This window comes from Diabrotica virgifera, chromosome 10 (assembly GCF_917563875.1).
Source record: "Diabrotica virgifera virgifera chromosome 10, PGI_DIABVI_V3a".
NCBI classification, from domain to species: Eukaryota; Metazoa; Arthropoda; class Insecta; order Coleoptera; family Chrysomelidae; genus Diabrotica; species Diabrotica virgifera.
This window is the reverse complement of record NC_065452.1, coordinates 13,679,961-13,968,318: the sequence shown is the minus strand read 5'-3', so window position 1 is coordinate 13,968,318 and position 288,358 is coordinate 13,679,961. Positions and strand designations below refer to the sequence as shown.

The 288,358-nt window shown below is 32.8% G+C and overlaps 2 protein-coding genes across 2 annotated transcripts; one reads left to right on the top strand and one right to left on the bottom strand.

Annotated features, from left to right (window-relative positions):
* The first annotated feature begins 87,460 nt into the window (after nucleotides 1–87,460).
* Nucleotides 87,461–108,460, top strand: LOC114333920 (growth/differentiation factor 8). The gene is made up of 4 exons (XM_028283914.2): nucleotides 87,461–87,938; nucleotides 90,561–90,794; nucleotides 97,373–97,770; nucleotides 106,315–108,460. Exons 1-4 carry the CDS (start codon nucleotides 87,548–87,550, stop codon nucleotides 106,480–106,482), a joined length of 1,191 nt encoding a protein of 396 aa, XP_028139715.1. The 5' UTR covers nucleotides 87,461–87,547; the 3' UTR covers nucleotides 106,483–108,460.
* Nucleotides 108,461–125,454: 16,994 nt separating this feature from the next.
* Nucleotides 125,455–288,158, bottom strand: LOC114333921 (tyrosine-protein phosphatase non-receptor type 13-like). Its single transcript, XM_028283915.2, has 5 exons — nucleotides 287,998–288,158; nucleotides 164,384–164,500; nucleotides 138,428–139,613; nucleotides 136,338–137,179; nucleotides 125,455–134,246 (listed from the first exon to the last, which is right to left on the bottom strand). The coding sequence occupies exons 2-5, from the start codon at nucleotides 164,490–164,492 to the stop codon at nucleotides 134,095–134,097; spliced, it is 2,289 nt and encodes a 762-aa protein (XP_028139716.1). The 5' UTR covers nucleotides 164,493–164,500; nucleotides 287,998–288,158; the 3' UTR covers nucleotides 125,455–134,094.
* Between the last annotated feature and the right edge of the window lie 200 nt (nucleotides 288,159–288,358).

Below are 288,358 nucleotides of genomic sequence, written 5' to 3'. Positions count from 1 at the left end.
TGTGTTACTAGTAACATTTTCTCTGGTCTTTGTTTCATTGGTCAAACTTCACTACCATTTGTGATTACACTTTTAAGTATGATATTGTATATGAGCTGTTTATTCGCTTTAGATATTGTTTGGTCTTACAGAATGCCGTTCATCATAGATATGGCTTTTCTACCCTATATGTTTCTGTCTTTTACGGCAGCATCGAGTGTTCCATATTGAGTTATCTTCATGCCCAGTTGCTTGTATTCATCACAGTGTTAAATGTAGATATCATATCAGGTTATACCCCCAACGAAAATGCTGCGATACGAAATAAAGATGAATTTTACAGTAATCTCCTGAACGTATTAAGAGCAATTAAGAAAAACAAGGAAGTATTAATTCTGGGATATTTAAATGCCCGAGTGGGAACTGGGAACAAGGGACAACAGTCAGATTGTTGGAAAGTATGGAGAGGCTATTCTAAATGATAATTATCAGAAACATTTATTACAATCAAATGGCCAAAATCAAAATAGAAAACCAGTTGACTGATAAGAGCCGGATTTAAGGCAGTGGGGGCCCCTGGGCAGAATTGGTGTGGGGGCCCTACCTCCTACCATTAAAAAATGTTGATCTACTTTTATAAATATTATTTTAAATAATAAAAAGTGCAAAAGCTGTAACTTGTTACAGTAAAATATTAAAAATAATAGTAAGATCTATGGTTAAAGTCCGGGAAATTTTAGAGATATTTTAATTGAAAATTCTTGATTATGTGGGACATATCTAGTTGAATTAAGACATCGTGACCAATTCTCATTGTAGAGAGATGAATCAAACACTATTATTGGCCCATCATAGACCGAAGTCGATTTTTAATTAACTTAAATTTTGAGAATGATCTCTAACCACTATGTAACGAAACCACTATGTAACCTTATATCTAACGAAATATCACATTGATTGGTATGAACTGAATAATATTTTGACTTCTTAATCCTTGAAACTATTTCCTTTAATACGTTTTGACCCATCGGATGTACAATTTCCTCACATATGGTTGATGAAAATTAGTTGACATGTCCGCTTCCAGGATTTGAATATTTTTTTAAAATATGGTGCTTCAAAAATTGATCATATTCAGCTAATAACTGGAGTATTCCCAATTAATTTTCATTTAGTGATGAACTCGACAACTGATTTTTGATGTGAAATGCTAAATCTCGTTCACAAATAAACTTTATAACACTAAAATTAGTCTTTGAGTTACCATTTTCCAATAATTCTTTATTTCTTCGGTTTTGCTATTTCAGTATCAATACGCCCAATTCTTTCGTGTGCTTTAGACATTTCGTGATCCATAAACCTACTATCTGCATGTTTCCAATCACAAAATTCTCTGTGACTAAAATGTGTACGAACACTAGATAAAAATTTACAAACGAAGCAATACACTCACCCGGTGGAAGGTGAAAAACATAACCATGAACAATTTTATTATCACTCCTACGCTCCTTCATTTTATACTTGTCATACATTGTCCAGTTCCTGTATCTCCTGCCAATATCTGTTTAAATGAACCTCTTATGTTTGGGGCTTTGTGGGAGCCCCTGAAATGTGGGGGCCCCGGGCAGCTGCCCAGCCTGCCCCCCTTAAATCCGGCCCTGTGACTGATAAAATTGCAATCGAACAAAAAGTACGACAGGGCTGTATTTTATCTCCACTACTATTCAATATTTACTCTGAATGGGTATTTAAGGAAGCTTTAGATGGTTGTGAGAAGGGAGTATTAATAAATGGTGAATGGTTGAATAACATTAGATATGGAGATGACACCATAGTTTTTGCCGATAATCTGAATGATTTACAGATATTAACAAATCGTATAACCAGAAGTCAGCAACAGATACGGACTAGCTCTAAACATAAAGAAGACCAAATTTATGACAATTAGTAAAAAACCAATACTAAACGCTCAACTTAAAATCAACCAACAGAATATCGAAAGAGTTGAGCAATATACATATCTGGGCACGAATTTAAATAGCCAATGGGACCACTCAACAGAAATTAAACAGCGAATAATAAAAGCGAAAGCAGCACACGTTAGAATGAGACCCACTTTCAACAGTCGAGACATATCATTAAAAACAAAATACTGTCTGTTGAAATTTTATATATTCACAGTTCTGCTCTACGGAATGAAAGCGGGGACACTAACTGTTGTACACTATACGTATATCCTGGGTTGACCGAATTACTAATGTGGAAGTCCTGCGTAGAATGGGGAAAGAGTGTGAAATTCTCATAACCATCAAAACAAAAAAATTAGAATATCTAGGACATTTAATGAGAAATCAAGAACGTTACGGCCTTCTCCAACTGATTCTCAAAGGGAAGATAAATGGTAAAAGAGGACCGGGAAGAAGACGCATTTCCTGGCTTCAAAATTTACGAAAGTACTGAACTGTTCCGCGGTGCGGTAAACAAAGTCAAGATAGCCATGATGATCGCCAACATCCGGAACGGATAGGCACTTTAAGAAGAAGAAGATTTTAAATGAAAATGACGCACGACAAAAGTGACAAATAGATTCTACGCCCATAAAAACATACACAATATATGGACACAGCCAACAAGAGGACTAAGGTCAATTACTTAATGATTATGTCATCATCAAAGTGATAATCTGGATGTGTCATTTGGATAAATTTCTTACAGAAATTTCTTACAGAAATTTATCCAAGTGTTTCTATGCCACTGATAGCAAAATAACTTATACTTTCATAAAACCTTCAGAGTAACTTCCCCAGCAAATTCCCAAGAAATTCCGGGTATAAAGCATTCAAAAGATGTTTTTAACCATTGAAAACTTGTACCTAGGAAATCCCTATAGCAAATATTCAAAAGGTGTGGTTTTACCTACTTGGCAATGGAAGACATCGAAATCCCACGAAGATTAATAAAAGCACTAAAAGCACTCTACAAAAATAACACAGTAGCTATCAAAATGGGCGATCGAATATGCAGTCCATTTAAGACGACAAAGAGACTACTACAGGGCTGCTACACATCCCCTACCCTGTTCAAAATATTCCTGGAAAAGACCCTAAAACCATGGAAAAGAAAGTGCGAAGGAATGGGTATACCAGTAAGGAATGAATATCTATATACCCTAAGTTTTGCTGAAGACCAAATAGTGATCGCTCAAGACGAAGATGACCTCAGTTTTATGATGAGGAAACTGGAACAGGAATATACAAAGAATGGGATTGAAATAAACCTAAAGAAAACTGAATACCTAACAACGAAGAATACAGAAATAAAACAACTGGAAATAGACGAAGGTAAACAAATCAGAGGAACAGATAAGTATATAACAACTGAGGAAGATATAAAAAATAGACTAGGACAAACAAGATACTGCATACAAAAATTGAACCCGATACTGTGGGATGAGAACATTAGCATAAAAACAAAAAGAAGAATATATATTACCATGACAAGAAATATCCTCACTTTATGGGTGTGAAAATTGGACAATAAATAAGAAAGCCAAAAATAAAATAAGAACAACAGAGATGAAATTTCTTAGGAGAAGCTGCGCAGAGTAAAGGTAGACTTCCGCACCAAGCGACCGAGACAGGAGACCGCGACAGGCGACAGATAGGCGAGGTCTCCCCACGACTGCTCTCAATGCAATTATATCAGGGTAGTTCTGCAGCCCGCGACCGAGACCAGCGACCAACTATCGTCTAATCGCGACCTATCTGTCGCCTGTCGCGGTCTGCTGTCTCGGTCGCTTGGTGCGGAAGTCTACCTTAACAAGGAGAGATATAATAAATAACATGGAGATTAAGAGAGGAATGGGAGTGAGCTCAGACATAATAGACTACATCGAACAGAAGAGATTAACCTGGTACGGACATGTCAGAAGAGCAGACCAAAATCGGTGGATAAACCGAATAATAGAGTGGAGCCCGATAGAAAAAAGGAAGAGAGGCAGACCCTGAAGATTCTTCAGAGATGAAGTAGACGAAGCAATGGAGAGAAGAAATCTACAGGAAGGGGAGGGGCAAGACAGAAAGAGCTGGAGAGAACGGTTGAGTGAAGGAATACAGTGAAAACTGTGGAAATCCTTAGTATACAGAGAGAGTCTGTAATTTGGAATAAATTCAATATCTCAAATACTAATTGTTTTTTTGAAAATTGCTCAGACCCGTCGATTAGTATTTCAAATTGTCCTTTTTAACATACAATAATAATGTATACAGGGTGTCCCAATTTAGAGATATGACGTCATCGTTGATTTTCTTAAATGGCAACACTGTCATTTTGATAGCTATTTTGATAGGGTGTGTAAAGTTATACATAACTGCAAAATATCAAATTTTTATTCTCTACCATTTACAAGATAATAAAAAATAACAAAGTTATGTCTGTAATTTGGAATAAATTCAATAATTCAAATACTAATTGTTTTTTTGAAAAATGCTCAGACCGTCGATTAGTATATCAAATTGTCATTTTTGACATATAATAATAATATATACAGGGTGTCCCAATTTAGAGATTTGACGTCATTGTTGATTTTCTTAAATGGAAACACTGTCATTTTGATAGCTATTTTGATAGGGTGTGTAAAGTTATACATAAATGCAAATTTTCAAATTTTTATTCCCTACCATATACAAGATAATAAAAAATAAAGTAATAAAAAACAAGTAATCAAATAATAATTGAATTTAATTATTTCAATTAAGCAAATGCTCATAATGTTGCCCTCAATTATTTTCAAATGGTCAATGGGCAATATTATGAGCATTTGGTTAATTGAAATAATTAAATTGCATTATTATTTGATTACTTGTTTTTCATAACTGTTATTTTTTATTATCTTATAAATGGTAGGGAATAAAAATTTGAAATTTTGCAGTTATGTAGAACTTTACACACCCTGTCAAAATAGCTATGAAAATGATAGTGTTGCTATTTAAAAAAATCAATGATGCCGCATATCTCTAAATTGGGAGACCCTGTATACATTATAATTTTATGTCAAAAATGACAATTTGAAATACTAATCGACGGGTCTGAGCATTTTTCAAAAAAAGAATTACTTAGTATTTGAATTATTGAATTTATTCCAAATTACAGACATAACTTTGTTATTGAAGTTTCTTAGAAGTACTTCTTTACGCGCGATATGAGGGTGAATTTTTATATGTTAAAACCTACGATCCCGGCGCATGCGCATTATAACTTTGTTCTGATTGGATGTTCAAATAACATGTCAACAATTATCCAATATGGCAGCTGTAGCGCAGCTGTGGTTTGGACGGTTGACGGTTTGGTTAGGTATGGTTGTTGCGTTTTAAAATTTGTGGGAAGAGACACAACAAAGGTTAGTTAATAGTTATACTGCCTTTTTAAATAGTTTTCATATTATATTTTTGAAGTTATACTTCAAAATGTTTTAATTTATGTATGTATCAGTCCAGAAAAGGTGTGGAAAGAATATATAAGTGTTTTTAAATATAGTTTTCTACAAAGGTGTTAAAAATGCCATTTTTAGGACTCCATAGGAGCGTTAAAAATGCTACTTTAAGGCACTAGTGCTTTAAAATTTTTAAGGCACTGCAGTTAAAAGTGAATTGTCAAATTGTGAGACGTCAAAATATTTATATTTCATTTATTAACATTAATATTAATAATACAACTTGCGCAATTTGAAAAAGGTGGTTTAAAAGGTTTTTTATTATAATTTTGTGTCTTTGGATTTGTCATCCTTAGGCGTAAAATAATAAAACATCTATTTTTATATTTCACTTGTCACCGTGATTTATAATTATGTATATCTGAAAGGTAACTAGCATGCGGCTTGATGGCCTTGTTGGTAGAGCATTGGACCAGAGATCAAAAAATCGCGAGATTGCGGGTTCAAATCCCGGACGATTCATATTTTTTTCTTTTTTTTTTTAATATTTGGCATTGGTTCATTTTTGGTAATTATTGTTAATTTTTTGTATTGTAACTGTTAAGTAGGTATATTTATTTCATTGAAATTATATTATAATAGAAGTATAACTTCTTACGTGCGTACAAAGTACACACACATTCTTTTTTTTTATTATCTTGTAAATGGTAGAGAATAAAAATTTGATATTTTGCAGTGATGTATAACTTTACACACCCTATCAAAATAGCTATCAAAATGACAGTGTTGCCATTTAAGAAAATCAATGATGACGTCATATCTCTAAATTGGGACACCCTGTATAAATTATTATTGTATGTCAAAAAGGACAATTTGAAATACTAATCGACGGGTCTGAGCAATTTTCAAAAAACAATTAGTATTTGATATATTGAATTTATTCCAAATTACAGACTCTCTCTGTATATTGTAGCGCAATTACGGTTAAAATAATACTCTCGGTTCGTTTATACGAATTTATGTATACTAGTTACAGATTGAATTTATATTATACACTAACTCTATTTACAAAAATTGTGCCTTATATACCCTAGCTGTTATTTTTGGAACATTCTAAGCTCATCTCTAGCTATCATCTCGGCCCGCCTACCTGTGGTACGTTCTCGAACGCCGTTCCTTACCCCTCCGACGACGCCTCGAATATTCGATTGCGTCATTCTCGAGTTTTGTATCGTTATACGGGGGTCGGCCAAGAGTTCTCTTTCGTTACACTGCTCCCTCTTAATATTTGAGCGTCCCGATCAGCAACTCTTGATAAAGGCCCAGGATGGCGGAATCTACACGACTCTCCATCTCTGCATACACCCTTCAAGAAGAAACAACAGTCTACTGTTTTTGAAGGGTACGATATGTTCGGGTTCATGCAACACACATTAATTCGTACGCCATTTTCTCTGAAGACCACTTCAAGCATGCTTCTCACAATCTTCCAATCCAGATTTTCTACTGCATGGCCTATTTTTGGTAAAGCCAAATTTTTGATGTCATAATTACACACGATTTTCTTCAAATTAGTTAGAGCACGCCATATGGTCTCGTAGCTTGGCGTGTCCGTTTAGGACACCAGCCTCGACGACGTTGTGGATTATAAAGCCAGACTTCGAAACTTTCATTCTTGCATCGAGAATCATATTGATCTTTCATTCGGTCACTGGCTATCTGGATGTGTTGTCGGGCAAGTTCATGAATGTTGTTCATTCGTAACTTCAGGCGGTCGACGTATTCTTCGCCTGCAACATGTTCCTTGGAAGGTCTGCAGCCAAACTCTAGGTCGCAGGGCAAACGAACTTCACGACCCAACATCAGGCAGGTTGGTGTTTGACCTGTAGTTTCATTCACGGCTGAGCGGTAGGCCATCAGGAATAAATGAATGTGTTGGTCCCAATCTCGCTGATGTTCCGCATTGAGCTGGCGTTAGTCGATACAAAAACGCGTTGAACCATCTTTCTTCTTTACCAGAACTACTGGTGATGTCCATGGACTGTTCGATGGTTCAATTACCCCTTGTTTGTCCATATCCTTGATAATCTCTTCGGTTTCATCTCTTTTCGCAAATGGAAGTCGTCTAGGCCGTTGTGTGATTGGCTGAGCGTCTCCGGTATTTATTTTATGCGTTACTATGCTTGTTTTGCCCTTATCCTTCTTATCAATAGCAAAAACATCTTGTTACTCTATCAGCATAGACCTCACTTTTTCCGTTCGTTCATGATCAAGATCTTGGCATCTTTCAATGATCATCTCAACAAGCTCCTTTGGATACTTCGACTTCGATGATTTCTCATTGAAAGAGTTATCTTTCGTTACAATATAATATCTACAATTATGTTTGTTAATGCTTGTGTTCTTTATTTCCCACGTTAGTGGGTAGTCCTTCGAATTGTAATTTATTACATTACTTATTACGCTCTAAATGGTAGTAAGATTGCTATCCTAATTTGTTGTTCATCTTCCTACATTTTTGTTGAACAACTCTTCCATTTATTTCTACCATTTATTTTTGATGGGCGTCTTCGAGTGGATGGTGAATCATTTTTTCTGCAAGTATCGTCGGCCAGATACCAGAAAAATGGTAAGTCTGGCAATGTTCCAAACATCAGATATCAAATCTTCATATTGCGAAATAGGTGTATCCTGGTTTTTGTACAATTCGGACCATCCATTCAAGAGATAATTAGGTATTTCCAAACTTTTGGTTCACTTTGTAGGTTTTATTTGTTTATTAATTTAGAAATTTTTAAGCATTTAATTCTGACTTGTCTACTTAATCGGGGTCACCCTAAAAATAAATAAATCAACGGAAAAAATGATCTACAAATTACTACCACATGTATGTTTTGGAACTGATTATCCACGCGTTAAAGGCATGAATCTTTATTATATTATGAAATCATCACTTCCAACCGTTGAATGGTAAAATTCCGAACTGTAATTTTATAAAATATATATATATAAAACAGTGCAATCTTTCAAGAGAATCTTTTGAATGAATGAAATTAAAACAATTCATTTCATAATGTTAGGTTAAAAAATTTTATTGTTTAAAATTAATTATTTAAGTAAATTAACGAACCCACTTGACAGCTCTGACAGATAAGACAACTCTGACAGATGAAATCAATAAAATCGATTAAGGAATGTTATAGAACAAATTCTGCAAAATTCTGAAACAGATACAAAATGGTTTTTAATAAAGACAGCAATAGATAAAAGTCAAAAAGAAATTCTGACACCTAGTAGATCCAAAAATAATTAATGGATAACGGAGGAAACTTTAGATTTAATGGAAGGAAGATGTTAACATAAAAACAAAGATAATCTGATGTACCTACAAAAAAGTGGAAAAACAAATAAAATACAAAATTAAGCAAGCGAAAGAAGAATGGTTCAAAAACAATGTGCAGAAATAGAAGAATACCAGAAAAGACATAATAGTTTTAACACATATAAAAAAATTAAAGGATTAACTCACAACAATTGAATAAGAAAACCGGGTATACCGAAAAATACAAACGGGAAACTTAATGTAAAATACTAACTACAAATTAAAGAGATGGGCAGAACACATCAATGAACTGTTCAAAGACAATAGGACAGAGCAGATGGAAATAGAAGCAGAAGAGTATTTATGGTTTTAACTTAACGATATTAAAAGATGAAGTAAAAATGGCAAAGCAGTAGGTCCGGACCAAATCCCAGTAGAAAACTAGAAAACAGGACATTCTTCTTCTTCTTTTGGCATGGATGGGTCTTTGCCTGTCTGGCTATATCCTTCCATTCAGATCTCTCTTGGGCCCTTCTCCTCCACTGTCTTATATTCATGGTTTTCTGGTCGTCTTCCACTTCATCCAACCATTTCGTCCTGGGCCTTCCTTTTTTGCGCCTTCCTACCGGCTTCCACTGTAACATCTTCTTTGTCGTTTTCATGTCTTCTTGTCGCTGAACATGTCCCAACCATGACAGTATTTGACTTTTCACAAATCTTACAATATCATACCCTTCATTCAGTTCATTAACCTCGTCGTTTCTGTTGATTCTCCATGTGCTGTCTTCCTCTTGCACCGGGCCATATACTTTTCTCAGTATCTTTCTCTCGAATGTCCTGAGTTGGACTTCATCTTTTTTCGTCATTACCCAGGTTTCACAACCATAGGTTACTACGGGTCTAATCAAAGTTCTGTAGATAGTCATTTTGGTTCTCTTGTCTAATAATTTCGATGTCATCAATCTTATATTAGCATACAGGACATATACCGAAATAATGGTTACTCTACACCATTTGCGCTATCCCTAAAAACAGAAACGCTAAACATTACAATGAATACAGAAAAATATCATTAATAAGTCATGTTCTTAAATTATTCTTGAAAATAATACATGGTCGTTGGTCGTATAAAAAATAAAAAGGTTGAAGAAGGAATAGATGACAGTCAGTTTGGGTTCAGAAACGGACTTGGAACCAGAGAAGCGTTATTTGCTTTTAATGCGATAGCTCGAAGATGCATGAATATGAATGTGGATGTGCAAGTTTGTGACGTTGATTTTGAAATAGCATTTGTCAAAGTAAAATATGAAAAATTAGTCCAAATTCTAAAGACAAAAAGCATAGACAAAAGGGAATTAAGAATAATAACAAAGCTTTACTGGAATCAGAGGGCACAAATTGTAATAGACCGAAACCAGTCCAGAAATTGAAATCGGGAGAGGTGTTAGGCAGGGATGTATTATGTCTTCATTAGATATCTATTATTTAATGCATACATATAGTGAAGTGATTTTTGAAGAAGCATTACTATCTCAAATTGAAGGAATAATAATTCACGGAAAATCTATTAAAACATAAGATATGCAGATGACACCGTGATTATGGCAAGCTCTCCTGAACAACTCCAATAAGGAACTTGCACATAAAAATATTTTTGCATAAAATTGTTAATTTATGTTTAAAAATGTTATATTCAAAATATTACGTCTTAACAATAGGTTTGTTCGTAGAACGATCAGCAACCGTTGCCAACCGTCAGACGCAAGCGCGTTCGTAGTCTACGAACTCGAACTGTTAACTGCGCAGCGCTAACTGTTAACTGCGCATGCGTCTGATGGTTGGCAACGGTTGCTGATTGATTGGATCGTACTACGAACAAACCTAATGAATAGTGTACGTACAACAACTGATAATAGTTCCGCGCCCAAAATTTCCGTTTCAAACAACTTCAAAAGGGTGAGCTGGGGTTTGACGTCACCACTGCGTTCTCGTTCGTCCGTTCGGTGAGCTATTGCATTGCATTCACTTTTAGACCAGGGCGCATCTGTAAAAATATTAGTACATTTGGACGTTGAGAGGTGACTCAAATTTTTTTGCAGAATTTGCTTGAAAATAAATCAAATAATAATATTTGAGTTATCCTCCCTCTCAAAAAGGTCCGGAACATGGTTTAAATAATCAAAATGTCAAAAAATTAAGGAAAAATTCGATTTTTTTCTTCGTTTTTTGATTATAACTTTAAAAATATTCATTTCCGAGAAAAGTTGTACCGACATAAAAGTTGCGTAATTAAATTTCCTACAATATAGAATTGGTTAAAAATTTAAAAAATAGTCATCCTTGTTGCAAAATAGCAATAATTGCGAAAAAAACATACAAAAACAAGTATTTGCATTTTACGTTTTTCAACCATTTATGCTAAACTTAGAACCTTCATATTTCACTCAGAAAAATTTTATGATACAATAAAACAATACTGTAAATTTCACAAAATAAATTTTGCAATCCAGCTTTCGCAAAAAAAATCATTTTTTCAAAATGTTACAGGACTGAAAATAAAGCAGATAGCAAGTTGAAATTTTTTTTGCTTATAGAAGTGTACTGTACCTTTTATTTGCAATTTTGCAAAATTAAAATCGATTAACACCACGGCGTCAGGAATTTTTTTAAATAAACATTAATTATTGGTGCTACGCGCAGGACAGCGGATAGTTTGCTCTGACTGGGCATTCCAATGACCTTTGATAATGATTGATACATTTTAATTTTTATTACATTTCGATATAAATAAATAAATTTGTTTATTGCAAAATAAAAACACATACTCTATCCTTTGAAATAACACTTTTACTAGCAAAAACTTTCTTTGTTCATATATTTTAACTTAGAGAATAAAAGTTTATTATTTTTAAACATATGCAATTGTTTAAACAATATTTCACAAACAATAATAAAATTAGTTTGTTTTTGTGGAATTAAAATATTAAAATACAACAAAATATAGAGTAAGAAAATAATATATTAAATAAAGATTGAAAAAAATTTTGGTGGAAATCAACTTGTGTGAATCAAACACCGCTGTCCTGCGCGTAGCACCAAATATTAATGTTTATTTAAAAAATTTCCTGACGCCTTGGTAATTAATCGATTTTAATTTTGAAAATTGAAAATGAAAGGTACAGTACACTTCTATAAGCAAAAAAAATCAACTTGCTATCTGTTTTATTTTCAGTCCTGTAACATTTTGAAAAAATGAATTTTTTTTGCGAAAGCTGGATTTTAAAATTTATTTTGCAAAATCTATTGAACCGATCTTAATGTTTACAGTATGGTTTTACTGTATCATAAAGTTTTTCTAAGTGAAATATGAAAGTCCTAAGTGTAGCATAAATGGTTGAAAAACGTAAAATGCGAATACTTGTTTTTGTATGGTTTTTTCGCAATTATTGCTATTTTGCAACTAGGGTGACTATTTTTTAAATTTTTAACCAATTCTGTATTGTAGGAAATTTAATTACGCAACTTTTATGTCAGTACAACTTTTCTCAGAAATGAATACATTTAAAGTTATAATCAAAAAACGAAGAAAAAAATCGAATTTTTCCTTAATTTTTTGACATTTTGATTATTTAAACAATGTTCCGGACCTTTTTGAGAGGGAGGATAACTCAAATATTATTATTTGATTTATTTTTAAGCAATTTCTGCAAAAAAATTTGAGTCACCTCTCAACGTCCATCTCAAAACAGATCCGCCCTGGACTATTTGCCATTACTAGTCGTGCGTGTCGAATAACTGTCTTGTTTGCTCGGTGTTTATATTATTGTATTTAGTGTATAATATACTTTATTAAAATGGAATAATTAATATTAAATGGAATAATTTTAAATAAACAAATAAAAAAATACGTTACGAATTTTGTTCCAATATCCGAGAGAATCATGCTCATTCAATTGGATTTATTCCCAGCAAAAACCAACATAATCCAAATATACGCACCCACAGCAGACAAATCAGACGAAGTAATAGAGGCTTTTTATTACGATTTAAGAAAAGTCCTAAGTAAGTTAAAAACCAATGAAGTAACGCTAGTTATGGGTGACTTTAATGCCAAAATCGGTAGGGTAGTTATGGTGAAATAGTAGGTTCATGGGGTTTGGGTGAGCGAAATGAGAGAGGAGAACGCCTACTCACATTTGCTACGGAAGAAGAGTTGGTAATCACCAATACACTCTTCAAATTACCATACAGAAGGTTGTACACATGGCGCTCACCCGGTGACACGTCAGAAAATCTCATAAGAAACCAGATTGACTATATTTTAATAAATAAAAGATTCAAAAACTCAATAACATCAGTGAAAACCTACCCTGGTGCAGATATTAAGTCAGACCATAACCCACTTGTCGGTAAGTTTCGTCTGAAATTTAAAAAAATCTACAAACCTAATCCTATAAGATACGATCTCAAAAAACTGAGAGATAATGACATAAAGCAAGAAGTACGGGAATATCTGAAGAACAACATATCTAAGTCAGAAGTAGTTAATGATGTTGACACAGAAATAAACCACTTAGAAAACATTGGGAAGGAAATATTAGACCAATACCTGCGACCGAAAAAGACAGAAAAGAAAAAACCATGGATGACCGACGGTATATTACAGGTGATGGACAGAAGAAGAGAATCCAAGCAGAAAGACTATGTTGCATATCAGTTTCTAGACAAAGAGATAAAAAAGCTGTCAGAGAAGCTAAAAACCGAAATCTGGAAGAACAGTGTGAAGAAATTGAGATATTGGAACGTAAACACGATTCCTTCAACCTCCACAAAAAGATCAAAGAAGCAGCAGGCATCTATAAATCAAAAAGGCCGGGACACTTAACAGACGCTCAAGGAAATCCAATAGTTGATATTGAAGAAACAAAAACAACATGGATGAACTATGTGACAACAACATCTGAAGACGATAGGAATGTCACCATCACACAAAATGAAAATGACGATACCGGACCACCTATTCTCGAAGCGGAAGTAGAAGCTGATATAAACAATATTAAGGAGGGAATAGCCGCAGGACCAGACGAGTTCTACTCAGAATTTTTGAAAATTATGGATAAAGACGAAGTCAAAAGACTTACCTTGATCTTCAACAATATTTACCAAAGTGGAAAAATACCCCAACAGTGGCTAAGATCAACTTTTATAACAATCCCTAAAAAACCCAATGCCAAAAAATGTGAAGATTATCGAATAATAAGCCTTATGAGCCATCTCCTGAAAACTTTTTTAAAAATTATACATAAAAGAATATATAAAAAGTGTGAAGAACACATGAAAAACACACAATTCGGCTTCAGGGATGCATTGGGTACTCGAGCGTCACTTTTTGCAATACAAGTTCTCTTTCAAAGATGTAGAGACGTGAATTGTGATATATATGTGTGTTTTGTTCATTACCAGAAAGCGTTCGATAGAATAAAACATGACGAACTGATGAAAATATTAAATTCAATTGGTCTAGACAGCAGAGATCGCCGTATAATAAACAATATCTATTACGAACAAACTGCAGCTGTTAGAGTAGGGGATCAGTTAACAGACGACATAAAGATAAAAAGAGGTGTGCGACAGGGATGTATATTGTCCCCATTATTGTTCAATACATATTCAGAGCACATTATGAACCTAGCGCTAACGGACATAGACGAGGGAATACTTATAAACGGAGAACGATTGAACAACATAAGATACGCTGATGATACTGTCATTTTTGCAGACAGTCTTGAAGGTCTGCAGACACTTGTCTCCAGGGTGGCAGAAGTAAGTAGCAGGTTTGGGCTTGATTTTAACATAAAAAACCAAATACATGGTTATAAGCAAAAATAGGATACCACCTGGTCAATTACTAGTTAACCAACAACATATAACACAAATCACCAAATTTTGTTATTTGGGTGCAAACTTAAATGAACAGTGGGACCAATCGACGGAAATTAAGATAAGGATCGAGAAGGCAAGATCAGCTTTCGTCAAAATGAAAAAAATCTTTAACAGCCACGATATAAAATTGGAAATAAAGGTTCGTTTACTAAAATGCTACGTATCCTCCGTTCTTTTATATGACGTGGAGTCATGTACCTTAACTGAAGCATCACTGAAGAGACTCGAAGCATTTGAGATGTGGTGCTATAGACGCATGTTGAGGATTTCCTGGATAGACAGAGTTACCGACGAAGAAGTTCTACATAGAATGGGTAAAGAGCGCAAACTAGTCGTAACCATAAAACGTCGCAAACTGGAATACCTGGGCCATATAATGCGCAATGAACAACGATATGACCTACTTCTGACCATACTTCAAGGTAAAGTGCATGGGAAAAGAGGTTCAGGACGAAGAAGGATATCCTGGCTGCATAACCTGCGAAAATGGTTTAACTTAACCACTAGCGGATTTTTCAGGGCAGCAGTCAACAGAGTCAAAATAGCCATGTTAGTGTCCAACATCCGTAACGGATAGGCACCATAAGAAGAAGAAAATGGAAAACAAATCTGCGCAATATAAGTACTATTGTTGTTTGTTTGGGTTTATATGACTGCGGACACTAAATCCATTCGCCAATTTTACTATTTTTTATTTTATTAGTCATTTTTTCGTATCTTATCCTAAAACTAATACTAATATAATAAACAATTCTACTAATAAATAATTATTTTTGTATTTTTTTTTTAATAATTTTTTATATATTTTTTTTTATTTATTTTTTTCTAAATGATGTTCTCAGAGTTCCACAGCAAAAACTGCAACATTCTTCTTTAGCCCTCTACTTCATTCGAAAGCTATTTTACTATGGACTGTCCAAGTTCGTCATTCATTTTTATCTACATATTTTTTTTATATTTTTTTAATTATTATATATTTTTTCTATTTTTTTTTATATACCTTTTTTATATTTTTTTTTCTTTTTTTTTTTGTTTTTTTTTAATTTTTTTTTATTTTTTTTTATATTTCTTTTCTTTTTCTTTTTTTTCTTTTCTTTTCTTTATCTTTTAACATATAACAATTTACAAGAAATACTTACTCTATATTTTACAATTACAATTTAAGCTTAATATCTAAAATATGTTTATACAATAGTCGGTATACCAACTCATTATTTTCTAATGTTAATAAATAATTTAAATTAACGGGATGGTGGACATCAGTCAAAGAATACAGTGAATTTAAAAACATATTAACTTTATTAGAGATAAGAGAACATGTCAAAATTTTGTGTTGTAGATTGCCCAACTGTCCACAAATACATTGTGGACTATCAGCTATATTAATTTTAAATAAATATGATGGAGTAAGACAGTGGTCAAATCTCATTCTGCATATGGTTCTTGTCATATCTTTTGTCGACTCCATTTTAGAAAACCAAGGTTTATCCGTTATATAGTTTCTGATGGATCTGTAGTGGTTTCCTGTATTTGCGTTTTCATCAATATACCTTTCTTTCCATTCTTTCTTAATCTCTTTGAATAAATTTGATTCAATATCTTTTGGCGTACAAAGATAATGGGTTAATACTCCTTGTGTCACCGCGTTTTTAGCCAATTCATCTACCATTTCATTTCCAGTTATTCCACAGTGGCTTTTAACCCATGCCAATTTAACAGACTTTCCTTGTTGCTGAAGTTCTATAATTTTATTTATGATATATATAAGTACTATATAGTGCCGGAATAGCCGGAATGCCAAAGCACAACTGTCAGAACATCCAACAAATATTTTTTTACTTTACCAGTAGAACCAAAACGTCGATTGAAATGGCTAAAGGCATGCAGGCGAGATAAAAAGGATATTTCACAAAGTAGCAAAGGTCTTTATGTCTGTGAGGATCATTTCGATGTGAGTATTTATCTAATTAGGTACCTAATAAATAGGACATTTTCTATTTCAAGAAAAAATATTAGGTAGTTGTCGTTTGATGAAATTTGCCAACTTAAACTTGTTTATTTGTTGCAGTTGGAACAAGACATGGATAACTATATAAATTCAAGATTATGGGTGGTCCCAAAATTATTAAGTCAGGCGCACATATATTTGATTGTTAACCAGACAGAAAACGAACTTTTTCTTAGCCCATGAGGGAAGCAGCCCATAAAAGGGTTAAACGACAGCTTCTAGAAGATGCCGTTTCTACATCTAAGTCTGTTCTAAAGGACAATGATGATAAGAGAGAGTGTGATCCTAGTTTCACAAACTTAGTTCAACCAGGACCTGAAGTAAACCAACCAGCTTTACCTCAAAAACTGAATAATGAGAAGTAAAGGTATTCAGTGTAAATTTCAAAGGATTGTTATAGTCGGGTTGTCGCCATTGGAAATACATTATAAGGATGCAGAAACTTCACCTATAAAAGACTTGCAAACATTATTTGAAGATACAAAAGTGAATTAGGACGTTCTGTATTTGAAGATAATAGTGAATATAGTGGTAATGATAACTATTGGTACAATGAAACTGATTCTTTATCTTATGATGAAGATGCGAAAGAAGAGTAAGTAAAACAATTTAAAATGTTGTCTCTGAAGTGTACGTGTACAGTGATGAAGTTACAATACAGACCTAGATTGTATACGTTTCAATTAATGATTGTAAAACACAAACAATGCATCTATTTTTAACTCTAAAAAAGAACAGGACACACATTTATGTCTCTTGGAGATGATTTCGGCATAAGTGAAAGCAATGCTTCGAGAATATTTGCAAAATATGTTCACAAGTTGGCCCAGTTAAATTAAACTTACCCTTAGCATTTCGATTAAAGACGATTAAAATGTACTATACAATCCCCAGAATAGCCCAATCGCTTTCTTTTGAAAAACCCTCGTGAGTAATAGGTGGTAATAGTATCTACTTATGCGTTTTAAGCACTTAAAAGTAGCAATTTCTAAAGATTTTTAAATTTCACTTTGAAACTAAATAAACTTATTGTAGAACTAAGCAAGAATACAAATAATATTTGGTAGTTTCCAATTAACACGTTGACAGACAGTGCGTCAAATGTATAAGCAAGTGTTGTGACACTATATGTATTTTGCAAAGTAGAATAGGGAAAAATGCAACGTCTATAGACGTTGTGTCACATGACATCAATGGAAATTAGACGTCTATAGACGTTCTGTCCGTCAACGTGTTAAATTAACTGGGCTCGACTCGTAGCCCGGTTGTGGTCCGTGACGTTAGACCAATAGAAGGTCGTTCAAGCGCCTCCTAAGGAATTTGAATTTTATAGCATTTTCAAAACCTCGTAATAAGCGTGTGGAAGAATATTTGTTTTTTACATGCAAGCGTTTTAAGATCATGTTACCTTATGTTTTTTAATAGTATTGTAATATTTCAAAATTTATGCAAGTTCCCTATTCTGTGAAGAATATGGACTAAAAATGAATATAAAAAGGACCAAATACATGATAATAACTAAGAAAACAAATATACAAACCAGTGTACATTTGGGAAATGCACCACTAGAACGGGTTGATAAATACAAATACCTGGGAACCTGAATTTGAGACAATAATGATCAAACAACAGAAATAAGGGCCAAGACAGAAATAGCAAGAAATGCGTTTGTAAAAATGAAAAAGTTCTCTGCCACAAAGACCTTAGATTAGAACTGAGAGTAAGAGCTTTGAGATGATACGTGTTTTCGATAATGCAATATGCTGGACATTGAAGCAAGAACACATAAATATTCTACAGTCATTTGAAATATGGTGTTACATAAGGATGCTTAGAATAGCATGGACAAAGAAGAAAACGAACACGAGTATTGCTAGAAATGGGCAAAGAATACGAAATAATAAAACACAATAAAAATAATAAGGTTACAATATATGGGAGACTTAATGGGGGGACCGCGATATGAAATGCAAGACTGATAATACAGGGAAAGATGAGAGGAGAAAGGAGTATAGGAAGAAGGAGAGTGTCATGGTTGAAGAATTTAAGGGACTGGTTTAAATGCAGTTCTATAGAATTCTTCAGAGCAGCGGTAGATAGAGTAAAGATAGTGATGATGATATCCAATCTCCGATTGGGAGACAGCACTTATAGAAGAAGAATATAAGCAAAAAGACAACAGAAAATGGTATATTCCCACCTTATCTTAAGTTAGATGAACCTGTCGCAAAGATAATATTTTTTGCAAATACAGTAAAACCTCGATATAACGGACTAATTGGGGGGACGGGATTTCCGTTAAAGCCGAAAGTCCGTTATATACTTAAGTCCTAATAATAAAAAGTTTATTGAAAATATTTGTAAAATACAGCGTTTGAGGTTCACGGGGACACCGTTGTTATGCAATGTATCTTGGTAGACCAGGGCGGATCTGCTAAAAAAACGTCTATTTTTGGATGTGCGAGGTGGCATTCGGATTTTTGCAGATAAAGTTAGGTAACAACTTCAACAATAATATTTGATAAAAAATATCAAGGCAGGTTTTGTTCATATTTGATATAAAATATTTGAATAATATTTGACTTATGCTCCTTCTCAAATAGGCCCGGAACATAATAAAAAAATTAAAATATTTAAAAATTTCGAAAAACATCGATTTTTTTCTACTTTCTTTGCTTATAACTTTAAAACTATTCATTTTGGAACAAAGTCGTAGGGAAATAAAATAAAGATAATTGAATTTTGTATGATAAACGACTGGTTAAAAATGTCTTAAATTATCACCCTTTCTGCAAAATAGCAATAAATACAAAATAACCACTTTGGTTGCACTTAGAACTTTCATAATTCGCTTAGAAAATTCGTACAACATACTTAAATCGTTCACCAAATTTCATTAAAATCGACCTGATAGATTTTGCAGAATAATTTTGCAACCTAAATTTTTTTAAAAAAGTTCATATTTTTTAAACTTTCTGAAAAAAAAAGTAGACGATTTAGAAGTTTGCTAATTGTTTACATATAAAGAGGTTCTCTACCTATCTAATTAAAATTGGATTATTTAAGCGGCCTCAGCACTGTTTTAAAGTTATAAACAATTTTTTGGCTTATAAACAAATACAGTGAGAACTTTTGAGTTGGCATAAATTCATTTTCTAGAGAATAGGCGTCTCTGGAGAAAATCCCGAAACAGGTTGATTTTTATTTTTAAATTCTAATTTTTTGGTATAAATATCATACAAGTGACGTCATCCATCTGGGCGTGATGACGTAATAGATGATTTTTTTTTAACGAGAATAGGTGCCGTGTGATAGCTCAATCGAAAGGCTATTCAATTTTGTATTCACTAATATAAACATTAACATAATTATGTATACAGGGTTTGAATTGAAAAATGTTTTTTGAATTCAATTAATTCCAATATTTAGATTACGTCATCCCACCCAGATGGATGACGTCACTAGTATGATATTTATCCCAAAAAATTATAATTTAAAAATAAAAATCGATCTGTTTCGGGATTTATCTCCAGAGTCGCCCATTCTCAAGAAAATGAATTTATCCAACTCAAACATTCTCAATGTATTTGTTTATAAGCCAAAACATTGTTTATAACTTTAAAACAGTGCTGAGGCCGCTTAAATAATCCGATTTTAATTCTGTAAAGTGTATTAGATAGGTAGAGAACCTCTATATATGTAAAAAAATTAGCAAACTTCTAAATGGTCTACTTTTTGTTCAGAAAGTTTTTAAAAAATTTGAACTTTTTAAAAAAATTTAGATTTCAAAATTATTATGCAAAATCTATTAAGTCGATTTTAATGAAATTTGGTGGACAGTTTAAGTATGTTGTAAGAATTTTCTAAGCGAATTATGAAGGTTCTATGTGCAACCAAAGTGGTTAAAAAACATTGAATAAAAATAGTCTTTTTTGCCCCATTATTTTCTATTTCTTGCTATTTTGCAGAAAGGGTATTAATTTAAGACATTTTAAACTAGTCCTATATTATACAAAATTAAATTATCTTTATGTTTGTCTCCTACGACTTTGTTCCAAAATGAATTGTTTTAAAGTTATAAGCAATGAAAGTAGAAAAAAATCGATATTTTTCGAAATTTTTAAATATTTAAATTTTTTTATTATTGTTCCGGGCATATTTGAGAAGGAGCATAAGTCAATTATAATTATTGAAGTTGTCACCTAACTTTATCTGCAAAAATCCGAATGCCACCTCACACATCCACCTCAAAACAGATCTGCCCTGGTCAATGGAATGGGCAGGGTTAATTACATATATGTATTTAATTTTTTAATTAAACATTTTTTACATTTGACCTTATTTTTTGTCCGTTATATCCGAAATCCGTCAAATAGAGGTCTGTTATATCGAGGTTTTACTGTCTCATAAATTATGTTTCTCCCATTTGTCTAGGAGACGTGTTAGAGCCTATGTCGTCACATTATAAAGATTGACATGAAATGATTTAATGATAATTTGAATTTTTTTGAAGAGTTTTCAAACGCCTTCAAGTTTAAACAAAGAGTAATTCCGTTTACTTTGCCTTGTTGAGGTTCACTGAAATTTGTCAGTGGTGTTAGTTGATATGAGCCACTACTTAGAAATCTGGAGTACGATTTTCGTAAATATTTGAATTGTTTCCGAACATTATATCGATAACCCCTGAGTTTACGATAAGTTTATTACGATCAATATTTTGCACTTGAGCCACGTATGATAAATGAAATATGCGATTTCCTGGTTCGTGCCATCTTTGCGTGATCTTTAACTTTATAAAAAAATATTTTGAATGGCAAAATGTGCTTTTTTATTACGTAATCTAAAGTCTATAGAAATTGAAACTGAACTGAACCAGATCAATTGGGACATAGCTGGAGTCGCAATGGTTAGAAGGAAAGAGGAAAGCCACTTAAAAAACCCGGTCATATTTTCTACCATATCGGAGATAACGATGAAAATGGAGGTATTGGGTTCTTTATTATTAAAAAAGAATGTGTGTGTACTTTGTACGCACGTAAGAAGATATTCTTCTATTATGTAATAGGTAATTTAAACGAAGTAAATATACTTAAAAGGTTATTTGTACTTATTTTATTTAAAAATCAAACTAACTTTCTTATCTACCACTTTCAAAAAAGAGGAATATCTTCAAAAATTATATAATAATATACTTACAATCATAAAATCTATAAAAAAAATAAAAAAATAATAACTTGCTTGGGACTTGAACCCACTTCACGTCTACCGCGCCGTACGAAAGTTGACGCCATTTCAAACTGCACCAAACTCTCGTATACGTCATGTGGGAATATACACAAACTAAACGTTTACACCATAAATTTATATGAATTTAATAAAATTATTAGTTTGATTTTTGTCGAAATAAAATATAACAAAATATAGAGTAAGAAAACGATATATGAGATGAAGATTTGTAGAAAGTTTGTTCGTAATCAGATTATGTAAATTAAAGCATTGCCTACTAATAGGTAACTACATTATTTTGTTTACATTTTCCAAATAGATAGGTATTGAAACTATTAGGTATTTCCAACTGAAACATTTAGAATTACGTACCTGCGGCTTTTCAAAACTATTTAAAAAGTCACTATAATTATAAATTTGATTTTATTTCTGTCCACACATCAATAAAAACTAATATTATACAATATTTTTGTTTACCGATACCATATTGAACAATTATTGACAGATCATTTCAAAATTTCAACACCCAATCAGAGCCCGTATAACAACTAATACCATACTGTCGGAGTGCGCATGCGCGCGGATCAATCAAATTTTACCCTCAATCGATTCGCCGCTAAAGAAGAATATCTTCAAAAATTAGCTGAGAATATCTACTCGGTAAAAGCAGTAGGTATCCACAAGAGTTATACTTGCAATATTGCAACTGAGCACGTCAGGGATAATCACGCCAATACACAAAAAAGAGGACAAAGTAAATGTTCCAACTACAGGACTGTTACACTCCTTAATATAGCCAATAGTCCAGAGCGCATCTGTTTTGAGATGGACGTTGAGAGGTGACTCATATTTTTTTGCAAAAATTGCTTGAAATTAACTCATATAATAATAATTCAGTTATCCTCCCACTCAAAAAGGTCCGGAACATTGTTTAAATAATCAAAATGTCAAAAAATTAAGGAAAAATTCGATTTTTTTCTTCGTTTTTTGATTATAACTTTAAAAGTATTCACTTCAGAGAAAAGTTGCACTAACATAAAAGTTGCGTAATTGAATTTCGTACAATATAGAATTGGTTAAATATTTTAAAAATTGTCACCCTTGTGAAAAAACAAGTATTCGCATTTTACGTTTTTCATCCATTTATGCTATACTTAGGACCTTCATATTTTACCCAGAAAAACTTTATGATATAATAAAACAATACTGTAAATTTCATTAAGATCGGTTTAACAGATTTTGCAAAATAAATTGTGCAATCCAGCTTTCGCAAAAAAAATCATTTTTTCAAAATGTTGCAGGACTGAAAATAAAGCAGATAGCAAGTTAAATTAAAGAATAATGTACCTTTCATTTTCAATTTGCAAAATTAAAATCGGTTAACTACCACGGCGTCCGTCAGGAATTTTTTTAAATAAACATTAATTATTGTTGGTGCTACGCGCAGGACAGCGGTGTTCGATTCACACAAGTTGATTTCCACCAAAATTTCTTCCAATCTTTATCGAATATATTATTTTCTTACTCTATATTTTGTTGTATTTTAATATTTTAATTCTACAAAAATCAAACTAATTTGATTATTGTTTGTGAAATATTGTTTAAACAATTACATATGTTTAAAAATAATAAACTTTTATTCTCTAAGTTAAAATATACGAACAAAGAAAGTTTTTGCTAAAAAAAGTGTTATTGCAAAGGACGGAGTATGTGTTTTTATTTTGCAATAAATAAATTTATTTATTTATATCGAAATGTACTAAAAATTAAAATTTATCAATCATTATCAAAGGTCATTGGAATGCCCAATCAGAGCAAACGTATCCGCTGTCGTGCGCGTAGCACCAAAAATTAATGTTTATTTAAAAAAATTCCTGACGCTGTGGTAGTTAACCCATTTTAAATTTGCAAATTGCAAATAAAAGGTACAGTATTCTTCTATATGTAAAAAAATTCAACTTGCTGTCTGCTTTATTTTCAGTCCTGCAACATTTTGAAAAAAAAATGAATTTTTATTGCGAAACGTGGATTTCAAAATTTATTTTGCAAAATCTATTAATCCGATCCTAATGAAATTTATAGTATTGTTTTAATATGTACTTGTTTTTTTATGGTTTTTTAGCAATTATTGCTTTTTTGCAACAAGAGTGACAATTTTTAAAATTTTTAACTAATCCTATATTGTAGGAAATTTAATTACGCAACTTTTATATCAGTAACAATTTTCTCGGAAATGAATACTTTTATCAAAAAACCAAGAAAACAATCGAATTTTTCCTTCATTTTTTTGACATTTTGATTATTTAAACAATGTTCCGGACCTTTTTGAGTGGGAGGATAACTCAAATATTATTATATGAGTTAATTCCAAGCAATTTCTGCAAAAAATATGAGTCACCTCTCAACAACCAAATGTACTAATATTTTTACAGATGCTCCCTGGTCTATACAAGATCGTAGCCAATTTAGTAAACCATCAACTAAAAGCACAGGCAGAGAGGAGATTATCAGAACGGTTTCCGTCCATAAAGATCAACGATAAACGCAATACACAAAGTAGAACAAATGATATATAAATATGGGAATATAATAAGGACCAACATATAACTTTTATTAACTTCAGAAATGCCTTTGACTCTATATTTATATACAACCAAAATGGGAAGGACATTAAAGAAGATAGGAATTCCAAACAAACTGATAAAACTACAGCAGATGTGCCTGCAGGTCTCCAAAGCAAAAATCAAATTTCAGGGAACAATATCAGACGAAGTTAATATAGTGAGAGGTGTGAAGCAAGGATTCCCAATCTCTCTCACCATCTTTAACCTAGTTTTGGAGCATATCTTGAGAGAAGCAAAACTAAACGGAAAGGATATAATATTGAATGGAACACAAATTATCGTTATGCGGATGATTTAACAGTTTTAGCAGAGAAAAAAATAGACTTAAAAGCCATAAACAAACTGGATGTAGAAGCAAATAAAACAATATGAAAAAAAATTTTAGGAAACGCTTTTCTTTAGTTATGAGTGACTAAAAGTTAAAATATTATAAAAAATCAACTAAAAAGCAAAAAATAAAAAAATTGAAAAAATCTAACACATTCGTTAAAGAAAAGCGTGGGGCGAAAACCGTTTATTCGATGAAGACGCGCCACGCTTTTCTTTGACGATTGTGTTAGATTTTTTCATTTTTTTAATGAAGGTTTTTTTCGAATAATCCTTCGAGTTTGATTTTTTTATTTTTTGCTTTTTAGTTGATTTTTTATAATATTTTAACTTTTAGTCACTCATAACTAAAGAAAAACGTTTCCTAAAAATTTTTTTTCGTATTGTTTTATTTTTTACTTTTTAGTCTTACACTTTTCAAACATTAAAATATATCGTCATGTTTAAAAAAAGGATGTAGATATATGACAGATACCTTTTTTACATTTATTTTAACTTTTGATACATACATTGTACATTTTCTGTAATTTCTTCATACATTTTTTAAATCAAAATCATTATTTACAACTATTACAGTTTTCGCAGTATTTCCATCTCTTCTAATGCTTTACTATTATTGCACGTTGTAGACCCTGTTAATTTCTCGCAATGCAGTTCTTCGATGCGCAAGCCGTCTAAAGGTACGTATCCTTACAAGGGTAAACCTCGCTCGGTGTAGTAGCTCCACATAGTGGATACGTCGGTCGGTGATCGCCGCTTGGCGCGCACACTCTTCGTTTCAACCGTTTTGCGGTTTATATGTAAGGGAGCGCATGCTGTATCCATTTGAGCAGCTACACCGAGCGGGGTTCACCCTTGTATGGATACGTACCTTAATGATCGCACTCGGCTCAATGAAACGTAAGCTTTGCAGGTTCAATGCAGGCTTTTAAGCCTGTCCTTACGCAAACACTTTCGGGCCCAAGTTCATGACAGCGCAGCGTAGTCAACAGTCGAACCTTGCGTTTTATGAACAGTCGAAGCCCACGACAATACTAAGGGCAGCATTTGTCCCTCTGCGGTGCCATAACTTTTTCTAGCTGAAAACTGGATAGAAATCGGACAGAAACTGGATAAATTTGAAGCTTTATTGTTTGTATACATAAGCATAACGTAAACAAATATCGTAAAAAGTGAAATTATGTATAGTTCATATAATTAGCTACAATCTGTAAAAGTTTCAAGTTTCTACATTGTAAAAAACAAAAGAATTTATTTTCCATTAAAATCGTTTTTTTTTATTTAAACAATTCATAAACATAAAAAAAATTTTGATCGACTACTCGTGTATTGTTCCCGCGAATCCATATGTCTGCAAAATTTCATTCATTTTCATTGAAGAAAAGGCAGTCAACTTACCGTCTAAAGATTTGACTCAAACGATTGAACTAAATAAAAGCGTTTAATAAAAAGGTGGGATTAGTAATTAATGAAAACAAAACTAAATACACAAACTTGAACGGGGAATCTGGAAGGGAATAATAACGGGAAAATATAAATTTGAGGAAGTAACCAAGTTCAACTACCTATGAGTAACAATAGGAAAAAGCAGTAAAGATAGAATACAGGAGAGAATCTAGAAGGGTAATCAAGCTTTTGGAAGGAATAAGCAATTACTCAGATCCAAAAACATCAGCAGATAAACAAAGATTAGAATGTATATGACACTGATGAGACCAGTTATTACGTTTGCAAAGGAACCACGACGCTTACAAAAATCTAAGATCTAAGCATAGTATAAAGAAAAATAATGAGGTCAATATTGGAGCCAAAAGAACAAGTGAGGGAGAAACAAAAATAAAGACCAATAAAGAAATTAAACAAGAAATGGGAGGAGAGAACATAGCAAGATACATAAAAACAAGACGACTAGAATGGACAGGCCACATGATGAGATGAGGACCCACAGAAATGATAAAAAGAATCACGAACTGGACACCCCTGGGACCTAGAAAAAGATAAAGACCCAGGATAAGATGGTGGAGCCAGATAGAGGAAGACATAATAATAATAAAAATAAAGGACTGGAAGACAAGATGCAGAAATCTGCAACCTGCTGAAATCTGCAATCTGCTGAAAGAGCTGCAACCAAACCATTCTCTCAAGTTCTTTAACCAGGAAACCCGTCTCCTTCCTACGCTTCTCCTATCCTCTAATTTTGCTTGAATTATGAGTCTCAAGCTGTTATATCTTTCGCGATCTCATCACATGTTCGAGATGTTGCAATTTTCTTTCTTTATTGTGTTTTCAATTTCCCTCTCTCTGCCTATTCTCCTTAACACTTCTATATTCGTGACCCATGAAATCCTTAACACTCTTCTAACATCCACCCTTGGATATAGGCATCCTCTTCCTTCTTCCATGCCTCTCTATCTTGGGAAATTTGCATCCATTTTGATCCAGTGTGTTTCTTCAGGTCATCTGACCACCGCATCTGTGGCCTTCCCCTTTTTCGTTTGTGGTTCCACGGTCTCCAATGTATAATCATCTTAGTCCATCTTTCATCCTTCTGCCGTAGGGTGAGTCCGGCGAACTTCCATTTAAGCTTTGCTACTTGGGTAGAGACATTTTTCACTTTTGTTTTGTTACGGATCCATTCGTTTCTTTTCCTCTCTGATAGTTTAATGTTCAGCATTTGTATTTCCACGGATTTTTCTGTCTTTGCTATTTTTTCCATATTTTCTTTTGTAAACGTCCATGTCTGAGAGCCATATATTAGAACAGGGAGTATACATTGATTGAATACTCTTTTTTTTTAGGTATTGCGTGTATTTTCTGTTCTTTAGAATATAAGACAGTTTTCCGAATGTTGCCCAGGCCAATCTTATTCTTCTCTTTATTTCTTCGGTCTGATTTTCTTTATTTAATCTAGTGATTTGTCCTAGATATATATACTCTTTTACTTGTTCTATTCGTGTTGGTGCCACTGTAATTATTAATTCCTCTTGTTGATTGGTTATGGTTTTTGCTTTACTGTAATTCATCGTCAGTCCTATCTTTGTCGGTTCTCTATCTAGTTCTTCCATCATTCTTTGCAATTCTTCACTTCTTTCTGTTATTTATACAATATCATCAGCATATCGTAAGTGATTCAGATATTGCCCCTTTATGTGTATACCCAAGCCATCCCAGTGTAGTTGTTTGAATATTGATTATATGTATGTAGGTATACAAAATTATTATACAACAGGCAACAATCAATGTCAAATTACATACTAATAGTAATCGCTTAAAAATATAGCGGAGGGTTAGACAAGGAAACTCAATGTCATCTAAACTTTTTAATACGGTGCTGGAACATGCTTAGAATTTCGTTTGGTTGACAAAGGGAATAAAAATAGACGGAGAATACCTAAACAACTTACGTTGCGCCGATGATATAGTCATACTAGCTCTGAGGATCTAGAAATGGCAAGAGAGATGGTACAGGAACTCGTTAAGGCTACAGAAGATTGCTGTCTGGTCGGGACAGCGCATCTTCTTTTGTTTTTATTCTCTGGATAAATTGTGAACTAATTCCCTCCACTCTCTTTTATCTTTTGCTCTCTTTTTGACTTCGTCCCATCTTAGTCCAATTTTGTCGTGTTCTCTCGTTGTTGTTCTTTTCCAGCTGTTGTCTGGTTTTCCTCTCTTTATTTTCCCCTCTGGTTGGTATTCAAGTGTTTGTCTTGCTATGTTGTTTTGGTCTTTCCTCAAGGTGTGGCCGATCCATTTCCATTTTTTTCCTTGACTGTAGTAGATATGTTAGTTTGCTTTGTCCTTTCCCATAGTTCTGTATTAGTTATTTTGTTTGGCCAGTATATTTTCAGGATTTTCTTAGAGATTTGTTTACAAATGTTTGTAGTTTTTTAGTTGTATTTTCGTCCTGTTTCCATGTTTCTGCTCTATAGAGCAGTATACTTTTAATGCAAATATTAAAGATTTTAATTTTTGTTGTTTCCGATATTTGGTTTGTTTGCCAAATTCTATTTAAAGCGTTGAATGCGTGTTGAGCCTTTGTTATTCTCGTCTGTATATCCTTTTTACACCCCCCGCTCCTTTCCATGGCAGATCCCAGATATGTGAACTTTCTACCTCTTCTACTTCTTTACCGTTTATCATTATTTTATTATTTGGATGGTTATTATTTTTTAGAAGTTTAGTTTTCTCTGTGTTTACTTGAAGTCCGATCGTGTCGGAGTACTGTGCCAATTTGTCAATTTTTGCTTGCATATTATTTCGGTGTTCAGTTATCAGGCAGATGTCATCTGCAAATTCGAGATCTTCTAACTGTTTGAATAGGTTACACCTGATGCCTGTTTGATCGTCGACTACTTTTCTCATTACCAAATCTATCATAATAAGGAATAGGGTAGGGGATAGTACACAACCCTGTTTGACTCCACTTTCTATGGATATTTCTTCTGTTACTTCACCTGAATGTTCTAGTTTGGCTTTGTATCCTTCGTAAAAGAGTTTAATAAAGTTTATGATTTTTAGTGGTATCCCATTAAATCTCAGGATTTTCCAAATCTGTGCCCTATTGACACGGTCAAAGGCCTTTTCGAAGTCGATAAAACTCACATCTATATCTTTATTCCATTCATTTGTTTGTTCCAAGATAATTCTAAGGGTGCAAATGTGATCAATAGTGGAATGCTTGGAACGGAAGCCTGCTTGGTTGTTTCTCAGTTTTTTATCTAGTTCCGGCTTCAATCTTTCCAATATGATTATGGTCAGCACTTTGGATGTGGCACTTAGTAGTGTTATTGCACGCCAATTGTTGCATTTGCTCAGGTCTCCTTTTTTGGGTATTTTTATAATCAATCCCTCTTTCCACTCTTTTGGCAATTCTTCGTCCGTCCATATTTTATTCAAAAGTGTATGTAGCATATCTACTGACTGCTCGGTGTCTGCTTGTATTATGTCAATGGGTATATTGTCGATTTCTGAGGCTTTGCCATTTTTTAGAAGTTTTAGGGTGTTTCCAATTTCTTCCCTTTTAATTTCTCCAATATTCACTTCTAGCTCTGGTGATTCTACTTCATCTTCTATGATTTGAGTTATTTCATGCTTAGCATATATCTCTTCGAATTATTCCTTCCATCTTTGTATTATTTCTTTCTCATTTTTATTCTATTTCCTTGTTTATACTTTACTTCTCGTATATTTCGTTGTGCTTTTCCTATTGTCTGTCGTGATTTGTGCTTTTGTTTGTGTATTTTCATCTTATGTTAGTTTTTTGGGTTTCCCTGGTCTTCTTTTAGCTGGTTGCTGTATTGATTCCATTTGTGTGTTTATCCATGTATTATTATTAATTTATTATATTTTATTGTAACACTTTTACCCTTATTGATTTCTTCATTTGCGACTTGTCTTATTTTTTTCTGTGTTTGAAGTTCTTCTTTTGTTATGTCATTATTTATGTATATACATTTTATAGTCTTTTATGTGTTTTAGTTTAGCTTTATTTTGCATGATCTTTTCTTTTTCAAACTTGTTTTGTAGTTTTACCAAACATGTTTTTTCTCCCAGTTTGATAGCTTCTTCGATTTGAACATTGATGTTCATTTCTTTTTCCATGAAGTTTCCTATAGCTTGTTTCCGTGCATTTCAATCGATTGTATCTACTGGCAAGACTTGTATTACAACATTATTTACTTTTCTTTCCTTTTTTAGTCTTTGTACACGTATTTTCATATCGTTTAGCTCTTTTTTCATTTCTTCCTTCTCCTTGTGTTTAGTTTGGTTTTCTTGTTTAACTTTCTCCAATTCTATTTTCAGGTCGTTTAATTCCTCCCAGTACTTTCTCTGTTCATTCTTTATCTCTTTTACTTCCGCTGTTAAATTTTTTGTTTCTTTCATCATTTTAATAATTTGATCGAGCTTATTATCTTCGTTACGGGTTTTGTTAGGCGATCTAGACACTTTTTTACTTTTTCGGAACAATTCTTTCCGGCCAATTGCCGGAAAAGGCTACATATAATGTAGGTTTAAATATAAACGTAGAAAACAAAAATAATGACAAATTTGGTACCCATCCAGAACATCAGTATTGGCGAGCAAGAAATAAAACTTGTAGGTAAATATAAATACCTAGGACATGAAATTATGACTGGCAGGGATAATCAGACCCATAAACTGAAGAGAAGAATCGGTCTTGGATGGGCAGTATATGGAAAACTGAGAGAAACTTTTAAAAGTGAGCTGCCACATGCCTGAAGAGAGAAGTATTTGATCAACGCATCCTCCCAGTATTGACATACGGAGCAGAAACACTTCTTCTTCTTCATGTGCCTTGTCCGTTGCGGAGGTTGGCTATCATCATAGCAATTTTAATTTTGTTTGCGGCGTTTCTGAATAACTCGATCGATGTTAGTCCAAACACCATTGGCGTAAGTTTTGAAGCCATGAGTGTCTTCTTCTTCCGGGTCCGCGTTTGCTTTCTATTTTACTCTGTATTATCAGTGGGAGTATATGATATTTATCATGTCTCATAATATGACCGAGGTATTCAAGTCTCCGTTTCTTAATTGTGAAACACTTACTTTAACAAAAGCCTCATCCACCAAACTGAGAGTCATAGAGAAGAACGGAATGATCCATGTTAGGAATAACTCGGCGAGACAAAATAAAAACCGAAGAGATCAAGAAAAGATCCCAGGTGACTGATGTTATCGAAAGGATAGCCAGATTAAAATGGGGATGGGCAGGACACATTACTAGAATGGCAGAAGGGTGATGGACAAATAGGTTATTGCAATGAAGACCAAGAGAAGACAAGCTAACAGTCGGTTGACCACCTACAAGATGGACTCACTAGTGCAATCATTGAAGCTTGTTAGCTCAGAAATTTTTTACTATGAACCGATTTACATGAAATTTTGGAATTAGGCTTATCCTACCATTAACTTCTAAAGTGATATTGACTCGAACTCCGTTTTCATCCTGGGGGTGGTTGCCACCCGTTTTCGTTGGTGGAGTTTTTTTTTTTCAAAATAACCTCAGATATAGGTAGAAGACCTAATTTTAAGCAACAAATGTGGTATAAAGTTTTTTCAAAAACCCAATACTTTTCAAGTTATTGGCAATTGAAAATTCGGAATTATCTCACGATTTTCAACAGTTTTTGCAAATATCTCCAAAAATATGCATTTTACCGATAATATTGTAATGAACAAAATTGTAGCAGATAAAAAATAAACAAATTAGTTTTTTAAACAGTGTTCTAAGTGCAATATTAAGCGAGATATTGAAGATCAAAGCCGTTTTTTATTTTGTGTGAGATTTAACCGATGTATTCAATGCCATCTAGCGGAGAGCGAATAAATTTTATACATGCTAATGAGAAAGGATTTTATAGTGCTCAAAATAAGCTTTAAAATGAGCACTGGTCAAAGTCTTTTGTACGTAAAATGAGTGAGCTGTAATGAAAAAAAGAGGAACATCTAATGATTTTTTTTTAATCAATGGATTTCATAAGTGCCATCTCCACCAAAATTAAAATTAATGGTATTCCGTCTAGAATCAATTTAATATAAAGAGTTTGATGGATTTTAGCAGTTTAGCTGCTTTGGAACACATATTTTTTGAAAAAATCACGATTTAAAAAAAAAATTTTCGAATTTAAAAAAAAACCCCTTTTTACTTTATCGTACTACATACGCAGTATGAGTATAATTAGTGTGACCAACTCCAATTCAGTCGAATCCGGGACAAGGCTGAAAAAAATACCTGAAATTCGGGACTCTTCAATGAAAATCGGGCCATTTTTTTAATATAGAACCTTCCTATCATCATTTTATTGATTTTTATTAACCACAATTGGTTGTAACGATATGTAATTACATTTTTTTTTAGTCGTTGATGTTTCAACTTCCAATCGGGAAATAGCTTAGGTTAATATAAAATTGTAATTATTATTACAGCCGATTATGGCTTAATCCCATCAAAAATACCATTGTTTTTGTCAAACATCCCACAAGAAAATAGCTTCAGAACATTTTTGTTGATTAATTCTTACTAGGTATCATATTTTTTTGTTCAACGATTGAATTTGCTTAAAAATGAGAAGAAAATCTTTAAAAATAAATCGTCCGTTTTTGAATCATCTCTTCAGAAGACGATAATAAAAATACAGAAACGAAAAAAGTCCACAGTTTGAGTTTTCGTAAAACTAAAATACGATATAAATGCATGTGTTTTGGATGGGATATTATTACACTCTAGAAATTGTCGACTTTTTTCGTCCCACCAATTCAATTTGATGTGAATTCTTAGAAGAATAACGTATTTAAAATTGCAAAATAGAATTTTACCAAAACGTTGAAAATTCGGATGGCCCGAATGCCTTGTCCGGGACGCCGGGACACGACTTCGTAATTCGGGCCATGTCCCGGATTTTTCGGACTAGTTGGTCACACTAAGGCCCGGTACTTTATGTCTCCGTTAACAGCCGGTTAGTTAACCGGGGTTTAATCGGGACAGAAATATATGCATAACATAGACATAAACGCAATTATACTTATTATTATATTCATAAATAATTATAATAATAATTATAATTGCTTTTATTACAACGCAAGAGGCCCTATGAGGTACTTTTCTGTCCCGATTAAACCCCGGTTAGCTAACCGAGGTTTAACCGGGACATAAAGTACCGGCCCTTAGTATAATAGATAAAGTTATAGGATCGTGCAAAAAATTTTTTTTCAGATTTCACTTTTTTTCGACGTTTTGAGTCCCCCTGAGTCTAAAAAGCAAATAAAAAAAACATGTCGGTAGTATGTACGTATGTACGTACGTATGTCGCCACCGCCCAGCAAAAACTACTGGACCGATTTCGATGAAATTCGGTATGAGTAAGTTTAAGAGAATTTTGTCGCGAATCTAAGCTTTTGAAAAAAACCTCTTAAAGGGGGGCCGAAATAGGGGGGTTATTTGGGGCCTATTTTTGCAAATTTTGACCGAAACGAATGAAATTTAACTTAAAGTTACCTCATCGATAGGTAAATAGAAATACGGAATTTGACATTTCCAAATCCAAAGTGGCGGCCAGCTTGGCCGACCGCCCACCCGATACATTTCCCTACCAATCTAAAAACTTGTTTAAGATAAATTTAATTTGAAAAAACATTTATACAGCCTAAAGATGCGGCTATAACAAGAATATTATCGTTTTACAGAAAAAGTTATGGGTTGCCTATATTTTAGGGGTCAAAATTTGACATAAATTTGAACTAAATTTTCTCAAAAATGACTCCAAGGAATTTGTTTATTTTTTGATATATTTTTGATATCCTATCGGTAAATTGAATAACATTAGTCAGGTTTTTTAACTCCTCATAGGAGGGGAGTTATGAATTTTTTATAAAAAAATATTCGAGTGCCCGTAACTACCTCTGTAATAGAAACTAAAATTTGAAATTTGGCAGACATATATAGTACTTTGTTATCTATCAGTACAATAAATTTTACCCGCAATATGGCTTCCGGTTTAACCGGAAATGAAAAAAAAATCTTAATTTTTTACATACTGTATATTTTTACATATTTTGAAAGAATGTAAAATTATCTTTCCAATGACATAAAACTCGTTGCTGTACCTCAAAAACTCGAAAAGTTACAGAAAATTGAAATTTTGCTAGAATCTTGTGTGTGTCCCCTCTCACGCGATCATAGCAGAGTATTATTATAGGGCAGTCAATGAGGGTATTTGGCTCCGAATTCCGTCCTACTACATCGATGTACTTGATATTTTCACAGTAAGTAGGGAATAGCTCAAGAAACAAAATCTACCCTATATACTATGGCGCTTTTATCTTGGGGCAATTCCCACCCCTTCAAGGGGGTGGAAAATTTATTGGTCAAGATAAGCATGGAAGTGGCTAGAGAACCTACTTTTAAGCAAAAACTGATCTATACTTTTTTTTGAGAACTCAATACTTTTTGAGTTATGCGTAGTTGAAAATTGGCCATTTTCATTTAAAAATGACACGTTTTCGGACGGTTTTTTGTGAATACCTTAAAAACTATGCATCAAACTAAAAACACTATATAATTTTTTTTTTAATTATAAAAATAACAAAAAGATTCGTTCCTTCGTAAATTTTCTATTTATAATACAAAAAGAGATATGGTAGGTAAAAAGAGTTTGTTTTTTGGTGCATGCTCAAAGTGCTCATGCTTTTGTAGTGTTTGAAAAGGCCTTTAAAACGAGCACCGTTAAATGTCGGTTACATTCAAACTAAGCGAGACATGGTGCAAAAAAATATATGACTAATGTACTTTAAGCAAAAATGAGAAGTACATAAATTTAACCCCTCATTCACCAGAATTTAAATGCATTGTTTTTCTTTTGCAATACCTCTTAATATAGTGTTATTTCTACTTTCAAAAAGTTGGACGGGTGAAAAAAATAAGATCAAATTATAGAGCGCATTTTTAAATTTTCTTAAAATTCTTCCTTTTGCTCCATGCAATTCGAAAATAAAAATGTTCTATCCCCAAGAAGTGGTGAGAACCGCCCCCATGATAAAAGCGCCATAATATATAGGATAGACTTTGAATTAGGAGATTGGGCTTTGGGCTACTCCCAAAATTTCATTACAATCCATGCAGTAAAATGCAAATATTGTAAACTATTAATTTCTCAGAAAAATGGACTAATTTGAAATGAAAGTATGACTAATATTCTATTGATTTATGCAATAATCTATAGTGTGTCCCCGAACATTTTCTTAAACGCGGGAATTAATGATGCGTAGAACCATAAAATATTTTCAAGTATACAAGGTGTTTCTAAAATATCAAAATAACGAGTAACTTTGTCATTTTTATAGAATGCCAGTATCTAGTACGATAACGATAATAGATCGGTACGATAAAGTTCTCGGGCGGCCCTTCCGTCCAGCGTTTTTTCATAATATCTCAAAAATAATGAAAGATACGTAAAAAAGTGTAATAATAAAAAATAGGTTTTTTTGACAAAAATTTTGGTTTGTTTGTTTTTCCTCTCACACAAAAATTGACGAAGGTATGATTGATTAAAGAGCGCGCGGTAGCGCAACTACAGTCTCTCTCGAGCCCTTTAACCCTTCGCCGTTTCAAAATAAAAGGTTTTTCACTACATATTATACAAAAAAAAGTTGTAGCTCTTTTAATTACCTTCAAAATGGTTTTTTATGAGTTGTGATAGCTTCAAAATTGAAGTAGTTATGGCCCAAAAACTAAATCATACATATTCAATGTTTTAATTTAGGGGTAGTTTTAAGGGTTAAAGAACTTGAGCATATGATTTTCCAGCATAGCTTTTTGGAGAACGTGGAACGCTATTTAAATCCTTTTTAGTTTATCAAAAGAAATTTTTATGCAATATTTAATCGAGGGGTTGATTTTTAGGGTTGAAAGGGGTTAACAATTAAATAATTAAGATAGAGAACGTAAAATATTATTTACTCTATATTTAAGTCTTCTTGTCAAACCAAATTAATTTTTTGTAAATTTTTCTATTTAGGGGTTGTTTTTAAGGGTTGAAATGGAGTTAACAATATGATAATTAAGATAGATAGGAATATTTCAATCTTTTTATGTCATACCAAATTAATTTTTTGTAATTTTTTTCAATTTAGGATTTGTTTGCAAGGGTTTTACGGTTTTAAAGGTGTTCGATCCTAATTTGTATAAAATATTTGAAATTGCCAATATGAATTAAAATAAACAAGTACGTATAATATTTCACGGGTGCCGAGCAGTTTTTGGAATCGGTAACCCCGAACAACAGTCAGAAAATTAAATATCAAATCAATCAAAATAATTGCAACGAGCAAAAAATTTTATTTATTGTGGAATCTACGTTCGCTTAGTGCTGTGGAATGCGCTAAAATAAAGAAACTATTAAAACATATTTAATTACTGTGAATTTCCTACACACTGAAGATAGGACATCACGAAAAGTGCTAAAAACCCTAGTTGGCTTTTACAGTCCTCCAACGAAGAGAAAGGGTTTAGAGCAAACAAAAGGAGATGAAAATGAGTTTAACATGAGGTTATTGTGTTAGAAAACACTTAACAATGTCATTATTTATTATTAAACACGTTTTCTGGCGATAAAATGGCTCAATGTCAATTTTTCCATTAAGGGGTTGTTTTCACCCTTTAAAAATAAAAAACGTAGTTCGGGTCTATATCACTTTTGAAGTTAAGGGTAAGATAAGCCTAATTCCAAAATCTCATGTAAATCGGTTCATAGTAAAAAAATTCGGAGGTAAAAACCTATTTTACGCTTCAATGACTGCACTACACGACTAAAGAATAAAGACTTAATAGAGAGCGGCGCAATATAGACGATGTTGGAAACAGAGCAGTGTTCAGCAGTGGACTCTTGAGGCTAGATGATGATGATGACTGTAAGACAGGTCTTTAACAGGCGGCTCATAACACTCATAATTCTATAGTTGTCACATTTTTCACGTTGGATGTTGGAATCCTTTAACTACAAATTTTGAGTCCGCCGCTGGTTGACTAAAAATACAGATAAGCAATTTAGATCTAATTCTTCAGTTATCACCATTCATCATGTCATTCATGTCCGGTGCCACAAGTCTGCAGAATGTGCGGAAAGTTTGCAGATATAACTTAACCGCTTCTTATAGCAAAATATCTCAAAATGTTTCATCATCTTTCCTAAAATACTCCCATTTTTTAAATAAAAACATTAAACTTAATACTAAAAACAATTAATCATATCACACATTCCGTTGTACACCGTAACAACTCAAAATATTAAAATTTTACAGGAAAGCGAAAACAAAATATTTGCTTTGATTATGTATTTCCTAAATGTATATTTTTTATTTTAGTGAGTATACATTTAATAATTTTTGAATCAATATCGTATCTCTTACAGCTGAGTAATATCGTTGATTGAAATATTAATATGGTTACCCCTCAATACCTCAATCAACGGTAATATACTTACGAAAAATATTTTTTAAAAGGAAATAGGTAACAACTAAAAAAGACATTATGATTCGAAATAACACAGTTTTCCTCCAAAAATTTGATTCATTGGAGACCACGCGAACACTGTCGTAGTAGAGGAAGACCACAAAAACGATGGCTAGACCTAGACGACATCAAAGCACCCGTGTAGAGCTGCCCCCCCCCCCACTTGCAAAAATTAAAAAACAAATAGCCCTGATTTATGAGCTATTTATGAGCTTTCATATTCCGCAAATGAATATTGCGGAATATTGAATCGGTTTTTGCGGCAGAATTACGAGCTATTTATGAGATCTTGAAATTATATAGTTTCAATTTTTGAGCTCATCCCCTTCACCCCCAAACAACCCTTTAATTGATTTAACTTAAGAGAAAAATGCTGAGAAAACTTAAAATATATCGTATTGCGGATATAATTCTTATAGCTTATATACTCTAAGAATAAACTATTAAATCACGTGCATTTCGATTATTGAGCTACAACCCCTTCGCAAGAAAACCACCCTCTCTTCCCGGCTTAAGAGAAAGTTGTACTTAAATGCATTAAATTAATTATTTGGCGACTACATATCATTTAATAATTTATAAGCTTCCAAAATTACGCGCATTTGGATCAGTAAATTGCAATTTATTTTGTATAGTGCAGTCACTGAAGGTAAAAATCAACGATTACCTTCAATATCGGTGAACCTTCATTGATTTTCACGAAAATTGGTCAGTGGTTAGCGGATACCTCAAGAAACAAAGGTGACATGGTACCACTTTGTGCCTTTACCCTGAGGGTGGATACCGCCCCTTCTCGGGGGTGAAAATTATTTTATAAAAAATAACTGCACAAATCTATAAAAGAACAAATTATAAGCAAAATTTATTATATAAAGTTATTAAAATAAGTCAATACTTTTTAAGTTATTAAAGATCAAAATTTTTAATTATTCGTGAAAAAAATGCATGTTTTGAAGCGGTTTTTCGTAAAGTTGTTTAATTCGTATAGCTTGTATTCTAAGAATAAACTCTTAAATCACGCGCCTTTCGATTATTGAGCTACAACCCCTTCGCAAGAAAACCATCCCATATTCCCGGCTTAAGAGAGAGTTGTACTTAAAATAATTTAAATTAATTATTTGGCCACTAGATATCGTTTAATAATTTATGAGCTCGCAAAATATACGCATCTAAATTATTGAATTGCCAGTTTCTTTCTACAGGGTGATTGATTAGTGTGAGGAAGCTCAGTAGATCTGTTGTAGTAAAAATTACAAAAAAAAGTTATTAACAAAAATTTTAGGCAGCTGTAAACTCCATATTTTAAAATTAGTTACAATCTTACAGGGTGTTCCGTAAGATGGTGGCAGACCAAACTTATGTTTTTTTAAATGGAACACTCTGTATTTTATTTTAAATTTGAAATCTGCTTCACTTCCACATCACAACAATGTAAAGTTTTATTATGTTATACCGGGTACTTAAAAAGTTATAGCCAATATTACCTGAAAATCGTAATCAGTTTAACTCCCTGTATAATTTAAAAGGAGTATAGGAACATTGATCTATTGCAACCATAGTTTTTTAATAATTGTTAAAAATTATAAAACATATTCGTTTTCATAATATTCGTTAAATCAAATACGGGGTAAGTCAAAATGCAAGTACATTATTTTCTTGGTAATTTTAAATAGAATACCCTGTATTTTATATCACTATCGAAAAGTACTAATATCGTACTTCAAATTTTATGAAGTACTCCCTATACCTAAAGTTATCAGTTTTCTAGATATTTTTATTTTTCCATCAAAGTATTAATTTGGTAGGTATTTTAGCGTTTACCAATAATTATTGTGAGTTGGCCATGACTGATTTGTCAGAAACTGACAGTTTGACATTATTGTTTATTATCAGTAACGAAATAACGACACAGAAAAGAAAACAATTTATTTTAAATAAAATTTATATAAAATAACCGACGGAAAATTAAAAAAAAAAATAACAACACAAAAAAATAAAAAACAACAGTAATTTTAACTTATCTTACTTAAGTAAGGTGTTCAAAATGACCTCCCAAAACATCTATGCATACTTGAAAGCGGCCATTGAAAGAGTTGCTTACATTACTAAGCGTTTGTAAAGAAATATTTTGAAATACAATTCGTATTCTATTTTTCATATCATCTCTTGTTGTTGGAGGTATTTTATATACTTCGTTCTTAACGTAACCCCAAAAAAATGAGTCCATTTTATTGAACTCTGGTGACCTTGGGGGCCACCTTACCGGTCCATCCCTTCCGATCCATCTTTCACCAAACTTATCATTAAGTTCACCACGTACTAATTCGTTGTGGTGCGCAGGAACACTGTCATGTAGAAACCACATTTGTTCACGTATATTAAGTGGAACCTCTTCTAATAATATCGGTAACTAATTTACGATAAAATTTAAATAAATCTCACCATTTAAATTATCTTCAAAAAAATATGGTCCTACTACATGGTTACCGACGATACCTCCCCACACATTTAGAGACCATCTTGTTTGACTATGTGTTACTATGTGGTATGGATTACTTGTTGAATAGTAGTGAAAGTTATGCCTATTAACAGAACCGTTTCGATGGAATGTAGCTTTATCACCAAATAGGACATAATCAAAAAAATCTCTCTGCTCATTAATTTTTTCTAAGGCCCATTCACAAAATGCTATTCGTTTCTGAAAATTATCATTATTTAATTCTTGGTGCTTTTGAATATGATAAGGGTGCAGCTTTTTTTTAGATAGAATGTTTTGAACAGAGTAGTAACTAAGTTCTTGTTCATTGGAAATACTCCTTATACTTGTGTGTGGGTTTTCTGTAACTGCCATCAACACACTCATTTCGTTATCCTCTGTCACACTAGTTTTTGTTCGTTCATGTTTTTCATAATTCACTGAACCAGTGCGGTTAAATCAATCTTTCAATTTTTCAAACGTATCTTGTCTAGATTGCCGCCTATCTGGAAACTGTTCTTGATAAATTCTAGCTGATAGTAATGAATTTTTATTGCATTTCCCCAAAATCCAGATCATATCTACCATTTCATGAGTAGTAAAATTCATTATTGCTAATTTAAATTGAATTAATTACTGAATTACTAAATAATAATTGTTGCTAATTTACGGTGTACCCCAATACTGAATTAATAAACAATAATGTCAAACTGTCAGTTTCTGACAAATCAATCATGGCCAACTCACAATAATTATTGGTAAACGTTAAAATATCTGCCAAAATAATACTTTGATGGAAAAATAAAAATATCTAGAAAACTGGTAACTTTAGGTATAGGGAGTACTTCATAAAATTTGAAGTACGATATTAGTACTTGTCGGTAGTGATATAAAATACAGGGTGTTCTATTTAAAATTACCAAGAAAAAAATGTACTTGCATTTTGACTTACCCTGTATTTGATTTAACGAATATTATGAAAACGAATATGTTTTATAATTTTTAGCAATTATTAAAAAACTATGGTTGCAATAGATCAATGTTCCTATGCTCTTTTTTAATTATACAGGGAGTTAAACTTGATACGATTTTCAGGTAATATTGGTTATAACTTTTTAAGTACCCGATATAACATAATAAAACTTTACATTGTTGTGATGTGGAAGTGAAGCAGATTTCAAATTTAAAATAAAATACAGGGTGTTCCATTTAAAAAAACATAAGTTTGGTCTGCCACCATCATATGGAACACCCTGTACGATTGTAGCTAATTTTAAAATGTGGAGTTTAAAGCTGCCTACAATTTTTGCCAATAACTTTTTTTTGCAATTTTTACTATAACAGATATACTGAGCTTCCTCACACTAATCAATCACCCTGTATAGTGCAGTCACTGAAGGTAAAAATCAATCATGACCTTCAATTTCGGTAAATTTCCATTCATTTTCACGAAAATTAGTGAGCGGATTTTGATGCTCTCAACTTTTTCTGGAGCTCATTTTTGATAGGTATTTCTAAGTACTTTGAGAAGTATTTAGTACCTAAGTGTTATAAAATGCATCTCTTTCCCGTTATTTAAGCTTGAATCCTTAGATTTGAACAGTCGCAGAAAAAAATATACATTTAATTACCAATAACTTACTTTAAATTAACATTAAAGGGTTTTTCAAGTAAGCAATTTATTATATTTTTTATTAGCTTCAATTTTAGTAATGGAAACTTTTTTGTAAAAACTTACAGTTTTTGAGTTATTTATGACAAATCGATTTAAAGCATGCATTTTATTTCACAAAAATTAAAATATTTGATCTTTAATAACTCAAAAATATTGATTTATTAATAACATTATATAACAAATTTTGCTTACAATTTGTCCCTCTCTCGATTTGTGGGGTTATTTTTAATAAAGTAATTTTCACCCCCGAGAAGGGGTGACATATACCCCAGGCTAAAACCGCAAGTTGTTATTGTCAATTCGTGAAAATGAATGGAGATTTACCGAAATCGAAGGTCATAGTTGAGTTTTACCTTCAGTGACTGCACTATAAAAAGAAAATGGCAATTCAATAATTGAAATGCGTATATTTTGCGAGCTCATAAATTATTAAACGATATGTAGTCGCCAAATAATTAATTTAAATTATTTTAAATACAACTCTCTCTTAACCTGGGAATATTCCAGGTTTCCTTGCGAAGGGGTTGTAGCTCTACAATCGAAAGGAGCGTGATTTAGGAGTTTATTCTTAGAATATAAGCTGTATGAATTAAACTACTATTAACTTTTTTGTAAAAACTTACAGTTTTTCAGTGATTTACGAAAAACCGCTTCAAAACATGCATTTTTTTTCACGAATAATTAAAATCTTTGATCTTTAATAACTTAAAAAGTATTGACTTATTTTAATAACTTTATATAATCAATTTTGCTTTTAATTTGTTCTTTTATTGATTTGAGCAGTTATTTTTTATAAAATAATGTTCACCCCCGAAAAGGGGCGGTATCCACCCTCAGGGTAAAGGCGCAAGGTGGTACCATGTCACCTTTGTTTCTTGACGTATCCTCTAACCACTGACCAATTTTCGTGAAAATCGATGAAGGTTCACCAAAATTGAAGGTAATCGTTGATTTTTACCTTCAGTGACTGCACTATACAAAATAAATTGCAAGTTACTGATCTAAATGCGCGTAATTTGGAAGCTTATAAATTATTAAATGATATGTAGTCGCCAAATAATTAATTTAATGCATTTTAAGTACAACTTTCTCTTAAGCCGGGAAGATAGGGTGGTTTTCTTGCGAAGGGGTTGTAGCTCAATAATCGAAATGCACGTGATTTAATAGTTTATTCTTAGAGTATATAAGCTATAGGAATTATATCCGCAATACGAGATATTTTAAGTTTTCTCAGCATTTTTCTCTTAAGTTAAATCAATTAAAGGGTTGTTTGGAGGTGAAGGGGATGAGCTCAAAAATTGAAACTATACAATTTCAAGAGCTCATAAATAGCTCGTAATTCTGCCGCAAAAACCGATTCAATATTCCCATTTTTAAGTAGTGGGGGGCTGACTCAGCCCCCCCACTAAAGTATTAAATTCCTGCTCAGTGGAACGAGCTCAAAATTTTTAGTTTGCGGAATATGAAAGCTCATATATAGCTCATAAATCAGGGCTAGTTGTTTTTTGATTTTTGCAAGTGGGGGGGGGGGGCAGCTCAACACGGGTCATCAACCCCAAAGTAGGGAGAAACTGGCACCAAATATCACAAAACCGAGAAGAGTGGAGAGCTCATCGGGAGGCCTTTGTCCAGGAGTGGATGCAAACAGGCTGAAGAATTACATTTTTTTGACGAAAAAGATGATACTCTTATAGTGCAGTCACTGAAGGTGGACATGAGCTATTACCTACGAATTCGTAGAATCGCCATCGATTTTCATGAACATTAGTAAGTGGTTAGAGGATACCTCAAGAAACAAAAGTGACATTGTGCCAACTTGCGTTTTTACCCTAGGGGTGGATGCCATCCCTTCTCGGGGGTGAAAATTATTTTATTAAAAATAACCCCATCTGTATCTGTAGAGTAGGGAGGGTGAGTCAAGTCCCACAGCACTTAGGCCACAATTGACCCATAAATCGATAGGGAGACAAATTCTAAGCAACATTTTTTATACAGGGGTTTCATTGGGAAACGGAAATACTTTAACGGTGAATAGAGGTCACCGAGCCGGTTCTAGATATACTACATTTTTTGCCCTACCGACTTTTATAACCGAGTTACAGGGTGTTTTATCGATTTTGCCCATTTCTTTCCTAAGCCATAATTTTAGAACCACCCTGTATATTTGTTTGATATTTGGTACACATATGTCTCATTCAGAATCCAAACGACCGACATACTAACCATAAGAACAATCCAGGTCCGGATTAACAAAAAATTATAAAGTAATTGTGACCTTAAAACAACACCCTGTATATTCAAATTTTGAAAATCTGTTTCGATTTAATTGTTTCGGCCAGACAATTTTATGACTTTAATTTTGAAATTATATTGAATTTTTTAAACTCTGACATTAAAAATCAGATATTATTAACTTTTAGTTATAAATTATTAAAGTTAATGAATAAATACTCATTTTAACAATAATCAATACTTATTTACCACATTGGAGCGACTCAATTACTAATGGGAAGAAAGATCCAGGTCCGGAGTAACAAAAAAATATAAAGTAATTGTGACCTTGAACCAACACCCTTTATATTGAAATTTTGAAAATTTGTCTGCGCATTTTAAAAGAGCATAAAAAACTGTGATTAAGGGTTCATTTTAATTTTTTGCGCCGTTGATTATTTAATTACATCAATTTTGAAATTATATTGAAATTTTAAAGAATTCTGAGATTAAAAACCAGGTAATATTAACTTTTAATAATTTAATATTAATGAATCAATACTTATTTTAAAAATACTTGATACTTGTTTACTACGCTGGCTTCATGGATTCTCGGGATTTGTATTTGTATGCACTTCATTAAAGATTAGAATTGCGAGAATTGGGATATTTTAATGATTTGGTAAAGAATTAAAAAAAAACAGCTATATCTAATAAAAAAAAAAATCGTTTAAACAATTCAACAATTTAACATAAATTAAAAATATTTGACCCCCTCTGTGGTTCAGTGGTAAGAGCACCTACCTTTGGATCGAAAGGTCCGAATGGTCGTGAGTTCGAATCTCACCAGGGTAGAGAATTTTTCGTTTATTATAAATTAATAAATGAAAGTAGTTTCTGTCCTTGTGGGATCGGTACTCACCGGAGAGACCGAAGACGTTCGGATACAATTAACGTCTCTTTGCAAATACAGTGACGTCGACTTCGCAAATTAACAAGACACTTACTCAACGCACACTACTACACATTACACTAGGTACCGAATTGGAAAAATCCACTGTACCATCACCATGCCAATGGTAATGGTTATTAGTTGTCGAGGCATTAGCTAAAAAAAATATTTGAACTATATCAGTTCCTCATAATGTCCGCCATTTTGTTCGATGCATTTCCTTGCTCGTTTTAAAATATTTCGAATCGATTTTCTAATTACGTTGGGATTTTCTTAATTTTTCTTGCAGCTTCTTGTCACCTTGACAGAATTAATCAGTATGATTTCAAAATTGGAGTAATTATATTATCTGCGCAAAAATTTGACATGCACCTTTTAACGCAGTTTTTATGTTTTTTTAAAATACGGAAACAAATTTTCAAAATTTCAATATACAGGCTGTTGTTTCAAGGTCACAATTACATTATATTTTTTTTTGTAATCCGGACATGGATTTTTCTTGTGATTACTAATTGGGTCGTTCCAATGTGGTAAATAAGTATTGATTATTTTTAAAATGAGTATTTACACATTAACTTTAATAATTTATAACCAAAAGTTAATAATATCTGCTTTTGAATGTCAGAGTTCTTAAAAAAGTCAATATAATTTCAAAATTAAAGTCATAAAATTGCCTGGCCGAAAAATTGAAGCAAACCATTAAACTTAGTTTTTTGTGCTCTTTTCAAATATGCAAACAGATTTTCAAAATTTGAATATACAGGGTGTTGTTTTAAGGTCACAATTACTTTATAATTTTTTGTTAATCCGGACCTGGATTTTTCTTATGGTTAGTATGTCGGTCGTTTGGGTTCTGAATGAAACATATGTGTACCCAATATCAAAAAAATATACAGGGTGGTTCTAAAGTTATGGCTTAGGAAAGAAATGGGCAAAATCGATAAAACACCCTGTAACTCAGTTATAAAAGACGGTAGGGCAAAAAATGTAGTATATCTAGAACAGGCTTAGTGACCTCTATTCACCATTAAAGTATTTTCATTTCTCAATGAAACACCCTGTATAAAGTTATAAAAATAAATCAATACTTTTTGAGATTTTTAAGATCAAAGATTTTAATTTTTCGTGAAAAAATGCATGTTTTAAAGCGGTTTTGAAAACTATAAGTTTTAAAACAGACTAAAAGTTAAAAAAAAACGTTATCATTACCAAAATTGAAGATATTAAAAAATCGAATATTCCTTACTTGAAAAACCTGTCAATATTAATTCAAAGTGAGTTATAGGAAAATTGATTTATATTTTTTTCGGCGAGTACTAATATCTAAGTACTCAAGCTTAAATACCAAAAAACCATGTACTTTGTAACATAATATACTTACTAAACACTTGTCAAAGTACTCAGAAATATCTATCAAATAAGTTCCCGAAGAAGTTGATAGCATTAAAGTTTATACTCCAAATTTTTTTCAAAATTTATGCTCCAAATTTTTTTCTAAAAATATGTTATATATGTCAATATAATAAAAATTGGTTTTTCTTAGAATAACTCATTTATTTTTATGATATTATCAGGTTCATCTAAAAACCGTTTGGGCTATGAAATAGTATTAAATTTAATCTTTTAAATCTTTTATTTTTTTAAGATAAAAGGTTTAAGAGTCCTGGTTACATCTCAAAGTAAAATTTAGACTTTAAATGTTTCTATCTGGGTCATTTTTATCATAAAAAATAATAAAAAAAGTAAAACATTTTTGATAAGGAAGAAACTAACATTTGGTTACCTATCACTTTTTACGTATATCGAGTATTTTTGGAGTTATTATCATACAAAAATGAAATTGATTACTTATGCTAAGATAAAGAAAGTCTTATAGGGATGACTATAGATTTTAATTTTTGAGGAAGTAGCGTATGTTTTATTTTTCACTTTTTCCTAAAAAATTCGAAAGAGTTCTCTTATTTTCGTTATAATTTGCTTAATTTTGATATCAACTTTTTCTGGAGATAATTTGATAGATAATCCCGAGTACTTCGAGAAGTTTTTAGTAGATATATTTTATAAAATGCATCTTTTTCCCGTTATTTAAGCTTGAATACTTAGATGTGAGTACTCGACGAAAAAAATATACATTCAATTACCTATAACCCTCTCTGAATTAATACTAAAAGGTTTTTCAAGTAAGGAATTTATTCGATTTTTTATTATTTTCAATTTTGAAAATGCTTACTTTTTTTGTAAAAACGTATAGTTTTTGAATTATTTAGAAAAACCGATTTAAAACGTGCATTTTTTTAAATTAAATTTCTGATCCTTAATAACTTAAATATAATAACTGTATATAACAAATTTTGCTTAGAATTTGTCCGTCTATTGATTTATGGCAATTGTTGAAACTTCATTAAATAATCTAAATTCTAATATTTGCTTTATTATGCCCCTAAAATTATATCACATTAAAAAACGATTTAGGCCTTCTAAAAAAATGAATCTAAAAAAATGACAGTGGCATAATTCCGAAAAATATTTGTCATCGTTAGATATTAAAAAAACGAACAGTTTCTTTTTCATTATATGGTTCATAGTAAGTCACAATTAATATTTGGAACTTTTTGTTCAGCATATTAATTCTCGCTGTATCTGGTATACAAGCTAAACATAGCTTCAAGTGTAGTTTTTTTTAATAAACCCAATTAGGATAAAAGAAGTCCTTTTTCTTCAACTAAGAGACGGAGAGACGGTTTGGAAATCAAAACCAAAGCGGTACTTCTTCAGTGATATTTTTATTAAAATAATTTTTACCCCCGAGAGGGGGTAGCATCCACCCCCAGGGTAAAAGCGCAAGTTGGCACCATGTTGCTTTTGTTTCTTGAGGTATTTTCTAACTACTCACTGATTTTCATGAAAATAGATGACGGTTTAACGAAATTGGAGGTGAAATCCTTCAGTGACTGCACTAATAATGCATTTTGTAGATAGTCCAGGGCCCATCTGTTTTGAGATGGACGTTGAGAGGTGACTCAATTTTTTTTGCAGAAATTGCTTGAAAATAACTCAAATAATAATATTTGAGTTATCCTCCTTCTCAAAAAGGTCCGGAACATTGTTTAAATAATTAAAATGTCAAAAAATGAAGGAAAAATTCGATTTTTTTCTTCGTTTTTTGATTATAACTCTAAAAGTATTCATTTCCCAGAAAAGATGTACTGACATAAAAGTTGCGTAATTAAATTTCCTACGATATAGAATTAGTTAAAAGTTGAAAAAATAGTCACTCTTGTTGCAAAATAGCAATAATTCCTAAAAAACCATAAAAAACAAGTACATATTCGCATTATACGTTTTTCAACCATTTATGCTACACTTAGGACCATCATATTTCACCCAGAAAAACTATATGATATAGTAAAACAATACTTTAAATTTCATTAGGATCGGATTAATAGATTTTGCAAAATAAATTTTGAAATCCAGGTTTCGCAAAAAAAAATTCATTTTTTTTTCAAAATATTGCAGAACTGAAAATAAAGCAGACAGCAAGTTGAATTTTTTTACATATAAAAGATATAGTCACCCTTGTTGCAAAATAGCAATAATTGCGAAAAAACCATACAAAATCAAGTATTCGCATTTTACGTTTTTCAACCATTTATGCTACACTTATGATCTTCATATTTCACCCAGAAAAACTTTGTGATACAAATATATATAAATGTGATATAAATTTCATTAAGATCGGTTCAATAGATTTTGCAAAATAAATTTTGCAATCCAGCTTTCGCAAAAAAAATTCATTTTTTCAAAATGTTACAGGACTGAAAATAAAGCAGATAGCAAGTTGAAATTTTTTTTGCATATAGAAGTGTACTGTACCTTTCATTTGCAATTCGCAAAATTAAAATCGATTAACTACCACGGCGTCAGGAATTTTTTTAAATAAACATTAATTATTGGTGCTACGCGCAGGACAGCGGTGTTCGATTCACATGGAGTTGATTTCCACCAAAATTTCTTCCAATCTTTATCTAATATATTATTTTCTTACTCTATATTTTGTTGTATTTTAATATTTTAATTCCACAAAAATCAAACTAATTTTATTATTGTTTGTGAAATATTGTTTAAACAATTGTATATGTTTAAAAATAATAAACTTTTATTCTCAAGTTAAATATATGAACAAAGAAAGTTTTTGCTAAAAAAGTGTTATTTCAAAGGATAGAGTATGTGTTTTTATTTTGCAATAAACAAATTTATTTATTTATATCGAAACGTAATAAAAATTAAAATGTATCAATAATTATCAAAGCTCATTGGAATGCCCAATCAGAGCAAACTATCCGGTGTCCTGCGAGCAACACCAATAATTAATGTTTATTTAAAAAAATTCCTGACGCCGTGGTGGTTAATCGATTTTAGTTTTGCAAATTTCAAATGAAAGGTACAGTACACTTCTATAAACAAAAAAAATTAATTTTGCTATCTGCTTTATTTTCAGTCCTGTAACAGTTTGAAAAAATGAATTTTTTTTGCGAAAGCTGGATTGCAAAATTTATTTTGCAAAATATATTAAACCGATCTTAATGAAATTTACAGTATTATTTAACTATATCATATAGTTTTTCTGGGTGAAATTTGAAGGTCCTAAGTTTAGCATAAATGGTTGAAAAACGTAAAATGCGAATACTTGTTTTTGTATAGTTTTTTTTCCCAATTATTGCTATTTTGCAACAAGGGTGACTATTTTTTAAATTTTCAACCAACTCTATATTGTAGGAAATTTAATTACACAACTTTTATGTCAATACAACTTTTCTCGAAAATGAATACTCTTAAAGTTATAATCAAAAAACGAAGAAAAAAATCGAATTTTCCTTTATTTTTTGACATTTTAATTATTTAAACAATGTTCCGGACCTTTTTGAGAGGGAGGATAACTCAAATATTATTATTTGAGTTATTTTCAAGCAATTTCTGCAAAAAGATTTGAGTCATCTCTCAACGTCCAAATGTACTAATATTTTTACAGATGCGCCCTGGTCTATGATGAGATAAACACAAAAATTAATTTTTTTGAGTTAATACGCCTTTGAGCGATATGTGCGATATTACACGCATTAAAAGGGAACTATGTACTCCAATTAGAGCTCATAAACATAATTTCTTGAATTGTTTCATCAGATTTTTGTTGACCTCGATTAATAACAGTTAAGCTGTGGACTTTATTTTTAGACAAAATTTTTTTTGTTTATTGTAAACAAAATGTTTGTTGTTATAATACGAACAAGGACCTTTCTTATTTTATATCCTTATATTTTATTAGGTAAGATGCAACCATTAAACTTCAAGGACCAAGTTAAAACTGAACTACTTCTTTTTCTAATATTCTTATGCATCAGTCTGGTTCTTCTCCAAAGGTTGCAGTCCTATTTGTAACAGATGACTTATACCAGGGCATTTAGCACTAAAAACATCGGAATAAATAAATTTTTAAATACTGAATTCACGTCCACTGCTGGACATAGGTCTCCCCAAATTGTTTCCATACTTCACGGTTTTGTGCTGATTTTTGCCAGTTTTTACTAATCCGCCTCTCTACTAATTTACTCTCTGAAATGGACAGACTAAACATTACTATCATGGGGGTATGTGAAACAAGATGGTCAAATACAGGGAATCTCATAGCACACGGATACGCCGTTTATTTTTCTGGAAATCAAGACCATATGCATCGAAACGGAGTAGCAATAATTATGAAACAGCATATTAGTAAATATGTGACTAACTTCATCCCAATGTCAGACAGAGTAATTTTAATACAGCTGAATGCTAAACCTGTAAATATAAATATCATCCAAGTTTATACCCCCACTACAGATGCAGATGAGCAGAAAATGGAAGAATTCTACCATCAAATAGAAGAAGTGCTAAAAACAACAAAGAAACACGAAACAACAATAATTATGGGAGACTTTAACGCTAAAGTTTGACAAAAGATGACACAAAACATCACCGGAAAGTTCGGCTTGGGAGAGAGAAATCAAAGAGGTGAGCGTCTAATAGAATTCTGCCAAGAAAATGACTTCGTCATTACAAATACCTGGTTTCAACTTCCAGAAAGGCGTCTCTACACGTGGAAATCCCCTCAAGATGGACATCAAGGTAAAATAGTACGGAATCAAATAGACTACATCCTAATAAACCATCGATTTCGGAACAATATTAAAGATGTAAGAACTTACCCCGGCGCCGACATAAACTCAAATCATAATTTACTCTGTTCCAAAATACAAATTAAATTAAAGAAACTAACAAAGCCAACTAAGCCTAGTAAGATATATCTCAATCTCGACCCCCTTACAAACACCCAAACGCGCGAACACATAGCACAGCAGATAAATAGTAAAATGCACAGAATATCAAATATACCAAACGAAAACAGAACTATTAACGAATGTTGGTACGATATTCAAAACTCGATTTTAGAGGACGTAAGGAAATCTTTAAAAACACCTACAATGTTGGCAAAAAATGAATGGATGAACCAAGAAATTCTAGACTTGATGGAAGTTCGACGAAAATACAAAAATAGAAATATTATCAAATACCGTGAAATTAACAAACTCATAAAAAGAAAAATTAAACAGGCCAAAGAATCCTGGCTCGAGAATTCATATAAAGAAATAGAAGACCTCCAAAAAAAGCATGACAGTTTCAACCTCCACAAGAAACTTAAATATACCTCCGGAATTAGAAAACAGAAAAATGCTTACGTACTTAAAACTGCAGACGGAAAAATTTGTGATCACGAACAACAGTGCAAAGAATGGGAGAGACACATCAGTGACCTTTTTGACGATGCTTCTCGAGAAAATGCTCCAAATACTACCTGTGACAACCAATTAGACAGAGGTCCCAGTATATTGAAGTCAGAAGTCATAAAAGCAATACAACAAGCCAAAAACAATAAAGCACCTGGACCAGATCAAATCCCTGTTGAGCTACTTAAACTTTTGGATGAGGAAAACATTACCTACTTGACTACTTTCTTTAACAAAATTTACAACGAAGGAAAAATACCAGGTGATTGGTTGGAGTCACTGTTTATAACATTACCAAAGAAAAGCAGGCCCACCAAATGCAGCGATTTTAGACTAATCAGTTTGATGAGTCACACACTTAAGATACTTTTACGTATTATACAAAACTGAGTATTCCTTCTGTGCGAAACTAGAATGGGTAATAAGCAATTTGGATTTAGAAATGGTCTAGGAACTAGAGAAGCACTATTCTGTATGCGTGTTCTATTACAAAAAAGTTGTGAATTCCGAAAGAACGTTTATGTTTGTTTCATCGACTTCGAGAAGGCATTCGACCGAGTACAACATGATACACTTTTCGATTGCCTGCAGGCAGCAGGACTTGACCACTACGATATAAGACTGCTGAAATACTTATATTACAGTCAAGTAGCCTCTATCCAAATCGGAGACAGTCGTACTGAAAAACTGCCGATAAAACGTGGAGTACGACAAGGTTGTGTTTTATCACCCACCCTTTTTAATCTGTACTCTGAAGAAATCTTTAGGGAGGCTTTGGATGACAGACAAGAGGGAGTAAGGCTAGGCGGAGAAGTAATCAACAATATTAGATACGCTGACGATACAGCCATTCTTGCTGAAAATTTACAAGATCTTCAGACACTACTAAATCTAGTCAGTGAAGCAAGCTATCGGAGAGGCCTTAAAATCAACATTTCAAAAACAAAGTGGATGGCAGTTGGAAAGATTAATATAGATCAAGGTCAGCTTTCTCTTGATGGAGAGGAGTTAGAACGGGTAAATCATTTCAAGTACCTTGGCAGCTGGTTAAATGTAAATTGTGACTCTGATGAAGAGATAATAGCTAGGATCGAAATATCACGGAAGGCTTTTATGACCTGGAAACCAGTTTTATGTAATAGAAACCTGTCGATGAATATTCGAAAGAAGGTGCTGAAATGTTATGTGTGGTCTATCCTATTGTATGGTTGTGAGACATGGACGTTAAAAACCACAATGCTAAACAAAATAGAAGCATTCGAATTGTGGTGCTATCGACGAATCCTAAAGATATCGTGGGTTTCGCACACTTCCAATAAAGATGTTCTTCAAATGATGAATTCGGAACGTCTGCTCATAAGCATCATAAAGAGGAGAAAAACAGAATACTTCGGCCATATAATTAGAGGACCTAAATACCATCTGCTTCGCCTTATAATACAAGGAAAAGTGGAGGGAAAGAGATGGATTGGTCGAAAGAAACTTTCATGGCTGCGTAATATTAGACAATGGTGTGGCTGCACAGTAGAAGAATTATTTCGCGCAGCAGCCGATAGAGAGAGATTTCAGGAAATTGTAAACATGATGACGGCCAACGTCTGAATACAGACACGGCACCTAAAGAAGAAGACTTATCCGCCTGATATCATCTGTCCATCGTGTAGGCGGCCTTCCTCTACTGCGTTTATCTTCTCTTGGTCTCCATTCCATCAGCTTTCGTGTCCATCTTGAATCTTTCAGCCTGGCGACGTGTCCTGCCCAGTAGAGTTGCACAAGTTTGACTTGAATGTTTGAACTTGACTTGAGTTTGACTTAATTTCAAATCAAACTCAAGTCAATCCTTCCGACAAATAATTCAAGTCCAGTCAAACTGGTCAATCGTACAGGTTTGAAAATTCAAACTGTTTGTCAAACTAGTTTGAAAAAGTTTGAAAAATAATTTATTTCGTAGAGATATACTTTTTTGTTGAGATAGACATGTTAGTTGCCAATTAAGATGAGAAATTTAATAATACAATCAGTTCCATATAAAAGTAACTTGATATAGGAAGCGATTATAGTCAAAACAGGGTAATATAAATTTCTTAAAAATGATTGCTGTATGCTTAGAATAATTGCTTGCATGTTTCGTTTTATCGATATCACTGTTTTATATTTTTATTTAAGTGTTATTACTAGATTAAAACAAAGAATTCGTTGAATGGTTTTTTTATCATAACAAGTGTAATTTAGTCTACTTTCACAAAAATTTATGAAGGAACAACAAAATATAATATTTTTAATAGAGTTTTAATATGAACTACAAACTAATTTGCGGAGTAGGCGGATATCTACGGGGGGATAGGGAAATTCTAGCCCCCCCCCCAAAGAAGATCCAAAATATTTTATTGGCAAATTTCAATAAACATAGAAATGTATTAGCTGGATATGATATGATATGACCACAGACAGACAAATAAAGCCCAATAAACCCGCTATTTAGGATAATTAAGAAAATTTCATACATCTACATTAATTAATTTAATTTAAACCCAAACATAACATTATTTGTAGCCTGTATCCGAAAAAAATATAAAACTAATAACCAGTTTTGTCAGTTTTGAATTTTAAAGAAATACTTTTGTATTGTCGTGTTTTCCAGGGAACTGCAGGTTGGTACCAGATGTTGTTTTCGTTGAGATAATAAATGCCTCTGTTAATAAAAGAAAGTCATAAAAACTCAAAATGATTATTTTGAATTGTCCATTGATCAACCAAATAGTATTTTTTTGCAACCATTAAGGGCATAGTCGTAACATGCCCCCTGACAAAATATTCAATGTGTTTTAAATGTATTTATTTTTTTCGAATTTTGAGAAAACTAATAAATATTTTTGAAAAATTTAAAAGCAGCATGAAAGATTACATTATTTCTGAGGGCCGAAAATCCTTGAAAACTTCTATAATGTTTATTTTAATAAGTTACAGAGTGAAAATAAAAGGGAAAATTTAGTGTGATTTTTAATTGAAATATGTCATTCATAAGACACTTAGATATTATTTCTAAGGGACTTTCGGCTCTCGGTAATACGTATTCTTTCATTCTGTGTTTAAATTTTTCAAAAATACAGGATTCGAAAAAAATGAATATCTACATTTAAAACACATTGAAAATTTTGACAGGCGACATTTTGCACCTTTCCCCTTAACGAGAACTAGTAGTACAAAGTGCTTTATTCCTTGTGTTCGAAAGTCAAACTATCCGTGTAGATTCATTTCTTCATATTGCAAGTTGTAAGACTCCCATTTAGTAATTCCTAAGTTCTTTATATCTTGAATGTACTAATCTGGTTACTGGTTAGTTTTTTTAAGTGAAACTTTTTATTAAATATAATATCTCAGATTTATCTGAAACTTAGTGTATAGCTTCTGCTTTATTCTAATTTTTTTCTCTCAAAATACCATTTTAAGCGATTTTACAGTGATTTGGTGTTTATTTAAACAAATTTGCATTTTTTTATCGTAAATATCAATAGAAAAAATAATGTTTTAATAGTACGGACTCAAAAATTCATTATAACGCATTATAACAAGCTATTTTAATTAAAAACAAGTTTTTGATAAAATTTTTGACGACACAAAAAAATTATATTAAAAGAAATTATAGGAAATCATATTTTCAACAATTTCAGTACTTACTCTTTTTGTCAAAAAGTTAAAAATAGCGGAGATATTGAGCAAAAACGGTTCTCCTTTAAAATCAAGATGGCGGCTAACGTAACGGCGGAATTCATTCGCGATTTTAAATTTACACTACTATCTACCCCCTAAAGATTAGAAAAATAGAATCTTGCTTGGGTAGCTCGGCATGCAAGATCGAATGCTAACCTGACTGGACTATATATAATTTAGACTCTGATATTATTGCATGTAACTTTTCTTGTATTGTAAAACTATATAAATTCTTCGAACCACCTAAAGTCCTGTGCTTTGGCTATGTGTGGGCAAATTTTCAGCCAAATCGAAGAACTTATATTTTGGGAATGGAGGAACATGAAAAAACAAACAGTATTTTAACGTTTTCTACACTAAAATTTGATCAAAAACTTGTTTTAAATGAAAAAACTTGTTATGATGCCTAATATTCACATTTTTGAGTCCCTTCGATTAAAACATTATTTTTTCCATTGATATGTTACGATAAAAAAATGCAAATTTGTTTAAATAAACACCGAATCACTAAAAAATTGCTTAAAATGACAGTTTGAGAAAAAGACGAAGAAGAAGAAGAAAACGGTTCGACCATCAATGTCTTATTTTTATCATATAGATCCTCCATTGGCGGAGTAGCAGAGAGAATTGGAAATAAACACGTTGCCCAATATGACATTCAAACTTCAAACTGTTTGAAGAAGTTTGATTTCAAGTCAAACCTAAAGATATCGAAATCAAGTCAAGTCAAACTTTTTTACAAAAAAAGTTTGGTTTTCAAGTCAAGTCAAGTTTGCTGAATAAAATCAAACTAGTTTGACTTGATGCATCTCTACTGCCCAGTTCCATTTGAGCCTGGTGATACGTTCTATAATATCTGCGATACCGGTTTTTTGTCTGAGATCTTCATTTCTTATTTTATCCCGTAGGGTTATACCCAGCATGGATCTTTCCACACGCCTTTGAGCAACCCGCATTTTCGACGCTGTTGCCTTGGTTAGAGTCAGTGTCTCTGCTCCATATGTCATTACCGGCAGCACACATTCATCAAACATTTGTCTTTTAAACCGATCGGTATACTGCTCCTAAATATGTCTCTCAGAGCTCCGTGGGCTGCCCAAGCAAGAGTTAATCTTCTTTTTATTTCGCATGTTTGGTTATATCTGCCAATTCTAATTTCATGACCCAAGTAAATGTACTTTTCCACTAGTTCTTTTCTTGTTCACGTATAATCAGCTGTCCGCTAGGAATCAGATTAGTCATAAATTTAGTTTTAGAAAAAATCATTTTCAGGCCTATTTTCCAGCAGATAGCGTCTAACTCATTTAGTATTTCCTTAAAACGAAGATGATTTAACTTTTCTCCATTTATTGTGATCCCTTTATGGTCCCAGTTGAGCATCTTAAAGGCATATTCCAGAACAGTTATGAATAGTTTTGACGAGAGTGTGTCGCCTTGTCTTACGCCGCGTTCTAAGATTATTTGTTAGGTTTTATCATGTCACTTAACACTCATTGTTGCCTCTTTATAAATATTATAGATGAGTGTACTGTAACGATAGTCAATACGGCATTCATTTAGAGCTTCTAAAATGCTATCCAGCTCTATCGTGTCAAAGGCTTTATGAAAAGCCACGAATGCTAGTACAAGGGGCTTATTATATTCTATTGACTTTTCAATTAGTAACTTTACTGCCAGCAGATGGTCGTTTGTTCCAAAGTTTGATCGAAATCCAGCTTGTTCTTTTAGCTGGTAAAAATCTAGCTTCTTTTCTACTCTTGATGTCACTACGTTTGTAAAGAGTTTGTATAAGTGGTTTAGCAGGCTAATGGGTCTGTAATGTTCTAAGTCTGTCTTATCTCCCTTCTTATGCAAAATAATTGTTACTGCGTTTTTCCGTTTTTCAGGTATCGACTTTTGATGAAGGCATAAGTTGAAGAGATTTTTTATTTTACCTATAAGAATGTGGCCTCCGTTTTTAATGGCTTCTATTTCGCATTTTCCGTTGTTCAATTTCCTTCGTAAAACTTTCAAACTTTTGTTTTGTTCTATGTCTTTCTGAATGCCTTGAGTTTTAAGCTTTCTTAGATCTTTTCTGATTTTCTTTGACACTTTCTTGTTGATGTCTGTTAACGCACTTTTACACTTTTTTATATGCTTCCTCTCATTACTGAACACGAATACGCCATCACAATTGGCCCCCGGATCACCTGGTGTTCGAGGTCACTGCTAAGGCACGTCATCCGAAGTTTCGAAGGTTTTTGGCCTTGATTTCATGCAAATAGATTAGTAGGCAATTTTGGGGTCGCTTTGGACCCCTAGAATCACCTGGTGCCCAAGGTCACTGATAAGGCATGTTGAGCATCAGGTGCACCGGGGGTTGGTTCAGATGGCGCATTCTTATTCAGCGACCCCAAAACCCCCAAGTAATCTGTTTACATCAAATTGGTGTCGAAAACCCTCGAAACTTCAAATGGCTTTCGTTAGTAGTGAACCTGGGCATCACTTGCTCCGGTGGTCGGTTCTGATGGCGTATTCGACTTCAGCGACCCCAAAAACTGGAAGGACTCACTGATCAAATGCCTACCTTTCTATTTAGGCATATGGGCAACTCACTTTTAAATTTTCTCTCAATTTTCTATATGCTGCCTTCCCAAGACCTATTCTTCTCTTCAGTTTATGAGTCTAGGGTATCCCTGCCAATCGTAATTTCATGTCCCAGGTATTTATATCTATCTACGAGGTCTATTTCTTTCCCACCAATACCGATGTTCTGGTTGGGTACCAAATTTGTCATTATTTTTGTTCTTGAGATGTTTATATTTAAACCTACATTTTCTGTAGCCACTACGAGTTCTTGTACCATCTTTCTTGCCATACCTAGATCCTCAGCTATTATGACTGGATGAAGTCATAAAGAGCGCCAATAAAGGAAGAAAATAGAAGACCAATAATGACGTAAGTATCAGCAACAAGACCCGACATATTCAAAACACAGAGAATGCTGGAAATGAGAATACTAAGACGAATTACAAGAAACACGCTGAGAAACGAGTGGACACTAAATACAAAGGAAAAAATGGAATAATCACATCGGTAGAATGGCAGTCAGAACAGTCGATAAAATAGCAGGGCACAAAAAATCACCAACACATATTGGGCGAGTGGCCGACCGTGTAAAGAGATAAAGTGACAATATTCCATAAAGGGAACAACCCACCAATGAACACGGAAAATTGCTTATATAAAGGAAAAAAGAAGGAATGTAGTACTATTTTACAGTTATACCCTGTTTTTTAACTAGGAGGAGTAAACTCAAAAGACAGATTCACACCCAATAATTTCACTAGAAAAATTACCAGATTCATCTTCTTGTTTGGTTGATCATATCGGCCTTCGACGGTACCATAAATATTATATTATACTAATACGTCGCTAAAGAGGTCTAAAAATAATGATTTTTTTTATATAAATGCAGACTAAAAATCTAAACATTAAAGGAAGAACGCAGAAAACAAACAAAAAATTTCCGATATAACTTAATTAACCTATGAATTTTAAATGCCAATAGTGTCAAAATTTCATAAATGTCAATAGTCTGTCTAGTCAAAACTTGCCTTAGGTTGGACCAATTAAAAACAAGCATTACGGCGTGGTAAATTTGAACTAGTCCTCCTAGTTTAAAAACGATGTATAGATACTCCAAGCTGAAGTTAATGTAGTACAGAAAATATCTGTGTAAATAAGTACTACGGTTATCATTTGGAAATATATGAAAGAGTTTCATTTAATCCCGGATTTGTACTATGGCCTAAGTGTAAATCAATACAGTACATACTCTTATCTTCAGTTCGAACACCCAACAATAAAACTAATTATCTTTCGCAAATACATACAGTATAGTATGGTGCAAATGAAAGGAATACATTCGTTATTGCGTAAGCCGACGACTTTAAGGAAAAATCCTGAAACAGGTCGATTTTTATTTTTAAATTATTATTTTTTGACATATTATATATCATACTAGTGACGTCATCCATCTGGGCGTAATGACGTAATCGATGATTTTTTTAAATAACAATAGGGGTCGTATGCTAGCTCATTTGAAAGGTTATTCAATTCTCTATTCAGTAATATAAACATTAATATAATTATTTATACAGGGTCTGCAAAAATTTTTTTTTGTAATAAATTTATTGACACACGACGAATATATATGTAATTTATTTAATTCAAAATAGGGCCGGATAGCTCAGGCGGTAGGATGTCTAACTTCCATGCAGGTAGGCCGGGGATCGAATCCGAGCGCTGGCGAGAACATGTAGACATTTTTAAATATATCTATAGGCTCCAGGTCGACTCAGCCTGAATAAAATTAGTATCTTAGGTAAAACCAGGGGTAATAATAGGCGGTTGAAGCGTAGCGCTGGCCCTGTTACCTTCCTTACATACCCTAGAGGTCCTTGTAGGCCCTAGAGACAGCAGACTACCCTGCTATAATCCCAAAGCCGCGTCAGCGGTATAAAATGGGAACTATTATTATGATTTAATTCAAAATACATTTTACTGCTGTCAAAAAACAGAAAAATGTATATTTCACAAATACACATTGCTTTTTAGTCCAGAAAGCCACTGCGCATCCGCTAGGAAAAATATTCCGATTCGGATTTTTTGCACAATCTTACTCAAAAAGGACCCCTTTTAACAAATTTGCATGTTGCCAGGACCAAAATTTGGTCAAAAATTTTTTAAACGTTTTTTTTTTGTCTTTTTATCCTAAAATTTATTTTTTTGCATGGAGCAAAGTTTTTTTAGGTTCTTTGGATCATTCCAAACAGAAAAGGTCTTTAGTGAATTTTCTCTAAAGTTAATAGTTTTTGACATATGAGCGATTAAAAATTGAAAAATTGCGAAATCGGCCATTTTTAACCTTCAAAAACTAAGTGAAAAACTTGAATTTGCAAAACGTGAAAGCAAAATTTGAATTTTGCCAAGGTAGTTAGATATTCTTTAAACATCGATTGATGAAATCCCGAAGAGTTTTTTGCAATACAGTATTCAAAACTCCTTTGTTTTTTAATTTCTAATCACGCGTGCGCGGCACTATTTTCCACCGTTGCATGTGTATACAGTATGGTGCAAATGGAAGGAATAAATTCGTTATTTCGTAAACCGGTGACTTTAAGAAAAAAACCCGAAACAGGTCGATTTTTATTTTTAAGTTATGATATTGTGGCATATATGGTATACTAGTGACATATCCGTCTGGGCGTGATGACGTAATCGATGATTTTTTTAAATGATTATAGGGGTCGTGTGGTAGCTCATTTGAAAGTTTCTTCAATTCTCTATTCAGTAATGTAAACATTTACATAATTATTTATACAGGGTGTCCAAAAAATTTTTATTAAATTAAATTATTTGACAAAAAAAGAAGTAGAAGAACACCCTGTATAAATAATTATATAAATGTTTATATTATTGAATAGAGAATTGAAGAACCTTTCAAATGAGCTAATACACGACCCCTATTCTCATTTAAAAAAATCTTAGATTACGTCATCACGCCCAGACGGATAACGTCACTAGTATACCATATATGCCACAATATCATAACTTAAAAATAAAAATCGACATGTTTCGAGATTTTTTCTTAAAGTCGCCAGTTTACGAAATAACGAATTTATTCCTTTCATTTGCACCATACTGTCGGTGGAAAATAATGTCGCGCACGCTTGAATAGCAATTAAAAAACAAAGGAGTTTTGAATATTGGATTGCAAAAGACTTTTCGGGATTTCATCAACAGATGTTTAAAGAATATCTAATTACCTTGGCAACTTTCATATTTTCAGTTTTTCACATAGTTTTTGAGGGTTAAAAATGGCCGATTTCGCAATTTTTCAATTTTTAATCGCTTATATGTCAAAAACTATCAACTTTAGAGATATGTCACCAAAGACCTTTGCTGTTTGGAATGATCCAAAAACCTAAAAAAACTTTGTTCCATGCAATAAAAATAATTTTAAGAAAAAAACAAAAAAAAAAAACGTTTAAAAAATTTTTGACCAACTTTTGGTCCTGGCAACATGCAAATTTGTTAAAAGGGGCCCTTTTTGAGTCAGGTTGTGCAAAAAATCCGAATCGGAATATTTTTCCTAGCGGATGCGCAGTGGCTTTCTGGACTATTTCGCTTTTCGCCTAAATTAAATGTTCAAACTGACAAGAAACAGGTGGTTTGCAGTTTCAACATTAAGTTTAAGAGAAAATCAATGTTTACTTGTGAAATAAAAATTTTTTCTGTTTTTTTACAGCAGTAAAATGTATTTTGAATTAAATAAATTACTTCCATTCTTCTTTTTGCGTCAATTAATTTAATTAAAAAAAATTTTTTGGACACCCTGTATAAATAAATATGTTAGTGTTTATATTACTGAGTAGAGAATTGAAAACCTTTCAAATGAGCTTGCATAGGACCCCTATTCTCATTTAAAAAATAATCGATTACGTCATCGCTCAGATGGAGGACGTCACTAGTATGATATTTATGTCAAAAAATCATAATTAATCTAAAAATAAAAATCGACCTCTTTCAGGATTTTTCCTTAAAGTCGTCGGCTTACGAAAACCAAATTTGTTCCTTTCATTTGCACCATACTGTATATACCAGGGGTGGCCAAGCTCCTTGATAATCGAGCCATTTTTCAAAATTTGAAATTTTTCGCGAGCCGCAATTAAACAATTATTTAAAAAGTGTAAAAAAGGTATTTAATTTTTCTCATACTGTTTGGACTACACGAACTTTAATTAAAGTGAAATAAAATTGTTCACATCGTTGTTTCAAATATGCAAATAATTCTACAAGCAGACTTTACTAATTCAGAATAGTTCAATTCTTCATCATCCTTCCATCTTTTTCTGGGACAGCCAACTGATCTTCTACCGTCTCTCAAAAAACACTGTCTCATAACACTCTGTCTTCCTCTGATCTTACCACATGACCTGCCCATCTTATCTTATCTTTTATATCTCTTATGATGTTTTCAGTACCATACAGTCATCAATTCAGCTTTGCGGCGCCTTCTCCACTTTCATCTCTTTGAGGGCCAAATATCATTCTGAGAACTTTTCTTTCAAACACCAGCAGCTTATTTTTTCCTGCTGATGTGGAGTCTATGTTTCACTCCTATATGTAACAATTGGGCGAATAATTGACATACAGTCTTAATTTAGATTGACTTATTAGTAGCTTAGATCTTAATAATGATGATAGGGAGTATGATGCTCTGTTCCACGCAGTTATTCTTTCTGAGATCTCTTTTTAAATGTGGTTGTCATCTGTGATTACTGCCCCTAGATATTTAAACTCTTTTACTACTCCGAAGTTGTGGTCATTAATAGTTATGTTCTGCCTAACTCTTGGTCTTGGATTTTTGGTTACTTCCATGTTTTTTCGTCTTCTCTTCATTTATTCGAAGGCCCAACTACCTGTTCCTTCCACTAGTTGTGAAAACACCTCTCTCGCGTCTCTTGTAGAATGAGCGACTGCACCTAGATCATCAGCAAAGACCAACAATAGTTTTGATCCTCGATTTGCAAATCCCCCTGTCAGCTCAGATGATATTTTACTTATTACCTATTCAAATTAAATAGCAAAGATGATAAGGGGTCTCCTTGTCTAAGTCTAATGTTACACAGTCTTTTTTGTTGTCAATCATTTAAGTCATTTTAAAACACAAAAATTAAAAGTAATTCAGGTACATGTATTGAGAGCCACAAATAATCCTTCAAAGAGCCACATGTGGCTCGCGAGCCACAGTTTGGCCACCCCTGGTATATACGATGGTACAATCTTATAATATAAGGTTGGCTACGTGCTTTTCTTGACTCTGTTTTACGGAATGGAAGCTTGGACTTTGAATGCAACATCAATGAAAAAACTAGAATCATTCGAGCTGTGAGTGTACAGACGAATTCTGAAAATATCGTGGACAGAACACGTCACAAACAAAAAGGTTCTGAGAAAGATGAATAAAGAAATCCAAATCTTAAATACCATAAAAACAAGTAAATTAGAATATCTCAGACGTTTTACACGTGGAGAGAGAGATACAACTTGCTCCAATTGATTGTGCAGGGAAAGATTCAAGGAAAAAGAAGCATAGAGAGACACAGAATATCGTGACTGCGCAACCTGAGAGAATGGTATGGATGTACATCAAATTCACTTTTCTTAGTAGCCTTCCCGGTAAGTCCGAATAGCTATGATGATTGCCGACTTTCGTCGGAGGTTGGAGGAGTTGGAGCTGACAAAGGGAAACCAAGGCTAAACCTGACTGAAAGCCTAGAATCACTCTATTATCTTCCAAGCGGAAATTTATGCTATAGAGATGTGTTTGCAGGAACTGCAGAGGCAGTTCTATAAAAATTAAATCTGATAGCCAGGCGGCATTAAAGGCACTGGTATCAAATCGGATTGATTCCAATTTAGTTTGGAACTGTCTTTAAAATCTGATCCGGATCGAAAAAGCAACACACTAAGTTTACTTTTTGGTATTGTTGCCGGGAAATACTGGTGTTGAAGGGAACGAACAAACGGACCTACTTGTCAGGGGAGCAGCAAATGAAACATTCATAAGCCCAGAACCTGTCATTGGTATAGCAAGACTCACAGCCAAATGAACAATATCGGACTGGGTGGAATGGATGAAACGTAGTAAATAGTACGAATAAATGGGCCTCAAGCATTCGAAGGCTTTTGTACATGAATGTACGAAGATGAGATCCAAAGACATAATAGATATGAATAGGAATGATCTGTGAATTATCGTAGGTCTCCTAAAAGGACACTGTCGCCACAAGGAGCACATGAACAAAATTGACCTGACACAAAGTGCTAAGTACAGATTCTATCAGGCTGATGGTAAGACGGTGAAACACCTTCTGTGCAACTGCCCAGAGTTGGATAGGTTAATGCTCAAGCTCAAGATATTTAAGCATTATCAACTCGAACCCTACTACTTTTTGTTTTTGGAAGTGTCATTTAAGGCCATACTAGACTTTGTTAAAAAGGCTGTGTTGAAGGACAACTTTTACCTAGGGATGAGCCACATTAGACCTCTTACAGCTTGTCCAACGTCGACGTCGCGGTTTACCTGAAAAACCCAACCGCCGCGGTTGTAGTTGCCAAGCAACAAATGGAATCGTACACATGTAACCGCTCCGTCATCAAACCACGACGGTTGTAAGTTTTATTAGGGGAGGAATGGGACCGCCAGTCTACCGGTCTCATGTGTACGATACAAACGTCAGTGGCGGCTCGTGGCTTTAGGGACAGGGTCGGCAAGGTTTTGTCTCCTCAGATAGGTATGCCATCTAATTAAAAGGCTTCAATTTTATAGAAGATTTTTGGTTTTTGTTTTTTTTTTATTTTTTTTTATTTTTTTTTTGTTTTTTTTTTGTAAACCTGTTTATAAATTAACTCTAGTCTATGTTGTTTCGAAGTAGCAAAATGGGTTATAACGTAATTGTATTTATTATTGTTTTGGAGAGGTTTTAAAAGTTTTTTTCTATTGACATTTGAGACAAGTTTGACATTCTCTCTTGTTTCATGGTGTTTCGACAATACGTTTTGACTCTTTTGAGACAAGAGAAATCCCGTTCATTTGAGGCAGAATTTGCCCACATTTGAGCACAATAATTTATTAAATTCGGGAACAGTTTGTTGTACCTAATGAATTGCAGTATATAAAATTAAACATATTTTATAACTTATCCAACCTTCCGAAAATATTTCGATCAGCATATAAAACTGTTAATCCATTTTCTTATTTTATTTGAATAAAGAATGATGGATAATTTTTAATGAACTTGTCTAATAGATATTTTGAAAATTCCTTGTAAATAATAATTGAGTTATCCTTCCGCTGAAAAAGGTCCGCAACATTGTTTAAATAATCAAAATGTCAAAAAATTAAGAAAAACTTCGATTTTTTTCTTCGTTTTTTGATTTTAACTTTCAAAGTATTCACTTCTGAGAAAAGTTACACTGACATAAAAGTTGGGTAACTAAATTTTCTACAATATGGGATTGGTTAAAATTTTTAAAAAGTGTCATCCTTGTTGCAATACAGCAATAATTGCGAAAAAAACATAAAAAATAAGTATTCGCATTTTACGTTTTTCAACCATTTATGCTAACCCTTTTACCTTCATATTTTAACGAGAAAACCTTTATGATATAATAAAACAATACTGTAAATTTCATTAAGATCGATTCAATACATTTTGCAAAATAAATTTTGCAATCCAGCTTTTGCAAAAAAAAAATTATTTTTTCAAAATGTTGCAGTACTGACAATAAAGCAGATAGCAAGTTGAATTTTTTTACATATAGAAGAAAGGTACAGTATTCTTCTATACGTAAAAATAAATTCAACTTGCTGTCTGCTTTATTTTCAGTTCTGCAACATTTTGAAAAAATTTATTTTTTTGCGAAAGCTGGATTGCAAAATTTATCTTGCAAAATCTATTGAACCGATCTTAATGAAATTTACAGTATTTTTTTATTATATGATATAGTTTTTCTGGGTAAAATTATGAAGGTCTTAAGTGTAGCATAAACGGTTGAAAAACGTAAAATGCGAATACTTGTTTTTATGATTTTTTCGCATTTATTGCTATTTTGCAACAAGGGTGACAATTTTTAAAATTTTTAGCTAATCCTTTATTGTAGAAAATTTAATTACGCAACTTTTATGTGAGTGCAACTTTTCTCGAAAATGAATACTTTTAAAGTTATAATCAAAAAATGAAGAAAAAAATCGAATTTTTCCTTTATTTTTTGACATTTTGATTATTTAAACAATGTTCTGGACCTTTTTGAGTGGGAGGATAACTCAAATATTATTATATCAGTTATTTTCAAGCAATTTCTGCAAACAAATATGGGTCACCTCTCAACGTCCAAATTAAATCTCAACGTCCAAGTAAAAAGCTTTAAAAAGTTTTACGTGTCTGGCCGTTTGCAGGTCACCACTGCTCTGCTCGGCAGATTGTTTTTCTGCCGTACTTGTCATTCAAGTAAATACGGGGAATGTATAATTGGTTGCCTATCGGCTAATATTCCATAGCGTATTATTACCATAGATATAACAGAATAGATTAGGCCAGTTCGAAAAATAACGTAACGCGGAACAGTTCGGGTCGGTGGTCTATCTATCTCTCTCTACCGGCGCTTAGCTTTCTCTCTCTAGCATATGATGGCCGCCGCCTGTGTGTCACTGTCGTTCCGTTATTCCCACCTCTTGGTAGATACGCTCACACTCGCACGACAGACAAAGATAGCTAGACCACCGTACTTGATATCGGCGTTACACCCCGATGCATTGAGTGGCATATGACTAGCCTGATCTATTTTCTTCTTCTTCTTCCTTTTTTTTTTGGGTTTCGATTTTTTTTTAATCATTTACCCAGTACATGTTATTGGTTATGCGCGTCTTGCTCAAGGCAATGCACAACCAGGTGTCCTGTCAACTTCAGATCTATTTTTTTTTTTGGTCCTATGTGGTCCTTGTCCTTCTTCTTGTTTTTCTGTAGATAGAGGGGGAAAAGTGTTACAACATTTAAGGTTAACTTAAGACTTTTCTCGTTTGGGGGTAGCTTCCAAACATTTTCACATAGGTTTAGGGCTGGCTACCTTCGGTTAGGATTAAGGATTTTAAGGATACAAATATAATTTTTGACATTTTAGGAGATTCCCTGTATTTTCTGAAGTATTTATTTATTGTTATTGTTATTATTATTATTTTTTGAAAATTCTATAGATCTACTTGAAAAAATTTGATAAATTTATTGATTATCTTAATAACTTTATTCGAGGGTTTATATAAAATGCTCTGTAAAGATATTGGACTGTCTATTCCAGCTTTTATTAGTTCTAGATACAAATCCATATCTCTATGTTTATTTATGGGGCACTCAAAGATGATGTGTACCAATGTTCCCATAGTACCGCATTCGCATATCGGTGTTTCCGTTTTGCCTATTTTGTGGAGATAACAAGGAGTTTTGCAATGTCCACTTCGTAAACGATTAAGGTTAGTAATATTGTTCCTACCCAAATATCCACATTTGTTATACCAAGGTTTTATAGGGAAACTACCCTGCAGTCCATAATAGTCCGGATATTTACCTTTAATTTGGGAATACCAGTTATTGTAAAATTGAGTCAAGATGTTCTTTTTTGTAACACAAAAGATATCTGCGCTGATGTTTTTTACATCATATGGTACTCTTAATTCTCTCCCAATATTAGCCAAGCTATCTGCCACCTCGTTGCCTTTAATCCCCTGATGTCCCGGTACCCATTCTAATCCTATTGAAAATCCCATATTATTTGCATCTACCAGTAGTTTTTTGGTCATTATAGTTACATAATCCATTTGGTCCCATTTGTGACTAGATATTTTGGATAAGGCACTTTTTGAATCTACAAAGATCACTGCTTTCATGATTTCCTTTTCAATACATACCGACATGGCTTTGTATACCGCTATTATTTCAGTTGTGCAGATTTGTGTATAGTTATGGAGTCGTGACGAATATTTATAATTGATGCTTGGGATGTAAATTCCAAATCCCGATTGATTTGTTTGTGGGTCTATTGATCCATCTGTATATACGTGGGTATGATTATTATATATTCCACCATATTTAGCTATGAACTTTTCGTTCGATTCAATTTCATATTTTTCAAATTCTAGACTTTTAATTGTAATGGGGTATAGAAGAGTTTTTCTTTCTACCTCATATATAGGATTGATTTTATATCTAATTATGTTTTTTGTTTTTTTGAGTATATTTGTATATGCTAGTGAGTAATCTGGTATGACCTTGTTCCTCCAGAATCTATTGTTTGCATTTATTGCTTCATTTAGCTTATTTAGACTCTTTACTATGATATTGTTTTTTTCCGGCATTTGTTTGAGTATATATTTATGTGCTAGTATCTCCCTTCTAACTTGTAACGTTGTTACTGAACACTCTGCTTGCAATATTAAGATGGGTGTAGAACGTAGACAACCCGTTACGATTCTCAAGGCAACATTCTGTACTTGTTCCAACCTCATCATCAAACTTTTACTGCAGGGGTTTAAAAGATTGGCTGCGTAATCTAAATGAGATCTAACTATTCCTTTGTATAAACTCAAAAGAATGTTCGGGTCAGCTCCCCATTTTGTACCACAAATTGCTCTCATGACATTTATTCCTTTGTTTGCTTTAGTTATCATGTCGTTAATTTGAATTGTCATATTCAAATTGCACTGTAAATGAAATCCCAGATACTTTATTTCATTTTTCCATGGAATTTCCATATTTTGATATATCAAATGTGGGAAGTTATAAGCCTGACTTCTTTTTCTAAATATTATTGCTTTTGATTTGTGTGCTGAAATTTTAAAGTTGTGTTTCTCAAACCACTCCTGTAAATTTATTATATGGGTATTTAAGGAATTAATTAGCTTGTATATATCAGATCCTTGCACCAGAATTACAAAATCATCTGCATATTGAAAACACTCCATCTCATGGTTAATTAAATCATGTAGGGATCTAGTATAGAGATTGAATAATATTGGACTGAGTGGAGACCCTTGAGGCAATCCAGTGGATGCTTGCATTGGGCCTAATATATTATTTGATTTGTCTTTAACGTAGATATTTCTGTTGAGCAAAAATTGCAAGATCAAGTTTGCATAAGTTATTGGGATGTCATACTTTAATAAGTATTTATATAGCAAATATATATTGACTGTATCATATGCCCTACTGATATCCAAAAAAATTCCTATTGTATTTAAATTTTTACTAAATCCAGTTCTAATATAATTAATTGTTAAAGCTAAGTTATCGTTGCACCCTTTGTTTCTTCTGAAACCTAACTGCTTAGGGCTTAGTATCGATTTTTTTTCCGTTATTTGTTCTATTCTTAATTTAATTATATTTTGCAAAATTTTGCCTACACATGACTCTAGAGCTATGTTTCTATAATTATCCTCACATAAAGGGTCTCTATTAGGTTTTAAAAAGGGAATGACAAGGGTGTTTTTCCATTCTTGTGGAAAACCTGTGTTTCTTTTAACTATTTGATTAAATATTTTTGACAATGCATCTAGCGCCACCAGGGGAAGTCTGTTTATCATGCTATATGTTACAAGATCTAAGCCAGTAGCCTTATCCTTTTTATTTATGACACTTATTATTTCCTGCCTTGAAATGTCCTCCACATCCTCGTTAGTTAGGGTAACCGTGAACTCAGGATCTGTTATGTCAATTGTCAAATTATTTAATATGTTCTGAGCTATGTTTTTGTTGGGAAGTTTAGCAGGGATTACAGCATTTTGATATGTGGAGAATAGCTTAACTGTTCGCCATATTTCAGATAGAGGTGTGTCCCTTGTCAATCCATTGCAAAAGCTTTTGAAGCTATTTCTTTTTTTTGTTTTAAATATTTTTTTACTGTATGCAAATATTTTTTTGATTTCAATATAATTTTCATTGCTTGCTTCTTCCTTATATTTTTTAATTTTTTCTTTTCTTGTTTTTATTAAATTAGAGCATTCCTTATCCCACCAGGGAGGGCTTTTCTTTTTTCTTATAGATTTTTCTGTTTTCAAGAGAGGTATTTCCTCATCACTCACCATTTCCATAATTTGTGTAAATGAATTATAGTCTTCACACCCGTTCTTCATCAAGTCTTCTATTTTTGAAGCATAATTCTCCCAATTGACATTCTTTGTATTTCTTTTATGACTTTTTTGTGTTACTATATTTTCATTTACAATTGCGATTTTGCAAGAAGTTGGAAAATGATCACTGCCTCCAGAATCCTCTAACACATCCCATTGGCATATATTTGCAATTTCCGAGGAAATTAGTGTTAGGTCTACCGCTGAGGCATTCTGTCCAGGTAGGGTAATCCGCGTGGGTCTCCCATCATTGCAGCAAACTAGATCCAAATCCTCTAAGGATTCAGCAATTATTCTTCCATTAACATTAACAGACACTTGACTTCCCCAAAGTGCATTATGTGCATTCATATCCCCCATTAAAATTTTATTTCCCCTGATTTTATTTATGCGTCCAACCCAACTATTTAAATTTATTTTTGCCCTAGGATGGATATAAATGTTAATAACTGTAATGTCCCAATCTATTATTTTTGTTGCTAAAATTTGAATTTTACTAACATTGTTATTATACCTATATACTATTTTGTGATCCAGACTATTATGAACCACAGTAGCTAGGCCACCATAACCATCCCCTCGATCCAACCTATGTATTTCATATCCTCTTAGATAGAAGTGATGATTATTTTTTAGCCAAGTTTCATTTAATAGAATTAATTTGGGTCTATGTTCGCTTATGAAATATTTCAGACTGTTATAGTTACTGCTTAAACTTTTTATGTTCCATTGGATAATAAGTGGATTCTTGATATCCATCTAAATCTAGCAACTTTTGGTTCGATGAGCTTTCATGTATAAATAGCTGGTTCAAGTAATTGATTATATGTTCCTTATGTTTCCAATCTAGTTTTTTTAATATCGCATTCAGTGTTTTTTCTGTGTCCCTCTCTAGTTGCTCTGTACGGGAACATCCAGGAGTCTCATTGTTTACTGCACGAGCTCTCTCTTCGCTTCTCCCATTTGGAGATAATAAATATTGATTGTGTACTTCTTTATTGTATGTCTTATTTGTTTCATTAGCCTTTCTTTTATTTTTGTTTGAGTTATTCTCAATTTTTCTACTAAACAGGTGTTCAGGGTTACTCTTTACATTTTCTATCCATCGCATATTGATGGGAATTGTCTCTAAATTATTTGTTTGAGTTTTATGTAATGTTGGGAATTCCTCCTGGCTCATTCTGAATATATTATTCTCTTGCGATTTTCTAGTAGAAACATAAGGAAATCTCTCGCATGCCTCGTAGTATGAAAGATTGTCCAGAGACATGACAGCCTTAATATTCCGCTGTCTCACATACTCTGGACACTCCTCATAGGTACTTATATGAAAGCTGCTATTACAATGTAAACATTTCATCGAACAATCCCCTTCATGTATTTTTTCCGCGCAGTTTTTACATTTTTCTCCCCCTCTACAAAGATTTTTTGTGTGTCCAAAAAGAAAACACCGATAACATTGAACCACTGGTATCATGTATGGTTTTACCCTAAAAGGGATCCCATATATATTCACTTCCTTCGGGATTACTTTTCCCGAAAAGGTAAATGCGACCGTTTCTGTGTCAATATATTTCTCCTTGTCATATTTAGACCTTCGTTTAAATCGTCTTATTTCTAGTACTTTAATGTTGACCGAAGCCAATCCCGAAAATTTGATTAGATCTGCATCAGATATACTAGTATCTACATTATTAACGACTCCCCTACATGTTACGTTATTTGCCGGAATAAACAATTCATATCCATCATTTCTGACCACGTCATTTAAAACAAATTTATTAGCATCCTCCCATTTCTTGAAAGCAACGCTAATTCGGTTTTTTCCTTTTTTGCTAAGCTTAAGTACATTCTCGATTTTTTTGTCATTTATGTATTTTGCTAATTTCAAAAAACTATAATTACCGACGTTATCGCCTTTTGACTCCATAAATACCTCAAAGGGACCGGTATCAGTGTACTGATAATAGAAATGTTTTTTTCCTTTTTTTATTTCATTGTTATTATTAGTGATTGAATTAGCATTGCTATCAAGTAATGGTGTATTATTTAAACTACTATTATTTTCAGTGTTTTCTATATTATCTAACATCTCCTCATCACCGGGGGGGTTAGCCCCCCCCGTAGAGTCCCCCATAATTAACCCTGTAATGCAAAGCTGTCTCTTTTTTACCTAACTAGATAATGTATAATTTATTTTATTCAAAGAAAGTACAGGAAATTTAGGAATTCAACAGATAGGAAATTTGTTAGTTACCTCTATTATGTAGTTCCTATTTTGTTTTTGCCGCCTGCGTTTTTTTTGAATTATCACTTCCACACTGAACTGTCACACAACCGAACGTTAGGAAAGCTCATACAGAAGTCTCCAAACAAAATTACTGTTTTGTTATGCACATAAAGAAATAAATGTCGATCTATTTTCTTTACATATCTCTGATTATTACAAGCAAATGATCAACTGGGTACGGCTAGCCGAAGCGGGCCATGAATTCACACAATCGCAGTCGGGTGTATGGCTGGCTAGGATCCTTAATTTGAAAAGTCTCTTACGCACAGCGCACAGGGATCACTTAACGTATCAGATCGTTCGAATTATTTTAAAAACAATGAATAAAATTTAGTCTGTATTATCTCACAGATATTTTTTCAGAAACGAATGTTTCTGAAACTCTGATTAACTTATTTATTTAAAAAAATCTATAATGTGTCCATAAATGTGTGGGTCGGCACTGCCGACCCTGCCGACCCTGACTAGCCGCCACTGACAAACGTGGGCTAACCGCGGTGTCAACCGCTGGAAAACCGCCCTCAGACAGAGAAAACTAAATAGATAGTGATATCAGTGGAACCGAGACGACGTAAACTGGTCGTAAAGAACAAAATAATAGAACAAGTGATGGAAACGGAATATTTGGGAATAGAACTGTCAAGCTACGGAAAAGTGGAAGAAAAAAATACAAAAACAAGTGAACATGGCGAACATAGCCGCAATATGTCTCAACAACGCAATCTGGAGAAACAAAATACCTACCTCACAACGGAAACGAAAATCAGGATATATAAATCAACAATAAGACCGATAATGACGTAGATACACAGCGGAAACCAGAGCAGATACGGCCAAAAAAATACAAAGACTGCGAGAAACAGCAGAAATGAAAATCTTACGGAAAATAACAAACCAAACTCTAAAAGGCAGAGTAAGAAGTGAGGAAATACGAGTGAGATGTGGTATAGAGGAAATAAACATGTGGACAAAAGAAGAACAATATAATGGAATCAGCACATAGAAAGAATGACAGAAAATAGTACGAATAACAAGAGGCAAATCGCCAAAATGGAAGAAGATCATTGGGACGACCAAGGAAATGATGGTCAAACAACGTCAATTGATGCTTACTGAAGTAAAATAGGCATGAGCCTTATTATAAAGTAGGAAGAAAAAGAGGATTTAAGATTGGACAAGAGAAGGCGTAATATAAGAAGAAAAAGACCGCCATCACTAAATTAATGGATTTCTTATCAATTAGCAGTGCTAAACATAATAAATAAATTCACCTTTGCTCCAACATGTCCACATCGTGTTGAGAATCTTCTAGTAGTTATTGACGATAACCTTTTTAATTTGTTTTTGCTTTGCTAGCGTTGCACGTGAATTAATAAAAAAAGTAAAATAGGAATTTGCTGACGTTTCTTTGCATTTACCAGTCTATTTGTAAATTATTAGTAATTGCTTGGATGCATTTGCAAGATGCGCCTTGATACACCCACATTCCTATTTATAAATTTGGTTTCCCAATGTTTCGAAGATATCACAATTTTATCTGCAATTTTAGCTGCTTGTACACTATTTGGAGAGATGATGCATGTTGGAATTTGATTGCAACGTATAAAAGTTGCAAATTTCCAAAAACCAATTATAGAGGAGATTGCCATATATGGAATACCGTTTTGTATTTGTTTGTAATTTTTTTGTTTCTTAAAACAATGCGTGATTCTTATTTTACAAATACACAATAATATTTTATGTACCAGATTTTAAAATTAAAAATAAGAGAATTTTTGCACATCGGGACAGCAAAAAATAATATGTGAAAAAAGGGAGTTTTGTACATTCTTCTTCTTCCTTTTTATAACCAATTTTGCTGTTAATTGGCGGATTGATACCTATATAGAAGATTGTCACCATCTCTTGAGCGGACCGCCGATACTTCTACCACTTATGTGATTTGTCTCTTGCTATTTTGACCACATAGGTCTCCCCGATCCTGCTTAGATGGTTAGGGCCGATTTCTCATATCGAGTTCAACTAAAGTTTAACCTGAACTTTTAGGGCCAATTTCTCATATCGAGTTCAACTCCAGTTTAACCTGAACTTCTAGTAAACGTCAGTTTAAAGTCAAAATCGTCTTTCTCAATTCGCATGTTCAACCGATGGTAGTTTAAACTTGAACGATGCTTGAACGGTGGAATTCGGCCGTTCAAAGATTTCAGAACACAGTTCAGATGATTTCATGGACTACGCATGCGTTGTATTAACACGAAACGCTGTCATAATATAAATATATCCTATTTTATTATATTAAGCCTAACGATAAACGATAACATTATTTTTGTTTTTATAATATTTATTTATAATTATTAAAATGACTATTTGACTATAAATACTTAAATTTAACTTTATTCAAACACAGCATAAAAAAGCTAGTTCAAAATGGCGACAGTTTTTTACCTTTTGCCATCTATTGGCATTTCTCGAAAGCTCTAGAACGAGCACTGACATGAACGTGCAATGAGAAATACATTCAAAACAAAACCGAAGATCACCGGTGATCCTGGTTCAACTGAACCATAGATTACCGCAGATATGAGAAATCGACCCTTATAGTGAACGTCAGTTGAAAGTTAAAATCGTCTTTCTCAATTCACGTTCAACCGATGATGGCAGTTTACGTTACCTTAAACCTTTAAGATGACGTTCACCTTAAACGCTGCAATTCGGGCGTTCAAACCCAGTTCAGATGATTTCAAGTATTACGCATGCGTTGTATTATTGCAACTTGAAATGAAACGCTCTCATAATATAAATATAACCTATTATATTATATTAAGCATAACGATAAACGATAACATTATTTTTATTTTTATTAGATTTATTTAATGAATCTTTGATAACAAAAATGCTTAAATTTAACTTTATTCAGAAACAGCATAAAAAATGTCATACAAAATGGTGACAGTTTTACTAACCCATTCAATTAGTCTTACTACACTGGTTTTATAAATAATTCTTACTTAATCTCAGTGTTAATATGTCGGTTTCGCCGCCATATAGTGTTATTACGGCATCCTGTCAGTCTATTTGCTTTTTGTAATTGATTTCTCACTTCTTTGTCAAGGTCTCCGTAGCTAGACAGTATAATTTCAAGGTATTTATTTCCATTCTTCTTCTTCTTCTTCATGAGCCTTGTCCGTTGCGAACGTTGGCGTTGGCTATTATCATAGCAATTTTAATTTTGTTTGCGGCGTGTCTGAATAACTAGATCGATGTTAGTCCAAACTATTGGAGTAAGTTTTGAAGCCATGAGTGTATTCTTCTTGTCAATGTCAATCCCTTCTTCTCGACTTCTTTCCTGATTTTATCTACCCACATAACTCTTGGTCTTCCTCTTTTGTTTTTCTCCTGCACTCTCGTTTCGAACACTCGTTTTGTAAGCCTCTCGTTCGACATTCTACACACGTGCCCGAACCATCTAAGTTATCCCTCCACTATTTCTTCATTGATTGGTTCTAGTTTTAGGTTTTGTCTAATTGTGTCAGGAAACTCATTTCCATAGCATTGACTCTGGATTTTTGTCTCCCCGTCAATGTCCATGTCTCGCTGCTATACATGATTGTTGGTCTAACTACTGATTTAACGACTGCCGTTTTTACTTTCTCCGGTATCTCTTTTTTCCCCAAAAATGTTGTTTTCATAGCGTTAAATAAGCTTCCTGTTCGTCCCATTCTCTCGTTTATTTCCATGTCTTGTTTACCATTTGATTCGATTATTACTCCTAGGTATTTAAAATATTCTACTTGCTCTAGTTGTTTCCCGTCTAATTCTATTGCGTGTGTCTTCCTCGTATTTGAAATTATCATTTATTTTTGTTTTCTCCATATTAATTTTCATATTTATGTTTGATAGTTCTTCTTCTATGATTTTAAGATTGTTTTGTAAGTCTTCTCTGTTTTCTGCTATCAATACCATGTCGTCTGCAAATAGTAGCTCCTATAGTTGAGTCCGTTTCATTTGCCAGTATCCTAATGTTAGTTTTCTCATTCTTGTCTTGGCTTTCTTTATCGCTTCATCCAGTACCACTGAGAATAGCAGTGGACTCAGCACGCATCCCTGTTTGACGCCTTGACTTGTAGTAAATTCTTTGGATTCCTCGTTATTGGTTCTTACTGCATTTGTATTATTTTTGTACATATCCTTTATTATTTGTATTATGTGTCTGTTGACTCCCCTTTCTTTTAGTGTCTTCTATACGTCCTTTCTTCGGATTCTGTCAAACTCCTTTTCCCGGTCAATGAAGCACATATGTATCTCTCTATTCTTCTTGATTACCTTCTCATTTACTTGTCTTAATGTGAATATTAGGTCTTGCGTGCTTCTGTCCTTCCTGAATCCACACTGTGTGTCTTCCATAGTTGTTTCTATTTGGGCTTTTATTCTTGTCTCTATTATTCTTGCGAATCTTTCCCAGGGATACTTGATATGGTGATACCTCGGTAATTATTACAGTTTCTCTTGTCTCCCTTTTTGTGTATTGGTAATATAATGTCTTTCTTCCAGTCCTTTGGTAATTCTGCTCTATTTATGATATCATTCATTAGTTCTTTCATGCTATCCATTCCCTCTGTCCCCATGAATTTTATCATTTCCGGGGTGATATGATCCTTGCCTGGTGCCTTGCCCAATTTTACTCTTTCTATTGCTTTCTCTAATTCCTCTCTTGTTATAAATTCCGCTTGTTGTTCTTCATTCCTTTCTTGTATCTCCCCTATGTTGTCCGTGTCTGCATGTCTGCATGAGTTAGCTCTTTGAAATGTTGTCACCATCTTTCCATTATTTGTTTTTCTTCTGTTAGTACGTTTCCATTCTTGTCTTTTATATTCGGCATCGTTTGCTCTTTCTTTTGTCTGAGTTGTTTTAATGCGCCGTAGAAGAGTTTTGGTTTTCCCTATAATTTTTTGTCCAAATCTATCCCACGACCTTTCCTTTCGTGCTTTCACCGCTATTTTAACCTCTTTCCTTTTTTCTTTATATACCTCGTAATCTTCCGGGTGTTTTGTGCTTAGGTATCTCTTCCATTTGTCTCTTTTGTTCTTTATTTTCTCTCGTATTTCTTCCGTCCACCATTCCGTTCTCCTCATGTTAGTATTTGCTATTTTTGCTTTTCCGCAAGTTTCCTCAGCTGCTTTGATTATGCTGGTTTTGAGACATTCCCATTTTTCTTCTAGATTTGTATTTTTTGCCCTACCGTTCAGAGTATTATCTAATTTTTCTTGAAATTTCTTATATCTTTCCTCTTTTAATTTGTAACTTTTTATTTTTTCGTTTCCTTTCTTCTCTTTTCTTCTTTTTCCTCTGTTGTTCTCATTCTCATTATTACTAGATGGTGGTCACTGCCAATCTCTGAGCCTCTTTTCACTTTCGTATCCTGTACTCTTTTCCATTTGTTGCTGCTTACCAAAAAGTAATCTATGATTGATTTTTCGTTTCTGCTGTCTTGTACTCTCGTGTATTTGTGTACTTCTTTATGTTTAAATGTTGTATTTGTTATAACTAGTTTGTTCTCCATACATATTTCTATTATTCTTTCACCATTTCTGTTTAGTACTTCTTTCACCTTCTTTTCCCATGCACTCCTCTTTTCCGCTGTTGTTGTTCCGACTCTACCGTTTAGATCTCCCATTACAATTATGTTTTCTTCCCCATTATCAATTTGCATTTGGAGCTCCTCGAAAAATGTATCTTTCTCTTCCTTTCTTGCATCTTCATTTACTCCGTAGGCTGTTCTTATTGTCCATATTTCTTCGTCCATCAGTTTCATTGTCACCGATAATATTCTCTGGTTAACATATGTTTCTTCTATAACGTGTTGTAGTCTATTCGGTGCAATTATTATCCCGACTCCTTCTTTTGCTCTCTCTTTTGTATCCGCTCCTACCCAAAGTAATCAATATCCTTTGTGTATTTTCTTAAGACCTTTTCCTTTCATCTTCGTTTCCGTTATTCCTAGTATTTCTATTTTTTGTTTTATCATTTCTTCTACCAGTTCATCCTCTTTTCCATTGATGCTTCTCACATTTCATGTTCCCATTTTTATCTCTCCTTTTTTCTGCAATCTAGCTTTCTACTTCTTCTTATTTTCATCCTTGTTTATCTGTGCATCATCTTTTCCCTATCGCTTTTCCCATTCATTGCCTTGGTCGTCATTGTTGTGTGTCCGGTCTCATTATTTTCTATTACTTTTTTGGAGTCCTTCCCCGATATTTCTGTGAATTTGTATAATTTTCTCATTATTATGGTCCCATTTCTACTCCTTCCCATTAATCCCCAGTTTCATATATCCTATCTTCTTAGTATTACCTTTGTCTTTTTCTTCTTTTGCCATTTTCCTAATTTTTGCTTGTATTTCCCTTTCCTTTCTTGTTAAATCTGATTCTATATACATACACCTTTTGTGCCTGTAGATTCTTCAATTTTCCTTTGTTTTTTAGTACACTTAGCTTATCCGTTAGGTTTTCCATTTCTGGTACAAAGATTTGGTCTCCGATCTTCGCCGCTCCTTTCAGTTTGACCTGTAATTTCAGATTTCTTCCTATGAAGTGTTCTACTGACTCCTTTACTGGTTTTCTGTCGTTAGGATCCAGTGTTAGGCCCTTTAATACTATATTATTTCTCCGTCTATCTTTTTCCAATTGTTCTATTCTTTTGTTTGCCATTTTTAAACCTTCTTCCAATTTTTTGTTTTTTTCTTTTAGCTCCTTAATATATTCCATCGTTTCCTTTTGGTCTTTCCGTATGGTTCTTATTTCTGCCATCATTTCATCATTTTTCCACATAACTTCCCGCATCATTTTTATCATCTCTTCATTTGTGTCGTTGCTTTTATTCGGTGTTCGTCTCGTCATGTTACTCTTTTCAAAATACAGTTCATCTCCTTTATATTTTATTTCTTATCACATTAAACTTTTTACTTGATTTTTAGTTTAAAAACTTCGACTATCTAATCTTAATTATATAATACACAATACACCAAACACCATCGTAATTTCGCCTGCTTCATATTCGCGTGTACGCTAACACTTAATAAAATCAATGTAATGCAATATCGCTGATATTTTATTGGACGTGATGATTACGAGTACTTACTATAATGCTTTTATGACGTGTGCTCGAAGTGCGTCCTAATTTTAAACAATAACAAATGTTGTATTACTTAATTTCATATATTTACTTTTTTAATATAAAGCGAATTCATTCATTCATGTTCTAAAAACAGACGATAAATGGTGTAACATCGTACAGGCGCCATTATTGATTAGAACCATGCCCTTTGACAAAATGTAAAATGGAAACAAGGAAACTAGAACGGCAGGCAAAAAAGAAATGATAAAACATGGTATGTATTTATAGAGACTTTCTAAAAAAGTAATTTTAAATACCATTAAAAATAAATAAGCGAAGAACTGCAATTAAGTGAAAAAGGTAATGAAGAATATTGGATCCATATAAAGCAGATCCTAGACAAATATCATACATTTTAATCCTCCTTTGTCAAGTTTGTTACCCACATGTGTTAAATTAAAAACATATCAACCACTACCTCCACAATCTTGTAATCTTGGAATAGATGGATGAGTAACAGCATAGTTTAAACCCTTTGACAATACCAAATTCTCCGTTGCATTTAACTGTCTATTTGATAGATTGACAACTGTCGCTAATATGTCATTATTTCTATTTAGGTTATCAAAAGTATGTATACTATTTTGTTCTAAAAGAATATTAAATTTATTTAAATGTATATTTCTTTGTTTCTGATATGAATTTTGATAAATTATGTGTAAACTAAAAATAATTCGATCAAAATCAGAATTTGATATCATTCCGAAAAGCAAATCTTTAATACTTACGATGTCTTGTTCAATAAAAAATAAATTTGACCTGTGAAATTGTAACCTTTCCCGGATCATTGACAAACTGGCTCTATGTAGAATATTTTGGAGTCTTCTGCTTGAATATGCTGGCCGTAACCTCAAGCCCTTCGGTATTAAGTTGTTATCTCTACATCGTTTTAAGAATTTGATAGAATTTTGACAGTGTGCCAGTTTCTCGTAGAAGGTTTCCAATTTCCTAAAATTTTGACACACGCTAGGCCCATACCGGTTTCTTAATGTTGTTCTGAAGCTATTTTCTTGTGGCATTTTTACAATTTTAACTATTTAGAATGGGAAATAAGCCACAATATTATTAAAAAATGATTTTTATTAACGTTTCGACGCCCAAATCGGGTGCCGTTGTCAAAATACAAAATACTATTAATATAAACAAAAATGTTGTTGCTTAGTAAAAAAATTCTTCTAATAATTTATTTAATTTGACTCATTTATATCGGCAATTCAGATACATATGATACATTTTAAAGTAGAAGACTTTAAAATGATATTGCCAATATTTATGAGTTGCGTTCCTGGGACGACTTTACTGAAAGATAGTTCATTCGATTACATGAAATCAACCCCAACTCAAGAATATCCGTCACAAAAAAATCATAGCATGTGATCTGTCTTTAAATCATGGAGAGATTCAAGTATAGTCCTGAAAGAAACAGATAGTAAAAAGAGAAAAATCAAAGAAGCGGCTCTAATTATGCTAAACGAAACCAATTGTGTCGCAAATTCCTCGGTGGAATGCAGTAGGATGTGGATACCCATACTGAAAGAGGAAGTCAATAGAAAGAAAATACCACAATTAGTAAGTCAATAGTCGAGTTAGTACATATTTTATATTTTAATATTACTTATATACCCATGTATTATTGATATTATTTATAATTTAAACAAAATTATAGTAAAGTCAGAATTTGGTATTAATTTTGAGAGTAAATTAAATGTAAGACCAAATACTTACGATGTCGGGATAGTATCACGAGGTTTTTCCTGGTTTTCCCTCGTGATTTACTATGAGATCTCTAACGCGAGAATAATAATAATTCATTTTAAATAGTTATAATTGGGTTTCCTCTAATAAAATCCACAATTTACAATTTATTTTGAAAAAAAAAAAAAGAAAATATTAAGACATTGTGTCTGCGTAACTTGGAACCATATGGGAAACTTTTTTATTATTAGTTTTACGGAAAAAATTTATTCTTCATAAAATGCTTTGCATAGTCTAAAAACTAAAATGCAACCAAATATAAAATTGTGTCAATCTTATGAGTATCAAAAATATGAATTTCGATCAAGAGTACCTTATATTTCACAATATCGAAAATTATTGTTATGAAAAGTTGTTTGGAATTAATTAAAAACTACGTTTTAATATGCAATTACATCCTTTTAATTGAAATTTTTTTTCTCAAATTACAGATACCCAACGCCCTTTTCATTTATTACGAATAATGCGATAACTCTTTTATTGTTATTGATTAATTAATTAATAATAATAAAAGAGTTATCACATTATTTATTGTAATAACTGAAAAAGGCTAATTATTAATAATAAAAGACTTATCACATTATTTCTAATAAGTGAAAAGGGCGTTGTTGAAAAGTACAATTAACGTACGATAAAAAGTTTTTTCTAAAAAAGCTTTGCATGGTCTAAAATCTAAGATGCAACAATCAAATCATATCAATTTTTTTCAATTTTATATGAGATGTATGTAAAAAAATATGAGTTTCGATCAAAAGTAAAGTGCCTTTCTGGATCACAATATGTTTCAATTAGAAGGATGTAATTGCATATAGAAACATAGTTTTTAATGCTAAACAACTTTTCATAATAACTTTTCAATATTTAGAAAACTAAACGTACTTTGCTCTTGACCGAAATTCATATTTTTTGACATACCTCGTTTAAGATTCATAACATTTGTTATTTGATAGTTGCATTCTGAGTTCTAGACAATGCAGAACTTTTTATGAAGAATAACTTTTTCTCGTAAAATTAATAATAAAACAGTTTCCCATATGGTTCCTAGTTATGTAGACATCCTGTATAAAATTTGTTTGGAAACTTTGAAATGACAAAATGTTATTGTTTATTTACTTAAATGTATATTTTAATTTAATATGCAAGGTGCTTCATTAATGTTGCAAAAAATTTAAGGGGAAAGGCGCAAAATGTCGCTTGTCAAAATTTTCAATGTACAGTGGAACCTCGATAACTCGGATTAATCGGGACCGCGGCCGATCCGGGTTATCGAAAATCCGGGTTCGCCGGAGAATATGGTAAAAATTAATAAAATACGGTATTCTTACAGATAAACTCCATTAGAATTGAAATACCAGGAAATATATATATAAATATGCACAGTACCTACACATCTAAATTACTAAAGACACGCAAACACAAACGAAAGCAAACGGAAGCGAACAATATACAATACACACAATACAGTCACAATCGATGTTATGTTATTTAAGAACAGTGAAAACTAAAGACCATTGTTTGAAAAAGAATTTTTTAAATAGTCTTTTTAAACAATGCTGTTTGAAATATATAAAGGAATACTACAGACAGGTGTCTGTTGTTTCTGCCGGCGCGCAGCGCGGCGTGTGCCATGAGTCATTTTTACTATCGTATAGTTCAAATTACAAAAATGCACATTATCTCTCAAATATTATATTACATACATTTTTATTGTTGAAATATTTATCTGATAATTAACAATTCGGGTGTCGTTGTCAAAATACAAAATACTGAAAATCAAAATGTTTATCTGATGAAAATCGGTCCGGGTTAGCCGGACTTCCGGGTTATCGGGGCCGACTTATCGGGGTTCCACTGTATTCATTTTTTTCGAATCCTGAGGAAACTAATAAGTATTTTTTTTAAATTTAAACGCAGAATGAACGATAACGTTATTGCCGAGGGCCGACAGTCACTTAAAATAAATAAAAAGTTTCTTTTGAATTAAATGTTCGCAGTTATTTAAAATCACACTAAATTTTCTCTTTCATTTTCACCCCTGTAACTTATTAAAACAAACATTATAGAAGTTTTCAGGGACTTTCGGCCTCAGTAATAATGTAGTCTTTCATTCTGGTTTTAAATTTTTCAAAAATATTTATTAGTTTTATACAGGGTGAGTGGGGAGGAACGCACCAAACTTTAAGACTGTATAATATACGTAAAAATTTGTTTCCGAGGTACGGGATGTTCAAATTTTTCTACAAACTGACGATTTGTGGGTTTTAAGACATAGTTATTGAGCATGTTTTGACATAGAATTAAGAATTTTATATTCACCATTGGCGCGCGTACGGGTAATAGCCTGAAATTGTTTAAAGATAAAAATGGTACGCCACCGAAATATTTCAAATTAAAAATCCTTTTGAATTCCTCGTTCAATTTGTGACAAAAAAAATCTATTTTCCCTTTTTTTCATGCGACGCGCGACGCTTCGTTTTCATGCAAAAAATAAAACATCTTAAAGCTTACAAAGTTTTCGACGAAGTTTCTATATGAATGAAGAATGAAGATATTTTATTTTTTGCATGAAAACGAAGCGTCGTATGAACAAACATGAAGATGGATTGTTTGCAGAAATTGAACAGGGAATTAAAAAATAATTTTTAATTTGAAATATCTCAGTGGCGTACTATTTTTTTGTTTCAAAAATTTTAGACTATTACCCGTACGCGCGCCAATGGTGAATATAAAATTCTTAATTGTGTGTCAAAACATGTGCACCAACTATGTCTTAAAAACCACCAAATTTCATTTGCACACCCGGTTTTAGAGCAATAAACAAATCGTTAGTTTGTAAGAAACATTTTAACACCCCGTATCTCGGAAACAAATGAAAATCGAATAACAACATATGAGTTATTTTTGATTATTTTTACGTATATTATACAGTCTTAAAGTTTGGGGCGTTCCTCCCCACTCACCCTGCGGGGGCAGCAGGGACAATCAGCCTTGCGGGGGCCCTGACATTAATACCTGAATAAAAAAAGTCTCATGAGGGAGGTAATAAATTTCTTTTAAGTGTGGGCTCAAGGAATAATTACATAGTGTGATTTTTGAGTTTTTCTTTTTTCCCTTTTTTATGTCCATTTACTTATGGATACGCTATGTTCTTACTAGTGTAGAGTATAGGGATATAATGGGCACAATAACTAAAAGAAAATATGTGCTAAGAAATATACCTACATATTATTATAATTATTCTCGTTCAATTATTTTTTTCTAAGTTTATAGAATTTAAAAATATTTAATAACACCTTGCCACGTTCCTAGAAACATTTTTTAATTTTCCACTACATCTATGTACATCTGTATATGTATATGTATATCTTTTTAAAGAAAAAAAGTACAAAAAATAAAAATGTATTAAAAACGCAAAATGTATCTCGTTATTGGACAAATATAACTTTTTGGCATTAAAAATAAATAAACTATGTAGCTAAACATAAAAAATTATATCAATTAAACTAAATATAACACATTGCATTAACTTTGAAAAAGTTCCAAGCCTGTAATTAAGAGTTTTTAGATAAGGGAACTAAAATAGTCTCATCTTCTTCCGGTTTTTTACATCATTCATATTTTTCTGAACTTAAAATTAATTTAAGAAGGTCCGGCTTCAACTGAAGTAAATGAAACATTTCATACAAGTCTCATCAAAATTTGCGTACACCACCATCGCTGCCTTGATATGGACATTTGTGACTTTTCCGACGTCCAATAATAATTATTTATTACAGAAAAAAAAAACGCTCGATAGCCGCACTAATACCCGGAAGACAAAAAATAAATTCGCATAATATTTGTAAGTTTTTCAGTTTAACTTGATTAAAAACTTTAAGCCATCGATCCTGACTATTTTTTTCTTCTCTGTTCCACTCAGCAATTGTTTCACTTGTAGCCACGTCTTTCAAAATTCCCAGTTCGTCAAAGAGTTGATCTTCGTTTAACATGGTTGCCTTGATATACAATTTAAAAGCTTCGAGAGAATAACAAACATCGTTCCATGTTATTTCACTTCTTATGCGAGCTCCACACTCTCGCCGAAGTCGATCGAGGTTCAACAAGTACGAGAGTGTAGACGGCCACCTTGTGTAACTTTGCCTCACTTCGTTCTACTTCCATTCTTTGTCGGTCTGGTCAAAGGGATCTTTGTCGGTATCGCACCGCTCTTTGTCGGTATCGCACTTCCTCGCGAAGTATAAAACGAGTGTGTAGAGACGGCACTTCGGACTTCGGTCAACTTTGGCGAAGTAACTTTGCCGAGAGTGTGGAGCCCGCTTTAGATCTATGCTTTTGAATAGTTTAAATTCATGAACATTTGTACTCCAGTTTTCTAGGTAGGTTACACATTTTGTGTAAAAATGTTTCACTTGTGCAGTGAAGTTTTGTGTACGACCACACACTTAAAATGTGTTTAAAGATCATTCATAAACGCATTTACCAAACACTTGATATGGATATTGAAGAAACCCACTTTGGATTTACACTACTAATCCAGAGGTGCTTGGATGTGAACCAGGATATGTACGTCTGTTTCATAGATTACCACAAGGCTTTCGATAAAGTCCGCCACAAAGAGCTAGTGGACATCCTCAAAGCAAAACAATTACAATACAATGACCTTTTAATTATAACAAATCTATATTATAAACATCAGGCACACATACGCATTAACGAACACACATCAGAAGAGTTGGAAATTAAAAGAGGAGTGCGACAGGGGTGTATATTGTCACTACTACTATTAAATGCATAATCTGAAGAAATTATGAAAAAAGTTCTTGAGGGAGAAAGAGCAGGAATAAAGGTACCTAAATGGAACGCCAATTAACAACATTAGATATATGCGGACGACACTATCATAATATGATAATAGCGGACAACCTCCAAGACCTCCAAAAGCTAATGAACAAGATAGTTGAGTATGGAGAACAATATGGATTATCAGTATACATCAAGAAAACTATCAAAAACCCAAAATAATGATAAAAGCCTGACAATTAAAGGTAAAACTTTAGAACAAGTTGAAAACTACAACTATCTTGGCACAATAATTAATCACACAAACTATTACTCCAAAGAAATCAAAGTTCGTATAGAGAAGGCAAGAACCAACTCCAATAAAATGAGAAAGGTAGTTTGTGCAAGAGAACTGAAATAATTAAGACTTGAGAGTTAGGCTGGCAAGGTGTTATATTTTCTCAACTCTGCTTTACGGGATAGAAGCATGGTCAATTAACGCGTCGACTACTAAAAAGTTGGAAGCATTTGAACTGTGGGTGAAGGTACCTGAAGATAGCATGGACCGAGTCTATAACAAACAACGAAGTCATGAGAAGAGTCAACAAAAGAATGGAAATATTGGAAACCATCAAGACACAAAAGCTGCAATACCTGGAACAGTATACAAAGAAATTTGTTTAAAAGTAGTAAAAGATAAAAATATTCATTTTTTAGAAAAAATAAGTACTTAGAAAGGTTTTAAAGTACATTAGGACAATATTTAAAAATAAGTACTGTCCTACTTAAATAAGTACATATGGTCACCGTATCTATGAGTGATGATACTAATTCGTTTTTTTAATCAGTTTTTTGAATGTGTAAAGCACGTGCTCAGATAGGAACAGTCAAAGAAATATAAATATACCTTATTATCTAATTTCACATACTACAGATCCACTGGGTTCAAGGGTCAAACCTATCAGTCGGTAGAGAAATGTTAAGAAAAAGAGGGGGGTAAGTAAAGTTTATAATGATTTAGTGCCTGCACTTTTCCCTATCAGTAAACAAGTGATCGTAGTTGGTACTGTGCAGCATCTCACACAGTACAATGAAGTTTTTTAAGGTCTTAACGGTGTTGTTTTTAGTTGCGGGTATCGGGACTGTGTGTACCGCAAAAGTTCCATCCGTATTCGGTGTGTTTTTTTCGAATACCAACACGAAAAATGAAATACAGGATAATAGTGTGCCGGAAAAAGATGCCAAATCGGATTACTCAGTGATTGAAGATGAATTTACCAAGTTGCGTATTGAATACATCAAGAATCAGATACTCAAGAAGCTTCGTCTTAAGGAGAAACCTACTATCACTATATCTGAACTACCTAAACCTGTGAAAGAGTACGAAAACCTTCTACCCAGCCAAGACATGAATCTGCAAAGTAGCTACTCTGATGATTTTTACGGGAAAACCACACAAGCCATCATATTCCCCTATGAAGGTAAGTTTTTCATTTAGCGCATTTTCAATCGTTTGTTTCATAAAAAAAAACATGATAAATTACTCTTTTCATTAAACTATTATCAATTTGTTCAAATTCAACATTTTCAAATACTACTAATGTAGTGCACTTACACATAACAAACTTTTGGTGTCATTTATTAATCTAAATATTTATCGTCATTAATATCAATTAGCAAATAATCATCTACATGATTTTTGTTAACCAAAGATGTTTTTTAGGAAATGAACCAACTAAGAATCCACCAGTAGCAATGTTGTGAAGTCTTAGATAAATATTTAAGCAATTTTTATATAATATGTTACATAAATGATGTAAAATATTAGTAGTAAAATAAATTAATTAACTTATAACAATGTTTAATTTATTAGTTAGAGAAAACGAACATTTCAAATAAAGCAGTAGAAGAAGTATTAGGCACTGCTAAGATAATAAAAAGAGTAATTTTTGGGTAAAGCGACGGTCCTCAGTATATAGTAAATAGTAGACAGACTATGTAAACAATATAGCAATTAAAAAGTATAACGTTATGTAATGATATATACCTAACATTTTCTGGGAATAATCCAGAAATTAAAAAAAAAAGAATTATACAGTGAAGTCGTAAAAGTAGGAATAAATTCATTTTTGCATAAATGGGCGGTTTTGAAAATAAATCCCAAATAGATCGATTTTTATTTTTAAATTATGACTTTTTGGCATATATATCATACTAGTCATCACGTCATCCGTCTGGGTGTGATGATATATTCCATGATTTTTTTTAAATGAGAATTGGTGTCGTGTGATAGCTCATTTGAATCGTTAATATTCAATTCTCTACTCAGCAGTATAAACATTAACATAATCACATGTTGAATTAACATAATCATTTACACAAAGAGTCCAAAAATTTTTTTTTGAATTAAATTAATTGGGACAAATAGAAGAGTGCATGTAATTTATTTAATTCAAACATTTTACAGTTATCAGAAAACAGGAAAAAATGCTTATTTGACAAGTAAATATTGTTTTTCGCTTATGTTAAAACTGTCACCCGCCTGCTTCTTGACAGTTTGAACATTTAATTTAAGCGAGAGGCAATGTTTATTTGTCAAATAAACATTTTTTCCTGTTTTTTGATAACAGTAAAATGTATTTTGAATTAAATAAATTACATGCATTCTTATTTTTGTCCCAATTAATTTAATTAAAAAAAATTTTTTTGGACACCCTACGTAAATAATTAAGTCAATGTTTATGAATAACTTTTCAAATGAGCTATCACACAACCTGTATCATACCAGAGTAGTAACAAACGATATCAATTCATACATGTTCCTGCAAGCTGATGCAAGAATCTTGAAAATTGGAATAAAAATAATAAAGTTATAAATTGTCAAACTTAATCAAAAATTTTTAGTGGCGGAATTTTGTGCCGGTGATTGTATATGCAAAAAAATCGTATCTAATTTAAAAATAAAAATATACCTGTTTCGGGATTTATTTCCAAAATCACCCATTCATGAAAAAAAAAAAAGAATTTATTCAAACTTTACGTGCTCACTCACTATATATTATAGTTGGGCTTTCAAAATCTATAATTTCAAAATGGCTATTGATTTGGAAGAAGAAATTTAAATAATTTCTTAATTATTTAAAAATTAAACAAAAAAGTGGTACAGTATTTCTCATGATCATTTTTCAGTGCGTAACAAATGATAGGAAAAAGGGTAAGTCCGTGATAATACACATTTATGACATTTATTCTAACATGACATTTTAGTTAAATCTGACAGTTGTCAAATTTTATTTTCAATTTGGAATAAAAACAAATCAAAAGTGTTTCTTGCATTTATAAAATGGTATTTTCTTTGATTTGTATAGTCTTATAAATTATACAGATTATATTTGTAATATTATTATCTAATAAAAAAAAAATTATTTTTTAATATGGCGCCATCTATCGACAACTAGAATAACTAGAATAAATGTTATAAAAATGTCACCGACGAAATGTAATCACCGACGTGTCTTTTTTTCTGTCACATACAATTTAATGCGTTAGAAAGAAATCGAAAAACTGTGACGCACTGAAAGATGATCATGAGAAATACTGTATAAACACTTTTTTGGATGGGGTATATTATTACATAAGAGTTAATAAAAATAAAAAAACAAATTGTTGTTTTCTAATTTTATTTAAAAATTTTTTTCTTGAACTTAAATTGAATTAGATGATAGACGTTAAAAACCAAATAACAATCAACCAGCAAGTAAAAAAATTATCAAGCTGTGTATAGTTTAACTAGCTGTCTAAGAGACTTAATAATATTATTCAGCTGAGCGGGGTGCCATTGTTCGGACTGTGAAATTTCATAAACCAGGGATCTACCTGTTTTATAAAATGATCCCTTGTTTATATAATTTCACACCTCAAACAGCACACCGCTCAGCTGAATTAAGTCTCATAGATAACTTGTTAGACTGTAAGTTTTAACGACTGTGCCACAGTCTATGAACTCGGAAGTATACCTATATAGTGAAACATTAAAATAAAACAACTTTATCATATTGTAACATTTATTGCGTGTGACTAGAATTCCTTTTACTTCTTTCCAGATAAGGCGCGTTGTTCCAACACGATCCGTTTTCCTTCTGCCTGTCTTCCGTTCCAAATGCCGAATGATATTCATACATCTGAAGTCGCCAGTGCAGAGTTGTGGTTCCATAAGGAGAAAGACTTTTTGGACGAGCATAACCAGACTTTTGTCATATATGAAGTAGCTCACTGGGATACTAAAAAGAGCTTCCAGAAGACCACCCCTATCGCTATCCAAGAGACTAGTCTTACTGGTAAGTTGAGAGTTTCAATTTAAAATACAAAAGATTATGTGTACTTATTATGTACCGGGTGTCCCAATAAGAATGGCTCTCGGCCATATCTCAGGAACCGTTTATAGTACAGCTTTGAGAAAAAAATATTTATAACAAAAGTTGCCTCGGGAAAAGCCTAAAATTATTTTCATAATTGTAGGTCCACCGCTAGAGGGCGTAATTCAATATCAAAAATTAAAAAATCTAAATTTTACAAAATTTACCTAACGAAAAGGCACTGGAAATCCAATCATCGTATTCTTCATAAAATTCTACGCATATTTGATTTCACAAATTTAAGTCTACCTTTGCAAATAAGAGGTGGGGGTGAGTGGGAACTTTCTTATGAAAAAATGGCTGTAAGTCCGGTTCTGCTAAATCGAATTTTGCATACTTGGTCTCGTTGAAAACAGCTCTTTTTCGTCAATGTAAGAGTCTTATTTTCGACATAGCCTAATAAGAAATATGCCAGCTAGTAGGCGTAATTTAATTATTTTTGGAAATCTAGTTTTCTTTGGAGAATATTAAATACAAGTATGCATTTTTTATCCTGTATTTCAAAATTAGACCAAATTAGCAACATAATACCGAAAACCGCATGTCGATACCTTTTTTCTAGCTCGAGATATCTTAAGAAATGTGTAAATTTTAAACAACTGTTAATGTCACCGGTAAACGAAGTTAAGGAAAAGTAGTGAGCTATGGAAAAAACAAAGAAACATGGTCCAGATTTAAACGTATATAACTAATTAAAACAACAATAAGACAAACAACACTATAAAATATAACAAAGAAATGAAAGCAGCTACTTAGACTTAGTGACGACCTAAATGTTCAAATTGTTGCCTATCATTTTCGATGCAAGCATTTACTCGTTCAAGAGTAGATTGAACAGCAGTCTCAATTTCTGCTTTCGCAACGCTTTGAATGGCGTTTCGTATTATCTAGATTCTAGTCTAGATAATGTTTTCTCGAGTACTGGGCCTAGTGGCAGAAACAAGGTCTTTAATCCGTCTAAATATCCGTTAATAAAAGTCTTAAACAGTTAAATCTTGTGCTATTCAATCTACTCTTGAAAGAGTAAATGCTTGCATCGAAAATGATGGGCAACAATTTGAACATTTAAGCAGTCACTAAGATTGAGTAAGTAGTTGCTTTTATTTCTTTGTTATATTTTATAGTGTTGTTTGTTCTTATTGTTGTTTTAATTAATTATATACGCTTACATCTGGAAAATGTTGATTTGTTTTTTCCATAGCACACTACTTTTCCTTAACCTCGTTTACCGGTTACAGTAACAGTTAGGTTTAAAATTTACACATTTCTTCAGATATCTCGAGATAGAAAAACGGTATCGACATGCGGTTTTTGGTATTATGTTACTAATTTGGTCTAATTTTGTAATACAGGATTAAAATGCATACTTGTATTTAATATTTTCCTAATAAAACTAGATTTCTGAAAATAATTAAATAACGCCTCATAGCCTGCATATTACTTAAAAGGCTATTTCAAAAATAAGACACTTATATTGATGAAAAAAAGCTGTTTTCAACAAGACCAAGTATGCAAAATTCGATTTAGCAGAACCGGACTTACAGCCATTTTTTATAAGAAGGTTCCCACTCACCCCCACCTCTTATTTGCAAAGGTAGACTTAAACTTGTGAAATCAAATATGCGCAGAATTTTATGAAGAATACGACGATTGGATTTTCAGTGCCCTTTCATTAGGTAAATTTTGTAAAATTTTGATTTTTTAATTTTTGATATTCAAATACGCCCTCTAGCGGTGGACCTACAATTATGAAAATAATTTCCAGGCTTTTCCCGAGGCAACTTTTGTTATAAATATTTTTTTCTCAAAGCTGTATTATAAACGGTTCCTGAGATATGGTTCCTGAGATATGGCCGAGAGCTATTCTTATTGGGACACCCGGTACAGCACGGCCAAATTCACTTTGTATTTGAGATTTAGATGCGCACTGTTGTTGACGTTCGATTTTTCCACATTTTGTGAATTTTATTTTGGTACGGTGCAAGTATTTTACTTGGCGAGACGTTACCAAATTAGAATTAAAAAAATTTCGGAAAAAACGAACGTTAACACCAGTGCGCATCCAAATCTCAAATACAAAGTGAATTTGGTCGTGCTGTACGTAAGAAGTTATACTTTTTTGACGTCATTAAAAAATAGATTTCAATTTTTTTAAAACGAAAGAAAAAATATTTATTTGATTATAAGGTAATGGTTTATAATAATTTACAATGTAAATAAAGTATACATACCAACAGATAACCTGAAATTTATAAATACACCTTAAACAGTACTTTTACTTTTACCACTAATATTCAAAATAAATAATATATTTTTACTTATAGATTATCAGGGAATATCCATCGTATATAGGGTAAGGCAGATAACTGGCCTATTAGAAATATATCGAGAACTAAAGGTAACAGAATTAGGAAAATCGGAATAAAGGGGTTTTGAAGAGTGATCTATTCAATGAAAATATTTTCATCTATTTGCTACTTCCGGTTATACTGAAAGTTGCTTATAACTTCGTTTTTTTAATGGGACATCCTGTATATTTTTACAATTTTGGATTCTCCTCGATGTCTTCTTTCTTAAAATATGAGGTTTTGTAATATTATACAGGGTAGTTTAAAAGATAATTACGTTCTTTTCTAAATTTCGTAGCAATATACACACCCTGTAGAATTGTAGCAGTTTGACAACAAAAAGTCTGTTTATGTTCAAATGGTTTTTAATATAGTCTATTATTGTTAGTAATTGTTAGTATAGCTAATTTTTTAAATTTTAGTATATAGGGTTGGTCGAAACTCGGAAAGAGTATTCTCTGAGTTTTCTTAAATGGAACACCCTATATTTTAGTATTGTAATGAAGTGATATTTTATGATACTTTTTTATTTCTTAAGAATTCCCTATACCTAACTTCTTTTATTTGTGCTTAATTGTTAATTGAACCAACAATCTTAATTACGTAGTTATTTTGATAGCTCAACCATTATTGCTAATTTTAATGATCAATCTAGATTAATATGTATTCATTTCCGAAAAATTATTTGTGATTGAATATTTTCACGGCCAACCTAATAAAATTTTACGTATTTTTTGTTACAATTAATATTTGGCTTGAATCACCCATAACTCACAATTTAAAGCAGTTAGGTATAGGGAATGCTTAAGAAATAAAAAAGTACCATAAAATATCATTCCCTTACAGTACTAAAATACAGGGTGTTCCGTTTAAGAAAACTCAGAAAATACTCATTCCGAGTTTCGACCAACCCTGTACACTAAAATTAAAAAATTAGCTATACTAACAATTAATAACAATAAAAGACTATATTAAGAACCATCTGAACATAAATAGAGTTTTCGATGTCAAACTAATACAATTCTACAGGGTGTGAATGTTGCTACGAAATTAAGAAAAAAAAAACGTAATTATCTTTTAAACTACCCTGTATAATATTACAAAACCTAATATTTTAAGAAACAAGACATCGAGGAGAATCCAAAAATGTAAAAATATACAGGGTATCCCTTTAAAAAAACGAAGTTATAAGCAACTTCCGGTATAACCGGAAGTAGCAAATAGATGAAAATATTTTCATGGAATAGATCACTCTTCAAAACTCCTTTATTCCGATTTTCATAATCCTGTTGCCTTTAGTTCTCGAGATATTTCTAATAGGACTTTTATCTGCCTCGCCCTGTATATATAGTCTAGGCGCCAGAGAGGTCACCGTGTCCTTTTCAATTCTGATGAACAAACTCAACGGTTTCTTATGGATTTTTGGCTGCTGATTACGAATTTCGAGGGTGGATTTCGATCCGAGTGGTCAAAAAATTGTTATAAACAATTTAATTGTTTATAAATTGTTTATAGAGCTCTGGCTCATAAACTAAAAGAGATAAAAAGAATGTTTCAAATAAAATTTGTTCTCGTTAATAAAAAATGAAGAAAAAAACGTTTACTAAACTTAAATCCAACAATTATAACTCAAGATATTGTAAAATTAGTGCACAATGCAAATTGCAAATTGCAAAATAAGTATTTTTCTAAGCTTTATCGATTGTAACTCGGTTTCTACGCATGCAAATGAGCCTGAGAAGGTCTCATTTTAAAGCTTCATTAATAGGCTTCCAAACCAAGTTCGTTAAATTACTTTATATTTATTTGTTTTAAAGTTATACCCGTTTGAAGTTATAATTTTCTTAAAAATTTATTTTGCAATTTGCAATTTGCATTGTGCACTAATTTTACAATATCTTGAGTTCTAATTATTGGATTTACGTTCTGTAAACGTTTTTTTCTTCGTTTTTATCAATGAACAAATTTTATTTGAAACATTCTTTTTTATCTCTTTTAGTTTATGAGCCAGAGTCTTATAAACAATCTATAAACAATTAAATTGTTTATAACAATTTTTTGACCACTCGGATCGAAATCCCCCCTCGAAATTCGTAATCAGCAGCCCAAAGTCCATAAGAAACCGTTGAGTATGTCCATCAGAATTGAAAAGGACACGATGACCTCTATTTGGCGCCTAGACTAATAATTGAATTAACAAAAACACCAATATTTTATTTATTCACACTGTTTATTTGCACTTATACGTAAATTTAGCAACTAACTTCAGACTGTTGCTCTTTTCTGTCGGTGTGCGCACGCATCGTAAAAATTCACTCTTTAACATTTTTCCTTCTTCTTCTTCTTTTTTACGTGCCATCTCCGCAACGAAGGTTGGCAGTCATCATTGCTATTCTAACTTTTGACACTACAGCCCGAAAGAGTTTAGTTGAGCTGCATCCAAACCATTCTCTGAGATTTCTCAGCCAGGACATTTTTCTTCTACCTATGCTGCGCCTTCCTTGAATCTTTCCCTGCATTATTAATTTTAGCTCATATCTGTCACCAAGTATTATATGACCCAAGTATCGCAGTTTTCTTATTTTGATGAAATCCAATATCTTCCTGCTGTTCTCTATTCTTTTTAGTACTTCTTCATTGGTTATTCTGTCTGTCCAGGAGATTCTCAGCATTCTTTGATATGTCCACATTTCAAATGCTTCCAACCTATTGAGACATTATTTATTAAGAGTCCATGTCTCCACACCATACAACATAACAGAAAATACATAACTCTTTAGTACTCGTTTTTTAAGATTTAGGCTGAAGTCTCTACTAAATAATATCTGTTTCATGATTTCTTTGGTATAATCGTTTATTTCACTAACGTTTGTCCCTAAATAGTAATAATCCTGAATTCGTTCTATCGTTTTACTATTTACGTGTAGATTGATGTTTCTAATATTTTTCTTTGATATAACCATGAATTTTGTTTTCTGTATATTTAGTGACATACCAAATTCTTCACTCGTTGCAACAACCTTATCTAAAATTCTTTGTAGATCTGTAATATTTTCTGCTATTAGTATTGTGTCATCAGCTTATCTAATTTCACATATGGGTAGGCCACTTATTTTTATGCCAGTTACTTCATTTTCTAATGCTTTTTTGAATATTTCCTATGAGTATGCATTTTAACAGTGATGGCGACAAGACACAGCCCTGTTTAACACCTCAAGTCGACAATCGAAAAAATATAAAAGATAACTGTTTTGCGCTAAGATCAGTTGCTACGGAAATGAATTTGTCAACATCTAGGACCGTTTATTATGCCCTTTTTAAGTCTCATCTTCGGTACGCCCTTCCATTCTAGGGTACGTGTTGTGCGACTCAATTTGAGCGTATTTTTAAACTACAAAAGAGAGCTCTTCGTTACTCCCTGAGACTCAATAGCAGAGTTCATTGCCAAGAATTCTTTAAAAATTTTAAAATATTAACTCTTCCTTCTTTGTTTGTTTTTGAATCGATTTGTTTAATCCGCAAACATACATCAGAAGGTCCAGAGAGACTCACTCACAACTATCCACTTAGAAACGTGGAGCATAATCTTTATCTGCCAACCCCACGGTCTGAGCTGGTTAAGTGCTCTATACTATACAATTCGAGAAAAATGTACAATCACCTGCCATCTAACATCAAATCTATTGCAGCATTTCCCGCTTTTCGCAAGGCCTTGAAAGCTTATTTGCTGGAGAGAGCTTTTTATACAGTGAATAACTTTTTTATAAGCGATTTGAATTCAGCAAATTGACTTGCAGGATTATTACTTTCGAGTACTTTTATACATATTTGCAGCGGCATAGAACTTTTGATTTACTTTCCCTTTCTTTTCCTCGTTCGCCTTCTTTTTGCTCTGACGTTGTGTACATATTGTTTGCAAAATTTTTAATTTTTTAATGTGTACTTAATAACTATAAAATTATATTAAGTAGTATAACTCACGCCATTTACTTGGTGTCTGTTTCTGTTTTTGTTTTGTTTGTAGTTTTTTATTATTTTTTGTTTTTTATTGTAGTTTTTTTATTTTGTATAAGCTTTGTCCACAAATTGGTAAAATTTTTTGACAATAAAGCATACCTTACTTACTTACTTACTTATCATTATTATTTACAGAAGGATGGTTAAAAATTGACGTGACCTATGTAGTCAAAAACTGGCTGGATTTTCTGGAGTCTCCCGTGCATGCTATTAATGTGGTCTGCAAAACATGCGATATGGAGAAAAACCAATCACCAATATCGTTTACTAGTGAGCTGAAACCCTTTTTGGTGATATACACTCACTCCCAACAAAGAAGGGCGATGACCCACAGAAGGCAGAAGAGATACACCAACTGTGATTCTGGGATAACGGAATGTTGCAGGGAAAGCCTTTATATTTCCTTTACTGACATCGGATGGAACGACTGGATAATAAAGCCTGAGGGGTACAATGCGTATTTCTGCAAGGGATCCTGTACAACAGCTGCAGCAATGACACTTAGTGCTTCACAACATAACAGTATACTTCAGGTAGGTTCAGCAGATTTATTTATTGATATTTTCACTTTAGACCTCATTTTGAATTTGCTTAATAGATATTCCATACAAGTGTTATAAATTTTTGCTATAACTCATTAATTTTGTGCCTTTTGTGCTTTTGCCATAACTCCCTAAAGATTTGTGCTAGAGACTTTTACAAAATTAAAATTAGGATTTTGTAAGCACTACGAAACAGGTTTATAAGATATCCATGAAGACGGAATTGGTTTTTCATATTTCTCGTTGAAACTTTCACTTTTGGAATTTGACGAAGAAGATTTAAGTTTCAATAAGCTATTGCCTGCTTGTATTGGGAGTACAGACACTATAAAACCCACCATTCCTTTTATTTTTTAAGCTCCTTTAGCATATAGATTAGTTCCTCTGTATTATTGCTTATGAGTAGGTACTGTGTCATCGGCAAATCTTAGATGACTTAAAAATCTGCCATCAATTTTAATTTAGTGTTATTCCCAATTTAACTGCTTGAACACGAACACATCTTCTAATGCAAGAATAAATAATTTTGGAGATATGGTGTCTCCCTGTCTAACACCTCTTTCCGTTCTTATTTTGCTTCTTGTTAGGCCTTCTGCTACATTTATTTGCATAGTTGCATTGTTCGTATATGTATTTTAGGAGTATTATATATCTGGAATCAATCCTTGCGTTATTCATTCCATCTAATATGGCCCAGAGTACTATGGAATCGAATACCTTATTGTAATCTAGATGCCTAATGAAGAGGTTCATTGCATTCGTTACACTTGTTGATAAGTGTCCGTAGGTGCTCTATTCTATGGTACTATAACCTTTGCGGAATGCCACTTGTTCAACAGGCTGGTAACTATCGAATTTATTTCATAGCCTGTTGGTAATTATTTTGGTAAGCATTTTGTATGGATTGGTTTAGAAATATGGTTCAGAAAAACTGGATACGGCAAAAGTTGCTTAAAATTAATTAATCCGTATATTGATTCCCGGTTTTACTGCGGCACTTTTATCTTAAAATTGTTAGTTTTTCTTATTTAGTTCTATAATTACATCATTGTTAATTGTTATAGCACTTATAGAATAAAAGTCGTAAAAATTAATAGACTACACTATTCGCCTATAAACAGGCACGCCTAAGGAATAGCCACTGGACAGTGATTGATACTCTCTCCTAATACCGAATAAAGTTTAGTTGTTTATTTTAATTTTCAAGTTTTTGTTTTGGATACGACTTATTATCCACAAAGTATTGCATTATTTCTATTAGATGTAATTTAATGTCACGTTTCGAGATGATATCACTTTTATTTATATTTACCCAGAGCTAGACTTTGGACCTTAGAGTTTCCTGACATTTCAAAAAGGAAAACGATGTCAAGGTTTGACAGTCACACAGCTGACCTGAGGAAGAAAAAATAGAAATGTGAGGACAATGTATGTTCGGCGTTCTTGTATATACGGTGCAAGTCAAAGTCTAAATGTCGCTGAGATAACAGCTACATTAATTCTCCTCCGCAATCTCGTGGTTCATAACCTTTTGATTTCATTTGAAAAAGCACCACATCATAAAAATATTTTTGAACATGGAGCTACGGTAAAAATATTATTTGTGTTTATTAAAGTTAGTTAGTTTGATATAAACGTGCCAAATAAAGAGGTTATCTACTCCTTCTACTACGGAAATGCCACATATATTTGCAAACTATTAACTGATAACCGTTGAAAAAGTGTGCAGTCTTCTCAAATATGAACTTCAATTCATACTTCTTAAACATGCCAACAGGAAATTATGAAACTCTTTTTTTCTCCCCTTCCTCTTATCCTATCAGGGTGTCGGATTTGGGCTAGCTATTTTATTTTCTACTTCCTGTCATTATTCAATTCCTCGAGTGATTTTTGTTTAACTTTTCCCGCCCCTAATACTTGCTGGATACATTTTTTTCTTGGTCTGCCTCGTTTTCTTTTTACGATGTTATTTGCTTCGTGGACATTTCTTGTAACTCTGTTGGGCTGCATCCTCATCAGATGCCCATATCCGTCCATTTGACTCTTTTGTATTTTATTCATTATTGGTTCTTGGTTGGCCATTCTAATAGTCTTATTGCTTAATCTATCTCATTTTGTCTTTCCAACTATCCTTCTAATGTGTCTCATCTCCGTTGCATTTATTCTGCTCTTATGTTTTTCAAATAGTGTGTAGTTTTTACTTGCATAGTACACAGTCGGTATCATTATTGTGTTAGATATTTGTATCCTTGTCTCTCGTGTATGTTCTCTTTTTCCCAGTATTGGGTCTATAGTATACATTTTTTGATTTCTTTGCTCTATTTGTTATTTCTCAGTCCATTTTTCCGTCGTTAGTAATTACCTATACTTCCTAGGTATTCGTAAGTTGTAACTAGGGATAGCAATCCAGCAGCATTTTCAATCCAGCTGGATTTTTGCAAGATTGGCCTGAATCCAGCTGGATGCAGCGCGGATCCAGCAAAATGTGGAATCAAAATAAAAATGAATTATTTAGTTTTTTGAAAGTGATACCTTAAAAACATAGGCCTTACCTACTTCGCACAGAACTGCACATATAGCCGGTTGCGGAGAAAGCTCTTCCGGCCTCTGTGCTGGTCGGTTTTAAAGTCATCAAATAGTCATAGACCATTGACAAACGATCGCCATTCACTCCTTCGGTCTCTTAAACCGCCATTTCCTTTTCCAAAATCTTTTCGTAATCTTTTTGAGAACCAGATTTTTTTGGCTACTTATAAATGTTTTCTATTTCTCGTTTCAATTCAATCTCAAGTTCTTGTTCCAAAGTAAAATTCACGGGCTCCGGATTAGTTGGCCCTCCTTCTTCCATTACCTCTTGCACTGGTTCTGCAGTTGCAGTTACTTGTTTATTTATACGAATCAACACATTTTTCATCCCTTGTCGCATTGCATTCTTTTTCAGCATGGGAAGTAACCAGGATTGTTTAGTCCTTCGTCATACTTCTTTTGATTTTGTAAATACACTAATGTACCTGTAATTTTATAGAGGCACCGTTCCGTGATTCTGTTGCGTGGTGCTTCCGATAGATCGGCATTAAGGCTAGAGTCCTGGCTATTTAGTGTATCTAAGACATTTCATGGTTGTGTCGGCCGTTATCAAAGTGGACTCTATTCTGCAAAGAGCTTCTACAGCAGGTTAAAAGTGACAATTAACTCATTGATTAATTATTGACCACTCGCCAGCAGAGAATTTTATCGCAGAATCAATGTATATCAGCGCTTTATCGATACAAACTTTTAAGCTATAGAAACTTTCCAGCATACTGAGCTACTGCCAACGCGATATAATGACAAGTTGCCCACTCACGGCTTTGAATAAAGAGGCTAATGAAGATATTAAGTAACTTATTTCGAATTTGACACGTTTGCGGATCCACGCTGCTTTTCTGAGTTTTATTCTCGGAATCTGCTATAAGGCTATTACCACCTATTACTGTGTCATCCTCATACATTAATAAGGATTCTAGTGTTACCGGTTGTAATTGATGGCAAAGTTTGTTTAGCAGTAAATGGTTGACTTCAATTAAAACATCCTGGGTCAACCGATAATAGTATAAAAGGCCCGGTTTAAGGTAAAATTTAAATATGTTTCATTTACATATTTCAGGTAAAAATTGTGTGGATCCTTTGCTTTATTATAGGAGTACCGTCTAATCAGTGTTAATTGTCAAAAGATTAACTCTGTCTACCTCGTTTGCTTATCGCTCCGGACCGGTCTTAACAATGGGGCAAATCAGATAAATTTAATAATATTTATGACCGCACTAATTGAAGTCAACCATTTTCTGCTAAACAAGCTATACATATCATAATATTGTCTGTATTGTCTGTATTGTCTCTCTTCCAATTCAATTTTAATTAAACTCACACACAGAGTTATATTAAAAAACCTAGAGCTAGAAATCCTTACGATCTCATTAACATAGAATTGAAGCCATGAAGTGCACTTCATGATTGAACCATTTTTATTCTTCTTCTTTACGTGCCATCTCCGTGACGAAGGTTGGCAATCATCGTTGCTATTCTAACTTTTGACACTACAGCCCGACAGAGTTCAGTTGAGTTGCATCCAAACCATTCTCTGAGGTTTCTCAGCCAGGACATTTGTCTTCTACCTATGCTGCGCCTTAGGGATGGGAAAAACCTAAAACCGGTTTTTTTACTTCGCAATAACCGGTTGTTTTTTGTCCCGGTTATAACCGGTTTTTTCTTTTTAAAGTAAAAACCGGTTATTAGGTTTTTACGGTGATTAGGATTAGGTTAGATATTATTTTGGATCCCAATCATAATTATTATTCTCAAGTAATTATTATAAACAAAACCATAATTCAAATTTTATTTTATTTTATAAAATACAGAAGCAAACTGAAAGTGCAATCTCACATCTGCCAAAAACAATATTAAGTTTTATTATAATATTTCCTTGAAAAGGTATTTGTAATCATAATATTACATAAGAAGTGATCTGGTTGAATTAGACGCAAATATCTATTTTTCACACTTAACTCTTGACATTTAAAGTGGGTGAATGACTTTTTCTGATTACCAAAAATAATGCTCTGACTATGAATATCGAATTACTGATTACGAATACGAATCTCCAAGAATTTCGCTACGTTTTCAAAACGATACACTCGTACAGGAAGTATTAAATGAGTTAAAATGTACCTATTCTACAAATATACAAACGTGTTAAAAGTAATACATGTTCTTTCGATAGTACTAATTTTGATCATATTGATATCGAGTCGAATGGAGTATCGCAAACTAAAGTGTATTGTAAATGTAACTTTGTAACCTATTGGATTAAAAAAACCGAAAACCGGTTTTTCCAAATTTGGCCGGTTATAACCGCCAGGTTAAACCGTAAGCAAAAAAAACGGTATAACCGAAAACCGGTGTTTTGTGAAAAACCGCCATCCCTAGCGCCTTCCTTAAGTCTATCCCTACATTATTAATTTTAGGAATTCATATCTGTCACCACGTGTTATATAATCCAGGTATTGTAGTTTTCTTATTTTGATGGAATCCAGTAGGTAGGTATCTCCTTGCTGTTATCATCTATTCTTCTTAGAACTTCTTCATTGGCTATTCTGTCTGTCCAAGATATCCTCAGCATTCTTAGACAATTTTTATACAATTACTCTAAAACACAAACCCAAAGATTTTTCAAAATTGTATTATAAAAATTATGTCTTATCCAATTATGATTTAAAAATATACACTCGTGTAAGTAAACAATGATTATTTTTCTGCCAGGAGATTATCTTAATTTAAACTTTAAAAGCCACTCCCACAAAATTCCATGTGAATATCACGGGAAACTAGTGCAATTTCAAACATTGTAAACATTTTTTGCCTCCAAAAAGTCGGCTTCACCTATTTCCCTCGAGTTCTATATCTAGTTTATTATTATTATATGATAAAATGATCTATGATAGAACTAGTGGGGGATGAATTACGTCATCTATTTTTAATTTTAAAGCGTTTCATGTTTGTCTTCCGCAAGTATTTTTACATTTTCTCATTAATATTCACTTTTCAATGTCCTCTAACCTATTCAATATAGGCTTAAAAGAAAGAAGATATTCGGTTTTGCCGTTTTAAAAATCCGTTTGCTATCTAATCAGGTTTTAAAAAGAACTGGTCCGCACATTTATGTTACTCTCCATTCCAGACAAAACGTGGAGCAATTTCCTCTAGTATTTTCGCAAAAGCTGCTTGTTGTTCTATCCACTTTGTGTATTTTACAAAAAACATTTCTTCAAAAGATTGCAATAACTTTCTGCTGGTTTTTTTCTTGGAATACCTTCCTAGTAGGCCGAACTAACTTCCTTTCCCAATATGTAACATTTATTCTATGTAAATCTCGTTGAGCTATGGTCTAAAAGATGGCACCGCTTACCTACTGCTAAATATGTAGTTATTTAAACAAGTAAATGATTCAAATGATGAATCTGCTGCACAGAGCACAAACTGGTCTTCATTTTGTGTAGTTTTGATGACTTTTTATTTAATCTTAAGTAAATAACAAGTCTATGGTTTGTTTTTTAATAATAGTTTTTGAATTAATAGAACATCCTGTGCGGGGAAATATTAATTTTGTGTTGAATTAAAAAAATTAAAATTTTTTTTGTACTTAAATGTTCTTAAATAGGCACAAAATATGCATGTTTCTTTAAAATATGCAAAATTTAGTAAAGTTTACAAATATGCGAAATATGCATGCAATATGCATTTAGCATAAAATCCGCTCCCTAATAATTAACAATTGGTACAAATATAACACTTGTCACTATATACTGAGACGGGCACTATAATAAAATAAGATAAGAGAATCTTCAACTCGTGCATTAACTCACCACGTGTGTAAATATGCTGAACTGCAACTGAAAGCGAACGGCAGCAAAAGAAAATGCCGTCAAACGCATCATACGAATTACGTTATAGCTGTTAACGGCATTATAGTGCAAGACCGTTTGACGGCAGTTTAAGTACAGCGTATAAAAAATATGACGAAATGGCAAAAACAAACGGTATTATATTTGCCACTTTATCATTGTCAACTAACTGCAATAGAGTTAATATGGGCTCAAGTAAAAGGTGAAGTGGCCAGACAAAATACAACTTTTGAATTAAAGGATGTCAAACATCATCATCAGTGGCGTTACAGCTCTTTATGAGTCAAAACCTTCTTCAGAACAATCCTCCATTCGCTCCTATCTCTGGCAACTCTTCTCCATGCTCTAATTCCAATAGATTTTAAATAATTCTCTAAGTTGTCTTGCTCCCTAAGTCTCGGTCTTCCTCTTGCTTCTTGTCCTATCGGCCCTCTTGGGTCAAAATTTTTTTCGGAATATGGCATCTTCCTCTCGCCTGATTACATGCCTTATGCTTATCCATCTAAGGCGTGCTACCTTAATGAATTTTACAAAGTCAGGTTCTCCAAAACTTCTATACAACTCAAAGTTCTAACGCCTGCGCCATGAACCTTGTTCTTTTATTCCTCCATATATTCTATTTACGATTTTTCGCTCAAAACGTTTGCGACGTTCTTGGTCATTCTGTGTAAGTGACCGAGTTTCTGAACCATATGTTAGCACTGGTCTTATTAGTGTCTTGTTGACAATCAATTTTATTATTCTAGGTATTTTTAAGGCCATCCGTCTTCTTAAGCCAAAGTAATATAGGCGAGCAATATTATTTATTCTTCTTTTAATTTCTTCACTGACATTGTTATCTTTAGTTAGCAGCGAGCATAAGTAAATGAAGGTGTCGAGACCTTCCAGTTCTAGGTCGTCCATAATTATCCTTGTAGGTATCGAGTTGCTTGACCTAGTGCAACACATATGTTTGGTCTTATGAACATTTTTATATTTTATATTAAGGATGTCAAACAACTTTTATTAAATTCCATAAAAAACGCAAAGAAACATAACTGGACAAATGTAACCTAAAAAAACAGGAAGAAAGATTGTGGACTGTTGATTTGATAATAACATTGAAGAACTTTGTCAATCTACAATCATTCCAATCAGACTGGACAACGAATCTGAGACAGAAGAAGAGGAGGAGATGGAAATCCATTATAAATTTTAGAAGTACCTAAATCAGAAGTTTTTAATTTCTGCAAATTTCCTTAATGTTAGACATAGGCGTAACCAGGGGGGTTTGGGGGTTATAACCCCCCACCCATTGGGATGAACTTTAAGCTATATACGCTTAACACGATACCCCTAGAGACTCTTCAGTAGTTGTAACCCTTTAGGATCATCCTGGTTACGCCGTTGATGTTAGATATCAATACGATGTATCCGCTTTAACGTTAATTTTATTTAATATATAAATCTGTCCCTTTTTGATTCTTTAACACTAACTCTGATTTTGATCTTCTTCTTTGTGTGCCGTGCTTGTTTTCAAGCGTTGGCTATCGTGGTATTAACAAGCTGATGAAATATTTCTCGGTCTGCAGCTATATTTATGAAACAATTCTTCGACGGTTAGACATGTCCATTGTCTAATGTTACGCAGCCCCAGCGTTTTCCTGATTTTGCCCTGAATGATCAACCGGAGTAAGTGATATTTAGTCCTCTCATTATAAGCATGACCGAAGTATTGAACCTTTCTCATTTTTATTATGTTGATCAGTTTTCGCTCTTTTTGCATGGTCTCCAACGTACGTTAGTTGGATATGTGTGCTGTCTACGGGATTCTGAGCATGCGAGGGTAACACCACAACTAGAACACTTCTAATTTGTTAAGATTTTTCATTTTTGTTGTCCAGCTTTCACATCCATAGAACAAAAACAACCAGACGTAGCACTTCAATACTCTTAGACGTGTGGTCACAAACAGACGTCTATTGCACAATACAGAGCGCCAGCCTAATAAAGCTTTTAATAAATATGTTTTAACTTGTACGACAGTGTAAAGTCTATGAACACTGATATTTTAAGCCTTTTTTATGTCTCACTGAAATATTTCTTTTTGTTACAGAAAGTTATGAAAGGGCACGAAAAACGCAGGACTGCAGGACCAGAAATTACCCCCTGTTGTGCGGCGAAACAGTTTCAACCCCTACAGCTGGTATATATGGACAGCAATAAGACTTTAACCACGAAATTATTATCAAATATGATAGTAGAAAGTTGTGGGTGTATGTAACCAAACGAAAAACGTGATAACTTTTGACAGTATTGTGACTATAGTGATATCTGAATATCCCAGTGAAAACAAGTTTTTTGTGACGACGTAGAAGAAGAGTAGTTCAGTTAAAAGTTAGAAGTTTTTCGCCAAACATTACTTTAAGAAGAAGAACGTATGCGACATTTTTAACAGTGCATCTTAAACGAATTGGCAAATGAACTAAATTCACAAGGAATCTTTTAAAGTTATTGAAAACAGTTAATAAAAATAATTTAATTAATACTATAACAATATTGTTGTTATTGAGTTATTGACAGGAAAGAGTTGTGTTTCTTTAGTAAACCCAACAATAACTTTAAAATTCCTTAATAATATTTCATGTTATGGCAGAGAATGACGTACGTAATTTTATTTGAGGTGTTCATGTTAATTAGTATAATGTGAAGCCGTTATTTTTTCTGATTCAGTCCGTCTTGTGAATTTACACATTTTAAGTATTACTTCTTTATCTTTTTAATACATTGTACATTTTGGATTCTTGAAGGCTTAAGGACATCCAGCAAAGTTTCATATGTGCTGTAAGGTTTCAGTGGATTCCAATACAGCTCAGGACACGCTGAAATATTTTAGGAGGTTTTGGAAGACTACAGAGCAGTCCAAACCATTTTAAGAGCATCTGAATGACTTTATACCAGACTGGAATATTTCAAAACTGTTCTGAAATGTGTCAGGGGTTTCTAAAATACTCTGGACGACTCCAGGATAGTTCAAATCATTTTAGGAGCCTCTGGAAGACTTCATAGCAGACTGGAATATTTAAGAACTGTTCTAAAATAAGTTAGGGGTTTCTAAAGCACCTCAATATACTCTTAAATATTTTAGAGAGCTTTGTGGGATTTCAGAAGGGTTAAGATCATTTTAGTGGTTTCTAGAAGACTTTAAAACAGACTAGAGTAGTTCTGATGTGTTCTGAAATGTATTAGGACACCTCAAAACACTTTGGAGTATACCATATAGTTCAATTTGTGGGCTCTGGAAAACTTATGAACAGCTAGGAATAATTAAGGAGCCTCTAGGAACATTATAGCATACTTTAATATTTCAGGATCGTTTTGACATATTTTACAGTTTCTAGAACGTTCTGAAAAATCGGGCACTATTTAGCAGGCTTTGACGATCGTTGTGAAATTTGTTAGGGGCTCTGGTAGATTTAAGGGGCATAGGAATATGTATAGATTACCCTAAAAATTTTCAGGTGCCTCTAAAGTAATAAGAGGCAGCTTCAGGTTCAGAGTGGTTCGTCTGTTTCTAGACCAAAACTTTACAAGACAAAATGTAATGATATAGGAATTGTCTGGTATGTTCTATTGATCTCTAGAAGACAGGCTAAATCTGAAAAAATGACGGCGTGATGTCATGACTTATCGTATTCAAAATATGTCTCAGGGAGTTTCAGGTATAAAAAGTTGATACTTTGTATCTACTAAACTTTCAGTTTTGTGAAAGTTTCCTTTAGACTTTTTAATTTAAAAAGTGTGAAAGTTTCGATATGAAAGATATTTCAAATTTTGACTATGTGTAATAGTTTTCAAATGCAAAAAAAGTGTTCTTTCAAGTGAGTGTGATATTAGAGTAACTGCTAGAATATGATTTAATTTATTTTTGTTTGTATGAACGTTCCCGTTAGTGTAGAAATATAGTGAAGCGTCTCACCTCGCCAGGCATATTGCTACGACCATCGCATATTGATAAAGAAAAATAAATAGCGAGATGCCTGGCGTGGCGCGATGTTCCACTATTTTCACTGTTATGTAAATACATTAATTTGTTTCTTCGGCGACGTGCGTAGCGATGTGCCTGGCCAGGTGCGATGTTTCACTATATTTCTACACTTAGTTAGTAATAATTATTTATTTAATAGACTTAGTACCGTATTTTTATATTACATATTAAAATATTTGATTTTACGTGACAAATAAAAAATGTAAAATAAGAACTTGTTTATTTTTGCAACCAGCAAATTCCTGGACAGTACATAAAATAAAAGAATAAAAATTTATCAGGATCTTAGCACTTTAGCAAAGGTTGGGTTTTACTTCCATCTTTCTTCGTTAATATGCCAACATACAGATGTGGATCTTTTGAGAGCGCTTTTTGTAGCCTGAAAGCCTGGCTTTTCCCACAGTAGACTGTCCAAGCAGTTCTTTGATTTTGTCCGCAGATTTTCTTAAACTCTCTCACTGTTACTAATAAACCAAGTATAAAAGTTATACTGAGAATAAATCAGGTATAGGCAAAATCACTACCAATAAACATGGAATAACTTAGATATAGGTTATACTGGGTATAAGAATTTAGTCCAAGTTTATACCGACCCACACCCTTGTTTAAGTCTGGTATAACCTATTTTATGATTGTCAATGTCATCAGAGGCAAAAATATATTATCTTTTGATTTGTTTTGTGGGTAATTATATAATAAAAAAAATGTGTTAAACGGGTGTTGCGGCTGTCGAAGAAGTTGATAATTTAATTAACATGATAGAAAATACACGAAAAAGGAAACTTCTCAAAGATAGTATATATCCCTTTTCACAATACAGTGGAACCCCGATAAGTCGGCCCCCGATAACCCGGAAGTCCGGCTAACCCGGACCGATTTTCATCAGATAAACATTTTGATTTTCAATATTTTGTATTTTTCAATTTAATTGTGGCTTATTTCCAATCAAAATAGTTAATTATCAGACAAACCTTTCAACAATAAAAATGTATGTAATATAATATTTAAGAGATAATGTGTATGTGTGTAATTTGAACTACATATATACGATATTAAAAATGACTCATAGCACACGCCGCAGAAACAACAGCCACCTGTCTGTAGTATCTATTCCTTTTTATTTCAAACTGTCAGCATTGTTTAGGAAAGACTATTTAAAAAATTCTTTTATAAACAATGGTCTTTAGTATTGTGTGTCTTGTATTGTTCGCTTCCATTTGCTTACGTTTGGGTTTGGTGTTTTTTTTAGTAATTTTAATGAGTAGGTAACTGTGCATATTTATAAATATATTTCATGTTATTTCAATTCTAACGGCGTTTATCTGTAAGTATACCGTATTTTATTAATTTTTACCATATTCTCCGGCTATCTCGGATTTTAGATAACCCGGATTGGTCGCGGTCCCGATTAATCCGAGTTATCGAGGTTCCACTGTACACTGATAAGGAATTCAGAATTAAACATCGGTTTTTAAAAGATGGTTTAAAGTTTTTAGAAAGCTTAATAGGTGATTCCCTTATTTGAATTTGATATTGCATGAAAAGTTGAGTCAAACAGTCCATATAATGCACAAAAAATTTCAAGATGATTCGTCAATTAGTTTAAATTTTATTCAATTTGTTTTCCCCTAGGAACTTTTTTGCGATGTTATTGTTCAGAAAATAATAATGATACAACAATTTTGTGGAAACTATGAAAGAAGAATACTGGTATTTTAAATGTACCTATTTAAAAAAATCAATAAAATCTCATTTTGATAATTCCGAAAACATTTCGCCTAGTTTAATTTGGTTTGTTAGTTACAAAGAAAAATCAAAATTGACATATTTGACACAATATATCGTTGTTCTATGTATTTGAGCAGAAGATTGCAACGTTGCCAAACTATTATTTCGGAATAAAGTGGGAATACTTATATCTAACTTATACCGAGTTTATTAGTAACGAATTATTTTCGTACTATATCTACCTTATACTTAGCATAACTATTCGAGATATAAGTACGGAATAACCTTAGAATACGAGTGTTTTATTAGTAACAGTGTCTGAGGTTTGATTTTTAAATATGCATTTTCTCTTTGAGTTTGGTGCATTTTGCTCTCTTAACAAGTAATTGGACTTCGTAAGTCCTAGGTTTTCACCCAAAGTAATCGAAAGTAGAACTGGAAGTCGATACTTGAACTCTTTGTGTAACTTACGTCGATTTATTTACGATTTTACTAATTTTGAGTCATTTTTATTAAACTTTGGGTCATCATTGTTTAAACAGAAAGGATTTCAAAGTCAGAACTAAAGACTCAAACTCAACTTTTCAATAGGCTTCGATTGATGTGTTAAGGCGGAGACAGATATCCGCGCCGCGAACTCCGCGCCGTGTGTGCGCCGCGCGTTCGTGGCGCGGTTATTGTTCGTTAAAATTTTTCATTTTGACGATCCAGAGGAAACTTACGAACGTTTAGTAATTGTAGATAATCATGTCTCTGTCCTGTACTTCTACTACATCTTATTTTGGTATTGTTCTGAAACTATTTTCTTGTGTCATCTTATGCAATTTACTATTTTATGTGGAATAAGCCACAGTTTGGGAACATTTCGGGAACTACCTTTTTCGCTTCCCGGCAACACAAATATAATGGTAGGGGAGCCCAAGCGGGGATTTTTGAAGTTACTCAAGCGCGTCAGATTATCATATGGGGAGAAACGTGGTACCCTGCAGATGTACCTCCACCATATATTGGCTCTTAACACAGGGGAGTTCGTTCAGGGGGGCCCGAAAAAAAATCTATCCTTAAAAATACTCGAAATTGTCAGATTAAGATAAGGTAAGTTAAGTACATGCAAAAGAGTCTATATTTCAAAAATATGACGATTTGAGCGGGGCGTACGGAAATGGGTGAGTCAAAAAGTTTCACAAAAAAAAACGAATATTTCGCGAAATGAACGTCAGATTGAAAAACTAAAAACTACGTGTTCAATATTTTTTAAAAATCTATCGAAAAATACCAAACTTGAGCCCCCACGGAGAGGGGTGGGGGGTAAATTTAAAATTTTAAATACAAATCCCGCGATCTTTCGCAAAATAAACATCATATCGAAAAACTGCAAAATACACTTTATCAATATTTTTGAAAAATCTATCGAATGGTTTCAAACACGACCCCCCACGGAGGTGAGGTGGGGGGTTACTTTAAAATCTTAAATGGTAGACCCCGTTTCTTATTGCAGATTTGGATTGTTTGTATAAAAATAAACAACTTTTATTCGTAACACTTTTTTGAATTATGGATAGATGGCGCTATAATCGGAAAAAAGATTGTTGGAAATGGAAAATTAAATTAAAAATGGGAAGTCCCCACTAAAATGGAAAATTTTACTTAACTTTTTTGGTTTTAGGACCTAATAAACACAACCCAATAGGTCCCCAAAGCGCTCCAGTGACCACATTTAGCATACTTTGCTCCCCTACTTCCAAGTCATGCGTTACCTTTTTCGTTTTCCGGTGACACAATTGTAATGTATCTGCTTGTTTCAACTGCGTAGCTTCACTAGAAACGAAATTAGAGAACTATAGGTTCTTCCAAGCCCTGTGTTAACTTTTTCGCTTTCCGGTGACCCAATTATAATATATCTGCTTGTTCCAACTCAGTTGCTTCACCAGAAGCGAAGTTGGGAAACTATTGGGTCTTCCAAGTTGTGCGTTACCTTTTTGGCTTTCCGGTGACCCAATTATAATATATCTGCTTGTTCCAACTCAGTTGCTTCACCAGAAGCGAAGTTGGGAAACTATAGGATCTTCCAAGATGTGCATTACCTTTTTCGCTTTCCGACGACACAATTATAACATATCTACTTGTTCCAACTCCGTTGCTTCACCAGAAGCGAAGTTAGGAAACTATAGGCTCTTCCAAGTTGTGCGTTACCTTTTTCGTTTTCCGGTGACCCAATTATAATATATCTGCTTGTTCCAACTCCGTTGCTTCACTAGAAGCGAAGTTAGAAAACTATTGGGTCTTCCAAGTTGTGCGTTACCTTTTTGGCTTTCCGGTGACCCAATTATAATATATCTGCTTGTTCCAACTCCGTTGCTTCACCAGAAGCGAAGTTAGAAAACTATTGGGTCTTCCAAGATGTGCGTTACCTTTTTGGCTTTCCGGTGACCCAATTATAATATATCTGCTTGTTCCAACTCAGTTGCTTCACCACAACGAAGTTAGGAAACTATAGGCTCTTCCAAGATGTGCGTTACCTTTTTCGCTTTCCGACGACACAATTATAACATATCTACTTGTTCCAACTCCGTTGCTTCACCAGAAGCGAAGTTACGAAACTATAGGCTGTTCCAAGTTGTGCGTTACCTCTTTCGTTTTCCGGTAACCCAATTATAATATATCTGATTGTTCCAACTCCGTTGCTTCACCAGAAGCGAAGTTAGAAAACTATTGGGTCTTCCAAGTTGTGCGTTACCTCTCTGGTTTTCCGGTGACCCAATTATAATATATCTGCTTGTTCCAACTCTGTTGCTTCACCAGAAGCGAAGTTAGAAAACTATTGGGTCTTCCAAGTTGTGCCTTACCTTTTTCGCTTTCCGGTGACACAATTATAATATATCCGCTTGTTTCAACTGCGTTGCTTCACCAGACACGAAGTTAGAAAACTATAGGTTCTCCAAGTGGTGCGTTACCTATTTCGCTTTCCGGTGACACATAATATATATCTGCTTATGAATGTTTCTTTGATATTGATAACTATTTCCGAAGTGAAAGTCGAAAGGTCAAGTAAACTTGATTTCAAACTCGAATTGTGGCATAAGCCCAAATAAAATAGTAAATCTTATTTTTAATACATGTTATTTTTAGTACAACAATGAACTAACATTTTTTAAAAAGGTCCGCATGTACATTTTTTTATTTCAGCTTCTATTTCCGTTCAGATCGGATTTAAGTTGTTTCTTTAAATTAAATGGTTCTTTATTGAGGATCCCACAATAATGATTTTCCACGGTAAACATCAATAAGTTAGATATTTCCTTCCGACAGTTGCGACCATTCCATTACTAACAAATATTCAACTCATGCGCGCCAAAACCAACAAACCACTCGCAAACCCGTCCATATACGTATTGCGAACCATCAAAGCGTTTGTTGAAAAACCGACAGAATTTAGATCGTGGTGCGCCGTGTGCGTGCCGTTTGTGGGTCACTTGAAAACACGTACTAATCTGACGAATAAGCTGCGCGCGAGCGGCTCGCACACCGAGCAGAGCGCATATGTATATCCGCCTTTACATGTACTATTTCTGCGACTATAATGGCAATGGCACTTCTGGTTAGAACTTTTTAACCGGAAATGATATTAAAACCAAAATTTTACCATTTTTTTCTCATCTTGCTAAGGCACGTCCAATGATATATCGCTTATACTTTTTCGGTGACTTTAAAACAGTACTTACGGTTGCAACTCTAAAACCGGAAATCTAATGCCAAATTTCTCACCTTTAGTACCATTTTTACATTATAAGCTTTCATTTGACACCTCATCTGTCATTCTACCTGGTATAATAACGGAAGAGTTATATTTGCGGTAGGACGGACAGACGGACAGACAGCCTAGGTCAAATTTCTCACCTTTAGTACCATCCTTGGATTATAAGCTTTCATTTGCCTCATTTGTCATTTTACGTGGTATAATGACGGAGGAGTTGTGTTCACAGACAGACCGACGGACAGACGGACGTGGATAATTCGAAGTTTTCACATTTTTTTTTAAAATTGGGTGAAAAAAAAGCTGTTCTTGCTGTCTTTCTAAGGAGTTCTAATTCAGTGCACCACCAAGAGTTGGTTTTGTGACTTTCCTGGACCATCCTTATCGGACAGGATTTTTATAAGCGCAACTTATTTTGTTGTGGATAGATACCGTGTACCCAGGGCCGGATTTAAGGGAGGGCAGGTTGGGCAGCTGCCCGGGGTCCCCACATTTCGGGGGCCCCCACAAAGCCTCAAACATAAGAGGTTCATTTAAACAGATATTGGCAGGAGATACAGGAACTCGACATCGACAATGTATGTCAAGTATAAAATATAAAATAAAGGAGCGTAGGAGTGATAATATAATACATTATTCATTTCCACCTTCCACTGGGTGAGTGTATTGCTTCGTTTGTAAATTCTTATCTAGTGTTCGTACACATTTTAGCCACAGAGGATTTTGTGATTGGAAACATGCAGATAGTAGGCTTATGGATCACGAAATGTCTAAAGCACACGAACTAATTGGGCGTATTGATACTGAAATAGCAAAACAGACCGAAGCAATAAAGAATTATTGGAAAATAATCAAAAGACTAATTTTAGTGTTATAAAGTTTATTTGTGAACGAGATTTAGCATTTCGCAGCGAAAATGAGTTGTCGAGTTCATCACAAAATGAAAATTATTTGGAAATACTCCAGTTATTAGGTGAATATGATCAATTTTTGAAGCACCGTATTAATAAATATTCAAATCCTGGAAGCGGACATGTCAACTATCTTTCATCAACCATATGTGAGGAAATTGTAGGTACATCCGATGGGTCAAAACGTATTAAATGAAATAGTTTTAGGATTAAGAAGTCAAAATATTATTCAATTCATACCAATCAATTAACTGTGATATTTCGTTACATAGAAAGTTTCACTCCTGTTGAAAGGTTTGCCATATTTTTTCCAAATCGCGTTCATAAAGCAGATGATATATTTAATTATCTAATGACATTGTTGCAACATGATATCGATTTGAAAAACTGCAGGAGACCGTCCTACGTTAATGCGTTAGTTATCAGTGGAAATACAATGGTGTTCAGGCTGAAATTATAGAACAAAAAGGTACGTATCCATACTTGGGTGCTCCCTGTTCGGTGTAGCTCCCCTGCGCTCCTGCTCCTGCGCTCCCCTACATATAACCCGCAAATCGGTTGAATCAAAGGGGATGAGCGCCGTGGGGCGAGCACTAAGGTATCCACTATGTGGAGCTGCTACACCGAGCACGGAGCACCCACGTTTGGATACGTACCTTAATATCTTGGATTCCTTGTGTCGCCCACTCTCTAAATTTAGTTTCAAAAGCTGCAACTGAGTGTTACCAATCATGTATTAGCATAGCACAGCATTCTTTAATTTCTTTATCAAAGAGCATTATCCAAAATTTCGGAAGACTATGAGCAACAATTTAAAACTCGTAGCATTGCAAATGGTTTGTACCTATAATCGAATGTGTTTACTGGAAACAGAGAGGATATTAGGGAAGACAAACAGCACAAGTCGTATTCTTCAAGATCCAAATATTGACCTTAATTCAGAATTGGCAGCACTTAGATCACTTAAATAAATTATACAGTCAAGACGTGACAATTTCGAAAGATATGAGAACATCAGAGAAGTTTAGAACTCAAAATTTCATCGCTATAATAGATCACTTCATTACCTCTTTAACTCAGAGGCTGTCTACATATGAATCCATTCATTCCAATTTTGGATTTTTACATAATTTTGGAAAATTTAACTCCCAATGAAATTGAATCTCATTCACTAAAGCTTGCCAACATTTATAGCAATCATTTAGATGAAAAGTTATGTGTCCATCTGGTACAATTTGTAAGATTCTTCAGTGCATTTATAGAGAAAATCAGCTCATCAAATATAAGCAAAGAACTTCAAATGTACGAACTGCTAAAAGAAAAGAATATGAATGATGCTTTTCCAAATGTTGAGGTGACACTTTGTTTATATTTAGTTCGGAGTTCGGATGCTAACTAACTGCAGTGGATAGAGATCATTCTCAAAATTTAAGTTCATTAAAAATCGACTTCCGTCTATGATGGCGATGGGCCAAGAGTGTTTGAATCGTCTCTCTATAATGAGCATTGGCCACGATGTCTTAATGCAACTAGATATGTCCCACATAATCAAGAAATTTTCAATTAAAATATCTCGAAAACTTCCCGGATTTTAACCATACATCTTACTATTATTTTTAATATTTTACTGTAACAAGTTACAGCTCTTGTACTTTTAATTATTTAAAAATATATTTATAAAAGTAGATCAACATTTTTTTAATGGTAGAATTTAGGGCCCCCACACCAATTCTGCCCAGGGGCCCCCACTGCCTTAAATCCGGCTCTGTGTCTTAAGATACTTTGGTACAATGTTTTAGCCGTTATAGTAACATAACAGGCCTAAGTACGCAAATAGCGACCTCTATATGAAGCAACGAAAAGTGGGGAGATCTCTCTTCGATAGTGAATTAGGTGAACCGCAAATCCAAGTTTGGACCATGTTAAGGTAAGCGTACACTGTAGACTTTTTAGGTAGATTTAAGCTAGTTAGGGCGAATCCAGAGATGTCTAAGTGAAATCTACAAGTATAAACACTATCGAGAAAGCACTAGCTAGTGTCTCTCTCGTCTCGCTAGAGTATTCACATTCATTCGATAGCGTGACAATGTAAACGGTTCTAAGTGTTGACTTCTAGACTTCACTAGATCTATTTGTTCAGGTAAATTGACTTAGTCTGCTGTAGGTGTGTAGGTAGACGTGGCACACACAACATAGCAGTTTCGATCGGGTTATTTGTTTACTTCAAGGTGGTAGACATTGAAAGTTAGTAATAGTAATAAAGTGGAAGAATGGTTCCCGTTAAGTGAGATAAGAACAAAATCTTACAATTATTACAAAATTACGAAATATGTATATCCCTTCTTCTTCTTCTTCTTTTTGTATAGACATGACTCTGTCTGTTTTTTAAATGTGCCTCTAGTAAGTTGTCGTTCCATCGTTTTCGTGGTCTTCCCACTGATCGTCTTCCTATTGGAATCAAGTAGCGCCATCTAGCAAAGGCTAGATTAATATCAAGCTATCCTCGTACAACTTGCTCCAACTGATTATGCAGGGAAAGATCTAAGGAGAAAGAAGCATCATGGCTGCATAATTTGAGAGAATGGTACGGACGTACATCAAATGAACTTTTCAGAGCAGCCGTGTCCAAAGTCTGAATAGCTATGATGATTGGCGACCTCCATCGAGAAGATGGCACTTGAAGAAGAAGAAGTTTTTCTGGATAATTTTGCTAACCTCCGTGAACTCTACATGACTTGTTCCTCCGTTTACAACTACATAATCAGTGGCGTACTGAGCATGGTTCCGCGGAACCAGGGCCCGGGCCCCGCAGGGGCCCGCTATACGCGCTTTTGTTTCTTTTGTTTCTTTTGTTTCTAATTTGTTTGGGACATGTTGAACTACACAAGTACACACTACGAAATTGCTTAATAAATTCTACTTTTTGTGTAGGTATGTATTTATTAATTAAACATATATTTTAATTAAATAAAAACAAAAAATATCTATTCATCAAAAAATTTGAAAACTTTTATTAAGAAATACAGAGAACGCGATTGTAAGGTTTCTTCGTTTTACCTGCTAAACAAAGCCCTTGTCTCAACACTTGTTTAAAATAGCCGCCGGTGCCTGCCTAAATACGTGCTAACACAAACACTTTTGTATTTTTTATATTAGCACGATCTTACGATCTATAAGTAAGGGTTGTAAACTGCAAAGTTGCAGTATTTCGGGAACAGATATTAAATCTAAGTTTTATACGCTGGGTCATAAAAATAATCCCAAGACGCTCGTTGTTCCCTTTGTTCGTATTTATAGCACCCTCATAACACTGCATAAATATAGACAATTATAGTGGTAAGGATAATAACGGTAGGATTAACATTAATTTACTGCTTTAATAGTCCATTCACTCTCGGTAAAATATTGCAAATCATTCAAACCAACAAAATTTAAAGAAGAGAATTTAAAAAGTGATATTGTGCCGATGTGTGCATTTGCCCAGGGGGTGACTTTCGACCCTTCTCGGGGTGAAAAAATATACGTTCAAAATAAGTCCTGAATTGGATGAACTAACTAATAATTCTAAGCAACTTTTTTTCTATACTGTTGTTTCACTAAGTCATTACTTTTCGAGTTATTTTCGAGTGAAAATATAAGTAAGTTACGATCAAAGTAATGGTGGTCCCTTTTTTTTGTTAGTAACAAAAATCGTGAAAATAACCCTCTAGTTAGGATGCGAAATGAAATTAATCGTTATCGCTTCACAAATTACTTTACTTATGTATTTTTTATAAGATCTGTAAGATTCATTGGTTCATAGGCTCCTTGGTTCATATTTTTGAAAACGCTGTAGTTAAATGGGCTAAACGAGTCACTAATCACGAGTGTATACAAATTTTGAATAGCCATACCTTAATCAATTTTTGTCTTCAAGAAAACAAAAAGGCCAAAATATTTACAATAGCAAAACCTATATTTTTTTACTACTTGAGATTTTTGGTATCACCAATCATTTTTAAGTTATTTAAAAATTTTTTTTCATAATTAAAAAAACAATCTTTACTCAACCAATTTTTTTTGAAAATGAGAACCGATAAAACTTACAGATGACATAAAGACTACATGGGTAAGTCAAGTAACTTGTGAAGCGGTAACGATTAGTTTCATTTGAGATGCTAATCAGGTGGTGATTTTTACGATTTTTTTACCAAGAAAATGGACCAACTTTGTTTTGAGCGTACCTTGTTTACTTTTGATGCTAGAAACTAAAAAAAGCAGAAATTCAGCTATTTTAAACACTTATAAAAAAGGTGTGATGAGTTAAAATATTCAATTTGGAATTTGACGAATAAGAGCCTACTTTTCATTACCTGCGACTTTGCTCCTACTGGGTCTACAGAGGACTTTTTAAGTTATTTCCGAAAACCGTCTAATTTTTTTGTTGAGAAATGAAAATATTCATTCGCAAATAACTCAAACAGTATTGACTTAGTGAAAACAATCTATGGGACTAAAGTTGCTTAGAATTAGTTTATCCAATTTCGGAGTCATCTTGAACGTGTGACAAAATCACACATCGGCACAATATCCCTTTTTGAAGATATTCTTCTTTAGCGGCGAATCGATTGAGGGTAAAATTTGATTGATCCCCGCGCATGCGCACACCGACAGTATGGTATTAGTGGTTATACGGGCTCTGATTGGGTGTTGAAATTTTTAAATGATCTGTCAATAATTGTTCAATATGGAGGTTATCGGTAAACAAAAATATTTTATATTAGTTTTTATTGTTGTGTGGACAGAAATAAAATCAAATTTATAATTATAGTGACTTTTTAAATAGTTTTGAAAAGCCGCAGGTACGTAATTCTAAATGTTTCAGTTCGAAATACCTAATAGTTTCAATACCTATCTATTTGGAAAATGTAAACAAAATAATGTAGTTACCTATTAGTAGACAATGCTTTAATTTACATAATCTGATTACGAACAAACTTTCTACAAATCTTCATCTCATATATCGTTTTCTTACTCTATATTTTGTTGTATTTTATTTCGACAAAAATCAAACTAATAATTTTATTAAATTCATATAAATTTATGGTGTAAACGTTTAGTTTGTGTATATTCCCACATGACGTACACGCGAATGTGGTCTTGTTTGAAATGCCGTCAGCTTTCGTACGGCGCGGTAGACGTGAAGTGGGTTCGAGCCCCAAGCAAGTTATTTTTTTTAATTTTTTTTTATAGATTTTATGATTGTAAGTATATTATTATATAATTTTTGAAGATATTCTTCTTTTTTGAAAGTGGTAGATAAGAAAGTTAATTTGATTTTTAAATAAAATAAGTACAAATAACCTTTTAAGTATATTTACTTCGTTTAAATTACCTATTATATAATAGAAGAATATCTTCTTACGTGCGTACAAAGTACACACACATTCTTTTTCTTTAACATTTTAGCTATGTTTATGCCAAATTTCATGTCAATCCAAATCCAAACGATTCTTTAAAATTTGGAGCAAAAACCGTGAGTAAAATGAACCATAAATTAGCTTGAGTTTTTATAAAAAATGTATGATAAATTTTATGATATATATGACGATCTATATACAATGTTTATTAAAAACTTTTGATAGGTATACAACGTGTGGATTTATTGGGCAGGCGGGCCCGCATCCCAACTGGAACCAGGGCCCTCTGATCTATCAGTACGCCACTGTACATAATGTTCTTGTTTTAGTGATCGAATCTTTTATGTTTAACACTCGACGAAAGTACGAAAGGGTTGTAAATAAAACAACTGTTGTTAGTATTTTACTTTATTTTTATAAAAATATTTTCATATTAAATTGTAATGAATTAGTTGGTAACCTGCTGTATAAATATAGCAAATAACAAAATTAACGAAAAGAGACACTCCGAAAATTAACTATACAAAAAATAAATAAAACCAAAAATCATTTTTATAACATTAAACTCAAGCAGAAATTCAAATATTTGTAAATATTTTAAATATTTGTAAATATTGAAACAAAATCTTATACCGTATTGGTATTTATCCAATTTTTTTATAACCATTAATTTAACACCAAGTTGTTTCGACCAGTATTTGAACAAATGTCATGTGATTAAAAAGCACATTAAACTAATATATTATTTATTTCTATCAACTTTCAGTACGATCGTGGAGGAATTCATAAAGGATAGACACCAAAAAGAAAGACAAGAAGAAAAAGGAAATCCATATACGCCCCATTGGTGAGAACATAATAGAAGTAAAAGAAATCGATTTTAAGAAGAACAGTAAGAGATCTGACGTATTATAGACGATATGCAAATAGACTATATATATATTAGACTTGGCTAGGAGATTCAATTGTCCTAGATATATATATATATATATATATATATATATATATATATATATATATATATATATATATATATATATAACTTCATCTTTATGATGAACTCAGATCTGATGACACCAGAACTAACCTTCACTGAGGAGATTAACATAATTATACCATCTAGAGAACTAAAAGTCCCAAATATTAATAGAGACTTAATATGGTTCACTGATGGATCTAAAACTGCACATGGTACTGGATCAGGTGTCTTTGGGCAAACATGTAATTATAATAAATCTTACAGCCTAGGGCAACATACAACTGTGTTCCAGGCTGAAGTTTTTGTTTTGGTGGTCTACATTGATGAAGACCCTAAAGCTAAGAGAATCAATATTTACACAGATAGTCAATCGGCTATTTTGTCTAGAGAACCCACTTAACAAATCAAAACTGGCGAGAAACTGCAAATATCTCACCAACAACCTGGCAAAAGACATGGTATCTTTAATATGGGCGCCGGGTCGCATCTAAACATTCCGTATATGTATTTGGCACTTAGGAGTTTTCTATTGGTTCCTCGCGGCAAGCGCTCATATTTCAACCAATAGGCGGTGAGGTGCCAAACGCATATACGGAATGTTATACGGTGCGAAATTCATATACGGAATGTTAAATATTCGTAGACCGAAAAAGACACTTTCATTAGAGTCAGTTATGGCTGTATGACACTATGCATTTTCTTGTATCATTTCTAATATCGTTTCTGATATGTCAAAAAAATGCATAGTGTCATACACAGATACAAGAAACGATATCAGAAACGATACAATAATTTGTGTCAGGCACAGATTCTTGTACAAGAACTGCGCCAATTTCTGCGCAAAGAGCAAAAACGTAAAACCTGCTGGTAAAACATCTAAATGTCATAATGGCGGCTGAAAATGAGATCATATGATTTATGTCTTGATGAATTTACTTGTGTTTTTGTAGGTATTATTTATAAATCTTTTATTGATACTTAATATACCGTTTGGTATGGACTAATGTTCTACTAATAACCATATATTTAGCTCCTAGTAAAGTTCAAACGATGTATAACTTTGGGTTTCATGTTGCATAATTTTTTTTAATAGAGGAAAATACAATAGTTCCTAATTTGGATCAAACTGAAGATAATTCTAATGCAAATATTTTAGCACAAATATCAAAACAAAATAAAAAACACAAATAATCAACAGTAAACGTAAAAATTCTGGTTAACATTAAAATGTTAAATTTATGTTTTTAAAAGTTTATGAATTTTATAAAATCCTTAAAATCAGCTGTAGACGCAGTACTACCATACCAAAACCGATGTAACGTGACCCAAACAAAATTTCGACCAATCACGTGCCGAATTTCATACAATTTTCGATACAAGAACTTGCATAGTGTCATACAGGGCACAAATGTACGTACAAGAAACAATTCAAGAAAATGTATATCAGAAACGATATCAGAAACGATATTAGAAATGATACAAGAAAATGCATAGTGTCATACAGCCTTTAAAAGGAGATTGATTACTTGTTATAGTTATTAAGGTGTCAAGGGTGTTATAAGAATAATAACGCTTGAGATCAATGGTGTATAAACCGAGGGCCTTTGGCTCGAGGTATTTACGTTGACCGAAAGCGTTATTATCTATAATACACGTGGTGTCTTCAACGTTTAACTTCAGACTAAATTATTCTTTATATGCAAAAATTTTAATGAATTTTGAATTAATTAGTTTTCAAATAAGTACATTTACCAGAAATAGTCGTAACGTAATTGTCGTAACCATAGTTTTACTTAGGTTTTTATTTGTCAACTTGACAGTATTTAACTAGTTATTTATATTGAATGCCCTTGGACGTTATTTTTCAAAATAACGCCCTACGGCATTATAATATCATGCTTAACTGACTTCGAAATCATGTCATTATTTGTCAAATAATATACCAGTCGGACATTAATGTATGTATTATTAAATAAAAATAAAACAATAATTATAGTATTGGGAATGTTATTATTTGGTGCGAAAGGGCCTAGCCGGGTAAGATGGTGAAAAGTGCCCCCAGCTCGATTTAAATTCCATATAGGCCAATTTTTAGCACATATAGAGGAACTCACTTTCTGAAATTTTTAGCCCCCTAGGTGGTCACGTGACCCCCCTAGAGCCTAATTAGGCTTTTTATGTTTTTATTTTTTATCTCAGGCGCATCAAGAGCTAGCGAAAAACTTTATTAAAAAAAGTTGTAAGTTCTAAAAAGATCTATAAGAAAAAAAATTTTTTAAATTTTTTGGCGGGAAATTCGAATTTTTAGAACAATTTTAAACTTTTACATGACTCTGAAAAAAAAACTAAGACACTCGTTTTTACGAAAATTAATTATAATGTGTATTTTTGCACAGTCTTTCACCCTGAATTTTTTCAGACTTTTAAAATTGGTGAAACGTACCTTTAAAAATAAAAAACCGCATTTTTTCAGTTTTTTTTTCGTATTTTGAAACAATTTTATACATATTTTTCAAAAAAGGTAACACTGTCACTAGAATAGGTAAAAAACTGAAAAATAATTGGGGTTTGCTTAATAAAAATTTTTTGTAAAGCCATCCATTTTCAAAATACAGGGCGTTGAAGAAAACAAAATTTTACACATTTTGTACGATTTTGCTGAAACTACTGGCAACATTGTAATAAAACTTGGCGGGATTTAAGAGCTGGTTATTGTGCATATTTTGACATACAATTAATGATTTGATATTCATCATTGGCTCGCATAGGGGTAATGGTCTGAACTTTTTAAAGAATAAAGATAGTACGCCACTGACATATTTCAAATTAACAATCGTTTTTTAATTTCTCGTTCAATTTGTGACAAAAAATGTATCTTCTTATTTTTTCATACGACGCGCCATTTTTATTCAAAAAATAAAAGATCTTAACTCTTACAAAGTATTCGAACTTCTAGTAGTTTCTACATCTACATACATAATAAATTCATACATCCATTATCAAAATTAATTCGAATACTTTGGAAGCGTTAAGATATTTTATTTTTTGCAGCAAAACAGCGCGTCGTATGAAAAAATGAGAAGATAGATTTTTTATTGCAAATTGAACGAGGAATTCAAAAATGATTGTTAATTTGAAATATGTCAGTGGCGTACTATCTTTTTTTCTTTGAAAAGTTCAGACCATTACCCCTATGCGCGCCAATGATGAATATTAAATCCTTAGTTGTATGTCAAAACATGCACAATAACTACCTCTTAAAACCCGCCAAGTTTTATTACAATGTTGCCAGTAGTTTCGGAAAAATCGTAAAAAATATGTAAAATTTTGTTTTCTTCAACGCCCTGTATCTTGAAAATGGATGGCGTTACAAAAAATTTTTATGAAGCAAATCCCAATTATTTTTCAGTTTTTTACCTATTCTAGTGACGGTGTTAAATTTTTTAAAAAATATGTATAAAATTGTATCAAAAAAAAAACCGAAAAAATGCGGTTTTTTATTTTTAAAGGTACGTTTCACCAATTTTAAAAATCTGAAAAAATTCAGGGTGAAAGATTGTGCAAAAATACACATTATAATTAATTTTCGTAAAAACGAGTGTCTTAGTTTTTTTTTCAGATTTATTTAAAAGTTTAAAATTGTTCTAAAAATTCGAATTTCCCGCCAAAAAAATTAAAAAAAAAAATTTTCATATAGATCTTTTTGAAACTTACAACTTTTTTAAATAAAGTTTTTGGCTAACTCTTAATGCGGCTGAGATAAAAAATAAAAACATAAAAAGCCTAATTAGGCTCTAGGGGGGTCACGTGACCACCTAGGGGGCTAAACATTTCAGAAAGTGAGTTCCTCTATATGTGCTAAAAAGTGGCCTATATGGAATTTAGATTGGGTTGGGGGCACTTTTCACCATCTTACCCGGCTAGGCCCTTTATAAATGGAATTGTATGGTATAGATTTGAGAGACTTTATTATTTATTTATTTGACTATTTCGGTTTCGCGGAATTTTTAATGACTTGTACGTGTTGTATAGTATGTTTAGATTTATGTTTCAGCTATTCAATTCTGTTATTTCTGTTGAAGTTTAGGGCTGTGTGCTACCAGACGAAAATAGTCGTCTTCTTTGATCTACGAACATTTAACTAGGGATGGCGGTTTTTAACAAAAAACCGGTTTTCGGTTATACCGGTTTTTTTTTGCTTACGGTTTAACCTGGCGGTTATAACCGGTCAAAAAAAACCGGTTTTTGGAAAAACCGGTTTTCGGTTTTTTAATCCAATAGGTTACAAAGTTACATTTACAATTACAATTTTCCTCTCCTCCCAAAATCAAAAAATTCCCCAACCATTTCAACTTATAAAAATTTTCCCAGACTCTTTGAAATGGGATTTAAAAAAAATAATATCAACATAAATATTTTACTTAAAGATAAATTGGATAATGCAATATATCTTTTATTTTTACTACAATCAAAAAAATGTATCATGTATTACTTTTAACACGTTTGTATATATTTCTAGAATAGGTACATTTTAACTAATTTAATACTTCCTGTATGGGTGTATCGTTTTGAAAACGTAGGGAAATTCTTGGAGATTCGTATTCGTAATCAGTAATACGATATGCATAGGCAGAGCATTATTATTGGTAATCAGATAAAATCATTCACCGACTTTCAATGTCAAGAGTTTAAGAGTTTAGTGTGAAAAATAGATGATGTTTGGCTTGCGTCTAATTCATACAGACACTTCTTATGTAAATATTATGATTACAAATACCTTTTCAAGGAAATATTACATAAAACTTAATAACTGATTCTGCTGGCTGATGTGAGATTGCACTTCAGTTTGCTTCTGTATTTATAAAATAAAATAAAATTTGAATTATGGTTTTGTTTGGAATAGTTACTTGAGAATAATAATTATTATGATTGGGATCCCAAATAATACCTAACCTAATCCTAATCACCGTAAAAACCTAATAACCGGTTTTTTCTTTAAAAAGAAAAACCGGTTATAACCGTGACAAAAAAATAACCGGTAAAACCGGTTATTGCGAAGTAAAAAAACCGGTTTTAGGTTTAAACCGGTAGGTTTTTCCCATCCCTACATTTAACATTCCGTTATTCCGTATATGAATTTCGCACCAAATTACATTCCATATGCTATAGGTACTTGTTTTATTTTTATTTAATAATACATTAACAAAATATTTTAAAATCAGTCTTCTTTAACTGACTTAATAAAAAGTCGTCTTTTTTAGTCTACGACTATTTAACATTCCGCATATGAATTTCGCACCAAATAACATTCCAAATACTATAATTGTTTTCTCTTTGTTGAGTTGACTTTCACCTTTCTCTTTGTGAAGACAGAGAAATCAACTAAAGCACCCACATACACGTGGTAGAGTCATATAATCAGCCCTGTGATGGATGACCGAAGTTATCGTTAACGTAAAGTTATCCTGTAGTTATGTTATAACCATCGAATTGGTGTGATGTATCATACTTAACTATTTGCGTTATTTCTTGACAGTTCTTGAGTTATCTGGTCACTTTATAACGCGACGTTAAACCTCAAGTTATGAGATAACTCTGTATTTATGCAAGGTTAGGTTCACCTTTTGACTTGTTTTTAGACAGAAATCAAGTGAATTTAGAAGCTAGTAATTTAATAATTAAGAATAGAAGGGTAATACAATTTTAAAAATTATACAAAAATCAAATCGAGCGATATAAGTTGAAATTTTATTTTAAGTACCTACTGAGCTTTCTATCCAGAGTTGCCAGATGATATTTTATAAATCCCCCACTTAGAAACTGAAATTCCCTGAAATTGAAGCTCAAATACCTCGAAGTCCCCAAATTTAAATTGTTGCCGCATTTTAATAAATTATTAGTCAAATGAAGAGAACAGTAAAGCAAAATTCTCATACTACAATATCAACGAGGGCCATGGAAATAATTCATAGTTCCTATCGTATTCGATTATATGGGAGTATAATATACAGTTCTATGTACATTCGCAAATTTAATTTACCATGACCCCTTAAAATCATCCATAATTTTCCGCCCCCAAAAAATCCCACTACAATTTCTGCTTAGAAAAATTTGAATAGACGCTTTCAAATTGACCCAAAATTTTGGGAAAATACACCAATCTGGCAACCCTGTTTCTATCTACCGTTTGAAAGCAACTTAGAAACACCAACGAACCCAGACAGCTGTTTGCTGTTCGGTCATCGGCGGTAGCCGACGACGGGTATGTTCGGAACAATCTCTCGCGCTCACTCCAACTTGTACTATTTGTACATACGGTTCTCTTTGTTACTTCAAAATTTGTTCCTCAAAACTTCTTTCTAATATAACGTTGATGATATAACTATCTCATAACTGCGAGCGATACAACACACCAAATTTTACCTATATATTTATGGGCAAGTTATTCCTGAGAGTTATCTTAACTTTAACTCAAACGTTAAACTTAACTTCGGTCATCCATCACACGACTGAATGCTGTGAAGTATATCTTTTTCATTTTCACCCATCGCCAGGGTTTAACATAATACACGCCAATGTAAGACTTTTGGTCGGCGTTTTAAGGGTTTTAACCTATGTATTTTTGGTGGCTTAGCATGTAGAGCTTGCTTAGAACACTGATGATGCTCTCTTTAGAGCGAAAACGTTCTGTTTTTTAATGTAGCCCTTTATTGGGGTTTTAATAAATATACCTTTTACATAGAAGTCTTTCTTCAATTTTTATAATTGTTTTATTTTTACTTAATAATGCATTAACAAGTATTTTAAAATCAATCTCCTTTTAACTGACTAATACAAAGTTATCTTTTTCCGTCTACGAATATTTAACATTCCGTATATGAATTTCGCACCGAATAACATTCCGTATACGTGAATGGCACCTCGCCGCCTATTGGTTGAAATATGGCCGCGTGCCGCAAGCAACCAACAGAAAACTCCTAGGTGCCAAATACATATACGGAATGTTTAGATGCCGCCGGGTCATGAAGGGGTGCATGGAAACGAACGAGCAGATATGTTAACGAAATAAGGCTCGAGAGAAACTTTTGAAGGTCCAGAACCTTTCTGTGGATTGCAATTTCGTGCATCACTAAAGATGCTACGAAAAATAAGGTTCAGAAATGGCTGATAAAGAATCATCAAAAGAAATGGAGAGCCACTCAAGGGCAAATTCAGACTTAAAAATAATCAAGAATATTGAAAACAATTCTTGAACAGTTTGATGAACCTCAATAAACGAGAGATCAAAACGGTTACTGAAAAGGTGACTTTGCATTGTCGTTTAAGAAATCACCTATACAAACTAGGTAAGGTGAATGAACCATGGTGCAGAAAGTGCGAAATGGAAGAAGAGACTGCCATACACATACTATGTCATTGCAGTGTGCTAGGTGATGTAAGGCAGGACTTCACTGGTCAAATGAGGTTTGAACCAGAAGAGATCCTAAAACTACAAATAAGAAAACTGTTGGCCTTCGTTGAAGCCACAAAACTTATTAGAGTTTAAGGAAGAAAATTAAGGTATGGTACAAAGGCCTTATGACCAATTGCCAGAGACTAAGGAGTCTCGTCCGAGTTAAGAAAAAGAAAAATATGATTTCATCTTTCAAATACACAATTCATCGGATATTGATTGGGCAGTGTGGCTGCCAATACTGCAACTGATCAGTCCACAACACAAGTTGTTGAAGCTCTGAAATAGAATAATATATGAAACCTACCCCAGTCAATCTACTATACAAAGCAAAAAGTTTGTCATTCATTTCCCTAATAAAGCCACTCATTATACATCATCATCATTAGCCGTTTTGAGTCCAGTGTTGAACAAAGGCTTCCCGTGGATAATTACATTGCATCCGATCTTGATCACACTGAATGCAGTGGTGTTGGATGCTTGATGTCGACCGACTACCTTGTTGGAGGATGAAAATACAGACGAAAATTTGTGTGTTATAATATGTTAGTCGACCCTTCAGAAAAATATTCACTACCTCAAGGAAAGAAAAAAAATTTCTGGTAGTAGAGTAGAAGACCTATACGACTCAATGAATGGACACAAGTTATATCAAATAATGCATATCTTTAACATCCCCCAAAAAATACATCTAATTAAATCTTATGTACATAGTGTGCTTTACTATGGAGCAGAATCATGTACATTAAATCGAAATGCAATAAATTGACTTAACGCCTTTGAAATGTGGACGTTTAGAAGAGTGTTGTAGAGTCATGAATATAGAAAAGTTAAAGAGAGAGGAAAATTGAAACACAATAAAAGAAAAGAAATTACAATATCTCGGACATGTGATGAGAGGCGGAAGATATAACATCTTGAGACTCATAATTCCAGGAAAAATAGGGAGTAGGAGAAGGGTAGGAAGGGACGCGTTTTCTGGTTGAGGAACCTGAGAGAATGGTTTGGTTGCAGCTCAAGGCAACTGTTCAGAGCAGCTGCCTCGAAGGTCAAAATAGCCATTATGATTGCCAACCTTCGTCGCGGAGAGGTCACTTAAAGAAGAAAAATATATCGAACTAGTAAAAGCAACAATGGAATCATCAAGACCAACTGTCAGAATACAAAATAAGTTCACTGAGAACTTTTCAATAGTCAAAGGATTAAAGGAAAGAAGATGGGCTTGCACAGACACTATTTAACTTTACTGTCGAATATGTGATAAGACAATTGAATACAGGAAAAGCTAATCTTCTAACAGGCAGAAATATATTCGCAACTAAAAACAGTGGCAAAAGATGACGGATCAGAAATAAATATACAAAAGACAAAAAAGCTAACACAAGCAAGAGCTACGGCAAACAGACGCAGAGTTGAATTAGATAGACTATAGAAAGTTTCATATATTTGGGGGTTGCATTAAACATGGATAGAACAAAAGAATCAGAAAATAAAACGAGAATAGTAAAGGGAAACAAAGCTTATTTTGTACTCGCCGATGTGTTATGCTCTAAAATGGAGAGGATACAAAACTATTATCAGACCAATATTATGTTATGGATGTGTACAAGATTTATATTAGCATTCAAAAAATAAGAGTAATCCATATCGATTTAATTTTTAAAAGTCTCAAACAAATATTATTTACATGCATTGTTTTGATTTCGTTAAGTAGGTGACATTGCTTCTGCAATGTTGACCACTCGTTTTGAAAAACAACTCAGCAATTTTGTACTATTAGTATTTCATGGTTACATTCAGGTATGAAATGATAACAAAACAATTACGATTTATTTATAGATACGGAGAAAGTAAAGCAGACATCATTCCTTATTCATCATTCATTATTTAACCATCAATATAGTTAGAATATTTTTGTCCACCAATTCGTTACTGGCATATCTAGTGTTATCAAATAAATATATGTCTGGTAAATAGTGTTCTACTTAATCAACCCCATCATCGGGGGGTAACTACCCCAACCACCATAGATGTGAGATGTGAGACCTCGGTAATAACAGAAAACATACAAAGAAAGCTCGAAGTCTTTGAAAGAAAAGTCTTAGGAAAGATATTTTGACCGAAAACGGAGTATGGATATCCAGCAGGTACAACCATGAACTGTACCAACAGTTCAAAGAGACACCAATCAGATTTTGTTAAACTTCAGACACTTCGATGGGTTGCTCATGTAGTCAGAATGGAGACCGAAAAACTGACGAAAAGAGACCTGCATAGTAAAATGCAGGGTGCAAGACCAAAAGGAAGGCCACGGAAAAGGTGGGAAGGTGGATAGGAGGATGGCTAGACGTGAGAACCTGGAGAACATTGGCAAGGTTGGAAACAAAGTTTTGAGGAGGTCTAGGCCCGATTTGGGCTGTAGCACCATGTGAGGGAGATAGAGAGAGGTAGAGAGTGTGTGTGTGTGGAAAAGCTTCAACGATAAGTCTGACATCCATTAGAATTAGCGGACTTGAAAACGTAAAGTAACGGATACTGGGTATATGACTAGATGGGTCTAGAGACTCCTGTAATTTATTGAACAGTATTAAGAATCCAACTATTCTACTAAAAAGTAAACCACGAACCTTTAGGCCTTTACAATCACATGACAATTATAAACTTAAAGTTATAGTACATATTATGTGCAAAATAATACATAAAATTTCTTTATTTTAGCGTTTTGCAAAAAACAACCCTTACATTAAATATACTTAAAAACTAAATTTAATACCGCGAATCAGTCTTAGGAACTACTTTTGTAAGTAATAGTTACTGGAAATCAATAATTGATCAGCTGCCTATTTGTCATGAGTTTTTGTTACTCAACTTTAAGATTATTATAATTAATAATTATATTAAGTTTCAAACATGTATTTAAAACTATGTGTTTCCTCGATAAAAACTAAAATGTTCTTTGCGTTTTTCGATTTTAAGTTTTGAATATTTTTGAGAGAATAAGTAGGTAGTTGCGAAGATGGTTGCATAACAAGTAGGGAATCAGACAAGGAAATACACAGCAAGAAATTTCAAATTTTATTTAATGTAAAATCGAATAATCTAGAATAGTGAGGCAATACGTAGAAAAGAACTATAAGAGAACGGACAAACATTAGAACTATTTACACAGTTATGAAACTAATTTTAATGGAAAATATGTCATATGAGATATAGGTACCCCAGTTATAACAACAGTAATGACACTCTGCGACAGTGTTGCCAGATGAAAATTTCTCGTAACAGTAGAATATGACATAAAAAAACAGTAGAAAACAAAAGATTTTTAATAATTTCAAATAAAACAATAAAATGTAGTTAAATTGAACCAACTAACTATCTTACGGCTATTTTTCAAGGCCATTATTTAAGTAGTTAATTATTTAATTAATTAAGCAGTAATTAATAGAACTGAAGTAAGACAGTACATGACTAGTTTCTGACTGATTCGCATGCGCAGTTCCGAAAACGGAACTGCGCATCAAAACAGGTTTCACAAATGTTTAAACTTGTCTGATAACGCTAAATAATCTCTCAAATGTAATACCAACATACCATATTCTAGTGGAAAATATAACAGAAGATTTGAGATTGAAAACAGGAGAACCAGAGAAGAAGTATGAAAACAGTAGATCTCCTGCTAAAACAGGAGATCTGGCAACACTGCTCTGCGACCTTGATGAAGTCATGCATTTTTTCCGCGCAGACACATTACCGCGAAAAGTCGCAGCTCTCACGGCGCTTCTGCATAGTTTCAATCTTGAAGGTTTGACTAGCAACTCAGAGGGGTAGTAGTACAATTTCTGCTGGTTTAACACTGTAGGTACATTCGTTTTAATATGTTGCCTCTTGAAGTTTGAAGCTGTTGGAACTACTGAGATCATTCAAAGATTTGATAATTTCTTTGGCCTATTTAATTTGTCTACTATTTCTAACCCTACGCCCTACTATAGGGCTTTTAGTAATTCTAATTACCAGAAATATGTTTCTTTGAGCCAGTCCGGTCGTAACTTTTCGCCTAAGATAACTGATAACAAGATGGCTGCCTCTACAAAACGAAACTTCAAAAACTTCAAAGGCACCGACAAAGATTGTCACACCATTTAGATACTGTGTAGGTACTATGAGATGAATATTAGCAGCGAATGCCCCATTGGTTGGGGTATTCTGTAATATTAGAAACAACCTTTTGATGACTGTTACATCAAGAGATGTCAGAATTGCTGGGGTATAGATTGTCGATGGAATGTTGTAAATTGACCAGTAAATAAAATAGCTAGGTACAAAACAACATTATTTCACCAGATCCAAGAATGATTCCTGAATAAGAATTATACGTTGATACAACACTTCACGCCTTGTCACAAGTTAATAACTGTTACAAAATTCTTCTCTAAAAACTAGGTTAAGGTGGTCAACTAGCCTGGTAATCGTCCGGACCTTAATTCAATGGAAAATGTTTGGAAATATACCGAAAAGCAAAAGAAAGCATGCAATTTCAAAACTTAAAACCATAGTACCTAATAGAACATTTTTGTTTTCTGAGAAATATATGCGACAACGCATATTCAGTGAGTAAGTATTCGATTTTATTTAGTAAAATAGAATATTATTGTTATTTAAAAAGATAAACATTTATTATTTTGTGAAACTCACAAGAAAAACGACGACACATCAATGTAAGTAGAATCGGTAGATCCAAGGAAACTTATAAGTATACAGAAGAAATAAATGACAAAACAATAAAAGACCAGTAAGGGAAAATAAGAATGTCATTAAAGCAACAACGGAATAAACGAGGTAACAAAACCAAAGTGAAAAATAAAAAAAATAAGTGTATGACTTTTATAACAAAAGAAATACATATTGTTCTAAAGCTAATTAGAATAGTTAATTAAAAGAAATACAATTTTATCTTAGAATAAACCACCATCTTAATTGAAAATAAATACTCAATTTTCCAGAAATACAATATTTTTAATTAAAATTTGAGTATATTATCATTAAAATATAGAAGAAAACAAAAATCTCACAAAAAATAGTTTCAGAACCAAATAATAAAATGAAAAATAGGTAAAAAGAAACAGAAAAGCGAAAAAATACTTTTTTTTAAATAAAGTGAACATCTGGAACCAGTTCATCATTTAGAAAATTAATCCAGGCAATCTCATTTTAAGATAATCCTTGGGAACCATTAAATGAAGAGGCAAAAACATATGGATGAATGGCTAACAAGTGCGGAAATACAATTGTCAACGTAAAGACAAAAATAACAAAATTCCATGGAAAAACCAAAAACTTAATGTGTCGTCATATTTGTAAGTAGTTTGCAAACATTTTCGAAAGTATAGTACAGACAATAATAAAATTATTGTAATTTTAATAAATCAAATTTTAGGCTAATCTGGAATGAATAGGCAATCTCCATATAGCATTTGTGATGTTACTAATTTTAATGTCAAAGTCAAATCGAATTAATGAAATCAAAAGAATCCCTGGATCAAATAGATATATAAATTAAATATATATTTGTAAACTTTACAAGGTGAAGTACATATTATGTACTTTAATAGAAAATGCAACTTCATCTAAATAGAACTGGTGAATTTATTGTGATTCTGCTGTCGAGCAATAAGTTCCAATACAACCTTACCACACTTGATACTCTTGAAATAGGTAACGGCCTCATGATGAGACAGTCCACGAAAAGAAGTACCATTTACGGAAATAATTTCATCTCCTAAAAAAACGAATGTTAGTTTTAATTTTATAAAAGAAAAGTAAGTGTAACATAAACAAGAACAAATGAAATAGGAAAGGAATAATAATTATTAACACTACCAATTTCACTAATAAACACTGCCCGGGGTGATTGCGGGATAGATCCAGTAGCTCTGTGGTTACCACAGCCGGTCCCAGCAAGGTTAGCAACCCTACCAATCGTAAAAACGAATACTGCTCAAAGAAATGTGAAGCCTCGGAACCGGATTGATAATATGAACACTACCACAGCAAAAAATAAGGGTAAGAGAAATATATCCAAAACCCATACAACTACAATAAACGAATCAGAAATGAATCGAATACCTACTTTAGTCAGACAAACAAAAATACTGGCAGAGCTTCTCAAAACAGATGGAACACGACTTCTACGGAACACAAAAAGAAACATGGAGAATGATCAGACAACGAAGAAAATAAATTAATGAACTTTTCACCAAAACACCAGACACCAGTGATGACAAACGAAGAAATAAACGTTGAAGAGATAGAGGTAAATTAAAAAATAAATCACCAGGAGAGGACAGAATACCGAATGAATTCCTAAAGTACGGAATACCAGTTCTGGCCAAACAACTATTAAAACTAATCCAAAAAATAATCGAACAAAATAAAATATTACAAGAATGGAGATCAAGCATCCTAATACCTACTTCTCTTCAGAAAGGGAGACATATTGGACCCCAAGAATTAAAGTTGCATTAATTTATTTATTAAACATTAAAATTAACAACCAAAATGATAACAAGCTCATGAATAAAATATTAAAAATACTAAGAACTAAAAAAGGTTGTAAATGGGAAAAACAACTTAAAATAATCTGCTATGCAGATGACTAATCTCTCATAGTGAAGATGGTTTACAACGTATGCTGCACCATTTAATATAACCGCCAGAAAATTTAACCTGTTAATTTCCCCCAAAAAGACAAAAAGCATGGTTAACAGCAAATATACCAAGATGTCAATGGACCGTGATAGTGTGACGTCAAAACGTCAAAAATATTCCAAATAAAGCAAACATTTGACGTCTGTCAATTGATTATACACGTGATTTGTATAATCATTTTTAATTTTATTTTGTTTTAACAATTATCTGCTCATTTTTTCTAAAGACACAATCTTTGTTAGTCATATCAATCATATTGGTTTTAATTTTATAAATGTCCCTACACAAAATCAAGGATTTACACACTACATGGTACATGGTACTTACTGCGTTTCTTTAGGTTCTTAACTTGTCCTAGTTAGAAATATGGTGGGAAATATACTATGAGCATTGATTACAATCGCGGGTACATAACACATCACCATATATCCACCAATATATTCCAATTATAAAAACGAAAATAAACACCACGTGTGAATTGTTGACAGAGTTTTGTTTTGTTTGGAGTAAATTTCAGAGTAGCCAACATTGATTTGACGTCACGACTATCACGGTCTATTAGAGCTGGAGGGTCAAATAATAGATCAAGAAGTGATGGAGTTTAAATATCTAGGCATCACAATATCTAGTTAAGGAAAGCTCTAAACAGAAGTGGAAGATAAAGTAAATAGAGCAAACAGAGCTGCAGGTTGCCTGAATGAAACAATATGGAGAAATAAAAATATCGGAAAATAAATGAAAGGCACAATTTACAAAACAGTTATCAGACCAATAATGACATATACGGCAGAAACACGACCTGATACAGAAAGCACAAAAAAAATGCTAGAAACAACAGAGATGAAAACCCTTAGAAAAATCGATGGTAAGATACTATGAGACACACCTGAAAGTACAGATATACGAAGGAGATGCAAGGTGGATAACATTAAGAACTGGGTAAGAAACATAATAGTAGAATGGAACGACCACATAAGCCGAATGACAACGAATGGAGTAGCAAAGACTGCGAGAGACGATTTTCCAATAGGAAGACAATTCGTGGAAAGACCACGAAAACGATGGATTGACAACTTAATTGTAAAACAGACAGTCATATCTATACAAAAAGAAGAAGAGTAGAACAATAATTTCACTAATACACGAGATAAAAAAATCTTACCTTCTCTAATTATTGCAGAATCAGCTGCCTGACCAAGCTTAAAAATAGTTTTGACGTAAACTCCCATTGGTCCCTTTGGTGAATCTTTTCCTCCAACAATGGAGAATCCAAGTGATTTACATCCCGGTCCCTTCTGGAATTCAACTGTTTTATATCCAGGCAGAAATTTTTCCATTTTACTGCATTCTCCTACATCGCTAGGTTTTCTGGTGTACAGATCTGACGAAATGGAGAACTTCCTCATACCTGTGATGGATTGGTGGTCAGTGTTCTTCTTTTGCCGGTCAGATAAAGGTTTCTTAAACAGCTCGTCGTCTTTTAAAGGTGTGGACATCTCAGTGAAGCTAACTTTAGTTTCTACATCTTCGTTACTGCGGTTTAAAATATCGGATAGTCCAACATATTTCTTTTGAGTTGTGTTATTTAGGTTTAGTACGGTTGATAGGCTGCATTTTGGGGCACTAGTGGTAAAACTATCCTTATACGTTGGGTTATTAACATAAGTTAACTCTGTCGAAGGATTATCTCTATATCGTAAAGAGCTTAAACTAGTCCTGGACACTTCTGTCGATAAATTAAAGGTTTTTCTTTTTGGACTGATCAAAGGGATCCTTATTGTCGTCACAGTGTCGGGTTTTATTTTTATGGCGCCTTCTTCTAAGCTAGTAGGTTTTTTCTTACACGTCGGTTTGCTAAGTATTTGGGAATGGGTTCGGCATACGATTATTTCAACTTCGCCATTTTTTGGTTCTAGGTAACTTTTAGCTACACCTATAGCGCAACCTCTCATTCTATGTCCGTTTAACTTCACTACTTCATCTCCAACTCGTAAAATTCCATTTCTGAAAAATAATCACAGTATTATTAAGTTTTCCTATTCAACATTTGGTTGTGTTTAATTACAAAATATTTAAAAACTGTGGCTCAAGGTAAGGTCGTCTTAGTTCAAGAAAACTTGGTATGATTCTGGAACCAAAATTTTAAATGACAGCCAAAACAGAATTGATATTTATGCAATAGACAGCTAAAGCGGAACTTAAAGCAAATCTGTCTGATGAATTTCATCAAAGATAAAAAAAGGAAAAAAATACAAAATAGCTAAAATGTAGAGCCATGGAAGCAAAATATTTGAGTCAAATTAGATTTCTGAGGGGAAGACAAAACATACAAAAACAGTAAAAATAAGGCTACAACAAATACTTTTGTAGCTTATTTAATGAAGAATTTAGCATGGCGAAATTGTCTCTATCTCGAGCTATTTTAAATAGTTGCTCTGCTTTCTTTATCCCTGTCCACTTCCTGATATTATTTAACCAGGAGGCCTGTTTTCTACCAGTTTCTCTGCGTCCTTCGATTTTACTTATCATAATAAGTTGAAGAATATTATATCGTCTCCCCTTACTAAGGCAAAGTGCCCAAAACCCCCTGTCCTAAATTCATCCCCCACTGTAACTTCTACTGACTCCTACTGCAACCTTGCGAGAGAGTAAGGAAACTCTTCAAAACGATTCAGTTTACTAGTGACAGTGGCGTAGATTTTTTTTTCTGTCATTTACTCTTTAATTTTTGATCTATAAATAAAATGTTCTTTGGATGGTGAAATAATTGTGAAAGGTAATAATTTTAAGTACCTAGGATTGGTATTATAGAGTAACGTAGAAATAGATGGAGATGCATGAAGTAGAATTTAGGTTGAATGTGAATTGATGCAGTGAAATAAAGCGAGTGATGTGTTGTGTGAGAGAATATTCTAATAATGCTGAAGGGAAAATTCTAACAACCACAACTCTTGGTCGTCTAAGACTACCAAAGAAGACTTGGGGAGACCCTTCCCCGGAGAAATTGGTATGACTCAAGATACAAACTTATGGAGAAATGCAATTAGGGTGCAATGCAAGTCGATCCCACATAGGTATAAAGGCAAAGAGAATGATGATGTGATAATTGTGAAATATATGTAAAACATACATATTATAATAGAATAACAATTGATGTTACGGGCCATATAGAATTTTATCTATTTTCGGTGAGATTTGGCAGTAGCTACACCAAAAATTTTTGAGACAAATTAAAAAAATCATCTTGCTTACCTTTTGGCAACGGAATCAGGAACAATATCGGTAATACTGTAGCTAATCGTGGAATCTCGTCCATAATTTGGCCCAATTTTGATTCCCAAATGTTCATACCTCCCAACTTTTAGTTTTATACATTTATACTCCTTTTCGAGGTGTCCTACATTTACATTTACAGTACTTTGTCTCTTTTTACCTTTTACTTCCAAATTTTCAGTATTTATTTTTAATTTATCACAGTAATTTTGACTCAAATCTTCAATAGATATCTTATGTTTATCTAAAGATTTTTTACTCGGAGATCGTTTAAATTTCACAGATTTTCTTCTTGATAAAGAATCGTTATCTTGGCTTCTAGATCGAGCTCTTTTCTTAGACTTTTTTCTAAATATCGAATTTTTTGTTATAGTCATTTCGCTGTCGTCGTTATCTTCCTCTGCTGTATCGGTATCGTCGTTGTAGTAATCACTGGTACCAGCTGTCGAAGTTTCATCTCTTTGGTCTGTACACACGGTACTATTTTGAGATTTTAAAGAACCTATGGGAGAGTCAATGCTAGTTACAGTTTTTGTTGAGTCGCTTCCATAACCACTTTCGTCTGATTTTATCTTATTTGGTAGTTTAGGGGAACTGTTGGAATGAGATCTTCTACCAGGAATTATAAAATTTATCAAACTCGTCAAACTGTCTGTGGAAGAATTTTTCGGGTGAAGCTTCAAATCACCTTCATCATCAGATTTACTTGAAGATCTTGAAAAAATAGATTTAAATTTAGATGCTCTTGACCGTTTCTCTTCTGTTAACATTCCTAGTCTCTTTGGTTCACGCCTAGCTGGTTCTTCGGTTATTTCAGAGAATATTCTATCCAGTTCCTCTGTATTCGGTTTCATAAGAATAAGGTAGTCTAACAGCTGTTGCTGACTAAGCTCTAAGTTGTCTGAGATACATCTGCCGCTTCTTTTGCTCCTTATTATTTTCTCGCTTCTATCTCTGTCGCTCATGTGTCGATACATATCATATATTTTTCTTAAGTCGGATTGTGATAATTTTAGCTCAGATTTTTCTACAGAAGTGTGGGACGTCTCCGCGGATTTAGTATCGTGTTTCCTTAGTGGGTACCACATCTTCTTGTTCGTTGGCAATTGTTCAGAAGAATCGCCCCGTTTAAGCTTATCCCAAGTTCTTCCCCATGCAGAAAGATCTAAAATAAAAATAATTATATATTATTCAACGAGTCAACACTACAACAACTTAACATAATCTGATATGCAGAAGATACAATACTAATCTCTCAAAGTGAAGATGATTTACAACGTATGCTGCACCAATTTAATATAACCGTCAGAATATTTAACATGTTAATATTCCGAAAAATGGCAAAATGCATGGTTATAATAGCAAGCCTCCTAATGTAAATTAAAGCTGGAGGGTCATATCTCATAATAGAGAAGTGATGGAGTTTAAATATCTAGACATCACCCTATCTAGCTAGGGAAAGTTCGAAAGCAGAAGTGGAAAATCAAGTCAATAGAGCAAACAGAGCCGCAGGTTGCCTGAATGAAACAATATGGAGAAATAAAAATATCGGCAATGAAATGAAAGGCAGAAATTATAAAACAATCATCAGACCAATAATGGCACAGAAAAAATAAGTGCCCAAAAAATGTTGTTCAAATATTAGCATGAGATTTTAATACCAAAATCGGAAGAGAGAATACCTTTTCTCCCACCATTGATTGGTAAAGGCAGCTTACCCGCAGTCTCAAAAGATAACGGACTGAGCTACACAAACTGCTATCGTCAGGAATATGGAATAGGTTGGACGCGATTTCCTCACAAAGACATACGAAACACGGTTTTGATATATGGAGCTGAAACATGGACTTTATCACAAAACGAAAGAGACTACTTAGTAACTTTCAGAAAAAAATACTTCAAAAGATTCTTAGAGCCGTAAAATGATTTCTGACGTCGAAGATATGACTTTGAATTATACCAGGAACACACAGATCCAGATTTTTTATTATTTATTAAATTAAAAGTGCACCTGATCCTAAGACTAAGGGCAAAATCAAACGGACCACGCTGCAGCGCTACGCTGTGGATCCACAAAAGTAGTTTCCGATGATTTACCGTGGGTTCTTATGTAGAGTGGTCGTCACACCCCAGACGAGCGACTGTAGCTCGTCGCTCGTCTGGGTGTGACGACCTACAGACCTAGCGACGACCTACAGTCGCTCGTCTGGGGTGTGACGACCACTCTACATAAGAACCCACGGTAAATCATCGGAAACTACTTTTGTGGATCCACAGCGTAGCGCTGCAGCGTGGTCCGTTTGATTTTGCCCTAACCAGCATTTTATATTTAACTTAATCTGCTACTTTACTGTCCTAGGTATTCCCAACGGTTCACCTTAGAATCTAATAATTATTGTTGGACACTTCACTGTGGTTGGTTAGGTTCACTGCCCGAATTTAAACTGACATTTATACATTAATGTATAAATGTTAGTTCACACAAGTTCAGAAGGTTTGGTGCCTTTGAGCCTGCGAACTGTCTTGATTTGTCTAAAAGTCTCTCTGTCTGTATGGTTGTGGAGTCCGTTTTCGTGACTCTTGACAATCTTCTTTATTTCTGCCTTAGTTGTTGCTATACGAAGTTCCTGATGAAGGTCTTTGTTACGGATATACCATGGAGCGTATACTATGTTTCCTAGTATTCGGTTTTGGACTCTTTGAAGGCAAGCATAGCTACTCTTACTAGTACATCCCCATTATTGTAAACCATAGAACCATATAGAACCATACAGAACCGTAGAAGCATTTGTTTGTAAACTAATACCTTGTTCTTGATTGTAAGTTGTGAGCTTTTATACCTAATGACCAATATAACTACTTGTACATATTTCAGTTTTCTTTCTGATATGTTCCTGCTGCTTTAATTTGCTATCCAAATGTAGCCCCAAGTATTTAACTGTTTTCTTGTACGGAACGGTTTCATTATTTATTATAACTGGGTTTATTTATGTTTTTGTAAGTGAAATAGATATCGGCAGATTTTCCTTCATTCTTTATGCGCCATTTATTATTCCTAGTGTTTATTTTGTTCACCGCATTTTGGAGGTGTCTAGTTGTTTGTTCGAATGTTTCAGCGAATGCTATTTAGTATTACAGTATCATCTGCAAATGTGGTCAGTTAAATACTTTCTGTAATACACAGTTCACAGGTATATAATAAATATAGTATGGCTCCCAGTTGGATTTCTGCTTTGACTGGTCGTAGTTCTGAATATTCGCCTTCCGGTTTAACTCTAAAAGTTGTGTCTTCCAAATATGATTGTATTGTGTCTTCCAGATATTGTGAAATTAATTAAGGTGCAGAGTCTAAGATAGACTGGACACGAAGTGAGTACACTCAAAAAAATTTAGTTCGTAATATTGATTAACAGTGATTATTGAATAGTATTTCGTTGTAACAACAATTTAATTTTTTGTTTCAACGAACTTTTAGACATTGACGAATGTATTTGGTTATTGTCACAATGATTGAATAATAATTGTGAAAATAACTAGAGTACATTAATCAATAATACTCAATTTATTCAGCCAATAACTTAGTTTCGTATATTTAATAAATAATGTTAATTCTGGCAGCAACTCACAATTACCTTGGTTTATCGTGACAACGTACAGATTTCATTAAAACAGTGTACACATGTTATTAATAGAGAGTAATATATGATTATTGTATAGATGTAAACTGATTGTTGTGACAATGAATGCATTAATCAATCTACTACTGCGTTTAATAGCCACAATCAATGCGTTTATGGTGACAATAAACGTAGTTGTTGAGACAATAAATGTTTTGCTTGACCATTTGAAATGTAACGGCTTTTCCTTATCGTGATACCCCTAGCTTCTTTGTGTTACCATTGTTTAAAAAAAAATTCTTTGTTAAACAATGCTGTTACCTCTGCCGAAGTGCCGAATAATAATTTCTTTTCGTTTCCAAGTGTAGTCCGTAGTAGAACGAAGTTTTCGTGTGTCTATTATCGTGAAATTTCGGTTGAATTCTTTTTAAATTTTTTTCGAATCCTGAGAAAACTAATTAGTATTTTTGAAAATTTAAACGCAGAATAAAATATTACAGTATTATCGAGGGTCTGAAGCCCCTGAGAACTTCTATAATGATTATTTTAATAAGTCACAGGGGTGAAAAAGAGTATTTAGTATGATGTTAATTTTAAATATACCTTTCAAAAGAAACTTTTTGTTTATTCTAAGGGACTTTCAGCCCTCGTTAATAGTGTAATCTTTTATTCTGCGTTTAAATTTTTCAAAAATACTTATTAGTTTTCTCAGGATTCCAAAAAAAAAATGAATGCGTTTAAAAATGAATTCGATCGAAATTTTGCACCTGCGCTCTCAAAAAGGATAAAAGTGTTATACATTTTTGGAATCACTATTTCAAACGCTTTTAAATGTCACGTGATGTATTTTCCCATTTAAAAAAATCAAAGTTATGCCTGTCATCTGAAGAGGTATCGTGTAAAGTTCGAAACATTGATGTTATAATATACTTTGATTATTTTAAAAATTGACCTATCCGAGCGTTTTGCTTATGTGCTAAAAATAAATAAGTTAATAAGGGGGGAGAGTGTAACACTTATTCCAGCGCACTGTATAAGTGAAATCATGATATGATTTCTCATATTATGAGAAATCACACAGTGTAAAGTCCATTAGGTTTAGGACAAAAAAGGGGGATTTAAAAAATTATTATTAATCAATATCATACATTGGGCTAATGCATTCAGTAATTATTAATGCATTCAGTAATATTATAATAGTAGGAATGAACGAAACTGATTGTAAGAATGGATAGAATTGCTTGTAACAATAACCGTATTTATTGTGGGAATGAACGGAATTAATTGTAAGAATCAACGGAAATAATTGTAGAAATAAAAGAAATACGTTAGGGGAAATAACACTGTTATTGACACAACGAATAGTCTTCGTCGGTCAATTTAACGACGTTGTTGTTTCAATGAATATTGTTCGTTGACTCAAGGAACAGAGTTCCTAATATCAATAAAGTGATATTATGGTATACATAATGAATGTTCATCCATTCAATAAACGTAATACATTGGCTCAACTAACGAAAATAATGAATTGATGAACATCGCTTTGTTGTTCCAATAAAACCAATAATTGGACAAATTTTAAGTATTACGTATGTTGTCTGAATTAAGATTTTTATTGATATTACGTACCTTTTTCGTTGAGTGTTCAGGAAGACAATATATATTCTCAGTATATTGTCGTACCTAAAGGCAGAAGAAGTAGAGGACGATAGTTTAGAAAATGGATTGATGATGTGGAAAAAGACCTTAAGATTCTAAGGGTGAGAAAATGGAGGGAGTTGTAGGAATAGACGGGAGACGCGAAGTCTCTGCGGGCGAAGATCTACAAAAGATTTTCGAGCCAATTATGATGATGATATTAAGCACATGCAAGAAACTTAGATACTATGTTCCGTTAAACAGAAACGGAAAAGACACAGATTTAATTTATTTTATATTATACAATTTTTTGAGATTGCAGATATGTTTTGTAATCGTAACTTATTCACAAAATAATTGCTTTATATTAACTATATTAATCAATCATCGACTAATAATTGTATTTTATGGATCGTTAATAAAAAATACACCTTACTCTTAAACACAATTAGCAATTTGATCAAAACAGTCACATTGTTTTTGCTTTACTTAAAATTATAATTGCATTAAAACAACAACGTGGGTTTTGTACTCCTTAAGCTTTCTGACTAGGGCGTATTGCAATATAGAAAGCGATTATAAATCTATCACCATTATTTATATTGTTACTTTATTCCGAACATGCAGAAAATGTGACATCAAGAGAGACCCAACTTAATGATGGACAAGAAAAAGCAAAGAACATCGAATATTATATGAACGCCAAAACTTTTTTCAGTAGATATTGAGAGAAAAACAACTATTATTAGACCAGACTATATCGTCGCCCCCGTTAGGTAAATTATTCCGATTCGTTTTTTCCACAAACTTACTTAAAAATAGGTCCTTATAACAAATTCACAGGGTGCCGCGGTCGGAAAATTGTTTAACACCTTGGCTACCGATCACTTAAACTAATAACTTGTAATTTTGTACCATTTTATCATCACATTTTCGTTTCAATATCTAATATGCAAGTTATATTACACTTTTTCGAAAACCATGGTAAGTAAGTATAATTTCATTATCTTATTTTGAAACCAATACGAGAAACTAAAAACTCTCGTTTTAGAGCATTTTAAATCAGTTAATAACGATGGAAGCCAGCGTCTCACACGGTGCTACAGTCATATTTTGTGTGAGTTGCTGGCATCTCACACAAATGTTGCTGGCTGGATAACAGATGCTGGCATCTGTTATCCTTTTTTTTTCTAAAATTGCAACCTTTCAGCTCGTATAAATGTGGTTTATTCCGCGTCTTTCATATTATTATTTCGTAGAAATGTGTCTTCAATCGAATTTTGCATAGTGCTAATTTATTATCGACTTAAGAGGTGGGTTATTAACTTTGAGTATGGTTATTTATTATATTTCTGAATGTTTCTTTTCTATCCAATAGGACAAGAACTCACATAGTCAGACTGTAGTACAGTTAGTTTATCTCCTAAGACAAGTATTGCGTTTGGTATGTAATTTTGCTACATTCAATTTAGTTCCTTTCGTTATAGTTGATAATAAAATCTACACTAGACTCATAAAATACGAAAAATATCTATTTCGAGCACAATAATTATAGTCTGTAATTTGTGTAAAGGTGCATTGTAGTATTTATGACCAATAACCAATAATTACAGTTAATTAAGATAAGCAGCATGCAAATAGGTTTATTAAGAACAAATATTTTCAATAAAAGTAAGTCAATATTTACAAGAAGTATCCAAATGAAGTAAACTTGAAAGTTTGGCAAACAATAATTTAATTTGGAAGAATTAATATTTTTATAAACTTCTAAATTTGGAAGAAACTATTCACAAAACACAACATTTGAATCACTATACATATTTCTTTTTTCATGTAGATATGTAAATAATATAAATTTAGCATTTTGTAGTAATTGATTTAATATACAGAGAGGTACTAAATTATGGAATAAATTCATTTTCTAATTGATGGAAATTCATTTTCTCTAAAATGGACTATTTTGGAGAAAAATTCCGAAATAGATCGATTTTCGAAAAGTATAACTCCGAAAAATGCCGTTAAAAGTAGAACTTTCAATGAACGCCACAAAAAATATTATTTTCGATTGTATGATTGTGAAAATTATAGTCCCTAATAAAATGTTAGCGAAAAAATTTATTTTTTGAGGAGTATCAGCAAAAAACATCATTTGTGTTTGTGGGTCCACGAAAATTATAATTACTAAAAATTCTCAGAAATAATTATTTTTGTCGGCAGAAACAGAAACAGAAAGGGAAATAATTGTTTTCGTCGGCATCTATTATGAACTAAATCCTTTCGTTATACAGTAGGAAAAATGACATACATGTAATAATTATTATTACATGTACTTGCGCCGGGCAATTTTCTTTGTGACACGGTGATAGAAAAATACAGCTTGTTTTATATGTTCGCTCATGGGTATTCTTTCATTTTTCCGACTGTAAATAATTTGGGAGTTATAATCTTCGCGGACACGCATATAAAAAGAAATTGTATCGCCAACACTTATCAAAGAGTTATTATTTTCACTGGAAATGTATTAGGAATCACATTAATCATAGGTACCGGCGATTAGTGACGTCATCCATCTGAGTGTGATTACGTAATAGATGATTTTTTTAATGGGAATAGGGGTCGTGTGGTAGGTTATTTGAAAGGGCGTTCAATTCTCTATTCAGTAATAAAAACACTAATATCATTATTTATACAGGGTGGCCAAAAAAATAATTTTTGAATTAAATTAATTGACGCAAAAAGAAGAATGTATGTAATTAATTTAACTCAAAATACATTATATTGCTCTCAGAAAATAGAAAAAAAAATATTTATTTGGCAAATAAACATTGCTTTTCGCTTAAATTAAATGTTCAAACTACAAAGAGGTAAGTGGGGGGCTGTTTGTGACTTAATTTAGGAGAAAAGAAATGTTTATTTTTAAACATTTTTTTTTATTTCTGACAGCAGTTCAATGTCTTTGGAGTTAAATAAATTACATATATTCTTCTTTTTGCGTCAGTTAATTTAATACAAAAACCATTTTTTTGGTTACCCTGTATTAATAATGATATTAATGTTTATATTACTGAATAGAGAATTGAACGCACTTTTAAATGAGCTACCACACGACCCCAATTCCCATTTAAAAAAAAACATCGATTACGTCATCACGCTCAGATTCATAACGTCACTAGTATGAAATATATGCCAAAAAATTTTAATTTAAAAAATAAAAATCGCCTGTTTCGGGATTTTTCTCCAAAATCGTCCATTTTAGAGAAAATGAATTTATTCCATGAATTAGCCCCTCTCTGTAAAAAAAATTCTAATTCCAAGAACATTTTTAGACGATTTCTAGACACACAATTAATATTTTTACTCAAATGAGTCTGTTATTTATCATAACAGTAAACAAAATGGAAGGAGATAGCTTAATTATTTAATATTAAGTATCCAATAAACAGCTAAATATTAAGTATCCTAATAAGGGTAAATAATGCAGAAGAATTTCAGATGAAATTGATAAACAAGGAAAACCCACAAATATTAGAAGACATAAATAAAAGATGGAATGGAATATTAAGTATCTATACTATAGTGAATGACACTATATGTCACTATACACTATCGTGAAAAGTATCACTCTATACATCTGTGAAGTATGGCCACTAAAAAAAGACCACTTGCATCGCTGAGATCAACGGAAATCGATCTTTAGAGAAGAGTAGCAGGAAGATCTAGAAGAGAAATGATTACCAACGCATTAGAGATATATTGAGAATCCAACGAATAATCACGGATGATTTATTAACAAACCTATTTATCTGGTTCGGACTTATACAAGGAATGCTTGAACAATGAATACCAAAGGAAATACTAAAATGGCAACCAGACGGAAAGAGAAAACGAGATAAACAGAGAAAAGGCTGGAGAGAAGAAATAGACAAAGAGTTGAGAGAAAGAAACATAGAGGAGGATCTATGGAACAACCGGACGAAGTGGCGACTGGAAGTCGGAAAAGAGCAGAGAAAATTATAAACCGACTCATAGTAGTATTACGCCAGGGAAATAAGGCAAAAATATACCACGTTCGGGACACTTGAGCAGCTAGGTTGCAAATGGGTTTTTGGGTACTATATACCTAACACATAAATACAAAAATGCCCGTCACAGTTCCCACGAGAATTTTAGTTATTAACAAATAAGGATCAGAAATGGCAGTTTTTTCAAAAATGAATAACCATTTTCAATTTCGTTGCAAACCGAAAACACAGCCGAACCATATTCTAGTCCAATCAGAGAGTGCCGCAAGCACAGGCAGTTTTTTCGTTTAAATCGCTACAGGTAAAAATAGGGTAATGAAATATCCGTGACCAGACATCTCGTAACGCGACAGTTCGTAACCGGACAATTGGTAACGGACAACTCGTAACAGCGACAGTTCGTAATGGCGACAGTTCGTAACGGACAATTCGTAACGTCCAAATTTAATTATTCTGTTTATTTTTGTTAACCTCGAAACTAACTGTTATTACAGTTATAAATGAAATTATGTTTATCAATTTAACGAAATAGTAGGTACCTGGATAAATATGTTTAACACATTTTATATTTCGTGTTTCAGAATATATTAAAAGTCTTTAAACACATACAAACTTTAAATATTTAAATGCATACAAACTTTTAACAATATCTTTAAAAGTTTATCCCTCTTATTGTTCCTTAAATTTGCATATACCTACTTGGACAAAGGAATAAAGAAGTAATTCGTGAAATCTTTAAGCCGACAACCGTCTTTAGACGTTTCTAACTTTCTAAGTAAACATTTTTCTAAGTAAAGTATTTTATTTAAATCATTGTTATTTGCGTGTTTAAATACTTTTATTGTATTCTGAAACACAAAATATGAAAAGCCTTAAAATGTTTATCTGATTCGTTAAATTGATAAACATAATTTCATTTATAACTGTAATACATAATAGTAGTTTCCACGTTAACAAAAATAAACAGCATAATTCAATTTGCTTCACCGATGAGGCATAAGGATGCTGAAATAGCTATATGGAGATGGTGGTCAAACTCTGAATCAAATATAAACAAAACCTGCCTTGATCTTTTTTATCTTTTTCAATTTGGACGTTACGAATTGTCCGTTACGAATTTGTATAGTTACCAACTGTCGCCGTTACGAAGTGTCGCCGTTACGAACTGTCGCTGTTACAAATCGTCCGTTACCAATTGTCCGGTTACGAACTGTCGCGTTACGAGATGTCATGGAACCGAAATATCTTACTTATAATATTCTCCTTTTAGTAGAAGAGCCAAGGTTTAAAATGGCAGTTTTTGAATTTTGGTCCGATACTTTGTTGCTTCGGAAATTGCAAAATAAGACTAAAATTTCGAAAATAAAAAATTTGCTGTAACTTTTGCGAAAATGACATTAAGACTTTCATATTGCATGAAAGTTGAGTCAAACAGTCCGTCTAATGTACAAAAATTTTTAGGACGATTCGTCAATTAGTTTAAATTTTATTCAATTTGTTTATCCGAAAGAGTTTTTTTTTCGCAATGTTATTGTTCAGAAAATAATAATGATATAGCAATTCTGTGGAAAGCACATGAAAAAAGAATAGTTATATTTTCAAAGTATTGAAAAAAATTGTTAAAAAGTCATTTTGATCACTCCGAAAACATTTTACCAAAGTAGAATAATTTTTGGCTTATAAACAATTTGATTAACTTTGTTAATATTAACTGTAGGCTGAAACTACAATAGAATTTGAAAATCTGGTATTTTTACACGAATTTTCAAAAAAAGACTTTTTAACTAGGTTAATTACGGTCAAAGTTAGCCACTTTTTTATTTAATTGACGGCTACTTTGTTTATAACAATTAAGCAACCTAACTAGCTCCATTTTGAAGCTGAAGGTATATAGTTTATGCGTAAAAGTTTGAGTTAACTTTAAACTTCAACAGAGTGGTTAATAAAGCTTTAAAAATGACGTCCTAACGAAATCAATTCGTAGTCGTTGGAGAGGAATTATTAAAATCCGTGCACTCAAAAAATGAAACCGATTCTTGAAACATATGCTACGATTAATATCTCCGGAGCTGGTTGATGGATTTTGATCATAATTTTTTTAATTTGTATGTACTGGTAGTCTTATAGAGTACGTTGTGTACACTTATCCCCACCTAACATTACAAAATGTTAGGGGTAACCCCCCTTATGACTCAGGGATATGAAAAATACATTACGGCCGATTCTAAGACCTACCGAATATACATATATAATTTCATAAAAATCGGTAAAGCGGTCTCGGAGGAGTATGGCAACTAACACTGTGACAGGAGAATTTTATAGATGTAAATATATAGATGGCTATTAACAAATAGGGATTGGTGATAGAAGAGTGAAAATTAAGGGTTGTATGTATTTTTTAATTATACATCATATAAAATTAAGGTAGACAATTTTGTCCAAAAAAATAAAAAAAATGTCAGGGGGCAACCCCCCAAATAACATATGGGTATGAAAAATAGATTTAAACTTTTTCTCAGTCCAATAGGATATACGTGTAAAATTTCATAAAAATCGGCCAAGCCGTTTCGGAGTAGTATGGTAACTAACACTGTTACAGGAGGATTTTATGTATATAGAAGTAACTGTCAATTAAATAATAAAAGTGGCTAACTTTGACCGTAATTAATTTAGGCGAAAAGTTTTTTTTTTAAATTCGTGTAAAAATAATTTTTTTTTTGAAATCCCAAAGCAGATTTACTCTACAGCCAATATAAATAAAGCTATTCAAATTGTTTATAAGCCAAAAATGACTCTACTTTAGTAAAATGTATTCGAAGTGATAAAAATGATTTTTTAATGATTCTTTTCAATATTTTGAAAACATAACTATTCTTCTTTCACGTGGTTTCCACAAAATTGCTATATCATTATTATTTTCTGAACAATAACATTGCGAAAAAAAAAGCTCTTTGGGATAAACAAATTGAATAAAATTGAAACTAATTGACCAATCGTCTTATAATTTCTTGTGCATTATATGGACTGTTTCACTCAACTTCTCGTGAAATATGAGTCTTAAGCTCATTTTCGTAAAAGTTATAGCAAATTTTTATTTTCGAAATTTTAGTTTTATTTTGCAATTTTCGAAGCAACAAATGGTCGGACCAAAATTCAAAAACTGTCATTTTAAACCTTGGCTCTTCTACAAAAAGAAGAATATTATAAATAAGATATTTAATTACTCTATTTTTACCTGTAGCGATTTTAACGAAAAAACTACCATTTTTGACTTTTGTTTGTTAATAACTAAAATTCTCGTCCGATTTGTGACGGAAATTTTTGTATTTATATTGTAGTAGGTATATATGTAGTACCCAAAAACTCCATTTGCAACCTGGCTGCTCAAGTGTCCCGACAAAAATCTTATTTCTCTGGACTATATGGAATATTAAGGTGAATACATTCAACCGAAAAAGAATTCAAACGCAAAAGAACAAATACTAGCTATCGGGGAAAACCTCAGAATTAATGAAAAAAAAGAGTTATGCTACAACATACCACAAAAATAGAAAATAACACTCAAAAAATGGCGGATCTCAGCAGGAAAATAAAACGCATGTGCGTCGGAGATAAAAACAACAATATAAATAATGTGTAAAGAACTGACATGCGTGAAGAAACTCTAATTAGACAAAGATACAGAAATGCAATAATTATATCTGCAAAAACATATCCAAGTGCCGACATAGGATCAGATCATAATCCAGAGTGACCAAAATTAGGCCCAAAATGAAAATAATAAAACGAATAACAACAGATGTAAAAATCGATACAAGTAAACTAAGGAACCCACTCATATGACAACGCCTGGTAGATGAAATCAATATCCGATTAATAATGTTAAGGAACAAATTCTGCAAAATACTGTACTGAAACGGAGACAAAATGTTTATTAATAGAAACTGAAATAGATAAAAGTCAAAAAGAAATTCTGACACCAACCAGATACAAAAAGAAACAATAGATGCAGGGCCGTAACTACCATTGGGGGCCCCGCAGGTGCCCATTTTTTGACCGTGCATAGAGTTTAACGAGGAAAATAAAAATATGTATTTTAAAAGCCAATCCCAACAAAATATTTTCAAATGACACAATTTTAAAAAGACCTTACTGGGGCACCCTAGAACTAAACATAAAGTTTTAATTTTTCACTGGAGAAATTAGTATTTTCGACTAAAATGCAATTGGAACAGAATCCTTAGAAGGGGCCCCTGAGGCCTGAGCTGAGCTGGAGCTCCCGAGACAGCATAAAAATTTAAATTAATACTTAGGAAATTAGTTATTTCAGCGTAATAAAACCTAAATGCCATTGGAAGAGGGGCCCGGGCTAAGCTGGGGTCCCCGAGACCTTTCGTAAAGATATAAATTGTTACTGAGAAAATTAGTTATTTTGGTGAAATAAAAACTAAAATGTTACCGGAATAGCGGCCCCCGGTCCCAGCTACTTTGTCTTAACCAATTTACCCCAGACCACATCTTGGTACGTGAACGGAACCACATGGTACCACATATTGAAAAGAAAGGTAAGGGTAAGATGGAATGAGCACATTGGAATCAGCCCTGCCAGTTCCACAGCATAATAAATCTAACAGCAGTAACGGTATTCGCCTTCGAGAGTGTCACTGCTGAAGGTACCGGATATCGTTTTCTAATATCCTCGTCAAATAAGATTCTGATTTCATTAGATCTGTATAAAATTACTTCCCGACGGTCTCCTCCTTTTTAACATTTTCCTATCTCCGTCAATTTTTCGTCCACTTTTTCCATATCGAATTTTACCGCATTCTTGAATTTTTCTTCCACCTTTTCAATCTGATTTACCTTTTCCTGCATTTTCTCTAAATAAACCTTCATAATATCTTCATATTTTTCCATTCGGTTTTGAAGTTTCAAGAAATTTTCTTTTTATTGTTTCATTATCTCATTTTGTTTTACTATCTGTTAAATTTTTTGTTTTTGTTTTAAATTTTTTAAAGCGAATAAAAAATAAGGTGATTTCAAATTTTTTTTTGTTGGTCAACTAAAATAGCAATACATAATATGTAGGTTCAAGAAACTTCAGTCATAGAATCCATTAAAATGCGTTTTCAAGGGGTTAAATATCAAACATTTTTCCGGACCCCGCCTTCCGCTGGGGGGTAAACCCCAAGACCCCCGGCAGGGGGCTACCAAATCACCTTTGCCCCGGGGCCCCTAACATCGTAGTTACGGCCCTGAATAAATGACGGGGGAAATCTTAAATTTAATGGAAGAAAGACGTCAGTATAAAAACAAAGATAATCAGATGTACAAAAATGTGGATAAACAGATCAAATACAAAATTAAGCAAGCGAAAGAACAATGGTTAAAAGAACAATGCGCAGAAATCGAAGAATACCAGAAAAGACATGATAGTTTTAACACCAATTAAAAATTAAAGAATTAACTCAGAACAACAGTAAAAGAAAACCGGGAATACTGAAAGATACAAACGGCAAACATGTGTTGAGTACTAACTTAAAATTAAAGAGATAAACAGAATACATAAATGACTTGTTCAAAGACAACAGAACAGAGCAGATGGAAGTCGAAATAGAAGTTGATATGGTTTTAAAGATACACATAGTTTCAAAAGTTATGCATCACTTAAAATTGCACACCCTGTATAAATAATTATGTTAACGTTTACATTACTGAATAGAGAATTAAATAGCCTTTCAATTGAGCTATCACACGACCCCTACTATTATTTAAGAAAATCATCGATTACGTCATCACGCCCAGATGGATGATGTCACTACTATTATATATATGCCAAAAAGTCCTAATTTAAAAATAAAAATCGACCTGTCATTCTCGAAATAATGAATGTATGCAAACTCAAACGTCATCACTTATACTACAGTGTCGCGCCCGCTTGATTAGCAATTAAAAAACAAAGGGGTTTTCGATATTATATTGCAAAAAACTCTTCGGGATTTAAATTAGGTTTACGTACTTAAATTTAAACTTTACAGGAGAAAGTTTTTTCCCCCTAAACTATGCACTTTTCAATAATTCACCTGGTAGATACACGTGCAGTGCTGATGCCTGCCAGGTCATGGTTTTTAGCCTTGGTGTGCTATGAATTATCACTATACAAATTTCTAGCCTTACAGGAAGACCGTTACTCGGAGGGTTCACTAGCTTTTAACCCTAGAAGGACCAAAGAGGGTTAAAAAGTATCCACAACATTGCATTACATCCGATTTTCTAAATACCTTTGTTCCTAAAAATCTCAAATAATTATACACCAGGGAAATAAGGCAAAAAAATACCATGTTCGGGACACTTGAGCAGCCAGGTTGCAAATGGGTTTTTTGGGTACTGTATACCCAATACATTATAAATACAAAAATGCCCGTTACAGTTTGGACGAGAAATTTAGTTATTAACAAATAAGGGTCAAAAATGAGAGTTTTTTCGTTTAAATCGCTATAGGTAAAAATAGGGTAATTAAATGTCTTATTTATAATATTTCTCTTTTAGTAGATGAGCCAAGGCTTAAAATAGCGTTGTTTGAATTTGGGTCCGATTATTTTTTGCTTCGGATATTGCAAAATAAAACTAAAATTTCGAAAATAAAAAATTTGGTATAACTTTTGCGAAAATGAATATTCAATTTGTTTATCCCAAAGAGCTTTTTTTTCGCAATGACATTGTTCAGAAAATAATAATGCTACAGCAATTCTGTGAAAACAATGTGAAAGAAGAATAGTCATATTTTCAAAGCATTTAAAAAAAATCATTAAAAAGTCATTTTTATCACTCAGAAAATATTTTAGTAAATTAGAGTCATTTTTGGCTTATAAACAATTTGAATAACTTTGTTAATATTGACTGTAGGCTAAAACTACAATGTAATTTGAAAAACTGCTATTTTTATACGAATTTTCAAAGAAAAACTTTTCGCCTAGGGGAATTACGGTCAAAGTTGGCCACTTTTTTTATTTAATTGACGGCTACTTTGTTTATAACAATTAAGCAACCTAACTAGAGCCAGTTTAAAGTTGAAGATATATAGGTTATGTGTAAAAGTTTGAGTAAATTTGAACCTCAACAGAGTGGTTAATAAAGCTTTAAAAATGGCGTCCGAACGGACTTAATTCGTGGTCGGTGGAGGAGAATTACTAAAATACACGCACTCAAAAAATGAAACTGATTCTGCAAACATGTGCTGCGATTAATATCGCTGGAACTTGTTGATGGATTTTGATCATAATTTTTTTAATTTGTATGTACTCGTAGTCTTATAAAGTACGTTATGTACACACAGCCCCAAATAACATTAAAAATGTTAGGGGGAACTTCCCTTATCACTCAGGGATATGAAAAATAGATTACGACCGATTCTAAGACCTACCGAATATACATATATAATTTCATAAAAATCGGTCAAGCGGTCTCAGAACAGTATGGAAACTAACACTGTGACAGGAGAATTTTATAGATGTAAATATATAGATGGCTATTAACAAATAGGGGTTGGTGATAGAAGAGTGAAAATTAAGGGTTGTATGTATTTTTTAATTCTACATCATACAAAATTAAGGTAGATCATTTTGTCCAAAAAATAAAAAAAAATGTCAGGGGGCAACCCCCCTTATAATTTATGGGTATAAAAAATAGATTAAAACCTCTTCAACGTCCTACAGGATAAACGTGTAAAATTTTATAAAAATCGGCCAAGCCGTTTCGGAGTAGTATGGTAACTAACACTGTTACAGGAGAATTTGATGTATATAGAAGTAACTGCGAATTAAATAATAAAAGTGGCTAACTTTGAAACTAATTAACCTAGACAAAAAGTTTTTTTTCTGAAAATTCGTATAAAATACCAGCTTTTGAAATCCGAAAGTAGATTTACTCTATAGTCAATATTAACAAAGTTATTCAAATTGTTTAGAAACCAAAAATGACTCTATTTTACTAAACTTTTTTCGGAGTGATAAAAACGACTTTTTAATGATTTTTTTCAATACTTTAAAAATATAACTATTATTCTTGCATGTGGTTTCCACAGAATTGCTATGTCATTATTATTTTCTGAACAATAATATTGCGAAAAAAAAGCTCTTTGCAATCAACAAATTGAATAAAACAAACTAATTGACGAATCGTCTTAAAACTTTTTGTGCATTATTGGAATGTTTGACTCAACTTTTTATGCAATATGAAAGTCTTAAGGCCATTTTCGCAAAAGTTATAGCACATTTTTTATTTTTGAAATTTTAGTCTTATTTTGCACTTTCCGAAACAAAAAAGATTCGGACCAAAATTCAAAAAGTGCAATTTTAAACCTTGGCTCATCTACAAAAAGGAGAATATTATAAATAAGATATTTAATTACCTTATTTTTACCTGTAGCGATTTAAATGAAAAAACTGCCATTTTTGACCCTTATTTGTTAATAACTAAGTTTCTCGTCCGAACTGTGACGGGCATTTTTGTATTAATAATGTATTAGGTATATAGTACCCAAAAAATCCATTTGCAACCTGGCTGCTTAAGTGTCCCGACAAAAACCTTATTTCTCTGGACTATTAGTAGTTGTCGGCGTACTATAGTATTTTTACTACAAAAACGTTATTACGTAGGTCAAAATTTTTGACGTAAGAGAACTGTCAAAACATTAGAATGTGACTTTTCATTATTGCTATGTTTATTATAAACACGACAATAATGAAAAGTCACATTCTAATGTTTTGACAGTTCTCTTACGTCAAAAATTTTGACCTACGTAATAACGTTTTTGTAGTAAAAATACTATACTACCCTATTAGATTTATAAAAACTTGACAGTGGACTATAAATAATCCCCTTGAATATCTTCAACATACCAAAATGGAAAGGGACGATATCATTTCTGTGTCAAATTAGCAAAATCTCTAAAAGAAAAAAGGCCAATAAGTGGGCAAAAACAACCATAGTTTTTTCAAAATGCAAGTATGTATGCGGTAAGCACAGCAAGAAGTCAAAAATGTTTCTGTATCCTACGATGATGCCAATTCCACTGAAGCCAAAGACTCCGGGTAAATTATAAATTCGTATCTTTTAATTGTTCCATTAACGTCTAGGAAAATAATATAAAAGTGTTATTTTTAAATTAGTTTAAATAAAGAAGCACGTTTTTGATTAATTTATGTGTGGTCATTTATTGACCCTCCTTGGTCCTCGATGTTTCTACTAAAAGGTTGGTCCTGCGAGGGTTAAAGAAGAAGAACAATCACACCGATAATAGAAAAGAATGAAGACAACAAATTAGTTATTGATAACATTTAACTTACCAACGGTGTATTTCATTAGAAATGCAAGTAAAACCACAAAAAAAATCAATTTTGCACTATACTTATATCTATTAGACAACAGAGATGCTCTATCAAATTACTACTACTATTATACGTGTCTGTAATAGATTAACTGTTTTATTATACTAATAGTATTAATCATAAGTTTAAGTCAATTAGTCAATCTCTTCCTGTTATATTAACTGATAAGACGCTTATCTACGTGATTACTGACCACTAAACAGACACTAGGACGCTATCCACCTCCGAATTGATAAACCCGATAAAGTTCATTTCAGCGTTCTTATCGTGGGCGCTAAAAATTTTTGAATCTCCGATTTGTCTGAAACTTGGTGTATAGCTTTACTCCAGGGAAATAAGGTTTTTGTCGGGACAATTGAGCAGCCAGGTTGCAAATGGATTTTTTGGGTACTATATACCTAATATATTATAAATACAAAAATGCCCGTCACAGTTCGGACGAGAAACTTAGTTATTAACAAATAAGGGTCAAAATGGCAGTTTATTCATTTAAATCGCTACAGGTAAAAATAGGCTAATTATAGATATATATTATTTGGAGTAATCGTATTTTAGTAGATCAGCCAAGGTTTAAAATGACAATTTTTGAATTTGAGTCCGATCATGTTGTTCTGAAGCTATTTCCTTGTGGCATTTTTATAATTACGTATTTTTTATGGGAAATAAGCCACAATTTTACTAAAAAATGAATTTATTAACGTTTCGAAGCCCAAATCGGGTTTCGTTGTCAAAATACAAAATACTATTAAAATAAAACAAACATGTTGTTGCTAAGTAAAAAAATTCTTCTAATAATTTATTTAATCTGACTCATTTATATTGGCAATTCAGACGTATATTATACATTTTAAAATAGAAGACTTTAAAATTTTTTTAAATTTTAAAATCATTTTTTGCTTCGGAAAATGGCAATATAAGACTAAAATTTTAAAAATAAAAAATGTGCTATAACTTTTGCGAAAATGGCGTTAAGACTTTCATATTGCAATAAAAGTTGAGTCAAACATTCCATATAACGCACAAAAAATTTTAAGACGATTCGTCAATTAGTTTAAATTTTATTCAATTTGTTTATCGCAAAGAGCATTTTTTCGCAATGTTATTGTTCAGAAAATAATAATGACATAGCAATTCTGTGGAAATCACATGCAAGAAGAATAGTTATGTTTTCAAAGTGTTGAAAAAATCATTAAAAAGTCGTTTTTATCACTCCGAAAAAAGTTTAGTAAAATAGAGTCATTTTTGGCTTATAAATAATTTGAATAGCTTTGTTACTATTAACTATAGAGTAAATATACATTAGGATTTAAAAAGCTGGTATTTTTACACGAATTTTCAGAAAAAACTTTTTGCCTAGGTTAACTCGGCTCAAAGTTAGCCACTTTTATTTTTTAATTCGCAGTTACTTTCATATACATCCAATTCTCCTGTAACAGTGTTAGAGTTACCATACTACTCCGAAACGGCTTGGCCGATTTTTATGAAATTTTACACGTATATCCTATAGGAGGAGAAGAGATTTTAACCTATTTTTTATACCCATAAGTTATAAGGGGGGTTGCACCAATGACATTTTTTTTTATTTTTTTGGACAAAATTATCTACCTTAATTTTATATGATGTAGAAGTAAAAAATACATACAACCCTTAATTTTCACTCTTTTATCACCAACCCCTATTTGTTAACAGCCATCTATATATTTACATCTATAAAATTCTCCTGTCATAGTGTTACTTTCCATACTCCTCCGAGACCGCTTGACCGATTTTTATGTAATTATATATGTATATTCGGTAGGTCTTAGAATCGGTCGTAATCTACTTTTCATATCCCTGAGTGATAAGAGGGGTTCCCCCTAACCTTTTGTAATGTTAGGTGGGGATGTGTGTACATAGCGTACTCTATACTCTATAAGACTACGAGTACATACAAATTAAAAAATTATGATCAAAATCCATCAACAAGCTCCGGCGATATAAATCGCAGCATATGTTTGCAGAATCAGTTTCATTTTTTCAGTGCACGGATTTTAATAATTCCTCTCCACCGACCACGAATTAATTCCATTCGGACGCCATATTTAAAACTTTATTAACCACTCTGTTGTGGTTCAAAGTTTACTCAAACTTTTACACATAAACAATATATCTTCAACTTCAAAATAGCTCTAGTTAGGTTGCTTAATTGTTATAAACAAAGTAGCCGTCAATTAAAAAAAAAGTAGCTAACTTTGACCGTAATTAACCTAGGCGAAAATTTTTATTTTAAAATTCGTATAAAAATACCAGTTTTTCAAATCCCATTGTAGTTTTAGCCTACAGTCAATATTAACAAAGTTATTCAAATTGTTTATAAGACAAAAATGACTCTATTTTAGTCAAATGTTTTCCGAGTGATAAAAATGACTTTTTAATGATTTTTTTAAATACTTTAAAAATATGACTATTTTACTTTCACGCTATTTTCACAGAATTGCTATACCATTATTATTTTCTGAACAATAACATTGCGAAAAAAAGGCTCTTTGTGATAAACAAATAGAATAAAATTTAAAATAATTGACGAATCGTCCTAAAATTTTTTGTGCATTGTGGGGACTGTTTGGTTCAACTTTCATGAAATATTAAAGTCTTAAATTCATTTTCGCAAAAGTTATAGCAAATTTTTTATTTTCGAAATTTTAGTTTTATTTTGCAATATCCGAAGCAACAAATGATCGGAACAAAATTCAAAAAGCACTATTTTAAACCTTGGCTCATCTACTAAAAGAAAAATATTATAAATAAGATATTTAATTACCATATTTTTACCTGTAGCGATTTAAACGAAAAAAACTTCCATTTTTGAACCTTATTTGTTAATAATTAAATTTCTCTTTGTATTTATAATGTATTAGGTATATAGTACCCAAAAAACCCATTTGCAACCTGGCTGCTCAAGTGTCCCGAACATGGTATATTTTTGCCTTATTTCCCTGGTGTACTTCTGCGAAACGTAAAGATAAGCTCAAGCTGAAGCATTTAAGCCCGAACAGTTTTCTTTTTTTTTTCTCAAAATATCATTTTTAGCGATATTACATGGATTTGGTATTTATTTAAACAAATTTGTATATTTTATAATAAAGTACCATTGGAAAAACAATGTATTAATAGAAAGGACTCAAAAATGTCATTATAAGGCATTATATCAAGTTATTTTGATTCAAAAACAAGTTTTTGATCAAATTTTAATGTAGTAAGCGTTAAAATATCGTTTTTTAACATTTTCCTCCATTCCCAAAATACCTTATCTTCGATTTGGCTAAAAATTTTCCCACATATAGCCAAATCATAGTACTTTAAGTGGTTAAAAGGACTTTTATAGTTTTGCAATACAAAAAAAGTTATATGCAATAATATCAGAGTCAAAAATATAGGCGTCTACTGTATTTACAATTAACTCGGAAAATATGGACCTCACGACAAAAATTGTTAAAAAGAAATTGTAGTAATTGTAAATATGATTTATTTGGAACAATTTCAGTTCGTACCATTTTTGTAGACAAGTTGAAAATGGCGGAGATATTGAACAAAAACAACTGCTCTAAAACCAATCAGGTCTTATGCTCGCGCTTCTACCGCTTACGTACTGCCTTAAATATTAATTTTGGCAAAAAATAGAAGTCAAAATTGAATAAAGTTCTTTCCATTTTGGATACGTACATTTTTATTGAAAAACTAATAATAAACGAGATAGTTCAATAATTATGCTCTAATTCTCACTATTTCACCCCTTAATTCGGAAAATATCGACCGCACAAGAAATATTGTAACAAAAAAAATTAGAGGAAATCGTATTTTCAACAATTCTAAGTCCTTACGCTTTTTGTCGAAAAATAGAAAATGGCGGAGATCAATAGCAAAAACCGTTCTCCTTTAAAATCAAGATGGTGGCAAACGTAACGGCGGAATTCATTTGCGATTTTAAATTTAGACAACTATTGACCACCTAAAGATTAAAAAAATAAAATTTTGGGCAGCTCGACATGCAAGGTCAAATGCTATCCCGACTGGACTAGTATACTGATGAGTCTGATATTATTGCATGTTACTTTTTTTGTGATGTAAATCTATGAAAATCATTTTAACCACTTACATTCCTGTATTTTGGCTATATGTGGTAAAATTTTCAGACAATTAGAAGAGATGTATTTGGGGAATGGAGAGAATGTAAAATACGGTATTCTAACGTTTTCTACACTATTTGATCAAAAACTTGTTTTTGAAACAAAATAACTTGTTATATAATGCCTTATACATTTTTAAATCTCTTCTATTAAAAAAATATTTTTTTCATTGATACTTTATGATAAAACACACAAATTTGTTTAAATAAATACCAAATCACTGTAAAACCGCTAAAAATGATATTTTGACAAAAAAAGAAAAAGACTGTTCGGGCATAAATGTTTCAGCTCGAGCTTATTTTTCGAGCAGAAGCTATACACCAAGTTTCAGACAAATCGGAGATCCAAAAGCTTTTGTCTGAGTGATTTGATATGGAATTGTTGTCACCTAAACTCTGCCATGTAAGGTTCTACCTACAATTTCCCAACCAATATGGTTGATGTCATGTGATGCCAGGGGTTAATCTGGAAATATTTTTAACATCTTTTAAAATCGGATAATATAATGTAACCCCAACTATTTAAAATCAATTTAAGGGTTTTTACCCGTACATTTTGGTGGCTTAAAGCATGTAAACCTGTGATAACACTGATGATGGAATATTGATTCCGAAAACGTTTTGTTGTGATACAGCCCTTTTTAGGGATTTTAAATATACCTTTTATAAGATAAGGTTTTTATTTTTTTGATGTGGAATGCACACATTTTGGCTCTTGGATCAGCAATTTTTAATTCTCAGCAAATGATTTTTTTAAAAGAAAAAATATAAGCAGTGAATATTGGAAAAATATGTGCAATTTTGGATTTAACTTGTATTTTTATTTTTTTAACTACATTAAATTAAGTTGTTAAATTTCTGTCAAATGTCACTGTCCTCAGTTGGTTAACTGGTCCTCTTCTGTTACAATGGTTCGGATATGATATAAGTAAATTGCTATGCATACGTTAAGAAAATATGCGCATATATGGAAAATAATGCACATTTTCATAGTTGATTTTTTCGTGAACAGATTAACGGATTCCGTTTTTTTTTATTATTTTAGATTTTTATTTGGTTAATACACAGTTGGACAAAGGCTTACTCAAACTTTTTTTAAACCTATACCGGGTGGAAGTAAAGGTCCAAGCTTCGACAACATATAGAAGAATAGAGTGGATATAACATTTTACCATGCGATATCGGATTTGCAGATTGAGCCTTTGGTTACTCAGAATTTTCCTCATCTTCAAAAATGCTGCTCTTGCTTGCTCTCTTCTTGATCAAATTTCTGATTTCGGATTTAGATCTTCCATGATCCAGACTCTTAAGTATTTTATTTTGTCCACTTGTTCGATATCTTTATTTTTTATATGGATTCTTGTTACGACTTTCTTACTGATCACCATGGTTTTTGTTTTCTTTTTATTCCAAACTGTTCCCCAATATCACAACCGTCTGCAGGTCTTTCTCACTGTCAGCGATGCTCTCTGTATCGTTGGCATAACGAATGTTGTTTATATTTTCCCATTTATCTTGATGCCTTCTGTGTTGTTTTCAAGTGCCTGTGTAAATAACTCTTCGGAATATATATTAAATAGTAATGGTGAAAGTACACAGCCATGTCTCACTCCTCTACTTATCTGTTGCACATCCGTGCTATTTCCATCTAATGTTATAACAGCCTGTTGGTTCCAATAGAGATTTTCCACTATGTTAATAGTGAAGTAATAATTAAATTGTAAAAAATAAAAAGGAAAAATGAAAAAAAAATAGAATAGGTACGTGAAAAATGAAATTAAGGGCAGCCAAAGTCCAAAAATTTAATTTTTTAAGTTTTTTTGGATTATGATCGAAAACTATTCTCTGAAATCTTCTCTTTCCAACGATATATAAAACATTATAGTAGAAAATATCCATGGTTACAAAATTATTTGTTTTTTGAACGTCTGCACTCAACTTACCGTGTATAGGTCAACGGTGTAACCAGGATAATCCTAAGGGGGAGGGGGGCTTACAACTACTGGAGGGTATGGAATATCACCAATTTAAGCTCAAAGTACATCCCAATGGGGGCTATAACCCCCGAAACCCCCCCTGGTTACGCCACTCCTACCGATAGCTTTCTTTGTAACCTATATTAGCATGTTTCATGTTTTTGCGATTTCCCGAATATTGGTTTTTTTAACTTTGATGTCAAATATCTCTGGATCCTTAGATGATAGAAGGTACAAGTTTTTACAGTAGTTGTAGATAGATAATAATATTCTCAAGTCCCGGGTAAAGTTTTATTGAAGAATGTACAAAAACAAGTAAAATAAAAAATAAAATTTAAACATTTTTGGGTTTTTTAAGAGTATTTTAATACATTTAATTTTTTAAGTTTTTTGGGTTATGATTGAAAATTATTCTCTGAAATCTTCTCTTTCCAACGATATATAAAACATAGTAGAAAATATCCATGGTTGCAAAATTATTTGTTTTTTGAACGTCTGCACTCAATTTACCGTGTATCGGTCAAAGCTGTAAGGGGGAGGGGGCTTACAACTACTGGAGGGTATGGAATATCACCAATTTAATCTCAAAGTACATCCCAAGGGGGGCTATAACCTCCGAAACCCCCCTGGTTACGCCACTCGTACCGATAGCTTTCTTTATATCCTATATTAGCATGTTTCATGTTTTTGCGATTTCCGGAATACTGGTTTTTTTAACTTTGATGTAAAATATCTCTGGATCCTTAGAAGATAGAAGGTACAAGTTTTTACAGTAGTTGTAGATAGATAATATCAAGTCCCGGGTAAAGTTTTATTGAAGAATGTACAAAAACAAGTAAAATAAAAAATAAAATTTAAACATTTTTGGGTTTTTTAAACTGTAACTTTACAAAAATCTACGCAGGACTAAACATTACATATAGTTTCAAAATAAAAAAAATAGGTCTTGAAGTGCTTTGGTTACAGAGCTATGTGACATAATGTTAACGTTAAATGGGACTTCGGGTGCACTTAACTCTTTGCTTCTCAGGTGCACATTAAGAACGCTGAAATAAACTATATACCGATTAATCATCTTCTTGAAATATCACCCACAATTCAATTTAATATATTCTCAAGAAAACTTACATGACTTCGAAGCTTCTTCTTCGTTGTCGGTTCCATTATTTTCAGAAAGTGTTGACAAACGTTCCAGTTGTGGATTGGGGTCCGAACTTCGTCGTTTAAATAGTCTCATCTCGGTCACTGGAACAAAAGTTATCTAATATAACATGAGATTATTATTAAATTGTTAAGCAGTTTCTAAAATATGAGCCCATCAGAATCAAAACCTGCTAAATCCTAAATTTTTGGTTTTCCATTTTTTTACACAATTTCAAAGTTCAAGTATCTATTAATCTACAGGCATAAGGTTTCCGGGACGGGGTCGAGTTCGCTCCCAATGGTAAGAATTTTACCTGAACTAAAAAAGGTAGAGTCCGAATTGGCTCCCATAGACAAAATTTATTTTACCTAAACATGTCGAAAATATCACCCAGCGTTGTCACTTCTTTCAAATTTTCTCTTTTTGTTAGAAACAGGTACCTTCCTAGAAATATCTATGGGAAAGGAAGAAGACCTAACCCTTCGGTTCTAACTTAACTTTCGGGTATTAGTGTGTAGAGCGCAAACCGGCCGATTTCAGGTAAGAGCGCAAAACGGTCGAGCGCATACCGGCCGACACCGATAATTTGTGTTAAAATTGCCACATATGCCAATGTTGAACTAAAACAAACTCTAAAAGTATTTGTCTAAAAGTATAATTTTCCTATAAAAAGTCTATGTCACTATGTAAATTTCCTAAGCAGTATAAATATTACACGATTTGGCAACAATGTCTAATGTTTCCGCGATTATATGAGAGCCTACCCGCATTCATGCGGGAGCCAATTCGTACCCTTCTAAAATATACCTGAACGAAGCGGAGCGAACTCGACTTCACCCGGTTTCCGCTCAAAACCTTCTAAATCCTCTTCAAAATACCACTGAAATGTTAAGGTAGGATCAAACCCTGCTATGTCCATAATTTTGTGAACAATAAAATACTCTTTTTTTGTATAGTTTGTATGTTTTCCTGTAAAAATGGTTCAATACCTACTTTTAGTGCATTAATTGCGCCTAAAAGCAGTTGAAAATGAGCAATATTATGTGGGCTTAAAATCAAAATCTGCTAAATCCAAACTAAAAGTACAAATTTCTGAAGATGTAAGGGGCATGCATAAAAATGACTCTATACCAAATTAGTGTGCCATTTTATGACATTTATTGATGCTACTTTGATTAAGAAATGCCGGATAATTTTTGGGAAATTTACATTTTTAATGTTTTTTTAGTCTCCTGAAAAATTTCAAAAAATGGATTTAGCAGGTTTTGATTTTTTAGGCCTCATATATAAAGAACGAAGTGTTAAAATTTCGTGATCTTTAAAGAAGCTTCTGCAATGTTTTTCTGAAGCTATTTCCTTGTTGCATTTTTGTAAACAACTATTCTAAATGGGAAAATAAGCCACAATTTAACTAAAAAAAAAAATGATTTTATTAACGTTTCGACGTTAAAATCGGATGTCGTTGTTAAAATACAAAATTTGTTGCAATTTGTTGTTCTTCTGAGGCCAAACAGATATCTTATTGCTCTTTGCTGTTGCTAATTTTGTAATTTAAAATAACATTGGATTGTACAGCTGTATTAGAACCCCAAAAAGAAAGACCATATCGAAGATGAGACTCGAACAAAGAAAAATATGTTAGAAGATGCTACATTCCTTTGAAACATATCTTATTGCATAGCAAGCGGACAGTAGCGTACTGATAGATCAGCGGGCCCTGGTTCCAGTTGGGATGCGGGCCCGCCCGGCCAATAAAAACACACATTGTATATAAAAAGTTTTTAATAAACATTAAATATATGTAAAGCATCATATATCATAAAATATATCATATCAAGAAGTGATACCCATTGTGCCGATGTGTGCTTTTGCCCTGGGGGTGAGTTCCACCCCTTCTCGGGGGTGAAAAACATACGTTCCAGATAAGTCTGGAATTTAATAAACTGACTAATTCTAGTTCTACAGAGTTTTTTCACTAAGTCAATAGTTTGTTATTTGTGAGTGAATAGGTTCATTTTTCAACGAAAAAAAACACGTTTTGAGACGGTTTTTCGCAAAAAAACTCAAAAAGTAAGTATATCGAAAAAATATTCTTATCAAAATATACCCTATAAAAAAGTGAAAAAAATGGTGTATATATGAAGTCTGTAGACCCAGGAGAAGCAGAGTTGTAGCTAATGAAAAGTAGGTTCTTATTCGTCAAATTCCAATTCAAATATAACCAAAAAAAAAACGAAACACTTTTCGGGAAAAATTCATCACAGCTTTTTAAGGTTTTTAAAAATCTTTATTTTCGTATTTTTTTAGTTTCTAGCATACATGTACCGCTCAAAATAAAGTTTTTGGTAAAAAATCGTAAAAATCACCACCCCCTAATTAGCCTCTCAAATGAAATTAATTGTTACCGCTTCACAATTTACTTGACTTATTTATGGTTTATATATTTTTTTTAACATCCAACGTTTATTGCAATCTGTCTAATCACAAACAATAAGCAATACATATAATTATTGAAAAATAACACAGATGGAAGCCGCCCAGTGGCGAGCACCCAGTAAGACATATAACATTATAATTTTAAAATAAGACATAACAATTACTTGGAACATAATACATAGATAAAATTTAGTATAGTGGACAGTTCAGACAATAAAAATATGATTATTAAAAGTCTAAGGAACATGAATAAAAATACGAAAGAAGTTTAAAAAATCACTAAAACTAAAACATGATTATTTCACTGCACTATGACACTGCACTCTGTTGTTGCTCTGATGTCCAGATGTACTAGAGGTCCAAAGGGTCAGGTCTTTTTAATCGTCTTTCATGAGAAATGTTGAGCAGGTCCGTGGCGAGTGGATTTGGATGGCAGGATAGTCTGGTCTTATATCTAGAATTTACAGCAGATATTGCTTCGCTAACTGTTGGTAGCTGTAGGTCGTGGTGCAATCTCTGGTTCGTAACATACCAAGGGGCATTGCAGATCTGGCGCAACACTTTTGATTGGAACCGTTGAAGTTTTTGAATGTTGGTATTACTTGCTGTTCCCCATATTTGTGCTGCATATAGCCACACTGGTTTTAAAATACATTATTTATAAATCATAATTTTGTTCTCCAGGCTAAGATTTGATTTCCTACTCATGTACCAATACATTTTCCTGTAGATTAGGTCGAGTTGAAGACGTTTCTTCCAGATGTGGGTGCCCCAATTAAGTTTACTATCTAAATGAATTCCCAGGTATTTTACGGCGGTATTGACTAGTAGTGGAGTGTTATTTATAGAAACCGGAGGCGCGACACCTTTTTTTAAAGTAAATGTTATTTGTGTGGATTTTAAACTGTTGACTTGTAGTCGCCACATTGTTTATATGATCCGTAAGTTTTATCGGTTCAAAGTGCTCATTATTGAAAAAATTTGGTTTTAAATTTTTTTTCAATTTTGAAACAATTTTTTTAAATAACTTAAAAAATATCGGTGATACCAAAAATCTCAACTAGTAAGAAAATATTGGTTTTACTATTGTGAATATTTTGGACTTTTTGTTTTCCTGAAGACAAAAATTGACTAGGTATATAAGATATGGCTGTTCAAAATTTGCATACCTCCTTTTCAAAGATAAGCATTTTGAACCAACGAATCTTACATATATTATAAACAAGACATATCTAAGTAAAGTAATTTGTGAAGCGGTAACCATTAATTTCATTTTGGATGCTAATTAGACGGTGATTTTCACGATTTTTGTTTACAAACCAAAAAAAAGATATCAACATTATGTTGATAGTAACTTCTTACTTTTGATGTTGAAACTTTTTTAAAAAATAATGGACTGTTAAAACAGTAAGTTAATATTAATCCTATGGTTTTCCATACTGACATGACTGATCAATTTACGCCAGCCGTTTTTTATAAATAATGGAACTCAAAAATTTGTTACATCTAATTGCCATAGCCACCTTTACTTAACAAGCCATGAAGTTGAAACTTGGCAACATCTATTGGTAGACCGATTAATTCTGACAGTTCTCATTTGTTTTTAAATAATTTTCACTGTATTTACAGAGAAACTGAAATATTTTACAATATTTCGTGCTCCAAATTATAAATAACATTAAAAGGTATGTTATTAAGATGATTTTAGTTCAATATAATATATTTTTATGTAAACTTGCGGGCATATAGAAATCCGTCCACTTAAAAATTTTGTCATTTTTAATGTCTTAATATTTCCTAAACCTATTGCTAGATTTAAGTGATTTTTTTAATATGTTATAGCCTAATTCTTTAACAATAGCGCTGTAATAATATTGTTGCTAACGAGTTAAATTTTTATGGTGTACAGGGCATTTATAAAATACTGAAATTAAAACCCAACTATAGCCTCCGGTTTTCTTAACATTCTGTTTTTTTGATTAATTCACTTATGTTTAACAACTAGATTTGTTCTTTATCAATTCTGTGTGTTTCTAAATAAGTGCTACAAACTTTAAGGGGAAAGGAACAATATGCAAAATTTTGACGACTGTATTTTAAATGTAATCATTTTTTTCGAATTCTGAGAAAACTCATAAGTATTTTTGAAAAATTTAAACGCAGAATAAAAGATTACTTTATTACCGAAGGCCGAAAGTCCCTTAGAATGAATAAAAAGTTTTTTTTTAATGACATATTTTAAACTAAAAATTACACTAAATGTTCTTAGTTTTCACCCCTGTAACTTATTAAAATAAACATAGAAGTTTTCAGGGACTTTGGGCCCTCGGTCCTAACGTAATCTTTCACTCTGCGTTTAAATTTTTGAAAAATACTTATTAGTTTTCTTAGGATTTGTAAAAAATGAATCCCGTTTATATTCTTGTTATTGGTTTTTTTTTTTGTATAATAAACGTTACTTACAAGGAATTACTTTTAATATTATTTTGTATAAACTTCTAATTAATAATATTTTCTTGTTCGACTCAAAAAATACTATAAATTTTACCAGAATTTGTACTTTAAAATCGTAGTTTCGAAAGCGGTAGTCCGAAAGTCAGACTACCGACGTCATCAATTGCGACGTTGCCTTTTTCTCTTCATGGCTTGTAAAGTAAAGGTGGCTATGACCCTACTGTCAAAGAATACCCCATCCAGCAAGAAGCGAAAGCACCTGTCGGCTCCTTTGATATTCAGGGGACAGAAATATCGGTCGGAGAATGGTAGGGGTAATACTTCACACTACACTAAGAAAAATAATAAGGAATTCGTTCAAAACAGTAGGAAATTTGAGTTACACTGAGAAACAAAGTAATAATTAAAACTATAGTGCTTTTAAGGTGATCTACAGTCGGAAAAATGAAAGAGTACCCATGAACGAACATATAAAACACGCTGTATTTTCCTATCACCGTGTCACACAAAAAATTGGCCAGCTCAAGTACATGTAATAATTATTGTTACATGTACTTGCACTGGACAATTTTCTTTGTGACACGGTGACAGGAAAATACAGCGTGTTTTATATGTTCGTTCATGGGTATTCTTTCATTTTTCCGACTGTATTTAATATGATTGTATTTTTTTCTGTAAAATTGAATATAACTCATATATCAATTTTGTACTGATAAGTAAAAAGGTTTTAAGTTAAAAATATCAATTTTGACTAAGTTTTGTAAACTTATGTAAACATGATGGATTCTTAATACTTAGTTGAATTTAATAGTTAATTTCAAAATAGATATTAAAATTTCTATCGATTTCTATTACTTTTTTTCATACTAAACTTGTCAAAATAGATATTTTTGACCCAAGACCTTTTTACTTAGTACAGAACTTTCTACTTTCTTCAGATACTTTCAAATTTTCTATTAACTTTGTCTTAGGTTGATAACATTTTTTGTTTCCTTTTGAGAAATTTCTTTAAATGTCTATTGACCTCCAATGCCACTATATTCTCGCTGCACGAGGAAACTCTGGGGCTGAGGCTAGAATGACTTTATTCACCTTCGATTTCTTTCTGTGCATCTGAGGTTTCTGGAAACTCTGGTTGTACTGTACCAAATTCAACTCGCCTGGATATATAACAATTATCCCATCACATCTAGCATCTAATACCTGGGAATTAATCTATCAGCTGACAACAATATCGAAGAAGAGGTAAAAGAACAAATAATTAAAGCCAGTAGAACGGTCCGATGCCTAAACGACAAAATTTGGAAAAACAAACATTTAAGAGTGCAAACAGAGGCCCGAATATATAAGTCAGTTATTAGGCCAGTTATGACTTAATACGGCCGAAACCAGACCAGATACAAGCAAAACACAAAAACCAACAAAAAAGGCCAACGAAATGACGATCTTAAGAAGGATTGCTGGAAAAGGACTACAGGATAGGGTAAGAAGTTAGGAAATCAGACGCATATGTGGGGTGGATAATATAAATACCTGGGTAAAGAACAGAAAAGAAGAGTGGACTCAACACATAAGCAGGATGTTTGTGAATCAAGGACAGTAAGAATAGCCAGGGACAAGTCACCGTTAGGCAGAAGAAGTATAGGACGCCCAAGGAAAAGATGTAATGACAATTTAGGGACAGAATGAAATGTACTGTTGAAGAAAAACAGGCAGTACTGCCTATATAAAATAAAGAAGATATCAGATCTAGCATCCAGCCACCTTAACCTGTTTCTTATTTTGTTTCCAATAGGATCCATACCCAATTTTTTCGTATATACTGATTCCTAACATTATCTTTTCTAGTTATTCGCTAGTTCTAGATATTAATAACTATGGGTTTAATATGGAACTTAACCTAACCCTAATGAAGCTCTGCTTTCACACAAAAGTTTCCAGTTTTAGCTGCATTCGCTATCTAATTGTTACCGTCTGATACATCTCTTATACCACTCTCACATATTCAGCCGGCACTCCTTTACTACTTAGTACCAATAGGTTTCTGGGAACTTTGCTATATGCCTTCTCAAGATTAATAAACACTATGTGCAAGTCTTTCTCTTCCACTCATAAGTTTTTCCCTCAGCTGCCATAAAATAAAAATTGATGTTGTGGATCTGCCTTGCATAAATTCAAAATTACTTTTATTTCTAGAACCGTACACTAAATTTTGTAGATTTCAAATGTATTATGATAACGAAAACTTATTTTGAATAGTTTGAAATGTTTGAATATGAATGAAAATGAATCACATAAATGTTTAAAAGGAACTTCTCTCATTGCCCTACGATCGTTTACCTGTTACGATTTCTCGGTATTGAAAAGAGAATTTTGTTCACGATCTAGTGGGGCATCCCAGTACGAACCACACAAGAAAATCCACCTTTGCATGGAGCCATCACAATGAGAGTTTATTTTAACAATATATATGTTTAATAGTATTATCCTTTTTTCTACAATTAGAAATGATTAAACAACACAATAATTTTAGAAATACATCCCCATTATTTGTTAGGTTCAACAAACAGTTGTTAAGGGTTAGGCTGAGAAATAATAAATAATACATGAACCATGGCGGACCGTACATGCGCAAAGAAATTTGGATCGTGAAATAGTCGATGCTTTCGCTTCTTGTTGGATGGAGTATGGAGTATTCTTTGCTACAGTTATTAAGAATTATCTAAAATACAGGCTGAAGGGTGAGGGTGCTATAAAAACGAGTATCGAGCATCGAGCCTATTGTATTGTTACATTTCCTAGTGAGTACTTGTGTAGTTAACAATATCCCATCAAATTAGAAACAAAAGAAGCAAAAATCCCCTTAGAGCGGGCCCCTGCGTGGCGCAGGCCCTGTATAGTACGCCACTGCAAGCGGAGAATAGTTTCTTACTTAACAAATCAATATGATGGGACCATGTTAGGCTCCTGTCTAAAAAACTACCAAGAAATTTTAGAGAATCAACGGTACTGATCAGGTTATTAAGCAGCAAGGGTTGAAGATCTCCATGGTAAGATAATGCTACTGTCTTCATCATTTAACCCGGATCTATCCACTGCTGGATATAGGTCTCCCTCAGTCTTTTCCATGTATTTCTGTTTTGTGCTGTTTGCATCCAATTTTTTTCGATCGGTTTATGTCATCAGACCATCTTGTTGGCGGACGACCTCTACTTCGATATGCTTCTTGTCTTGGTCTCCAATGTATTATTCGCTGTGTCCATCTGTTATCCGACATTCTAGCTATGTGTCTCGCCCAATTCCACTTCAGGGTCATAATTCTTTCTAGGACCCCTACGAGAAATGCCTAACATCGAGCCTTCCATGGCTCTTTGGGTAACACAAATTTTATCTCTTACTTTCTTGGGATTGTTAAAGTTTCAGCACCATATGTAAGTACTGGCAACATGCATTGATCAAAAACTTTTCTTTTGGGACACATAGGCAGTTCTGACTTAAGGACAGCTCAGCTTGCCGAATGCCACCCAAGTAAGTCTTATGTGGCGGCTTAGTTCGCAAGTTTGATTATCTCTTCCTATGCGTATCATCTTTCTCTTTGCCTTATCCCTATGCGGGGTCGGCTTCCCTAATTGCATTTCTCCACACAATTCTATCTTGGGTCATATCAATGTTAATCCCCTTTACCAACATGTCCTGCCTTATCGCCTCCCCCCAGGTCTTCTTTGGTCTTCTTCTCCCACTCCTTCCAGGAATCTGCACTTTAGCTATTCTTCGTATTGGGTGATTAACGTCTCGACGTTGAACATGACCAAACCATCTTAACCTATGCTCTCTCATTTTGGCATCAATTGGTGCCACACCTAGACTTCCCCTAATATACTCATTTCTAATTTTATCCTTCTTTGTCACTCCACTCATCCATCTAAGCATTCTCATTTCCGCCACATGCATTCGTTGTTCCTCTTTCTTTTTCACTGCCCAACATTCAGTTCCGTACATCATAGCCGGTCTTATGGCTGTTTTATAGAATTTTCCCTTCAGCTTCATTGGAATTTTTATCACACAACACACCACTCGCTTCTTTCCACTTCATCCATCCAGCCCTAATTCTACTGCATGCATCTCCATCTATTTCTCCATTACTCTGTAATACCGATCCTAGGTACTTAAAACTATTGCTTTTCACAATCATTTCACCATCCAAAGATACCATTTTATTTGTAGTAGCTCCATCTTTAAATGAACATTCCAAATACTCTGTTTTTGTCTTACTAAGTTTTAAACCTTTTTCCTCCAGAGCTTGTCTCCACTGTTCCAGTTTTTGTTCTAAGTCTCTTTCACTATTTCCTACTAACACGACATCATCAGCATACATTAAGCACCATGGAATGTTACCCTGTAGTTTAACATTCCATGGTGCTTAATGTATGCTGATGATGTCGTGTTAGTAGGAAATAGTGAAAGAGACTTAGAACAAAAACTGGAACAGTGGAGACAAGCTCTGGAGGAAAAAGGTTTAAAACTTAGTAGGACAAAAACAGACAAAAAAAAACAAAAAATCTCTTCCTATGCGTATCTCATGCCCTAAGTACTTATAAGAGGTGGTTTCTTCATTGTGCATGCCGTTTACTGAAATCTTTTCGCTAAACACAAAATTTGTCATGATTTGTGTTTTTATATGGTTGATTTTTAATCCAACTTGTAAGGAGGCTCGGTATAGTTCCTCCAGTTGCGATACTGAATTTCTCCGTTGACATTAATTCTTTTTTCACTCATATTTGCATTCTTAAACATATTCTCTAATAATGTAAACAATTTTGGCGAAATTGTGTCTCCCTGTAGCACTCCCCGTTTTATTTTAAATTCATTGGTCTTTTATCTGCCAGTTTCACGCTTGATGTCGCATTTTGATAGATGTATTTGATCATGTTTATATAGCGATGATATATACGGCACTCTATTAAGGCTTTCAACATTTTTTGATGACTTATGGTATCAAAAGCTTTTTCGTAGTCAACAAATATCGGAACTAATGGCTTATTATATTCAACACTCTTTTCTATTAAGTTCTTAATTACATGTAAGTAAATGATCATTTGTGCCATATTCTGCTCTAAAACCTGATTGCTCTTTTGGCTCATAGAAATCCATCTTAGTTCCTAGTCTGTTGGTAATAACTCTTGCGAATAGCTTATATACATATTTGTAACAGCAAGCTAATGGGTCGATAGTTTCTAAGGTCGCTGATATCTCCCTTCTTATATATGGAGTAAGATGAATTCTGCGTTGTTCCACTGCGTCGGTGTTATCGCTTCGCACAGACATTTATTGAATAATTTAGCAAGTGCCAGTAAAAGTGTATTTCCTCCTAGTTTTAGGCTTTCAGTCATTATTTTGTGTTCACTTGGGGATTTATTGTTCTTCATCTTTTGAAGCGCTTTTCTAATTTCGCCAATATTTATGTTCGACATTAATTCTGAGCCTTGATTCTCTATTTTTGGTAAAGAGCGTCTTTCATCGGATTCACTTGTTTCATAAAGTTGTCTGCAGAAATAAGTCTTCTACTGTTCTCACTATTTCCTCCTTATCAGTCACAATGTCGTCTTGTTTATTTCTTAACTTATGTATGTTCTTTTTTCCTGTGGACATGTTATGTCTTAGAACTTTCAGACTTCTATTTTCCTCTACCACCCTTGTCACTTCTCATGTTATGTTGTCTTATGTCTTTTCAAATCTCTTTGTTAATTGTTTTACTTCTTCTCCTTCTTAATGTGCCTATCAGTGACGAGTGTTGGCGATCATCATGGCAATCTTCACTTTATCTGCAGCAACGCCCAAAAGCTGCACAGATGTTGTGTTGAACCAGGTTCTGAGGTTCTTTAACCAGGATGTTCTTCTTCTTCCTGGATTTCGCTTTCCAAATATTTTTCCTTGCAGGATGGCTTGTAGGAGGGCATATCTGGATTTATTTCGCATAATGTGTCCAAAGTATTCCAACTTTCGAGATTTGATGATGGTTAGTACTTCTCGGTTCTTCCCCATTCTTCTAAGGACCTCCTCATTTGTGACCCGATCAGTCCATGGGATTTTAAGAATTCTCCGATATAGCCACATCTCAAATGCTTCCAATTTTCGGCACATATTCTCGTTCAAGGTCCATGATTCAACACCATAAAAAAGGACAGAGAAGACGTAAAATCTCAGCATTCTTACTTTTTGTTTTCTTTACGTGTCCATATTGTTGACTTTAATACGTGATTTTGTCCATGAGGACTTGTAGGTCTTCTAGGTTGTCCGCAAATACTATGGTGTCATCTGCATACCTGATATTTATTTAGCCGGTACCGTTTAGTAGAATACCTTTTTCAGTTTCGTGCAAAGCTTCGATAAATATTCTTTCAGAGTAAAGATTGAAAACTAGGGGGGACAAAATGCAGCCTTGCCTCAATCCACGCATGATTTTGACATATTCGGTGAGTTCGCCGTCAACTGTGAGGTTTGCAGTCTGATTCCAGTAAAGGTTTCTAATTATTTTCAGGTCTTGGTTGTTAATTCCTGCTTCTTTTAGTATGTATTTGCATCATCTTGGCGTGTTGTACTCGATCAAACGCCTTCTCGTAATCAACCAGACATGCGTATACGTCGCAATTTACGTCTCTGCATCTCTGGAATAAGACTTGTATTGAAAACAAAGCCTCTCAGTAAAACAATTGTTTTACTGAGTTGACTAAATTCTGCGTAGTTTGTGTTATAACTGTCTCTTAGCCTCCTTCTTTCTTCTATAAGATTTTTAGTGTGGAGACTTATTTTTTCATGTCTTTTCTTCCTTTTAGGACAACACAACTTCTCCGCTTCTTTAATCGCATTTGCGATATTTTCGTTTGAAACTTCGACCTGTGCTTCGTCGTTGATTTGTTTCAGATTGTGGTCAATGGTGTCACGAAAATGGCCTGTATTTTCAGGTCCATTTACGCTTGTCTGATTTTATCATTTTTGTTCGTTCGTTCTTTAAATTCAACAGAATTTTTGCTCGAATTAATCTGTGATAGCTTTCAACTGTAAATCTGTTTAAAACGGATACACCTTGTATAGTCGATTCGCTAATCTGAGACACAACTGTCTACACTACAATCACAATAAAGATGCAATAGAAATAAACAAGCACGAGGAGTACTCCCAAATCATGATTTGGGAGTGCTCCCCGAACAGTCAACGTGTCTTGGTTTGTTTATTTCCATATAGTGCATCTTTATTGTGATTTTAGTGTAGACAGTTGTGTCTCAGATTAGCGAATCGACTATACAATTTCTTTCTTATTAGCAATGATAATAGTTATTTATGTACCGAGTCAGTAAAGTGACTCTTTATCGAACGAGTCTAATATTACGAGAAGAGCGAGCGTAGAGAGCGAGGCGAGCAACAGACGAGTTCGACAAGGAGTCTTTACTGACGTGGTGCATACACAATTTTATCGCCAATATATAATTTTTTAATTTAATGTCGTCCGAACCACTGGGGTTATAAACGACAACAATGGAAAATACATATTAAAAATAAAAATAGATTGTAATATTAAGTAAATACACATGTACTAACAAAACGTGTACCTGAAAAATTTGTGATACAACTAAATGTCTTTTATTCCTATTTCCGTTAAAAACTGTATATTGTTGATATTTGTATTGTCTCTAAGAAGCTCAGATATGTCCCTGGGAAGGTTGAGTTTACTTCTCGTTTGCTGGTATATTTGACAATCAGTTAAGATATGTTACGTCATAATAATTTCATGACAGTGATGACAGATAACTTGCAAGATGGCCGCTTTCGATTTTTAATCGATAGTTATCAATATTGAATAATTACTAAATCGGTAAAGTTTTAATTTATTTTATATGAATATAATTACAAAATACTACAGAATTTCACTTTTTGACATAAATTTAATTGATAATATCGCAAATTGCGTACAATATTTTTAATAATTAAAGTAAATAAATTGTAAGTCCACTCAAATAATCGCCATTCGATTACTGCCATGGACCACTTACATTCAATCTCGGTTAATTTGATTAATCGCGGCAGGTAAAGTAAAATTCTTCTTTCAGTACAATAAAGTGTTACTTTACTGTCGCAAATGAGGGCAAATGAGTACAATAATGAATAACTTTAGTGACAGTTGGCGATAAAATCTATTTCATTCTTTGTGAAACCGTCTGGACTTTCCACGTCCACTTTCGTTGGGGCTTTTTTTGAAAGAATGAGTTCATAAGACATAAGAGTCTTATCCACGTTAAAATAGAGTAGATTAGAGTCGAACCAGGTTTTGTTGCATGAAGAGTTGCAATATTAGAGTTGCCAAAGTGATATTAGTATCATCAGCAAAAAGAAAAATTGTACCATCGATTTTTAAATTAGTGATGTCATTTATAAAGATAAGGAAAAGTAGAGGACTTGATACTGAACCTTGTGGTACCCCAGGTACAATGTTTTTCAGTATCATTTGCTCGTATTGAACAAGCCTCGTATATATTATTAAAAAAAAATAAAAGTACATATATCGTTATCAACGCATTGTCAAATTAATTAGTAATACTCAAGTACAATTCCGATAAATAATCTAAAGAAACTGTGCCAAGCATACATCATTATTACCTACTTCTTCCTCGCTTTATTATTATTGTGGTAAATAAACAGCTACCTTTATGTAGGCTGGTAATGTGGGATGCAGGAGTCAAGTTATTTTTCCGTAAAACAGCCTTCTAAGTAGCTATTTTAAAATGCGGACGCAAACGTAGGCTTTCATCTGGATTTCATGCACATAAAAAATAACGCAATTTAAAAGCTAATAATAATTAATAACCAAGAATGTTGAGTATATAAAAAACACTATAAATATCAGAAGGTGTATATAGGTGACAAATGATAAATTACACGACATTATATATTTTTTAACAGGTATGACAATTTTTTAGATTAGATTGTTATGCTACATTGCTTATACCGCAGTCTATCTGTGAAAAAATTATAAATTTCACGTAAAAATCTGAGTGTAGGGTACAGAATGGGTGAAGAAATTATCTCTATAGTATGCTATGCAGATGATGCCCATACTTATTGTAGAGAGTGAAGATGACCTTCAGAGACTTTTATATCAATTTAATATAACAGCAAGAAAGTTCATTATGATAATATCACCAAATAAAACAAAAAGTACCTATGGTAATCTCTAAAGATCCAATAAGGTGCAAGCTAGAATTGGACAGCAAAATAATCCAGCAAGAAAGAACTATCAGCTAACTGGGAGTACTAATGCATAGTTATGGAGATACAGAAGCGGAAGTTGCCCAACAAATAAACAAAGCCAACAGAATAGCAGGATGTCTTAAACACACTATCTGGAGCAAAACACACATCTACGGACAGAAACAAAGTAGACCAGGGTAGAAAAATAAAAACGGGAAAAAAATCAATACAGGTATTTGAAGGTGCTAAATCGTAGGGAGGATATAGTTAATTAAAAATACATACAGAGGTACTCGTAAATCGACCTCATTTTTTTATAAAAAAATCCCAAAGTCAGAAAATATTCTTTTTTGACTATAGCATTTTTAGTATCATATTTACAGCAAAAGTTGTGTTATGAAAGTTGTGTATCACAAAAAAACGATTAATTTGAATTTTTACAAGTTAAAATCCATAAAGAATTAACCGAGATAATTGCAAAAAACCACGTTTTTTGCACTATTTTGGAAACGTTAATAACTTTTACCAAATAGGCCATAAGGAACTTATGAGGTAATTAAGTGCCTTTATTAGTTTACAAAAGCTCAAGAATATCTGTTTGTTAGTTTACAAGTTATGTTAAATGTTTATCCCAGACATCGAATGTTTAAACAATCATTGTTGCCCAAGGAGTGTCTTCAGAGCTTTTTGCCAAAGTGAGATGACTACTTAAGGACTCAAAGTACTAAGAAAGTTAAAAAAAATAATATATTTGTTTTTTAAATGTTGTTAAACAACTCGATAAAAAAATGGTAAGTTTTTTCCTTATAAACAATTAGAATATCTTTGTCATTTTTTCTGATAAATAATTATAATTGGTTGTGTCAAAAGGCTGGTAAAAAAATGCAGATAAAAATGAAAAAAAAACTTTCTAGGACCAATAATAGCCAAGTTTTACTTTTTTTTTGAAAAATCACATCTCTATTGTTTATAAATATTAAAAGTTGAAATTTTTACAGCATCGTAATCAATATCTATATTTTATATGACAATTGATAAATACGAAATATCTTCTATTTAAAACGAGTAATAACCCTTTACAGTCAAGTTACTCACGCTGACTGAGCTGGGAATGTGTGATATGGAAGAATGTCGGAGTCCAGTTTCTCTATTCGAGATTTTGCTATAGAAAGTTCAATTTGGAGCGCTTGAAAATTTTTATAATATCTTAGCTTCCAGAGAACCTAGAGCCTTCAATTTTTTTAAATTGGGGTAACTCGACGAAAGAATAACAACTAGCCAACTTTCATTGACCGGAAAAATCGGAAAATTCTGGAAAATGGATTTTTTTATTCAACATTCATTTACAACGTTAGCACTAATATATTTTGATAAATATTTTCATAAAATATTATAAATTTGTGAATAAATATTAAAATATAATTATAGTATGTATATATTTATTTATATACAGGGTTGTTCATTTTATTCGCCTCAGTGTCTGTACGGAAAACGACTTGATTTTAAAAAATTCTTCTTAGAAATATACAAAGCCATTAACACTACAATCTAAAAATAATATTAATTATACACGGTGCTTCAAAAAAGAGTGGTATATCAAAGATATATTTTTTATGGAACACCCTACACCTGATGAAATTTTTGAACTGCTCTTAAACAATAAGCTAGACTATACCTAAGTACAGGGTGTTTTGATTTATTTCAATTTAAAAAAAATGTAAAGTTTTAGAAAAAAAAATAAATAGGTATTTACGAATCTAAGAATTTACGAGTACCTCTGTATGTATTATTAATAAACTATATCCGCCCTACGATTTAGCACCTTCAAATACCTGTATTGATTTTTACCCTGAAATCGCTCATATTTATTTTTCTACCCTGGTGTATTGTGAAGAAACACAAAACACAAAAACACATATTATGTGTTTTTGTAGATACACATTAAAACTAGTTTTGGCCCTATAATGAGGTATGTTTTTGTTTATGTTTTCAGTTTTGTTGAATGTTTTTATTTTTAAATAAATTTTAAATCTAAAAATGTCCGATTAAATAATTATAAATTTTATTACAATAAATATCTGTTCCAATATGCTGAATAGTCTATTATAAAGATCCAAGAAAAAATTTGTCACCGATTCTTAGATTCGTAGATATTAATTTTTTTTTCTAAAACCTTACATTCTTATAAAAATCGAAATAAATCAAAACACCCTGTATTTAGATATAGGAAACCCTTATAAAAATATAGCATATTTTTTAAGGAAAATTCAAAAATGGCTCACGTGTAGGGTGTTCCATAAGAGAAAATATAACTTTAATTTACCCCTCTTTTTTGAAGCACCCTGTATAATTATCATTAGTTTTAGATTGTAGTGTTAATGGCCCTGTAAATGGCTGTGAAGAATTTTTTTAAATATCAATCGTTTTCCGTACAGAGACCGAGGCAAATACGATGAACCACCCTGTATATACATATACTGTACATTCTATTATTTATTTACAAATTTATATGTTATGAAAATATTTATTGAAATATATTAGTGTTAACGTTGTAAATGAAAGTTGAATAAAAAAGTTCATTTTCCAGAATTTCCCGATTTTTCCGGTGAATGAAAATTAGCTAGTCGTTAATATTTCGTCCAGTTACCCCAATTTAAAAAAAAATGAAGGCTCTAGGTTCTCTGGAAGCGGAGTTATTGTAAAATTTTTCAAGCGCTCCAATTTGAAATTTCAATATCAAAATCTCGACGCGCGAAAGCGGACTCAGAGATCCTTCCCCCATCACACGGTCCTTAAGTCAGCTTGAGTACCTTTATTTTAAAGGGTTATTACTCATTTTAAATAGATGATACACTGTAGTTATTAATTGCAATGTAAAATATAGATGTCTATTATGATTCTGTGCAAATTTCGACTCTTAATATTTATAAACAATACAGATATGATTTTTCAAAAAAAAAGTATAACTTGGGTATTATTGGTCATAGAAAGTTTACTTTTAGTTTTTAATGTGTGTTTGTTTACCACTTTTCTGATACAACTAATTATAATTATTTGTCGTGAAAAATAACAAAGTTATTCTAATTGTTTATAAGGAAAAAACTCACTATTTATTAAACGACTTGTTTAAGAACATTTAAATAATAAATGTATCGTTTTTTTTTAATTTCTTAGTAGTTTGAGTCTTTAAGAACTCATTTCACTTTGCTAAGAAGCTCTGAAAATACTCCTTGGGCAACAATAGATGTTTAAACATTCAATGTTTTGGATAAACAATTAACGTAACATGTAAACTAACAAAACTATCTTCTTGATACTTTGCACTCTAATAAAGGCACATAATAACCTCATAATCAAGGTGCAATATGTTCCTTAGGGGATATTTAGTAAAAGTTATTAACATTTATAAAATAGTGCAAAAAATGTGGTTTTTTGCAATTATCTCGGTTAATTATTTATCAATTTTAACTAAGAAAAATTAAAATTAATCGTTTTTTTATGATACACAACTTTCATAATACAACTTTTGCTGTAAATATGATACAAAAAATGCTACAGGCAAAAAACAATATTTTCTGACTTTGGCCTTTGTTTATAAAAAACTGAGGTTGATTTGCGAGTACCTCTGTATGTATTTTTAATTAACTATGTCCCCCCTACGATTTAGCACCTTCAAATACCTGTATTGATTTTTACCCTGAAATCGCTCATTTTTATTTATCTGCCCTGGCGTAAAGGCCAAGATTTATAGGACAGTAGCAGACACTGCAGAAACAAGACCTGACACCACAAGGACATAAAAACTGATGGAAACGTGTGAAATGAAAATAGTCCGAGATATCACAGGAAAATCATTATGGGACAGACAACGTAGGCACAGGTCTCAGGCAAAGCTGTAATATAGAGAACATAAATGACTGGACACTGAAAAGAAAAAAAGAATGGTATAGCCGTATAAGCAGAACGGGAAAAGGAAGACTAGTAAAGATAGCAATAGACAGATCACTAAATGGGCGAAAGAGTATAGGAAGGCCTAGGAAGAGATGGAATGACAACCTGGATATCTGATGAGGAGGCATTCGAATATGGAACAGGCCCGAGCCTATTAAGGAAGCAGGAAGAAGAAGAAAAAGAAGAAGAAGAAGAAGAAGAAGAAGGAGAAGACGCAAAAATCAGTTTAAGATTTTTGAAGGTTTTAAAAGGGATGAGGAATAGCTAATGACAAATATTTGAAGACATACAGCTGGTTTTGCTTTGTTTCTTTATACAATCATAAAAAGTGAAAAAATATTTTTGTCTATAAAACGTTTCTTATAATTAAAGCTCGGATTATAGGCAAAATGCCTTTTTTGCCTATTTTGCCTATTATAATTGTTTTTTGCAATTTTTGCCTTTTTTCGTAAATTCCGCCTATTTGTGCCTTTTTTAAAATTTCATGGTACTACCGATGATATTATTCTATTACTAAACCATTCTATAATAAAATTTTGGGTCAATAATAAAATATCAATGGTTTGTTTATATAACAGATTTCAAGGAAAATGTACCTGATCGAGACCTGAGGGTTAACTATTTGGAAGTCCCTAAGCTTTATTAGTTTATTATCAGTTGTACAGTCGGTTACTGTATCAGAGTTTAGTCACAAATTGCTATATCCTAGTTTAGTTTTGTTGCGTATACCGAAAAGCAAAGAACACGTTTTAGACATTTGTGTGAAAAGATGACATCTAAATTAAGGCTATGGATCGCACCTTATTCGGAACTTTCTTTAGAAGGAGATGGAGCATTTTGTAAACCATGCGGCAAATCGGTAAGTTTTATTTTTTCTCTTTTTTTCTCGTCCCACAACATAACTAAATTCTAAAGCGGTTTTAGAATTCTTATTATTTTTTTTTAATTCTCAGATTTCAAGTAGAAAAAAGTACTTTATTGACCAGCATTGTGGAACCCCACATAATTTTATAAATTTTATGAAAAAAGTTTTTGTAAAGGCTCCGTTGAGGGTGCAAATATATAAAGAAAGACATCCCGGTGTCCCTTTGCCACCTAAACCAGTAATTACAAGGTGGGGAACCTGCTCGAAGCAGTTTTTTTTTACTTTGAACACTGCAATGAAATAGAATTAGTTATGTCAGAATTTGATGATGATATTTCCGAAGCCATTCGAGAAGCAAAAAAAATATTAAAAAATCCCAAATTGAAACAGGAACTCGCTTATATCAATGACAATTATAAATTAATAGTTACCACAATTATCTTATTAGAAAAACAAGAGATAAATTTATGTGAGTCAGTAAAATTAATAGATAATTTAAAGACGAAAATTAAATCGGCACCTGGAAGTAACGGTCAAGTAATTTTTTAAAAAATGAAATATGTTTTCGACAAGAATGAAGGTTTTTCGTTTTTATCTAATGTTGCTAAAGTTTTGAATGGGACATTTTCCGAGGAATTACAAATTATGCCAGATTTATTATCCGCTCTGAAATATGCTCCAATTACATCTGTCGATGTCGAACGTTCGTTTTCAATGTACAAATTAATTTTAAGTGATCGAAGACATAGTTTTAAGACCGAAAATATTGAAAAACATTTAGTTGTTTCTATTAATGATAAAATTTTAAGTGGTTATAAATAATAAGTTATATTCCTTTATTGCCTATATTTTGCCTAAATGTTAATATTCCTGCCTTTTTTAATAAAAATCTTTGCCTATATAGGCGCCTTTTTCTTCAATTTTTGTTGCCTATAAATCCGAGCTTTACTTATAATAAATATATTGGAGAAAAATGGTTCAAATAAAAGTTGGATATTTTAAAAAGCTTTTTAACTTACGAGATTCTAAATTTGTGGCTAGAAAGAAATCTTTATTATATTCTTAAAAAAAAAACTATACGACTATCTCCCTTTACAACTTAAATTTGAAACATCTTTTCCCAAGTTCCGTAAAATGACAAAAGCATATCTATACTAAATTTACAATCAAGATGCAGTAGAAATAGGCAAACCAAGACACGTTAAATGCTACTAGGAGCACTCCCAAATCATAATTTACAATGTATATGTTACCGACTAAACCCGATTTCAGGACAAACTAGTTTGGCCTAGGCCAAAATAGTTTGTCCTAAGCGCGTTAGGATAAACTAGTATGGCCTAGGCCAAACTAGTTTGTCCTATCGCGCGTAGGCCAAACTAGTTTGTGCTAGGCCAAACTAGTTTATCCTGATATAAAGACGCACATTTCAGGCCAAACTAGTTTCTCCTGAAGTGTATGTTTTTATATCAGGATAAACTAGTTTAGCCTAGTCAAAACCAATTTAATCTAGTCGAAAGTAATTGATTACAGACTGGTTGCTGATTTAAACGTAAGTTTAGAAGCAGGGGCGTCATTTGACAGGGTCAGGGGGGGCATTTGCCCCCCTGACCCTGGAAATGACTGAAATTTACAAAAAATACATCAATTTTATTACTATAGTATTGTATAATGTATTGTATATATAATGCTTACCCCCCCCCCCAATCAAAATTTCAAATGACGCTCCTGTTAGAAGACACTATTAACAGTTGTAAGACTTTTAAGTATTTGGGGTAAATGATAAACCGAGATGGCACTTGTATGAAAGATATAGAAATGAGAATAGTACGGGGAAAACAAGCCACGAAAGCACTCCATGGAGTGATATGGAAGAACACTCTAACTAAAGAAAACAAAAAAGGATTTTTCAGGGCATAGTGCTGAATACTACCCTACAAGAGAGGAAGAATGGCTAGTGACAACAATAATACGAAATAAAATAGGAACAGCTGAATTGGAGTTTATGAGAATGTGTCTAAAAATCACCAGGTAGGATAGAATAAGAACAGAGGAAATATGAAACGGAATACAAGTAGAATGCTCAATTACAAAAAAGTTGTGGTAGTAAAAGTAGAGCCCTGAAATGGTACGGGCATGTGCAAAGAATGCCGGAGCACAGGTGGCCGAAAAGATAACTGGACTGAGACCGCGGGGAGGAAGACAGGGACAAAAACCTGCTGTGAGATGGAAAACTCACATAGGAAATGCTATGATAGATAGAGACCTCAGAGATTGCGACTGGGAGAATAGAGTGACATGGAAGACGAAAACGGCAAACTCATAATGGGAAAAGCCAAGAAGAAGAAAGTAATTCAGCGAACTAGTACTGCTTAATATAAATAATAAATTGAATAAAATACTTTGTTCTTAAAAAAAATCATTTTTATTAAAATTATAATTATTCGTAACAAACAAACAATAATATTGAGTTATATTCGCGGTCGGACGGACAGACGGACAAACAGACTAGGTCAAATTTCTCACCTTTAGTACCATCCTTGGATTGGATTATAAGCTTTTATTTGACAACTCATTTGTCATTCTACCTGGTATAATGACGGAGGAGTTGAGTTCACGGACAGACGGACGAACGGACGGACAGACCTACGGGATAATTCAACGTTTTCACATTTTTTCAAAATTGGTGAAAACAATATTAATTCGTACTCGATTTTATTCGTAAGTGTATCTTATCTTTTAATTTTTGGAGAAAACCTCATCATTTATTGATTATTGTTTATATTATTTAATTATACAAGAATATATTGATTTATAGCATGTATCAATATCTTCATTCATTGTATCATATGATACAATATATGTATAATTTTTTTTGCCATCCCTTTTGGGACGTGATTTGGGAATTCCCCGCATGTAATAGCTATTTGTATAACAAGGGAGGAAAGTGCTACTTTTCCTCCCGAGAATGAAGTTTACTGCCCGACGCGTAGCGGAGGCAGTAATCATTCAAGGGAGAAAAAGGCACTTTACTCCCATGTTATACATATCGTTTTTCCACCTTCCTCAAATAACAAGTCCTTTTTTCATTTTTTCTTAATTTATTTATGTAACTAACCAACAAAATTTATTAGAACTAAAACTAACAAGTAGGTACAATATAACTGTCAACTGTCAAATATAAGTCAAATTATTAATGTAAACATTGTTAAATCAGAATAACAATTTACTATTTTTTACCATTCTGCAAAATACAGAGTGTTTTTAAATAAACGTTAAAATGTATATATACTTACGTAACAGAAAATAGATATTGTACAGGGCGCCAATAAGTTATATTTCATGAATGAAATACCATGACGTCACTTTTACTTTTCCTCCCTAGAGAGGAAAAGTACAACTTTGCTCCCTACAATCAGGTCCGGAAAAGTATACTTTCAGTAGAGGTAGGTGGAAAAAGTCCTTACATGTTCGCTAAATTGCTTTCGACTCGGCTAAATTGGTTTAGACTAGGCCGTACTAGTTTATCCTGAAGTGTGAGTCTTTAATATATCAGGATAAACTAGTTTGGCCTAGGCCAAACTAGTTTGGCCTGAAGTGTGTGTGTTTATATCAGGATAAACTAGTTTAGCCTAGGACAAACTAGGCTGGCCTAGGCCAAACTAGTTTGTCCTGAAATCCGGTTTGGCCGGTAACATATAAGTATATGTTACGGACAATGATGTAAATTCGCCATTGACGTTAAAGACCGGGCATTGTCGTGAATGTCCATTTCCCCTGGTTATTAACGACAATGCCTGGCCATTAACGACAATAACATTAGCTATTGGCCAATGTTGTAAAAAAAATAACCTAAAATAAAGTTTTCATCAATAACCGGTCAATAACGACAGTGGCCAAAAGGAAATGGCCAATGTTGATAAATAAATAAAATTAGGTATGATGTCCTATTATTTTTTTTTATATAAGATAGCTTTTGAAGGCTAATCATTTTTATTTTGACAAGATAGTGAACCATGACATTTTGTAACACTTTTTACATAAATTTACTACGAGTAATTTCAGCACGAGCACAGAAATGAAGCAAATAATAAACATAACTTATCTTTTAGTCTAAATTTCAACATTGACCGATTAACAACGGGCATTGTTGACATTGACCGGACAATGATGGAAAAGTTATCAATAATTTAAAATTATCATCATGTCCAGTTTCTATGGACAATAACGTTAATATCTGAACATTGTCGATAATGACTATCTAATTCAACAGGCCATTGTCGATATTGACTGGTTATTAACGTTATTGACCGGATTTACGTTATTTCCCGTAACATATACATTGTAAATCTCAAATCATCATTTCCAAAATTTATACATTGTAAATTATGATTCGAGAGTGCTCCTAGTAGCATTTAACGTGTTTTGGTTTGTTTATTTCTACTGCATCTTGATTATAAATTTAGTATAATAAAAGTATATCTGAAAAACCATATTATTCAGTAGAAGAGTTTCTTAATGAATAACTAAGAAATTACTGTACCTTTATGTACAAGTAACTAAAGTATGTTCTATATTTAGGTGTCACATGCACCAGCTTAAACCTATTGCTTCCTAAGATTGTATTGTGCAATTTGCAATTTACTAAAATTTTGCAATTAATTGTTTTTGTTTTATTTCATTATCTTTTATTTTGTAATATTGACGATTTATGTAATTTCAGTAAATTGTATTTGTTATTGTTATTTTCTAACTCTTTGTAAGGTTTGTCAATAAAATTGTAAAATTTTCAGTAACAATAAAGCATAGGTATATTTCTATTATATTTTATTCAATTGAAACTTATCTTTGGTCCAGAAAAGATTTATTGACAAATATATCTACAAAGAACTACCACTACAGTTAATCATACACATATCCCATTGTTTCACTAATCGATGTATACCTTGCTTAACGAATTCTTGTGACGGTTTTAAGAATCCTTTTATAGCATTTTTCACTTCTTCTTGGACCACTGAAAACGATTACATTTTAGCGCCCTTTTTAAGTAGTTCAAAGATGTGAAAATCACAAGGCGGTAAATCGGGTGTAAATAGGGTGGATGCTCTAATAATAATACTTAAAATTGCAGCCAAATTAAAATGGTAGGAACTGAGCAGTGCAGTGTGACGTTTACAAACATAACTAAGATTGTAAAACGTCAGTTGAATGATTACAATAATCAATATTTTTTTCACAGCTAACCAGGCTAAAAATATGCGTTTCAATTGAACAAGTAAACAAAGAACATTTTTACGGTACAGATAACGTGTTTTAATAAAAATGAAGACGTTTTAAACTAAATTTATATGTATGCAGTTGTCACGTAACCCGGATAGAATAATACAAATGATTTAAGAATTTATGCATAGTACCACGTTCTTGGAATTTAATAACATAAGCATAAGCGATAAAGATAATCACATCAGTAAATCAATGTACTACCAAATCAGAGGTCGTTGTTATATTTACATTTAATATTTTAAATTAAACATATTTATTTGTTTTGATTTAACAATGCCATTTATACTGACGGATTGAACATCCCCTCGTCCTTCCCAGTGTCTTCTCTATCGAGGTTGGTGACACATATGACAAATTTTTCTCTTCCTTGTCCTTGGACATGATAAATGAACTATATGTTATGTTTAGTTTAATTGATATAATTTTTTATGGTTAGCTACATAGTTTATTTATTTTTAATGCCAAAAAGTTATATTTGTCCAATAACAAGATACATTTGGCGTTTTTAATACATTTGTGTTTTTTGTACTTTTTTTTCTTTAAAAAGATATGGTCACCGTAACTATATTCCTATTAAGTAGGTGCAATCTCTTCTGTTACTGGTAGGTACTCCTCTTTAAGTAGGCGCATCAAATATTCAAGGTACCGTGTTTTTTAATACTTTCAGCTTGACTACAATTTGAAAGTGTGTGTTTTGTTATGTTTTTAGTTTGTTGTTGTAGTCTGCTCTCTTTTGTCCATGTTTTTGTTATTTCAAGACCCTATATACACTGTGGTGAAAAAAAATCGATCCACTAAAAATTTGGTCATTTTTGATGTTTCGAATTTCCTAAACCTGTTGTCCGATTTAAGTGATTTTTTACCACGTTATAGCCTTATTCATTGACAATATCTCTGTAATAATATTGTTGCTAGACAGTCAAACTATCATTTTATACCGGGTGTACGAATCAAACTGTGTTTTTTTTTCTCAAAGTTCGCATCACCGCACCGTGTGTGTGGACTATTCTGGCATTTATAAAATACTGAAATTAAAACCCAACTATAGTCTCAGGTTTTCTTAACATTTTGTCTTTCGATTCATTCGCTTATGTTGGATAATAAAAAAGTTAGGTACTTTAACAACTGACCATGTTCGTCATCAGTACAGGGTGTTTCTAAAATATTTACGCAAAACTTTAAGGAGTTATTGTTGATGAGAAAATAATGACAATGTGCTTTATAATCATATGTCCGCAAACGCTTAGTTTCCGAGATACGGGATGTTCAATTTTTTTTACAAACTGATGATTTACTTATTGCTTTAAAACCAGTTGAGATGTGCAACTCAAATTTGGTGGGTTTTAAGAAGTGGTTATTGCACATTTTTTGACATAAAATTAAGAATTTAATATTCACCAGTGGAGCGCAAACGGTTATTATGACAGATAATATTACCCGTGCACACATCTCTGCACATCTCTGCATATTTCAACTGTTTGAAATTTTACCTTTCTGACATTAATTTTGTGGTGTAGTATAGTCTAACGTAGCAGTTAGTGAGGACTATTTACCTAAATGAGTACTAAATTTTTTAGTTTGGTTTGTCTTATGGAGCTTCGTAAATATTTTTTAATAATTTTTAATTTTGAAAAGCTTCTTTCCCACTAGCTACCGAAACACGGAGTGTTAATAAAATTATTAGTAAAACACAGCACCGGCGCTAGTGTATAAGCAACGAATATACAGGGTGTCCAGAAACTCTACCGACAAACGAAGACAGGAGATTCTTCAGATAATTTTAAGACAATTTAACCCAATTCACCTAGTCCGAAAATGCTTCCTAAGCGAGCTAGAGCTCTTTGAAGATGGCGTCATGTAATAAGTTTTTCTTAAATACCTCCAGAACGCTTCTATTTAGAAAAACGAAAATTGGTATGCTTATTTACTTTCCAGAAATAAATCGATCCCATCCATTGCGAATTTCTAGTACTGGTCACAGGCGTCCGTTTTGGGTAGGGCAATGGTTATTTTATCGCCTAACTTTTTTGTATTTAATTTTTAAGCATTTTTGACTCTGAATTATTAAATTGTGAGGTATTCCAGTACTAAAAGGTACTCTTACTTTAAGTCGATAGGATAAACCGTTTTCTAGAAAAATCGATTTGAAAATTTTTCGTTCTTTGAATTTCAAAAAAAAAAAAGATTAAAAAAAACTATTTAGAAAGATAAAAACTTGTACATTTATTTATATTCCAGAGATTAATCGATTTCATTAATGGCGAATTTCTAGAAACGGTCATAGGCGTCCGTTTTGGGTAGGTAAACAGTTATTTTATAGCATAACTATACTGTCTTTAATTTTTAAGTATTTTTGAGACTAGATTATTCAATTATGAGATATTCGAGTACTAAAAGTTACTCTGGCTTTAAGTTGGTAAAATACATCGTTTTTTTTTATTTTTTTTCAATTTTTTTTTCAAATTCCCAAAACTAAAAACATTCAAATCGATTTTTCTAGAAAACGGTGTGTCCTACCGACTTTAAGTAAGAGTACCTTTTAGTACTAGAATACCTCACAATTTAATAATCCAGTATCAAAAATGCTTAAAAGTTGAAGACAAAAAAGTTATGCGATAAAATAACCGTTGCCCTACCCAAAATGAACGCCTATGACCGGTACTAGAAATTCGCAATGGATGGAATCGATACATTTCTGGAAAGTAGATATGTATACAAATTTTCGTTTTTCTAGATAGAAGCGTTCTGGAGGTATTTAAGAGAAACTAATTACATGGCGCCATCTTCAAAGAGCTCTAGCTCCCTTAGGAAGCATTTTCGGACTAGGTGAATTGGCTTAAATTGTCTTAAAATTATCTGAGGAATCTCCTGTCTTCGTTTGTCGGTAGAGTTTCTGGACACCCTGTATATTCGAGTATATCGAGGGGTTCGAGCGAAAACCCGATAACTAACAAAACCATTGTTTAGAGATAATCGCGATTAAAGATTTTAGGAAGTTTGAAGAAGATTTAAAATCGTCATTGGAAGTTTTATCAAATATTTGTTATAGCCAAATGGCAGAGAATTTTATATTTAGTTAGAATAATTTATTTTAAGTTTAATTTATAAAAACGTATTCGGGTATAAAATAAAACGTGATATTTATCGGGTTTTACCTCGTTGAATGAGTATAACATTTGACTTTATTGGTTTTTATCTTGAATTTTTTTAATTATAAAATAAAAGTTAATTGTATATTATTCCAACAAAAATAAATTAATCTGCATTCTTTTTAGAGAATTAAAAGGTAAAATGTGTCTTCTTCCGATTCTTCTAACATCATTACGTCTGGAATTCGATCTATGATATAATTACCGGTTTTTAAATTTGTTATTAAAGCATGCACCTCTTCTGGAAAATATTTTCTTGGCACATTTTTATCAAATCTGTTTTATATAACTTTGGTAGATTGCCCTGAGTTGATAAGTCTATGGTTGCTTTTTTGAATGAGAATGAAATTTGTTTTAGCCTTTTAGGGCGTAGAGTAGGAGTTTTTTCAAAACCATAATCTTCTGATATATTTATTAACTGGTTACCGTTTTCCGCTATTGTCTTCTTTAGAATATCATCCAGTAGAATCACTGTTAGCTACAGCATTTATTATATCATCTGAGAATATACACAGCGTTTTTTAAAAAACTTTTGACACACTGGAATTCATTCATGGTAAGCTAGTGGAAAGAAACATTTCTTACTAAATGTTCGTTCCTTTCTTTGGGAAGTTTTAGAGATAAGTCTAGTCCTAATTAGTTTGACAGTTATATTGTACAAAATAAATTTTCTAGACTAGACTACTACTACTAGACTCCAGTAATTTCTACAGAGTTCCAATAGTCTTCAGACAACTTTTCAGTACACTGAAATTTAAAATTTACTACAATTGATTTACTGTGGCACCTTGGAAGCTCTGAGTTTGTTTTTCATTATAATCCCATTCTAACCGCTTTTTTTGTTTTCGTAATATTCAATTGTCAGTTTACGCCATCTTTAACTGGTTTTTCGCAGGAAAAAAGTGTGCTGAAATTTAATAAACTAGCATAGTCTAAAATTCTTTATCGGATTTTCGCATGAATATATTTTGTCAAAATGAACAATTTTGTAATCTTCATCTCCGATAAAATTAATTATCAGTTTTTAACTTAGAAATATTTCGAATAAAATTAGTAACTTTACACAGGAAAAAGAAGATATGTAAATGATTCTACCGGATTCTCATATTGTAAATATGTTTACAACAAAGTATTTTTATCAGTAAAGTTATATATCGGGTTGGTGATATTTAAAAATATGAGTTAACATACACAGTTTTTACAATGTTTGGTTTTTATTAGTTATTGTGCTTAAAAATGTTAATATCAAATAATAACATTTACCAGTGGTAGGAGACGTGTTTTTACTACAGCCGAAATAAAAATACCGGATTTCATAATTTTGGTATTTATCGGGTTTTCGCTCGAATCCCTAGATATATTCGTTGCATGCATTCGTTGTATATATTCGTTGAGAATGAATATTCGTTGGTCTAAGGTATCCGCCTATAAAACTAGCATATGCGCCCTTCGGTGTTTTTCAATTAGTATTTTGTATAACATCAGAAAAACAACCCTTTGACGCCCTCCAAACAGAGGCGCCCGCCTGCAGTGTATCCCTTTCAGGCCGTTTATCGTGAACTTTGGCATTTGGGTATAAAAAAATTAGGCTATTTTGGCACAAATAGTTCAAAACCTCTAAAGGTTTCATGGGTTATGGTATCATTTGGGATATATCACGCAATTCTTCTAGAAGATCATTTGTCTCTACTTATATCCGATTCTTTTTCTTTTTCAATTGAAAGTATTGAATGAAAACTCATACAATTGTTTCTAGTGTTTTATCATATATTTCCCTCAATTTAAAAATATCATCAAAAAATTATTTATTTATGGATTTCTAAAAGCGAAAATCGATCAATTAAAGAATTAATGGAATTAAATTCAGATTAAAAAAATTTAATTTAAATTTGTATTCCTCTGGAAAGAGCTCATCCACAGATTTTTCGTAATCAAATTGACACCTTTTCTCCTGGTTCGAATTTCATTTTCAGTTGCAAATTCAGAACTTATATCAAGATTTTCTGCAATTTCAATAGCAGTGATTTTCGTTTGATCATAGCCAGATGTCTGTAACTTTTCATTTTTTTTATAGTTTCTAACAACATTTGTACACAATCTGAAAAAAGAACTACACCGCATATAAATTTACAATTTTTAATATTTTTTTGCCAATCCATGTGATTTGACTTTAGTTCCTGAATTTTTGTTTACTACTTCTTCTATTATTTCAAATAAGGCATCTTATATTTTTCACAAAATTGAAATCTTAAAGGTTCCAATGCATTCAAGTTGACCATCTAGTATCACTCAACGGATTCAGAGTTACTTGTGAAACATGTTTTTCTGAACTTCCCAAGGATTTGTAGAACCAGAAAAAAATCCATTTAAGGATAAAAAGAGTAACAACTGACTCTAGCAAAATTGTTCACTTCTAAATGAGCATTTTCATTAGAACAAATAATTTTTTGAAACCAACACACAGAGAGATAAAACAAACAGATATCTAAATTACAAACTATGCCACAACATACACATTAAAAAGGAAAAGTGTACAGTTCTTGAATAATACAAAAAAAAGGTTGTTGTTTCTGTAGAAGAATACGCTTTCTTGACTTTTAAAACTAAAGAGTGGCATGCGCAGGGCACGTAAAACGCCCTCGGATATTTTTCAAGTAGGTATTCTATTTTACACACCATTTCTTATTCTTATAATTACTTTGATGTATTTTGATTTTACTCATTATGCCGCGCCGCCCCCCTTATGATGCCGCCTGATGCGAATGCCTCGTCGCATCATAGCACTACACGGCCCTAATCGCAGGCAATATTGCTAGACAAAAAGACCAACGTTGGAACTCCACAAGTCCACAACACAACATTGGAGACCTTACAAATGTAGACGATCAAGAGGAAGACCACAGATGAGATGGGTAGATGACATCAAAAAAGTAGCCGGAACAAATTGCAAGTATGTTGTTCATGATAGAGATCGATGGAAGAAGTTGGAGATGTTCAAAAATGGACGATAGAAGGCTAAGAAGAAGATCTTCTGTTCTGTTTTTGTACGTAGTCACGTTAAATATAAATATTTACGCAAAATACTTTTCTAGCAGTTTTTATAAATATGATATAGAGATACATTCGAAAACCGCAATTGTTAGCGTATTCTATGTATATGTAAATAATTCAGTCACTTCAAATGGAAATTTTTTGAAATTCCATGCTATTTTCGGTGTATGATGTGGCTGGAACAACTAGTAAGAATCGCATAACCGGATGTGCCTTAGACCGTAGACATTTTATTTTTTATCCAAACTTAATCCCACAACTGGCCCAATGCGATTTTATTTTAAGCTACATATACCTTGTACCGGGTGTCCCAATAAGAATGGCTCTCGGCCATATCTCAGGAACCGTTTATACTACAGCTTTGGGAAAAAAATTTTATAACAAAAGTTGCCTCGAGAAAAGCCTGGAAATTATTTTCATAACTGTTAAGTCCACCGCTAGAGGGCGTAATTGAATATCAAAAATTAAAAAATTGAAATTTTACAAAATTTGCCTAAAGAAAGGGCACTGGAAATCCGATCACTGTATTCTTCATAAAAGTCTGCGCATATTTTATTTCACAAGTTTAAGTCTACCTGTGCAAATAAGAGGTGGGGGTGAGTGGGAACCTTGTTATGAAAAAATCGCTGTAAGTCCGGTTCTGCTTAATCGATTTTTGCAAACTGGGTCTTGTTGAAAACAGCTCTTTTTCGTCAATGTAATAGATATAATTTGGAAACAGCCTATTACGTAATATACCGGCTAGGAGGCGCTATTTATTTTTTTTAGAAATCTAGTTTTTTTTGGAAAATATTAAATACAAGTATGTATTTTTTTCCTGCATTACAAAATAAGACCAAATTAGCAATAGAATATTGAAAACCACATGTCGATACCTTTTTTCTATCTCGAGATATCTTAAAAAACGTGTAAATTTTAAACATAGCTGTTGCTGTCATATCATATAAGTGAAAATATATAGAAGCACGTAGTGTGCTATGGAAAAAAACAAATGAACATTGTCCAGATGTCACCGTATATAATGAATCAAAACAACAATAAGACAAATCACACTATAAAATATAACAAAAAAAAGTGTGTGTACTTTGTACGCGCGTAAGAAATTATACTTCTATTTCGTAGGTCCATATTTTTTCAGCACGATGGTTGTCCGGCGCATTTCTCCAGAGCGGTTAGATATTTTTTAGATGAGGCATTCGCTGATAGATGGATAGGACGTTGAAGCCTATATTTTTGGCCAGATCACCAGATTTAACTGTTTTAGACTTTTATTTATGGGGACGGATGAAAGACATTGTTTTTGCAACTAGGCCCACTACTCGAGAAAACATGATCGAGAGAATACGTAACGCCATTCAAAGTATTTCGAGAGCAGAAATTGAGACAGCTACTCTTGAAAGAGTAAATGCTTGCATCGAAAATGATGGGCAGCAATTTGAACATTTAGGTCGTCACTAAGTAGTTGTCTTTATTGTTAACAGAGACAAAAGTGGGTTTATAGTTGTACTGGCTTTTTAAATAAATTTTTGGACTTATTAATATAAAAAAAAATAGAATTTGTGTGTACTTTGTACGCCAGTATTTCCAGTGCCCTTTCATTAGGCAAATTTTGTGAAATTTCAATTTTTTAATTTTTGATATTCAATTACGCCCTCTAGCGGTGGACTTACAATTATGAAAATAATTTCCACGCTTTTCTCGAGGCAACTTTTGTTATAAATTTTTTTTCCCAAAGCTGTACTATAAACGGTTCCTGTTTTTTGATAAAATACATCCAGAATTTTTACTCCATTGTGGCAAATATGCTAGGAAATGGCTGGCTGATTTCTACACAGATATATTAAAATCAGGAGAAATCCCCCATTTCCTTAAAAAGGCCTCCATTATAGCCATATTGAAACCAGGAAAAGCAAATGATCAACCCCAAAACTACCGACCGATTGCACTGCTGAGCTATGTCTATAAACTGTTGGAAGGCTTAATCCACAACAGAATTAGTAACACCATATTGGGGGTGATACCTATTGAGCAAGCAGGGTTCAGACCTAACCGCAGCTGCACAGATCAGATCCTATCCCTAACAACACATATCGAAGCAGGTTTTCAAAGAAAGCAAAAAAACATCCGTTGCTTTCATTGACCTATCAGCTGCATACGACACCGTCTGGAGACAAGGACTAATCTGCAAACTGATCCGTGCCATCCCGTGCCAAAAGGTAACCAAACTCATTGATAGCATGCTCACCGACAGACCTTTTCACGTCACAATGGGTAACTTAAGAAGTGTCCAAATGAAGCTCAGCAATGGACTGCCACAGGGATCTATTTTGGCACCGTTACTCTTTAATTTATACATCGCGGACCTACCTAGGACAACTTCGCAGAAATTTGGGTACGCTGACGATTGGGCCATTGCAGCAAGACATAATAACATGAATGTTACAGAAACAATACTGACGGATGACCTTGCTGTTATAGGTGAATATTTTCGCAAATGGAGGCTACGGCCCAATGCAACGAAAACTGAAGTGTGCTGTTTCCATCTGAATAATGCCCTAGCCAACAAAAAACTCTCCGTTCACTTTGAAAACAGACTACTCACTCATAACTCAACACCAAAATATCTTGGAATGACTCTTGACAGAACCTTAAGTTTTAAGGAACACCTACAAAGAACGGCAGAAAAACTGAAGACGCGAAATAATATAATCCAAAAGCTATGTGGCACCACATGGGGGTCCTCAGCCTCCGTACTCAGATCATCCGCTCTCGGACTCGTATACTCGGCGGCTGAATATGCTTCGCCGGTATGGCTCAATAGCAAACACACGAAGATCATTGACACCCAATTAAACCAGACAATGCGAATGATCTCAGGTACAATTAGACCAACACCGAACTATTGGCTTCCCATTCTGAGTCACATTCCACCTCCTAAACTAAGAAGAAGTCATTCTCTTCTCAGAGAATATCGAAAAATCGAGGCTAACCATCAACTACCCATCCACCATGATAAGCTTCATATCGAAATGAACAGACTGCGCTCCAGATATCCCCCATTGTTAAGGGCCACTTCCCTACATTAGGAACATTTCGACCTCACCAACGCTTGGAGAAGACAATGGGAGAGCGACTCACCACAGGAATCACACCAAATGGCCTGTATCGATCAGAAACCGCCAGGCTTTGAACTGCCCCGCAATACATGGACGGCGCTGAACAGAATAAGAACAGGTACCGGTAGATGTGCTGACAGCTTGCATATATGGGGAAAGGCCCTTACTCCTGAGTGTAACTGTGGTGCGCAACGGCAGACCGTCCGCCACATTATTGAGGAATGCCCCTGAAGGCGGTACCCTGGAGTTTTCGATGAGTTCCTGAATGCGACCGAAAATGTTTTACAGTATATTAATACATTAGATGTTCGTTTGTGATACTTTATGTAATGTTTTATATACTTTTTTTAAATTATGTGTTCTTGTTGTATCTATGCCATACGATAAATAAAATAAATAAATAACGGTTCCTGAGATATGGCCGAGCGCCATTCTTATTGGGACACCCGGTACATTATTATAAACAGGGGCAGCGGTGCAAAATGTTCTTGCAGGAAGTAAGTCTATTATTACAGCTATAAATGTATATGCGAACTAGGAAGTTTACTCTGGCTAAATTTATGAAAGTGAAACACAATATAAAGACATTCGAAATGCGCGATTAATACCACAGAATTAGAAAATCAAAACATGCTACAAGAACAAGAAAACTTTATTTTTGGCGCGATACGGCCATAAGTATATTTTTGACAGTTGCATAAAGTTAACATGTTTGGAAAAATGCCTTCTTCTTATTGTAGTTCCCTCTCCTATCGGAGGTTGGCTATCATCATAGCTACCCGTACCTTATTGGCAGCTGCTCTGAAAAGATCTACTGAGCTGCAACTATACCACTCTCTTAAGTTTCTCAGTCAGGAAATTCTTCTTCTACCTATGGATCTTTTTCCCTTAATTTTTCCCTGCATTATGAGCCGTAATATCTCATATTTCGCACATTTAGTAATGTGGCCCAAATATTCCAGCTTTCTTGTTTTGATGTTCTTTATCACCTCGCAATCCTTTTGTAGCCTTCTTAGCACCTCTGCATTTGTAATTCGTTGGATCCATGGTATATATTTTTAAAATTCTTCTACGTATAGCACCACATCTCAAATGCTTCTAACTTCTTTGTCTTGTCTACTTTCAGCGTCCAGCTTTCTATTCCATACAACAAAGTCGAGAACACGTAGCATCTTAAGGCTCTTATTCTCAGCTCCAGAGGAAGGTCTCGATTAACAAATATTTTTTTCATTTTTATGAATGCCTTTTTTGCAATTTCGATGCATGTCCTGATTTCTCTACCGTGGTCGTTGTTTTCTGTTACCCAGGTTCCCAGATATTTGTAGGTATTTACTCTTTCTACTTATTTTCCCTCGATATCTAGCCTTCCTACTGTGTGTTGCTTAGAAATAATCATGAACTTGGTTTTCTTAACGTTCATTTGTGATCCATATTTTATACTGACTAGATGTAATATATTTACTAATCGTTGCAGTGCTTCTAGACTGTCTGCAAAAAGAGCGGTGTCGTCTGCGAATCTTATGTTGTTCAATATTTTTCCGTTTATTGATATACCCGGTTCTTCCTCTGATATTGCTTCCTTAAAAATAGCTTCGCTGTACCGGGTGTCCCAATAAGAATGGCTCTCGGCCATATCTCAGGAACCGTTTATAGTAGAGCTTTGAAATAAAAAATTTTATAACAAAAGTTGCCTCAGGAAAAGCCTGGAAATTATTTTCATAATTGTGGGTCCACCGCTAGAGGGCGTAATTGAATATCAAAAATAAAAAAATCTAAATTTTACAAAATTTTCCTAATGAAGGGGCACTGGAAATCCGATTATTGTATTATTCATCAAATTCTGCGCATATTTGATTTAACAAGTTTAACTATACCTTTGCAGATAAGAGGTGGGGGTGAGTGGGAACCTTGTTATGAAAAAATGGCTGTAAGTCCGGTTCTGCTAAATCAAATTTTAAAAACTGGGACTTGTTGAAGACAGATCTTTTTCTTCAATGTAAGCGTGATAATTTTGAACCATCCTAATAAGTAATAAGCCAGCTGGGAGGCGTTATTTAATTTTTTTCAAAAATCTAGTTTTCTTTGGAAAATATTAAATACAAGTATGCATTTTTAATCATACTTTATAAAATTAGATTAAATTAGCAATAGAATAGCGAAAACCGCATGTCGATATCTTTTTTCTATCTCAAGATATCTCGAGAAACGTGTAAATTATATACATAACTGTTACTATACCGGTAAACTAAGTTAATGAAAAGTAGTGTGCTGTGGAAAAAAACAAAATAACATTTTCCAGACGTCAACGTATAAAAATATAATTAATTAAAACAACAATATAAAGAGAAACAATACTATTAAAATTAAATACCGGGTGTCCACTTATATTTTCCGCCATTTTAACTGCCTATAACTTCTAAACGGCTCAAGATAAAGATATGCGGTTTTCGCTGAAATGTTTTATTTTAGTAAAAGTTTTGTCTGAATGGATTAAATTTTTTATATCGCTTTTAAATACGAAAATAAAAATGGCGGATTTTTGAAAAAAGCGTTGTTGACTTTTTTTTAATGGAACACCCAGTATATTTTTTTGTAAATTGAAAGAAAATTTCATTCACCTAGCCAGCGATGTAAAGTTTTTCAAAGTCGGTTGTCAAATCACTGAGTAATTAATTTTTAAAATGAGAGGTGCAACGTGGATATCACATACCTAAATAACATAACGTGATTTCCACATTGCATCTCTCATTTTAAAAATTAGTTGCTCAGTCATTTGACAACCGATTTTGAAAAACTTTATATCGCTAGATAGGTGAATGACATTTCTTTCAATTTACAAAAAAATATACTGGGTGTTCCATTAAAAAAAAGTCAACAACGGTTTTTTCAAAAATCCGCCATTTTTATTTTCATATTTGAAAGCGATATAAAAAATTCAATCCATTCACACAAAACTTTTACTGAAATAAAACGTTTCAGCGAAAACCGCATATTTCTATCTTAAGCCGTTTAGAAGTTATAGGCAGTTAAAATGGGGGAAAATATAAGTGGACACCCGGTATAACACAGAACAAAAAGAACTACTTAGTGACGATCTAAATATTCAAATTGTTGCCCATCATACACTACTCTAGAATACATTATCCAGAGAATACTAAACGCCATTCAAAGCATATCGAGAGCAGAAATTGAGACTGTTGTTCAATCTACTCTTGAAAGAGTAAATTTTGCAACGAAAATGATGGGCAAAAATTTGAACGTTTATGTCATCACTAAATAGTTGTTTTTATTTCTTTGTAATAGGGCTTTTCAACGCTTCTCATTTGTTTCGAGCCTCTGTCAGATGCCGTATAATCCGTGTATAATATTAATATACGAGATATGAACGAGGCTCGAAACAAATGAGAAGCGTTGAAAAGACCTAATATACGTTGACAGCTGGAAAATGTTTCTTTGTTGTTTCCATAGCACACTACTTTTAATGAATTTCGTTTACCGGTGACAGTAACAGTTATGTTTTTAAATTTACACGTTTTGTATGATATCTCGAGATAGAAAAAAGGTACTAACATGCGGTTTTCGCTATTCTGTTGCTAATTTTGTCTAATTTTGTAATATGGTATTAAAAATGCATGTTTGTATTTAATATTTTCCAATGAACACTAGATTTCTGAAAAAATTAAATAACGCCTTCTAGCTGGCATATTACTCAGTAAGTTGGTTCGAAATCATAACTTTTACATTGACGAAAAAGATCTGTCTTCAACAAGACCAAGTTTGCAAAATTTGATTAAGCAGAACCGGACTCACAGCCAGTTTTTCATAACAAGGTTCCCACTCACCCCCACCTCTTATTTCCAAAGGTAGACCTAAACTTGTCAAATCAAATATGCGTATAATTTTATGAAGAATACGACGATCGGATTTCCAGTGCCCCTTCATTAGGAAAATTTTGTAAAATTTAGATTTTTTAATTTTTGATATTCAATTACGCCCTCTAGCGGTGGTCCCACACTTATGAAAATAATTTCCAGGCTTTTCCTGAGGCAACTTTTGTTATAAAATTTTTTATCTCAAAGCTCTACTATAAACGGTTCCTGAGATATGGCCGAGAGCCATTCTTATTGGGACACCCGGTACAAATTGAATAACAATGGAGACAACAGGCAACCCTGTCCGCAACCAGGAAAAATTCCGCATATGGTCAAAAACTATTTTCAATATCTCATTAAACATTATTATTTGAGAAATAAAACGGCGAAGGAAACAAAAGAAAAGCTGGATAAATATTATGGGGCTAATGCTCCATCAGACTACACTGTCAAATTTTGGTTTCATGAAATTCGTAACGGCCGTAACATTGGTTGAACCACATACTGGACGACCCACCGATACACCGGAAAATGTGAAGAAATTTCAAGAAATGTTCTAGCTGATCGTAAAGTGAAGGTGCGTGAATTGGCAGAGACCAAAATAAGTCAATATGAAAAAATTATCCTGCCGATGGATGCCGCGTTTACTGACCATTGACCAAAAACATGATCGAGTGACCACTCCTCAGAAGCAGGGCCGCCGAGAGGGATGAGCGGGCCCCCGCAAGAAGTGACGAACGGGCCCCCGACAAAAAGTGAAGAGCGAAAAAAATAATTGTTCAATTTTTTTTTTAGAAATAAAATTATCAATAGTAAAAATATGTAATAAGAAACATTTCAAATATAAATTTTATTAAATTTTGATTATATTTATAATAGTGAAAATATTTATAATACAGGTGTTTTTCGAGTTTTCTGATTGGAAAAGATGTCTATAACTTTCGAAAAATCGCATGATTTTACGAAATCATTCTCAGTGCATAAAGTTGATAGGCGAGTTAACCAATCCTGTTTCATTGTAGATATCACCGCATTCTTTAAGCGGGAAAGAAAACTAAAGGATCTTTTCGCTTCTGCGACTGGCACCAGCAATGTGCAAAATATTCTTAACGCAATAACGACGTGAGGAAATAATGAATCTAATTTAAGATGTTTAATTGTATTAAGTAAATCTATTGGAGAAATTGCAGGGAAAGATTCAAGGAAGGCGTAGCATAGGTAGAAGAAAAATGTCCTGGCTAGTGATGAGCAAAACAAGAACAAGACCAAGGCCAGGTAGTCTTGGTCTTGGTCTTGTTCTTGCAAGCTTGGTCTTGGTCTTGGTCTTGCAGCTAAAAGGCAGTCTTGGTCTTGGTCTTGGTCTTGCACTAGCCGGTCTTGTTCTTGGTCTTGGTCTTGCTGCAAGAGTCTTGCTGGTCTTGCTTTTTTGGTAGTAATAATTTGAACCAAACAATTTTGAATAAAATTTACATTGAAATAATTAAAGATGTGAAGAATGAAACTATATTTTTTGCTTTAAAATTTTAACAGAATGTAGAATGTAGTTTCAAACGGATACCAATTTTAACATTATACATTCACCTAATGACCTAATTATTTCTCTCTATATAAAGAGATTAGAGTATATTTTTATAATGGTAATGTTTATCAGTAGGAAAAACCTGCATTTACAACCCTTGTTGCAATTGCCGGCCTTCGGTTGTGTTTTGCATGCTGTCGATACCTGCCGCCTGCCTTCAGACCACGTCTTGAGTCTGGATTACTGTTTATTGCCCCTGTATTTTAATAAAATATTAAAGAAAAAGAGCTTCTTAAAGGTGCCACAAATGGTCGGGGACCTTCAATTCACGGATTTTACGAAAAGGGATAAACGGTTTATAGTTGTTAACAGATAATGATCTGCTCCTTTCACTCGAACACTGTAGTATTTATCCTAAGAGGGTCAAATTTAAGAACATAAATTAAATTTTTTTAAGAGAACACAAAAATCAAATAATTTTTACTCTATTTAATCATTATTTAATATAATTAACTTTTTTTATAAACTAACTAAAACATACTTTTTAGTAAATACTGACATATTTACCATACCTATTTATAGACCTAATACTATAACATAATAACTAAACCTAATGGGGAGTTATAAACGCTTAATTCTGTAATTTGTTATCTTGCAGTTCTTTAATTTTATTTAAACTACTCGTAACACGAGTTATTCGCACTTTTTATTTTCACATACTTTTGGATTGAATACCCATTATGACATTTAAAAAGTTGAAAATATTGGGATGTGGGGAGTAAAAACTAGAATTTAAAACACACTGAAATGATGCGCATGCATTTCAAGTGCGGCACGTACTATTTGTAGTACTGGCCCTTTCTGGGGAAAACCTAGATTCTTCCAAATAGTTTTCAACTATGAAATCAGTAAAATTCTTTACGCGTTTGTCATCCGGGATTTTCACAAATAATTCAACTTCCAACTTTCGTTGATTGTAAAAAATTAATCCAAAAAATAATTTTAAAAATTTCCCAGTTTTGGAATTTTTGTCATTATATTCAGAAACTGAACCTAAGCTTTGGATTTTGCGATACCAAGCTTGACACATTACAATCGACAACCAGTTATTTTTTATTCAGGCCACAATGCTTTCACAGCATTGTGAATCCCTTTTCAAAATCTATTATGATATTTTTTGTATTAATTTTAAATTTAACGACCTACATTTTTCCTCGATTATGCGAAAAGAATTGAAATAAGTGTCAGTATTTTTATTAGACAAAAAAGCGAAAACTACTGGTACATAAAAACCGTTTTTAATTGCATTTTTTTAATGGATTACCCTATCTATAATTACATTTTTTTGTCTTACAAGTAATTTCAATTGTCCTTGAACTGTCGCCGTTTGAAAACTTGCCTTCTGGACACTTTGAAGGTTGATAAAATGCAAACCGTTTGACTTAATCAAAACGACTTAAAAATATAACCAAAATATTATGTATTTTAAAAATTCGATATTGTTTAAGGTTTCTTACAATGCCAGTATATATTCTTGAACTAAAAAAATAAAGTTAAATAATAAAAACCAATTTTTCTCAAAAAAGTGCAAGAGTCTTGCAGGTTGGTCTTGGTCTTGCGTGGTCTTGCAAGGTTCGGTCTTGGTCTTGGTCTTGTTCTTGCAAGTTTGGTCTTGGTCTTGCAACCAAAAGGCGGTCTTGGTCTTGGTCTTGGTCTTGGTCTTGCTGCAAGACCAAGACCAAGACCGCAAGACCAAGACCAGTCTCGCTCATCACTAGTCCTGGCAGAGAAATCTCAGAGAATTGTTTGGATCCAGCTCAACTGAACTCTTTCGGGCTGTAGTGTCAAAAGTTAGAATAGCAATGATGATTGCCAATCTTCGTCGCGGAGATGGCACGTAAAGAACTTTGGGAAAAGTGGAGATTTACCAATAGTATCCTTGTATATCGCTCTCAAATGAAAAAGTTCATGTATCAATATTTCTTCACTGATGTCTTCTTTATAAAACTCGCGCAATATATCAATTTTTTTCTTAATATTCTCGTCATCGTCATCTCGGAATGTTCACAAAATGTTAAATAGCGAATGAATTTAATTTGCCGCATTAAATATTCTGGTTAAATTGCTTATGATTTGACAATATTAAATAATTCACACCAAAATTTTACGTCGAGCTCAAAATTATCAATCGCATCACTACTAGTCCCAGGCAATCATCAAAAATCTTACAGGCTTCTTGCGCCGTTTTTCTTTATTTGATGTAAATTCTGGATTGATTCCATAATTGCTGGTAACTAATTTAGATTCTTCAACAATGATCCTGATCCAAAGACCTGATCCCTTTAGATTCTGACCCTTTATATTCTTCAATAAATTTATGATTTTTTGTAAATCTTCTAAAAGCCCTGATATATTTTTTATCTCCATATCCATAGTTACCTTACTGCACTGTGGCATTTGACTTCTGTGATTCATTGCTGTTAAAATTTTACACCAAATCAACTAAAGGTCATATTAAATATAGTCGAGGATTAATTAAACGTATTATGGGCATAAAGTGAAAAGCAAAAAAAAACAGGAAAAATTACGTCTTTGGTCTGGTCAACGCCGGGCCCCTTACATCGCCGGGCCCCGGTAAAATGTACCGGCTGTACCTCGGCTGCCCTGCTCAGAAGTGTTTGGATTTTATGAATCGCAAACCTTTGATGAAACCTGGATCCACTACTACACACCAGAGAGCAGAATGAATGCATGGCAATGGACTGAAACCGGAAGAAGTGGTCCGAAGCGGTCAAGAGTCGGTCAATGGGTCGAAATGTTCATGGTCATGGCCACTGTATTTTGGGATTGCAAAGGCATCATTTTAATTGACTGTCTTTAAAAAGGTAAAACTGTCAATAGCCAATATTATTGTGCGTTATTGGACAAATTGAAGCAGGAACAAAGTAAGAAACACCACCATATGCAGAAAAAAGTGTTGCTTTTTCAACACAATGGCAAAAATTCATGATTTGGGCTTCGAATTTCTTTCTCATATACGGAATCTACGGTATACTCGTAAGAAGTTACTTAGGAAGCTATACAGAGGGGTCAGCTGGCCACTTCTGTACTGGTATTAGAATTAAACATATTCAATGGCTTGGATTAAGGCATAGTTCTTTAAACACGTTACCTTGATACTGAGAAATTAAACTCTGGTAAATCTTAATCCAGGACTGACAGCATGAACAGTAGTAGAGGGACTATTCTTCTTTGAGTGCCGTCTCCCAATCGGAGGTTGTATATCATCATCACTATCTTTACTCTAACTACCGCTGCTGTGAAGAGTTCTATTGAACTGTATTTAAATCAGTCTCTTAAAGTTCTACCTATACTTCTCCTTCTACCTGTACTCCTTCCTATTCTTATCTTTCCCTATATTATCAAGTTTACCATTTCACATTAGCATTTCACATCGCTGTATCCTCATTTCATGTCCCATGCTTTGGATATTAAGCTTTCCTATTTTTATTGTGTTTACTATTTTGTATTCGTATTATTTGCTCATAGTCTAAGATACGATATAAGGTCGATTTGCACCGATCTGTATAATGGATAAAAATTATTGGATATGTAATTTAGCATGTTAACAATTACAAAAAACAAGGGTTGCCCGATCTATTCTTGTTCTAACTAAAATTAATTAATAATTAAAAACTGACATTTTTTTATAACTTTAAAAAACATTTTTTCGACCCGGGCAGATATTATTTCAGATTTTTTAGGTCATTCTCAACAAAAAAGATCTTTTGTAATTTTTCTCTAAAGTTGATCGTTTTTTTAGTTTTAAACAATTTAAAACTGAAAAAAGAACGAAAGATGACGATTTTCAAGGCTCAAAAACAAAGTATAAAATATCATTTTTGAAATTACGAAGTACCTAAATTTAAGTTCAAACCTTATTCTATCAGCTCATGATAAGTGTTTTGGACTTATTTCATTCTGAAACATTGTTTTTTAGTTGTTAATGCCCGTCTACCCATAAGAAACCTTTTTCATTAACAATTAAAAAAATATGTTTTAGAATAAAACATGGCTAAAATTATTATCGAAACTTGATACAAAAAGGTTTGAACTTGAATTTATGTACTTGATGATTACAAAAATGATATTTTTTACTTGTGTTTTTGAGCCTTGAAAATTGTCATTTTTCGTTCTTTTTTCAGTTTTAAATTGTTTATAACTCGAAAACGATCAACTTTAGAGAAAAATTACAAAAGATCTTTTTTGTTGAGAATGACCTAAAAAATCTGAAATAATATCTGCCCGGGTCGAAAAAATGTTTTTTAAAGTTATAAAAAAATGTCAGTTTTTAATTATTAATTAATTTTAGTTAGAACAAGAATAGATCGGGCAACCCTTGTTTTTTGTAATTGTTAACATGCTAAATTACATATCAAATAATTTTTATCCATTAAACAGATCGGTGCAAATCGACATTATATCGGATCCGCTACTATCATTTCGAGTAATACTTCCGTGTTAGTTTTATTCTGTGTTCATGCTATTCTAAGCATTCTATTTCTAATGACTGTAACTTATTATTTATGTGTTCTTGCTTCAGTGTCCAGCTTTCAAGTGCATATTGTAGTACAGTAAAACCTGTGTTAACGGCCACCTGTCAAAACCGACCACCTGGACTAGCCGGCCAGTTTCAAAGTTCCCCAAACCAAAATTTGTGGACTACAAAACCTGGTATTAGCGGCCACCTTTTTATATCGGCCAATAGTTCTGTCATTTTTAGTGACCGTTATTGGCAGGTTTTACTGTATCTAAAACACGTAAGATCTCAGAGCTCTTACTCTCAGTTCTAATCTAAGGTCTTTATTGCAGAGAATTGTTTTCATTTTTATAAATGCATTTCTTGCTATTTCTATCCTGGTTCATATTTCTGTTGTTTCATCATTATTTTTTGAAGTCCAGGTTCCCAGGTAATTGTAATTTTCAACCCTTTATATCTTATATCGGTACATCTCCCAAATGTTTGTTTGTTTGATTTATTTGTTTTCTTTGTTATTATTATAATAATATGATGGTCTAAAACTGAATATAAAAAAGGCTAAATAAATTATATGTAGTCTTTTTGTCATCTGAATATCTTATGTTGTTAATTGGTTTTCGTTAATTATCATGCCTTCATTTTCAGATAGTAATGCTTCTTAAAAATGGATTCATTATAATGGATCCACAAATTCTACCGACAAACGAAGACAGGAGATTCCTCAGATAATTTTAAGACAATTTAACCCAATTCACCTAATCCAAAAATGCTTACTAAGTGCGATGTCACATTATGCGTTTTGACCGGATGCGGTGGAAACGCATCCGTTTCCAACGCAACCGGACCGTCCTGTCACACTATGCATTGTCTGATGCAGTTTGTAAGCGCGTAACGATGTCTCAAAACGCATCTGTTTCCAACGCAACCGGAGCGACTTGTCACACTATGCGTTTTTACTGGATGCGGTGTAAACGCATCCGGCCAAAACGCATAATGTGGCATCGCCCTAAGGAGCTAGAGCTATTTGAAGATGACGTCTGGTAATTCATTTTTCTTAAATACCTCCAGAACGCTTCTATTTAGAAAAACGAAAATTATTATATCTTCCAGAGATAAATCGATTCCATCTATTGCGAATCTGTGGTATCGATCATAGGCGTCCGTTTTGGGTAGGGCAACGGTAATTTTATCGCATAATTTTTTATCTTTAATTTTTAAGCATTTTTGACTCTGGATTATTAAATTGTGAGGTATTCTACAACTAAAAGGTACTCTTGTTTTAGGTCGATAGGATACACACTGTTTTCTAGAAAAATCGATTTGAAAATTTTTCTTTTTTTGAATTTCCAAAAAAAATTTCAAAAAAAAAACTGTTTAGAAATCCAAAAACTGGTACGTTTATGTATGTTTCAGAGATAAATCGATTTCATTAATTGCGAATTTCTAGTACGGGTCATATGCGTTCGTTTGGGGTAGGTCAGCGGTTATTTTATCGCATAACATTTTTGTCTTTGATTTTTAAGCATTTTTGACTCGAGATTATTAAGTTATGAGTACTAAAAGTTACTCTTGCTTTAACTTGGTAAAGTACACCGTTTTTTTTTTGAAAATTGTTTTTCAATTTTTATTCAAATTCAAAAAACGAAAAATTTTCAAATCGATTTTTCTAGAAAACCGTGTGTCCTACCGGCTTAAACCAAGAGTACCTTTCAGTACTAGAATACCTCACAATTTAATAATCCAGTGTCAAAAATGCTTAAAAGTTAAAGACAAAAAAGTTATGTGATAAAATAACCGTTCCCCTACCCAAAAGGGACACCTATGATTGGTACTAGAAATTGGCAATGGATGGAATCGATTTATCTCTGGAAGATAAATATACGTACCGATTTTCGTTTTTCTAAATTGAAGAGTTCTGGAGGTATTTAAGAAAAACTAATTACAAGACGCCATCTTCAAAGAGCTCTAGCTCCCTTAGGAAGCATTTTCGGACTAGGGTAATTGAGCTAAATTGTCTTAGAATTATCTGAAGAATCTCCTGTCTTCGTTTGTCGGTAGAGTTTCTGGACATCCTGTATACATACATTGATTAAAAAAATAAAAACCTTATTTTGTAAAAGGTATATGTATTTAAAATCCCTAAAAAGGGCTGTATCATAACACGTTTTCGGAATCAATATTCCATCATCAGTGTTATCACAGGTTTACATGCTTTAAGCCACCAAAATGTACGGGTAAAAACCCTTAAATTGATTTTAAACAATTGGGGTTACATTATATTATTTAATTTTAAAAGATGTTTAAAATATTTCTAGATTAACCCCTGGCATCACATGACATCAACCATATTGGTTGGAAAATTGAAGGTAGACCTTACATGGCAGAGTTTAGGTGACAACTCATACCTCACATAGGAGTTGTCACCTAAACTCTGCCTTGTAAGGTCTACCTTCACTTTTCCAACCAATGTGGTTGATGTCATGTGATGCCAGGGGTTAATCTGGAAATATTTTAAACATCTTTCAAAATTAGATAATATAATGTTACCCCAACTGTTTAAAATCAATTTAAGGGTTTTTACCCGTATGTTTTGGTGGCTTAAAGCATATAAACCTGTGATAACGCTGATGATGGAATATTGATTCCGAAAACGTTTTGTGATACAGCCCTTTTAGGGATTTTAAATACATATACCTTTTACAAAATAAGGTTTTTATTTTTTGTGATTGATGGTGTACAGCCAGTACAGGAATTTTTCCTTGTGATATACATTGAATAGTAAGGGAGACATAATACATCCCTGCCTAACTCCTCTCCTGACTTCAATTTCTGAATTTGGTTCGTTATCTATTACAATTTGTACTATTTGATTCTAGATTTGGGTTTCCTATTATTCTTAAGTCCCTTTTTTCTATGTTTTTTAACTTTAGAATTTGTAATAATTTTTTATGTCTTACTGTGTCAAATTCTTTTTCAAAATCAATGTAACAAACATGCACATCCAGATCCACGTCCATGCACCTTTGAGCTAACACATTAAAAGCAAATAACGCCTTTCTGGTTCCTAGTCCGTTTCTGAACCCAAACTGACTATCACCCCTTCCTTCTTTCAGTTTTTTTATTTATACCACCATGTAATATTTTCAAGAATAATTTGAGAACATGACTTATTAATGATTGTTCCGTCCCTCACCGTACATATATCATACACATAATTAAATTGATTGATTAATTTGGCTTTATAGTCCAGGGCTCATCTGTTTTGAGATGGACGTTGAGAGGTGACTCAAATTTTTTTGCAGAAATTGCTTGAAAATAACTCAAATAATAATATGTGAGTTATCCTCCCACTCAAAATGGTCGGAACATTGTTTAAATAATGAAAATGTCAAAATATGAAGGAAACATTCGATTTTTTTATTGGTTTTTTGATTATAACTTTAAAACTGTTCATTTCTGAGAAAAGTTTTACTGACATAAAAGTTGCGTAATTAAATTTCCTACAATATAGAATTGGTTAAAAATTTAAAAAATAGTTACCCTTGTTGCAAAATAGCAATACTTGCGAAAAACACCATACAAAAACAAGTATTCGCATTTTACGTTTTTCAACCATTTATGCTACACTTAGAAAGTTCATATTTTACGCAGAAAAACTTTATGATATAGTAAAACAACACTGTAAATTTCATTAAGATCGGTTTAATACATTTTGCAAAACAAATTTTGAAATCCGGCTTTCGCAAAAAAAATTAATTTTTTAAAAATGTTGCAGGACTGAAAATACGGCAGATAAAAAGTTGATTTTTTTTTGCTTATAGAAGTGTACTGTTCCTTTTATTTGCAATTTGCAAAATTAAAATCGAATAATTACCACGGCGTCAGGAAATTTTTTAAATAAACATTAATTTTTGGTTCTACGCGCAGGACAGCGGTGTTCGATTCACATAAGTTGATTTCCACCAAAATTTCTTCTAATCTTTATCTAATATATTATTTTCTTACTCTATATTTTGTTGTATTTTAATATTTTAATTCCACAAAAATCAAACTAATTTTATTATTGTTTGTGAAATATTGTTTAAACAATTGCATATGTTTAAAAATAATAAACTTTTATTCTCTAAGTTAAAATATATGAAAAAGAAAATTTTTGCTAAAAAAGTGTTATTTTAAAGGATAAAGTATGGGTTTTTATTTTTCAATAAACAAATTTATTTATTTATATCGAAATGTAATAAAAATTAAAATGTATCAATCATTATTAAAGGTCATTGAAATGCCCAATCAGAGCAAACTCTCCGCTGTCCTGCGCGTAGCACCAATAATTAATGTTTATTTAAAAAAATTCCTGACGCCGTGGCAGTTAATCGATTTTAATTTTGCAAATTGAAAATAAAAGGTACAGTACACTTCTATAAGCAAAAAAAAATTCAACTTGCTATCTGCTTTATTTTCGGTCCTGTAACATTTTGAAAAAACGAATTTTTTTTGCGAAAGCTGGATTGCAAAATTTATTTTGCAAAATCTATTGAACCGATCTTAATGAAATTTACAGTATTGTTTTACTGTATCATAAAGTTTTTCTGAGTGAAATATGAAGGTCCTAAGTGTAGCATAAACGGTTGAAAAAACGTAAAATGCGAATACTTGTTTTTGTATAGTTTTTTCGCAATTATGTCTATTTTGCAAAAAGGGTGACTATTTTTTAAATGTCTAACTAATTTTATATTGTAGAAAATTTAATTATGCAACTTTTATGTCAGTACACTTTTTCTCGGAATTGAATACTTTTAAAGTTATAATCATAAAACCAAGAAAAAAATCGAATTTTTCCTTCATTTTTTGACATTTTGATTATTTAAACAATGTTCCGGACCTTTTTGAGAGGGAGGATAACCCAAATATTATTACTTGAGTTATTTCAAGCAATTTCTGCAAAAAAATTTGAGTCACCTCTCAACGTCCAAATGTACTAATATTTTTACAGATCCGCCCTGGTCTATTAACCCTTTTCAAAATATCAAATAACCTCCTCCTCCTCCTAAGTGCCTTCTCTATTGAGGTTGGCGATCAATATGGCAAATTTCTCTCTGTTCTGGACTTGATGGATTAAGTCATTCCCTGTCGTGTGGGTCCAATCTCTGATGTTTCGGAGCCAGGATTTTTTCTTTCTTCCTCTACCCCTTTTACCTTCGATTTTGCTTCTAATATTACCTGGAGCTGCTCAAATTCCCTATGGGACATTATGTGTCCTAGGTATGACGTCTTTCTAATTTTGATTGTATTGACCAGATGAGGACGTGTGTTCATTATGTCCAGTACTTCTTCATTTGTAATTCTGCTGGTCCAGCTTATTCTTAGCATTCGACGGTACATCCACATTTCGAATGAATTCAGTTTGTTGACGTCATACTGTTTTAATGTCCAGGTCTCACAGCCATATAGTAATAGAGACCACACATAACACTTTAGTGTTCCCAGTCTTATTGTGACTGACAGCTTGGGGTTACAGAACATTTTACGCATGTTCATGAAGCCAGATCTTGCTATTTCAATGCGACTTCTAATTTCTTTTGAGTGGTCTAGCTATCTGTTTAGCTTTCTGCCCAGGTATATGAAGCTTTGGGAACTCTGAAGGGTGATACCATTGATTTGTATGTTGGGTGTAATTTGTTCATGGGGGTTCTTGTGGAATACCATGATTTTGGTTTTGGAAAGATTAATATCCAAGCCCAGTCTGTGACTTTCTTCTGATAGTATGTTCATCAGTATTTTTAGTTGGTCTTCTGTTTCCGCTAATACTACGGTGTCATCGGCATATCTTACATTGTTAATGATATTGCCATTGACTCTGGCACCTTCAGGGCGATCTTCAAGAGAAGCTCTGATGATATGTTCGGCATAGACGTTAAATAGTAGAGGGGACAGAATGCACCCTTGACGCACTCCTCGTTCTGTTTAACAGTATCTCCTAACACTCCTAATGTATCAAATAACACCAGCACCTATAAATAAATATAAATGTCTTGTTTCTGATTCTTTGAATCTATAAGTACAATGATATTGTTTGGTATTCACTGCAGTATAACGTTTAGCGATAGCACAAAAGGTGGAGAATAAACATTGATTCGGCATGTGCCTTTTTTGTATATTCTGTTAAACAAGTCTACTATAATGTCTAAAGTTTCATCATTTATGCTTCCTGCTGGGATTTGGCCTGCCCTTGCACACACCATCTTCTACTTCTACTTTCATCTGTTCTGTTCTATTGTCTTTGAAAAACTCATTGAATTGATGTATTCTGTCCATCTCTTTAATTTTTCGTTACTAATCAACACTAGTTTCCCATTTGTATCTTGTAGTATTCTCGGTTTTCTTTTTCTATTGTTGTGAGTTAATCCTTATAATATGTTTCAGTGTGTATTAAAACTATCATGTCTTTTCTGGTATACTTCTATTTCTGCGTATGGTTTTTTTAACCATTCTTCTTTCGCCCGCCTAATTTTGTATTTTATTTGTTTATCCACTTTTTTGTACGTCTATCTTTGTTTTTATGTTGACGTCTTTCTTCAATTAAATCTAAAATTTCCTCCGTCATCCATTGTTTCTTTTTGTATCTGGTTTTTGTCAGAATTTCTTTTAACTTTTATCTATTTTTGTCTTTATTAATAAACATTTTGTATCTGTTTCAGTATTTTGCAGGGGTCTACAGGGATCATGAAACAATCTTAACTGGTAGTGCTTGCAGCTGTTAGGACGCCTTAATTTTTTGACCAATTGGATGGGAATCACTTGCAAATACTCCTATAACCAGTGATAGCAAATAGTGTAAAAACTGTTAAAAAAACAAGAAAGACGAACGCAGCCTCCTCAGTCAAGAACCAAAACAGATTCAGCCATCCAACATAACCGACACAGTAAAGAAAAGTGCATGTACGTGTTGAAGAAAGTCCTCAACCCAAAAAAGTAACTAAAGCACTAAAGCCTCTTATAAACCCACAAACACCAACCAATGTCTTTGTTATTTAAGATATTATATACAACTTACAAGACATAATTTAATTAATTTTCGTCAACGGGTTGTTGTTTAAGTATGGGGACGTCAGTCCGATGTGTTTGCTGTGTACAAACTTATGAACTTCATTTTGCTCCCTTTCTAAAACCTTTTAAGAAACCTTTGTCCACCCCGGGCAGTGAAAACTACCGACGCCACATATACGGCCTATTAAGTAGAACGGATAACTAAAATAACCCTTGACATCAGTGTCCTGTAATGTAAGCGTTAACAAAATAAGTAGTGACGATGATTTTCATTGTATAACATTTACGCAAATTGCAACTTACAAATTACATGATTGTACAATAAAACTATTAACAAGAAACTATAAACAAATTTTAAAAATAGCAGTCATGATTTGAGATGAAGGTAATTTTGAATATTTTTAAATGCACTCTGACGCATAAAAATAAATATGTACATATCTGAATTTGTCTTGGATTATTAATCTACTCTATTAATTTACGATGATCTCAACAAAAACTGTTTTGTGCTGCAGCCTTTACTGAGATGACATTTATGCTTTTGACAATATATAGCACGCTGCTGGGTCCCGTTTGGTAAATATAAATAACTTTGACCTTCCAATAACTATAAGAGGAACATTTGTAGATCACGATGTGCATGAAGGTTATATGACAGTTTCATCAAATTTACAGGAACACTTTTTCACCTATTTACAGCCGTCAGAGATTGCATCTCTATACGAAATGCTGATCTGAATTTTGACAAGATGCAAAAAAGTTTGACACTCCTACCCACGGGTTTCTCCCTGAGATCCCCCTCGTATGGAGAAGAAAACGAAAAACATCGAATTAGAAAGAATGTGTACGCCGTAGAAAAAAATGTTTCCAACAAGAGATGTAGCATAGAAAATTTTTAATAAAAAATGTTTATTAGCACTTTTTATGTAGAATGAAACAACGGTTGAAACGACCGACGGTTTTGAACGTCAGTTAGGCTAGCGCTTCACTTGCCATTTGTACACTCAACGAAAAAGGTACGTAATATTAATAAAAATGTTAATTCGGACAACAAAAGCAATACTTAAAATTTGTCCAATTCTTGGTTTTATTTTAACAACAAAGCGATGTTCCTCAATTCATTATTTTCGTTAGTTGATCCAATGTAATACGTTTATTGAATGGATGAACATCAATTTATTAATATATTATAATACTTTCATTATGTATACCATAATATCACTTTATTGATATTACGAACACTGTTCGCTGAGTCAACGAACACTATTCATTGAAATAACAACGTTGTTAATTGACCGACGAAGACTATTCGTCGTGTCAATAACAGTGTTATTTCTCCTAACGTATTTCGTTTATTTTTACAATTATTCCCTTTTATTCTTACAATTAATTTCGTTCACTCCCACAATAAATACGGTTATTCTTACAAGCAATTCTATTCATCTCTACTATGAACGTATTTTATATTAATAATTACTGAATGCATTAGCTCAATGTATGATATTAATTGATTAATAATAATTTTGCAAATCCCCTTTTTTGTCCTAAACCTAATGGACTTTACACTGTGTGATTTCTCATATGATTTCACTTATACAGTGCGCTGGAAAAAGTGTTGCCCCCTTATTAACTTATTTATTTTTAGCACATAAGCAAAACGCTCGGATAGGTCGATTTTTAAAATAATCAAAGTATATTACAACATCAATGTTTCGAACTTTACGCGATCCCTCTTCACGTGACAGCCACAACTTTGGTTTTTTTTTAGGGGAAAGTACATCATGTGACAGCTCATTTAAAAGCGTTTGAAATAGTGATTCCAAAAATATATAACACTTTAATCCTTTTGGAGAGCGCAGGTGCAAAATTTCGATCGAATTATTTTTAAACGCATTCATTTTTTTTTGGAATCCTGAGAAAACTAATAAGTATTTTTGAAAAATTTAAACACAGAATAAAAGACTACATTATTACCGAGGGCTGAAAGTCCCTTAGAATAAACAAAAAGTTTCTTTTGAATGGTATATTTGAAATTAAAAATCATACTAAATTTTCTCTTTTTCACCCCTGTGACTTATTAAAATGATCATTATAGAAGTTCTCAGGGACTTCATACCCTCGATAATACTGTAATATTTTATTCTGCGTTTAAATTTTTCAAAAATACTAATTATTTTTCTCAGGATTCGAAAAAAATGAATACGATAATAGACACACGAAAACTTCCTTCCAGTACGGACTACACTTAGAAACGAAATGAAATTATTCGGCACTTCGACAGAGGTAACAGCATTGTTTAACAAAGAACGATAAGGAAAAGCCGTTACATTTCAAATGATCAAGCAAAACATTTATTGTTTCAACAACTTCGTTTATTGTTTCCATGAACGCTTTGATTGTAGTTATTAAACGCAGTAGTAGATTGATTAATGCATTCGTTGTCACAACAATCAGTACATCTATGGAATAATCAAATATTACTCTATATTAACAACATTTGTACATTGTTTTAATGGAATCTGCACGTTGTCATGATAAACCAAGGTAATTACTTATCATCTACGAAATCAAGAAAGTGCTTTGCTGCCATAATTACCATTATTTATTAAATATACGAAACTAACTTTTTGTCTGAATAAATTGAGTGTTATTGATTAACGTACACTAGTTATTTTCACAATTATTATTCAATCATTGTGACAATAACCAAATATATTGATCAATGTCTAAAAGTTCGTTGAAACAAAAAGTTAAATTGCTGTTAAAACGAAATACTATTCAATAATCACTGTTAATCAATATTACGAACTAAATTTTTTTGAGTGTAGTCGCGCGATTTTTTATTCGTAATGAACACATTGTTTCAAATAAAAGTCAATCCATTTGTGACTAAATAATCATAGCGATTAAGAAAACACATCCACAAGATCCACAATTATTATTTTCATCAAACCTATCCCAGCAAAAAATTACGTATGTCTTGTTTTAACCTGAATTTATATCATTAGTTTTTAACTTAATTTTGATTAACATTGTAAAACATAAAAAATCATCCAAAAACCTCTAACACAGAGTTTTAATCAAAAATCACAAAAATTAACAAAATTATAAATAATAATAATAAATAAAATCAAAGAAGATGCTGTATATGTCCACCACCAACATCTCTACATAACGTAACTCTTCTCATTGAGTCTATAATATTGTTTAGTACCTACCCACAGAGTACTATTTAATTTCTCAATATGATTGATTCTCTATTCTTTGTCTAAGATATTTATGCTGAAAACAATATTAATTCGTACTCGATTTTATTCGTAAGTGTATCTTTTCTTTTAATTTTTGGAGAAAACCTCATTCTTTTATTTATTATTTTTTATATCATTTAATTATACAAGAATATATTGATTTATAGCATGTATCAATATCATTTTTTTTGCCATCCCTGTTGGGACGTGATTTGGGAATTCCCCGCATGTAAAAGTCCTTACATGTTCGCTAAATTACTTTCGACTCGGCTAAATTGGTTTAGACTAGGCCGTACTAGTTTATCTTGAAGTGTGAATCTTTATTATATCAGGAAAAACCAGTTTGGCCTGAAGTGTGTGTATTTATATCAGGATAAACTAGTTTGGCCTAGGACAAACTAGTTTGGCCTACGCGCGATAGGACAAACTAGTTTGGCCTAGGCAATACTAGTTTATCCTAACGTGCCTAGGCCAAACTAGTTTGTCCTGAAATCGGGTTTGGCGGGTAACATATATAGTGAATCCATTTTTCCAGAATCATTACTATCTTAAAGTGAAGAAATAATAATTAACGGAAGAACTATTAACAACATAACACTGATAGTCCAGAGAAATAAGGTTTTGTTGCGACACTTGACCAGCCAGGTATCAAATGGGTTGTTTGGGTACTATATACCTAATACATTATAAATACAAAAATGCCCGACACAGTTCGGACGAGAATTTTAGTTATTAACACATAAGGGTAAAAAATGGCAATTTTTTCGTTTAAATCGCTACAGGTAAAAATGGGGTAATTAAACACGAATACCTAGGAACCTGGATTTCAGAGAAAAATGATCAAACATAAGGACCAAGATAGAAATAGCAAGAAATGCGTTTGTAAAAATGAAAACAATTCTCATGGTTGATAAATTTAAGGAACTGGTTTAAATGCAGTTCTATAGAGCTCTTTAGAGCAGCGGTAGAAAGAGTAAAGATGGTGATGATGATATCCAACCTCCGATTGAGAGACATCACTTAAAGCAGAAGATTCCACTAGAAAAATATACCTCTATATTCCAGGCAGATATTTATGCAATCTTGAATTTTGCGAGAGATATTAACATGAAAATCTATTAAACTTAAGCGGACAAGCATAATATTACGCAGATTGTCATGTGACTATCAGGAGCCCTAAGGTATACTTTCAGCTAGTGTCACTTAGCCAGAGAGAGCCACTGAGTATCACTTAGGCAGAAGAAGTGCCTACTACTAACCCTAGAAGGACCAGGGAGGGTTAAAAAGTATCCACAACATTGCATTACATCCGATTTTCTAAATACCTTTTTTCCTAAAAATCTCAAATAATTAGTTGTTGTCGGCGTATTACTGCCCTATTAGATGTCATAATTAGCATTTCTATAATGTAATTCATTTCCTCATACTTTTATAAAAACTTGACAGTTGACTGTAAATAATCCCCTTGAATACCTTCAACACCATCCCAAAATGAAAAGGAACGATTCTTCATGTGTCAAATTAGCAAAATCTAAAAGAAAAAAGGCCAATAAGTGAGCAAAAACAACCATAGTTTATTCAAAATGCAAGTATGTATGCGGTAAGCACGGCAAGAGGTCAGAAATGTTTCTGTATCCTACGATGATGCCAATTCCACTGAAGCCGAAGACTCCGGGTAAATTATAAATTCGTATCTTTTAATTGTTCCATTAACGTCTAGGAATAATATAAAAGTGTTATTTTTCAATTAGTTTAAATAAAGAAGCACGTTTTTGATTAATTTATGTGTGGGCATTTATTGACCCTCCTTGGTCCTTGCTGTTTCTACTAAAAGCTTGGTCCTGCGAGGGTTAATAAGTATTTTCGATTCCGTCAGACCATACCAGGCTATATACTCTAGTAGCAGGTTTCTGCTACTAGAGTAGCAGAGATAGTAGCAAAAAAGAGTTTTGATGTTCTTGAACAAACGCTAAGTTACTGCCTTCTTTGAGTCTTTGATTTTTTTTGTCTTATGATTTTACCCCAACATTCTTAAAGATTTCTGACAATTCTGGCTCATCTACTCGTATTCTAATAACTTCATTTATCTGTGGCTTATACACGATGATGACATTGTTGTACCAAAATAATTATATTAACATTTTTTAACATAACGGATTGGGACAAATAAGCTACAAAAATAAATAAAAGTGTTATTCATCTTTCGCCGTGGTATCGTGGTAAACAATACAAAATTAACAACTTGGATATGTATCTCGAAAACAAATCCCCAGATTGGGAAAACCGCATGTTGTATACCAGTGACACAAAACCGCAACCAACAAACTCTTTATTTGGATGTTATTTTTAATGTTTATTTTTATTAATTTCCAGACTTTAATTTTTAAATTATTACTATTACATATCTAGATCTAACACAACAACAGTTTTGTCGTTAAAGTCTATTTGAAATTTACAAAGGACTTAACCCGGGATCGGTCGCGCTGTTAAAAAAATGTAACATTTTATCCTTTTCCGTGATAGGTACTTAACGTATGAAAAATTTCGCAACATAGCTTTCCACTCGTAAGTGCCTCGAGGAAGAAAGTAGTAATGCACATGTCCAAGGGTACTGGACAGCATAATTAAATATCAGTAGAATTTACTTTTGTTCAGTGGCGGCTCGTGATTTTTACAATAGGGGAGGCTATACCTAACTGTAAAATATCTAGACAAAGGACATCGCACACATCTTATGGAAAATATAATGTCACTCAAATTCAATAAAATTTATACGAATAGATTCCAAATCTTATCATTGCGCCAACTCCATATTTTCAATAATAAGAGCAGAAATTGATATAAATAAATCTGAAATCAAATGGATACGTACATAAGTTAGAGAGAGAAAAAATATTTTATAATACCCAAATTGTCGGTAATCCATGAACCAGCGGATTAGTTTCACTAATCCGCTTAGGCCCAGCGGGGTTTAAGCTCTTTTGAATAGCACCCAGAGCAATAGTGATTGTAACTGACACTTTTACTGACTAAAAAATTTGATTTCGATAAACTTTAATTGCAATTTGCGCCGTAATTAATCATAATTAAGAGTTGGCGCAATGATAAGATTTGACCGTTAATTTAAAACGAATCTATTCGTATAAATTTTATTGAATTTGAGTGACATTATATTTTCCATAAGATGTGTGCGATGTCCTTTGCACTAGCAAAAAAATGCGCCCAAAATGTAATTTAAGGCTCCATTTTTTGACCATTTTTATTTACATTTCATAATATCATCCTAATTCATAATTTCATGATATCATATCGTTTTAAAAATAGTTAGTCTAATTGTAAAAGTTTAATACCAAAGTTTGTGTCGTTTATTTGTTAACAATTCCATCTATTTGTAAATAGATATCTATGCATATCAAAATAAATACAGATTTGAAGTTTTGCAGTCCATACATAATGAAGCTTCAAATTTTTTAAGATACTCAACTGAATTTTTTTAATTCTAAACGCGGCCTACTGCGAATTCAAAAACACGATAAATTACCGATATTTTGCTTTGAGTTAGAGATATCGGAAAAAGTTATTTGAGCAAGTTGTTCCAAATATTATTATAACCCGACATACCAAATTTCATAACAAAATTCGCACGTTTAGATTTTTCAGTATTTTTAGTCAGGACCCTAAAATTCGTTGTCACGAGACGCACGCAACCACGCAACGGAGCCGAGAAGCTACTCTGCCTCCCTTGGTATATCTCCGGGCAGCGTGTGATGGCGCCGTAGATGCCACTGTTAGGAGACCGGGTCTCCTTAAACGCCTGCTGCGCTGCACGGAGCATTAGCAACGGAGACTGCTGGGCTTCTCGGCTCCGTCCATGCATCTCGGGATAACCCAGGGTCCTGCGTACAATAATATTTAATAAAACTGAGACGCGATCATGCGTTCTAATGCTAATGCTCCGTACGTATGGATAATTAGTGATAATATGGAATTTACACGTTGTATAATAGTGAGAGTGCTTATTGTTTTCGCGATTCATGATAAACAAAACAGTGTAGAGTGTGTAAAAAATTTATGGGGAGGTTGAGCCTCCCTTGCCTCTTCTGACGAGCCGCCACTGCTTTTGTTAGATAAAATCTAACAACGTCACTGATAACGTAGGTCACAATTTTCAAGTATAATTTTCTAGTATTGTATCTAAAAGTCTTTTTGTACCAGTGGCGGCTCGTGAGTTTTACAATAGGGGAGGCTCTAACTATAAAACTCTAGACAAATTTGCACTAGCAAAAAAATGCACCAAAAATGTAATTTAAGGCTCCATTTGTTTTTGACCATTTTTATTTACATTTCACATTACGGGGCTCTCCCTCTTACCGCATGCTTGCATTGATAACTGAGATGTAGAATTAGACCAGGGCGCATCTGTAAAAATATTAGTATATTTGGACGTTGAGAGGTGACTTAAATTTTTTTGCAGAAATTGCTTGAAAATAACTCAAATAATAATATTTGAGTTATCCTCCCTCTCAAAAAGGTCCGGAACATTGTTTAAATAATCAAAATGTCAAAAAATTAAGGAAAAATTCGAGTTTTTTCTTGGTTTTTTGATTATAACTTTAAAAGTATTCATTTCCGAGAAAAGTTGTACTGACATAAAAGTTGCGTAATTAAATTTTCTACAATATAGAATTGGTTAAAAATTTTAAAAATAGTCACCCTTGTTGCAAAATAGCAAAAATTGCGAAAAAAACCATCCAAAAACAAGTATTCGCATTTTCCGTTTTTCAACCATTTATGCTACACTTAGGACCTTCATATTTCACCCAGAAAAACTTTATAATACAGTAACACAATACTGTAAATTTAATTAAGATGGGTTTAATAGATTTTGCAAAATAAACTTTGCAATCCAGATTTCGCAAGAAAAATTAATTTTTTCAAAATGTTACAGGACTAAAAATAAAGCAGATAGCAAGTTGAATTTTTTTTTGCTTATAGAAATGTACTGTACCTTTCATTTGCAATTTGCAAAACTAAAATCGATTAATTACCACGGCGTCAGGATTTTTTTTAAATAAACTTTAATTAACTTTAATTAAATCTACGCGCAGGACAGCGGACAGTTTGCTCTGATTGGGCATTCCAATGACCTTTGATAATGATTGATACATTTTAATTTTTATTACATTTCTATATAAATAAATAAATTTGTTTATGGCAAAATAAAAACACATACTCTATCCTTTGAAATAACACTTTTTTTAGCACAAACTTTCTTTGTTCGTATATTTTAACTTAGAGAATAAAAGTTTATTATTTTTAAACATATGCAATTGTTTAAACAATATTTCACAAACAATAATAAAATTAGTTTGATTATTGTGAAATTAAAATATTAAAATACAACAAAATATAGAGTAAGAAAATAATATATTAGATAAAGATTGGAAGAAATTTTGGTGGAAATCAACTTGTGTGAATCGTACACCGCTGTCCTGCGCGTAGCACCAAAAATTAATGTTTATTTAAAAAATTTCCTGACGCCGTGGTAATTAATCGATTTTAATTTTGCAAATTGCAAAGGAAAGGTACAGTACACTTCTACAAGCAAAAAAAAAATTCAACTTGCTATCTGCTTAATTTTTAGTCCTGCAACATTTTAAAAAAATAATTTTTTTTTGCGAAAGCTGGATTGCAAAATTTATTTTGCAAAATCTGTTACACCGATCTTAATAAAATTTACATTGTTATTTTGCTATATCATAAAGTTTTTTTGGGTAAAATATGAAGGTCCTAAGTGTAGCATAAATGGTTGAAAAACGTAAAATGCGAATACTTGTTTTTGGGTGACTATTTTTTAAATTTTCAACCAATTCTATATTGTAGGAAATTTAATTACGCAACTTCTAGTTAGTACAACTTTTCTCAGAAATGCATAGTTTTAAAGTTATAATCAAAAAACAAATAAAAAAATCGAATTTTTCCGTCATATTTTGACATTTTGATTATTTAAACAATGTTCCGGACCATTTTGAGTGGGAGGATAACTTAAATAATATTATTTGAGTTATTTTCAAGCAATTTCTGCAAACAAATTTGAGTCACCTCTCAACGTCCATCTCAAAACAGATCCGCCCTGGACTAAATAGCTTTTGTAATTAATAATAAAAATCTTGTTAGAATTATTGATACTAAAAGGCGCATAGGTAAATTGAGTCCCGTATACGTGAATTAAGAAGGGTCAAAATATTTAGATGGTCGAATTGAGTCCCGGGCATCGTAATCCTTCTAATTACCTTTTAATAGCTTTTTCATTTGTAAGTATTTTATTGGTTCTGCATTTATGGTAATCAAATACAAAAAGTAATATGTACACCACAAAATATTTATTAGAGTGCGATGTATCTGTACATATACGATACGGTGTTAAGTTGATTGTCAAAATGAGTTATGTGATAATTGTTCTTAGTGAAAAAGGAAAACAACAATTGATTGTGTTGAATGGCTTGGCTTCAAATATCGTTTTCACAAATCTTTAAAAAATGACGGCAAGCGTTGGATTTGTTGTGCGCAGACCAAAAAAAAATGTAAAGCATTTTTAAAATCCAAGGGGACAACTTAGTGACGGAAATTATGAATGACCACAATCGTAGTGAATTAAACGAATTTTCAAATGTTAAGTAACTTCTTGAAGCGAAAGACCGTAAAAGATATCAGTGAACGACCTATAAAAATGGGTGATATGAAAATTTTGCATGAGGAATTACGAAATGGCGATATTAGTAAGTTGACTACCAAAGATGTGGAATTGGTCCGAAAAATATGTATAACGCCCGAAGATCTCTTCTGTTTAAATTGCCAAAAAGTATGGAAGAAGCTCATGAACATTAAAACATTTCCAGTGAAAACCAACAAAAACGAGGATTTTCTAATGGTAAACGACATAAAAAATAAAATTATTATGTTTTCCTGCAACAACAATTTACAATTTTTAGCAGGTTTGGACACCATTTATATACTTAGATGGAACTTTTGAATATTACATTACACATTTATTTGAAAACAAAAACATACATGTACATAATATACCGGCATTTAAATACCTTACTTAGCATGTTGATTGTATGTTATATTGTTTACTGTAAATATTTTAGGTATACATTTTTGTAATAAAATTATATGTTATAAAATAAATTATTGTTTTCTCATTCCTAGAGATCATTACGTACACCGACTAAGCCCCAGGTAGACACGGGACTCAATTTACTCATCTTCGGGACTCAACTCGGCTATTGGAAAGAAGGATTATAAATTCTGGGACTCAACTAGGTTACTCCGACTAAAAGAACTTTATAAAAACAGGATTAAATCTAAAATTAACGAAATTTTTCGAATTTTGAGTTATATTTACCCCACAACGATAGAAGTTACTTGTAATTGCCACGATTAATGGAATCATCACTTTCATCGTGTCCGCGAAAAGCTTATTCTTGCGAAGCCCAATATATTTTTATATCGATAAGCCTTTTTAAATTCATCCTATTCTCCAAAACCTGATTATTGTAAGTAATTATGGCCTCTTTTTAAGCTGTATCTAAAACAGTTACTATATTTTGTTTAGCAAAAAGTTTTAATTTACACGACGAAAATATGTGATCTTTAGATTTGGAATGTCTTTCAGTTGAACGAGGTAAATTTTTTAGATCTGAATATCCTATTTTAGACCACGTTGTGTATTCGGTTTGTGTTGAAAATAAGATACAAGGATAGCAAAAAACTTTCTCTCTCTTAGTAGACCCGGTTAACCAGTCCCATTTATTATACCAATTAATATTAAATGCACGATTTTGACGATTACCTGAGGATTTAATAATAGTTAAATTTGGCTGTGGTCTTTCTAAGGTTTTAATAATATAACCTTTAATGTATATACTTAAAGTATTAAAATTATTCCTGAGCAGCCAGCCAATTATATCTTCAGATATTTTGATTTCGTTTAACTTATCAATTTTATATAAACAAACAACGGTACATAAATTGTAAAAATAACCTTACCAAGCCAATAACAACACAAATAAAAATATATGAATTACAAAAATTCAACAAACACTAATTAAAAAAAATAAAATGATAAAATCACACCAATAAATACCGTGACTATTAACTTCCTTATAGAATATAAGTAAAAACACAAGGGAGTCTAATTCTGGTTTAGCCTCCCTTGCCTTATATTGCTGGGTAGTATGACGTGAAGCGATATAATATTACGTTTCTCTATCGAATATTATTATACGCATAGGAAACTATATTGCTGGTTTCGAGAAGTTTGTCGTAACTTATAACACAACGGAGTCGAGTCTGCTTTCTGCTTCCCTTGGTAGGGATATGAGGAGCTGCTCACAGCGTATAGGTGAGTATATAGATGCGTTAGTTACAAGTGTGCAATAATTTACACTTTGTATTAATACGAGCGCTTGTTGTTTCTCGTGATTCAAAATAAACAAAACAGTGACATTTTATCAATAATTATAGAAATATTATGCCCCAGAGATGACATAAAATGTGTAAAAAATTTATGGGGAGGCGTTGCCTCCTCTGACGAGCCGCCACTGTTTTGTACTCAGATATGTATACATATACATATCTAAACGATCTCTATGTTAACCATAAATTAACAGATGTAGGCACTTTGCGCAACAATTAGTCCGACGCATTAGCGGAGTTACATACTGTGGTTATATTTTTGTGTATGTTCCGTTTATTTGTATCTATCTTTTATTTTGCTTTCGTTTGTTCCGTTTTCGTGTATCCCTCATGTTAGAAATATATATATTTTTAACATAACAAGTAAATAAAAATACTATAAAATAAAAATTTGTTTTAAATACGTTTTATTAGATAAAATGGGACATAATAGTGGGATTGAAAAAACCGCGACTGTTCCCGGGTTAAACAGCGTTGATACCTGCCCATATCATTGTTTCAACTGTATATACAGGGAAGCTGGAAGAGAGCGAAACAGAGGCAGTATAAAGAACTACGACTACATTTTTGAAAACCCCAGGGACAATTCAATTTTTGATTAAAAGAGGACTCATTTTTCCGGTATTTTTGAATATTTTAATTTCACCCCTAAGTCAGAGTAAGAATCACATTAACATTTTTTAATGGCCACGGGAGTCATATAAGCTGTTTTAAAGCCCTTTCAATCCCCTGTACATTAGTGTTTAAATTTTTAAATTCGGTACAAAATTTTATTTTATTTATTTAAAAATACTTTTAAATTTCTAAATGTATTTGCCTGCTTAAAGATCGTTCAACCACCTTTATACCACATACATTATATTTTTTTTTCAGTACTTTTGGAAAAATCAAGTAAAACTGTAAAGATATTAAGTATCGAGTTCAGAACTCCAAAAATATAAAGAAAATCTAAAAATATGCAAAAACACGTCAAAGGGCCTATGCGGGTAGCATCTAAACATTCCGTATATGTATTTGGAACCTAGGAGTTTTCTATTGGTTCGTTTAGCACGCGGTCATATTTTAACTAATAGGCGGCGAGGTTCCAAACGCATATACGGAATGTTATTCGGTGCCAAATTCATATACGGAATGTTAAATATTCGTACACCTAAAAAGATAAGATTTATTAGAGTCTGTTAAAAGGAGATTGATTTTAAAATACTTGTTACTGTATTATTAAATAAAAATAAAACAATTATAGTATTTCGAATGTTATTTGGTGCGAAATTCTTATACGGTATGTTAAATATTTGTAGAACAAAAAGACGATTTTTATTAAAGCCAGTTGAAATGAGACTAGTTTTTAATAGTATATTATGCAACGAGCATTTAATGATGGTCATTATGAAGCGAGTATAAGGGATACTCGCCGCTAGGCGGCTCGTTTTGTATAGAGTACGAGCTTCATAATGATAATTAAATGCAAGTTGTATACACGACTTTTCTATGATCATTCATAAAAAAAAATATATTCAAATTTATTAATTTTGTAACGCAAACAAATTAAGTAGTTTGTCAGTCTGACAGATTGTTTACATATTGAGAACTGTCAAAGCGTATGTATTTCACTCGCCATTGGTTACTGCGCGTGTGCCACCTTTATCGCGAATGTCATATCGCGATTCTATTGGTTAAAAATCTGTATCTTAATGAAAATCTGTATCATAATGAAGTTTATTATGATACAGGTAGTGACATCGTAATTGATATATTATAGTATGAGAATGGAAAAATTATTGTTAACGTATTATTAAAGATCCACAAGGAAAAAGGTTTTCCTATAGTTGGCTGAAGACAAGAAGGAATTCAAGAAATCGAATTCCCTCTTGTCTTCTTCGCTTCAGCATCCATCTGGCTTGCAAATTTTAGAAGCCATGGAGGTGTTACCAAGGAAATGGACCAATAAGTTTTAAATTTTTTTTTAATTTAAAAATCTTTTAGTAATATTTTAATATTTTTAAATATTATTAATATTGCTATTAGGATTGAAAACTACTTCATCTTTCAATTGCCAGATGACGCTAGTCACCTAGTCCATTCACGTCAGTTGCGGTGTGGGGGATAAACTCTCGGTCACAGCATAATAAACGAAACCAGCAAGGACACTCCCTGATGCCGCCTTTGAAGTTGAAAAGTACAGGGTCGCCATTTTTCGCGTAGTACATCTCAGTGGTGATGTGATGTGTTGGTTCATCAGTGTTGCCGATGTCATTTAATGAAATTATATTAAGCCACTGCTAAAATGGTCAGATTTTGCCAAAAATTATGTTAAAATTTTTTATCTCGGTAGCTTCTAAGGCTAATAAAAATACATTAAGAAAAAAGTTATTTTATTCAACTTGTTAATTCAAAAATACTTGTAATAAAATTATATGTAATATATTATACTATAATAAAACTACATCTAGAATGCTTTCAAATAATATTTCCTCATTTGCATTAACATTTTTTGTCTGTTTGAAAGGAGTAACATTCTTTAACTCCTTCACTTTTGCTATCACTAATTTAATATTTGCTTGCTCACCGGTCGCATTTAAACGTCGACAGACAACGATATCTAAGAAAACGTGATTTTTTTTACTTCTGCATTGCTGCAGTATCAGTTATTGCACTAACTTTATTACCCGTACGAGATTCTTTTTGAATAATTTCTGGAATTTCTGCAAAAGATTAACAATACAATCGCCATTCATCGTCAATATTTTGTGTTATGTCCCAATTATTAACATAATTCCCACAAGCATACGTATAAAATTATGTTAAAAAATATGAATGTCATAAAAGTTAAGTAAATCTGATAATTATGTACAAATCGGCAACACTGTCGATTCTCTACACTGTCTGGTACTACGCACAAAATGGCCGACGATCTGCGCAGTAATAGTGCGCGAACTTTTTCCGCCTACTCACTAGTGTGTCACTGCTGTTGCGTTTTCTATGCTGTGTCTCGGTGTTGGTCACTTTGTCACTTAGCTTAGAGTATGGAGTAGCAGGCCTACGTTCTCTCCGAAGAGACTCCAACAAGAGTCGAAAATCGTCGATTCAGAGTGCTGGACTACGCTCCGTATTCTAAGTGAAAAATAAGATTGTTTTGCCTTCGCATTGCAACTGAATAAAAATGGAATTTTTATTTTATTTTTGTAATTTTTTAATTTTAATTTTTATTATTTTTATATTGTCGTAATTAAAATAAAAAAATTAGTGTTTATTCTCACATGTTAAGGCATAATGGCATTTAGAGTTGCACAATTAATACGTTAGGCCTTTTAAACTTACATAATTTTGAAGAGCGTTTCTTATTTCAGTAGCATTTTATAAAGTCTTGTCCTTCACACTTGGAATTTTTTGTACTAATTTCTCTTAGAGACAGCTTAACGTCTGGAACATCTTCGAGATTAAGAAAATTCTCTTTGCATTCTCTTATTTGATTTCTTGAAAAAGTGCGTTTATTGTTCCGTATTTCGTACCAACTCTATATAAACCGTCAATTGTTTTATCTTGTATGATACCCAAAATATTTCGAGCATCTCCTTTGATAAAGCCGTTTGATAGACCCATTCGGTCAACTATGAAATAAGTAACCAACTGAATATGTTAAAAGACTTAGGGCCGGTATTTCCAACCGCACTTAAGCCAAAGCTTACTTTAAGCCTTAGCTTAAGCTTAGATGACTGTATTTCCACTTCAATTTGAGGCTTAAGCCTAGGCTTAAACCAAATAAGTTTAAGCCCGCGCGGGAGTTAGTTTAAGCCTTTGCTTAAAATGTGTTTTCTGTTTTTGAGGTTATTTCTATAGATTATTAATTATAGAGTTATTTTGAAAACCAACTTTTGCGTAATAACGTTATTATTATTGGGTTATAAACCATTTTAAAATAAAATTCTTACTCCATTTAGAAGGTGGAGGCACATGAAAATTATTTATTTCTACAATGCCTGGTATATTTATTTTACAAAAGTATACTTACATTCCAATTTGACATTTTAAAGAATACATATATCCAATAAACAAAATTACAAATACGGTTCTTCTATTGCTTATGCAAAATAACAATAAACATATAACCACAGAAAATATAGAAAATTTTTCTAACAACACATGTGTACACAAAATTAAGTGAATTAAAAACGTTGATTAAAAATGAATGAGACAGATATAGATGACAAGATAAAATTAAATGTCAACAGTAGTGGTTTTTACCTCAGAACAGTTAGTTCTGGCATTTTAAAGTATTCAGAGGTACCAAACCAATTAACTTTACAGTTGAGGACCAGTTTAGTTAAAGAAATGATGGAAATACGGCAACCAGCTTAAGCTTCTCCTTAACTTTTGACACAGGCTTAGCTATGCAAAAGCTTAAGTAGCTGTTGAAATACCGGCCCTAAGTCTTCAATGAAAATGGTTATTCATTTTTGATAAATATGTTAATTTTAAAATGTTTTTTTTAATAAATCAAATAAATTGAATTGCATTAAAACCTTAAAAATTACTGTATAAAGAATTGGTAGGGCTTTAAAATGATATGTTATTTGACCCTCATTGTCATTAAAAATGTTAAGGTGATTCTTACCCTGGCTTAGGTGTGAAAGTAAAATGATTGAAAATACCGGAAAAATGTGTTACCCTTTAATCAAAAATTGACCTGACGCTGAGTTTTTTAAAAATAAAATCAATGGGAAAATCCCAATAGTTGGCTGTATAGTGATGTGAGTTGTAAAATTACATAACTTACGTTACATAAATTACACGTAACTTACGGTAATATTACATGATACCCGTAACTTAATGTAATTTATGTAATTTTTGGAATTTACGTAATTTATGAAATTTAACGTAACTTATGATAAATTTACATAAATTACCGTAATTTATGTAATTACTGGTAAAATTACATATATTATGGCAACTTATGCGCGCGCAATTGTCGTAAGTGCGGTGCGCCGGTGCCGGCGCGCGCGAACCAGTGGGTGCTATTACGCTCGTCGCTCGTTAGTCGTTCCTTAGTCTGAGTCAGGCAGGTTATGTTTACATTTCTGTTATTGTATGTGTAATGTGTATGTATAAGTTAGTTTTCGACTGTTCTTTCTCTATTCATTCACGCAGCGTTGGTTACTTTACATTTATTTATAAGGAAGCACAGAAACTATAAGGTAAGAAATATATTATTTCTACAAACAGCAAAACACGTGCCGGTGATGTCCATAGCAACCTTAGATTGGGAAACACAGGGGCGGGCCTATCGCATATCGACTGTACGTTAAATCTAACGCGCGTCATTTTATATGTGGCTACAGTACTTAATTCTGAATTCGGTTTACCAAGTTTTATTCGATTTTTTAGATTAGTTTACTGTACAATAACTATAAGAATGATAGGAGCAACGGGGTACTTGTGCATGTAGCATGTGTAATTGAATTACACTGACATAACTTACTAAATAAAAAATTTTGATAACGTTGAGGGCAAAATAATGTAGTTGTCCGATCCAGTATTCTGCTTATTCGAATTTCATTAAATTGTTACACAGATTCAATTTTAATCTTTCTTCTATTTAAGGATGCCTAACAATTTTTTATGCCCTCGTGCCCATCAAATACTTTGAAAAATAATGTTTTTTCCCTTCTTAATGTTTAAGTCTACCTGAATATTTTTTTTAGGTCATAAAACATGGTGAAACGTAAGACAGATATCTGGCTTTATTTTGAAGTGTTACCTGCGGGTTCTTCTAATCAAAAGACCATAAATGTGAGGTGTAAATTTTGCAAGAGTGTACATGCAAAAAATGCTACAAGAATGAAATCTCATCTTCAACAATGCACTTATGTGCCGCATATGATAAAACTTAAATTCAATATTTTAACTCCAAAGTCAAAGGGGAATCACTCTAAATTTCCATTTGAAACATCCATGAAAAAGATCACATCGGCAAAATTGGATAACGATAACACTGATGCTGCTTGTACATCATCAACGGTTTCCACAGCATCAACATCTGCTTCTGATAACATTCATGTGGAAACACCTGTTTGCACAAAAATCAACAGAATACAATCATTTTGTGATCGAATGACACACGAACAAAATAACGAATTGAATATTTTGCTTGCTAGAGCTATTTACACCAGTTCAGCACCACATTCAATTACCGAGAATGAAGATTGGAAATTGTTTTTTAAAAAAATTAGACCTTCATACACCTTACCATCGAGATATATGTTATCAAATCGTCTCCTGACCGAAGAGTACGAGCGAGTTGAAGTTCAAGTTAATGATAAAATTAAGCAAGCTGACAATTTATCATTGCAATGCGATGGTTGGTCCAACTTGCGAAATGAAAGTGTAATTAATTTCATTGTTACAACACCCGAACCGTTATTTGTCAAATCAGTACTAACAAAAGCAGAGAAGCATACCGCAGAATATATAACAAAATTAATGGTTGAAGTTCTGGAGGAGTATGGACCTAAAAAATTTTTCGCTATTGTGACTGATAACGCAAAGAATATGAGGAAGGCTGTGAGACAATGTGAAGAGATGTATCCCCATCTTGTATCATACGGCTGTTTAGCGCACACATTACATTTATTGTGCAGCGATATTTTGAAATTATCTTCAATAGAGACACATTTGTCACATATTATACATATCGTTAAAACTATTAACCAGTGTCAAGTACTGAGAGCTCAATTCACAGAAATAAGAAATGAGATGAAGTGTGGAGTGTCTCTTAGCCTACCTGTAAAAACAAGATGGGGTTCACATGTAAAATGTCTTCAAGATCTGACTAAATGCAAGTCCGTCCTACAACGTCTAGCAATATCTCCAGATAAAACAATTCAAGATAGAATACGCAGCGCAAAAGCAAATTTACTTGATGAAGGATTCTGGATAAATTCTAGCGCTCTTGTTGAATTGCTTAAGCCAATTACTGAAGCAATAACACGTCTTGAAGGAGATTCTTCGTCAATTCATTTGGTTTGTGAAACTTTCGCGAAAATCGGTAGTAACATATCTACTCATTTAGAATGCGTGAAACTAACGGATTGCGAAAAAACAGAAGCGATGGATAAATTTATATCAAGGAAGGAATACGCCCTTCAACCGATCCATTTTGCCGCAGACTTACTAAACCCTCGGTCTGTTGGTGCAAATTTATCATCAGCCGAAAGGATTGAAGCGATGAAATACATTACTACTATGTCAACCACGACCACGATAGAGATTGGTGATGAAGGAGTGTCAAAGATTACTGAGGATTTAGGAAACTATTTAGCTAAAACAGACTTTTTTGGCGAAACATTTTTATGGAACATACTCGATAATGTCTCTTTGGTTACATGGTGGAAAGGATTTTGTGGACATTCATGCCTCTCCAAAGTTGCAGTCAGGATATTGACAATGCCGTGCACTTCTGCGGCAACAGAGAGAAGCTTTAGCTCCCAGAGCAGCATTCATACGAAGAGAAGAAATCGCCTAACAACTCAAAGGGCAGCAAATTTAAATTATATACAATATAATTCAAAATTGCTGAAACGTTCACGACAACATCACATACAAAGTCAATATCCTATAGAAGAGACTGTACAGAACAACGTTTCGATAGAAGGTAGAAACTTACAGAAGGAGATAGAAGTAATTGAAAACCATATTTCCGAAGAGGAAGAATTAGACGAGGTAATTTTAAATTTAGGCATTTTTTAGATATGTGATATGTGCATGTGATATATGCAGTTTGCTTCTTTTCCGATTTTCCAATGCATTCCACCGTTTTCGAATAAAAAATTATAAATCTTATGTTTTCAGACAATATCATCATGGCATTCAAATACAACAGGAAATGGAAATTCCGACGATGATTTTAATTTTGCTGACTTTGCAATGACCGATGATGAAATTGATCAAAGAATGGAAACTAGGGAACAGAGACCAGCACGCATTTTGAGACAAAGCAAAGTGAACATTTTAGAAAACGTCTTAATGAAATCGGTAAATTAGTGTAAACACATACATATTTATTGTTTATATTCCAAAATTATCAATTTCAGGGTAAAGGCACAGAACAACCCCAAAAAAAAACGGAAGTCGAGAAGGATACTTCAGATGCCGAAAACAAGGTAGTTAGATCTGTATATATTATATTATAAACCCATTATTTTTACTCTCTATGTTTACACTTTCCTATTTAATTTCAGGATGCAGTTCTGGATTTGCCGGAGATAAAAAAAATTACACAAGGCTCATTGGAAGAGCAAACAATTGAAACTTCGACGTTTTATAACAAGAAGGTCTCCAGTTGTCTGCGAAAAAGGAAGTTGTGATTTATAAAAGCCGCTTAAAACAAAACTAAAGAACCTATGTTTTCATTTCTTTATTATTTGTATGTATTTCTTATCCACTTTTCTTTATTTCATAAGTATGTAGTTACTTTGTGTTTATTATATTCAATATGAATGCAAACAATTGATTTTTTAATACAATGAACATAAATTACATAAGTTACATAAATTACATCTGGTTTGTAATTTTTGGGTAATTTTACACGTGTAACTTACAATTTCTGAAATTACACGTAATTTCACATCGCTATACCATAGTTTAAAAAACTCATACAGAAGTAAAAACTTCAAATTGTATACTGGTATAAAATCGTTTAATAAAAACTATCTAAAATGGCATCCAAATGAATTGCAAAACGTTTTCATTCTAATTCAAAGCATCTTCAGTGCATTCTGCTGAGTAGTTGGAACTAGCATGCTATTTAAAGTGGTAACCCCATAATATATGTTGTTCTGAAGCTATTTTCTTGTGGCATTTTTGCAATTAACTATTTTTGATGGGAAATAAGCCACAATTTTGCTAAAAAAATGATTTTATTAACGTTTCGACGCCCAAATCGGGTGTCGTTGTCAAAATATAAAAAATATGAATGAATTAAACAAAAATGTTGTTGCTTAGTAACAAAAATTCTACTAATAATAATTTATTTAATCTGACTCATTTTTATCGGCAATTCAGACATATATTATACATTTTAAAGTAGAAGACTTTAAAATGGTATTGCCAATATTTATGAGTTGCGTTACTGGGACGACTTTTCTGAAATATAATTCATTCGATTACATGAAATCAACCCAAACTCAAGAATATCCGTCACAAAAAATCATGGCATGTGATCTGTCTTTAAAAAGACAACCGCATGCAATGGTGACCGTAAAATTCTCGCGCTAGAGATTCCATAGTAAATCACAAGGGAAAACCAGGAAAAAACCTCGTGATACTATCCCGACATCGTAAGTAATAAGTCTCACTTTAGTTTACTCTCAAAACTAATACCAAATTCTGACCTTAATATGTACATATGTTATTTTAAATTATAAATAATATTAATAATACATAGATATATAAACAATACTTATATATAAAATATGTACTAACTCGATATGTTATTGACTTACTAATCCTGGTATTTTCTTTCTATTGACTTCCTCTTTTAGTATGGGTAACCACATCCTACTGCATTCTACCGAGGAATTTGCGACACAATTGGTTTCATTTAGCATAATTAAAGCAGTTTCTTAGATTTTTCTCTTTTTACTATCTGTTTCTTTCAGGACTATACTTGAATCTTTCCACTGAACTCTATGTTCATTATCCCATGCGTGTTGAAATATTTGAGATCTATCAAATTCTCTATTTTTAATATAAGACTGATGTTCACTTATTCTAACGTCTAATGGTCTTGATGTTTCACCTAAATAAAATGGTTCTCATTCACAGGGTATTTTATAAATACAATTCTTTGTTTTTCTTGTTCACTGTTAGGTTTAGTTTTAGATAGAATAGATCTCAATGTGTTTGTTGTTTTGAATGTTGTTGAAATGTTGAATTTATTTCCTATTCTTTTAAGTTTCTCGGATAGTCCTTTTATATATATGGTATTGATATTTTCCTCGTATTATTTCTTGTGAATGCTAAAGGATCCCGTTCTAAGTTGTTCTGTTCCATTCGATCCAATCTTGACAATTCCTTATTTATAAACGATAAAGGATAATCATTTTTTAATAAAACAGATGTTAACAATTGTTTTTCTTCCAAGAATAAATTTTCGTTAGAACAAGTAATTTTGGCTCTATCAAATATAAGGATTTAATGATTCCCTTTTTAACGTTGATGTTGTGACATCAATAATTTTTTTTATGTTTATTAATTGTTTAAATAAAAAAACTATTTTAATGGAGAATGCTTAAATTCTCTTGTTTTTTACAATGTAAAAACTTGAACCTGTTACGGATTGTAGCTAATGATATGAACTATACATAATTTCACTTTTTACATTAATTGTTTACGTTATGCTTCATCAATAAACAATAAAATTTCAAATTTTGAACGCTCATATATTTGTTTATATAAAAATCGGCGCTTATTCGTGTCAAATTTCAATACGATACGAAATAAAACTTCGACCAAAACTCAAATTCAAAAAGTTCGTGTTTTTATCGTAGTGTTAGAAAAACCACCGGTAAAGAAGTTTTGTGCTACAATTAACATTAGAATTCGTTTTGGCGCATTAATTAAACGCTTTTCTTTAGCTCAATCGTTTGGGTTAAATCTTTAGACGTTAATTTGACTGCCTTTTCTTCAATGCAAATGACTGAAAATTTGCAAATATATGCATTCGCGGGGAGAATACACGAATAGTCTATAAAAAAATTTTTGGTTTATTAATAATTGTTTAAATAAAAAAACGACTTTAACGGAAAATGCTTAAATTCTCTTGTTTTTTACAATGAAGAAACTTGAAACTTTTACAGATTGTAGCCAATTATATGAACTATACATAATTTAGCTTTTTGCGTGTATTTTTTACGTTATGCTTCATAAATAAACAATAAAGTTTCAAATTTTTTGCCGATTCCGACTACTTTTCATGTTTGTACATCATATTTATGTTTTATACATATTTTAATAAATATGACGATATTACGATATATTTTAATTTTTGAAACGTAAGACTAAAAAGTAACAACTAAAAAAATATGAAAAAAAAATTTAAAAAACACTTCTTTAGTTACGAGTGACTAAAATTAAAAATATTAAAAAAAATCAACTAAAAAGCAAAAAATAAAAAAATTGAAAAAATCTAACACATGTAAAACGGGTTTACTTTGCACTGAGCAGGGTAACTTTGCACCGAACGTGTAAAAGTATATTTTGTGTAAATCTACGCTCAATTTTCTTTAGATATTTGTACTACCTTTAGAACACATAGGCAACATCGCAATACATCAGTAAGACGCGCGCAATTGTCCCTGCGGTCGTCAGTTATTCATCAGCAACGATTCAAATATCAACCTTAAAAATTTATTATTTTCTGGCTTTGCAAAATCATACAGTACAGACAGTCACAGCGGTCAAAAATTGGTAAGTACACATCTAATGATATATACCATAACCGATTGCGATTTTTAGTTGTTAAAATAACGGTTTTAAACCACGATAGCACTAACAAAAAAAAAACATTGTTGACATGCGCACTTAGACGTGAAATTGGGTATACTTTGCACCGCCAACTTGCAAGTGGTGCAAAGTATCCCCAGGAATAAAAGTTAAATATAAAAATTGTTTCAGGAAATGCCCAGACATTATAAAAGGAAACTGGGATCTCGCAAATATGTAGACTACACAGAAGAAGATCTGAAGGCATGTTTGTCAGCCATAAAAGATGGCATGAGCACAAGAGTTGCAGCTGAAACCTTTAAAATCCCAAGGAGAACTATATTTTATAAATTAAAAGGAGTACACGCTGTAAAACCAGGATACCCAACAATATTCTCGTACGAAGAGGAAAGGTGCTTTGTACAATGTATTCAGAGCCTTAGTGATGCTGGTTTTCCTGTTACTGGGATGGAATTGCGGAAAATAATAAAGAGCTATTTAAATCGTCAAGGAAAAAATATTACTCGCTTTAAGGATAATACTCCAGGTATCGATTGGGTCAAATCATTTTTAAGTCGTCATAAGGACCTTACTGCAAGGATAGCCTCAAACATTAAACGAAGCAGAGCAGCGCTCAATGCAGACCAAATGACTGAATACATTGAAAATTTAAGACAAACCATAACTGGTGTGGAGCCACATGCTATTTTTAATTATGATGAGACTAACTTAACAGATGATCCCGGAAAAAAAAAGGTATTAACTAAACGTGGGGTTAAATATCCTGAACGAATTTGTAACTCTTCAAAAAGTAGCATTTCTCTTATGATGTGTGGAAATGCAGCTGGTGAGCTACTACCTCTTTATGTGGTGTACAAATCCAAGCATTTGTGGGACACCTGGACTGAAAATGGCCCCCCTGGTACACGTTATGCAAATACTGCCTCTGGTTGGTTCGAATCACAGACATTTGCAAATTGGTTATTCTATTGCCCAGGCTTAAAAAAATTCAAGGAAAGAAGGTCGTTTTAGGAGACAATTTGTCTTCTCATATTAATGTTGAAGTCCTGGATTTGTGTCGAAAACACGACATTCATTTTATATGTTTGCCTCCGAATAGCACCCCCGTTACACAACCGTTAGATGTTGCATTCTTTGCTCCAATGAAAAAGGCCTGGAGGGAAATTTTATCTCAATATAAGGAAACTCGTGTAGGCAGTAGATCAAATGTACTTGAGAAACAGCATTTTCCAACGCTTTTACGGTCATTAATCGAAAAAATACAAAAAAAATGGCGATCAGATATTAAAGTCCGGATTTAAGAAATGTGGTATCGTTCCTTGTGATGTAGCACCGCTCTTGGAGCGGTTAAAAACAACTAAGCGATCTAATGTGATAACTGATAGTGATTCAACAAATAATAAATCAAGTTCGTCGGATATCGAAAACACTTTCATTCAGTATTTAGAAGATAAAAGAAAGGAAGCCACAAAGTTTAAGACACGTGGGAAGAAAAAGAAAATAACTGTTCCGGCAGGACAAAGTATTGCCCATTCTGAAATTACTTTAAAAGATCTAACTGAAGCATCTACTTCCACACCTCATAAAGCTGTTGAACCAGAAATCGTAGATGATTCAGAGGAGGACAATGTTTTGGACGACCACTTTCCACTAGGCAGGGATTCATCAGACGATGAAATAAATGAGGTGCAAGAGATGGAAGAAGAAAGCGAATTTAATGAAAAACTCGCCTCTGGTTCTCTTGGAAGGAATATTGCTGAAAAAGTTAAAAACTCTGAATAAGATGTTGTTAAAAAAAATATTGGTGAGTACGTTTTATTTTTCTATGAAGATCATGTTTACCCCGGCGTAATAACAGCAATAGAAAATGATGGAGCGATGATCGATGCCATGGCAAAATCGTTAAAGTCTTGGAAATGGCCAGAAAGGCGCGACGAAATATGGTATCCGTGGGACAATGTGATTGGTGCCATAAAACCTCCCAAAAAAATTTCTAGACGAGGATTGTACATTGTTCCAGAATGCGACAAATTGTGGTGGGATTAGTTTCAAACTTTGTATTTTCACTATTGTCGTTATAATAAAGGTTATTCATTTAAAATGTAGCAATATTTTTTCCTTTTATGTTTCTTTTATAAATATAGGTAGGTTTAAATTCAAAAAATTGGCCAATAAACATTTTTTTGCATTTAACTGGTGCAAAGTTTAAAACCCTGTATGATTACTATGCACCAGCAAGCATCTTGTAGCCAAATATTATTAAAATATCGAATGGTGCAAAGTATGACTCTTCTAGGGTATACTTTGCACCACTAATAAAACTAGGTTTTTCTTTTAATTATGCAATATACCTAAAAAATAGCTAAAATAAAAGCTATATTACGACCTTTTCAATAGATGTATATAATAAAAAGTTCAGATCTTCTTTCAAGTAACTTTATATCCACTCTAAGAAAAAAAATAATAATAAATGGTGCAAAGTAACCCCGCTTTACGGTTCGTTAAAGAAAAGCGTGGTGCGAAAACCGTTTATTCGATGAAGACGCGCCACGCTTTTCTTTGACGAATGTGTTAGATTTTTTCAATTTTTTTTATTTTTTGCTTTTTAGTTGATTTTTTTATAATTTTTTTTTTTTAATGTAAGTTGTACATTGCAAATGTTTCACTCCAATGCATTAAATCATTTTTTACATATGGTTTATCTGGTTTTGAGATTTATTTAGTATTAATTAGAATTGAAGCAAAATTATGTTTAACTATTCAGAAGAAGTTATATAATAAAAATCAATAAAAAGATGAACTATTCCAATATACCAAACTTTTGGACATATGTGTAGTATCTTTTGAGTGAAAAATGTAGTTTTCGACTAATTTAAATACTTGTTTCATTTTGTCCTTTGTGATAATATATAAACATCCAGAATGACAGATGTTGTGGTTTGTAATCTATGGCCATAAACATTTTTAAAACAACTCACATGCTTCCTTCATATTCCTTTTTTTCTGTCCAAACTGTATAATGTGAAAATTGAGCCTTTCTGAAACAGCTCATTCAAATAAACATTTTATTAGTTTTTTAATGACATTTTTAACACTGGTAGCGTTTTATTAGAGGCACCTGTGTATGCACAGGTTTATTAATACTTCCATTGTTTCACACGCTGCATTTCTATGACCGCCAATAATTAATTTGTAACGCTTTAATACAAGTTCATGATAAAAATTGATTGCTCAACTGTTTATACGTGTAGCAAATAGTGTTTGTTACAATAATTACGACGTCTTATTCTTGATCTTGATCAATAAATTATGCAAAATAGCAAATTGATGTTTATTAAAAAGACATAACGACCTATATATGGTCTGCAAAGAAAATTAAGTGATATAAAAAATTTATTAAAAGTATAAAATTAATTATAAGTATATTTTCTATCGTAATGAAGTAAGTAAATTGACGATATGCAAAGACAAGGACGGAGAACTAATAATAGACAAGCAAACAATTACAATGAAATGGCAAGAATACTTCGATAAAAACGTAAATGCAGACAATGAAAATGATCAAAACGAGACAATATATTATAAGGCGGAGAAGCACATTGAAAATCCGAGTTATGAAGAAGTGATTAAAATAATAAAGACTAAAAAAAAACATAAAACGTCAGTAACGGACGGAATTTCCATAGAATTATTAAACCATAGAGGATCTTAACTCTGAGGAAGAATTCATAGAGGATCTTAAGGGGAGGGGGGGTATGGTTTGAAATATTTTTTTATTATTTCAAATAAAAGTGCATATTTTCAATAATACTATCTGAAAATTTCAGATTGATCGGAGTAAAATCACCAGAGATACAGCGTGTTGAATATCCCTACCTTCAACTCGCTTTGCCGCGGCTTTGCGCCAGCACGCTTGAGCGTAGTGAGAAACGTTAAACAAATGTTCGCCTTGTCTTTTGTAGATTACTCCTCGATTCAAAAAACATATTTCAATGTGCATCACTTTACGATTTGGCAGACAAATAAGAAGATGCAGTTGTCAAAACTTTAAACGCATTTTTCTCAAAACTGCTGTTTCAAATCCGGTGGACATTGTAACTGAAAAACTACTTGACCGATCGACCTGAAATTTTGCATACATTTTCATTAGAGATTTCATGAGGTAACAACGTCGAGATATTTTTCGTTTTGTGCTTATATTTTGTTCAACAATAATAAATCTGTTGATTTTCACAAAATATTTACCAAAAATTTTTCGATTTCTGAGTGATACCTACAAAAATTCAAAAATCATTAAAAATAAAAAAAAACTTAACGTTGTTACCTCGTGAAACTCATAGGCTAATTAAATCTTTTTGAATTTTTTGTTTCATATGATTGACGAATTGATGTCCACCGCAAAATCCATTTTTTTTAGCTGCCTGTCAAAATATGTCACCAATGGCTTATTTTTCAATATTTTGGATTGAATTTTTTTAAATATTCTTTGAATTGTACTTAACATGTTTATTTAATTTAAAAATAAAATAATTGTACCACAGCTTCGAAAAAAATTCCCAAAAATATGCTTTATATGTTGATTTCAAACCATACCCCCCCCCCCCCCCCTTAACTCTGAGGAAGAATTCACTATCTAATAACATTAATACGGAGCAAGGAGCAAATTCCGGAGGAATGGGCAGTTGATTTTATACACCCAATAACATAAGAAAGGAGGTAAGAGGAAATGCCAGAATTATAGGCCAATTATATTGCTAAATATAGTATACAAAATTATTTCTGGTATTATCTACAATAGATTGTTAGAATATGTACTTCGAAAATATAATATATACGATATATATAAAATATATCAGCTTCATAAAAATGACGTTGCTGTGTCCAAAAGCCGCAGTTAGAGTAGATGGAGAACTGATTCCCCTATTTGACATTAATGTGGGGGGTCACATCAACCATGCTGTCCAACTTATTTTTTTATTTATATTGACGATTTATATAATCTTATAAATAAATATAATATATAATATATAATATATAATATATAATATATAATATATAATATATAATATATAATATATAATATATAATATATAATATATAATATATAATATATAATATATTAATATATAATCTGTAAATTGTGTTTTTTTTCGGTTAGCATCTACTTTAGTGAACTATTAAATGATATCACTACTGATTACTCACTGAAGAAAGCTACCAAACGATTAAAAAGGCCAATCTTACAGAATCCACCGATTAGAAATATTAATGGTAGCTGGGCAAGAAAAAATATACAAAAGAACAACTGATTTACTGATCATCTAGAAAATACTCTGGCAACCAAATGAAGAACACAAAATAATAAACTGGGAATTCCCTGATCAAGAAAAATGGCGATTAGCCTTGTACCTTCAAAAGAAGTGAATATGGAAATAAAATAAAATATAAACCCAAAGAAAGCTTCTGGATTTGATCTCATCACTGGCGAAGTGTTAAAACAACTTCCAAGGAAACCTATAATAAAACTAACACATCTTATGAATATGATTCCATTAGACTATTAAACTGAGGTACGTACAGTTTACCAAATATAGCTGAAAGTGTGAAATTCCCATTGCCTGCGCTAACAATGAAGTGAGAACGCACATACAAACGGTCTCGACCGTCAGTGCGAGTGCGAGGTCCGTCGTTTGACGAATGCGCATCATGATCGTCACACGTTTTCACACCTTCAGCTATATTTGGTGAACTGTACCACAGATGTGAAAGATGGCAGAAGTCATAATGACATTAAAACCGGGAAAATCTCTACAAGAAGCTTCTTCATATAGGCCTATTTCACTTCACTGTTGCCTGTCATGTCAAAATTATATGAAAAATGACTCTTGAAGAGACCAAAACCAATTATAGAGGGAAAAAATCTAATTCCAAATCATCGGTGTAGGTTTAGATAAAGCCACTCAATGATAGATTAGGTGCATAGAATAAGAGATATAGTAGAAAAAGCTCTAGAAGAAGAAAAATACTATTCTGCAATTTTTCTCGATGTAGCGCAGGCTTTTGACAAACATTGACATGACGGATTATATCATAAAATGAGATGCTACTTATCAAAACAATATTCTCAACTATACTAAATTTACAATCACGATGCAGTAGAAATAAACAAACCAAGACACGTTAAATGCTACTAGGAGCACTACCGAATCATAATTTACAATGTATAAGCTTTGGAAATCATAATTTGGGATTTACAATGTATATACATTGTAAATTATGATTCGGGAGTGCTCCAAGTAGCATTTAACGTGTCTTGGTTTGTTTATTTCTACTGCATCTTGATTGTAAATTTAGTAAAGTATTCTAAGAATCATAATATATCTGACATATATTTTCAAATTAAAAATGAGGAAGCTGAAATGTCTTGGAACCAGTGCTATAACTGCTCTATACCAACTATATCCCATCATTAGAACCTATAGACCAAGAGGCAGAGCTGAAAAATCTATTTGAATTTACTAAAGCTAGATTTTTCACAGTTGATTACTGTGAGTGTGTAGAGAAACATACTGCGGTCGGTCAAGCGAAACATAGAACAGGGGTTACTGAGAGGGTATCAAAGTTGCTTTCCTACGAAGGTAATTATTTCCATTTACTAAGGCTAAAAATCAGTACACACATTCTAAATTAAATATAAATAAAAGTTATTATAGTCGGTCAGCTGTATGACGGGACAGAGCCGGTCGGTCGGCCTCAATAGTCGATTGAGGAAATGAAGCATTTTGGCTCGAAATTTTTTCGTCCAGCATGGATTTACTTGAAATTTTCACAGAAGGTAGGGAATAGTCCAAGGATCATTTTCTATATCATGCCGCTATCATATGCTAAAACCTTGGGGGTGGTTGCCACCCCATCTCTGGGGTGGGAATTTTTTACTACATTTTAACCATGTAATTCGATGTAACAGGTGATTTAAGAAAAAAATTATTTTTACATTTTCTTCGTAAAACTAATATTTTTCGAGTTATTCGCGCTTGAAAATAACAGTTTTCGACGAAAAAATCGACTTTTTAGAGGGTTTTTTGAGAATACCTCGAAAAATATGCATTTAATCAAAAAACTGTAGATATCGAAATTGTATCTTTTAGTAACACAAACCAAATTATTTTCCTATAATATCTTTAAGACCAATACAAACCGAGATACGGCATGTAAAAGGTTAGCTTTTTTCGTCAAATACACAATTTGAAATATTCAAAGCCAAATAATGGGAAAAATTTGCATTTTTCGAGGAAAACTTAAATAATCTTTTTCAGGTATACAATTAGACCTTTCAAAAAAATAATAATAAAAAGTTTCTAGCATGAAAATTAAGCGACTTACAAAAAAATGTCGGTACCTGCTTTTCTCTACGAAAAAATCAATGAAAACAACCCCCTAACTACTTTCCTAATTCAAAATTGGTCTTCACCTTTCTGTAGTTCATTTTATATTTATATTATCAATACACTCAACGAGTTTGACCTATTTAAAATGCCTAATTTTGGAAAAAATACAGTTTAAGGAAACATTGATTTTTTGCAATATGGTATTTTTCACCATTTACTTCAAAATATCTCCGAAAATACTGAAGATATGAAAAAAATTATAAACTACTAAATTGTAATTTTTTTAATGACTAAAATTACCCTGTGCATAGATTTTCATTACAGTGAATAGTTAGCCAGATATAGCTGTTTAAAACCTCTATTTACCAGCAAACACCCCCTTATTCGAGCCTTTTAAACCCGCCCCAATTAAAAACTAAGGCATCTTACGGAATTTCATTTACACAGTCTTATAATAGCTCTTTAAAAATCCTACAAAATCACTTTTGAGGGGTCTCATTACTGAGAGGGTATCAAAGTTGCTTTACTACGAAGGTAATTAAATCCATTTACTAAGGCTGAAAATCAGTACACAGTGAGATATAATATTTTTCCAAAATTAGGCATTTTAAATAGGTCAAACTCCTTGAGTGTATTGATAATATAAATATAAAAGAAACTACAGCAAGGTGAAGACCAATTTTGAATTAGGAAGGTAGTTAGGGGGTTGTTTTCACTGATTTTTTCGTAGAGAAAAGAGGTACCGACATTTTTTTGATTATAAGTCGCTTAATCTTCATGCTAGAAACTTTTTATTATTTTTTTTTGAAAGGTCTAATTATATACTTGAAAAAGGATTATTTACGTTTTCCTCGAAAAATTTTTTGGCTTTGAATATTTCCAAATTATGCATTTGACGAAAAAAGCTAACTTTTAACATGCTGGATCTCGGTTTGTATTGGTCTTAAAGATAATATTGGAAAAGAATTTAGTTTGTGTTACTAAAAGATACAATTTTGATATCTACAGTTTTTTTGATTAAATGCATATTTTTCGAGATATTCTCAAAAAACCCTTTAAAAAAGTCGATTTTTTCGTCGAAAAACTGTTATTTTCAAGCGCGAATAACTCGAAAAATATTAGTTTTACGAAGAAAATGTAAAAAATATTTTTTTCTTAGAATCACTTTTTCCATCGAATTACATGGTTAAAATGTAATAAAAAATTCCCACCCCCGAGATGGGGTGGCAACCACCCCCAAGGTTTTAGCGTATGATAGCGGCATGATATAGAAAATGATCCTTGGACGATTTCCTACCTTCTGTGAAAATTTCAAGTAAATCCATGCTGGACGAAAAAATTGCGAGCCAAAATGCTTCATTTCCTCAATCGACTATTGGGGCCGACCGACCGGCTCTGTCCCGTTATATAGCTGACCGACTATAATAACTTTTATTTATATTTAATTTAGAATGTGTGTACTGATTTTCATCCTTAGTAAATGGAAATAATTACCTTCGTAGGAAAGCAACTTTGATACCCTCTCAGTAATTCCTGTTCTACGTTTCGCTTGACCGACCGCAGCATGTTTCTCTACACACTCACAGTAATCAACTGTGAAAAATCTAGCTTTAGCAAATTCAAGTAGATTTTTCAGCGCTGCCTCTCCGTCTACTAACACAATTGCGACATTTGCAGACGACACATGCATTTTAGCAGTTAGAAAAAACCACGAGGAAGCAATAACCATGATGCAAAACTCTGTTGAACAAATTAACATTTCGACCAGGCGATGGCGTATCAAATTGAATGAAACAAAATATATTCAGGTCAATTTTACTAACAAAAGAGAACAACTATTCCAGTCAGTATAAATAGAAACCAAATACCTTATGCAAATATGGCAATACATATTTGGGGGTCTAGGACGTTTCATCGCCGCCAGTTCATCGCCGCCGTTTCGATGCCGCCAGTTCATCGCCGGCCGATTCATCGCCGGCCGTTTCGATGCCGCCGGTTCATCGCCAGTCAGTTAATCGCTAACTGATATATTTCCGAATTTTCGACCAATTTTCGACAGTTACATTTATTATTTATTTTTAGTATTAATTAGGAATTCTAGGAAATGCGAGATCTGACCATTCCTGTTGCCACACTTAATATTTGAATAGACTTTTAAACTTTTATAATATAAAGTATAATTTAACACTACAAATTTAATACTGTTTAGTATCAAATTTAGGGGAAGTAGAAATAGAACAGTAAATTAATATAATAATATTTTTTATCTATTTATTTGTCATAAGTTTTGAACTGAATTTAACGTCGTGTCGTGTCATCTCCCATAATACAAGATCAACTGACTAGCTGGCGATGAAACGGCCGGCGATGAAATGGACTGGCGATGAACCGGCGGCATCGAAACGGCGGCGATGAACCGGCGGCGATGAAACGTCCCATTCCCCATATTTGGGTATGACATTAGATTCAAAGCTACGTTGGAAAGCGCAAATTAAGCAAAAAAGGGACAATTGGAAATAAAAGTTCAGAAAGATGTACCGGTTGATGGGAAAAATCGACTCTTTTTACTTACAACAAATTGTTATTGTATAAGCAAGTCCTTAAACCGATATGGACATATGGGATATAGCTATGGGGCTGTACAAAAGAAACATCCAAATTATACAAAGATATCAGAAAGTGTTACGGAGCATCTTCAACGCTCCCTGGTACCTCAGAAACTGTGATCTTCATTGAGATCTCCAGATGGATACGGTTAGCCAGACAATAGATAAGTTTGCCAAGATTTATGAGGAAAGGCTCTCGAACCATGTGAATGTCGAGGCTATCAAACTCCTGGACAACGTTAATCAGATAAGAAGACTTAAGAGAACGAAGCCGTTCGAGTTAATTAAATAATAAGTGAAAAAGCAAAGCAAAGTGCGGCTAAAGTGTACACGTTAGTTAGTAGTGTTATTATGTATTAGAGCTTAAGGAATATTGGTGAATAAGACTTTAAATAAACCTCCTTGTTGATCGCAATAATGATCAGATGGCAATAAGCATAGGATTCCTGCTCGAGTTTTACTAAATAAAAATAATTATATTCTACATATTATCTTTATTAAATCTAGTCTTGTTTCATCATAAAATAAATGTACAGAATTTATTAAGAATTACATAAAGTAAGATATATTTCCTGTTTGTTTACTACAAAGCCATGATTAAACCGGTGATTTGTCTATAAACAAATACTAAAGTAGGTTGTGTGTAGATACCACAAATCCGTGGGCCGGGCAACCTGTTGACAAATCTGTTGATCTGAATGTGATCATGAATTCAGTTGTAAAATATTTTTATTAATATTTAATTTGATTTTATTTACGGTTTATTCTAATGAACCACGCAAATTTCGCACATTTGCATTATTTATGTTCATTGCAAGAATTTCCTGTTAAGTGGAATTGGTAAGGATTGGTGTGGGAGTCTGCATTTTTTTAATTTTGGAGTTTTAAGATTTTGTTGAATTTTAATGTGATTTATGCAACAGTGGACGAGCTCAATGGTAACTTCTTAATCAAGTGTGTACAGTTATGAAAAATATTATATTTAAATAATTTTCGAAATACTTGACAAATTTAGCATTGATGATTTATTTAAAGTTTTATACAAAAATCATGTAAATATAGTTTTTATTCTACGTATGTATTGTTATGATCTGCTTCTTATTAATTTTATATTAATTCTTCTTTATTTGATTAATTATTTAATTGTCGCAAATCATACATAAAAAATGAATAAAAAATCTCAGGGTGCCTTTTTATACTATTAAAAAAAATCTAAATTATCTCACGTTATACTTATCTTCTCTCGTGGGTTCAGTATCTCTTAGTTGATCCTAATCGGGATAAAATAGGGAAAAGAAATAAAGCAAAATATTAAAATAAAAATACAGAATTGTCTTTTATTTATCAAAATCAATACTCTAAAATCTATCGAATCTAAAAACCTGCGGACACAGATGTCCGAATGAAATTTTTATTATTTAAATTTATTATAGTTAAAAAAATAATTTATCGGTTTGTTCCCGATGACTTTGGTAAAACAAACTAAACAAAACAAATTTATGTATTCGCAAGATTAGCTATACTTCCTATTTACTTTTAGAAATATTGGAATTTTAATTCATATGCTTTTTACTCAAAATTTAGTTTCCGAACTTAAAAATATCTTTCACATAAGTTGACTGACCTTTTTCTTCACTCACTCTGATGTCTTCTCGTGACCCAAAAACAGCTCTCCCTCGTTGACTATGTTAAAGGCTACTCCTCAAAGCCCTCTCCGTTCTCCAGCTTCAAAACTATCAGCATACCAGCACCAATTCTCCAACAAGCCGGGCCTCTTTTGACACGTACTCGATTCAAACAAAACTCCAAAAATTCTCTGCTCTCCTTCTCACAATAATACAGAATCAAAGAAATATTTCGTCTCAATTTGATCTATCTCTCGTTCCACTTTTCAACACTATTCTCCACTATCAAACAACCACTGGTATTAGCTAACTATCTATCCACGAAAACGTCGAACTGCTCTTCAGCGATGCCAAAAACATAATGACTTCTTTTTCAAACTCTCTCAATCATTCAAACTACCTTTCCCCTTCCAACTTGCCAAGAATCAGAAACAATCTTTTCCATTCGACAAACAAACAAGTCATTTTCAAAATTATTCCGACCATCCTAATTACTTTCGGGGAAACTCTACAACATTTACTCGTGTTGAACAAAGATATTAAAATTCCAAACTTTCTTTTTAAACCACTTTCCCAGAAAGTGATAATTACATCTACCTGTGGATTCTATAGTTCTCGTAATAAACAATCTATTTTCATTTTAAATCTAAATACATCGTCCTTTTCACTTTAATTATTCACAAAAGTCTTTAATGGTTCATCGGAAACCTCATTAAAAAGAGAAATCCACTTACATCCAAACTAAATTCTAATAATTATTTACAGCTCAATATACAGGGTGTATCAAATTTATGTGCCCGCGTTATTAAAAAAAATTTTAATTTAATTTTCATTTTGCCTTTGATTGATAAATTGAAAACACAATAGTATATTAAAATTTTTTGGACGTTCAACTATTAATCAGTTCTTTACACTACGACAAATTCTCGAAAAATAGACCAGCGTAATAAGGTTTTTTCCATGACACTCGAGCAGCCAGGGTACTGAAGCGTTTTTTCGGCAGGTAATACCTATAAGAGCAAATTGTAACTATTTCCTGTGTAGGATCTTGCGGCAATTTTTATTTATAAACAATTAAGTGCCAAAAATGTCATTTTTCCCTTTTTTTCAAATCAATAGAAAACAGTGAAACTTATGGTTTTTTTAGTACAAATGTCTTTGATATTATGGAAAAAGCTTTAAAATGACGTATTACAAAGTTTGATATACTCATTTATGTTAATATAATTGCGAAAAAAGATCGGAATTGCAAAAAAAATTAATTTCGCAATATCTATTTACAAATTAATGTACAGCTTTGAAATTTTTGTCCTATAAGGGTTCTTTGGTGCTTAATATGTGATAAAAATCAAAGCGATTCATTCAATTGTTTAAATTTTATTAAAAGTGTTTATCCCAGAGAGCATTTTTTTGTAATAAGAAAAAAATGACGTTAGAACCATTCCACAGGTGTCAAATGAAAGAGCATGAGCTATATTTTCAACGTGGTTTAAAAAAGTGAATAAAAATGCATTTATTAGTAATAAATAATTATGCAAAAGTATCGTAAATATTTCCTTATAAACTTTTTATTTTGTTATATTAGAAATTATATATATTTATTACAATTTTTTATCAATTATGATATAAATAACATTACTTGGTAGTTGTGCACTTAAAACAGGGTAAAAAAGTTAATTTTTTTGGAAAAAGTTATTCAAAAAGTTTATAAGGAAAGATTTACGATACTTTTGCATAATTATTTATTACTAATAAAAGCATTTTTTATTTGCTTTCTTTAAACCAAGTTGAAAATATAGCTCATGCTCTTCCATTTGACACCTGTGGAATGGTTCTAACGTCATTCTTTTCTGACTTATGTTATTGCAAAAAAATGCTTTCTGAGATAAACAATTCGAATAAAATTTAAACAATTGAATGAATCGCTTTGAAATTTTTATCACATATTAAGCACCAAAGAACCCTTATTTGACAAAAATTTCAAACCTGTACACTAATTTTTACTACAGTTATTGCGAAAATAATTTTTTTTGCAATTCCGACTTTTTTCGCAATTATATTAACAATAAATGAGTATATCAAACTTTGTAATACGTCATTTTAAAGCTTTTTCCATAATCTCAAAGATATTTGTACTAAAAAAATCATACGTTTCACTGTTTTCCATTGATTGAAAAAAAAAGGGGAAAATGCCATTTTTGACAGTTAATTGTTTATAAATAAAAATGGCCGCCAGATCCTACGCAGGAAATAGTTACAATTTGTTCCTATAGGTATTACTTGTCGAAAAAACGCTTCAGTAGCCTGGCTGCTGAAGTGTCACGAACAGGGTATATTTTTGTCTTATTACCCTGGCCTAAAAGTGCAAGAGTTTAATATACATAGATATGTACGCCTTAATATATACGCCTTATATATGTTACCGGCCAAACCTGATTTCAGGACAAACTAGTATGGCCTAGGCCAAACTAGTTTGTCCTAAATGCGTTAGGATAAACTACTTTGTCCTAGGCCAAACTAGTTTATCTTGATATAAATACACACATTTCAGGCCAAACTAGTTTATCCTGATATAAAAAAAGACTCACAGTTCAGGATAAACTAGTACGGCCTAGTCTAAACCAATTTAGCCGAGTCGAAAGTAATTTAGCGAACTTGTAAGGACTTTTACATGCGGGGAATTCCCAAATCACGTCCCAACGGGGATGGCAAAATAATTATACATCGATATGTTGTATCATAATGATACATTGAATGAAGATATTGATATCTACATGCTATAAATCAATATATTCTTTTATAATTAAATAATATAGAAAATGATAAATAAAAGGATGAGGTTTTTTCCAAAAATTAAAAGAAAATAAAATCGAGTACGAATTAATATTGTTTTCACCAATTTTAAAAAAATGTGAAAACGTTGAATTGTCCAGGTCCGTCTGTCCGTCAGTCCGTCCGTCTGTCTGCCTGTCCGTGAACTCAACTCCTCCGTCATTATACCAGATAGAATGACAAATGAGGGGTCAAATGAAAGCTTATAATCCAACGATGGTACTAAAGGTGAGAAATTTGACCTAGGATGTCTGTCCCTCCGGCCGCGAATATAACTCATCCGTCACTATACCATATAGAATGCCAAATGAGGTGTCAAATGAAAGCTTATAACATAGCACTCTATTCTCCCAGTTGCCATCTCTGAGGTCTCTATATATCATAGCATTTCCTATGTGAGTTTTCCATCTCACAGCAGGTCTTCCTCGATCTTCCTCCCCGCGGGTCCTAGTCCAGTAATATTTTCGGCCACCTGTGCTCCGGCATTCTTTGTACATGCCCGTACCATTTCAGGGCTCTACTTTTACTACCACAACTTTTTTGTAATTGAGCATTTTACTTCTATTCTGTTTCATATTTCCTCTGTTCTTATTCTATCCCACCTGGTGATTTGTAGACACCTTCTCATAAACTCCAATTCAATTGTTCGTATTTTATTTTGTATTATTGTTGTCACTGGCCATTCTTCTGCTCTTGTAGGGTAATATTCAGCAATATGCCCTAAAATCCTTTTTTGTTTCTTCTTAGAGTGTTCTTCCATATCACTCCATGGAGTGCTTTCGTGGCTTGTTTTCGTGGAGTTGTGTTTCGTGCCGTTGTAATCAATGACTTTCGACTAGATTAAATTGGTTTAGACTAGGCTAAACTAGTTTATCCTGATATAAAAACATACACTTCAGGATAAACTAGTTTGACCTAGGCCAAACTAGTTTCGCCTGAAGTGTGCGTCTTTATATCAGGATTCAGGATCAACTAGTTTGGCCTGAAGTGCGTGTATTTATATCAGGATAAACTGTTTTGGCCTAGGCTAACTAGTTTGTCCTGAAATCGAGTTTGGCCGGTAACATATATACGCCTTAACTTCATTGCTAACGTGGTCGGTACATGGAATTTTCAGGATACGATGAACTACCCACATCTCAAAGCTCTCTATACGTCGTAACAAGCTGGCTGTTAACATCCAAGCTTCCATGCCGTGTAATAGTACACTATATACATAACATTTTATCATGCGGTATCAAGGGGACAGACGGTAACGAAGGTCTCAAATAATAATCAAGTAGCAGAACCTGAAGACCTAACGGTTGGAACATATACTTTTGAAGGAGTAAGAGAGTTCGTATATCTAGGCTCACAAATCAACCAAAGTAATACAGTAACTGCAGTGGCGTGCTGGCCATATGAATGAACCGGTGCAATCACCGAGAGGCCGCGGCCTCTTGAGGCCGGTCAAATAAGTTCTTTTCACAAAAAATTTTAGATATAACAAAAAAAATTGTTTAATTTCTAATCGAATGATATTAACAAAATATTTCAAAAACAATTTTAATCTTTGTTAATTATAAAATACAGTTTAAGTAAATGAATAAGACTCTATGTACATAAATGATTGCTACAGATAATATTTATTTTCATTCATGCAAGTATATTTCTGGTTTTCCAATGTCCTTCGAACATCTAATAAATACGTAGGAACACTGCAGAATATAAAAATGGAAAAAAATTTTGCACAAGAGTTTTCCACAAATATGAGAAACATAATGATAAACTCATTCAAATTTTTAAAAATATCGAAAAACGATTTAATCAAGGCAAATCGTCATCTACATCCGGCACTCTACCTACATCCTAGAAATTTTGATACAATAAAAAATGGTAATACTTATACCTTTGACGACCTGTAAATCATTTACTGAAAAATTAAGAAATTTTTATCCTACCATATCTGCGACTGCAATTAGAGAAGAACTCGTTGATTTTGCTGATAAATAAATTGTATTAAAAATAGGATTTTGCAAAATACTGAAATTATAGATAGAATATCGAGTTAATGATGAATATGTTCAGTCTACAGAAAATATGAAGAATGATATTATTAATCTAAGTGATAATGAACATGAAGTAACAATTGACAATGTTGTTGATACCGTGAAAGCTTCACCTCCGTGTGGTACTGAAAAGTGTAAAGATTATATAGCTTGCTGTTACGCTGTCTTTCATAAGCAAAACTTCTATCATTGTACTTCGACTAGGTAGGTCATTCGACCTACCTATGTAGCTAGTTCCAACTACTTTGGATCTGAAGTTTTTAACCTGATGATGGACTGATTAGTCCGAAAACGTTTGTTTTGTACTAGTGATGTACTCACTCTAAGTCCAACTTGGATCTTTTTTAGAAAATTTTAATAAATTATATACCATCTACCTACAAGAGAAGATTTTTACTTCCTTAGTAATCAAAGTTTTATGTTTGATTTACAAATAATTTATATTGTATTTCTGTTTTTGTTTTATAAATAACGAGTAAAATATTCTTATAAATGGAAGGTAAAATGAGGATGATATGCTGCTTTTCTATAAATTCACCGGGCCGCTTGAAAAGTTCCAGCACGCCACTGAGTAACTGCAGAAATTAACAGACGTATATATCTAGAAAATAGAGCGTACTATGGATTAAAGAAACTTTTAACATAAATAGTCACAAAAAAAACAAAAATATTGATATACAGGCGTGGAAGAAAACGGATTATGGCGTAGACGCTATAATTTTGAACTTTACCACGTTTATAGTGAGCCTAGTATCGGTAGATCTATCAAAATAAACAGGCTGCGGTGGCTAGGCCACTTGGAGAGAATGAATGAGGCAGAGCCTTCGAAACATATTTATAGCCAGGGACCGGATAGGGTGAGGAGAAGCAGCAGGTCCAGAGCACGATTTAAGGACCAGGTGGAAGACGACTTGCGAGTGTTGCGACTGAGGAGTGCGAAATTGGAAAACCAAGCCGATGGATTGATGGATAGGAAGGAATGGAAGCTGATTCTGGAACAGGCCAAGACCCACCATGTGTTGTAAAGCCAATGATGATGATGATCGTAGGGACAGATCAAGATTCCGGTTAGTGAGTAACTGTCGCGTCATTAAGAAGGTATTTCTTGCCTGTTATATTCCACATTTAACCTCTTGTTCTTGGTCTAAGTTTTTATGTATCCAACATCCTAGTTACTTAAACTTTTACACTAGTTCAACTTGATTGTTGTTGACTAGTATGTTTATAACTGGTGTGTGCTTTTTTGAAATCACCATTCTTTTAGTTTTTTTTTCACATTCACTTTAAGGCCATATAGTTCTCCTTCTCGCACTATTAACAGAATTTGTAGTTCTTCTTCACTGCAAGCAATCAGTACTGTATCATCGGCGTACCTGATGTTGTTCACGATTTTCCCAATGACTTTTATTCTTTCTTGTGCTTCATCTAGAGCTCGTGCAAAGATTTCCTCCGAGTACAAGTTGAATAATAATGGGATAGTGTACGATCTTGTCTAACTGGTCTTCGGATGCTTATGGTTTCAGTATCAGCCATTTCGGTTCGGACAGAGGAGTTTTGGTTCCATCCAGTAGAGTTCACGTATTGTATTAATATCGTGAATTAGAAATTCCAAAAAATTCATATGCATGATAAAATTGACAATGGCTAAGATGCTATCAGCAGTAAAAATTCAAAACGACTCGTCAACCCCATTTGAAATACATAGGGGGTTAAGGCAGGGAGATGCGCTGGCGTGTCAGCTTTTTAATGTAGCCTTAGAAAACCGCATACGAGACGCTAATTGAGATTGGGATTGAGCCAGGAAACTATATTTAATAGATCAGTCCAAATTCCAGCATATGCTAACGATGTAGACAAGAATCAGGGCGGGAACCACGGAATCACAATTTATTGCTGATTATTCCGGTAAGTCCAATAAAATTTTAATAAAAACATAATATGTAACCAGGCATCCCAATTTACTCACTAACTAAGTAAAGCCATTGATATTAATATTTGTAGACTTTGAGAATGCGTTTGACTCAGTCCAGCATATCTCCATGTTAAGAGGTCTTACAAAACGCAGTATTTATCATAGGTACACAATTCTTCTTCGAAATGTATATCTATTATAGCGCAGCAGCTGCAGTGAAAATGTATTATGGCGAACAAACAAATTTCCCTTGAAAAGGGGTATTAGGCAAGGAGACATCATATTTTCTAAAGTATTCACCGCTTAGTTACAGAGTGCTATGAGAAACAATAATTGGGAAAATATTGGAGTTAACATAAATGGGGAGTTTCTGAACAACATGAGATTTGCAGACGACATAGTACTTATTACAGACCACGTAGATCATGCCTGCCAACTTCTGCAAGACCTTCACTACTCTTGTACACGAGTTGGCCTCAAACTTAACTTTCCCAAAAAACACAATACATGACCAACCTTGTACTGGCCAAAAATATCTCAACTAATAATTACCTATGCAGTAACCCTGGGCACCAGGTACTTCGGGGGTCAGTTCTGATGGCGTATTCATGTTCAGAGACCCCAAAAACTCCTGAGTAACAAAATCTGGCTCTTAATATACTGACTTTGACATGTTTATGCACTTTTGGATGCATTGTCTGCACTGCTACTGCAATTATGCATTTCTCCCCATTTTTCTATGGTAGACTTTTTTCCTGACGTCATCCCTAACACAATGCAAAAAAGTTGCAAGTCGATATGTGCTGTATTTAAAAATCTATTTTAGTTTTTTCTGTTTTAAATGCCCTGATGTAATAGTTCTAAAATTATGTAGAACTTTTAAATCGCTTATTGTTTACTAATCCATAAGGCTCCCACTATCATCAATAAAAAATGTTTACATACATAGCATAGTTTCAGGTAATACTCACATTGAAAAATTCAATAACACTCACTTGCTAAAATACGCTTCATTATATCATGCAAACATAAAATTTGAAAACGTTAATTTTATTAGAATGGGTATTATTTAAGACTTTATAAAATAGCAGGATTTGGAAAATTGGATGCAAAAAGTTGTTTTTTGACTTCAGCAGAGATATTTTTGGATGCTTTCTCATTTTTTGAAATTCATAATCAACAATCATAAATTTGGAGTTTATAAAAACCACGCCGCAAAAGACCACAGAGGAAATGTTGCGTGAGCAGTGTTGCCAATCGGCCGATTATTATCCGATTTGCGTACCTTTTTGAGAGTTGTCGTATCTTCTTCGTATCTTTAAATAAATCGGATATTTGCGGATATTTTTCAGTGTATCTACCATCGACTAAAACTTTCTCATCCATATATTCCCAACACCAACAACACATTAATTTTGTTTGGTTCCACCCAAATTTTTATAAATACTGGATACTGGATGAATGTTAGTGACATCCGATACTTTTCATCTTTTGACAAAAGGGACATGTGCCGATTCTTTTGTTTAGGATTTAAATGCATAAGTGCATCCACTTAAGGCATACTAATCCAATTCAAATTTCAAAAACCGTCTGCTGTCCGATGTTATTTATGAGTTTTTAGTTTTTAGTCTTTAAACTAATGAAAGCTAATTCACGCACGATTTAGGTTAAGGTTAATTAATTAATCAATTATGTTAATGATTGTTAAGTTAATTGATAATTAATAATTAATTAATCAATAAATTATGTTAATTATCATAATGATAATTAATTACAATCAACGGATTTTGTTATTTGATGGTTGTTAAGGGGACTAAAAGAATAACATTGGCAACATTGATTTTAATAACAGAATAGTTTTTGACCTAGCGTACCTTTTCGTGACAAATCGGATATTTTTCGAGCGATCATCGGATAATCTAGAGAAATGCGATTGGCAACACTGTGCGTGAGGTACCCCAAGAGTAGCGAAACAACGGGTCTGATGAGGAACACAAACGAGTAAACAAAGAGAAGAATGACGTGTGTATCTGAAAATGATCATTAGAAGAACTAGTGGCATACAGGACAGAATAGGGAAACTAGAGTATGTTGAAGAATATGAGTAATAAAAAAAGAGAGGAAAAACAAAATCACAAATAGAAAAAACGGCAACAAATCAGTAAAGAGTTAAAAGAAATGGAAGTTAAATAGAGAACAAGAACACAGAAAATTTTACGAATAAGTAAACACAAAAAGAAAAGTTTTCAAGCCACAACCGAACCAAATTAATATACTCATAATGGAATTATTTTTAATAAAAGGTGAAATTAACAGTTTAGTACGCTACTTAATGGAGAAAGTAGAGATCAAGATAAAGGTGATATAGAACTAGAAAAGGAGGAAACTGAGCTACCAACTTTGGAAGAAAAAAATTAGGCAATTCAGTCTCTAGCCAGACACAAGTCACCTGGAGCAGATAACCTACCCGCAGAAATATTTAAATATGGCGGTCAAACATTTGCAACACTCTTTCACGAACTATTAGTATAACGGCAAGAATGCGCTTTATCAGAAGATTCTTTTTTACTTTTTGTGTAGTCATGACTCTTTGTTTTTCAGTGTATCTCCAGTAAGTTGTCATTCCATCGTTTTCGTGGTCTTCCCACTGATCGTCTTCCTATTGGGGAACCGTCTCTCGCTGTCCTTACTCTATTTGTTGTTATTCGGCTTATGTGGTCTCTGGTCAGTGGCGGCTCGTGACATCTGCTATAGGGTGTGCTGCATGAACCACGGCCAATATAAAATAATAGAAATAGAATAACATACGAAAACAAAAACAATAAAATTAGCTTTAATACTAATTAATAGTAACTAATAACGACATGCTATAAAAATCTGATTAACTTACATTTATTGCATTTTTCTAAATTGGAAATTAATACGCCGGTCCTTTTTTGTCGCAAACTTTTCGATTACTTTATCGTTAAAGTTCGGTATTGAAGCGATGAACTTTTTTTCTATCGAGAGTGTGGAAAGGGCTGTTAATCTGTCTTCGCGCATTGAATTTCTTAAAAATGTTTTGATCCGTTTTAAAGTTGAAAAACTACGTTCAGCTTCTGCTGTGGTCATTGGCGTAGTCACCAGAATTTGTATCAACTTTTTGGTTTCTGTTAATGTGTCCTCTAAATTATTAGAAATTATAAATTTTAGTAAAGGCACTGCACCTTTTAATGTTCTACACTCGATATTGGAATACAAAACTGACAGTTCTGTTCGCAAACGGTTTTTATCAAAGAAGTTATAAGCTGTACAAGTTAAATCCAATTCATTTTCAGGAAACTTATTATTATATTTTTCGAAATGTTCTGAAGATAAAAGTGTTGCGGCAACTAGATGATTTGTATATGCAAACCGTTCTTTTGCATTGTTTATAATAACATCACAAACTTCTAGACAGGCAATACGGTGATCCTGTTGGCTGTTATTTGGGCGTTTCCTTTTTTGGACACTAGGCGCCGCATTTAAATTTGAAGCTTGATGTATGATAGGGTCTATTTTATTTCGGACATTGTTAATACTTTGCTCAAAAACATGTATAGCTTTCTGTGCTTCGGTTGGGTCCATGTTCTTTTTTTGAAGATTATTGTACAAAACGTCAACATGTGGCATAATATAATGAAAAACAGTCAGCCAGAAAGTAAAATTTTGATCTTCCAGAATACGTCTAAGTCCTCTTGCTTCCTTGGAAGTAATAGCATTTGACTCTTCTTCTAGTTGCTCCATACACTCAATAATAAAGTCTCTATATTCGTAAACGACATTTACTGTACGAATATTGAAATTCCAGCGTGTAGGGATTGAACGAGGAATATTTTTTCCAACTATTTGATTTAAGACAGCTATTCTTTGAGGTGAATGACTAAAAAATCCAGGTATATCATGTAAATCTCCAAAAAATACGCGTACTTGGGAATTAATAGAACATGCTCTTGACATTATTAGATTCAATTGATGGGCGTAACAGTGCACAAAATGAGTGAGAATTTCTAAACACGGCACAGATGCAACGGTCACGAATAACTGTCGTGAATTGCAGCTCGCAAACACATTTCCGAGGCCGTTAATCAGCCGATTGCCGAAGCACATCGGCTAAGATCGCCGTTTGCCTAATAAATGCATTTTACCGCTGCCAGTGTTTCGGTTGTTATCGACGCGGCTTCACTGGAGCAGCAAATACGTAAAAAGATTGCTTCACTGGAGCACCAAATACGTAAAAAAATTATACGGTTTCACTAGAGGAGTAAATACGTAAAAAAAATAATATTAATCATCGTTGTTGGTGAATTATTATTAACAGTTGATGTTTAATATGATAATATGGCAGATTTGAAATAAAACTATATTAATTATTCTTTAATAATTAAGATTTGCTATGGTTGTTTGGTAGTTCTGCAGCTCAGCAGCACATAAAGAAAAGCCGCCACTGTCTCTGGTCATCATTAGATTACTGTTTTGTAAATTCTGCCTTTAATTTCTTTTCCAATATTTTTATTTGTGTATATTGTGTCATTCAGGCAACCTGCGGCTCTGTTTGCTCTATTCACTTGATTCTCCACTTCTGTTTCGAGCTTTCCGTAGCTAGAAAGTGTGATGTCTAGATATTTAAATTCTATCCCTTGTTCTATTATCTGACCCTCCAGTTCTAATTTACATCTTATTGGATTTGCTGTTATAACCATGCATTTTGAATTTTTTTGGGGAAATTAACATGTTCAATTTTCTGGCGGTTATACATATTCACTTGGTGCAGCATACGTTGTAAATCATTTTTAGTATGAGTGATTAGTATTGCATAGTCTGATATCAGATTATTTTAAGTTGTTTTTCTCCCGTTTGTTGTCCTTTTTTAGTTCTAATTTTTTTTTATTATTTCGTCCATGATCAGGTTAAACAATAAAGGACTCAGGAAATCCCTCTTATCCCATTGCCAGCTTCAATTGGGTCAGTCAGTTCATATTCTACTTTTACTTTTATTGTGCTGTTCTGGTAGAAGTTTTCGATTGTTTTAATTATTATTTCCTGAGGGGCTTCTCTTGAGTATAACAAAAAATTGATAAAGTCCTTTAATTTGACCCTGTCAAATGCTTTCTGAAGGTACACGAAACATAATTATGGTTTGTTGTATTCTAACGAGGATATTACAGTTACTATTTTCAAGTAAATTAAAAAAACATTAATTATTTTTAATGGTCAACATTTAAGCTTTTCCATTTTTACGGTTATTTTAGTGACCTTTTAGGAATTGAAGATGAAGTTGTAGTCAGAAAAGTTTCTTCGTTAATAAAAAATATACCTTTCGCAAAAAGTTAGTTCGCTAATGATATTTATTTAACCTCCACCATAACGTTAAAATACAAAATTTTTTATTTACAAACAAAAAATTACAACTAGAAGCGTGATGAGATTATTATTAATTGCATATTAAAAACAACCTTTTATTATTTGCTGTTCAATTCAATTTGCTAATCTAGACGGAAGATGTATTGGGTGAATCTTCGTGATCAATTATATTATTATTTAAATTGTTAAGAAATGCTTAGTTAGATCATTTAGGTAATTTCCTGCAAGGCCAACATCAAAACGCAACAAAACAAAGAATGTTAAAAATAAAATTATTTGATTTATATATACATATTATATATACAGATTTACTTTGAGGTTACAGTAATTAATTTAAAGGGCAGGACAAGAGAAACTTTTTGATATTTTCGAGCTTTCGTAAAATATATTTGCTTCATCACGATAGGAACGTGAGGTTAATCAATTAAATTGTAAATATTATCACAAAATACAGAAAATTTATAAAATTCTTATTATTATAGTAATCATATTGTTTTTATTTTATTCAATTTGAGGAAAACATGATTAAATAATTTGGTTTAAAATTATCAGAAAGGAAAAGTGCAAATACACTATATATCTAAATATATTATATATCTAGATATATCTAAAATATTTATACCCGTATGCACGCCAATGGTCAATATAAAATTCTTAATTGTATGCCAAAAAATGCGCAAATCTTAAAATCTACCAAATTTCATTTGCATATCACAAACCGTTTTAGAGAAATAAATAAATCGTCAGTTTGTAAGAACACTTTCAACACCCCCTATCTCGGAAACGAAGCATTTGCGGGCATACGTTTATAAAGCAAACTGTCATTATTTTATCATGCAGAATTACCCCTCAAATTTTGCCGTACTTATTTAAAAACACCCTGTATTAACGAAAAACAGGGGTAGTTGTTAAAGTGCTTAGCTTTTTTATTATCCAACATAAGCGAATGAATCAAAAAACAGAATGTTAAGAAAACCTGAGGCTATAGTTTGGTTATAATTTCAGTATTTTATAAAAGCTAGAACATTCCACAGGGTGTTCCAAAGTTTGAGAAAAAACACAGTTTGATTCGTACACCCTGTATACAATGACAATATACCTGTCTAGCAACAATATTATTACAGCGATATTGATAAAGAATAAGGCTATAACGTACTAAAAAAATTACTTAAATCGGACATCAGGTTTAGGAAATACAAGACATTAAAAATGACCCATTTTTTGGGGTGCCCGTTTTCTCTGCCGGTGAGTGTAGTTAAATTTTAGAAGGATGTAATTGCATATTGAAACATGCAATTTCTAAACAACTGTTTGTAAAAATTTTCAATATTATGAAAAAACAAGGTATGTACCTACTTATTCTTGAGCGAAATTCATATTTTTTGACATACCTCGTAAAAAATTGATAATATGTAGTTATTTATGTACCAAGTCAGTAAAGTGACTCTTTATCGAACGAGTCTGATATTACGAGCAGAGGGAGCGAAGCGAGGTAGGCGAGTAACAGAGGGCAGAGTAACAGGACAAAGGAATAATGAATAATTCGTGAAATATTTAAGCCAACAACCGTGTTTAGACATTCTCAATTTTCTAGTAAACATTTTGTAAAGAAAAGTTTATAATTACCTGTTATTATAATAAACCTTGTGATTGGTTATAGCGTTGGGGTATTCAATCAACGGTTATAGTAGGTACGAGGGATGGCTTTTAATACTTTAATACTTGGTTTAAATACTTTTATTATATTCTGAAACACGAAATATGAAATGCCTTAAATAGCTATTTGTATAACAAGGGAGGAAAGTGCTACTTTCCCTCCCGGCGCGTAGCGGAGGGCAGTAATCATTCAAGGGAGGAAAAGGCACTTTACTCCCATGTTATACATATGGTTTTTCCACCTTCCTCAAATTAATAACAAGTCATTTTTCATTTTTACTTAATTTATCTATGTAACTAACCAACAATAGCTATTTGTATAACAAGGGAGGAAAGTGCTACTTTTCCTCCCGAGAATGAAGTTTACTGCCCGACCCGTAGCGGAGGGCAGTAAACATTCGAGGGAGGAAAAGGCACTTTACTCCCATGTTATACATATGGTTTTTCCACCTTCCTCAAATAACAAGTCATTTTTTCATTTTTACTTAATTTATTTATACAGGGTGTTTCATTAATAATTGTCCATATAGTAACTGGAGAAACCTTAGCATAAAATACAAAGATTTAACCTAAAACACTTAAATAAAATTTGGTTCATTACTGAGTACAGGGTGTTTTATCTAAAAATTTAAAAACTATTTTTGCTCAGCATTTTAAAACTATTCGACGTATTCTTTTCATACTTGGCAGACTGTGCGACTACTATACACCCTACTAAATTATGATAAACAAACGTTTCTAGCTACTACCAGAGGCGTACGACAGGGGATAGTGAATGGTTGACCCTTCTCAAATTCTACGCCACTGGAGGAATTACTATTTTAGTGCCGTTTTTAGATTCTCCGATACTTTCTACGTAAATAATATATTCTTCATTGGTAACGATAAAGTAATTAGTTTTCGAGATATTTGAAGTTAAATATGAAACGGCACAGTTATTTTGATTAAAATTTATGATATCATTCATATGATTAAAATTTAAAAACTATTTGTACGCAGTACTTTAAAACTATTTGGCGTATCCTTATCATACTTGACAAAAAGTGTAGGTACTGTACACCCTACTAAATTAAGATAAATAAACGTTTCTAGCTACTACCAGAGGCGTACGACAGGGATAGTGGCTGGTTGACCCTTCCCAAATTCTACGCCACTGACGAAATTGCTATTTTAGTATAATTTTTTGATTTTTAAATACTTTTTATGTAAATAATATACTGTTTATTCGTAACGATAAAATGATTAGTTTTCGAGATATTTGAAATTAAAAATGATGCGACACAATACATTAATCAAAATAACCGTGTCGTTTCATTTTTAACTTCAAAGATCTCGAAAACTAATGACTTTATCGTTACGAATGAAGAGTATATTATTTTCATAGAAAGTATTGGAGAATCCAAAAATTGAACTAAAATAGCAATTCCACCAGCGGCGTAAATTTTGGAAAGGGTGAACCATTCGCTTTCCCCCGTCGTACGCCTCTGGTAATAGCCAGAAACGTTTGTTTAACATAGTTTAGTAGTTTGTACAGTACCCATACTTCCTGCCAAGTATGAAAAGGATATGTCGAATAGTTTTAAAATGCTGAGCAAAAATAGTTTTTTAATATTTAGATAAAACACCCTATAACTCAGTAAGGAACCACATTTGATTTAAATGTTTTAGGTTAAATCTTCGTATTTTGTGCTAAGGTTTCTCCAGTTACTATATGGACAATTATTAATGAAACACCCTGTATAACTAACCAACAAAATTTATTAAAACTAAAACTAACAAGTAGGTACAATATAACTGTCAACTGTCAAATATAAGTCAAATTATTAATGTAAACATTGTTAAATCAAAATAACAATTTAATATTTTTTATCATTCTGCAAAATACAGGGTGTTTTATAAATAAACGTTAAAATGTATAGATACTTACGTAATAGAAAATAGATATTGTACAGGGCGTCAATAAGTTATATTTCATGAATGAAATACCATGACGTCACTTTTACTTTTCCTCCCTCGTCTGTGTCCATTGAACTGGCAAGAACCACGATTTTTTATCGAGCAGGGAACCATGTTGCCCTTTGAGCACTCCTAACACATAAATTAATCCTTTAACATCGACTTGGAGTCGCTATAAATATTATAGAATTATCATGTAAACCATATTTCTCGATGTTACCATTTTCATAAGGTTGCTAGTTCCATGTACTAGGCAGAACGCACTGAAGATGATCTGATTCGAAAACGTTTTGCAGATCTTTTTGGATGACTTTTAATAGTTTTTAATAAACTTTTTATACCATTGTACAAATGAAGTTTTTTACTTCTGTATGATAAGATAATACGTATTATACATTTTTATATTTCTATACTTCACTTGATCTATTTGTCACCGTGGTTTGTAATTACGTCCGAGAAGTCGTGTACATAAAGCCCTGATGGGTTATTGGTAGAGCATTCGACTACAGATTGCGGAGGTCCCTGGTTCAAATCCGGACACGGACAATTCTTTTTTTCTTTTTTTTTATTGTTGGTATTGTTTTAATAAAATTTTTTTGAAAGTGGTAATATTAAAATTAGTTTAATAATTAAATAAAATACAAATAAACTGTTTTAAGTATATTTATTTCGTTGAAATCATATAATAGAAGTATAACTTCTTACGTGCGTACAAAGCACACACACATTCTTTTTTTTCTAAAAATGTAAACTAAAAAAGATGTAAACGTAACTAAAATATTCTAATAGAAAATCTAGTATCACCGGTGCAGCGATAGAAGAACCATTCAGCCACCCTGTAGAATAACGCGAATGGACGTCCTTGGAGTTGGTGAAGTGTATATCATTTTCATTTATTGCAAGATATAAGAATATCCTTTTAATACATTCATGCAGATATGTAATTATGGCATTTAAACAGTTTTACATAGCGCCTCGTCTATATGTTGTAATATAGAATTATGCCCATATGGTTCGTCAAAATGCCAACAACCTACATACATACAATGTTTAGTTTAAAAATTTACAATTTGTTTTATAAACAAGATTGATGTGCACAATAAAATTACTGTAGGAACTAGTTTACTGAAACAGCAGTTTTTGTACTTCTTCTTTCAGGTGACTTAAATAACGATAGGTTTTACGAGGGTTGTCCTGGATATTCTCTTAAAAAAATAAAATCATCATGCTAGTTATTGAGTTATATCTTTCGTACTCGGTCTGTGTATTTCATGTATTTGATCCGAACTTTGAGGAAGAATTCATTATATAATAATCTAATATATACACTCACCGGCACAAAATTGCGCCACCCAATATTTTTGATTAAGTTTGACAATCTATAAATTTATTATTTGTACCTAGTCGGATTTTCAAGATTCTTGCATCAGTTTGTAGGTACATGTATTGATGTCGTTTGTTATTATTCCGGTAACAAAAATCTATTGCTTAAATGGCATTATACGGAGGTGAATGAAAGCGTTGTTTTTTCTCCTAATTTAAAAAAATTCTGTGGAAAAATTGGAGGGCTGATTTTGTTTCATACTCCTTTTGTATTATCCTGAAGGTATTACTAAGGTTTTGTTTTTTGAATTATCCAAATATTTCTTTTCTTGTAAGAGCTGTAAATAAAGACACTGCTTTGAAGGTTTTTTTAATAAAAAATATCAAAGTCACTAAAATTAACAAAACAAAACAATTCAATAGCGGGTACGTCCACCTCTTGCAGCAACGACTGCTCGCAATTTGTTTAGCATCGAATAAAGATGTGTTATCCATGCCTGGGGAATAGCCCGATATTCCTCTACCAGGGCCATAACGGTACCAAATTTTCTGGAGGTCTAGGATGACGGCAAATAGCATTTTTTAATTCATTCCATAAATGCTCAATAGGATTGAGATCTGGGCTGCATGCAGGCCATTCTAATCTTATCAATCCAACCTCTATTTTATGAGTCAATCAGTGTTTTTATTTACAAAAAATGGTACAGCTCTTACAAGAAAAGAGATATTCGGATAATTCAAAAAACAAAACTTTAGTGATGCCTCCGGGATAATATAACAGGACTATGAAACCAAATCAGCTATTCCATTTTTCCACAGAATTTTTTAAAGTTAAGAGAAAATACAACGCTTTCATTCACCCCTGTATAGTGCCATGCAAGCAAAATTTTTTTGTTACCGGAATAATACCAAATAATATAAATACATGTACCTACAAACTGGTGCAAGAATCTTGAAAATCGGATCACAAATAATAAAGTTATAAATTGTCAAACTTAATCAAAAATTTTGGGTGGCGGAATTTTGTGCCGGTGAGTGTATACAGGGTGAGTCATGAGGAACTGTACATACTCCTACCTCGTATAAATAGAGGCTCCTATGGGGAATAACAAATGACCATTAAAAAGTGTCTGCTCCTGCTCCCATTGTTTAATAATATACAGGGCGAATTTCGCATTTTGACAGAAATTTGTATTCGTCATAATTTTTGAACGGTCAGATCGATGTGTCTCTTATTTTGGTAAATCGTTACACTATTACCACCTAATCAACTGATTTATTCAAACTAGAAAAAAATCAGGTCCGGCTTTAAAAAATTAGTTCGTGTGAGTCCTAGAAAAAATTTCACCCTGTATATGCTTTTTGAAAACTCTAATATAAATTTTACAAATTAGACAAATAGGCAATTAAAATGGCATATTTATTTTTTCCCCACACGATTACTTAATTTTTTATTAAAAAATCAAATTTGTCAAAATCGGAATTTTAACCTACACATGAAAAAAAATGAAATCACGGTTTAACTCGTTACAACTCAGTTCCATTTTAATATTTTTTTTCAGAAATTTTTACAGCACATATCTCTTACCATTGTGAAGACTATGAAAATTGTTGTAGACTTTCAGTCTTCTTCTCGTAAAAGTTATGAATTTTTAAAAATAAAAGGTGCAGATTCGTGAATTGCAAAGATAAATCGCAAAAATTAAGTGAAAAAATTTAAAATTTATCTATTTGATCCCGTCTATGTTAAACTAAAGAGAAGTGTTATGGGGAGTTTTAGATCTGGACGTGTTATAGAAAAAAAAATGGTGAAACTTTTAATTTTAAGAAAAACATTGTTTAATTTTTTTTATTTTTATGGTAAAATTGCGATTTTGACAAATTTGATTTTTTAATAAAAAATTAACTAATCGTGTGAGGAAAAAAATAAATATGCCATTTTAATTGCCTATTTGTCTAAATTGTAAAATTCATATTAGAGTTTTCAAAAAGCGTATACAGGGTGAAATTTTTTCTAAGACCCAAACAAACTAATTTTTTAAAGTTGGACCTGATTTTTTTCTAGTTTGAATAAATCAGTTGATTAGGTGGTAATAGTGTAACGATTGACCAAAATAAGAGACACATCGATCTGACCGTTCAAAAATTATGACGAATACAAATTTCTGTCAAAATGCGAAACTCGCCCTGTATATTATTAAACAATGGGAGCAGACACTTTTTAATGGTCATTTGTTATTCCCCATAGGGGCCTCTATACGAGGTAGGAGTATGTACAGTTCCTCATGACTCACCCTGTATAATCAAATTCCCTTCTACCACATTGGTGTCGGGATTCATTATCTAATACCAAACATTAATATGTATGTTATTTACATAATATATGTAACAGATTTTTTACATTTTAAATATTAAATATAACGTAAAAGTCGTTATTACTAAAATTACATACAGTGATGAGCGCGCTAATAACCGGCAAAATAGCACAAAAGATGGAAAACATATTAAGTTGTGAGATAAAAAGAAATGCAACTAGTCGAGCTGCGAAATTTAGCGATATTAACCCATAAATTTACATTATTTTGATTGTTTCCCACCTTTAGACGTATCAGACGAGTTTGGCAACTACCACTGTCACAGTGACAGTTTTAGTTGACATACTCCTCTGATACGTGTAAAGGTGGGAAACAATCAATATAATGTAAATTAATAGGTTAATATCGCTAAATTTTCTAGCTCTATTAGTTTCATTTCTTTTTATTTCACAACTTGATACGTTTTCCATCTATTGCGCTATTTTGCCGGTTATTAGTGCGCTCATCACTGTATACGAGTATAATGTATGTTGTTGATTGCAGAAATAATAATTGTAAAGGTTGACTGATGTATTTATTTTTAGCATCTAAGTAAATGTTTCTTAAAGTAAATGGAAGGATTTAATGTTTTGCGTTCTATTTTACTATTTTACGGGAAACATAACATTATGAATGTTACCATTAATGTTACCATAACATTACGCAAGGAGCCATAGTGAAGCCCGAAATAATTATGTATTACAATAAAATCAAAGGGGGGTGGATACCATGGATAAAATGGTGAGTGCGCGTACGGTCCAGCGTCGAACATTGCGTTGGCCCTTGCCTTTTTTTGTAATATGATTGACGTCAATGGCTTGGCATCCTACATTATAATATATCGATAGCACAAAACCTATTACAAAAAACAAAGGACAAACGTAGGAAATTTTTGAAGTATCTTGCTAAGGATCTTTGTTTGTCTTCAGTTCAATCTCGAGTCTCGAAGTCAAAACCTGATAATGATGAGGAGTAATTTTCTTCATGGTGCTGTAGGAATGGTCCTTGGTCAAAACATAGTATTTACTGTAGTTATTCCTCCTCAAATATCTCACAGCACTCGTGGATCTACTCCAGTAACCCAAAGTTGCCATGTTTGTCGAAACGAACGGAAAAAACAGCGTTAAACGAGAAAAAGTTTTGTGGTGTGTTTTCTACCTGAGTGTGACGAACATTCTTTGTCTAAAAAGACCTATATGTATTGCGAAAATCCACACTAACATTCATTTTTGTATTTTGATTCAAATAAACTATCATTTAGGTAAATACAAAATATATTGGTTTATTTATAAGATTTATTTTAACAAATGTGTAACGTTACAAACGTCACATCTTTGATATTTTATTTTTAAATAATTATTATACTTTATTTTCTTTAATATTTCATTAACAATAATTTTTTTCTATTTGTTTTACCAGTTTTCTTCGTTAAAAACTCGTTGGCGCCCTCTTTTATTATTCTCTTTTATCCCCTTCTATTTAATATATCTCTTTTCATCTAGCATCTAAATCGTCATACTGAACGTACCCTGTGTATTCTTACTCTGTAAGTATCTGTTTTTCAATACGGAACATGCCCGCCACTGCCTATGTCGCACTGTCATGAAAGTGACACTTCATCCCTACTCGCTGTCATTTCAATTATCAAAACGGTGGTGGTATTCTTATAAAAGGCAATTACAGAGCTGATAATAGCTATCTATTTCCAGAATTTAATATTCTCTTGGGGTAAGAAAATTCATTATTATTATTTTTTTATTTCATTTCTCCATCTAACAATCTTTCTAATGTTTTTATATCTAACCTAACCCCAATGTCAAACCATGCGTTCTGATATTTTAGTTTGAAATATTTCTTTCTAATTTACATGTATGCATGTTTAGTAATCAAAATTTTAACTATGCTCCTCATCTAAATTCCACTTAAATTAACCCTTGCCATCTACTAGTTTCTGAATACTATTTGGCAAAGGTACAAGTTGGTTTATCTTCTTGATTGTTGATATGTGTTTTGCTGTTCTAGTTTTTGGGAATAAGATCAGTCCTCCCTCTGGGAGCTTCAACAACCCTCAATCGCCGGGGATACAACAACGAGGACATGTCATCCATGCTGCACCCACATCACCAAGACTGCAACAACCAACATCCGTAGGCCTGGTGGAATACAACACCTACAACCCCAGAGCCCGTTGCAGAACCAGCAGCAGTACCATTCAACATCAAGAAGTTACCATCAGATACCAAAAGCCATAAGTATAATCCAGAATTGTTAGTTTTTGGCAAGAATTTGAACATAAATATTTGTTAATGCAATTAATAATTCACATTTTTATTATATCTTTATTGAACAATAAACATGATTAGTTAAAAATACTGTTTTGTTTGCTTCCATTCTGAAGTTTCATAGTTCATTTCTAAGATTAGGACAAGACGAACACACACCTTGAGAGACTGAGCTAAGCTAAGGGTGTAGCGATGGCTATCTTGGATGATTGAGGTAATATTTTCGAATATTATTTCAATTAGCTGGGGTAATCCATCGCCGCCATCGCTTATTTCGTTTCAAATGTTCAAGGTACAAATGTACCTACCTATTCCGTCGTTTATGGGGTAGAAACAATTTAAGCCTACTTCTGGAAATTGAAAAATTTTTTTGTTCCATTTGGCTCACATAATCTACTGGATAAATTAGAAAGGCCACAAAAGTTTAAGTCTCTACCTCTTAAAAAAATTATCATAATTTAAAACTCAAAAGGTACAATTGTACCTATGCGGCCAGATGAAGGTTGAAAAGTTGTAAGTATCAGATTTTTTCAGCTGTTTTTGTCTATATTGGCCTATATCGACAGGGAGGAAGTGTCCAGCACAAAACTCGTCGACATAATTGTTTAATTTTTATTTATTTAATATGCTCTACACAGGGCTTACAACTTTACATAATACAAATGACAATATTATATAGTAATGTCTTATATATATTATATAATTTGATTTAATGTCTATGTAAAAATTGCTGCACTATCTTTCTCCACTGTATCCTATTTTTCGCTTTCTCTTTCCAGTCTGTAATTTCCATCGATCCTATATCTTCTTGAAACTTTTCGTGCCATCTTTTTCCTGGTCTACCTCGTCTCCTTGTCCCAACTGGTCTTCTTAACAGTACCTTCTTTGGCATTCTTGACCTATCCATCCTCTCGACATCACCTGCCCACCTGATTCTTTGTGCCTTTGTATCTTGTTATAGTTGGTTCCTTGTAAAGCATCCTTAATTCTTGATTAGTTCTTCTTTGCCAACCGTCTGCCGTATTTTTCCCCCGAAAATAGTCCTCAGTACTTTGCGTCCCCACCTCTCTATCATTTCTTCTTCTTTTTTGTTTAGTACCCATGTCTCACATCCGTAGGTGACTGTTGCTCTTATTACAGTTTGGTATATTCTGATTTTCGTGTTTCTTGATACATAATTTAATTTTAATAATTTTTTTAAACTGCCGACCTTTCGGTTACCTTTAGCTATCCTGTGCTTTAGTTAATTTTGCTCGTGTCCTTTTTCATCTATTATGGCACCTAGATATGTAAAGTGCTTTACTCGTTTAAATTTATATTCTTTTCCATCGAACGCTTGTTAACTTTAGCATATCTTCAGGTTCTCTTTCTGTGTTGCCTAGCACCATATACTTCGTCTTTTCTTCATTTATTTCTAGGCCGAATTTTTTTGCCTCTCTGACTAATCTTCTCATGATTTTCTTTAACTCGGTATTAGTGTTTGCTAGCAGTTTAAGGTCATCGGCGTAGGGCATGCATTGATGCTCGTTACGGTATATCGTTTCTTGTGTTTCTATTCTGCTGTTCCTTACAAAACTAGATTAAATAATACAGTTGATAGAGGGTCACCTTGTCTAAGTCATTTTTTCAGGGCCGTAACTACCATTGGGGCAACCGGGGCAGTGCCCGGGGCCCCCGACCAAGAGGGCCCCCGCAGGGGCCCCCGTTTGGTTGGCCGTGCATAGATTGTAACGAGGTCAAATAAACTTTTTAAAGTACTTTCAGTCAAGTTCTACTTCGAGTTGTCCGATTGTAATAAGTACACGGCATATTAATTCTAACAACTTCAATGATTTTAACCTGTTTCACCTGCACCATTATAAAAAATTTTGTCTCAAAATCTCTCCATAAAGTCACCTTATTTTCTTTGCTTTCAAACCACAAAGCAGCTCCGTCTTTTAGATGGCTTCTTAAGGCGCATTTAAATCAAAGCGAACACGAACGAACGAACGAAGGAACGAATTCGTAGGTGTTCGCTTGGTCATTCGTTCGCTACAAAGTAGGGCCATTTACATTGAAGCGAACGTTCGCATTCGTTGATGATCGGGAGTGCATATTGCCCGCAGATGTTTTTAAGATGGACCAGTGCCAGTCACACATTGTGTTTAAGTTTATTTTCGTGTTTCTTGCTGGGTAAATTTTAATACAATAATAGCTTACAGAAATAGCAGGTAGAAGGTGTTATACGCTGTTTGAGGGAGCTTAAAAAATAACATAATAAAGAACCAGCTTTCTTAAAATTCTTCCTCGAAAAAGTTACTTGCTCTTGATATTATGACTATATTATGTTCAAATAATAAATTGTAAAATTGGTGTATCAAAATAAATTTGCTTTTAATTAATTTTAGCAATTAATTTGATTTGGTTAATTCATTAGTGTTTCTGGGTTGAAATTTATCCAATAAAAACATTAGGCTTTTAAAAGCAAACCACTTCGAACCCACTTTTTGTCTTTCTCGTCTAAATGATGCCAGAAGCTAATTCATTTTTTAAGTTCAGAGACATCACAACCCATTCCTATAGAAAACAAGCATCAGTTTTTCTGTTTATTATTTCATATAGCTTAGATTTTGGGTTTCATAGGCATATTCCATATTGCAAAATTATGTTTTCACAACTACACAATAAACAACCCTCTCAAACTAATGTTTGTAAATAAATTAAATCAGTACTTCTAAACGAATTCGTTCGCTACCGTCTATCCACTGTCCGCATTGAACAACGATTTCCTTTGATGATTCGCTCACTTACCGACATCGGTTGGAACATGTGCGAATGCGAACGAATTCGTTCGGTCGTGCTCGATTCGCTGTACAAATACAATAAAGTTAACGAACGAATTCGTTCGTTCGTTCGTGTTCGCTTTGATTTAAATGCGCCTTTATAATTTCTTTGCAGTCTTCGAAGTTCAGCATATGTTAGAATTTGTTTTTTAAGATTTTAATGAAAGGTATCGGATATCGTTTTCTAAATTAAATCTCCGCCAAATTGAATTCTGCTCTCATTAGAGCTGTATACAATTACTTTTTGACGGTCTCCTCCTTTTTGACATTGTCCTATCTCCTTCAATTTTTCTTCCACTTTTTACATATCGAGTTTTAAAGCATTCTAGAATTTTCTTCCACCTTTTCAATTTCCTGTATCTTCTCAGCAATCTAGTTTACCTCTTACTGTGTTTTCTCTAAATAAACCTTCATATCTTCATATTTTTCCAACTCCCAACGAACAGTATCGTTCGTTGGGAGGCACTGAAGTCCTCATACCAATCTGAAAGATGTTCCTCAAAAGTGACTCTAAAACCTCTTAATTCAACACGCTGGGCTGGAAGATTTTATGCAGCCAATACATTGAAATATGATTTTGCTATGTTTTGAAGTGCCTTTCAAGTCTAGATCTGACAAGTAACAAAAGAAATGAAAGAGAGGAAGCAGCACAACTGAAAAATACAAAATAGAATCATTCAAATTTGTTTTGTTACTAGTTGTACAAAATAAAATCCTTGAAATCCTCAACATAGTTTCGAAAACATTGCAATCAAAATCTTTGGACCTTTTAACAGCTTACAGTTTACTTGAAGAGAGCCTCTTAAAACTAACTGAAATAAGAGGACCATTTGAAACCTTCTTTGAAGTGGCTTCAAGTATGTGTCAACGTTGGGGAATACCATTAAGGTTCGCTCCAAAAAGAATGCAGAAGACAAAAAACATTTCGATGAACTGTGCGAAGATAAAAGACTTCAAGATCCCAAGTCATGCTTTAGAGTAACCGTGTTTTACTCAATGATCGACACATTATGCCATCAGTTTGACACTCGCTTTCAAGGAATGAAGGCAGTGTAAGATACGTACCGAATTGTTCAACCTGATTTTATTTTAAATGCCAACGAACAAGACCTTCAAAACAAAGCAATCAACTTCGTAAAAGGTTTTCCAGATGAGAGATGGAGGGTTTACTCCCCCCTTCCTCTGGGGGTAAGCCCCCGATACCCCCGTAGGGGGCCCCCAGATCACGTTTGCACCGGGGCTCCCAACATGGTAGTTACGGCCCTGCCTTTTTTGACTACAAACTTTTCCGATTTGTGACTGTTCCACACTATTTCGTTAGATGTCATATTTAAGGTAATTCTTATTAGCTTGATTAGTTTTTCTGGTATTTTCATTTGCCGTAGGGCATAATTGTTTATATGCTTTCCAAAGATCAACGAATAGCATAAATATGAGCGTTTCTTTCTCATTTCTATATTTTGTCAAGTAAAATTACATGTTGTTGATTGCAGAAATAATTATTGTAACATGTGACTGATGTATTTATTTTTAGCATCTAAATGTTTCTTAAAGGAAATGGAAGGATTTAATGTTTTGCGTTCTATTTCACTATTTTACTGGAACCATAACATTACAACTGCCCACACACACTCATACGACATTAACGGCTGGAATTCAGCTACGAAAAAAAATTAGTCATTCGAATTCTGCAATAAAAATAATCCAGCATTTTGGCTATTTGTTTTCGAAATGAGTCATTGGTGTCTACATGGGTTTAAGAATAAGCAAAAATTTATATTGGGTCGGCATTTATTATTATTATTAATATATTTGCAGTTTAAATTTGTAACAATATCAATAATATTTATTTATTAATATTTCGTTTAAGTTCTCTATGGAATACGTAAATTATGAGAAAAAAATTTACTCTGAAGTTTTTATTTGACTTTCATTTAGGAATAGTGAATTGTTATTATTAAAAATAATAATTTTTTGATTAGTTAAGTTAAAATACAATATAATAGAGATAGCTTAGAAGATTTATAGCTTGCTTGGAGAATTACAAATGAACTGATAAGTTAAAAGAAAAAACATTAGATAACAAACTAAATCTATAACGTCAATAAAAACAAATCGTCGAACAGTCGAAGAACTCCATGGTTTTATACCGAAGTGAACGAAAAATGTAAAGAAAACAAAAAATATTCCCTGTAAAACATGCCAACAAAAACACAAGAGGCACATGATAATAATTACAAGACAATAAGAAACGAGATACATGAACTTGTAAGAAGAATAAAAAATGAACAGTGGAAACGTTTTTATAGGTATTATTTAAGATGCAGCTTTTTATAGACTATCTTAAATCCAAAATTAAGTTTAATTCCAATGAAGAGTCCTAGAAGACCATGATCGTCTATCATTTTTGTAGATTATGTTTTACGTTCTTATAAAGTAATGTTAATATCAAAATATTATTAATGTGGTTTTTTTATTCAAAACAAACGTGGTATCATTTCCTAACTAAGCACGTGCTTAAGCTTACAGTAGTGCCTTCTAAAATTCAAAAATAAAAAACTCGCTGTATATGTAAAGAATATCTAACTTTTATTGTAAATACACCGAATCACGAAGAATCACCGGAGTGACGAAGAAGGTATTACGATACTCCAAAATTTTTTCAAACAGATCTATAAAATAGAAAAATTCCCGGTCCAATGGCTTGTATCTACCTTTAACCCTTTGCCAAAAAAGAGCACAACAAAGTGTAAAGACCGACTGATAAGTCTGATGAGCCATTCCTTAAAATTAAGGTATAACATTCCTTAATATTCCTTAATTAAATTCTTCACTACAGAATTTCCACAAAATGCGATAAGGTTGTTGGTTGCTCACAATTTGGATTTAGAAAAGGCCTGGGTACGAGGGAAGCACTAGTTGCAACCCAGGTGCTAGCACAGAACTGCTACGATTTTTTTATGGCCTCGGCAGTTTGCCATACAGCCAGTTACATGATCTTTTACTTTCATTAGCACAGTAAAAAGTTTATGAATTATTTGCAATCGAATAGACTAGAATAAATAAATTAAAAGTTGAAAAATCAATACAACTATTAATGAAAAGAAGAGAAAATATATATATATATATATATATATATATATATATATATATATATATATATACATATATATCCATAAATACATACATTTAACATGGGTCACTCACTTCACGTCCAGGGGCCCATCAGGACATTATAATATATAACATACACAGGAAAACTAGGCCACGGTAGATAGGATTAAACATATAAAGGAGAGAAAACAAAGTTAAACAGTAAAATCAAAATTTTTTCCAACTAAAGAAAAATATTACATTTGGTCAAAAAATCGATTATGCAGTCGTAAATTAATCTATTTTGAGTCGCTAGGGCAGATAAAACCTTAAACGGAGATTTACCGGTAATATGAACAATATTATTATATAATAAGGTGGATTTCAGATTATATTTGGCACAAAACAAAAATTAAATGATCTAGGTCGCCTTCTACTCCACATTCCACACAGTTTTTACTTTCAACCACATGAATTCGTGCAAGATGAGCAGGAAAGCAAGCATGTCCAAATTTTAGCCTAGATATCGTTGTTATATACCGCCTAGGGACATTATAGGTTCTATGCCAATGTGAAACAGGGACAGTTGTGTGCAAAGAAGTGTATCTATTTGGGTTGGTAAAACAAAACATAGACCATAAATCACTCCATTTATGTTTCAAGACTGCCTTGCGTGTGGCAACCAAATCAGAAATACTGGGTAGATATTCTGTGGTATCCCCTGAATAAATACTTAATTTGGCTAATTGGTTCACATGTTCATTATGTTTAATTCCACTGTGTGCTTTGGCCCATATAAATATCACATTTTTTTTATTTTCTTTAAAGTGTTTCACCAATTTTTTAATTAATATTATATAGGGATTGGAGTATGTGGTTGGAAAAATAGGTTGGTTAATGGCTGTGAGAACTGACATGGAATCTGAATGCTACGATCAAATAAAAGATGTAATGATCTGAATGTAGATTATGAAAAAGCGTTCGATAGAGTACATCATACACTCGTACATATACTAAAACAACTCGACATAGATCAAAATGACATTCGTTGCATAGAAGCTCTTTACTGAAATCAAACAGCTGTCGCCAAGGTGGATAGAAAACAACGCAAGCTCAAAAAATTTTCAGAGGCGTAAGACAGGGATGCATTCTCTCCCCACTACTGTTCAATTTATATTCAAAAAGTATCTTCCAGGAAGCTCTTGAGGAATGCGAAAGCGGCATCAGTAAATAGTACCTGGGTCAATTAGAGATGCATCAAGTCAAACTAGTTTGATTTTATTCAACAAACTTGACTTGACTTGAAAACCAAACTTTTTTTGTAAAAATGTTTGACTTGACTTGATTTCGATATCTTTAGGTTTGACTTGAAATCAAACTTCTTCAAACAGTTTGAAGTTTGAATATCATATTGCGCAACGTGTTTATTTCCAATTCTAATTGAGAGTGTACCGACTTTTGTTTTGACTTATTTGGATAGGTCTGAATCTGTACTCTGCAAATTAGTTTGTAGTGGTAGGGGAGCCCAAACGGGGATTTTTGCAGTTACTCGAGCGCGACAGATTATCATATAGGGAGAAACCTGGTGCCCTGCAGATGTACCTCTACCATATATTGGCTCTTAACCAGGGGAGTTCGTTAAGGGGGGCCCGAAAAAAAATCTCAAATTTCACAAAAAAAAGCGAATAATTCGCGAAATGAACGTTAGATCGAAAAACTAAAAAATACGTGTTCAATATTTTTCAAAAATCTATCGAATGATACCAAACATGACCCCCAGGAGAGGGGTGTGGGGTATATGTAAAATTTTAAATACAAATCCCGCGATATTGCAAAATAAACATTAGATCGAAAACCTGCAAAATACGCTTAATCAATATTTTTGAAAAATCTATCGAATGGTACCAAACACGACCTCCCACGGAGGTGGGGTGGGAGGTTACTTTAAAATCTTAAATAGGAGCCCCAAATTTTTATTCCAGATTTGGATTGTTTACGTAAAAATAAGCAACTTTTATTTGAAAATTTTTTTCAAATTATGGATAGATGGCGCTATAATCTAAATAACGATTGTTGGAAATGGAAAACTAAATTAAAAATGGAAAGTTCCCACTAAAATGGAAAACTTTACTTAACTTTTTTTGGTTTTAGGACCTACTCTTCACAACCCAATAGGTCCACAAAGCGCTCTAGTGACTGCATATTTAGCATACTTCGCTCCCCTACTATAGTTCATATTAAGAAGTCTACGCTTGGCTTGTTTATTACGTTCGTTTTAAAGTGTGTGCTTTGTGAAATAATAGCTAACCTGAATATTTTTCGGCTCAGAATAAGTACCAGAACAAATTGAGTCTGATTTTGAAGGTTCTTACTGCAAAAATTAAGAGAAAAAAATCTGTAGTCGAAGCAGAATTAATTACGAAAAATAAATATACTGATTTAGGTATTTGATTTTGCGGCAGTTGATTTCAAAACAATGAAAATTGCAAAGTACATATTTGTATTATGTAAAAATAAAGTAAATAAAATAAATAAATGTCGCAAACAAATCTTAAACCTACTCTATCAAAAATATAATATTTTGTTGTTTCTTCATAAATTTTTGTTAAAGTAGATTAAATTACACTTGGTTATGATAAAAAAAAACTATCCAACGAATTCTTTGTTTAAATATAGTAACACTCAAATAGAAATAAGTATAAAAAAGTGATATCGATAAAACGAAACTTGCCAGCAAGCAATTCGAAGCGTACAGGAATAATTTTCAAGAAAGTTACGACTCAATTTTGAGTATAATCGCCACCAAGTCGCCAATCGCCGTCAAGTTACTTTTATATGGCACTCATTGTATTATTAATTTTCTTATCTTAATTGGCAACTAACATGTCTATCTCGACAAAAAAGCATACCTATCTACTAAATAAATTATTTTTCAAACTCTTTTAAACTAGTTTGACAAACAGTTTGAATTTTCAAACCTGTACGATTGACCAGTTTGACTTGACTTGAATTATTTGTCAGAAGAATTGACTTGAGTTTGACTTGAAATTAAGTCAAACTCAAGTCAAGTTCAAACATTCAAGTCAAACTTATGCAACTCTAGGGTCAATATTATACGATATGCGGATGTCTCGGTCTTAATAGCGGACAATATAGAAGCACTCCAAATCCTTCTTAATAAAATTAGAGAACGTAGCAAGAACATGTGAATTAACGTCAACATAAAAAAACAAAGTTCCTTATAATCAGCCGTCAATTATGTCAATATCAAAACGCAAGACTAGCATAAATATAATAATCAAGATGTAGAGCGCGTAAGAAAATTTAAGTATGTACCTGGGAACCTGGCTATGTGAAGACTGGATGTCGGATATGGAAATTAAATGTCGGATAGACAGGGCCAGAAGCGCATTCATAAAATTCAGAAACGCCTTTACGAGCTCTTACTTTGACCTGAACCTAAGACTAAGATTCACGAAATGCTATTTTATGGTCGGTGCTCCTATATTAATCCGGTCAACTTAGACATCAAAATAGTTGGCAAATAACAAAAATTGCCGGAGAGCCAAATTTTGGTGGAGAGCTAGAGAGCTTAAAGTTTTAAAAGTCCCCATCGATCCCATGTGTGCAACAAAAGTTATTCGGGGTCAAATGTCAAAATTTGAGATTTTTTGGATTTTTCTCGAAAACTGTAAGTTTTATCAAAAAAAAATCAAACCAAAGTTGTAGATCTTAACACTCTCTACAAAAATAGTCCTTACATTTTTTTTCCTAAGTGTTACCATTCCTGAGATATCGCGATTTTAAAAGTTACTTTATACATTATAATATGCACATATAAACCACGTATACATATACATAATGTGGCACTTAAGACAAGTATAAATGCCTATTTGTGATTCCTATCTTTTATATAATGTATTATACTATTCTGAAAATATTTCTTCAAAAGATAATCAGTCCCAAACTGAATTTCCTCTATCCACGTGGCCTTGAAAAACATTTGGCTATACCATTGTTTAAAAAAGAACAGATTGTCTGTTGTAAACAATGGCTACAGTATTGTCCGTAGATCTTGTTCATATTATCTGTTCCTTTTAGTGCTAAAGGTTCAGTTCAAGTGAATATAAGTACTTATTACAAGCGTCTACCATTTAGCAGACATTATGGGCTTACAGTGACAGTGGTATTTGACGGCTACAATGACTCGACAACGAATATTAAAGCTGCAGAAAAACGTCGTCGAACTACAAAAACATCATCGGGTTCCGAGATTATCTTTGATGAAAATAAAACAGTTCCAGCGAATCAACAACAATTTTTCGCTAACATTAATAATAAATCTCGTTTCATTTCCATATTAACTGACAAAGCTGCGAATATTGAAGTCAAACAAGCTAAAAATGACGCAGATGTCCTTATAATTGAGACAGCAATTGAAAAATTTAAGGCAACAAACACAACAATTGTAGTTGGTGAAGATGTTGATTTTTTAGTACTGCTTACTGCAAGGACTCCAGTAGATAAAGTTATTTATTTTCTGAAACCTCGAAGGACTCAACAGCGAACAGAGATATATTCTTCGAAAAGTTTATCGGCTTATTCCAAATGCCAAAAGTACATTTTATTTTTACATGCGATAACCGGCTGCGACACTACGTCAGCAATGTACAGAAGGGGCCAAACGTCAGTACTTAAATTATTCGAAAAAAAAGATTTGACTGACTGCTGTAAAGTTTTTACAGAACTTGATTCCACACCGCAAACAATAATTACGGAAGGAATTCGCTTTCTTCTTGCGGTTTATGGAGCTCCAAAAAAATTAGTTGTCTTGACAAATACCGATACTTAACTTTTGTAAAAAATACACAAAACAAGAAACAAGTATAACTATCATGTCTTCCTCCAACATCAGCATCTGGTTTTCGATATTTGTATCGAGTATATTATTAAGCTCAAACATGGCTAGGCAATGAACTGAATCCAGAAGACTGGGGTTGGAAATTAATAGATAATACTCTGGAACCGATTAAAACCTTACTCCCACCTGCCCCAGAAAAACTCTTTAGCACTATTTTTTGCAATTGCAAAGAAGGTTGTAGTACCAAATGTGGATGTAAAAAAGTCAGGTTGCTGTGTTCTCTAGCGTGTGCCAACTGCCAATTTCAGTCTTGCTCAAATGTCCAGTTTAGTACAACAGAGGAAGACTCCTGTGATTTTAATGAAGAGACCAATGACTCAGTCACATTTGAACATCCAGCAAGAGGAAGAGGAAGAAGATGAAATCGAAGAAGACTTGACTGTTGAAGTAGACTTTAAAAAATATGAATCTGATTAAAATATCTAAAGAAATCAAAACAATAGTTAACCTAATAATCAATAGCAATATCAATAATCAATATCAATAATAAGGTAATATCTAGAACTTGACCGGTATTGTTTCCTTAAATTATCCTAAAATTGTCAAAACAGTTAGTGGAGTAGGCCTACAGGGGAAGGGAAACCACCGTAAAAAACACGCCGAGTACACTACTTCACAGGTGGTGTGGAAACATGTGCATATCATGTATAATGTGACTTTTAGAATCGCAATATCCCAGGAATTGCAACTCTTAGGAAAAAATGGTAAGGACTATTTTTGTAGAGAATTTTAAGATTACAACTTTGCTTTAAGGTTTTTTTTTTATAAAACTTACCGTTTTCGAAAAAAATCCAAAAAATCTCAAATTTTGACTTTTGACCTCGAATAACTTTTGTTGCACACATGGGATCGATGGGGACTTTTAAAACTTTATTTGTTATGGTATACCCTAGCTCTCCACCAAAATTTGGCTCTCCGGCAATTTTTGTTATTTCAAACTAGCCCGAAAAATCCGGGACATGGCCCGAATTACAAAGTCGTGTTACTGCGTCCCGAACAAGGCTTCCGGGCCATCCGGATTTTCAATGTTTTGGTAAAATTCTATTTTGAAATTTTGAATACGTTATTCTTCTAAGAATTCACATCAAATTTAATTGGTGGGACGAAAAAAATTCGACAATTTCTAAATGTAATATTAATCCCATATCCAAAACGCATGCATTTTATATGGTGGTATTATAGTTCTACGAAAACTCAAACTGTGGACTTTTTTTCATTTCTGTATTTTAATTATCGTCATTATCATTACAACCAATTGTGGCTTAATCCCATCAAAAATATCATTGTCAACGTAAAAATGTTAAATAATCAATAAAATGATATTAAAGTTCTTATAATATATACATACAACACCGTTATTAGGCGGCAATGCCCTTCCGATAGGGATCTATGGAGGAGTATCACCAAGCCGCAAGCCCTTATCCCTTGCCGTACCGCTTCTCCATAGGCCAATCAGACACCTAGTTTATTCGAAAGCTTATTAAAGTTCTATACTTGTTCTATACTTAGTTCTATACTATAAAATGGCCCGATTTTCATTGAAAAGTCCCGGATTTCAGGTATTTTTTTCAGCGTTGTCCCGAATTCGACTGAATTGGAGTTGGTCACCCTAGGCATGATGGACTTTAAAAATAAACACAATGAATAAGCTAGAGGCATTTGAGATGTGGATTTATCGAGGAATCCTTAAAGTTCCCTGGACCGCACGAATAACAAATGAAGAAATACTGAGAAGAATTAGTACAGATCGACAACTGCTATGCACAATTAAACAGATAAAAACGGCATACCTGGGGCACGTAATTAGAAACGAAAGGTACCAATTTCTGCAAACCTTAATTGAAGGAAAGATTGAAGGAAGAAGAGGAGTACGAAGAAAATGTCATAGCTCCGTAATGTCAAACAATGGACAGGGCTAAGAAACATAGGAGACCTAAAACACACAGGGACGCGCCGTCCATATGGGCAAGGTCGTGCGGCGCACGACGGCGCCAAGGCGTTAAAGGCGCCTAAAGAGTCGGCAAAAGTTAAATAAATTAAAGTTAAAAGTTAATACTAAATATTTTTTGAAGTAAAAAAAACATTGCAAAAAATAACAGTCCAATCATTCCCAAACATTACTATTGCGTTACGTATATTATTAACTATAACTAGGGAGCGGATTTTATGCTAAATGCATATTGGATGCATATTTCGCATATTTGAGAACTTTACTAAATTTTGCATATTTTTAAAGAAACATGCATATTTTGTGCCTATTAAAAACATTTAAGTCCAAAAAAAATTTTAAATTTTTTAATTTGACACAAAATATTTCCCCGCACAGGCTGTCGTATCTATTAATTCGAGAACTACCTGAAGAGGACGGCTCATTCACTGCCTTTCATTTTTTCGTAGAAAATACCCGATCTTTACACAAAGTACTTATAGTGCTTATAGTAACCCGTTATAAAATGATTGTAGGATGTTAAAGTGATGAAGGATGGTTTACCCGGAAATCCGAATTTTATTTACTTTTATTATATTTGGTAGGTATGGTTTGTTCAACAGTAAATGGTTTGAGTTCAATTAGTGCGGTTTTAAATATTATTAAATTTATCTGACCTGGCCCATTGTAAAGACCCACCCGGAGCGATAAGCCACCGAGGTAGACAGAGTTGGTCTTTTGCAATTAACACTGACTAGACGGTACTCCCATAATAAAGCCTAAAATAAATTTTACCTGCAACCGGGCCTTTTATACTATTATCGGTTAATCCAGGCTGTTTATAGTGGTAACTAATTGAACTTAACCATTTACTGTTTAACATACCATACCTATAATTCTGGTGATTCTTTTAAATCCTCTATTGTTAAGAGAATTTACACCTTTAACCATAGTTTTACGATTTTCTAACGGAAATTAACAAGTTATTTTAAATACGCCCCAATTACTTCTATTCATGTTGAAAGGAGTTTTTCAAGTTATAAAAATATTTTATCTAATCAAAGAATATGTTTCCTCGTAAAGAATTTGGAAAAACACATTGTAGTGAATTATAATCGAAGATAATAATATATTTATAGTGATATTGTTGTTTTATTTTAAATAGGTAACTATTAGTAGCAGTTTTTGTAAAAACTGTGAATAAATTGCATATATTATAAAAAAATTATTTTATTTGAAAGATAATAAATAAGATTGCCGCCCCCTATAAAAGAACCCCTTAGAATAGAATAGAACAGAAAACTTGTGGTTTCTCGAAATGCGCATTTTTTGAATTTTTGTGCATATCTTGCGCATATTTCATAATTTTTTACCGCATATATATGCGCATATTTCATAAAAATTGATCGCACATAAATCCGCTCCCTAACTATAACGATTGCCGAGAGATCATTTTCTAAAATAACTTGATGAAAAATTTTGCAATTTTGAAAAAATTTCGTACGTGCCTCGAGGAAGGGTGTAGTAATGCGTAGGATTTTTTTTTACTTCTTCTTCTTCTGTTTGTGGAATTTATGGCTTTGTGGAGAGCCAATTAGCTTTAATAATTGTTAGAAATAATATTTCTAACATAACAAGTAAATAAAAATACTATAAAGTAAAAATTTATTGTAAATTCGTATTTAAATTCGTATTTTGAGATAGAATCTAACACGCGACTATTCACGTTACAGAAGTGAGCGCGACTACTCCCGGGTTAAGATCTAGAATGGGTCAGGAGCGGCTAGAAAATCTTGTTTTCTACAGATTTCTACAGAAATTTCTAAATAATCTGAGTTTTTAAAGGACCTGGATATTGAAAATCTAATTAATAAATTTGTCAAAGGTAAAGCAAGAAAAGTTCAATTTCTATAAGAAATTTCCGTTGGTTTTCATCATAAGTGTATTTGTTAAAAAAAAATCGCAATATAAAAATGTTTTTTTTATTTTCAGTTTTTTAATAAGTTTAAGTAATGATTTATAACTTTCGCATAGTTTTTATTCTGTTCTATTTTATTGTGCAATATATTTTATATTTGTGAATATAGTGTTTTATATATTATTTTTAATAACTACTATATCTAGTTTATTTTTAAACCAGGAGGAGTAAACTAAAAAACAGACTCACACCCAAGAAAGTCACTAGAAAAATCACCAAATTCATCTTCTTTTTTGGTTGATCATGTCGGCCTTCGACGGTAATCCATAAATATTATATTACACTAAGTATGTCGCTAAAGAATTCTAAAAACCACTGTTTTTTATATAAAAGCAGACTAAAAATATAAGAGTTACAGGAATAACGCTGAAAACACAAAAAATCGCCGATATAATTTAATTAACCTATGAAATGCCAGTAGTGTCAAAATTCCATAAATGTCATTAGTGTCAAAATTTGATAACAGTGGAATAAACTTATCTGAGGTTGGACCAATTACAAACAAGCATTACGGCGCGGTAAATTTGAATTACTTCTCTTGGTTTAAAAACAGATCGTAGACTACTAGAAAAAACAGAGATGAAAATACTTCGACAAATAACAGGGAAAAGTCTGTTGGATAGGGAAAAAAGCGAAAACATAAGAAGAGCATGCAATGTGTAAGATATAAATGGATGGGTGACAAAGCGAAAGCAGGAGTGGAACGAACACGTTATAGTAGAATGGCGGAGGATAGGATAGTACGAATAGCACGAGATAAGTCACCAAATGGACGAAGAAGTATTGGCAGACCAAGAAAAAGATGGTGCGATAATCTAAACAATTTAGGAGGCTAATATTGAAGGAAAAGCAGGTTTTAAAACCTACATACAAGAAGGAAGAAGATGAATATATTATTTTTTATAATTGTACTTGTGTACTGTGTACTTATTGTTTCCTTCAAAAAAATCTAGGTAGATGTAGAAAAAAATTCATAGTTTTCCACGTTCAAATCTGAAGGAATGATTGATTATAATATTTCTACCCTGGTGATTTTTATAAAGGCGCTTATCAATATTTTGCACGACGGCGCCGAAGTTACTTGGCGCGTCCCTGAATACACACTGCAAGGAATAGAGAAAAATGGTCAAACTTGATCGCGAATATCCATTAGTGGATTGCATAAGAAGAAGACACCGAATCCCGAACATTAATTTGATGTTTGATGATACCTACAACACGAAATAGTATCTGGATGTTATGTTTCAAAAATATACTCATTTTATCCTTCTGAAAGAAAAAAATACTTAGATCGGCTTTAAGCTCAGTCCATCGAAGAATTTGAAAATCTTGAGAAGCTCAAAACTAACAAAAATTAAGACACAGCTTTTTGTAGACTATCTTAAATCCAAAATTAAGTCTAACTCAACTTAACAGTCTTGGAAGACCATGATAGTCTATCATTCTTGTAAATTATGTTTTATGTTCTTACAAAATGTCTATTATTAACTTCAAAATATTATTAATGTGGTTTTTCTTTTCAAAACAAACGGGGTGACATGCCCTAACTTACTTTTGCATCGACGCAGAGTCCATTCTTTGCTGGTATGCAGAAAATGTGCAGCATTGTGAGTTTAATCTATTTTAAAAATATCCAAATACACGTGCTTAAAGTAGTGCCTTCTAAAAATTCAAAAACAAAACACTCTCGCTGGACATGCAAAGAATTTCCAAGAATTTGTGAATTAAAATGAAATGAAACTTACCTTTTATTGCAAATACGCCGAATCAGAAACATTTGATGTTTATTACAAAACACGACCAATTGACATTACGCGTGTATGCACAGATATCGAGAAACTCACAACACTTCAGCGAACAAACATACGACAATATGTGCACTTGCCAAATACAACGATTGAAGTAACAGATTAATATGTGTAAGTTACTGTGGCATACCTAGCGCTGCCCCGCTACTTCTTCGGTTTTTGTGATGTTTTTGTGTTATGAATAACGAGGCACTTCAAGAAGGTTTACAATCGGCAAATATAATACATATTTAAGATTATAATATCTATCTATTATATAATAAGTTTATGAAAATAGTAAATAACAAAAATTAATTTT

Excerpts from the sequence above, each read along its gene's own strand:
- LOC114333920 (XM_028283914.2), top strand. The coding sequence starts at position 87,548 with ATGAAGTTTTTTAAGGTCTTAACGGTGTTGTTTTTAGTTGCGGGTATC. Across the intron at positions 87,939-90,560 it reads CATCATATTCCCCTATGAAG|ATAAGGCGCGTTGTTCCAAC; the intron begins GTAAGTTTTTCA and ends ACTTCTTTCCAG. Across the intron at positions 90,795-97,372 it reads CCAAGAGACTAGTCTTACTG|AAGGATGGTTAAAAATTGAC; the intron begins GTAAGTTGAGAG and ends TATTATTTACAG.
- LOC114333921 (XM_028283915.2), bottom strand. The coding sequence starts at position 164,492 with ATGAGACTATTTAAACGACGAAGTTCGGACCCCAATCCACAACTGGAA. Across the intron at positions 137,180-138,427 it reads CCTGATTCCGTTGCCAAAAG|AAATGGAATTTTACGAGTTG; the intron begins GTAAGCAAGATG and ends ATTATTTTTCAG. Across the intron at positions 134,247-136,337 it reads TTCTGCAATAATTAGAGAAG|GAGATGAAATTATTTCCGTA; the intron begins GTAAGATTTTTT and ends TCGTTTTTTTAG.